General features: G+C 41.3%; 1 protein-coding gene and 1 pseudogene across 1 annotated transcript; one reads left to right on the top strand and one right to left on the bottom strand.

The window, feature by feature from the left end:
• The first annotated feature begins 165702 nt into the window (after positions 1–165702).
• Positions 165703–277106, top strand: WARS2 (tryptophanyl tRNA synthetase 2, mitochondrial). The gene is made up of 6 exons (XM_056123784.1): positions 165703–165808; positions 227593–227850; positions 252191–252271; positions 256521–256606; positions 272469–272587; positions 275735–277106. The coding sequence occupies exons 2-6, from the start codon at positions 227602–227604 to the stop codon at positions 276181–276183; spliced, it is 984 nt and encodes a 327-aa protein (XP_055979759.1). The 5' UTR covers positions 165703–165808; positions 227593–227601; the 3' UTR covers positions 276184–277106.
• A 3055-nt stretch (positions 277107–280161) lies between these two features.
• On the bottom strand, positions 280162–281068 carry LOC130024880 (40S ribosomal protein SA-like; annotated as a pseudogene).
• Positions 281069–288358: the final 7290 nt, after the last annotated feature.

The raw sequence follows: 288358 nt of genomic DNA, 5'->3' as shown, positions 1-288358 counted from the left end.
GGCCGCTTTCCAGACTCATTCTAAGACACTTCCTACCCATTTTCCGCAACTACTACACCATATCTGATGGGGTTCAGACAGTAGGCAACAAATCATAGATAAAAATATGCCTCTTGGAGAGCCCTACAAGCTACCGAGAGTATCTGCCCACACGGGCAGAGCCATGGCAAGCTCCCTGTGGCATATTCGATATGCCAAATACAGTAACGACAATAGGTCTCATTCCCCTCACCCTGAAAGAGCCTCCAATCGTTGGGAAAAGACGAGTAAGAAGAGGCTGTTAAAATCTCAAGGCTGGGCAGAATAGAGACGTTACTGGAGCCCGCTCGAGTAATTCGATGATCAACGGGATGAAAGTGACAGTGAGTATGCAGTGCAGGAGTGTCAGATATCTGCCATGGCACTGAAACGCTTTGTGTGGACATCTCAGCTCTGGGCTTCTCCTTATTACCCATGGTAATAGAGTAGATATATGCTTTTTCCATTGACAAAAGTGGGGAGGGTGAGGAGGAAAAGGACAGACTGGTTTTAGAAAGTTAAGTTCGAGGCAGTTTGAATACTAAGACTTTACTGGAGAGGAGCATGCCAAATTCCAGGGAGGTAAGAGTTAGTTGGCAAATACAGATGTTCTACTATTAAGCTGGTTACTCTTATGAAGAGTCTTTGATGATTACCATGGATGTTGAATAAATCACACCTCAGAACAGCCCATCAGTAAGTGAAAGGGAAAGGGAATTCATCTGTTATTTTTCTGCTTTCCTTTTCCTGTTGATTTTGCCCATTCCTCTAATTCCTATCCTGGTTCTATTGCTAACCATTTGGGAAATAAGATTCCCAACCGTGGTACAGTGCTCAGTCAAATTGGGAGTTGGGGAAGAGTCTAGAGACTGGTTAGTGCAGAACTGACAATTCTCAGGTCACAACAGTCTCACCTGTTCCTAAGATAAGAACTTGGGGAACAGGCGATACTGAGACTCTCCAGAGGTCTATAAAATGGATTTGATGCAAAACGTTCATTTTTTGAGCTGAAAATTGGTCCATTCTAAGAAATTATTCATTAGCAATAGATGTATTTATTTTGCTTTTGGAAATCTTAAATCATAAAAGCCACTTAGTCATCAATAAATGGTCAGCATTGACCAAATATTTTATTTGGAACAACATATAAAATGTTATTTGACATCAAATTCTCAATTTGAACCCACTCAATGAAATCATTGGTGATTTCCTTTGCAACTTTAAGGTGTTGAAATTAATTTGTTCTTAGTTTCATATCTTTTGATACTGCACTGGTAAATGGGATGGCTTCTATTTGGTAAGATTTAGAGAGAGACTTTAACAGAGACAGGATCCCATTTGGTGTCATGTGATCCCCTTGCCTTTCACTGTCGACTAGAAGAGCAATTCTCCTTAGAGTGATTACGGCATTTTAGATCTTCTGGCTGACACTTCCTGGGATTCAAAGACTCCATTGCACATGACAATGATTTTAGTTGAACACTCTCAGGGCCAATGATAAATTCTACTAGACCGTTCAGCACATATCCCCATTAAGCTGTAGTTGATTACTGACTTGATCCGATTTCTCCTACTTACTCACAACATTCTGGTAAATGTCACACTTTTAGGTCTTCATTTGGCGCTTTCTTACCAAACTCCATTCCCTGCCTAATTCAGTATCCTGTCATCCTGCACTATCCCAAATGCAATTCACATATAATAGAAAGAAAACCCACACCAGTGAACATTCGGTGGACGTTTCTGAAAACTCTGTATTGCCCTATTGAGCTGTGACATGTGGCTGAACACTATTAAACTAAATGTTGGGATGAAAAATGATCCTAATTTCATAATGAAAAGATTGTGTCTTATTTCAGGGGAAAGACAGGAAGAGGATTGGAGTTTGAAATGAAAGATACTCAAGAAAGACTGCGGTAATTCATTTTAAATTCTTGGATTATCATTAAGGTGACAGAATGCGTTCCATCAGATTCTAGAGAAAAGAATCAGAAACAAAACTGGATGACATAGGGGTACAATTTTGGTTCAATAGAAAGAGGGAATTTAGTGATAAATAATGTGGCAGGGAATGAAAAAGTCTGCCTTATGTTCACAAACTCCCTCAACTCTAGAGATGATCTCCTAGTGATCGCCGAAGTTTCCTTGCACATCCCCATGCTCTTCTGGTTGAGTAATGTTCCTTTTAATTTAAGCTAGAGTCTGGATGGAACTCCAATTGATGGCTAAAATTCTCAAGTGTTTTTACTTCCAAATTGCATGATATATTAATTAGGTGAGGTGAAGAAGCAATCTCTCATTGAACCAAGTGATCTCTCTGCTGGCAGAGACCAATACAAATACAATGTGTTTCCAAATGCTTTCCTGAACTCTTTTCCTTGTTTTAACCTACAAAAAACTCCCCAGTTTTCTTTTTTATTTTTTTAACATTTATAACACATTTTTCTTTCTTTATTCTTTTTTTAAATAAATTTTATTTTATTTTTTTATTATTTTATTTATTTTTTTTAATAGTGAGACACCATGAGGTACAGTTGTAGACTTACACATTTTTGTGCTTGGGTTTCGATTATAAAGGTAAAAGGCCCTCCCGTTGATCGTCGATTTGCTCGAGCGGGCCCAGTAACGTCTCCATTGGAGACTTTGTTGTTACTGTGTCTGGCATATCAAATACTCTCGGTAGCTTGCCAGGTTTCGATTATACAATGATCAAACACCCATCCCTCCACCAGTGCGCATTTCCCTCCACCACGGATCCCAGCATCCCCTCCCCCCCACCCCCATCCCACCCTGCCTCTGTGGCAGGGCATTTCCCTCTCTCTCCTTTTGAGTGCCGTGGTCTGCAAAAGAGGCATTGAGTGGCAATCATGCTTGGTCGACAGTCTACCCTCAGCATGCTCTCCCCTCGTGGGCGGATCCTCCCAACAGCCTTTATTTGGTGTTCCCTTCTCTTTCTGAGCTCCCTTTCCCCCTAACATGTGTGGTTGTCCTCCGGGTCATTGAGTAAAATTCCTGGTACTAATCTCTGCTATACTTGGGTGTTAAAAACTCCCAAGTTTTCATGCAACTTGTGCAGAGGCTTCTGGAACTTCAGCTCTTCCTTCTGTTAAGATATTGGCTCCACCTAGTGGTGCTATTTGATGTTACACTAAGGGTGGAGGGTTAGGAGTGGAGTGAGTGGTTTGAGGCAGAACAAAGGTCATACGGATGGGTACCCATACTTAACTAACTTAATGTAATTTAACGCTTCTCTTTCCATGCCTATCTTTCTATGCTGATAGATATTATGACTTGGTCATGGTACCGTTCTACTTTGTGCCTCAAGGAGGCTTAGTCTCCTGGTACCTATGTGATGCGTGTAAGGGAGGAATTTACTACTTCTCAAACTGAGCATCATAGAACCCAGGGCATTCCAAAGATACATTTCAGGAGTTACTACAGGAACCCACCTCCCCTAGTCCTCTCCTCCCCCATTCTCACCATCCTGTGAATTCAACATTGAGTTCACATGCTATTTTTCTTAGACATCACAATTTTTTTTTTTTTTTTTTGCTTTTTGGGTCACACCCAGCAATGCACAGGAGCTACACCTGGTTCATGCACTCAGGAATTACTCCTGGCGGTGCTCGGGGGACCATATGGGATGCTGGGAATCGAACCTAGGTCGGCTGAGTGCAAGGCAAGTCCTACCCTCTGTGCTATTGCTCCAGCCCCGACATCACAAAATTTTGATATTAAAAATAATACAAGATTCTAATATCTTCACCTCATGTCACTTTAGAATAAATTAAGAGTAGGCGGTTTATTAATTTGTCCTAACTTACATAGATGGCTGTATTCAAACCATAACTTACACCAGGTGCTAGTCACAGAGGCTCTGCCAACCCTCAAAGAATGGTACCCTGGACATATACTAGACCTTCATGATCTAAAGCATGACTAGATAGAGTGGTCTAGACATAATTTCCCTTTTACATGTGGAGGATGGTTGTGATTCCAGAAATCATGTTGTGTACCATAGCTTCACACTTGTTAAGTGTGAAGTTTTACAAATGGGACAACTGAATCCTGGAAGAAGCAAGTGACTTGTTGAAGATACATCAGTGACCTACAAAAAGAAACACTAGAGGTTCTCTTCCCCTTCATTCTCTATAATTTTAGGGTTCTATGCGATAGCACAGCGGGTAGGGCGTTCGCCTTACAAGCGGCCAACATGGCCGACCCGAGTTCGATTCCTCCGCCCCTCTCGGAGAGCCCGGCAAGCTACCGAGAGTATTCGATATGCCAGACACAGTAACAACAAAGTCTCCAATGGAGACGTTACTGGGCCCGCTCGAGCAAATCGACGATCAACGGGAGGGCCTTTACCTTTACCTTTATGCTTAAATAATTAGTAATAAAGCAATTTATCAGGAAACACTTAGATGGTAGTAAACATTTGGCCATTTCTGTGAAAGTTTGTGAATAATGCTCAGACAAGTCCTTTTGAAAATCTTACTCTTAATTATGTTATCAATTTAATTGATTGTATTCCTACTCGAATGTAAACATCTTGAAGATAGGAACTATTTGTTTTATTTATTAGTGTATTTCATGTTTATCTCATTGCTGGCTCAAAGCACACATGCAAAAAAAGTCTTTTAAAATTTTTTTATTGAAGCACCAAGCTTTACATCATTGTCCATAGTCATTTCATAGTGTGTTTCAAGTATACAATGTCCTAACACCAATGCCACAATGGGAGTAAGCTTCTCTCCACCCCTGTCCCCAGGTTCCCTTCCACCACCTGTCCCCAAGCTTTCCTCCTTGACAGGCACATTTTTAAGTTTTGTTTTTGTAGTTTTGACCTTCTTCTTTCAGTGTTGTTGGTTCTGTGGTTTGGATATTTACATACACGACTCCTTTATACCACCGATGTACCTGAGGCCCTTGGCCCCTGGTCCTCGTTACTTCCCTTTTGCCTCTTCTTACTTGCTCTCTTGACTTCCTTCCTTCTCTGTCCTTCTCATTCTATACTCTGGAATCAAGAGTGATCTATTATCCCCCTTAAGCCATCTTAAATACCATGAATTCATGTTTTACAGTTATATACACTACAGATAAGTGAGATTGTCTGGTTTTATCCTTTTTCTGACATACTTTACTTAACACCATATCCTCCAATTCCATCCAAGTTGCAACAAATTGCATGATTTCATCATTCCTTTCAGGTGCATAATATTCCATTGCTTACTTATGTCACATCTTCATAATCCACTCGTCTGTTGTTGGACACCTAGGTTGATAACATAACCTAGCTGTTGGGCCAAGTGCTGCAGTGAATAATGGTATGCATATGTCCTTTTGAATGAATATTTTTGTGTCTTAGGCGTAGATACCCAGAAGTGGGATTCTGGGTCATATGGTAGCTCAATTCTTTACTGAGAAATCTCCATAATGTTTTCCATAGGGGTTGAAGGAGATGACATTCCCACCAGCCGTAGATGAGAGTTCTTTTTTCATCATCCTTGTTGCATATACTTAGACTCATGAAAATAGATACCTTTAGTTAAAAAGTTTAGTTAGATTGAGGAGAGGAGCTGGATAAGTGGTTTATGGGACATTTATCTCCAGCAGGGACTGGGGACACTTGTTCCCTTTGATATCTAAAAGCTTGTTCTGGTTAGATTAGCATAGATAGGCAAAGTCTATAAATATTTGCCCTTGTTCTTCAGATGATTGTAGGTTTCAGACAATAAATAAAACATGTGATGGAGAATCCACAAGGCTGTGAGCCCCCTGATCCCATGCTTTTCTCTCTTATACATGTCCTATTTTTTTTTTAATTCTAGCAGTTACTCTGCTTCAGATCCATTTATAGGTGGCTGATACGTGGCACCCACCAACACAGATTTTTCCCAGCTTTTGTTTGGGGTTTTTTGGTGTGGTGTAGTTTGGGATATGTACCATTCTCACTGGCATATCGAATACTCTCGGTAGCTTGCCGGGCTCTCCGAGAGGGCGAACTCGGGTCGGCCATGTTGGCTGCATGCAAGGCAGACGCCCTACCCGCTGTGCTATCGCTCCAGCCCGATATGCCAGACACAGTAACAACAAAGTCTCCAATGGAGACGTTACTGGACCCGCTCGAGCAAATCGATGATCAACGGGAGGGCCTTTACTTACTTACTTACTTACCATTCTCACTGCAGTGAGATGATATCTGATTGTCATCTTGATTTGAATTTTTCTAACAATAAAAGATGGTGAGCACTTTTTATGTGCATATTAGTCATCCATCTGTCTTCTTCAGTCTGTCTGTTCATTTCTTCTCCCATAATTTGATAGGGGTTCTGTCTTTTGATCTTTGTGAGCACTTTATATATCTTGGATATCAACGCTTTATCTGATGAGTTGGGTGCAAATATTTCCTCCAATTACGCGTGTTCCCTTTAGTTTTAGCCCAAGTTTTTTATACCATACAGAAATAGTTAAATTTGATGTAGTCTCATTTTTTTATTCCCTCCACGTTTTATTGATTCATCGTGAGATACCGGGGCCGAGACCTCCAAGCCTACTCGAATTGGAGTCGAGCATCTTCCACCCAGATCCTCCAAATTCCAGTAGGCGGGGGTCACACCCACCACCTGGCCCCCTGGCGCCGTGTAATCCCATCAGCGGCCAAGACTCAGAGACTATAAAATCCAGATCCCGGAACCGCGCGGCCGCATTCGCGGCCACGCGACATCTTAACAGAACTTTTTTTTAAGACATCTTATTGTCTTATTTCTACTTTGGACAAACTTGCAGGCTATCGAATGTAGCCTGCCCACAGGGCAGAGTCTGGCAAACTCCCCGTGGCGTACCAAATATGCCAAATACAAGTAACAATGATGGGTCTCATTCTCCTAAAGAGCCTTGAATATAATCTCAGGGCTAGGATGAAAGAGACGTTACTGGGGCCTGCTCGAGACAATCGACGAATAACAGGATGATGAAATGAAATGAAATGAAAATCGTGAGATACAGTTACAAAGCTTTCATATTGAGTTTTGGTCTTGTAATAATCAATCACCCATCCCTTCACCAGTGCACATTTTCCACCAAAATCCCCAATATCCCCTCCCCCATTCCAACCCTTCCCCTGCCTGTGTGGCAGACAATTTTCACAATACTCTCTCTCTACTATGATTACATTCAATATTTGGACACCAGTTCCACCACCACTCACAATTGCTTAAAATGCAATGCTAGACAATTTGTTTAGTGCTGCTTGTTATGGATAGCATCTAGTGTCATGCAGTTGCAAGACTGGCTGCGCACTCTAGGAATTCTAAAATTTTAATAATTAGGGTCTGGAGAGATCTCTGCAGTGAGCCACTTCGTTCTGAGATTTGTGTGTGTGTCTCTGGATCGTGGCCATGTAGGAGCTTAATAAGTAGTTGGAGGCAGTTTGTTTGTGGACATCATCTCAAAGTTCCATCAGTGCAGGGCAGAGGGGAAGGAAAAGGGCGGCTCCTCCCCTGTCCTGTGGCCTGACATTTGCTACTTCTGCTCCTGTGTACTTGGACTTTCAGTTGGGTTCTAGAAGATGGCGGCTGCCGGAATTCCTGGGAGCAGACATTGGGATGGCACCTGCTTCCATCTGGAGTGGCCAGGTGAAAATGGTCTATTGCAAAGTCTGGAGGTATCTCTGCAGCGAGCTGCTCGGTTCTGAGATTCATGTATATGTCTCTTCATGTGTTTATTTATTTATTTATTTATTTATTTTTATTAGTGAAACACCATGAGGTACAGTTATAGACTTACACATTTTCGTGCTTGGGTTTCAGTTATACAATGATCAGGTACCCATCCCTCCACCAGCGCCCATCCTCTACCACCACGGGTCCCAGCATCCCTCCCACCCCCCATCCCCCCCATTCCACCCTGCCTCTGTGGCTGGGCATTCCCCCTTGTTCTCTCTCTCTCTTCTTTTGGGTCTGAAAGTAGACTATAGACCAAACAAGACTGCCAATCATGTGTTTATTTTTGTTTCTGTGAAAATATTTTAAGAATAAAATATTTTATGAAATATTCCAAGAGAGGCAAAATTTCACACAGCATATTGTACATGTCTACCTTACAATGCCTTACATTGATTACTCTAATTCAAGTTTTTTAGAATCACAGTAGAACATTTTATCTAAATTTGGTTTTTGAATAGGGAAGAAAGTTGTATTGGGAAGGTTACTCTTCTTGCTTTCTAAATTTCTTTTCTTTCTTTTTTTTTTGCTTTGTGGGTTTTTTGTTTGATTTTGGGTCACATCAACTTTTCCAGCCTTCCTCCTGGCTCTGTGCTGAGGGATGGCTGGTTGAGGGGACCATATGGAGTGTTCAGGATTGAACCTGGGTCAGCCACATGCAAGGGAAGCACTCTACTGGCTTCTACTCGTGTTATAGCCCTTAGTCTCTTTTTTTTATTTCAGTATAGTGGTTAGGGTTCTTGCTTTGCATATTGCTGATCTGGGTTTAGTCCCCACCACCCTATTTGGCTCTCTGAGCACTGCCAGGCATTATTCCCGAGCGCAGAGCCAAGATTAAGTTCTAAACATCACTTGTGCGGTCACAAATCTGCCATCTCAAACAACAGAGCAAAAACTGGATGGTGTCTTTAGTGTGTAAGGCATTTTCAAAATTGAAGACAGGGAGAGATAGAGAGTGAAATAGCACACACAAAACACACAGGAAGGGAGGAGAGTGAGACTGGGACAGAGAAGGAGGGAGGGAGGAGAGGGGTAAGAAAGAGAGGAAGAATGGGAGGGAAGAAGAATCTCTAACAGTCAAGTCAATTCGCTGTTTCAAAATAGCATATGTGCCATTTTATCCTTTCCTCATCAATTTGTCTTAGGTATTCCTTTTTTAAATTTTTTGTTTTATTTTATTATTTTTTCTTTTTTTATAAGTGAAACACCATGAGGTACAGTTATAGACTTACAAATTTTGTGCTTGGGTTTCAGTTATACAATGATCGAATACCCATCCCTCCACCAGTGCCCACCATCCATCACCACGGGTCCCAGCATCCCCCCCACACCCCATTCCCCCGTCCCATCCTGCCTCTGTGGCAGGGTATTCCCCCTTGTTCTCTCTCTCTTCTTTTGGGTACTGTGTTTTGCAAGAGAGGCATTGAGTGGCAATCATGTTTGGTCTATAGACTACTTTTAGCATGCTTCTCCCACCCTGGGAGGGTCCACATAACACCCTTTATTTGGTGCTCTCTTCTCTATCTGAACTTCCTTTTCACCTAGCACGTGTGGCTGACCTTCCAGTCATGGAGCAAAATTCCTGGTACTAATCTCAGCCATTCTGTCTTAGGTATTCTTTAATCCATAATAATCTGGAAATCTCATATTCTACATCACTGAGTAATACACAAATAGGATGGGCCATGTGTAGACTAATGCTGGAAAATAGCTAATTGCCAAGTTACACCTATGATTCAATATGAATCTTTGCCTGATTGCAAGCTGATCATCCTACTCAATTCTACTTTGATAACCTCATCAGCCCAGTTGACCACATTTTATCTGGATCCTGTGCAAAGTCCCAACTGCACAGACCTCCCCTTTGACTATGATCAGTGAACCTTAGTCACTGGGCTGTGGACCACTGCTGGTTCACAGGCTTAGAAACATTGAGAAACAATGATCTACCATAGTGGTCATAGGTGTCACTTCATGGACAGGTATGCAGACAGGTATGCAGACTGGGGTTGGTTCTCAGGTGTTAGAAGATTGAGGAATGCTGATATAGAGTGTCCACCTGATTAGCTTTAACCTGAATTTGGACTGAACTCGCCTCCTGATATGGAAGGATGCTCTCTGGGCACTGAGAATTTATAAAACCTTGGGCAATAGAGCTGAACACATCCTTGGGAATCATGGTTGTGTTCAGTGCTTGGAATTCCCTTTCCGAAACGCCTTTGTTGAAGTAACCACTACTTGTTTGTTATGATGAAAATAACCTCAAGGATTTCTGTTCATAAAACCTTGTCCCAGAGAGGCAAAAAACTGTGATCATGTGGGTTTCTGGGGTGGGGGGTGTAATGAGAGGGATGGAGGAATGTGGGGAAACCAGGCAAAGAAAATAAATCCGTCTAGCACGTATTTAAAACAATAAACATTGGATAACACTTGAATGATTTTAACATATATGTAAAATCATCAAATATAAGCTTGAACAATGATAAAAGTATGCTATTATAGAAAAACACCACTGAAAGGAAGGTATTACCAACTTATATATCATTCACACAGAAATGCCTATTCTTGGAATCCTATAGAAAGAATTCTTCAATAGTCATGATCTTTAAAAATTTGAACCTGTTGTGCTCACATCAGCAGCACATACACAAAGAATTTGAACATGTTGGAAAAATTTCTTAAATTACATATATGTCATATATATGTTAGTACTATAGGCATGATCTTTTTTAAAAAATAAAATTTTTCTTTGCAGGGGTGTTTGAATTTTCACATCTTTCACAAAAACAGCAACACTGCCATTTAACAAAAAAATTGGGAGATTTATATAGGCAAAATTTGGAGTCTAGGCATACCTATGAGAATGACTTATAATCAAAATGTTGGAAATAAAAAGTGCTAGGATGCAAAGAAAAAGAAAATGTGCATTGTTGATGGGAAGGTAAACATTATAAACCAATATCAACTTAGAAAATTAAAAGTAATTGTATTAGAGAATGAGCTTTGCAGACTGCTGCGATGCATTTGAATTGAATGCAAAGCTGAGACAAAGGGTGTGATAAAAAATAAAACCAGTTTGAACTGTACTCAAATTCTACTTAGTTCATAAAACCCAGTGTAAGTACATTCTCCTTCTCTGAGAAGCTCACCCTTGGTTACTGTACCAACACTGTAGCACTGTAGCACTGCCGTTCATCGATTTTGCTCGAGCGGGCACCAGTAGCATCTCCATTCATCCCTGTCGCGTGCTAGTGTAGCCCAGTGGCGTCTGCTCGCTCCAGAAACATGAAGTGAGATTTGTTGTTGCTGTTTTTGGCATAGCGAATAGCCACGGGTAGCTTGCCAGGCTCTGCCATGTACTGTACCAACACTACATTAAATTTTTAAAAAAATATTAGGTACTGTGATTTACAATATTGTTACTGGCAGGATTTCATGCATGCAATGGTCCAACAGCACAATCTATACCAGAGTGTTCACTTTGCTCCATCATTGCCTCAGTGTTCCTCCCCTCTGCCCCACTTTGCCTGCCAACCATGGTTAACTCAGTTCTGTAGATCAGTTCTCAGGTTTTGTTGCCCTTGGTCATTTGCTACTACTTTACTGTTTCCTTATATCTCACTTATGAGAGAGATCAATCTGCATTTGTCCCTTTCTGGGTAGCTTCATTCAGTCCAACGCTCTTTAGATCCACCCATGAAGCGGCAAACTGCATGATTTTATTTTTCACTGTAGTCAAGTAGTATTCCATTGTGTATATGTACCATAGTTTCTTTATCCAGTCATACGTTCTTGGACATTTGGGTAGTTTCCAGATTTTGGCTATTGTGAATAATGCTGTGATGAATATAGGAGTGTAAATGTCTTGTTGGCATTTTTAGATCATTAGCGTGGATGCAAAGAAGTGGAATTGCTGGACCATATGGAAGCTGATTTCTTAGCTTCTTTGAGAAGTGTTAATATACTGTCTTCCAAAAAATTTGAACCAGTCAACATTACCACTGCAGTGATTTTTTTTTTTTTTTTTGCTTTTTGGGTCACACCTGGCGATGCGCAGGGATTACTCCTGGCTCTGCATTCAGGAGTTACTCCTGGCAGTGCTCAGGGGACCATATGGGATGCTGAGAATCGAACCTGGGTCAGCCGCATGCAAGGCAAACACCCTACCCGCTGTGCTATCTCTCCAGCCCCACTGCAGTGATATTTTTCCCTCACATCCACACCACATTTTTTTTTGTAAATAAGAAACTTTATTTGAACACCACGGTTTACAAAGTTTCTCATAGTACATTTGTTAAGGGCTTTCAAAGTTTGAACACCAATCTCACCACTAAAGTGATTTTTCCTCCACTATTGTCCCCATTTATACCCTTCAAGCCTGCCTCCTTAGCAACTTTTTATTGTTGCTGCAACCAAATGGCTAAAGGAATTATTGAATATACTTAAGTAAAAGAAAATATGTGGAAAAATCATTGTATCTCACCATGGGATTGTTAAATCCTTGTCTAAGGATTAACTAAGCCGTTTGTTGTTAATTGAGCCTTCAGTCTTACTGTTTGGGGTTGTTAAGCTTAGTTGACTTCTATATTACCTTCCCATATAATTTGGTTTGCTCCTACTCGAATTTCAGTATTGACAAATTTGGCCACATGGTCCAGACACTTTATAATCTTTGGTCTGAGCCAATGAGTTAAACAGATCCAAGAGTTCTCAATGAGAAATATTCCGCTATTTTAAAATCTTGAGAACTTCTTTCTTATTTTATTGTATCAGATCTGTCCAGAGGTCTAGAAATATTCTGCTATTTTAAAATATTGACAACTTCCTTTTTATTTTATTGTATCAGATCTGTCCAGAGGTCTACTGGCTTGCTACCTCCCACTCAGGACTTAAAAGGAATGAGTGACCCATCTGAGGAGGTGGTATGCTCGGCTTCCTCTGCTCCAATTCCAGGAGCATAGGCTATCACTTACCCATCTCTCAGCCCTCTCTCCTCTCTCCATCCTCCTTTCCCACCCTGCTTCAGTAAGAATCAAGAGCTCTCAATCAAAGCTGGCCGGAGAGAGTTGGTACCTACAGCTTTGAGAAAAGTCGTGGAAGGAAGGTGAAAGAGACCATCGGGGAACTCTCTTGAGTCTGACATATGGGCAATGGTCTGCTTTATGGACGTATTAACCAAGATCATATTAACAAAGTTCATACTGATACTATATTCAAGCATGACTCCATAATTGAGGGGGGAAAACAGAGAAGGGAAAAAGTTCAGAAGACAGACTGACTCCAAAGCCTCCCCATTTTAGTCCCTGGCAGGCTTGGGGCATACTTGATAAGGTGAAGGGAAGTTGCAAAATTAGAACTGGCAACTTATACAGAGAGGCCCAGTGCAAGACCTGTGCCTAAGGCGGGCTGAGAAAGTTGAGGAATTATGGGGGAAAGAGGATTTGGCGGCCTGACTTCCTGTGGCTGTTTCCAAGGCTAATTAGTTTGCAGTGTTCAGTGTGTGCCTGCATGGAAGTGATCCCAGGACTGAGAGACACAGGGCTGAGGAAATCAAAAACATATGCACTAAGAAAGACTGGAGGGGATGGTGGGAGAGGAAGGTGAAGGGGGAGACCTGTCCTGTAGGCTGCATTTTCTTTTTGCGTGAGAGGGCTCTCATCATTCTGTTTCATGACCAGTAAGTCACCACCACAGCCCCCGCCTATCACATCTCCCATCTGCTGGAGAACTCATTAAACATCAAACGATGGCCTATCAGTTCTGCTTAGTTAGAAGTCTGACTTACCAGGGGTCTAACCAGGGAGGAGCTTGCATGTTTTTAATAATGGCTTAAGGAACTTCTTAGCACCCCATAAATTATTTAATGCAACAAACTCTTCCTGCAGTCCGACTGGTATGTGGAGATTGCTGAATCAACCCAGATCTGCCCCCACTCTGGCAAGGGCCCTTTGTCTTTCACATCCTAAGAGACAAAAAAATATGCTAGTTAGTACTTTGTTTCAGTATTCTGAGCCCGTCATTAAAATGAAATACCCTGTTGTTTATGTTCTGCCTGGGCCACTCAGAATTCCTTTGTCTTTGTATTTCTGATTCACTGAAGAGGCAACCAAACTGGGCTTCTCTCTAAATATGCTGTGTAGTCTTGTGTACCTGTAGTCAGAGAAAATAGTCCAATTCAGATATGGATTAATAATGAGGAACAATAAAACCAGAACTTGGTCCTAACATGAGCGTGGGTATACTTGTTAGAGCCCACTGTGTCTCTAGAGTAGAGACACAAAAATTTAGACTTTCATTTCACTCCTCTTAAAGAGTCCACAATATGACAGATACACATGAACATTATAGGTTAAAGAGAACAGAAAACACAATGGGAAGATGAGATTCCCTCTGCCAGCATCTTTAGATACCTCTGGGTACATTTTGTTGTTTTCTATATTATTATTTTTATTTTTTAATTTGTATTAGTGAAACACGATGAGGTACTGTTGTTGACTTACAAATTTTTGTGCTTGGGTTTCAGTTATACAATGATCAAGTACCCATTTCTCCACCAGTGCCCATTTTCCACCAACACGGGTCCCAGTATCCCTCCCACCCCCCACCCCCCTCGATCCCATCCTGCTTCTGTGGCAGGGCATTTCCTTTTGTTCTCTCTCTCTTATTGGGTGTTGTGGTCTGCAAAAGAGGCATTGAGTGGCAATCATGTTCGGTCTATAGTCTACTTTCAGCATGCTTCTCCCATCCTGGGGGATCTTCCCAACACCCTTTATTTGGTGCTCCCTTCTCTATCTGAGCTCCCTTTTCCCCTAGCATGTGTGACTGGCCGCCAAGCCATGGAGCAAAATTCCTGGTACTAATCTCGGCCACTCTTGGGTGTTAGTCTCCTATTTTGTTACTTTATGTTCCTCTGGGTACATTTTGATGTCACTCTTTGATGTCACCTTGACTGCTCTGTGGGGAACACAGTTAAGCAGAAACCACTGTGTCTCCTAGAAATCTGGGAATCACTTCTTCTCTAAGAAAATCAGTCAGATATTCATCCAGGCCCTCTAACTCCATTTTATTTTCTACTTACTTGAAAATCTAAACAGAGAAGAAATATCTGTGGACATTTTTTAGCATGTACATTATTTGCTCTGTGAACAGTTTATACAGCATGGGATTAACAGACAAGATTCATCAAGGATCAACAGCATGCATCAATTTGTTGTTTATGGTATGTATGTTTTGTACCAGGTATGGAGTTGTGCTGGAAAACATGGTTAAGTACCATCTGGTGCTTCAGAGAACTCTTCTGCCTGTCAGGAGAATAAAGAACACCATGAAAGTGTTGGTCAAAGGATGGAGTAAGTTCTGGAAAACCAGAGGCAAGTTTTCAGTTCAGATATAAGAGCAACAGATTTTCGTAGAAAAGGTGAAACCAACTGAATACTAAATAATTGGTTAGGCCACAGATCAGGCATGGTAAATTCTAGATCTAATTGTGTGAATGTTTGGAATAATGTCTCCCAAAGATTTCTATGATTTTGTTACCATGTCTTTACCAGTTAATGACTTATTGCTGTATGTGGAAAACTCTGTTAGATATTATAGATACAAAGATAATCTTGATTCTTAAATGAAACACAATTTAGGAGTGGCTAATGGATGAATAAATGATAGTCGGGCAGTTATAGATAGATTTATAAATAGCAATGGCAATGCCTAGTCTATGTTTCCATGTAATTGTGCTGGTTTTAAGAAGATTCACACAATGTCTAATTTTACCCTCACTTTCTTGAGAGGGAAGTAGGATTGCTTATTTCCTACTGAAAGTGAAGAAACTCACACACCAGAAAATAGTATGAGCAACCAGCAATCTGCTTATTGGAGGACAAGGGAAAGGAGTATACATGGGGACAAAGGGTGGAGAAAGGCCAGGAGAGTGACCTTTCCAAAGCAGATGAACCAGCCAAGCTGAGTGGAGAAGAAAAAACCATTGTTCTAAGCACCTGGGCCATGTACGTGCAAACTGTCAGTCTTGGCAGTAAAGTCTCATGTCTGGCACTGGCAGGATCTCCATGAAGTTTGAAGGCTTGGGTAAGGGTAAGGTGACTATAAAAAGATCACTAACAGTCATATTGAGAAACACATAGATGTGTCACATTAGAGAAAAACTGGTCTGTGAGAGTCTGCTTTGGCTTTGCTCTATACAACATGTTTGACAATATACCAGTTCAGGGTAGGCTCAGCTCAGTGTACGGACCAGGACCTCACTATGAATACTTGCCTTTTTACTTCTTTTTTAAAAAAAAATCAGTCACCATGAAATTACAAAGTTATTCATGATAGGCATTAGTTTTGGTTCACCATGTGTAATACTGGGCTGGAGCGATAGCACAGCGGTAGGGCGTTTGCCTTGCATGCGGCTGACCCGGCCGACCCGGGTTCGATTGCTCCGCCCCTCTCGGAGAGCTCGGCAAGCTACCGAGAGTATCTCGCCCGCAAGGCAGGGCCTGGCAAGCTCCTCGTGACATATTTGATATGCCAAACACAGTAACAACAAAGTCTCCAATGGAGACGTTACTGGGCCCGCTCAAGCAAATCAATGATCAACGGGAGGGCCTTTACTTACTTTACTTATGTGTAATACCATAGTTTCTTTTTCCAGTCATCTATTCTTGAACATTTGGGTTGTTTTCAGATTTTGGCTACTATAAATAATGCTGCAAGGAACACAAGAGTACAAATGTCTTTTCCACATTTTGTTTTTGGGGTCTTGGAGTATATTCCAAGAAGTGGGATTGCTGAGTCAAATGGAAGCTCAATTCCTAGATTTTATAGGAATGTCCATATTGTTTTCCAAAAAGACTGAACCACTCAACATTCCCACCAGCAGTAAATGAGAGTTCCTTTCTCCCTACATCCGCCCAAGCACTGGTTGTTCTTGTTCTTTTGAATGTGTACCAGACTCTGTGATGTGAGATATCTCATTGTTGTTTTGATTTGCATTTCCTTGATAATTGGTGATGCACAGCATTTTTTTCACGTGCCTTTTGTCCATTTGAGTTTCTTCTTGAGGAAGTTTCTGTTCATCTCTTCCACCCATTTTTTAAATGTTTTTCTTGTAAAGTTCTACCAGTGCTTTGTATATATTGTTAATTAACCCTGTATGTGCGCCAGGTAAATAGCTTCTTCCATTCCATGCGCTCTTTGTATTAGCTATATTCTTTGTATTCCAGACATTATTTTCTTTGAGGTGCAAAAGCTTCTCAGTTTAATGTGGTTCCGTTTGTTTATCATTGCTTCCACTTGCGTGGTGAGTGGTGCTTCATCCTTGAAAATCTTCCATGTCATGAAGAGTTCTTTTATCTTCCATGTCATGAAAAGTTCTGCCTACAATTTCCTCTATGTACCTAATGATGTTGTTCCTGCTATCAAGGTCTTTTATCCATTTTTATTTGACTATTGTGGAATGCATTAGAAAGGAGGTGTGAGTTTATTTTTTAAAATGTAGCTGATCAGTTTTTCCAGCACCACTTGTTGAAGAGGCTTTTCTTGATCCACTTTATGATTTTTGTACTTTAACAAAAATTAACTGGTCATACACCAGGGATCTGTCTCAGGATATTCAGTTCAATTCTGTTGATCTCAGGGTCTGTCTTTATTCCAGTACATGCTGTTTCTTAATCATTATCTCTTCATGTACAGTTCAAAGTTCAGGAAGGTGATGCCTCCCATATCCACACACTCCCAGGATTGCTTTAGCTATTCAAGGGGTGGTGGGAGGTTAGAGTTCCATATAAATTTTAGTACTTTTTCTTCTATTTCTTTGGAAAATGTAATGGATATATTTATAAGGACTACATTGAATCTGTACCGTGCTTTGGGTATTATTGCCATTTTAATGATATTAATCCTCACAGTTTATGAGTGGAAAATGTGTTTCCTTTTCCTCGTGCTTTCTTTTATTTATTGGAGTAATTTTTTTGTAGTTTTACTTTTATAGATCCTCATAGATCTCTTTGTTAAGCTGATTCCAAGGTATTTAATTTTCTGAGGGTACCATTGTGAATGGGATTGTTTTTAAATATCTCTCTCTTCTCTTTCATTACCTTCATAGAGGAAAGCAATGGACTTGTGTATATTAATTTTGTAAACTACCACCTTACTACACAAATCTATTATTTATAGGAGCTTTTTTGTAGTCTTCAGGATTTTCTAAATATAGCATCATATCATCCACAATGTTCTTCCTGCATTAACATATGCCTCAGAGACCTGGGCCCTACGCAAACAAGATGAGAACGCTATTCAGGTCTCCCAAAGAAGAATAGAAAGAGCTATGCTTGGAATAACACGTTTCACTCAAATGAGAGAACGAATCCGGAGTTCTGACATCCGTCGACGATCAAGAGTCAGGGACGCTGTCTCATTTGCCAAGGTGTCGAAAATCAGATGGGCTGGTCACGTAATGAGATTTAAAGACGACCGTTGGACTAGAGCTGTTACTGATTGGATTCCACGGGCTGTCAAAAGACCGCGTGGCCGCCCACCTACCAGATGGTCAGACTTCTTTGTCAAGATCATGAACGATCGTTTTGAGGCCCTCCATGTTCCCGGAGCGAAGAGATGCCATTGGGCTACACTAGCACGCGACAGGGACAAATGGAGACGTTACTGGCGCCCGCTCGAGCAAATCGACGACTAACGGGAAGTTAAGTGTGATTAAGTGATCATCCACAAAAAAAGTGAGAGCATGACTTCTTCCTTTCCTATCTGTATTCCCTTAATATCTTTTTCTTATCTAATTACTATGGCAAGTGCTTCCAGTACTATATTGAACAGAAGTGATGAGAGCAGGCAATCTTGTCTTGTGTCTGATCATAGAGGAAAAGCCTTTAGTTTTTCCCCATTGAGTATGGTGTTTGCTATAGGCTTGTCAAGGAAATGTCGAGGAAAGTTCCTTTGGTTCTCATTTTGCTGATAGTTTTCACTATGAATCAGTGTTACATCATGTTAAATGCTTTCTCTGTGTCTATTGATATAATCGTATGATATTTTAATGTTTTATTCATGTTGTGATTTATGTTTATTGACTTGTGTATATTATCTTTGCATCCCAAGGATGAATCCCACTTAGTCATGGTGTATGGTCTTTTTGATAAGTTGTTGGATTCTATTTGCTAGTGTTTTGTTAAGGATCTTTATATCTGTGTTTATCAGGAATGTTGGCCTGTAGTTCTCTTTTATTGTGGTGTCTTTGTCTGCTTTTGGTATCAGGATGGTATTTCCTTTATAGAAGCTTTTTGGGAGTGTTTCTGCGTCTTCAATTTCCTGCAAGAATCTGTATAGGATTTTCAGTAGGTGCCCTTTAAAGGTTGAAAGGAATTCACTAGTGAATCCATCTGGACCTTGGCTTTCATTTAGGGGATGACTTTTGATACCTTTTCAATTTCCTCAGTAGTGATAGGTCTGTTTAGGTATTCCAGATCATCTTGGTTCAGCCATAGGATGTTACAGGACTCCAAGAATTAGCCTACTTCTTCTAGGTTCTTTTATTCATGGCATAGAGTTTCTCAAAGTAATCTCTGAGGATCCTTTGGATTTTTGTGGCTTCTGTTGTGACTTGCTCTCTTTCATTTCTGATTCGGTTTATTAGGGTTCTCTATCTTTGTGAGTCTTAATAGTAGTTTATCAATCTTGTTTACTTTTTCAAAGAACCAGCTCTTGGTTTCGTTAATATTTTGGATTTTCTATTTTTTTGAGGGGGTTCCAGTTCATTAATATCTGTCCTGAGTTTTATTATTTCCTTACTTCTTCCTGGTTTGGGCTCTTTTTGTTGGCTATTTTCCAGTTTACTAAGGCATACAGTCAAGTTGTTTATATAGACCTTTCTTCCTATCGGATGGATGCTGGCATAGCTATGAACTTTCTTCTTATCACTGCTTTATCTGTGTCCCACAAGTTTTTGGTAGCTCATGTTCTTATTCTCGTCAATGTCTAGGAATCTTTTAATTTCCTCTGCGATTTTTTTCTCTGATCCATTGTATGTTCAGAAACAAGTTATTTAATTTACTTTAATTTCCAAGTGTTTGAGTTACTTTTCTATTTCTGTTTGTAACTAACCTCTTTTCCAATGTATCGTGGAAACTCTGTGAGTGTGAGTTTTTTTCTGCTTTATATGTTCCCTAATCATTAAGAAATAACTCTCACAGGCTTTTATAATATTTTGGAGCCTGAAGTCTATGTCTTCTCATACCAGTATGGCCATCCCGGCCTTTTTTGGGGGGGTTATTTGCTTGAAAAATTGTCTTCCATATATACCTATATGTTCATTGCAGTATTGTTCACAATAGCCAAAATCTGGAAATAATCCAAGTGCCCTACAATAGATGACTGGTTAAAGAAACTTTGGTACAACTACACAATGGAGTACTATGCAGCTGTTAGGAGAGATGAAGTCATGAAATTTGCTATAAGTGGATAAACATGGAGAATATCATGCTAAGTGAAATGAGTCAGAAAGAGACAGACATAGAAGAACTGCACTCATTTGTGGAGTATAGAATAACATAACATGAGGCTGACACCCAAGGACAGTAGATTCAAGGGCCAGGAGGATTGCCTCATATCTGAAAGCTTGCCTCATGAGCGGAGGGGAGAAGGCAGATGGAATAGGGAAGGGATCACTAAGAAAATGATGGCTCGAGGAATTGGTCAGGATGGGAGATGTGTTCCGAAAGTAGATAATGGACCAAACATGATGACTTCTCAGTGTCTGTATTGCAAACCATAATACCCAAAAGTAGAGAGAGAGTATGGGGAATATTGGCTGCCTTGGAAGTGGGGGCCAGGGTGGGTGGGTGGGTATACTGAGGAGATTGGTGGTGGGGAATGTGCACTGGTGGAGGGATGGGTTTTTGATCATTGTGAGATTGTAACCCAAACATGAAAGCTTGTAACTTTCTCATGGTGATTCAATAAAATTTAAAAAATTGTCTTCACCAATCCTCAAGTTTGGAGTCTTTGTTTGTTCTGACTATTCAAGGGTATTTCTTGAAGACTGCAGAATGTTGGGTTCAATTTTCCAGTCCGTCTTGTCACTCTGTGTCTCTTAATTGGTGTATTTGGTTTATTGACATTCAGAAAGACTATTGTCAAGTTTATGTAGAAGTTTTGTGTGTTTGTAGGATTTGTCTTGCTTTTAGAGTAACTCCTTTAATTCTTCTTGCAAAGATGTTTTCACATCTATGAAGTTCTTGAGCTGTTGTTTATCAGTGAAGTTGTGTACCATTCCTCCAGATCTGAATGAGAGTCTGGGTGGGTAAAGTATTCTTGGTGAGGTGTTCATTCTATTTGAGTTTTCCTTTCTATATATCAGCATTGGTTTGGGCCTCAGAGGGTTTCATTAAGTAGGTCTACTATAATTCTTTTTTTTTAAATTGAGTCACTGTGAGATAGTTACAAAACTTTAATGATTGAGTTTTAGTCGTGCAGTGATCAAACAACCATCCCTCCAACAGTGTATACATTTTCTACCACCAGTGTCCCCAGTTCCCCTCCCATCACCCTCATCCCACACCATCCCTGCCTCCCTGGCAGGCACTTTCCTTCTTACTCTCCCTCTACTTTTGGGCATTATGGTTTGCAATGCAGGTACTTGTTTGGCCTTTTCAGCACACATCTCCCATCCTGAGCAATCCCTCCAATTATTATTGATTTAGTGGTTTGCTATAAATCGTAAGGATGCTCCTTTGTATATATTTTCCTTCATTTATCTTTCTGCTCTCAACATTCTATCCCTAGCTAGTGTTTTTGTCATGCTGATTAGGATGTGTCTTGGGTATTATTATTCGGATTTCTTTTTGCTGGTACCCTTCAGGCCTGCTGGACCTGGGTGTATGCACTCTTCAATTCTGGGAACTTCTCAGCAATATTTTTGACTGATGCTTCTTCATCAGGATTGTCTTCCTGGCCCTCAGGAACCCCACTGATTCTTAAGTTGTTCCTCTTGAATTCATCGCAAAGCTCTATTGTAATCTGTTCATTTATTTATCGTCTGTGGCTGTGTGAAGGTTTTCTGAGCCTCATCCTGAAGCTCACTGATTTTGTCCTCATCATCTCTCACTATGCTTTTGAGTTTCAGTGAGTTTTTCAGTTCTCCTACCAGGGTTTTTGGAACTGTCATTTCTGTTTGTAGTATTCTCATTTCTTTTCTCATATCTTCTTGTGTTTTATTGGATGTCAGTTTCATAGTCTCTTTGAGATTGTTAAACACCCTAATCATTTCTACTCTGAACTCCTGTTCAGAAAGATTATACTGGGGGCTGTTTCTGATAGGAACCTCAGGATTACAGTCTTCTCCCACTAACATTTGTAGGGAACTGTGCTGCTTGACTATGGTTTCTTTTGTAATCTGGGGTGCAGCATCATCAACCCCACTGAGAGTGAGGCCTCTGGGAGAGTTTTAGGGGGAGGTGAGAATATTAGGAAGTGTGCCTTTAACAATTTTTTCTTTTGAAGTCACACCTGGTGATGCACAGAGGTTACTCCTGGCTCTGCACTCAGGAATTACTTCTGGCAGCGCTTGGGGGTACCACATGGGAGGCTGGGGATCGAACCCGGCTCAGATGCTTGCAAGGCAAATGCCCTACCCACTGCACTGTAGCTCCAGCCCTGCCTTTGGCTTTTTCCACTAAGGCTAAAGCCAAACAATGGAAACTGGGGACGTTAGTGGTGGGAAGTGTATACTGGTGGAGGGATGGGTATTTGGCTATTGTATGACTAAAGAGCATCATTATATGATGTGTGGGAGGAGTGAGGGGACTTGTTCCCTGCTGGTTCTGGCCCAGGTTGGGAGGGGAGAATGTCTTGGCCACTGCTTTATGAATACTTCTCTGCCACCCTTTTTTTCCTTCTCTCCCTGAATACCGCATCCCACAAGGTTTAAGTATAGATACTGCGTAAATGCCTCCTCTTCCAGCTAACCTTCCTTGACTTCAAACATGAAGTAAGAGGTCCACCTGAGCTACAACTCACACTTTCCACAGAATAGAGAAGGCCTTTATGTCTTTGTCTTTTCCACTAGATAATGGGTTCCTGACGGAAATATTCTTATAGTACCAGAACTTTCTGGAGCATTTAGCAAAGAGTAGGTATTCTAAGTTTGTTATGGAACTCAATGAATGAGTGAGTTTATATACATAAGAGCAATATTATCACATTCTCCAGACAATGTTATCTGTATTTCTACAATATTCCTAGTTTCTGGATCCTACAGTACACCCACTTTTTCTAAACTCTAAAAGCTCTTATTTTCAGAAACATGCTGACCTTGCACACAAGATTGATGATGGCCTTTTCGATTTGTTAGTTTGGACAGATTTTGGTAATCAGTTATTTATTCAACCAAACATATTTTTAGGTATTGCTATGAAGGCATTTCATAAAATATAATTGAAATCTGTAACTGGAGAATGTTCAGTGAGAGAGAAAACTTTAAATGATCTAGGCATGTCTGACTCAACCAGCTAAAAGATCATTTTTTTAAATTTTATTTTATTTTATTTTATTTTGGGCACTGTGGTTTATAGACCACATTTTTAGGGTTTATATAGGAAGTGTTGTGGTTGAAAGAGTTTAGCTGAAGAGCTGAGGCTTCTCTGAAGAAGAAACTCTGTTTGTGGACGTTGAAGAACCTGTCCCTCATCTGCCTGGTGGGTTTTGAACTAGCCCAGCAATCCCGCCTAATCAGTCAAGCCATTTCCATACAATAAATCTCTTAACATACATGTTTCACTTCTGCCTCTCCGATTGAATCATGACTGACGCACTATAAATTCAAAGGAATTGAATTCATCATTTCCTCATGCATTTTCAGTAAATAGAAGAAGATCCCAGGCTCTCACAGTTTTAAATCATTGTAGCTCATACAAGAATGTACCAGCATTCTTCTGTTTACTGACAAATTGTATAGAGGTATCTCATCTAACAGGACCTGTTTATTCTATGCCAAGATGGTTTATCTAAATCATCACAGAGTATAGGAGGGAATCGAACCCATTAGGAAAATTAGAATAACCCAAGTTACCTTGAAGTAGAACTGATTTGAAGTGGTGTTAAATTATTCAAAAAGTTTAAGTAGCACAACTTACACCATATTTTCTTTCAAAAACTAGGGAAAAAGGCAATCTTCTTGATAAATAAAAATAGCTTAATTGACACTGTGTTGTCTGGGATGGATGGATGTTAATTGAAAAAGAGAAAGCACTTGGGTGACTGGTGATAAGGATAAAGCATGAGCCATGCATTGTAATCTGCAAGTTGCGTACTATAAACTTTTACTTTACATCTGCCTCGGCATCTCTTGCCTTTTTACGGTCAGTTGTGTAGACACATTTTTCCCTCCAGCTTTGTGATTCACTCTGCCTTTTGGGGTAGTTTTTAGTATGTCAAAATTAATTCCATATGTTAGTGAAAGCTTCCATCTATTTTCTCACCAGTTCCATTAAAAAAACATTTTCATATTATCATAACTATTTCCCTATTCTTAGTAACAATTCTAATATTTTTACTGATTTTGTCCAAGGTGCTTGGAGTTAAAAATGCTTTCTTAAATCATGCACAAACACTCTATCTGTGCCAAATATTCAAGAATAAGTGGTCGTCACAGATTGGACTGACAGGGCACTGGCTGATAGCAGCCTCTCTTGTTTGGCATAGAGTGTGGAATACCTAGAATGTCTGTGTAATAATACGTAGAAAGTATAATTCTTATGAAAGTTCCTAAGAGGGGGATATTGTAAGGGATTTCACAGATCCTAGATGTACTTCCTTTCTGAGATTAAGTCTTTTATTTTTATTTTTGAATTTTTATAAAGTCGTTCACAGTCGTTCACAGTAATTTAATACATGAAAATATTTTACACAGTAAAATATTTCAACACCGATCCCACCACCATTACACCTTCCCACCACCAATATTTTGAATTTTCCCAGCCACCACTCAAGACTTCCCCAATAATAGGACCTAAATAATTTATCTTGCCTTGCTTGTTATGAATAATCCACTAAAAATATCCAAAAAAGTTTCCTTAAAGGAAAATATGTGAATATTGTTGTAGCTTAGTCAGGAGCAAATAAGCCCTTGTATAAATCTCTTGATCCTTGTGTGTTAATATATAATATAAAATATATAACTATATATACTTTTTAATCAAGATCAGTTGCCTTCCAATTTTATGCCCCCATTCAATGTGGCTGGAGCGATAGCACAGCAGGTAGGGCGTTCGCCTTACAAGCGGCCAACATGGCCGACCCGAGTTCGATTCCTCCGCCCTTCTCGGAGAGCCCGGCAAGCTACCGAGAGTATTCGATATGCCAGACACAGTAACAACAAAGTCTCCAATGGAGACGTTACTGGGCCCGCTCGAGCAAATCGACGATCAAAGGGAGGGCTTTACCTTTACCTTTACCTTTATTCAATGTGGTGTGGTACTCCTGCTATATCAATGGTGTAGAGTTGAGAGTTCATGGCTGCGCACTCCAGGAATTTGGAGTCCAGAAACATCTCTGTAGCTTGTTGCTCTCTTCTGGTATTTATTTGTGAGCCTCTGGATCATTGTCATTAGTGAGTTTATATGATACTGGAGGCAGTTCATGGTGTGACTGCCAGGATCCCAGAAGAACAAGGAGGTTGACGGGAGGTTTCCCATCCCCGACTCCATGAGAGTCTGAAATTTTTGGTCACAAAACCCGCATCCTGAGTTTTTCAGAAGATTCACTGATGGATGAGGCTCATCCAAGCCTGTGGATATCAGCTGTGAGCATGGCAGCGATTGAGTTCTGGAGATTTTTGGCTGCTAGGGCTCTGTTGGGGCAGGTAAGTCCCTCCACTGGCCTCTCTGAACTGTCCCAGATATAAGGTTCAACCTGGGCGGGTCTGGAGGCATCTCTCAATTGTTTAAGTCTTTAAAGTTGAGGCCCACTTTGGCCACCAAGTGATGGGATCTATTGGGAGACCAGGAGAGTCCACATATGGGAGACCTGAGAGGGCCCCACAACTATCCATGGCAAACTAAGGTTCTGTTCAAGTGTGCTCAGGCCATTAGGCTGAAGGTCATACCAAGACCAGAGATTGTCTACTGTGGATGCACATCAGAAACTCTGCAGAAAGGGCTGTCCTGGGTAGTTTCCCCCCATGATCCCTTGTTGATTTTGGTATATAATCAGGACTGAAAGCGATAGCACAGCAAATAGAGAGCTTGTGTTGTTCGAGAGTTCAATTCCTCCGCCCCTTTCGGAGAGCCCGGCAAGCTACTGAGAGTATCTCACCCACACAGCAAAGCCTGGCAAGCTACTCATGATGTATGCCAAACACAGTAACAAGTCTCACAATGTTACTGGGCCCACTTGAGCAAATAGATGAACAATGGGAGGACAGTGAGAGTGACAGTGACAGTGACAGGACTGAAAACTACTTACCTGCAAGAATAAGAGAAAGATATGTAAATTAATGACTAATAACTTCCTCACCATGCATTTTAGACACAGAATTATTTATCAGATTTAGCAGATCAGGAGATATCATATATCAGAAAAAAAATATCAGGGCAAAGCGATTTCTTTATTTTCCTGAGAGTGACCAATTTATTTGTGACTAGTCCAGATTAGAATTTGGTACCGATAATTCTCAGAACAAGCACTGTAAATTAGAGACATCAACTCCCTGCTTTCCAAGTCTTTTGTGAGAAGCATTTTTCTGTAAATTCCTGTCCTGCTCGTATCCAGGATCCTTCAGCCAGGTCAGAGAGCATCTATTCCTCCCAACCAGTGGTGAGGAAAAGCTAATCTATTTGGAATATCAGAGATTGAACCTGGCCGACCACGTGCAAAGCATCCTACCCACTGTACTATGGCTCAGGCCCAAATAATCATCATTTTTGTACAAGGCACTAATTGTTTCATTGTTATTTCTGCTTATTTCCTTGCATGGCTATGCCACAACTTTTCTTTATTGTACTGTTGAGCCGAAAACAGTAACAAGTCTCACAAATGAAGATGTTACTGGTGCCCGCTGGAGCAAATCAATGAGCAGCGGGAGGTCAGTGCTACAGTGCTACTGTTTGAGAATATTTGAATTGTTTTCTGGTTTGGCTATTTAAAGTAAATTCTATATGGCTATTTAAATATTTAACTTTTCAGGAAATACTTGAAGCATTTTCTTGAAACACAATCTAGAAGTGAGACTTGTAGCTATGCATATAGTGAACTTTTATGTGAAATAAGAGTTTCTTATATGATTGTACATTCATGCTTACATTCATGTCACATATCTTGATATATCAACATATGAGTTCCACTATTCTACAATCTTACCAATACCTGGTATTATTAGTCTTCCCAATGTTAACAATGTTGATAGTATGTCAAATAGTTCATTGAAATTTTAATTTTCCAGTATCTAGACAGATTAGAAACTTATTTTTTCACATTTACTATGCATTTTTACTTCACTTTTGTGAAGAAAAAAATGTCCAAGTTTTACTAGTTTTCTGACTCTTCATTAAGGAAATTATAGGAAAGATTTGATGCATGCATTGTAAAAAATTTCTCCTGTTCTATGAATTTCATTTTCATTTTCATAATGATATCTTTTTCTAAACAGAAGTTGGGCTGGAGTGATAGCACAGCGGTAGGTCATTTGTCTTGCACACAGCCAACATGGCCGACCCGAGTTCGATTCCTCCGCCCCTCTCGGAGAGCCGGGCAAGCTACCGAGAGTATTCGATATGCCAGACACAGTAACAACAAAGTCTCCATTGGAGACGTTACTGGGCCCGCTCGAGCAAATCGATGATCAACGGGAGGGCCTTTACTTTTGCTTTTAAACAGAAGTTAATAATATTTTAATATTTTCTTTATAAATAATGCATTGTGCATCTTGTTTTTTAAAAAGTCCAAAGGATCATAATTTATTTATCTAGAAGTTTTATATTGCACAGCTAAAATCTGAAAGCAAGCTAAGCATTCAAAAATAGATAACTGGATAAAGAAAACTCTGGTGTATACACACAATGGACACAGTGAAATACACCTGGTTCTAAGAAAAGATTATATCATGCCATTTGCCACTAATCGGATTTTATAATAAGATGTCAATCATCGGTATACCCTTTCCTAAGTTCTATGAATTAATTTAGAAAATAATTGAAACTAAAAGAACCATAGGAATACAGAATTATAGTTCATTGATCATAGGTGATAAGACTTGCAACTGCATTCTAAAGCAAAGGCAGTCTCTTGAAGAACTTTGCCCTTAACTTGTACAGTCTGTTCATACTCATGTATGCTGTGTTGAAATTGAGTTTGCAGAACATCCAGTTGGTGTTAGAGAACTGAAGACAGAACATAGATTGTGACATGGTTTCTCAGTTTTCATTTTTTCTGAAGTGTTTCAATTTGGGGGAGGTTATAGAAATCCAGGAATTTATCCATTTCTTCTAGGTTTTCTTGTTTTGTGGCATACAGACTTTCAAAATAGTCTCTGATGATCTTTTGAATTTATTTGGTTTCTGTTGTGATATCCACCTTTTCATTTCTGATTTGGTTTATTAGGGTTCTCTCTCTCTTTCTTTGTGAGTCTTGTTAGTGGTTTATTAATCTTGTTTATTTTCTCAAAGAACCAGCACTTGGTTACATTGATCTTTTGGATTGTTTTTTGGGTTTCTGTGTCGTTGATTTCTGCTCTAAGTTTTATTATCTCTTTCCTTTCTTACACCTGACCTATAGCCAGTGGGTACGGCATTTGCCTTGCATGTGGCCGGCCCGGATTCAATTCCTCCGTCCCTCTCAGCAAGCTACTGAGAATATCCCACTCGCATGGCAGAACCTGGCAAGCTCCTTGTGGTGTATTCAATATGCCAAAAATAGTAAGGACAAGTCTCACAATGGAGACATTACTGGTGCCTGCTCGAGTAAATCGATGAACAACAGGAGGACAGTGCTACAGTGCTACAGTTTCAATTTTGTTCTCATTTGAAGAATATTTTTTACTGGACATAGGTTTGATGTGCCTAACTCTATCAGTTCTGTCCCATTGTCTCTTCACTCCATTGCTTCATTGAGGTGCCAACTAATTTTTTTTCTTTTTTTTTTTTTAAATTTTATTAGTGAAACACCATGAGGTACAGTTGTAGACTTACAAATTTTTGTGCTTGGGTTTCAGTTATACAATGATCCAGTACCCATCCCTACACCAGTGCCCATTCTCCATCATTTACATTTTTAAAAAAATTTTATTAGTGAAACACCATGAGGTACAGTTGTAGATTTACAAATTTTTGTGCTTGGGTTTCAATTGTAAAATGATCAAACACCCATCCCTCCACCAGTGCCCATTTTTCACCACCATGGGTCCCAGTATCCCTCCCACCCCCCATCCCCCCATCCCACCTGCCTCTGTGGCAGGGCATTCCCTTTTGTTCTCTCTCTCATTTTGGGTGTTGTGGTTTGCAAAAGAGGCATTGAATGGCAATCATGTTTGGTCTATAGTCTACTTTCAGCATGCCAACTAACTTTTGAATTACTAATTGCATATATAATATTTCCCCTCTCTCTAGTTGCCTCTGAATTTTATCTTTATCTTCGGGGTTTCCTACTTTAATTGTGATGTGTTAGTTGTGATTAGCATTGCATTTTAGCCTAATTGGGGTTTCTTGAATCTGTTCTCAAGCTCTGAGGAATTTTCTCTCTGAAATACTGGTTTCTTTCTCTGTTCCATTTTAATTTTCTTTCCCAAGTGCCCAATGGTAAACCAGTTGACCTTTTCCTGGACGTCACTGAAGCTTTCATCAAACTTTTTAAAAGTTTTTGTCCCTGTGTCCTTTAGATTAACCGACTTCTACTGATATATATCTATATATTTTAATTTGTATTAGTGAAACACCATGAGGTACAGTTGTAGACTTACAAATTTTTGTGCTTGGGTTTCAATTATATAATGATCGAGTACCCATTGATACTTTGTTTTTGGCCTTTTCAAGTTTACTCTTACTCGTACCCAGTTGTATTTGTTTTAATCTTTTTCTGTGCAGCTCTAGAATTTCCTTTTGCACCTTGTTATAGTTTCCATTTCTCAGCTGTGATGCTGCATATTTTTTAATTATAATAATTATAATAATACTTTCCTTTAAGATTTTAACAATATTTAGAGAGCTGCTTTAAAGTCTTAACCTCCAACATCTGAACCATCTCACAGTATATTCCAATCACCTATTTCTCGTGCTTGTATTTATATTTTCTGGTTCTTAGTCTTTGATAGTTGCTGATTGTGTACATTTTGGCTAGCACACTGAAGTAAGAGCATTCAATTTATGTAGCATAAATATGATATTGAATGATATATCAAATAATATAAATTGAATATGCATGATATAAATATATAAAATATATATTGAATATATAAATATGTATTGAGTAGTATCAAAAGATATGATTATCTTTGATGGTTCAGGTTCTTCCACCCCCTTGTTAGGGAACTACTCATTAACTTGGCTGGACCCTCTCCTGTCATGAGCAGTAGTTGGATTCTCTGAAAGTTTCTCAACATCCACTACTTCTTCTTACTGGGCTCCACACCTGTATCATTCGGGGCTCCTGCAGGGACTTAAGACATCTCTCTTTGAATTCCACCTTTTCAAGATGGTATTCCTCACTCTATCTGCACGGGTGACTTACCTAATCATTTCTAAGAAGGTTAAGATCTATCTTCTCATCTTAGATTCTTGTTGCCCTTTCTGGCCTCTGGGAATACCCTCAGACAGAGGCCTATACAGGCAAACATGCCATGAAAAAAACTGCCATCCTGACAGGAAGGATTCTTCTCCAATTTTTGCCAATTCAGTATCTTTAAATAATTTTATTTTTTCCTCCAGAATTTATCACTGTTTTACATAGGAATAGTTATTAAATACAAGCTAATACAGAATCACTCGATCACTTGATACCCCGTTACTCATCGAGTTTGCTTGAGTGGGCGCCAGTAACGTCTCCATTCGTCCTTGTTGTGTGCTAGCGTAGCCCAATGGCATCTGCTCGTTCTAGGAACATGCAGAGCCTCAAACCAATCATTCAGGGTCTTGACAAAGAAGTCTGACTATCTTTTAGGTGGGCGTCCACGCGATTTTTTGATGTCCCATGGAATCCAGTCAGTAATGGCTCTAGTTCAGCGGTCATCTCTAAACCTCATTACGTGTCCAGCCCATCTGATTTTTGATGCCTTGGCAAATGAGACAGCGTCCCTGATTCTTGAGCGTTGACGGAGATCGGAACTCCGAATTCTATCTCTCATTTGAGTGAAGCGTGTTACTCCAAGCACAGCTCTTTCGATTCCTCTTTGAGAGACCCGAATAGCGTTCTCATCCTGTTTTCATAGGGCCCAGGTCTCTGAGGCATACAGAATACTAAATACAGAAACTAAAAGAAATATATCATATCTTGAATTATATATCTAATACATCACTATCACTGTCACTATCACTGTCCTCCCATTGTTCATTGATTTGTCCAGTAACATCTCCATTGTGACACTTGTTACTGTGTTTGGCATATCGAATACGTCATGGGTAGCTAATACATTAATTCAAAAAATATAATACACATACATAATACAAACATATTTGTATTTATGTATATACATATGATATATATGTATTTGGTTTGGAGACCATACCTGAAGGTACCCAAGGGTTCTAGCTCCTCTGTGCTGCTTGGAACCATATGGGGTGCTGGGAATTGAACCCAGGTAGGTTACATGCTAGGTAAGCACTCCATCTGCTGTACTATTAACACAATAATAAGTAAGGAACTATGTAAACTTCTTAGCTTTTCTTGTTTCATATTTGATTAACTATGCTATTCAAGGAATTTGACCATGGGAAACTTTAAATTTATTAACAAAATATTATTTGTATCTTAATATATACATTTTTTTGAATATGTATAAAACTGAGTAGGAAACTAGAGAAAGTTGTAAGAATGGCCCAAATCCCAAATCCAAAACTCTTTAAAAATAGTGTGACTTTTTTTATATTTCCTTAAATTATCTTTTTGCTTCAAGTTAAGAAACTGTAAATGAGAATTTTTAATTTTAAAATATCATGTTATAAAAATTTTATCTAATTAAAAATCTAATAAAATATTTTCCATTAGTTAAAACAAAGTCAAATTACTCCAACTTCATAAATGGTACAATTTCTGAAAATTGCCTAAGCCTTTTTCTTTAGTGATAAAAATATGTCGGTACTGTAGCAGTACTATACTTCAATTATAAGTAAATAGTATATTAACTAAAGTTAGCTAAAGAGTACACTAGCTAAAACATAGTTTTTAAATTAAATCTAGATTCTAGTTTTATAGCTAAAAGAAAAAAATAGAAAAAAGATGTGGATTTAAATCAAATAAAATTTTTGAAAGGCTAGTTCTGTGAATTTTAATTCTCAAGTTACCATTCAAGGTAACCTCATCTGGGAAGTAAACTTTACTTGATACTCAGTAAGAAAAAGTTTTCATATACTTCTCAGATATCCTTTCTTCATTCTGTTGTTATAACATATAATTCAGTTATCACAATGCATCCTTAATTCCTTATTTGAAACTTACACTTAATTTTCTAGACTTAAAATAACCTCTTGTTTTCTTTTTCATTTTGCAAATATCAGTTTCACCATCTCCTGTTTTCTATCAAGGGGTGAGGTCAAACAGGAAGAATAAGGTTAGATCTATGTCTTCTTCATATTTATAAAAAAAACTGCTTTACTTCATAACATAAGAGATTACACTAATGTTTCTTATTTTAAGATTTGTCAAAGAGTGATTTGCATACAGTAAGATCCACCCTTTTTAAGCAGAATAAATTTTGATAAATTTACAAAGTCTAGGAGTCACCACCACAAAGTATAGAGCATTTTTCTCTACCCAAAAGTTTCTTTTGTTGCCAAATCCCTCCCTATGTTTTCAATAAAGAGACAACCACTAATCTCTATTTTGTTCTAATATGTTTGCCTTTTACATAATGTCATGTTAATGAAATCATACACATAGATTTTCCGACTAATACTGCATTTGAGGTTTATTCATGCTGATGCTTGTATCAATCATTTTTATGGCTCAGTAATATTCCATTTTGAAAATATTTTCTCCTAGTTTATGTCATGTATTTACATTTGTGAAAGAATGTCATTAATGTGTGAAAAGTTTTAAATTTTGATGAAAATCTATCAACTTTTTCTCTAGACTTATGCTTTTCATATCCTATCTAGTAAGTCTTATCTAACCTAAGGTAATAAAGGTTTTCTTCTAGAATTTTTTAATTTCTAGAATTTTCATTTAGCTCCGTAATCGACTTCCCAGCTGATTTTTTTAGTGTGTGTGGCAGGATGCGTTTTATTGTACATGAATTCCCCACTGTTCCAGCATCATTTGTTTCAAAGACTGTCTTTTCGCCTTTGAGTTGTGTTGACTTAGTTCAGGGTTCTTCAGTTTTGTTTCAGTTCTTCATTTCAGTAATGCTTCACTGTCTTGACTAACGTGGTTTTCTAGTGAGTCCTGAAAACATGTCATGTGAGCCCTCTAGCTTTGTTCTTTGGAACTTTCCTTAGCTACTTGTGCACCTTTTATGTTCCTTATAAATTTCATAATCAGCTTTTGCAGTTCTATAAAAAGCCTGCTGGAGTTTTGAATGTGTTGACTTTATAGGTTAATTTGGAGAAAACTTATCTTCACAATATTAAGATATCCAAGAAATGAACACAGTATATCCTTTCATTATTTTAAGTATTTTATTTTCCCATTATATTTTAGATTGGTTTTATAGTATACAAATCATTTACATTTCCTCCCCAAAATTTCAATGTAGACTATGTAGACTCTATAGGTTCAAATTTCTATGCAGATTCTATTTTGAAGAAAGGCTTTTGTCTTGGATGCCTGAATCCTTTTCTGTTCTTTCAGTGAAAGGAGAAGAGTCTGGACATGCAGAGATGGTCCTAACATGGAGAGTTTTGTTGCATAATTAAAGAATTTGAACTTTACCTGGTAATATGTACAAGCTGCTGAAATTTCCTTCCCAGGAGGAGAGCCGGATCACATATGTGTATTAGAAAAATCACTGTGTGCATTCCTGTCTGTTCTTGATGCCTGTCACAGGGTTCTCTCACCTCAGAGGAGTTGATCTGACAAGGGTAAGAAACGAAGTCAGCAGAGGAGAAATGTGGTCTTCAGAGCCATCTGGTCTAAAATTAGACTACAGCCATCTATTGTGTATTGCACTGAGCCTCTTTTCATGCCAGATACAGTCTGGGGGCCAGACCTGTTTGGAATCATGGGTTGGGTGAGAAAGTGGTTTCTTTTCCAAAGACAATTTGGATTTCAAGAGAAAAGTCACGGTATAAGAGATTCCAAGCAAAGACGTTTCATAGGTCAATTGAGTTGATAAAACAATGCCTCAAAATAAATCTAATTGAAAGTATTTGAAAAGAGTATAAGTGGGAGTTGAATCCATGTGTACCTTGGAATAAAATTGGGAAGTGTCATCAAATATTACTGTTTAGAAATCAGAAATAAAAATACAAAGGTGAATTTAATCTTCTTTCTGAAGCAGGACTGGGTTAAGATTTAGGCAAGTTTCTGGACTCTCTGAAAGGATAAAAATAATAGCAGGGCAAGAAGTTTTCTGTAAAGGGGAAAGGAGAAATGTGTTATTTCATAAGCCTTGTTTTTCTTCTCAGAATCAGATGGTGACCTGCCAAAGTGAGGCAGCTGAAAAAGAAGCATGAGGAGTTTGGCAATGATTTTCAAACAAGCCCATGGATCTCTGAATCCTAGACCGGCCTTACATCACTACAAAAAATTGACCTAAATTCACCATAATGCAACTATTAATTAATATTGTGTCATGTCACTGGGTCTTTCAGAAACAACCCATTGGTTAATTCTATACTCTGTTCAACCTTCCTGATGGAATACTAATGCACTGGGAAGCCGAAGATTTAAAATACCTGGTTCCAAGTCCAAGGTGTGCTGCTTGAAAAAGTCTGTTTCTTCTTCTGCAAAGCAGAAATGGTGACACATTATCAGCATCATCATAATAGGAAAGTCAATAAAATGAGAGTGGATATCCCTAGGTCTTCATCATTGAATATAATAGTTATAAGAGTAAGAATTTGAAATATGATTAGTTTCAAGTGAGATGTACCTTTAGACTAAGTACCAAGGAATAAAAAGTCACTCTATAATAATTTTTCTAAAACTTACAAGTAAGTAAAGATCCTCCCATTGATCATCGATTTGCTCGAGCGGGCCCAGTAACGTCTCCATTGGAGACTTTGTTGTTACTGTGTTTGGCATATCGAATACGTCACGGGGAGCTTGCCAGGCTCTGCCGTGCAGGAAAACTTACAAGTAGAATTATGTTTTATCCCTATAGGATTATATAATTAAATCTCTAAATATCACTTCACTTGATATCCATTACTCATTGATTTGTTTGACCGGGCACCAGTAACATCTCCGTTCATCCCTGTCATGTGCTGGTGTAGCACAATGCCATCTGCTCGCTCCAGGAACACAAAGAGCCTCAAACCAATCGTTCAGGGTCTTGACGAAGAAGTTTGACCATCTCGTAGGTGGGCGGCCACACGATCTTTTGATGTCCCATGGAATCCAGTCGGTAATGGCTCTAGTCCAGCAATCGTCTCCAAATTGTATTACATGTCCAGCCCATCTGATTTTCTATGCCTTGGCAAACAAGACAGCGTCCCTGATTCTCAATCGTTAATGGAGGTCGGAACTCCAGATTCTTTCTCTCACTTGAGTGAAGCGTGATACTCCAAGCATAGCCCTTTCGATTCCTCTTTAGGAGACCCGAATAGCGTTCTCATCCTATTTCCTTTGGTCTCTGAGGCTTATGTTAATGTGGTATTGAAGAGATGTGCCCAGAGCCAGAGGTTCTTCATCCTCTTAGCTATTTCTTTGATGTTCTGGAAGGCATTCCAAGCCTCTCTCTTCCTCCTGCGCAACTTAGGTGCCAGGTCATTTGTCACATTGAGTTCTTGATCTAGGTACACATAACTGTTGCATTCAGAGATGTTTGTTCCATTGAGAGTTAATGGAACGTCAGGAATGAGACTGTTTCTCATAAACATTGTCTTTGTGAGATTCAGCTTTAGTCTGACCTTTCCACATTCACAGTCGAAGTCAGCCAGCATTCGTGCTGCTTGGCTAATGTTTGGTGTTATTAGAACGATGTCATAAGCGAAGCGGAGGTGCTGTAGTTGCCAACCGTCTATCTTCACTACCATTCCTTCCCATTCCAGTCATTGCATGACGTTCTCAAGGGTGGCACTGAAGACTTTCAGTGAAATGGTATCACCCTGCTGAACCCCTCTCTTGACATGGATTATCACTTCTTTGTAGAATGGTGAGATGTTGGTGGTGAATCCATAATATAGCTCACGGAGGATCCTAATGTATTGAGTTCCCTGATTGGCTAGGGCTTTGATGACCGCTTCAGTCTCATCAGAATCAAAACCCTTCTTTAAATCAATGAACGTTAGACAGAGCGGCATCTTGAACTCCCGAGAAACCTCAATGAGCTTGGTTATCGTGTGGATATGGTCGGTCTTGCTGAATTCTTTTTGGAACCCAGCTTGCTCACATGGTTGTCCTTCATCTAAATATAAGGAAAATTAAAACTAATAAAGTAAAACTAATTTATTATTAAATTATTGATTAATATTTTTAAATGTACTAAATTAATCTATTTCCTTTTACTTCTTTTATCACAGCAATGGGCTGGAGTGATAGCACAGAGGGTAGGGAGTTTGCTTTGCAAGCAACCAACATGGCCGACCCGAGTTCGATTCCTCCACCCCTCTCGGAGAGCCCGGCAAGCTACCAAGAGTATCTCGCCCACATGGCAAAGTCTGGCAAGCTCCCCGTGGTGTATTCGATATGACAAACACAGTAACAAGTCTCACAATGGAGATGTTCCTGGGCCCTCTCGAGCAAATCAATGAACAACAGGAGGACAGTGACAGTGACAGTGATGACAGCTATTAGAAAAATTTGAAGTATGTGTGTGGGTTACATTGGGTATTTCTGGTTTAAGGAGTTTCCCATCTATAAAACAAATGATATGAAATGTAAGAATTTCAAGAGTTATATTCAAAATGAAGTCAGAATATATGTAAACACTTTATCTCACTAATTCATCTCTGTGTGTGTGTGATGTTAGGTACTGAACCCAGAGCCTCACACATAAAAACGTTGTATTCATCCTCTGAGCCACCTCCCTAGTTCTAGTCCTTTGTCCACTTAAAACATGTACTTTACTGACATGCTTTGAGCACTCACTGTGTATCAAAGGTGGGATACGACATAGTCTATGGCACATACTGTAGCCATGAATGAGCATAAGTGAGTCTTTATGAAGCCCACAGCACCCATGGTGATCTATAATGTGGTTCTGATAGAGCATCACCTATCTCAGAGGCCCAAATGCAGCTCTAAGGAAAGAGAAAAATCATATGATACAGGAAATCTGACTCGGTCTTTATATTCTTGCTGTGGTTGAGCAGCTTTTGCATGTTTCAATATTGTATATGGAGATGTATGAAGGGCCAGCCTTCAGGGGCCCTCTCTTAGCTCAGAGTGAAAGATACAGTGCCTGGAAGGTCAAGGTCATGATGAGTTCTCTGTGTGCTTCACTTACTTTGTTCTAATCCATGCCTCAGACTTGGCCCTGCAAACATCACCCAGTGCCTTGTAAATATCTTGGACTCTCTTGGGGAATGGAGTGGGAGCATAAGAAGGGAGTAGGACAAATACCTCACTGCTAGAGAAAGGACTAAAACACTTGACTAGTACTGAAGATGTCGAAGAGTCTGTGTGGCGAAGTGTATCTGTGTGTAAGGTAAGCCCGTGTGCAGTCATCTTTCTCCTGTACATCTCTACCTGAAGTCAGTGACCAAAGTATAGTGCTGGCAGGGAAAGATTCCTGAACACTCTGGCTCCCGACACTCTGGACCACAAATACTGCAGAACACATGCAGCATTCACTGGGAGTTCAGACTTTTCTAAAGACAGTGCTGCCAACAAGCACATGGGGCCTCCCTGTCTGACCGACAGAGATTGTTTAGACTTGGAAATATGGACACCTATGTCTTCAGTGCCCTGTCTGCTGGTAATATTTACATCCACGTTCACACAGAAAGGTGGTATGTTTGAATTCCAGACTGAGATTCAGCAACATGCACCTCACTGAAGCATCGCTGACAGAAAGGCTGATCTGGGATCTCCAGCTACACAAATAAATACTAGAGCAGAGCCTAACAGGAAGACCCTTACTCCCCAATTTTTTCCAGATGGCAGTGATGGATGGCTGTATGTTTATATTTACTTGGTTTCCCAGGTGACTACTGTCCTGGTTTCCACTGGTCATGGTTGATGGGAATTTCTTTGAAGATGTGTGCTGCCTTCCCCAAGCAGTACAGCTTTCGACCCACAGGTCTACACCATACTCGACATTGCCAAGAGGTCATTATGCTTCTTGGATGTCTAGTTAGTTAACTCTTTACTAACTAGTGCTAACTCACTAAATTTCAGAATGTTCACATATAAAGAAACTTGTGACTCAAAAGTCAATTTAAAGTGGAACAAAGACTACAAGATTAGACCAGACTCTATGGAATACATTATCAAATTCTAGGAAGAATGCCCCAGGATTTGCACCTCAAAGTTATTTTCATTGATATGATCCATTGGCAAAGACATCAGAGACAAAAATAAAATATGGGACTACATCAAATTAAGAAGTTTTTAATTTCGCAAAAGAAATAGGGGCTAATATTTAAAGACTCTCTACTGAGAGAGAGAGTATGGGGAATATTGTCTGCCATGGAGGAAGAAGGAGGGTGGCAAAGGAGGGGTATACTGGGGATATTGGTGGTGGGGAATGTGCACTGGTGGAGGGATGGGTGTTTGATCATTGTGTGATTGTAACGCAAACATGAAAGCTTATAACTATCTCACAGTGATTCAATGAAATTAAAAAAAAAGACTTTCTACTAAATGGGAGAAAATATTTGCACATAATACATCAGATAAAGGATTAATATTCAAGACACACAAAGTACTCATAAGGATTAACAGCAATAAATATAATGATCACATAAAAATGGGAGCAGATGAACAGACACTTAAAGAAAACAGACAGATAGCCAGTAGGCATATAAAAAACATGTTCATAATCACTTATTATCAGCGAAAACCAAATCAAGATGACCATAAGATATCATGTCACATCAATGAGAACAGCAGGTATCAAAAATACTCGAAACAGTCCCGTGTCCCACTGCTGCCCCCTGTAATCTCATCTGCCATCCTTCTACCAGACACTCATAAATAAATCTTGAAAGAGATCAGCTAGCCACAAAAACTTCTCAGACACCCATTCCTGGCTGAGACCATCAGGGCAATCTCAGGAGTGGGGGTGCAGCTCTCATCCTAACAAAGCTTTAGCAGCTGTTCCCATGCCCCAAAGCCACTGCCATGCCTTCGACCAGTTAAATATTCTTGATTTTCAGGACATCTCCATGCTCCACAACACTGATTGGGAATTCCAGCTAGTATCCCAGTAGTAGCACAACCGATTGGGTGGCATATAACGTAAGAACCAACCAAATTCGACTAACAAAAACATTAGCATAGAAGACTTAATCCACAACTACAGCTTAGCAAACCCTCAACGAGGACTTAATGTCCTCATGGTGAGATACAACAATGTTCACATATTTTCTTTTCTTAAAGTGTTTTTTGATCATTCCATCAGCCATTTAATGGTGACAAGCAACATAAAATAAATTATTGTGAGCCTGCTTAGGGGTAGGCTTGAGGAGTGAAAGGAAGGTGACAGTGGTGGTGGAGTTGGTGTTGGAATATTAAATGCCTACAACAAATCATCATGAACAACTTTGTAAGCCACAGTGTTTAAATAAAGTTGGGGGGAAAATGCTAGAAACAATCTGTGTTGACTGGAATATGGTGAAAACGAGCTCTCATGCACTCACTGCTGGTGGGAATGTTGTCCAATTCAGACCCTGTGGAAACGGTATTAATATTTCTCAATAAAATGAGCTCACAGATGACTCACTCATTCCACAGACACAAAAAATTTCATTCACAAAGTTAAATGCACACCTGTGTTCATTGCAACACTTAGTATAAAATATGAAAACAACCCAGATGTTCAACATTGACAGATGAGTTGGCACTGGACTTGTGGCATATAAACACGACATTCTACTACATGGCCACAAGGTGTTAGAAAGGGGTCTGGCTTTTTTTTTTTTTTTGCAAGTAACTGACCAGTTTTCCCAGCACCATTTGATGAAGAGGCTTTCCTTGTTCCATTTCAAACTTTTTGCTCCTTGGTAGTTTTTGGTCTAAGTCATCAGACTTAAACCTTGTGTTAGTTAACCTGTGCCCAACCAATCTTTTTACTTGTTTGTCTCCAGGCCTTTGCAATTATTATTTTCTTTACTTGGAGCACACTGATCTTACTGTGTCTATAATTAAATCTTATCCAGAAGACTTACCTCAGGCATTCTTTGTTGCAGGAAGATTCCTTTGACATATCTCTTGCCTCCTGATGGCAGTTCTGATGTGTGTTCTGTGCACTTGTATTGCAGAGGAATTTTAACTTCCTCCTTTTCCTAAATAGGAAGATAAATATTCACAGAATATTGACATAGAAATACATAAAAAGAAAGTTAAATTCTCTTGCCACCACTCAACAGATCCTGCTGTTCAACTATTATTACTTTCTTGATAAGTATGCAGAAAAATAATGCCTAATCATGTATTACAGTAAATGTCTACGGTGGTGGCTCAGTGAGACAGTGTTTGCAATACATTCAAGAAGCCCTGAGTTAGATCACAGCCTCAAATCTCTACCATATCTCTGAATCAGATTTCTGGCAGCAGTGAAGGTGATCCTAGAACCACACTAACGGTGACCCACTGCACAAGTGGGACCTCTTGTCCCCTGACACAACACCACCACCAACAACAACAACAACAAACAAACAAAAAATATGCTCCTTAAGGCTGCAGCAATAATCCAGCAAGTTAGGGCACTTGCCTTGCATGCAGCCAATCTGGCTTCAATCCCCGATGCCCCAGATAGTCTCCAAGGCCCTCCCACCTGAGGAGTGATACTTGGGCACAAAGCCAGGAGTAAGCCCTGAGCACTTCCAGGTGTGTCTCACAAACAAACAAAAAAACAGAGTGATAGATGTGTAAGGTCAAAGCATAGAGATTCCTTCTGGCATTACTGACTTGCTGTTGAAAAGCAAGCCAGACAGGAAAATATGTGAAGAGACCTCTGATTGCTGAGACATAGGCACATAAGGAAGTTGAAATTATTTTCCCATCAATATGGTAATACTCCCACAAACTGTGCATGTGCCTGTACACACACACACACACACACACACACACACACACACACACACACACACCACATATATATGGGGGAAGGAATTGTCTTAATGAAAGAAAAATAGATGTGGGCAATTTCCTGCTTTTGCTAGATTCAAATTTGGGTTGGGGAGGGGGCCAAAGGCAGGCTTGAATCCTATTCTCAGAAAGTCCCCTCTGATTCTCTGCAGCGCTGCACTGTTACTTGGGTCTCATTGCTTAGAGCATTGACTCTTGTTCCCTGAACATGGACTAAGGGTGTGATAGATGTGTCAAGGACAGTGAGGAATGCGACTGGCAGGAGACGGGAGGAATCATGGACCCTGGCCTATTTGTGAGAACACTGGCCTTACTTAACGTCCATCTTTCTTTACACTCTTTATCTTGACAACATCTATCTTTACATTATCTCAATTATCTTACATACACGAATGGGGCTTTTGACATTGCATGTAGATGTGTGTTTATATTTGTGTGACATGTATGTTTACACTCAATAATGAATTATTATCTTTATTATGAAGAAAACAATTTTGAAATCCAACAATTTCTACTTGAGGAAAAAAATTTTTTCTTCACATTCAAAGAGAAAAGAAACATTTTCCATTAGAAATTTTAAAACAACAATGACAAATGTATGGTTCACACAATAAAATGGACACACTTTTTACGGATTCTTCTGGGAAACTAAAATATGATTTTGTGTTAGCGTTGGGCAATTTTGTTATTTTTCCTATTTAAAATACTTAAGTGAAAAATCATAGAATTTTCATATATAAAATATGATTTAAAACGCCTTATAAAAATCTTTGTGGTGTATTACAGTGTGCTTTTATTGTTGTTTTTTTGCTTTTCTGAAGAAAATGATGACAGGTATTGATATTACCTCCTTCATTACCATGTATCTTGTGTGAACCTACTCCTGATGAGAGACCATGCAGATCATAATCCTTGGTTGACTTTCAACATAGTTTTTTTTTCTTGTGCCATCACATGTAAAGTAAAAATATATATATATATATATTTTTTTTTTTTGCTTTTTGGGTCACACCTGGCGATGCACAAGAGTTACTCCTGACTCTGCACTCAGGGATTACACCTGGCGGTGATCAGGGGACCATATGGAATGCTGGGAATCGAACCCGGGTAGGCCCTGTGCAAGGCAAAAGCCCTACGCGCTGTGCTATCATTCCAGCCCCAATATATCTCCTTTATATACTGTACTTTAGACTCTTGTTTCTACTATTTGATACACAGAAAGTGCAGAATGGGTATTTGAAAGTGAAAATGCCCCTCATGCAGCAGGATTATTGTAAGAGCCATGGAGAAGTGAAAATGTAAGGAATTTTATTACAAAATGCTTCAATTTGGGGTGAGCTGAACAGATCCTGTCTCAGCTCCTAAAAGCTGCTTGGGCTAAGAGGGACAGATTGTCTTAATTGAAGATTTCTTAACTTAATTGAGTTGGGTTTCAGAGTTGAGTTTCAATTCTAACCTTGGGAGAAGTTGTATCTTTCTTTTTTTAAAAAAAAAATTATTAGTGAATCATTGTGGGGTACAGTTACAAACTTACAAACTTTCATGTTTGCATTACAGTCATACAATGATCGCTTATCCATCCCTCCATTAGTGCCCAATCTTGCCCACCAATGTTCCCAGTGTCCCTCCCACCATGCCCACCCCCTCCCCCGCCACCCCACCCTGCCTCAGCGGCAGGGCATTCCTTTTTATTCTCTCTCCTTTGGAGTGTTGTAGTTTGAAATAGAGATATTGAGCTGCCATCGTCTTTGGTCTATGGTCTACTTTCAGCATGCTTCTTTCAACCCAAATGGGTCCTCCCAACAGCCTTTACTTGGTGTTCCCTGGAGAAACTGTATCTTTCTAACCATTTCCCTCTCAATGTACAAATCTCACCCCTGCCTGGTTGTGGGGGAGTTTGAGGAGAAGAAAATGTCACATTAGGAGTGAGCTCACATTAGAAGCCACAGTTTTGATTCACACTATAGCACGACACTGGAGCACTGCCCTCCCGTTGTTCATCGATTTGCTCGAGCAGCCCAGTAATGTCTCCATTTTGAGACTTGTTGTTACTGTGCTTGGCATATCGAATACGCCACGGGTAGCTTGCCAGGCTTTGCCGCGTGGGCAAGATACTCTCAGTAGCTTGCCGGGCTCTCCGAGAGGGGCGGAGGAATCGAACCTGGCTCAACCAGGCTGGCTGCGTGCAAGGCAAACGCCCTACCACTGTGCTATTGATTCACATTATGTAGTTAAAAATAAAGTTATAAGGTCATCCCTGGAATCTTGCCAAATGTTCTGTGCGCCATGAAATAAAAGAGCATCATTTGGAGAGGTTGGTGTCCAGGCAAACTAAGAAGAATATATGGGTTCAAACTTTCCAGTCCCCTCCATGTCATTATTACCTTCAAAGTTGCAGCACCTCAGGCAAGCAGCTTCCAAAGTGTTTGGAGCTTTGCGATAAAGCAGCTGTCTGACTGTAGTAGCCCGATCTCTTGCATTTCCCATTCTTATCATTATGCACTGGGCTGGAGCGATAGCACAACGGTAGGGCATTTGCCTTGAATGCAGCCAACATGGTCAACCCGAGTTTGATTCCTCTGCCCCTCTCGGAGAGCCCGGCAAGCTACCGAGAGTATCTCACCCGCATGGCAGAGCCTGGCAAGCTCCCCGTGACGTATTCGATATGCCAAACACAGTAACAACAAAGTCTCCAATGGAGACGTTACTGGGCCCGCTCGAGCAAATCAATGAACAACAGGACAGGACAGTAATTATGCACAAAATGTGAAACTGAGGACATGTTACTCCCATAGAGCAAATGTCTAATGTCCCATATGTGGGAAATTTTCATGTCTGTAGATATCTTGCATTATCATGACTCTATTGTCTTGTAGTTATTATGTTTGCAGTTATGTTTGAACCCATGCTGGACTCTGTGCACCCTGCGAAGACAGAATTACAGATAACAGATATAAGAAGTAAAATAACTTATCAGTAAAATGAAAGGACAACGTACCGAGTGGGACAAAATATTTAGTCTTGTCCAAATCACACATTTGACCATATTCACAATATACAAAGAAAATGACTTAACAAAAATAGTGTGACTAAAAATGACCAGAAGATATAAGAAGACTTTTCCAAAGAAGACATATAGATAGCAACAGTTCCATGATAAGACACCCCCTCCTAACATCTCTGTCACTGTCCTCCCGTTGTTCACTGATTTGCTCAAGCAGGCCCAGTAATGTCTCCATTGTGACAATTGTTACTGTGTTTGGCATATCGAACATGTCATGGGTAGCTTGCCAAGCTTTGCCATATGGGCAAGATACTCTCGGTAGCTTGCCGGGCTCTCCAAGAGGGGCAGAGCAATTGAACTCGGGTTGGCCATGTTGGCTACTTGCAAACACCCTACCTGCTGTGCTATGGCTCCAGGAAGTTCCTGGAGGACTCGGCCAGCCTCCCTAACATCTCTAATCATCAGAAAAATGCAAATCAAAGTCACAATGAGATATCACCTCACAGAGTTAGAATGGCTATTATCAAAAAGATGAAAATCGATATTTTTTCAAGGATTTGGATAAAAGTGAAACTTTATAAGCTGTTGGTAGGATATAAATTGTGCAGACATTATTGAAAAGAGAGTGAAGTTTCCTCCAAAAGGAATAACAGAACTATTTTAATCATTCTATTAAATATGACATATCCAAAAGTTTCTTTCTGTGCTTTTATTTATAGAAAACAAAAACACTATTTCAAAAAGATACAAACATGTTTATGTTTATTGCATCATTATTATCAATAACCATAATGTGGAAATGACCTAAATGTCTACTGATAAATGAAGAAAAGTATATACAAGTACAATAATGGACATATTATTGTAATAATAAGAAGGAACTGTTGCCATTTGTGACAACAGGCATGGGCCTCAAAGGTGTTGTGCTAACTTAAATGTCAAAACAAAATTCAGTATGACAAAATTGTATGTTTTAAATAAAACAAGCACTGCACTGTAGCACCGTCCTCCTGTTGTTTATCGATTTGCTCTAGCGGGCACCAGTAACTTCTCACAACAAATTGTGAGACTTATTGTTACTGTTTTTGGCATATCGAATACATCACAGGTAGCTTGCCAGGCTTTGCTGTGCGAGCCAGATGCTCTCGGTAGCTTGCCTGGCTCTCCAAGAGGGGCGGAGGAATCAAATTCGGGTCGATACAGAGCACAAATTTGTGTTTGGCAGAAGCAGATGGTGATAAGGTGGTATAAAGTAGGTGATGGATATTAAAAAGTATAAACCTCCAATTACATACGTTGTGGAGGTGTAATGTATAGGATGGTGACTAGATTTCAAAATACCTGGGTCTGGAGAGACAGTACAACAGTTAGGGTTCCCTTGCAAGCAACCCAGCCAGGTTCAATTCCTGGCACCCCATATGGTCTTCTGAGCTCTGCCATGAGTAATTCCTAAATGCAAAGCCAGGAGCCAGGAGTGCACATCCCTGAGCATCTCTGGATGTGGCTCAAAAACAAAACAAAAGGAGAGAGAGAACAAAAGGGAGTGCCCTGCCAAGAGGCAGGGTTGGATGGGGGGATGGGAGGTGGGAGGGATACTGGGATTAGTGGTGGTAGAAAATGGGCACTGGTGGAGGGATGGGTACTCGATCATTGTATAACTGAAACCCAAACACAAAAATTTGTAAGTCAACAACTGTATCTCATGGTGTTTCACTAATAAAAAATTTTTAAAAATAAAGGAATGTGCTAATTAAAAAAATACCATATTGCATCTTTGAAAATCACCCAGAGTACATAATAATAATTCTTATTACAAAAGAAATTGTAACTTCGTATAGTGGTAGACACTTATTAGACTTACTAAAATAATCATTTTGTAATATAGACAGATATCAAGTCATTATTACAAACTGATATAAGCTATATGTCAATTATAATCTCAGAAAATTAAAGGTAGGAGACAATTAGAGGTAGGAAGAAATTAAAAGGTGTAAAAAGCCCAAATCTAGCCACTGAAGAAAATCTGAGTATAGAATTAGCCAAAATTGGATGGATGGTAGGTTACCACAACAGATGATATGGAATTGGAGGAAAGACAGGCAGAGTCTGTGATCCAATCCGAGGTAAAAGCCAAGGAGTTAATAAGGTACAGGAATTCTGGCTAGAGCAATAGTATAGTGGGGAGAGTGTTTGCCTTGCACGGGGCCAACCCTGGCCCCAGAATCCCAAAGTCTAGCTTGAAGTCTACTTCAGGCTACGATGGTTACAGGTATTCCATGATTGGCACTAATATTTCTACCCTAAAAGTTGCTTTAAAAGCCTATAAAATCTTTTGTGTGGTCTCCTAGTTTTTTCTACTACTAAGTTTTGATACTAAAAATTCCATGCATAGCATATTTCAACCTACTTTCTTCCCCGATCTTATTCCATTTGATCCTCACAAAATTTGCCATCGGTGTTTACAGAGTAAATTTTTATCTTGGGAGATGTCTTTCTTACATTCACAGTTATTAGGGAAAGAACTAAGAATTGAACACAAGTTGCCTTAGTTCAAAATTCATCTTCTAGTTATTTTCCTTTCTGTCTCCGTATAATAGTTAAGTATCAAAGACAGTTTGTATTTCTCTCAAAACTTTTCCATACTTTAGGAATGTCTACTTCGTCTAGAGAAAATTATGTTGTTTGGTTGGCTGGTTGTTCAGTTGAATTGGAACATCAAGGTTGCTCATGTAAACGTTTTCACAACTTGAATATTTTGGTATATGGTCCAAGTTGACCCAGGAAACATCTCCTGGAGAAGATAACTGACAGGGTGCCAAGTGACCCCCTGGTGACCTTATCTAGTAAGTGTCAGTGCCAGAATTGGAACCAGATCCATATGACTCTGAAGCTGAAGTCTTTTACATTTACTCTGTGTGTCTCTCTATCCAGAGAAGGACGTTCAGGGAAGAAAGAAGATCAATGCATTCTTTTCTCATAGGCGGATTTCATGGAAAGTCAAAGTTGCAGAAGATTGCATGCTGAGCATGGAATCAGAGCAAAGAAAGTTCAGGGCTTAAGAAGTTAATTTCAGCTCAACTTGCTGAATGTAAGCTTATGCACAAGGGGGTTGTATACTGAAAACCCCAAAGAGGCTGTTAACTGAATAACAGAGATTTCTTAAAAATCAGGTCAAGGATCAGGCATTATTAGAGTAGTAGAGACTATTGCAAGATGGAGAACATACGGCTCTTAGAGAGAGCTCAGCCCACTTTATCTCATCAAGCCCATTGTGGCCATGTGGTTAATGCCAGGCCTGCCGGTTTTTTCATACAGAATAGAAACCTGGATTTTTCTGTATAAAATTTGACAACTTATTAAATATTAAACATTTGGAGTCAAAATAACATGGAACAAACAAAACATATCTGTAAGCCAGCCCTGAGCATCACTGGGTGTGGGCCAAAAAAAGGAAATAAAAACAAAGGAAAAATAAAGAAAAACTTTAGCCAAAAAAGACCTGTGCTCCAGGTCATTATTTAAAGTCTTCTTCACCTCTGAAAGGTTAAGATTTTCAGGGTTTTTTTATTAGTGAAACAGCATGAGGTACAGTTGTAGACTTACAAATTTTTGTGCTTGGGTTTCAATTATACGATGTTCGAGTACCCATCCCTCCACCTGTGCCCATTCTCCACCACCAATGATCCCAACATCCCTCCCATCCCCCACCCCCTCACCAATCCCACCCTGCCTCTGTGGCAGGGCATTCCCTTTTGTTCTCTCTCTCCTTTTGGGTGCTGTGGTTTGCAAAAAAGGCATTGAGTGGCAATCACGTTCGGTCTATAGTCTACTTTCAGCATGCATCTCCCATTCTGGGAGGATGTTTTTTGTTTGTTTGTTTAATCCTTCAATCCAGCTTCTATTTACAGTCACTTTTCATGTAGAAGAAATCGTATTTCTCTAGAGTTCCTCTTCCTAAATTACTCTGAGACATCAGCCACATCTTCTTAAGAGCTTCTTGCCCAGCTTTTAATTGGATTGACATGTAATCAATCCTTTGTGTTATTTTTACTGTCGTTATTAATTTTAGAGTTGCTATTATTTAAGACAGGAGGTTCCTCAGGCATCTCAAGGGTCCCTTCCAGTGACACTAGGAAAATCAGGCTGAATAGTTCTGTGTGAGGGTCCAAGGATCTGGAATTGCTTGGGTCCTGTGATGTGAAGTTCCACCAGTGTTATTATTGTAGGTGCTTAAAGGGCCATGTGGTGTCTGGGATCAAACCAGAATTGAGTACATGACCCCTGAGCTATCTCTTTGATTATATTAGATAGCTAATTATGACAACTGAGTAAAAATTCTACTAGTTTCCTTATCAGTGGGCAATCCAATTTTTATAGGATTTATACTCCTTCCATGCTGCTGTACAGTACGGAGCAAAAACAAACAGAAAAGAGATTGTCATTATTTTTCACACATTAAAAATTGCCTCTAAAAGAGACAGAAACAGAGAGAGAAGTAAATCCCCTGCCATAAAGTAAGGCAGAGGGATGGGAGGAGGTGGGGTGTTGGCAGGAAACCTGGGGACACTGAAGTTGGGAAATGTATACTGGTGGAGGGATGGGTGTTGGAATACTGTATGACTGAAATCTAATCATTAACAGATTTGTAAGGGTCTATCTCACAGTGATTTAATTTTTAAAAAATTGCCTCTAAATATCTAAACAGAACCTCGCTGATTTGTGGGATTTTTGAGTGAGTGATTCTTTTCCTCCAAGAATACTGTGGGAGTTACAGCTTATGAAAGAAAAAGAAATAAATGGGGAGGCTATTTTAAATGCTAAAATGCACAAGATTAATTGGTTTGGGGTTACACCTGACAGTGTTAAGGGTTTACTTTAAGCTCTGTGCCAGAAACCACTTCTGACTCAGGGAACCACATGGGGTGGTGGGTATCGAACCCATATTGGTCACATGCGAGATAAGTGACCTATCCACTATTCTATCACTCTGGCCATACAAAAGTTGAATAAGGCTGGCTTTCAATACAAACTGAAGACTGACAGGGAAATACGGATTTAAAGTCAAAGGCTGGAAAACAGTTTTTCAAGCAAAAGATCCATTTAAGAAATCATGGTGGTCATATTTATATCAAATAACATAGACTTCGAGTTTTAAAAACTTATGAGTGACAAAGATGTTCATTTCTTATTGTTCAAGATATATGTTCATGATAAAGAACCAACACTCATAAGCATTTATGCACCAACTGAGGAACCATCACAAAAAAACCCTAACAGACATGAAGGAAGATAACTAGAGACATCAACATCATTCACCTTTGGATAGATTAGCTAAACTAAAACTCATCAAAATTTTTTAAAAAACTGACTTTGAAGGAAGAAATAGAAGAGATGACTTTGAACACACACAGGCACAAACACACAGACATACATATGTATATATATACACATATATGTACGTATATACACATATATGTACATATATACATACATCTATACAGGGCACCATATTCCCCCGAAATTCAAATACACATCCAAGATAGATTACATGATGGATCATGAAACATAAATTAAAAAAATCAAGAAAATAGAAAATGCATCAATTATTCTTTCAGACCATGATGCATTAAAAATGGAAGTTAGTCACAAAGTATAAAACCAAATAGGATGGCCACTTAGTACCTGGATTGCAAACCATAAAACCCAGAAGCACAGAGAAAGTAAGAGGGAAAGTACCAGCCACAGAGATGGGGGGTGGGGGTAAGGGAAGGTGGCGGGAGGGATACTAGAAACATTTGTGGTGAATGGGATGGGTGGAGGGTTGTGTACTTGAACATTAAGTAAAAGTAAGTAAAGGCCCTCCCGTTGATTATCGATTTGCTCGAGTGGGCCCAGTAACGTCTCCCTTGGAGACTTTGTTGTTACTGTGTCTGGCATATGGAATACGTCACGGGAGCTTGCCAGGCCCTGCTGTGCGGGCGAGATACTCTTGGTAGCTTGTCGGGCTCTCCGAGAGGGGTGGAGGAATCGAACTCGGGTTGGCCATGTTGGCTGCATGAAAGGCAAACGCCCTACCGCTGTGCTATTGCTCCAGCCCCTACTTAAACATTTTATGACTGAAATTTAATCATGCAAGTTTGTAAGTCGGTAACTGTATCTCACAGTGATGATTCATTGTAGTACTGTCCTGTAGCACTGTCCTCCTGTTGTTCATGGATTTGCTCAAGCGGTTATCAGTAATGTCTCCACTGTGAGACTTGTTGTTACTGTTTTTGTCATATAGAATATGCCACGGGGAGCTTGCCAGGCTCTGCCATGCAGGCGGGATACTCTTGGTAGCTTGCCGGCTCTCTGAGAGGGACGGAGGACTCAAACCCAGGTCAGTCGCGTGCAAGGCAAATGCCCTACCCGCTGTGCTATCACTCCACTTCACTCCACATACTTGGGCTAGAGAAATTTATTAAAATAAAAAAAATTTTTAAAAAGAGTACACATCTATAACCAAACTATTTGCCAAACAAAAATAAATTAACAAGTAACATTGGAATGTCAAAAGAAAAAAGAGAAAAAAAAAAACCTCAAACACTTAGAAATAAAACAACTCTCTACAAAACAAACAGTATGTCAAAGAGGAAATCAGAGATGAACTCAAAAGATTCCTGGAAACAAATGAGAATGAGTACACAAGCTACCATAACATATGGGACACAGCAAAAGTAGTGTTAAGAGGAAAATTCATAGCAATGAAAACACTCATTAGAAAGTAAGAAAAGGCTCTGGAAAGGAAGACTGAATTTTCTTTCTTAGACCTCAGTGATGCTGGAATTGATCACTCTCCTCTCCAGAGTGACATTTTTCCTGCCTCAAGGCATAAAGCAGTCCCACGACCTGTAAAATTGTCACTGGAAAGGGAAGACAAGGACTCATCTTGAGAATTAAGAGAAGCTCTTCCCACATCATGCTAAACAGACTCGTAATGTATCTAACACATTTCCAGGAGAAACAAACTGGTGAGTTTGATGGCATCCAGATGTGGAAACTTCATCAACATCTTCAAATAATCAATTCAATAGTTTAAGTTCATGGCCAACCAAAAAAGGTAATTTTAGTTAAGAGCTGTTTGCCCTTTATTAAAGAAGTATTGGCGTCGAGATTTGCTTATTTGATTTATCTTGCCTTTACTGTGGAGACGTGATTGATGACACATTTCTAACAAAATGACATTCAGTCTGAATCTAAATAGGTAGGAATAATTCCAGATCTAGTTTCCCATTCCAATAGTTCTGTGTAATAATGATGATTCCAACCCAACAAAGCCTAACATTTTCAAGGGTCGCCTGCTTCTCTGAATCACTGGCTTAATAACAAATAACAATGAACTATGAAGCTTTATTTCTTCTCCTGTGACAATCTTGCTCATTGTTTTTGTGGTAAGCAAATTCTTTGGAAATTGGCAGTCTGAAAGACCTTTCAAGCAACGATCCGATCGCTACTTTCTTGAAAATATCCCCAGATTATGCAATAATTTGCATAACCCCCAGATTATGCAATAATGCACGACTTTTCAAGCAACGATCGCTATTTTCTTGAAAATACCCCCGATTATGCAATATTTAGTGCTCCTTCTATTTCTTTCACTTGGAGGTAAAGAACACAGAATCAGACATGTGCTCGGATGCTGTCAATTTAAATCTAAAATCTTAGGCAAGTTCATCAATCATCAAGTTCAGTCTCCTCAACTGAAAATCAAGCACAATACTTAGCTCCTAAGGATATTCCTGTGGGCGTTCCATGCAACAATGTAGAATAATGACGTACCACACTGTAATCCTTTCATAACCCCCAAAGAACACCAGTCATGCAGAAACTAGTAAACGTCGCAAAGGCAAATGATGGAGCATTAGAACTCCTGACTCTCCCATCCTCACCTGATCCCACTAGTGAGAAGCAGATGGCACAGAAAGAGCCCAGACTCCACACCTTCCTGCACTTCACAGCTGTGCTCTGCAACCTGTGAGAGCGGGCTGGGGCAATGGTGGAGACGATTATCTCCCAGCCCTTTGAAGCTCTAGCCAGGAAGATTTGTTGTCACTATCACATGTGATTACTACAGCGATGTCTTCCTATCAAAGACAGAAAGCTTCATATGCCATCTTCCCTCTGCAACTGCCAGAGAGCAGGAAGTGGAGAAAGGGCTGGTTCCCCTCTTGGTCCAGTTTCACATGTTGGTTTTTCAGCATTAATAAATTGGTTACATTTGCCCCGCATTTGGCAGGCGCGGTTTCTAATAACACTCGGATCCCTTCAGAGAACATGAATCACTGGCATGTGGGGGGCTCTGGTTACCTCCCCCCTCCCACTCTGGGCTGCTAGAGGTCCCACACATTAGCAGGGGTCAGGCACTCGCCTGCACCGGGGCAGAGTCTAGGACAAGGGCCATGGCTCCGAGGCACTGTCACAGAGCTCAAAGGCTTTCCCTCAGAGGGAGAACAGATAAGTTAGAGCCCAAGCAATGTGCGACTTTACTTAGCTGTCAATCCTATTTAGTTTGCATATAGATTGAGAAAATGTGTGAGATTTTACCACAAGAATCAGTCCAGAGAATTCAATGTGTGTGTGTGTGTGTGTGTTGGGGGGTTTGGGATGGGGGCGGGTGGAGAGGGGATGGGAGAGACAAAAAAAATGTGTGATGCAGATGTCTGAGAGTTACCCTTGGCCCAACACCACTTCCTTTGTGAAGCTGAGAATCTGAATGAGGACAGTGTGTAATGCATCTACCTTTCTCTGAGAAAGCATTGTCCTGGCCATGGAATTGGATGTACAAAAATTCTACAAGCAAGAAGAGGCCCTGGAGCTGAGAAGAGGCCCAAAGTTAGGGGCCAGTCCCAACTTTCAGCTTTAGTGGGCCAAGGAGGAGAAAAATTAGGAAAGAAGTAAATAGTGCAGCAAGGCTGGGACAAATGGAATAAGAAGGGCTGAGGAGAAAGAGCAGTGAAAAGATGAGATTCAAGATGAGAGAGAAGAAATAAACTAAATCCCACAGATTTCTCCTGCTGACGTCCTCTGGGGAGAAAGGAGTGTTCGTACATAGTCCATACAGATAATTCAGTGCCAGCCTCCAGGGGCTCCCAGATAAATTGGAAAACTCAGTCACCTAACTCAGCCCTGGCACAGAATATGATGCAGTGTCCTGCAGGCATCAGTGTCTCAGCTGTAATAACGAAGAGCAGAGATTATCTTGGGGAGGTCTTATTGGAGGTGAGTCTTGAGATCATTCTAGAAAGGTAGATAAGTTCAAGCTAGGCATAGGCGGGCTGGGGTGTTCCCAAAGAAAATGATGAAAACTAGAGAGAGAGAATAAGATGAGAGACTGGAGAGCAGAGCGGAAGTGATGGAAAGACAGATGGAAAGGAAAATGAAGAGGTCAGGCTGCCCTCCCCACCCCTGGATACTCTTGGGTAGCATACAGACCTGGTTATCTTAGATCTTTTAAGCAGAAGGAATAAGCATTGGAAACTTCTGAAAGAATTCTTTAACCCCTGACATTCCCCGACACAGCAGCCCTGCTCCAGGCCCACAGGGAAGGATCTAGCATTCCTGTACAGGGAGCAGAAGCAGGAAGCACTTTCCTGGCCACTGAACCCCGGCTGCCTCAGGCAGATGCTCCCCACCAGCACATCTGCAACTGCCAACCCTACCCCTTATCAGCCTCTGTGGGACATTCCAAAGAGCCTTGTTGCCTGCACACACCGCCTCTCCCCACACCTTCTCTTGCTGACTCAAACCCATGTCTGTGCTTTTCAGGATTCCTGAGGCTGAAAGATTTTTTTCTTCACTGTATTTCTAAACGATCGCTAGCTGCTGGGTTCCAAAGGCACAGCAGGAATTTGGGGGTATCTGGAAGTCTGAAGGCGCCATCAGGCTGCTGATGCACTCACCTCACAGGTACAGACTGACCTGCTGGCGGCACCATACTCCCTACCCAGATTAACTTTTACAGAAGACAAGAACTACACAGAACAACTTGAGCAATTGTATATAACCTTTTCCCAGAAGCTATTCTCTTTTTCTCTTTTTTTTCAACCTGGAGAAGTCTGTGTCCAGTGCTGAACATCTCTCTCTCTCTCTCTCTCTCTCTCTCTCTCTCTCTCTCTGTCTCTCTCTGTCTCTCTCTCTCATCCTCTCCCCCACACACACATTTCTCTAAATTTTTTCAACATAAACTATTCTGCTTCACATACACGCATAAACAAACAAACAAATAAATAAATAAAAATTCCAAGCATGTAACATTCCAACAGCAATTCCACAACCCATGTCACCTTCCCTCCACCAATGTCCCTAAATTCCCTCCACTCCTCCCACAGGCTTACTCCTGGCTCTGTGCTCAGGGATTACTCATGGCTGGGCTTAGAGAACCAAATCAGTTGTCAGAATTGAACCTGGATTGGTGGCATGCAAGGTGCTTGCCTGACCTGTTGGACTCTTGCTCCAGCCCCTTAACAGACACTTTTTAGAATCTGGTTATTATAGTTTGGGTCCCATGTTTGCAGTTTAGTTGGGAATATATATCACATTTACATAGACCCCACCTATTAATGTGCGTGAAATTCCTGACCCCTTCCCCTGTTACTTCTCATCCACTTCTTTCTTCTTCAATTTCTTTCCTTCCCTTTCTCATTTCTATAATCTAGGTGTCCCCCTCTGTGATCGCTTGCATTCCTTTGTTATTGCTATTATATACATCAGAGATAAGTTAGATCTGGTGTTTCTTTCTAATTCTGACTTACTTCACTTAATATGATATCCACCAGTTCTATCCAAGTTGCAGCCAATTCCATCATTTCATAGTTCCTTGCAGCTGCATAATATTTCATTCTAAATAGTCACCATACCTTTATTACCTTTTTGTCTGTTGGTATTTAACCTAGATTGAGCCCATAACTTAGCTATTATATTCAGTTCTGCAGTGAGTAATTGTGTGTAAATGTCCTTTATAGTGAAAGTTTTTATGTCTTGAAGGTAGATATTAAGTGAAGTTTCTGAGTCTTATGGAAGCTTTATTCTTACTTTTCTGGGAATCATCATACTGTTTTTCGTAAGCGTTGATTCCCACCAACAGTCAATCAGAATCCTATTTTTCTTCACACCATGCCAATGCATATTGTTTCCAATTTTGCATATATGTGTGTGTGTGTGTGTGTGTGCCACTCTCACAGATATGACATGATACCTCATTGTCTTGATTTTGAAATTCTCTGATAAAAGTGATGATGAGCACTTTTTCATGTGCCTATTGGCCATCGATCTGTCTTTTTCAGAGAAGTGTTTCTTTTCATTTCCTCTCCCCATTTTTTGATGAATGTTTTGGATTTCTTTGTTGTTGATCTTTGTGAGTATCAAGCTAATTTTAAAACACTGGTTTCACAAATAGCTCGCAAGATTCAGGAATGTTTTGCTTTCTCATAGGAATTGGCAAAAGCTGGCTCCATTACACTGTACTTTTCCTCAACTACTTAAAACAATTTGTAGATATCATGCCACTGAACCAAATTTACTTTCAGAAAGTATCTCTGAGAAATGTCATTGTACTTTAGCATAATCACAGCACCATATAACTTTAAAAATTAGCAACACATTTCATAAATTTATCTAACATACATTCCTACTAAATTTTTGCCAAATGTATGTTATATCACTTTCTAAGAATGTGGTGAAATTTGGGGCTCAAGTGATAGTACAGAAGGTAAGATGCTTGCCTTATACAGGGTCAACCATGATTCAATAACCAGCACCCCATACGTTCCCTTAAGTACTACCAGGAATGATCCCTGAATGCTGAACATCACCTTGTGTGACTCCAAAGTCAGTGTGTGAGAGAGAGAAACAGAATGCAATAACATTTGTATATTGCATATGGCATTTTCTTCAATTTATTTTAATCAAGATTAGGCCCCAATTTTTTTGGTGAGTTGTTTTTTTAAAAAAAATTATATTGTGTAGGTTTGTTTTGTATGTGTGTGTGTTTGTTTTGGGACAACACCTGGTAGTGCTCAGGGATCACTTCTGGCGGGGCTCAGGAGAACATATGGGGTATCAGCAATTGAACCTGAATCAGCCACTTGTAAGGCAAATGCTCTACTGCTTCCTATATTTCTGGCCCCCTGATATTTTCTTTTAGCACAGCGGTAGGGCATTTGCCTTGCAAGCAGCTAACATGGCCAACCCGAGTTTGATTCCTCCACCCCTCTCGGAGAGCCCAGCAAGCTACCAAGAGTATCTCGCCTGTACGGCAGAGCCTGGCAAGCTACCCATGACGTATTCAATATGCCAAACACAGTAACAACAAGTCTCACAATGGAGACGTTACTGGGCCCGCTTGAGCAAATTGATGAACAATGGGAGGATCGTGACCGTATAAAATGTGATATTGGAAATATATCATTACTTATGGCTATAAGTAATCATCACTGTCACTGTCACTGTCCTCCCGTTGTTCATCAATTTGCTCAAGCGGGCCCAGTAACGTCTCCATTGTGACACTTGTTACTGTGTTTGGCATATCAAATACGTCACAGGTAGCTTGCCAGGCTTTGCCGCGAGGACGAGATACTCTCAGTAGCTTGCCAGGATCTCTGAGAGGGACGGAAGAACTGAACTTGGGTTGGCCATGTTGACTGCGTGCAAGTCAAACACCTTACCCACGGTGCTATTGCTCCATAAATCAATAAATCAAGTTTAAAATAAATCAGGTTAAATCTTTAAAATAAGTTAAATATTTTTCAGCAAAAATAATCAACAGGTATATTTCCTATTAGATGTGCTTTTTATTCTACTGTTGGTGATGCTATTTGATCACTTAGTTGAATTAGTAGCCACCAAATCTGTCCATTAAAAAACAGTTATCTCCCCAGTACTTAATAAACTTGTGAGTTTTATGCTAATTCTACTCAAACATTGTATTCACTTATACTTGGTGTTAGCAAGTATAATAAGTATAACCAAGTTAAAGCTAAAATATGAGATTTTCTACCCCTCTTTCTACACTTACTATGTCCCATTTTATTTTCTTAAAAGTCCTTTTTCATATAATGATTATGGACTCATGGACTTAAAAATAACTTTAATGGATTATAATCCATTACTGTCATTTTCTTTTTGATGTTGAAATTATCCCCAACTGGGTCACTGGGAACCCCTTCAAGCAGGATCCTGTGTCCTTTTGACATGATCTCATTAATCTTTAAGTGTTTCCTTTCTTTCTAGCACACCAAGATTCCAGGATCACTTGTGTTTGCCCTGTACCAGAGCCAGCGCATTTATTTCTTCAAAGAGCCCTGATTTTTTAGTGGGAAATGATATTTACTGAATCAAAATCTTGGTGCTAGGTGTATTCATTGTTGCAGTGATGTTATTGCTTTTAGGATCTTTCAGTTGCTATGATTGGGGAAGCTACATACATAAGATCATCTATAAACAAAAGTAAAACACGATTTATATTTAAAATATATTGGGTATATAACTAAATAGAATTTTTATATGCTGTATTATATAAAATATTGACTAGAACTCTAAAATGATATTCACAGTTGAATGTATTCATATTTGGAAATATGGTCGTTGTAAAGCTAAGTTAGTTAAAGTGAAATGATCAAAGTTGGAACCAATTCGATTTGATTCTGAGATAGTACAAATAGCTAAAGCAGTTGGCTTCTGGATTCTTGGGGATGGCAGGTATGCATCATTTTCTTTAGTGTCACAGCTCTTTGCTTACAACTCACAAGGGACTAAAAGCAAACTGTTAGGACAGGAAAGCCAGCCGATCCCTTTGGCAGCCGCTTTCCACAGCAGTTGACCCTTTTCAGCAGCAGCTTCTCATAGCAGCCTCTTTCTCCTCAAGACCACAGTTCTCAGCAGCTCATAATCTGTGCTTGTACTCTATATGTATCCCTGCCTTTGTGGTCTGATTGGTTAAGGGTGTAAATATTGATAAATCTAATTTGTTACCCAACACAACCAACCAGATCAATTAGATGAAGACCAGATTATTTCTTACACAAACGACCAAAATGGGAGACAGACAGACAGAAAGAAAGACAGAGGGAGGAGGCAGGCGGGGGGTGGGGAGGTACCTGCCTGCTTAACTTCTGTTATAACAAGTGTTCTTATAAAAGACAATTATTTGGAAGAAACCTGGCCGGCGGGATCCACAACACCTGGAGAATTCTCCAGGCCCCATACCAAGCTTATATCGCCAGGAGGTCCCAGATGGGGCAGGTACTGTCTCCCTGCCTTCTCCAGATGGAATCCTGGTGACCATGAGCTTCTACAAACATGGCACCAGTATGTGGGCAGCAGGACTATTCTTCCGAACCTCAGGGGGGTGCTGGACCAGGCAGTTCCATGCCGGCTCCCAGTCAGCCCCTGATCCCGGAAGTCACGCCCTCAACCTGCCCCCAGTGCCATCTTGCCGCACACAGCAGTGAAGAAACCTGGCTTGTGGGCACCACAACACTTTTACTGATATGCAAAGTAAGCAATGGAAAGTAAATCATCTAGCGTCTGTCCCTGGAAGGCAGGCTTGATTGGTGGTGGTAAAATTTGAGCAAAATATAATGCCCAACAGAAATGCATCTGGACTGTGCATTAAACTATGTTGCCATGCTGCCCCGGGAGGGGAAGGGTGTTTGTCCCCCACCTTTCCCCCTGGTGGCAGCGGCATGGTGGCTGCCATCTTTCAGAGCCTAATGGAGAACCAGGTATGAGACTGCAGTGATGAGGCATGCGGAGTCTCATGGGATGGGGGGTGGGGGGATGAAACCAGCCCTGCTCCCCGCCCTGACAAGGTTCCGAGTTGCCACCCATGAATGCCTCCTCCAGCTCCTAAATGACCATGATCCCAGAGGCACACAAACCAATCTCAGAACCCAGCGGCTTTTGGCAGTAATCCCTCCAGACTTATTACTAGAATATCAGAAATCCAAAATCAGGTGGCCGCAATAGCGGCCATGCAACAGCATATGCTCTTCATAATCAGAATATTCCAAGCATAGCTATGCTTGGAATATCACGTTTCACTCAAATGAGAGAAAGAATCCGGAGTTCCGACATCCGTCAACGATCAAGAATCAGAGACGCTGTCTCATTGGCCAAGGTGTCAAAAATCAGATGGGCTGGTCACGTAATGAGATTTAAAGATGACCGCTGGACTAGAGCTGTTACCGACTGGATTCCACAGGATGTCAAAAGACCGCGTGGCTGCCCCCCTACCAGATGGTCAGACTTCTTCATCAAGATCATGAACAATCGGTTTTAGGCTCTTCATGTTCCCAGAGGGAACAGATGCCATTGGGCTACACTAGCACGTGACAGGGACAAATGGAGACGTTACTGGTGCCCGCTCGAGCAAATTGACGACTAACGGGAAGTGGGAATGGGAATGTAATCAGAAATAGAAAACAAATTATCTAATGATATCTTTTTGGCAGGTCTGATTGTTGGGGAAAATGCCAAATAATAATGGTGGGTCTTTTGTCGTAATATTGAATGTGATCAACGTAGAGAGGGAGAATAAAGTGGAAATCTGCCACACAGGCAGGGGGAGGGTTGGGAGGGGGGTATACTGGAGTTCTTGGTGGTGGAAAATGTGCACTGGTGGAGGGATGGGTGTTTGATCATTGTATGACCGACTGAGACTATTGGGAAGGGATTGCTGAGAGCTTTATTTTGGGTCAGTAGCAATGAAAGGCTTTGTGACTGTTCTCACGGTGATTTAATAAATAAAAAATTTTTTAAAAAGACGATTATTTGAACATAGAGGCACATGTAGAGGGCATAAACTGTGAAAACATAAAGAGGACAATCGTCCACAGGCTAGGAAGAGAGCCCTGGAACAGTTTGGAATTCTGTTCTCATCTTCACTTGGTTTCAGTTGTGAGAGAATACATTTCTGTTGCTTGTTTTTCAACCTCTTTACATCTGCAGACCAATATTAGAAAACTACTGCTTTAGAACACCCAATTTGTGGTAAAGGAAAACCTAGGCACCTAAAACCACCAAAGCAGATTATCACAAATGTAACAGGTTAAAGCAATGCCTATTTATTATTTCCCAATTTCTGTTGAAGGTGGTATAGCTATCACAACGTCAGCAGGGCCACATTGTTTTGGGGACCCTCGAAAAGAAGACCTGTTTCTTGCTTGTTCAGATTGATGGCAGAGTCCTATTACTCACGGTTGTGAAACTAATGTCATCCTTTTTTTAACAGTCAGCTGAAGGGTGTTCCCAGCTTGATTTCACTGGGCCCACTCAAATAATACAGAACAACCTCTTTATGTTAATATCAATGATATCTTTCAAAGTTCTTTCTACCATGTAATACCACATAGTCAGCAGTTCTTAGGATGTATGCCTTGGGTGAAGGGGTTGCAGGGTACATGTTATATTGCCTATCAAGAAATTTTTACAAGATTCTATACTCTACATTATAGCTATGTAGAATACAGAAATCTAACATTTACTAGTAATAAATCATAAAGAGGTGCCAGAGAGATAGTACAAGAATTAAAGTGCTTGCTTTGTTCATAGTCCACCTTGGATGGATCTCTGGTACTACATATGGTCCACTGAGCATAGAACCAGAAGTAATATCACTGAGAACAAAACAAGGAGTAAGAAAGCCCTGAGTGTTTGTGGATGTGGATTTTCCAAGTGGTGGCAATCTTCTCAAAGAAAGTAGACCAGAAGAACTATTAAACAAAACAGGCTGGAAACTCAACACTAGTCTTTATTTTTATTTACTTGTTTGTATCTTTGTGGGGTTTTTCCCCCCTTTGGAGGGGGTGTGTCGAATGGGGGAAGGGATTGCTGAGAGTTTTATTCTGGGTCAGTAGCAATGAAGTGGAAGGGAGGATGAGGCGAAGAAGTTGCCCATCTGTTGACCCTGGCAACTAAGCACCAGTAATCAGCTGCACAGGACTATGGAAGGAAGACAAGCCAGTGGGTATGACTTCAGACCGAGTCACTTAAGGTGTTAGAGAGAGAGGCACAGAGACAGGATTTCTGCCCTTCTGGGAACTGTCGATTGTTGGGGGCAGTTTTCTGCAAATTTAAAGGGCATTGGGACTCTGCTGAGAATTTGGGTTGTCCCTCCGAATATATCAAAGTTTACAGGACTCATAATCTGTACTGACTATGTAGAGTAGGGTGTCAAGAGGAACTACTGAATAAGATCCTGAATTAAGCTTCATGAAGGATACTTCATACTTGATTCTGAACGCTTGAGAAAGGAAGATAGCATGAGCAAAAACAAAGGCATATATTGTAGACATGGGAACAATTAGTCAGCCAGCTTGGAAGAGTGGAGTAAGCACTTGAGTAGGAAAACAAGGAGCCATGCCTGCTTCAAAAGTTAATGTGTGACATGTAGCATGAGTATGTGATCTCTTGACCTTCCATTTCTGTTTCCTTAACTGAAGAACAGAAATAAGACTGCCTATTAAGCTGCTCTCTAGAAAATTTGATGGAAATAGAGTTTTGTGAGGAGGGATAATACAGCAGGTAGAGTGTTGCCTTGCATGCAACTGACCCAGGTTCAATCCCCAGCACCCCATATGTTTGTTTCCTCAAGATCTGCCAGGAGTGATCCCTGAGTGAAGAATCAGGAGTAAGTCCTGAGCACTTTTGGGGTGAGTCCCCCCGAAAAAGCAAACAAGAGCAAATTGATTCTCCTTGTGGGAATTTGGGTGTATGAGAGGGGAGGATAAAGTTGGAGAATAAGGTCTAAAGCAGATTATAGTGTGAGTGATTCAATATCAGGCTGAGAAGTTTAAATTATGTCTTGTAGAATCTAAAAGGAAGCGATAGCACAGTGGTAGGGCATTTGCCTTGCGTGCAGCCAATCCAACTGAGATGGGTTCGATTCCTCTGCCCCTCTTGGAGAGGCAGGCAAGCTACCGAGAGTATTTCGCCCTCATGGCAAAGCCTGGCAAGCTACCCGTGACGTATTTGATATGCCAAACACAATAACAACAAGTCTCAAAATGGAGACATTACTGGGCCCACTCAAGCAAAATAAGTAATAAATCAATTTATTGTTTTGACAACAATTAAAATGTAAAGCATGAGTATATAAAGTATACTTTAAACATGGTTAATAATATAGACATTTATTTATGTGAATCTTTTTTTCTCCCAAAACTCATATGTATCAATGGTGTGTCCTTCTTAAAAACAACTTTTTTTCTAACCAATGCAAAGTTTTTCAGGGGATAAATTTATATGATTTATTTAGCAATTCTCCTATTCTATGCACAGGTTTAAATTTTATAGCATTAGGCTCACTCTTCAACCCTTAGTTCTCTCTTGAACACATATCTCTCTTGCTTGTCTCCATTTCTTTTTTTTTAAATTTTTTTAAATCACCATAAGATACAGTTACAAAGCTTTCATGTTTGAGTTTCAGTCATACAAACACCCATCCCTCCACCAGTGCACATTTTCCACATTTTCCAGTACTCCGGTATCCCCCCACCTCCGCATTCAATCCCGCCCCCTGCCTCAATGGCAGACAATTCACCCCATACTCTGTCTCTACTTTGGGACATTATGATTTGCAATACAGAATGCGATTTGAAGACAACCCCTGGGCTAGAGCCATTACCGACTGGATTCCATGGGACGTCAAAAGAACACATGTCCGCCCATCTATGAGATCGTCAGACTTCTTTGTCAAGACCCTGCACAAACGGTTTGACACTCTTCGTGTTCCTGGAGCAAGCAGACACCACTGGGCTACACTAGCACGCAACAGGGATGGATGGAGACATTACTGGTGCGCGCTCTAGCATATTGATGAGTAATGGGATGTCGAATGATCAAGTGATAAATATATTATCTGTGTATATTCGCTCCAGCCCCATGTAATTCCATCAATGGCCTAGACTCAGAGACTATAAAAACCAGCTCCCAGAAGAGAAGAGTGCAGTCTCGTGCCCCTGCGCCTGACTGTCCTCACTCGCTGGGACCCCTTGGAGGGGAGCGGGTTGAGCTTTCCTCCCCGCCCCGACCAGGGCTCCGGCAGCCAAAGACCTCCAAGACCAGCCACCACCATGCTGAGGCCACTCTCCGCACACATGAAGGTACTGGCAGAGGGACAAAGTCACACGGGTTCCGGGGCATCTTATTATGACATCTTATTATCTCATTCCTACTTTGGACAAACTGGCAGGTTACCGAATGTAGCCTGCCCACAGGGCAGAGTCTGGCAAACTCCCCGTGACGTACCCAATATGCCAAATACCAGTAACAATGATGGGTCTCATTCTCCTAAAGAGCCTTGAATATAATCTCAGGGCTAGGTTGAAGGAGACGTTACTGGGGCCTGCTCGAGGCAATCGACGAACAACAGGATGATTTGTGATTTTTGTGATTTGTGTATATTCAAGAGTGCTGAATAAATAGCTAAGAGGACAAAGAAACTACAGCTCTGGGCACACCTCTTTGACGCCACCATTCTCCCTGCATTAACATATGCCTCGGAGACCTGGACCCTACGAAATCAGGATGAGAATGCTATTCAGGTCTCCCAAAGAGGAATCAAAAGAGCTATGCTTAGAGTATCACACTTCACTCAAGTGAGAGAAGGAATCTGGAGTTCCGACCTCCAACGACGATCGAGAATCAGGGATGCTGTCTCGTTTGCCATGGCGTCGAAAATCAGATGGGCTGGACATGTAATGTGATTTGAAGATGACCACTGGACTAGAGCCATTACTGACTGGATTTCACGGGACATCAAAAGATCACGTGGCCACCCACTTACGAGATGGTCTGACTTCTTCAAGACCCTGAACAAACTGTTTGAGGCTCTTTGTGTTCCTGGAGTGAGCAGACACCACTGGGCTACACTAGCACGTGACAGGTTGAATGAAGACATTACTGCCTCCCACTTGAGCAAATCAATGAGTAATGAAATGTCAAGTGATCAATTGATCAAGTGATCTACTTTATCTACTTTCAGCATGCATCTCTCATCCTGAGTGATCCCTTCAACCATCATTGAATTGGTGATCCCTTCTCTATTCCAGCGGCCTCCTCCCCCAGTTCATGATTGTCTCCATTTCTTTGCTTGCTTATTTCCACTCTAGAAAAGCCTGTGATCTCTTGTACAAATTTCCTTCCTTTCTCTCTTCTCACATATTCTAAGTAAGTTTCATTCACTAAAAACTATCATGTTTCACTTAATTTTTCAGTATTACAAATTAGTTAGTCATCATTGGACAGTTAACCTGTACCCTTGTTTACACAAGGATACTTCCTTAGGAAGATTATTTCTATAGCAATGATTCTGAAATCTACATGTACATTAAAACCACCTGAGATTGTTATTAAAATACAGACCTTAGGGCCCCACTCTCATAGTTTTATATTTAGTAGGTATGGATGAGGCCTGATAATTTACATTTTAACAAATTTTCAGGCAATGCTAGTGGTGTTATCTAGATCAAAGTTTGATAACTATCTTCCTATATTTAAGCATCTAAAATTAGAATTGTTGGGTCAAAAACTAATTCAAAATGTTGATTTTGATGATTCTGCACACTATCTTCTATAAATATCTCCTCAATTCACATTACTTCTTACAATATACTTGCATTCCCTTTAGTTCCCCAATGCCAGCACTGCTATAGCTTTTTAAATGATTTTTGTTAATTTAATGGTAACAGCTGGAATTTCATTAATGTTCTATTTCATACTACTCCTAGTACCTTTCCACTATTTTCATAATAACTGCTACTTTCTTAAAACACTTAGGAATTCTAGATAAGCTTAAAAAGATAAAAAAAAATCAGTTATAATTCTACCACACAAAGATCACACATACTGACAGTATATTTTGGAACCTATTTTAAAATTTTTATAGAATACCCTGAATATTTTTCCATACCATCTTATTTAACTATTCTTCTCTAAGTTTAGCCTTGATTACTGTACCATATCAAAGGCATGTTTCTGAATGAGAGCTGACATCTACAATGTGATGTTTGGGTAAGATTGTCTTGCAGCAGGAATTTAGACTGAAAAAATGCTGGAGGCAGAGAAGAGCTTGCTGGAGGCAAGAAAAGTTAGAAAATGATTTAATAATGCTGGAGAGTGGTGCTGTGGGATTAGATAAAAAGGAGTAAATACAGTCAACATTAGGAAGAAAGACAATCATCGCATTCACATCCAGGGAGGGTGATGAGAAACAATTTCAAGCTCAGTCCAGCAGAAGCCCCTGGAATTTCAGGATCATGTGTTTAGGGGACACCTGGGAGTAGAAAGGGATCTTCTATTGTTCACTTACCAATTTACCTTGATATTGAACTTTAGGGTATGGGAATTAACGTTAGAGGGAAGGATTGTCATTGAACAGAACAACATATTTGAAATCCCATAGCCCAGGATTTGTATCCCAGTTCAGTGTAGAGATTCAATGAGAGACTCTGTTATATGGAAAAATCAAAATAAAGCATTATGCATTTATACTATGCTGCTGCTTACAACCATTAGTTAATATTCCAACCTATTTGAGTCTTTTCACTTATTAAATGAGAGTTTAAACAGCTGTTGTGAGAATTAAATGAGATAGTTCCTATTAAATACTGGTCCACAGCTAGCAGGTATTTAAGAAGTGGGTAACTTCACTCATCATTGTAAGAACAAAAATATCACAGAGTAACAAGAGACTAAAAATCATCCCACATCTTGACCCCTATAGAGATGAATTCATGGCCACCTAGACATGTCAGTTTGTCAGTGTAATAAAACTGTCCAATGAAACTCATTCTGAAGTTCCTTTTGTGTCTGTTCTGGCTCTGGGTTGTGGCTTACTCTTGAGCTAAAACTCCAAGATGAGTTGTGGGGTGGCTGAGAAAATTCTGTATATACTGAATACCTTGAGGGGTTTTCTGAGACTGCAGACATACAGACACCATGAAAACCAAAACCAAGACAGATTTGGACCTTTCTCTTTTCTTTCCTTCATCTTCCAACTCACAAAGAAGTCAGGCTACAGCTACAATATCCGAAAGCAAATATCGATTGTAATAAGCCTGAAAGACAAGTTTTATTTCTCCAGTTGTGATCTTTCCTTCCTTAAAGTAGAAATACTACTTCCTAGGCAGGTCTGAGGAACAAATGGTGTGTTGCATTTAAAAATACTTAGCACGATATCCAAGAGGAGTGAACACTTGACGGTTGTGTTTCCTTTGGGAACCTCTTTAAGGCGATTTCTCTACAGATTGGTAATAAGTCAACTATGCTAGAAAATGAAGTTATTTCAGATCTTGGCAACCTGCTAGTGTATGACTAACAGAGATATCAAAATAATCGTTATCCCTCCCAACTCCACAAAACTAACAACTCCATGACATAGCATGAAACACAAAATATCCACTCTCCTCACTCTTATCCCTTGAGGTTGGAGGTGAAGAAAACTGAGACGCACTTGCTAATGTCCTACCTCCTTTAGGTGAAAAGAAGCACATTTCTATAGAACAGTCAGTGAGTATTTTGCAGAGAACATAGTAATGTGTGCAGGTTAGCCAGAAAGTGAACCAACACTAATTGTTCCATATCCCTGTGTTAAGTCCTTAATTTAAACTTATTTTCACAAGCCCGTTGAATGGGTATTATTAACTTTCTTGATCCAGTGTGGAAATAAAGACTCAGAAAGATTAAGTTAATTGTACAGAAGTGTTGGTACCTGGTGTTCTCCACCCCCACGCCACCTCTGCCTCCCTTCTTTTGGTTTACTTGCCTTCCCTATGTTCCTATTACCTTGGTGGCTTTACAAACCAACAGGCTTGCAGCCCACACACAAAAAAAGGAGCATTATAGAACGTATTTTCACCTCTGGGTCATTCTGCTTCATCTGATCCTAAACTAGGCGCTGTTTTATTCAATAAACATAATAGCAAACTCCAACTTTACTGTTTGGTCCCCCATTTCTGACAGTGAAAAAAAAATGAAGATGGAAATTTTTACTTTTTAGGTTAATGCCCATTTGATTTACTCATCTGTTAAAAGAAAAAAGAGATCTACACCCCTTGGAGGAGAGTTCTTTGAGTTTTCCTCCCCACCCCGAGCAGAGCCCTGGCAGCTGAAGACCTCCCATTCCAGCCACAGTCATGCTTAAGACCACCCTCCACACGTTTGGACGAGCCTCACGCATGAAGGAACCAGCCGAGGAACACAGGTGTGTGGGACCCGGGGCGTAGATCTCCAAGCCTGCTCAGATTGGGACTGGGGCCTCCTCAACCCAGATCCTCCATCTTCCAGTATGTAGGTGTTACACCCACCAACTGCCCCCAGCGCCATATAATCCCATCAACGGCCAAGACCCAGAGACTATAAAACCCTGCTTCCGGACATCTTATTATCTAGTTCTTACTCTAGAGAACCTGGCAGGCTACCAAAAGTATCCTGCGCACACGACAGAGTCTGGCAAAATCCCCGTGGTGTATTCAATATGCCAAAAACCAGTAACAATTATGGGTCTCATTCTCCTGACCCTGAAAGAGCCTCGAATGTGGCACTTTCTAAAATCTCAGAGCTAGGACGAAGGAGACATTACTGGGGCCTGCTCAAGGCAATTGATGAACAACAGGAAGACAGTGATACAGTGATCAAACTCAAACTTTACTGTTTGGTCCCCCATTTCTGACAGTGAAAAAAAAATAAAGATGGAAATTTTTTACTTTTTAGGTTAATGCCCATTTGATTTACTCATCTGTTAAAAGAAAAGTCTTACACAAGATGACCCAGTTCCTGAATACATTGTTTTAACAAGACCATTATGTTTTCAAAGTGAGATGAGCAGAAATGTGCCATTTCCTGCTCCTCCCCCTCCTCCCCCTGCTTTTCCCTCTTTCTCACCCTCTGTGTCGACCAGAGTTTCTTCCTTCCAGAGATGCTTGCAGCTGTTTCCCTTCCTCTCTCTCCTGAACTCTCCGGCAGCTTTCATTCTTCCGCCTCAGCAGGCCTGGGGGCCGCACAGAAACTCCTCCCCCCCCCCCCCCCCCCCGTTGTATGATTGCTTCCACACTTTCAGATGCTTTAAGGAATATCATCTGAGAACGGCTTATTGATTGTGAGAGGGGAATCCTCCCTTACAAAGCAATTTGTAATTGGTGAGGAATGTTAAGGCATCCTTCTCTGCCTGCTGCCCCCCACTCCCTCGACAGCCCCTCTGCATAGTGAAGGCCCCCAGTCCAGACTCACTCTAAGAACCTCTTTTGTTAAAGACCTCTGTGAGGCTGACTTCTGTTTTTCAGACCCTGATCACTTGGTCATTCCATTGCTATCAACTTTCAATTAGATCTCTATCTAGTTTCAAGGGGCTGGAGCGATAGCACAGCGGGTAGGGCGTTTGCCTTGCACACAGCCCACGTGGCCCACCCGAGTTCGATTCCTCCGCCCCTTTCGGAGAGCCCGGCAAGCTACTGAGAGTATCTCGCCCGCCTGGCAGAGCCTGGCAAGCTCCCCATGACATATTCAGTATGCCAAACACAGTAACAACAAGTCTCACGATGGAGACGTTACTGGGCTCACTCGAGCAAATTGACGAACAACGGGAGAACAGTGCTACAGTGCTAGTTTCAAGATTTTCTTTTAAAGATTAAATGTGGAAAAGAAGGAATATCTCCAAGTGTTTGAAGTCCCAAGAGACATGGATTCCACCTTCTCAGATGCTACCAAGTTTCTGCCTTCTCCCATCTACCAAGCAGTGGAAAAATCAGTGGCAGAGCAATGGGAAGAACTGATCGTACTGTTCTTGGTTGGCAGGACTGACTACTGCAGCCCTGTTAGTACTCAGTGCTGAATGAAAGAGTGGGGAGGAAAAAGGGGAGAGCTCCCTTTTTTGGGTGGGGAGGGGGGAGCCACACTCAGTGTACTCAAGGACTACTCCTGCTCAGTGCTCAAGGGTGCTGGCAGGACCAAACATTGCCATGTAACAAACCCAGGCATCCTGCATGCAAAACATGTGCTGCAGCCCTTTGAACCATCTTCTCAGTGCTCTCTTTGCTCAGTCTCTAAACTGACCCATTAAATATATGATGCTAACCCTCCCCATGCCTTGCCCTAGGAGTAAACTTTGTGTTGCTATAAAATGAACTTTCCAAGATCCTTTCTCTTAGCATCATTATTCTATTTTTATTTTTTTGATTTAGAGACAACACCCGTTAGCACAGCGGGTAGGGCGTTCACCTTACAAGCAGCCAACATGGCCGACCCGAGTTCGATTCCTCCGCCCCTCTCGGAGAGCCCGGCAAGCTACCGAGAGTATTCGATATGCCAGACACAGTAACAACGAAGTCTCCAATGGAGACGTTACTGGGCCCGCTCGAGCAAATCGACGATCAACGGGAGGGCCTTTACCTTTACCTTTTAGAGACAACACCCTGCGTTCTCAGGGCTTAGTCCTGGCTCTATGCTCAGTGATCATTCCTGGTGGCATCAGTGGACTGTATCAGTGCCCTATCTGCTGTAGTATCACTGCAGCCCCTCAAAATCACCATTTTACCAATGCAAAAAGCTCAGCTTAGAGAAGTAAATGGTTTGCCCCAAACTACATAGCACATAAGCAATGACAAAGGTAGCTCAGTTCACTTTGTCCTCAAGTTCTGTGTACTGGCCATTTCTCCAGAGGGCAAATCTAGATATGAAACCAATTAGTGAGTTTCTGCCTGTTAAAAGGCTGCCATCCTATTGTGAGTTTAGAGGTCAACATTCCATGGTTGGTGCTTCTTTGCAGTTTACATAGTGACCATGAAAGCTGTCCACAGGATGTATTTCTGACAATCCAAAAGTTTGGATGTCCTGGGCCTGGAACAGGGTCACAGAGATTGTAGAAGGACCTTTCCTTGCAAGAAGAGAACTTCTATTAACATTAAAACTAAATATTTACTTTTATTAGCATGGTTCACCAATAAAAAGCCTAACAAAATTTTTAGCAAAAAAAAAATTAATAGAACTGAAAATAGAGATGAGTTAACCACTTCACCATGAACCATGACTTCTTTTTATGCGTGGCATTGAAAGGAATTCTCTATCTGCACCTCTCCTTCTAGTTTGAGTTCACTTAGCATGATGTTCTTCAGTTCATCCATATAGTGGAAAATTGTGTGATTTTGCCTTTTCTAGCCAAATATACTCAGTCATGGTAAACATATAACATAGTTTCTTTATCCAGTCATCTGTTCTTGAACACATGTGTTGTTTTCAGTGTTGAGAATATTGTAAATAGTGCTGCAGTGAACATGGGAGTAAAATCTGTCTTTTCTGAATAGAGTTTTAGGGTCCTTGAAGTGAACCCCAAGAAGTGGAGTTGCTTAATCACATAGAAGCTCAATTCTTAGTTTTTTGAGAAGTACTAATTTTTTTTCCAGAAGAGTTGAACCAGTTGACATTCCCACCAGCAGAGGATGAGGGTCTCTTTTTCCTCATCCACACCAGCACTCATTTTTATGCTTTGTGATGTGAGCTAACCTCACTGGTGTGAGATATCTTCTTGTTTTGATTTGCATTTATGACAGAGCATTTTTCCCATGTACTATTGCTCATCTATGTCTTCCTTGTAGAAGGAAGGTCTACAAGGTCTACCATCGGCCACCTGGAGTTGAGGAAGTGGCCCAAGACTACAAAACGTAGGTCACGAGAGAGAGCTGCAGCCTCATATTCATTTATTGAATACACACACACACACACACACACACAATTTCCTTCATAGTAATTGTTCTGCTCAGGTGTGCTATGTTCTCTGGTTGCATCCTTGGAAGGTTACAATGTCCAAAACTTGATTTTTTTTAAACAAATAGATAATACATTGGTGCACTTGGCTTGCATACATCTAATCCAGGTTTTACCCACAGCGTCCAATATGGTCTCCGGAACCCACCAAAAGTGATCTCTGAGCACAGAGCATGGACACAGCCAGTATGGCCCAGAAAAAATAAAAACAAAACAAATTGTATTTATTTCATCTAGGTTCTCCAAATCTTCATGGCATAAAGATTTTATGGTTGAAATAGAATGACAAGATGAATGTCCCAGGTGGGACCAGTTCACAGGATGAGAACTCTGGGGTATTATCAGAATGGTTGAGGGTCACATCCCCCACATCCTCCCCACCACTGGAAAACCCAGCAGGCCCTGCCCACACTCACATTTTACCAACAGAGAACCGGTCCAGTGCCACGTCTCCAAGGAATTAGGACACGGCCAAATCTTCCCAGGTAGACTGGTCCAGGCTGAGAACTCTGGGGCCTTCTCAGAATGGGGGAGAGAGCAGGTTCCCCTTCATGCCTGATGGCATAGCAGCCCACAGTCATACCCAACATCCTCCAGCACAGAAACGGTTCAGCGACACAACTGAACTCATCAAACTGTCAAGCCACCAAGTTGTTCCAGATCTATTTCTCCTGCACACTTCAAAATTTAAAATATTGTAAGCCCAGTAGGAACACAGCAAATCTGATGGGAAAGTCGCATAGATGACCACCAAGCTCAATGAGCCTAAACAGTAACACTGAAGGCTCAACTAACCAGCACAGTAGAAACTCAGATAATGACTTCAGTAGCATCATTATAAAATATAACAATCATTACAAATTAGCCAATTTGTATTGACTTATACTGTCAATATAAGATTTGATAATTCCATTTTCCTTTGTGTCGTAACAATATAAAGTAAATATTGTGCCTGCAAGGGAGCAGGCTGGGCTGGTAGGTGGAAAACTGGTGACACTGGTGGAAGGATTGGTGGTGGGATTAGTATTGGAGCATTTAAGTCCTGAAATAACTGTATTATGAAAAGGTTGATGAATTGTGTCGTTAGAATAATTTTTTAAAAAGAAATGCAGAAAAGGAATAAAAATATATTTTAGGGTAAAAAAAAGATTTTCATAGTAGCCCTTGGAGATCCATTGTATTTCCATGGTATCTGAGGTGATGTCTCCACTTTAATTTTTGATTAGGTTTACTATTGTCTTCTCTTGTCTTCCTTCTTTCCTTCCTTCCTTCCTTCCTTCCTTCCTTCCTTCCTTCCTTCCTTCCCTCCCTCCCTCCCTCCCTCTCTCCCTCCTTCCTTCCTCCCTCCCTCCCTCCCTCCCTCCTTCTTCCTTCCTTCCTTCCTTCCTTCCTTCCTTCCTTCCTTCCTCCCTCCCTCCCTCCCTCCCTCCCTCCCTCCCTCCCTCCCTCCTTCCTTCCTCCCCTCCCTCCCTCCCTCCCTCCCTCCCTCCCTCCCTCCCTCCTTCCTTCCTTCCTTCATTCTTTCCTTCCTTCTATTCTTCCTTCCTTCCCTCCCTCCCTCCAACCTTCCTTCCTTCCTTCTGTTCTTCCTTCCTTCCTTCCTTCCTTCCTTCCTTCCTTCTTTCCTTCCTATTCTTTCTTTCTTTCTTTCTCTTGAGTCTAGCTAATAGTTTGTCAGTCTTGTTTATTATTTCAAAGAACCAGTTCTTGTGTTCATTGATCTTTTGAATTAGATTATTTTTGTTTATGTTTTATTGATTTTTTAAACTTTCTATTTCATTGATTTCTATTGATTTATTATTTCCTTCTGTTTGCTTGGGATCCTTCTATTGATATTTTTCTAGCTTCTAAATTTACTTTTAAGTTATTTATTTGGTACTCTTCTTGCATCCTAACAACTTTTATATTGCTATAAACTTACCTCTAATCACGGCTTTTTCTATGTCTCATGTGTTCTAATAAGTTGTGTCTTCATTATCCTTCATTTCTAGGAATATTTCTATTTTCTTTGTGAGTTTTTCCCTTGATCCAGTGGTTGTCAGTGAATTATTTAATTTCCAAGTATTTGAGTTTCCCCCGTTTTTGTTTTCAAAGCAAAAGTCTGAGGGGATAGTTGGCACAACTTCTATCTTTTTTATTTTATGGAGAGAAGTTTTGTGACCCAGCACGTGAGATAAATAGAAACATGGAAAAGAAATAACAAGTGACCAGAAACAACTGAGCTGAGAACTGGTCTACAGACTGAGCTTACCATGGTAGAAGGATGAAAAGTAGTGGGTGCTGAAAAGCAACTCTGAGACAACGGTGAAAGGAGACAGACACTCTGGTGGGGATGGGTGCTCTGTTGTAGCACTGTAGGCATAAAACCTTTATCATTGAACTTATTGTAAAAGATAGTGACTTAAATACAATTTTAAAAAACATACGTAAAATACAAGGACTTCTTAATTGTTCTTGGTGAGTTCAGTATTCAGGTCATAAAATGCCAGCTGCTTGACACTGACACATTGAAAACTTATGTTTAAAAATATAAATATATTTTATATGTTTAAAAATATAAATATATTTTATATGTTTAAAAATATAAATATAAAAGTTATGTTTAAAAATATAAATAAATGACTAGAAAGATAGTACAGCATATAGAACATTTGCCTTGTATGTGTCCCACACGCGTTCCCTCCAGGCACCCATATAGTTCCCCAAGTCCTCAGGAGTGGTCCCTGAGCATAGATGGGTGTAGCCCCCAAACTATAGATAGATAGATAGATAGATAGATAGATAGATAGATAGATAGATATAAAACATTCACTCATATGTTCATTCATATATGAGGTTCACATATGAGTGAACACATTCCTGGACACATCATAAGACACTTCCTACCCATCTTCCATAATTACCACACCATATTTGATGGGGTTTAGACAGTAGGTAGGCAACAAATCATAGAGGGAAATATATATATACATATACAATATATTATATAATATACATATATACACATAATATATAATAGATACATATAATATTATATATATATATACCTCTTGGAGAGCCTGACAAGCTACCGAGAGTATCCTGCCTGCATAGCAGAGCCTGGCAAGCTATCCATGGCATATTCTATATACCAAAAAACAGTAACAATAAAGGGTCTCATTCCCCTGAACCTGAAAGAGCTTCCAATACACAGTGTTGGGAAAGACAAGTAAGGAGAGGCTGCTAAAATCTCAGGGCTGGCTTTCTGGAATACAATATGGACAGTCCTTCAAAAACTGGAAGTTAAGCTTCCATATGACCCCGCAATAGCACTTCTCAAACTATATCCCGAGGATGCAAAAAAGCACAGTAGAAATGACATCTGTAAGTATATGTTCATTGCAGCACTGTTCACAATAGTCAAAATCTGGAAACAACCCAAGTACTCTAGAATAGATGACTGGTTAAAGAAACTTTGGGCCCCGGCACCCAGGTAACCTCTGACTCCGGAAGTCACTCCCACAACCCGCCCCCAGTGCCATCTTTACAGCACACAGCCACAGACAAGAAAGGCTGCGCAGGGGCCTCCACAGCTACCGAGAATGCTCCCGGTCCCAAAGAGAGCCGAGATCACCGGGAAGTCCCAGATGGGGTAGGTGCCGCCTCCCGCCTCCTCCAGAGAAAACCCCGGTGACCATGAACCTCTACAAACATAGCTCGCTTATGCAGGAACCAGGACTCTCACTGCAAACCGCGCAGCCCCTTATGCGGCTGCGCAACATCTTCTTATATATAAAGTGGTCAGTGGAAAGTGAATTCTCCAACGTTTTTCCCTGAAAATCAGGCCTAACTCTTTTACAAACCGCAACACCGAAGAGGAAAGAAAGAACAAAAGGGAATGCCCTGCCACAGAGGCAGGGTGGGATGGGGATGGAATGGGGGATGGGAGGATTACTGGGATCCGTGGTGGTGGTAAATGATTACTGGTGGAGGGATGGGTATTCAAAATAAATAAATAAATTTAATTTTAAAAAAAGAAACTTTGGTATATCTACACAATGGAATACTATGCAGCTGTTAGGAGAGATGAAGTCATGAACTTTGCTTATAAATGGATAGACCTGGAGAGTATTATGCTAAGTGAAATGAGTCAGAAAGAGAGGGACAAACATAGAAGGACTGCAATCATTTGTGGAGTATAGAACAACATAACATGAGGCTGACACCCAGAAACAGTAGATACAAGGACCAGGAGGATTGCTCCATAGCTGGAAGCCTGCCTCATGAGCGGAAGGGAGAAGGCAGCTGAAATAGAGAAGGGATCACTAAGATAATGATGGCTGGAGGAATTTTGGCTGAGGGCTGGGAGATGTGTGCTGAAAATAAATAATGGAACAAACATGATGAACTACCAGTGTCTGTATTTCAAACCATGATGCCCAAAAGTAGAGAGAAAGTATGCGAAATATCGTCTGCCATGGAGGCAGGGGAGGGCGGGGAAGGGGACTGGTGGTGGGAAGTGTGTACTGGTGGAGGGATGGATGCTTGACCATTGTGTGATTGTAACCCAAATATGAATGCTTGTAACTGTCTCACGGTGATTAAATAAAATAAAAATATATATAACTAATTTTAAGCCTTTATATTTATGTAGCACTGTCCTCCCGTTGTTCACCAATTTGCTCAAGTGGGCCCAGTAATGCCTCCGTTGTGAGACTTCTTGTTACCATGTTTGGCACATTAAATACATCACGGGGAGCTTGCCAGGCCTTGCCGTGTGGACGAGATACTCTCAGTAGCTTGCCGGGCTCTCTGAGAGGGGTGGAGGAATCGAACCCGGCTCGGCCAGGCTGGCAGCGTGCAAGGCAAATGCCCTACCCACTGTGCTGTCACTCCAGCCCTACCTTATATTTATATGTGTTAATTTAAAAAATGTAACCTATAAAATAATAGGCATTAATGTCTGTTCATTTTATATACTCATAATATAATTAATTTGTTCTTACTGTGTGCTACCGAGAGTATTTGATATGCCAGACACAGTAACAACAAAGTCTCCAATGGAGACGTTACTGGGCCCACTTGAGCAAATCGACGACGATCAACGGGAGGGCCTTTACCTTTACCAATATAATTAATATTTAGCGTTTTCCTTCAAATTAGATATTTATAAGCTCAACTAGATGGTATTAAAATTTGCTAGTATAATTTTAAAAAAATCTCAGGGCTGGGACGAATGGAGACGTTACTGGCGCCCACTCAAGTAAATTGATGAACAACAGGATAACAGTGATACAGTGATATAAAACACTAAAAGGTAAAGGTAAAGGTAAAGGCCCTCCCGTTGATTGGTTATTTGAGCCATCTAAAAGTCTCTAACTTCCATGATTTTTTTTCAGTATCTATCCACCTTTCTTGGGTAAGTCATTTCTAAATCATTATGTGTTCTTCCAGAAGATGACTCCAGGGTCAAAATTGTAGGATCAAAATGTCCTAAAGAACAAAGAATTACACTGAAATCAAAGTTAATAAAACATTATTGCTTCTCAAGAGAAGGGATGGAAGAACACCAAACAATGGATTTTACAGCAAAGATTCCCTTTGTCTTCTGTATTCCATGGATCATAGCCAAACCTTTAACTAGGTCACATCTTTCAAAGAACCCACCAAAATTATGGTCTTCAATGACTATTTCTGGGCCTAATAGCCATTGTATGTTGTCTCATCCTTCTCTTCTTTTACCATCACACATCATAAAGTCCAAACACTGGACTAAGGATGTTTACAGCCTTTCATAGTTTGGTTCTAGATTCACTTCCAGTCTCCTGTTGTTGATGGACAAACACAACAGACTCTCCAGGTCTCTGTGGATTATTTTCACCTATTTCCATCATGAAATAGCTATTCTCCTTCTTCCAATTCATTGGAAGACAATTCATCCTGGATGTTTGATCATTGTGACATTGACATTGAAACTCTCAAGGTCTGATTTAATATTTGCCTCTTAATGAAAACCTTTTCTTCCTCCACCTTAAGTCTCCCTTTAGAGTGTGTTCAACTGACTTCACATCAGAGCCACACAGGTGTTGGCACAAATGGAAATTTATCACCCTGCCACCTTTGGTAACTAGCAAAGGTTCTGGCGCATAGTAAATAATCATAGTAAATGATTATTGAGTTGAATTTGTTGAAAGTTCTTAAAGTGTATAGTCATAATAGAACTAGTTGTGAAAGAAGGTCTTTTGGTCATTTTAAATAACTATTAATTCTAACCTGTCTCATTAACATAACATACTAAACATTCCCTGTTTAATAATAGACCTGTATTAGTTGTTCATATGCTAACAACATTTCTTCAGAACAAAGAATTAGGATTCTTTTTACTTTATTATAATCCTGTAGAAACTTATATATATATAAGTTATATATATAACTTATATTAAGATATATATATATAAATATATATATATATATATATATATATATAACAGCCAAAGACCTCCTCCAGAACCAGCCACAACCATGCTAAAACCACTCTCCACATGCATGAAGGTACCAGCAGAGGAACAAAGGCATGCGGGTCCCAGGGCTGAGATCTCCAACCCTGCTCAGATCAGGACTGAGCATCCTCCACCCAGATTTTCCATCTTCCAGTAGGCAGGGATCACACCCACCAACTGACCCCTGGGCAACATGTAATCCCATCAATGGCCAAGACCCAGAGACTATAAAACCCAGCTCCCAAAAGCCCGTGGCCGCATTCGCGACATCTTATTATCTCATTCTTACTTTGGACAACCTGGCAGGCTACTGAATGTAATCTGCCCACACGGCAGAGTCTGGCAAACTCCCCGTGGCATACCAAATATGCTAAATACCAGTAACAATGATGGGTCTCATTCTCCTAAACCTGGGACAGCCTTAAATATGGCACTTTAAAATCTCAGGGCTAGGATGAAGGAGATGTTACTGGTGCCTGCTCGAGGCAATCGACGAACAACAGGATGATCGTGATCATGATATATATATATATATATATATATATATATATATATATGAATAGAGCAAATAATTTTGATCACTTTAGGTTGTAAAGTAGAAGTATAACTATTGGTTGCAAATTGCTCAGCTGCATTTTTCCCCTTTGATTATTTAACCTCAGGTCGTTGCCCTAAGGATATTAGATAAATGCCACCACACTTTGGGTGAGTATGATATTTGCTTTGTTAGGAATGATAATGAGTCCTGATTATGGTATGTTGTGGGGAATAAATCAAATAGCTATCTAAAGTACTTGATAGCTTATATAATGATGAAACTTCCGTTTGACCTGATAGGCTCAGAAGAAATTCCTACCAGATCATTCTTTTCCTGCTCACTGGCAAAGAAGGAGTTCAATAGTTTCATTTCTAAATTGTTTTCTCAGATTGAACTGATCCATACATAGTTTTGAATACCTCCTAAGGGTGCAAAGCCTGCAAGACTGCTTGGATAGGTAGATTTCTGTATAGACAGACTCATCATGGTCAGCTTCGGTGCTTGTCATTTCCTCTGAGAAGGCTTTCATTCCTTCCTCTGAAAAAGTTGGTCCAAGAAGGTTTCTTCTATAGACCAAATCAGGCTTTTTTTCCTAAATACACCTTTAGTTCCTTTTGGGGAGCATCTAACACATCTTATTGAACAGCCTTTTAATATCTTACCTGAAACTCTAAATAATTAAGTCAGTACTGAGTTCCATAAATATTTTAACCTTATTGTCAGTACAGTGATGGGTACATAGTAAGCTCTCAATTTATATTTGCAGATTTAAAAAAGAATGAACAAATGTTTATAACTAGATGTGGGCAGATATCTGATCCTATATTTGGAAGATCAGACAAAATTAATGGAAGATGACAACTATGTCAGCCAGCATTGTGCCTCTTGGCTAATGTTTGGTGTTATTAGAACGATGTCATTAGTGAAGCAGAGTTGCTGTAGTTGCCAACCGTCTATCTTCACTCCCATTCCTTCCCATTCCAGTTGTTGCATGATGTTCTCGAGGGTGGCACTGAAGAGTTTCGGTGAAACAGTGAAACTCTGGTGAACCCCTCTTCTCATGAGGCAGGCTTCCAGCTATGGAGCAATCCTTCTGGCCCTTGAATCTACTGTTTTTGGGTGTCAGCCTCATGTTATGTTGTTCTATACTCCACAAATGAGTGAAGTCCTTCTATGTCCGTCCCTCTCTTTCCGACTCATTTCACTTAGCATGATATTCTCTATGTCTGTTCATTTATAAGCAAAGTTCATGACTTCATCTCTCCTGACAGCTGAATAGTATTCCACTGTGTAGATGTACCAAAGTTTCTTTAACCAGTCATCTGTTCTAGAGCACTTGGGTTGTTTCCAGATTTTGGCTATTGTGAACAGTGCTTATGCTGTACTAATTTCTACTATAGTAATTCGTTATGTTGGAACTTCTTAGACAGCAGTGATTTTAATTATTCAAATTCACTGACCTGGTTGAGCCCTAAACATTGATATATCTTTTAACAAGAACTTTATTATCTTCAACAGAGCCCCTCTTCAATTCAGTGACTTTCCTCTGAGAATAAACTTCCTCAAATTTTCTTTCATATGAACCAGTTTAAAAATAAAAGTAATGGTCAGAGAACACACTAATTCTTATCATATTATCTCAAGGCTACCACCTTAACTCAATGCCTAGTCTAGAGTCCTTTAACCCAACTCTAACAGCTGCCTTGAGCTCCAAAAAACAAGGTGTCTTGGTATGGTTCTTTAAACCTCATTCCCCTAGGCTGTCATTTCCAACTAAGAAGGTTTTTATTTGATGTGCCTGTTTGCCAAAACATATAAATCAAAGTGTGCACTTTGCAAGACTTAGATTTGATTAATCTTAAAAATTTAGAAGCTGCATGAGTGGGGTTTGAGATTAAGTGTGCAAAGATATTTAGAAGCAGCCTCCCCACCAGCCTTCAGATTGAGATGGATGAGAAGCAATACTGGCTTTGAGCTGTCCATAATTGAAAAAATGTGTGCCTGAAATATCATATTTATTCCGCATTTCTCCAAGAGCTATAACTCTAAAGGTTTCCATTAGAACTTTGATAAAGTCAATATCTTCAACTTTAAAGGTCCCAGAAAATTTCAGCATTTAAGATTTTTATAGAACAAACACAGAGGTGTGAGAGGAAGCTCAATTCCCTAAAGGAAACTGGCATGAAGCACCACCGAGAAAGCAGCACAAATTTGTAGAATAAAAGTGTTTGTAAATTACTGAAAAATAGGGTAACAGATATAAACCACATGAATCCAAACTGATGATCCCAAGAAGCTGTGTCCAAAGGAGCCCACTGCAGTTTCCCCAGGTAGTTTCCAGGGCATTCAGGTGTCCAGAGCAGTCAGGCTGTCTGTTGCCCAACTCTGGGCTCTCCATCCACACTCCAATCTGTGATTTGATTAGTCAATTATAAGTTCTTGAAGTTGTGCAACATTGTGGCTATAAGCAGCAGGAGTCCCATGGAAGACCAAAAGTAGGACTGCAAACGGCAGTACATGGGTCTTTTGGCTCTCAAAAGCCCCACTTTTAAAAAAAATTGTGGTTTTGGAAATATGAAAATAATATTGCTAACTTTTATGGTTTTGACCTGCATAGTCACTGTGCCTTCACTGCAACCAAAGTGCCCCCGATCCTCCACCACTGTCACTTCTAGGCCAACTAATCCTTCTCCCCACTTCCTCTATTTCTGGCCAGTCTTATTTCTGTACATCAAGACCAAGAGGAATATCTTGATTCTGTACCAGTGGCATCTTCAGAAGTAGTTGAGGGCTGGTGTTACATGAACATTCAGCAACTGCTGAGCATATGGTCTGTGCAAAGTTTCAAGCAGTGCTGTGAGGTATGCAGTTATGAATGAGAAATATTTACTGGCCTGAAGAAGCATGTGGAGATGGACGCAGTCTCCCACCTGGCCATGACACTGCTGTCTGAATAGGAGTTTGCCAACACTTCATCTGCTGTTTTTCTTAACGACTTTTGTTTTACATAACCTAGTGTAGAACCCAAATTATATATAAACATGTATCTCTTAGACTATGAATCTTCCCCAGAGTTAACTTCAATCTTTGGTCTCTTTGGAGTACTTAAATGCTGACATTTAAAATTTCTCCTAGTGTTTGTGTGAGTGTATCTGTTTTCACCTCCATTAGCCATGCATGAATAATTCACAGAGGATTTTTCTAATCAAGCACAGATCGAGGGCTATAAAGTCAACTTTCAATGTGAATCATAAAATAAGTATAATCATTAAAAAATTGTCAAGAACCTTGACACAAGACTTCACACATAGTAACAAATTGAAAACTTTTAGGGGAAAAAGTGGGGGGGGGGGAGGTTGATTATTCTTGTTTATTTTTTAAAAGAATAGTGCCAAATTTAGATAGGAGCTTTCAATTAATGCAATATTCTTACCATTTAGTGGACCTCTTGGATTTGATATCACAAAGGAGCAAATGAGCAGACACTTGAGCAGTGTGAGATCCCCAAGAGGTCGGTTCTTAAGAATCAGTCCATGCATACAAACTGAGGGACTGTGCAAAATCACAGCATCCAAGACTGTCCCAAAGGAGTTCTGGAATCATTTTGAGGTAGGTAGTCAGAGGATATAACTAAGAAACTCACGAACAATGAAACACTGATGACCTATCATGCATCTCCATGAAGTGTACATGGGACTTTAAAGAACTGCTCTGGCAAATTACCCTCAAATTGCTTTACAAAATGAAGAGTAAAGCAAAAATAGAAACCCGTCTTCTCACTACTTACTCAGTTCTTCATACATACTCACATCTCAGAAATGTAAGCAAACAAGACAAATGATGGGGAGCCGAACTCTCCACTAGCCTCAGTTCTTGGCTCGTTCTCGATCTATGTGTGTCTTGAAATTCTTCTATACTTGTTGAAAAGCCACATAGGGGATGCTTAGTCAGAAGTATGGCCACTTCAAATCAGAGCAAATGACAGACTGACAGTTTCTACTAAGGAATACTTTTGTCCTGGACCCTCCAGAGAACAGAGGAGGGGCCCTGTCAGATTCACAGGTGTAGAAGCATTTTCCCCCACTGGGTGAGGAGCAGCAGTTAAAAATTCTTTTCTTAGGGGCTAAGAACCCAACATATGTGACTGATTATACCTAATATCTCATTTCTAATTCCATTGATTCCTTGCAAAGCAGAAGTCCCAAAGACCATAGTTATTCTTAGAAATTTCAACTCCTCCCCCACCATGCTCACAGCCTGAGAGAAGGAAATGGAGGCCATCAGGGACTCCTGTCAGATGTGGGCAGCAAGGATTCCTGGCCCTAGCCTAAGATCTGTGGGGCATAGCGTCCAAAGCACACACCTGTGGTCATAGCAACACAGATTTAAACAAGGGTCTCCTCTGATTCCCATTTTTCTCATTTCCAAGATCTAGCTGTGTCAGAGCTACCATTGCCAAGGAGAACAGTCCTTTCTGGACCCAAAGATTGTGACTTTTACAATCAAACTCAATCTTCCTCCCCTATACTGTAACCTTACTGTGATTTGTCTAGCAAGCGTTTCTAGGGTCTTCAACTGTTTTACCACAGAAATTAATAGAAGAGCTTGGGTCCCACTTAACCAAATCAAGGAATGTAGTCGTCAGTGGATTTTTCAGACTATACACGGCAACACCTGGAGACCTGATCCAGGTGCCCCTTGGAACAAAACAGACTGAAGAATTGAATTTGGCTTGCCCAAAGGTTCCATATCTTGCCAGTGTTTTCTTGACTGTGGCCTTGAATGAATGCTTTTAAAAACTGAGTTGAATTAATCACATGAAATTCTCACCCCTTGACTTTCTCCAGGTAAAGTCAGACTGTCTTTGAGAGGATCTGTGGTTTTACTGATGAAGCATGTTTAGCACTGACACCAACTAGCTGTCATCTAAGTCATCTGACTTCTCTGAGTCTTATTTTCTGCATAAACAAGAGTAAGAGCCTTGAACCTACATATCTAAATATTTTTCTATGATATCTTTCATTTGTAAAAAGGCATAATTGAAGATCTGAGTCATTTTTTATGACTAAAAAAATTAGTTTTTTTTTAGTTTTTCCTCCACTGAAAAGTTCTATCAGGCCACCGTATAATTTGGTCTCTAGTCTTTAGTTTTGAAAATATATGAAGTTGAATGCATGGTTCGTATCTAAAGATCCCCAAACTAGCGCTGGGGATAAAAAAGATGATAAATGTAAAATAACTTTATCATCTAAAAATATCCCTCGAAAATCTGAAGAAACATTGATGAAAATTCTTCATCTGCTGAATAAATCAGAACAAGACTGGAGAGCCTACCCAGCATTGTTTGAGTGTGGAGGAAAGCCAGTAAAATACTAGAGTTTCATAAAAAACTAATCTCAGGAGAATTGACATAAATAAAACATGTCAAAGTTTTAGAGATGAAAATGAAAAATAAAAGAGATAGCAGAAGTGTTTTCTGTTTGTTATTATCCTCATTGTAAAGAACGCATGTAGGAAGGGTAGAAATCAGGTTCTAGGAACCAAGAAGCTTTCATATTCAGTCTCTGCCCCTGATTCCACCTAAACTTAATAAGTCATTTCACCTCTTTTCATGGACTACCTCGCTCAGTGATTGTGAAACTCAATTTAAAAAATAAATAAACATCAAAAGTTGTTGGGGAGCGGGAGTGCCTTCAAGTTAAGAATCTACCAGAATAAACCATGTAGTTAACTAATTGAGTGGACTTATTCTGGCAAGTTCTACAGCAAAGAGCTGTGGGAAGTAGCAACTGCTTTATTCGTTAATTTGGAGTCAAGGAGTGTTAGGCCACACCTGGCAGTACCCAGGATCTACTGCCTCCTGTGTGCTCAGAAATCACTGTGGGCAGATGCAGTGCCAGGAATCCATCAAGGGTGGGCGGCCTTTAAAGAAAGCATCAGCTGTCTTAAGGCAACCCCTGTAGGTTGATCTAGGTGTTGGCCATGAGCTAGAGTCCAAGGTTTCCCACCCTTCAGGGGATCTGAGCCCAGCCTTGTGCTAAGCAGTCCTACCTGTGGTGAGGATCCATAGGTTTGTTTGTGTGTGTTGGGAGAGCGGGTGAATGAGAAAACACAGTTTAGTCTTTACTCTCAAGATTCCTAAAATGCTATTATTAAGGCCCCCTGATGTCCCTTGCCTACCGACAAGTCCAACATCTATTGCATGAGGTTCAGATTTCATCCTGGTCTCCTGCTTTCTTCAGTCTAAATGCCCTGGGGAAGAACACATGCTCTCCTAAAACCTCCTCAGAGGCAGATCGGATAAGGTGACCGAGGGTTAGTTGTTAGCTGGATGCGAGAATTCAAGATAGGGAATCTCACCAGTTTGCAGAATTCTTGACTTATAAATAAAGAATCTTGGTGTCTCCAGTGAGTATCTGTTGTGTTTCCCACCTCCAAACAAAGTAATAAATGTACTCTACAGTCTGACTAATCAGTCATACAAATGGACCAAAATATCTTCTGAGGCTAAAGTAAGAACAGCTGTAAGGATCACAGTACATTGTTGGAAATTCAAACTGGGGTAAGTCCAACAATATATAGATATCTGCATGATTACATTAATGTGGTCAAATGCCAGTATTGTTAGCATGTGCCATATAGAATGTAAAAATCATACCACTTTTTTAAAAATTTTTGCTATGGGGGTAGGAGTGCTTTCTTAGATATTCTATCTGGGAAAGAATTTGAAAATACACGGCATGGAGAAAGAAGCATGCAATCTGAGCTACATATAATAATCTTTATTTAATAATCTTTAGCAGCCAGGTGTATGTGGGGGGTGTAGAGGGGGAATTCTCTTTTTAAATTGTTGTGGTTTTTTTGTGTGTTTTGGTGGTTTTTTTCTTCAGTTTCTCCTTCTTATTCCTCTCTTCCATATTTTGATCTTCTCATACTGATAAAATATCTAAAAATGCTAGAGCAGAGGAACGAACTATTTTTCTCAGGCTTCTAGATTTGTGGTGGGCAAAAGGCAGATTTTTTTTTACATTCTAATATTGATGCAGGGTAGAGGAGAGGAGTCCCCAAAGACTAGTAAAGGGAGATTGAGTTATTTGACTTGTCAGTCATGACATGGTCAATTTGCACAGATTTTAAGGAATTGAGAAGAAAATTGGGTTACTTAAATAAAATAGATATTTCAAAGAGCCATAGAATTTTACTATTACAGTGAAATTTACAGATCACTGTATCTTAGAGATGGATAAATATTCCCTCCCCCCAGATAATAAAATAGCTTATTTATAATGCACTGGTGAGGATCAGAGAGCTAGCATAGCGGGTGAGGCTTTTACCTTGCACACAGCCAATCTGGGTTCAATCCCAGACATTACATATGAGCTCCTGAGCACTGCCAGGAGTAATTCCTGAGCACAGAGCCAGGAGTAATCCTTGAGTATTGCCAAGTATGGCCCCAAAATAAAATAAATAAATAAATAAATAAATAAATAAAATGAATTGGTGAGTCTGGAGAGATAGTTAAGTAGACTGAGTGCATGTTTTGCATGCAGGATGCTGAGTTCAATAGTCAGTGTTCAATCATCATGGCCTGAAAATCACCAAGTGCAGCACCTACTCACAGAGCCACAGCACCTGAACACTGCCAGGTGTGGCTTCAGAACTAATTAATAAATTAATTTAACTTAATGCATTAGCATCAGAGACATGACTTTGACTTGAAATTGTGCATAAAGAAGAAAAGAATAAATAAAAATAAATTAAAAATAAATAGAAGCAAAGAATGGAAGACATTGGTTTTGCAGAGAGAGAAGCAGAAGGAAGAAGGACTGAAAACATATTGGAGAAATGAAAATAAGAGACAGTCCTTTAAGAGGAAATAAGATAGAGAAGTCATTACACAGATGGAAAGAAAATACTATCGTAAATATAAGAAATTAAAAAATACAGTTCTAGAATGTTTTGCCATTCGATGGACTGATTTTCACATTTTGATCATAATGAATAGCTCTGTGAACTTTTGTGCACAAATTTATTGTGTATAAATACGTCTAATTATTATTGTTATTTTTATTTGCATCTCCGTGATAATAATTGATGATGAACTCTACTTCATAGGATTATTGGCAGTTCATATGTGCTCTTCAGACAAGTGTCTATTCAACCTCATTCTCCATTTTTAGTGAAAGTATTGGTTTGTACTTTTTTTTTCACTCCAGAGCTTTGTGAGTACTTTATAGATCTTTCCTCTTAGCCCTTTATCTTATGTTTTGTGTGCAAATATTTTCTCCCATTTGTAGGATATCTTAGTTTTGCTTCCAGTTTTTTTTAGTCATGCAAAAGCTTTCAAATTTGATGTAGTTGCACTTGTTTATTTTTGTTTTGTTATATTTGGCAATGGATTTGAGTCACTGAAGACACTTCTGAGGCTCAGCTAGCTCCAGAATATCCTAAAGAGTTCTGCCTATGTTTCTCTCAAGGTATTTTATGAATTTTGGTCCAATTTAATTCATTTTGAATTAACTTATGTGAAATGCAAATCTAGTCCATTTTTGACATGTGGTTATCCAGTTTTCCAAGCAGCATTTGTTGAAGAGATATTAATTTCTCCACGTTAAGTATCCAGATTCTTTATTGGAAGTTAACTATCCATAAATCTGAGGGTTTGTCTCTGGGATCCCAATTCTTTTCCATCAGTCTGAGAGAGTCTATCTTTATTCCAGTACTGCACAGGTTTGATGACTCTAGCTGTAACATGTTATCTCAACTACAATTTTGAAAATAGAAAAATGAATATAAAACCTTTTAAACTCTCTTGGGCGTGTATTTTGTAGAATTTATGGGATATAATGTTCATGCTTAGTTTATTGAGGAACTATCAAGCTTTTCCAAAGAAGCGAAATGATTTTATATTCCAATGGGTAATAGACAAGGGCCCCAGCTTTTCCGCAACACGTAAAGTTTTAATTGCAGTCATCCTAATGAGTGTTAGATGGTATCTTACTGCAGTTTTGATTTGATTTCCCTTAATGAGTAATGATGCTGAGCATCTTTTTACATGTTTATCTTCTTCAGAAAAAAAAAATTCTTTTAACTATTGCAGATTACTGGAGAAACTTTCCTTTTGCTTTCAGTTCTCCCCAGTTCACTCGTTTATCTCTCCTCCTTCCTGTCAAGGAAAAGACCTTAAATACTTTCATACCCATTCCCTGACCTTTTCTGGGAAAGGACTGCAGAGAAGATGTAAGAGTGGGTTCAGATGAAAGGAAGGTAGAGAAGGAGGAAAGAAACATCCTGCAAGGTAGAGGAAGGGAGAGAAACATCCTTAAGTTGTATAACATGAAATAGTTCATAAGTAACAATGAAGAACACATAATCTGTTAGTGCCTTTCTTTTTCTCTGGATCCTGTAGCACTGTAGCACTGTCCACTGTCCTCCATTGTTCATCAATTTGCTCGGGGGGCACCGGTAATGTCTCACAACAAATTGTGAAACTTGTTGTTACTGTTTTTTGGCATATCGAATACATCACTGGGAGCTTGCCAGGCTCTACCGGGCGGGCGGGATACTCTTGGTAGCTTGCCGGGCTCTCCGAGAAGGGCAGAGGAATCAAATCCCCGTCAGCCACATGCAAGGCAAATAGCTGTGCTATCGCTCCAGCTCCTCTGGATCCTATTTGTAATAATTCCTCCTCTGATAGCTATAAAACAGTGAGATGAAGTCATGATATAGAAATCATGGTTCTTCCTCTAAGATATGAAGGACATACCTGTAAAACATGTAGTTCGTGAAAAAGCTCATGAGGCATTCATGAACGAGACTGAGTACAAGTACCTCTGCTCTGTCCACATTCCTTCCCCAACTCTCCTTCCTGTTGTGGCACTGAGAGACTTCAAAGGATCTCTCAAGGATCTACAGGCAAAGATACAATTAACCCTTTAATTTGGGGCTTTGGGGACTCCAGGGCAATATATGCTGTGAAAGAGACTCAGATTTCATGGGTGCTGGAGTAAGGTTATAGAAATAACAGATCCATTACTTTTCTCACTATTTATTTAACAAATGACTTTGAACACTTAGTATGGGTCAGACTCAGTGCTTCCTTGAAGGAGACCAAACTGAGGAAAAGTAATTCAGCCCAAGTCAACGTCTGAAGCGTTCCATGTGAATGGTCCCTCTATAAGAAGAGAAGAGTAAAGCAGGGTCTTGGCAGATGTCCCACTAAGGTGGTGTCATGAAGGAATGCCCACTGGTGCAATTAGCACTATTAGCCAAGGAAGCCCCAGAGTCAAGAAAGGACTCATTCCCATGGCTTGCAAGTAAAAATGATATTTTTGAGCATTTTTCAGAATTTATCGTCTCCTACCTTATAGGAAGCTATCTTATTCCAACTTCTAATTTTGCAGATAAGAAGTAAATGCTGTTGTTTCAGATCACTGTCACAAGGTGACTGGAAGTTTCTCTAGTGCTATGGGGGCTGGTCACCATCCCCCAGGCCAGCCAATCATGACAACGGAATGGGGGCCACAGGCTGTGGTAATAAGTGGCCATTTATTCAACTCTCACAGTGTTAATTATAAATGAATAATGACGGGTCTGGGGGGTGAGATTACACAAAGGTTTGGCTGAACATTATTGTGAACAATGAACAGATGTGAAGCCCTTCCTTCACAGGGGAAGCTTTAGGAGATCCACCCAAGGACAGAATCTCATCTACAGACTCCAGCACTCTAGATTCCTACTAGGAGATTTGCCCAAGGAAGAATTCCATCTAAGGGCATATTGCTTTCTCCTTTCTGTTCTAGTAACCCATTTAAACAATCATATTGCGTTTACTTCTTAATAATGTTTCTATTCATTTTGTATGAACACAGTAAGAAATATATTAAGCTTAAATAGTGGCTCTTCCTGGGAACATCTCTCTCTCTAGATATAGATATAGATATAGATATAGATAGTATAGGATATATATCTATATATATAGTATAGATATATAGATATATATAGTATAGGATATATATCTATATATAGTATAGATGGGCTGAAGCGATAGCACAGCGGGTAGGGCGTTTGCCTTACAAGCGGCCAACATGGCCAACCTGAGTTCGATTCCTCCGCCCCTCTCGGAGAGCCCAGCAAGCTACCGAGAGTATTCAATATGCCAGACACAGTAACAACAAAGTCTCCAATGGAGACGTTACTGGGCCCGCTCGAGCAAATCGACGATCAACGGGAGGGCCTTTACCTTTACCTTTCTTTATAGTATAGATATATATAGTATAGGATATAGATATACTACATATATATGTAGTATAGGATATATATATATATATATCCTATACTATCCTATAGGATATATATATCCTATACTACAGTCCTCAGACCAGGTTAGTTTTTTCTATCCCCAATAGGGTCCTTAATAACTTACTTCTTTTTGGGTCATATCAGAGTTTGTTTATGACCATGCTCTTATTATACTTCTTATGGTGCTTAACCTGTCCCTTCTTGAAGCCAGGGTAGCTTATAGCTTGCTCTGAGTCCATGCAAGTCCCTCAGCAGGACCACCTATGATGGATTCCCAGAAGTAAATTTTATTCGGAGTCAGTTAACTCCCATGTTTCAAAAGCATAGCGCTAACTGTCTTCCTGCATCTATACAAAAAGGACTTTGCTCTAAAATATTTTTATGCAAAGGACATAAAGGAAAGAGCAAAGCAATATTTCACTTAAAAGGTAAAGGTAAAGGCCCTCCCGTTGATCGTCGATTTGCTCGAGCGGGCCCAGTAACGTCTCCATTGGAGACTTTGTTGTTACTGTGTCTGGCATATCGAATACTCTCGGTAGCTTGCCGGGCTCTCCGAGAGGGGCGGAGGAATCGAACTCGGGTTGGCCATGTTGGCCGCTTGTAAGGCGAACGCCCTACCCACTGTGCTATCGCTCCAGCCCAATATTTCACTTACATATACAAAACTCAGAGCCTTCAGAAGATTTGACCTACAGGTTACAGAGTCTGATTTGGAGACATTTGTGATTAACAATAGGGGAAGAAAAGCACAAAGGAGAGGTTAAAGATAAACACAGAGAATTGGGAGTACCCTATCGACTTGGGTTTACCTCAGGAGCACTGTGGTGGGTGTTAACTCAATAAAGTTAAACTCTCTGCAAGGGAAGAAAAGACAAACCAATGTTACTTCTTAAAATGCTTAGAACTATAATCCAACAGTAAACAATTTATTATTAACTACTAAGCAGTTATTAACATTTTAAATAGAATCTTATTAATCTCCCCATCCCTTTCTTGCTGTTTACTTTTTAGTCCGCATCAATTAGTTTTTCCTTTGCTGTTTTTAGATTTCTAAATGATAATCAAACATTCTGAATCAATCTTGATTAAAGCACTGAGGCCCCCAACTCCATCCTTCCAGCTTCTTTTGAAGTTCATGTAAACTCAATATTCAGATCAGCTGCCCAGGGCACAGAGAAAGATGAGCTATGATCTGTGACAACATGAGGGCATCAGGCCAGATGTTGCAAGACTGTCAGCTTTTTTCTGGGAACACGCTCTCCAGATAGTCTCATTTCTCTCCAATTTGGTTAGGTGTGACTAAGGGGGGCTGTGGCGGGGACGGGGGGAGAATCTGAAAAATGAGAAGATGATTTCTCAAGTCTCTTTCACATACTGTCTAAATTAAACCAGAATCAATTTGCTAAATCTGCTAGCTGGCTTTCCAAAGCTTGAAACTGCCCAGGAATCTAGATTCTTCTAGGATGCTAGTTTGATACGTTGGGAAGTTGATTCATGGTAAAAAAAAAAAAAAAAAAAAAAAAGGAAACATGAGATGCTGTTATTCAGCCATAACAGGAATGGAGTATTGATTTGTGCTACAATATGTATAAACCTTGAAAATATTAAAGTGAAAGAAGCCAGAAAGTCAATGTATTATATGATTTTTATTTGCAGAAAATCACCAGAATAGAAAAACAAATAGAAACAGAAAGCGGAATACAGGTTTTCAGGGTTTGGGGAGAGGGGACAATGTCATAAAAGTGTTGATTAATTAGGATTTCTGGTAGAAGTAAGGAAAATGTTATAGAATTGAGTGTGGTCATAGTTAACAATGCTTTCAATAAACTAAGGAAACACTGAATAGTTCAAGAGAGTAAATTGTACGGTGTGTGAATTACATAACAAGAAATCATTCTGAAAGAGAAATTTCTCCTTTTTTTTTTTTTTGCTTTTTGGGTCACACCTGGCATTGCACAGGGGTTACTCCTGGTTCATGCACTCAGGTATTACTCCTGGCGGTGCTCAGGGGACCATATGGGATCCTGGGACTCAAACCCGGTTGGCCGCGTGCTAGGCAAACGCCCTACCCACTGTGCTATCACTCCAGCCCCCTAAAAGAGAAATTTGGAATGATTTAAAGGACAAATGGATTGTTTCTGGAAACTAATCTCAAAACTTTGGAGAGGGGTATTGGGGTCACACACAGGGGTTCTTAGCGGCTGCTCCTAGCAGGGATCAGGGGATCATGTGGTACCAGGGATCAAACTGGATCAACTGCATGCAAGGCAAGCACCTTAACCCCCGTACACTCTCTCCTGCCTAAAACACTTTTTAGTTACAAAGAGCACTGGCCTTTTCATCACTAACATCTCAGCTCCTACCCTGATACTTCCCAGATCCACAATCTCTATCTAAAAAGAAGAAGCAATAAAAGAGACATCAATCAATAATCAGAGATAAATTGCGAAGCACTTGATGTTTGCAGACAATCTCTGTAAGAGGGTGTAGAGGAGATGAGACAGAGGAAAGGGAATAATGGAAAATGAATTGCCAAATACCAAAAATGAATCGTCTGCTGTGTAGAAAAGGAAGGTGCAACAACTCCAGAGAGGTTACACTTTAATCCTTTTCCAAACATTGTCTGTATGGTAGCACAGCCAACTTATCTATCTCTATTATCCCATTGTTCATCGATTCACTCAAGCGGGCTCAGTAATGTCTCCATTTGTTCCTGTCACAAAACATACAACACACAGGAAAAAAACTACAAAATGCAAAGGTCACAATGGCAAAACAACTCAAAAACTCACCAGGCTTAATTATTGAAGTTACTAGCCCAGATGAATCAAACAGTAATAATGAACTATACAACCTCTCAGATAAGGAATTTAGAATGGAGCTTTTAAGTATGTATAAGGAGCTCAAAGAAACAATGGAATGTACTGCTGATAAACTTCAAGAGGATTATGAGAGCAGAAGTGAGGAAAAGACAAACAAAAATACAAGCAGAAATGACAGACCTAAAAAACTTGGTTGGTGAAATGAAAAAATCAGTGGAAGGTCTCAGCAGCAGAGTAACAGCTGCTGAGGACAGAATCAGTGAACTCCAAGATGAGGTGCAGAGAACCTCCAGACAACAGCATAAAATGGAAAGGAATCTTAAAATAAACCAACAGATGTTAAGAGAAAATCAGGATGAAGAGAAATAACGTAAGAATCACTGGAGTCTGAGAGGGTCAGGAAGAAAACCCTGATGAAGAAGAAACAGCCAAACACATATTGCTGAGACATTCCCAGAGCTGAAGAGCATATGCAAACAGATTCAGGAGGCTCAAAAGGTACCAGTTAAAAAAAATCCAAATAAAAATACTCCAAGACACATCTTTATCAGAGTGACGAAAACCATCACTGTCACTGTCACTGTCCTCCCCTTGTACATCAATTTGCTTGAGCGAGTCCAGTAATGTCTCCATTGTGACAATTGTTACTGTGTTTGGCATATTGAATATGTCACGGGGAGCTTGCTAGGCTTTGCCATGCGGGTGAAATACTCTTGGTAGCTTGCCAGGCTCCTCAAGAGGGGCGGAGGAATCGAACTCCGGTCGGCCATACTGGCTGCTTGCAAGGCAAATGGCCTACCCGCTGTGCTATTGCTCCAGCCCAACGAAAAACATAGACAGATAAAATTATGAAAGCATCAAGATCAAAGAAAGAAATTGCTTATGAAGGAGAATCCTTAAGATTCATAGCAGGGCTTGAGTGATAGCACAGCGGGTAGGGCATTTGCCTTGCACACAGCCGACCTAGGTTCAATTCCCAGCATCCCATATGGGTCCCTAGGTACCACCAGGAGTAATTTCTTAGTGCAGAGCCAGAAGTAACCCCTTTGCGTTGCTGGGTGTGACCCACAAAGCTAAAAAAGAAAAATTCATGGCAGACTTATCTGATGAAACCATCAAGGCCCAAAGACAGTGGTGGGATGTACTGAAAAAAATTAATAAAATAAATGCCTCGCCTAGAATACTTTATTTAGCTAGATTCTCATTAATATCAAAAGGAACAACACACAGCCTCACAGACAAACAATAACTCAGGAACATCATAGTGTCAAAACCATGGTTACAAGAACAAATAAGCGGGCTACTTTAAGACAAGGAAAGCCCCTCAAATACACTAAACTTTAGCAGAAATATGGAACAAAACCCAATAACAATAATCTCTCAATGTTAATGGGTTAAGGTACCAATTAAAAGACACAGAGTGATAGGATGGATCCGAAAATTGAACCCAACATTCTGCTGCCTGCAAGAAATACATCTGAACAGTCAGAGCAAACACAGACTCTCAGGGTAAAAGGATAGAAAATAATTCCACAAGCAAACAACTCCCTCAAAAAAGCTGGAGTGGCCATACTAGTATCAGACCACATAGACTTCAGGCTGAAGAAGTTTACAAGAGATACTGAAGGTCATTTCTTAATGATCAAAGAATCTATACATCAGGAAGCACTCATACTCCTAAATGTATATGCACCTAATGCTGGACCAGCAAAATACTTAAAACAACTACTTATAGATGTGAAGAAATACATTGATAGCAACACAATAATAATTGGAGATTTCAACATCTCTTTATCACTTCTCAATAGATCAACTAAACTCAAGCTCAGCAAAGACATACTTTATCTGAGGGAAGAAATGGAAGACAGGGGTTTAGTAGATATATACAGAACATTTCATCCCCCAAAACCTGAATACACATTCTTCTCAAGTGCACATGGGACATTCTCCAAGATAGAACACATGCCAGACCACAAAACATACCTCCATAAAATTAAGAGAATAGAAATTGTATTAACGATCTTTCCAGACCATGATGCACTGAAAAAGAAGTGAATCGCACACAGAAACAGAAACTCAAATCAAATGCCTGGAAATTAAACAGCTCACTACTGAACAACCAGTGACTTATAGAGGAAATCAAGGAGGAAGTCAAAAGATTTCTGGAAACAAACATGAATGAAGACTCGAGTTATCAGAACTCGAGTTACCGTGGGACACGGTAAAAGCAGTGTTAAGAGGAAAGTTTTAGCTCTACAAGCATTCCTCAGGTAGGAAGAGGAAGCCCACATAAATAACTTAACCTCACGGCTTAAGATCTTGGAGAATGACCCACAAAAAGAGCCCAAAACAGGCAGGAGGAAAGAAATAATAAAACTTAGATACTGAGACTCTCGGAGAGCCCGGCAAGCTACCAAGAGACAGAGAGTATCTCACCCGCACAGCAAAGGCTGGCAAGCTACTCGTGAGTATGCCAAACACAGTAACAACGAGTTTCAAAATAGAGACGTTACTGGGCCTACTTGAGTAAATTGATGAACAACGGGAGGACAGATATGAGAGATTATCATGTTTGGTCCATTATCTACTTTCTGCACACATCTCCCATCCCGACCAATTCCTCCATCCATCATTTTCTTAGTAATCCCTTCTCTATTCTAGCTGTATTCTCCCCTCTGCTCATAAGGCATGCTTCCAGCTATGGAGCAATCTTCCTCACTCGTGTATATACTGTTCTTAGTTGTCAGTCTCATGTTATGCTATTTTATACTCCATGATAATCTCTCAGTATCGGTATTGCAAATTATAATGCCCAAAAGTAGAGAGAAAGTATGGCGAATATAGTCTGCCATGGAGGCAGAGGGAGGATGGGAAAGGGGGGGGGGTCTACCGGGAATTTTCGTGGTGGGGAATGTGCACTGGTGGAGGGATGAGTATTTGATCATTGTGTGATTGTAACCCAAACATGAAAGTTTGTAACTATCTCATGGTAATTCAATAAAATTTAAAAAACAATAAAAGGTTGCCTACTGACCAAGTAAAAGAATGCTTGATTTTTCATTCCCCCTTTGTCCTGCTCAAAGCTGGGCAACTTCCCAGTACAGGAGATTTCAGTTTGGGGGACAAAGCTGGGCAGCTTCCCAGTACAGGACGTTTCAGTTTGGGGAAAATGCACCCTCGTAAATGATTTGTAAATGATGTATGAGGAACAGCACAGTCTCTATGGATATGTCAAAACTGTAACAAAGCAGGCCGCTCCGACCGGTAGTGTTAGGTCGAAAGGGTCACCAGGTGGCTGACCAACGGTGCATGGCTCTGCCCACTGTGACTGACCAACGGTGCATGGCTCTATTCATCGTCCCATCCACTTTCCCACGTCCCATCCCCTTTCTTTTCTTTTGGGTGGGTTGTGGAAACATACTTAAGTCTGTACCTGTGCTCTGAATAAACGCACGCATTCATGCCATCTCCTGAATGATGCAACCCTGTGTGACTCGAGTGCTGATTTCACCCTGACAGCCCTCCCCTGGCTCGGCTCTGCAGCGCCGGACGCGGCAATAAAAAACAATAAATAATTAAAAAAATTAGAGCAGAAATGAATAACATGGAAACCCCAAAAACAATCTTAAAGATCAATGAAACAAGAGCTGTTTCTTTGAGAAAATAAACAAGATCAATAAACCACTACAAGATTCACAAAGAGAGAGAGAGAGAGAGAGAGAGAGAGAGAGAGAGAGAGAGACTCCTAATAAACAGAATCAGAAACAAAAGAGGGGACATCACAACAGAAACCACAGAAATTAAAAAGATAGTCATAGATTACTTTGAGAAGCTTTATGCCATGAAATAAGAGAGCCTCAAAAAAATGGATAAATTCCTGGACCTCCATAATCTCCCAAAGCTGACCCAAGAAGACTAAGCTGACCCAAGAAGACTTGGAATACCTGAACAGACCTATCATTATCAAGGAAATTGAAATAGTAACCAAAAGTCTCCCAAAAAACAAAAACCCTGGCCCAAATGGATTCACTAGTGAATTCTTCCAAACCTTCAAAGGGGACCTCCTCCCAATCCTGTTCAAGCTTTTCCAAGAAATTGAAGAAACAGAAACACTTTAAGTTTCTATGAGACAAGTAACAGCCTCATACCAAAAACAGGCAATGACACCACACAAAAAGAGAATTGCAGGCTGATATCCCTCACAAATACAGACACAAAGATCCTCAACAAAATACTAGCAAATAGAATCCAACGACTCATCAAAAAGACCATACACCACGACCAGTAGGATTCATTCTGGGGATACAAGGATGGTTCAACAGTCGCAAGTCAATCAACATAATGCATGCATACAATCAACACAATATACTATATCAATAAAAGTAAAGATAAAACCATATAGTAATATAAATAGATTAAGGAAAGGCATTTGACAAGATCCAGCACTCATTTATGATAAAAACTCTTAACAAAATGGGAGTCAAAGGAACTTTCCCCAATATAGTCAAAGCCATCTACCAAAAATCCACAGCAAGCATTATTCTCAATGGAGAAAAACTAAGAGCCTTCCTTCTAAGATCGAGAACAAAACAAGCTTGCCCACTCTCACCACTTCTATTCAATATAATACTGGAAGTACTAGTTATAGCAGTTAGGCAAGAAAAATATATCAACGGCATCCAGATAGGAAAGGAAGAAGTCAAGCTATCACCATTTGCAGATGACATGATACTATGTTTAGAAAATCCTGAAGACTATACAGAAAAGTTTCCTAGAAACAATAGGTCTGTATAGTAAAGGGGCAGGTTACAAAATTAATACCCAAAAGTTCATGGCTTACCTATATGCAAATAATGAAAGAGAAGAAAGAGATATTAAAAAAGCAAACCCATTCACAATAGTGCCTCAGAAAATCAACTGGGAATCAGCTTAACTAAATAGGTGAAGGATCTTTACAAAGAAAACTACAAAACACTACTTCAAGAAATAAAATAGGGCACTTGGAAATGGAGACAGATCCCCTGCTCATAGATTGGGAGCATTAACAGTATCAAAATGTCAATACTCCTCAAAGCATTATACAGATTCAATGCAGTCCCTATTAGGATACCCATGACATTTTTCAAAGAAATAGACAAAACACTCCTGAAAATCATATGGAACAACAAACTCCCACGAAGAGCTTATGCAATCCTTGGGGAAAAGAGGATGAATAGCATCACCTTCCCCAATTTCAAACTGTACTACAAAGCAGTAGTAATTAAAACAACATGGTTTTGGAATAGAAACAGACCCACAGACCAATAGAACAGAGTTCAATATTCTGACACAGACTCTCAAGTGTATGATAATTTAATCTTTGATAAAGAAGCAAGAAATGTGAAGTGGAGCAAGGAAAGCCTCTTCAACAAATGATGTGGGAAAACTGGAGAGCTATGTACAAAAAAAAATTGAACTCAGTCCTCTATCTAACACCACACACAAAGATCATATCAAGTGGATTAAAGACCTCAATTATCAGACCTGAATCCATAAGGTACCTGGAGGAAAATGTGGGCAGAACCCCCATGATATTGAAGCTAAAGGCATCTTCAAGGATGAAACACCACTGACCAAGCAAGTGGAAACAAATATACTAAAGTGGGACTCCATTAAACTAACAAGCTTCTGTTCCTCAAAGAAACAGTGACCAAAATACAGAGGAGACCCACAAAATGGGAAAAATTATTCAGCCAAATCTATCACATAGGAGTTTAACATCCAGGATATATAAGACTCTGGTAGAACTGGTAGAAAGAAAAAACCATCAACCCCATAAAAAAAAATGGGGAGAAGAAATGAACAGAAACTTCCAAAAAAAAATCAAATGACCAAAAGGCACATAAAAATGCTCTACATTGCTAATTATCAGGGAGATTAAAATTGAACCAAACAACGAGATATCATCTCACACCACAGAAACTGGTACACAACAAAAAGAACAAAAAAAAAGTACTGGCATGAAAGCAGGGAGAAAGAGACTCTCATTCATTGTTGGTGGGAATGCCGACTGGTCCAGCCTTTTTTTTTTTTTGCTTTTTGAGTCACACCCAGCAATGCTCAGGGGTTACTCCTGGCTCTACACTCAGGAATTAGTCCTGTCAGTGCTTGGGGGACCATATGGGATGCTGGGGATCGAACCTGGTTCAGATGTACCCAGGGCAAATGCCCTACCACTGTACTATCACTCTGGCCCCTGGTCCAGCCTTTTTGTAAAAACAATATGGACATTCCTTCAAAAACTAGGTATTGAGCTCCCATATGACCCAGCAATACCACTTCTGGTAATATATCCCGAGGGTGGAAAAAAACACAGTAGAAATGACATCTGCACTTGTATATTTATTGCAGCCCTGTTCACAACAGTCAGAATACGGAAAAAACTGAGGGCCCAAGAACAGATGACTGGTCAAAGAAACTGGTATATCTACACAGTGGAATACTATGCAGCTGTTATAAAAGATGTAGCATTGTAGCACTGTCCTCCCGTTGTTCATCGATTTGCTCGAGTGGGTCCAGTAACGTCTCCATTGTGAGACTTGTTGTTACTGTGTTTGGCATATCGAATACGTCACGGGGAGCTTGCCAGGCTTTGCTGTGCAGACAAGATACTCTCGGTAGCTTGCCTGGTTCTCTGAGAGTGGCGGAGGAATCGAACCTGGGTTGGCCGGGTCAGCCATGTACAACGCAACCAACCTACCCGCTGTGCTATCGCTCCAGCCCAATAGGTTAGATATCTCTCAAATAAAAGATGAAGTCATGAAATTTTCTTACAAGTGAATGGTCATGGAGAGTATCATGCTAAGTGAAATGAGTCAGAATGAGAGGGACAGACATAGACTGGCTGCACTCATTTGTGGAATAGAAAATAATATAAGACTAACATCTAAGGACAGTAGAGAAAAGGACCAGGAAGATTGCTCCATGTTTTGGAAGCCTGTCTTATGTACTTTGGGGGGTGGGGGAAGGCATTTGGAATGGAGAATGGATCACTAAGTAAATGATTATTGGAGGATTGCTTGGGATGGGAGATATGTGCTGAAACTAGACTAGGGACCAAACATGATTGCTTCTCAGTATCTGTATTGCAAACCACAATGCCCAAAAAGTAGATAAACAGTAAGAAGGAAAGTACCTGTCACAGAGGTAGGGGGTTTGATGGAGTGGGAATGGCATGAGCAATACTGGGAACATTGTTGGTGGAAAATGCTCACTGGTGGAGGGATGGGTGCTCCATCATTGTATGACTGAAACTCAATCATGAAAGTTTGTAACTGTATCTCATAGTGATTCAATTAAAAAAATAATTAAAAAAAAACTAGAAAAAAGAAAGTTTTAGAGTCAAAATAAAAAAAACACAAGCCAGAAATGAAGAATATCATTATAATATAAAAAAAAGTCATAAGGGCTGGAGTGATAGTACTGCAGGGAGGGAGTTTGCCTTCCAGTAATTCCTGAATGCAGAGCCTTGAGTAACCCCCGAGCATTGCTGGGTGTGACCCAACATGCCACAAAAGTAAAGAAACAAAAACTTTTTAAAAGTCATTAGAAGTTCTGAATAGAAGAATAATAGAAGCTGGGCAAATGATTAAGAAGCTCAACATGAAAAGAAGGAAAGTTCTAGGAAACAGCATGAAGAGGAAAATAGTAAGAAAATAAATGATGAGCATATCAGAGGAATGTGGTATGAGTTTAAGAGGAACAAAGTAAGAATCATCGAAGTCCCTGGAGAACATGAAGGCGAATGTGATGAAGAAACAATAATTAAATCACCAATAAGAACTTCCCAGAATTCAGAATTATAGGAACAGAGATTCAAGAGGCTTAAAGGGTCTCAATGAAAATTGACCCAATGAGGAAAACTCCAAGATACATTATACTTAAAATGACAAAATTCAAAGACAGAGACAGAATATTGCAAGTAGCAAGATCAAAAAAGGAACTTACATACAAGGAAAGTCCATAAGATATGCAGCAAATTTGTCAAATGAGACTCTACAAGCCAGAAGAATATAAAGGATAAAGCCTAAAAGCTCATTGAAATGAACACATCACCAAAACTACTCTATCCAGCTAGATTATCAATCAGATTTAAAGGAACTATACAACGCTTCAACTTTGCATAGAAAAAAGACAACTGCTTTAGAGAATTCACAACCCTGAAATGAGTTTTGCAAGAAACATTAAAAGAGCTACTTTAAAAGGCAGGAGAAACTTCCTACCATGTGGTATTGAGTATGGTACTCACTGACGGTGCATACGGTTGTCCTATATTAGATTTAAAAAGGTTAAAGATATAGTAATTCATCATCACACATTGACTTTCATTGACTTATTTTTCTTATAACTCTGCTTGCCCTTTGTTAAAGTTTTTTTGACCAAGTAATAAGAAATAAATTTGTTATATGACTGCAAGGGGAGGGGAAGTATCATTCATAGGAAAGATATGATGATTACCACAATAAGATCCAAGTAAAAAATAAAATTTAATGCAAGACATTTTAGATGACAGTGTTGAAAACTTAGCTTTGTAAATGAGAATAGGCAATATGCTATATTGTATTAAATTATTTGAATTTCCTTATTTACATAAGTAAAAGGGCTAGAGCAATAGCACAGCAGGTAGGATGTTTGCCTTGGCATGTGGCCAACCCAGATTCGATTCCTCCATCCCTCTCGGAGAGCCCGGCAAGCTACTGAGAGTATAGTGCCTATACAGCAGAGCCTGGCAAGCTCCCCGTGGTGTATTCGATATGGCAAAAACAGTAACAAGAAGTCGCACTTCGTGTTCCTGGAGTGAGCAGATGCCATTGGGCGACACTAGCACACGACAGGGATGAATGGAGACATTACTGGTGCCCACTTGAGCAAATCAATGAACAACAGGACAACAGTTCTATAGTGCAGTGCTACATAGGTTAAAATCATATAGCAGTCAATCACTACAAATTGACTGTTGTTGATTTATTTTTTGATCATTCAAGTCGCCATTTCTTCAAGTTTTGTTAAAGCAGGTAAAATAAAATAAATTTGTTGTATGCCTGTCAAGAGGGCAGGTAGGGGGGTGTCAGGGAACCTGGGGACACTGGTAGAGGGAACGGGACAATGGGGCTGGGATTGATGTTGGAATATTGTATGCCTAAAACAACTCCATTATGAGCAACTTTGGGGCTAGAGTGATAGCACAGTGGTAGGGCGTTTGCCTTGCACGCAGCCAACATGGCCAACCCGAGTTTGATTCCTCCGCCCCTCTCGGAGAGCCTGGCAAGCTACCGAGAGTATCTCGCCCGCACGGCAGAGCCTGGCAAGCTCCCCGTGACGTATTCGATATGCCAGACACAGTAACAACAAAGTCTCCAATGGAGACGTTACTGGGCCCGCTCGAGCAATTATGTCTTACTAAAAATAAACAAAATGAACAATAAATTTGATTCATTGTAAAGTGCAATGAAAACAAGGTGGGAATAAAAAGACTAGCAGAGAAAAGACTATTCGAGAGTAGGCAGGCAATTGCATGTCTGGGCTGGAGGGATGGGAAACATCTTGAGGCCACTGTTGGGCAGAGGCCTGGCAGCAGCCAACTGTCAGAAAAGCATGTGGCATGGGGTCTCTGCTGATCCCCTTCAGAGGGACACCAGCATTCCTAGGAGCAGCTGGAGAAGTCAGGACCCCTGAGAAGAAATGTCAGCCCCATCACAACCTTGGGAGCAGGCAAGAATGCCTCTGTAACAGAAACCTTTGTCTGCCAGCCTGCATGTCTATCAGCATGACGTTTTAGGTCAATAAATATTCATCAGGATGCACCATTTCAACTGACCTGTGTTCTCCCCTCTGCTGGAGGAGAAAATAAACAGGACCTGTGGGGGCAGAGGTTCTACCTCTTCAGAGTTGCCATTGTGCTCTGTGTGCAAGCCTTAAGCTCTGAGCACTTTCTGGCTCCAAAAATCCTTGGGGATCTGTGCATCCAGTATTTGGTATGGAGCCAACTCCTTCCCTGTATGTGAAACAAGAACACAGGACTATAAATGTACTATATTATGTCAACCATGAGAGAACCACATTCAAATGGGGATTAGTTAATCACCAGGAACCTCTCAATGTAACTTGCTATTGGAGAGGGAGAAGTCTCCCTGCAGAGTATCCAGAGTATCTTTCCTCTGGCTCTGACATCTATTTTCACTGATGATTTAGTTTTTTCCTCCCAATTCTGTATCAGTCTTCACTTCTAGATGTGGAGTCTTTTACTCAATAAAATGTCTCTTGAATAAGGCAAAGCCTTATTTAAGAGCCAAGAGACAGTTATTAAATAAGCACACAGCAGAACTGCAGACCAATGGAACAGGGTTGAATACACTGACATCTCTCCTCAATCATATGCTCATCTAATCTTTGATAAAGGTGCAAGTAATGTGAAGTGGTGTAAGGAAAGCCTCTTTAATAAATTGTGTTGGCATCACTGGACGGCTACATGCAAAAAAATAGGCTCAGAACTCTGCCTAACACCATGTACAAAAGTAAGATCAAAATGGATTAAAGACCTCAACATCAGACCAGAAACCATAAGGTACATTGAAGATAAAGTTGGCAAAACCCTCCATGACATTGAAGCTAATGGTATCTTCAAAGATGCCACGCCACTGGCCGAGCAAGTGAAAACAGAGATAGATAAATGGGACTATCTTAAACTAAGAAGCTTCTGCACCTCCAAAGAAACAGTGACCAAAATACAAAGACAGTCTACAGAATGGGAAAGGATATTCACCGAATACACATCTGACAAGGGGTTGATATCCAGGATATACAAAATACTGGTTAAACTCCACAAGAAGAAAACATCCAACCCCATCCAAAAATGGGGCAATGAAATGAACAGAAACTTTCTCAAAGAAGAAATCCGAATGGCAAAAAGGCACATGAGAAAATGCTCTACATCATTAATCATCAGGGAGATGCAGATCAAAACCACAATGAGATACCATCTCACACCTCAGAGACTAGCCCACATTCAAAAGAACAAAAGCAACCGATGCTGGCGTGGATGTGGCGAGAAAGGGACACTCTTTCACTGTTGGTGGGAATGTCCACTGGTTCAGCCCTTCTGGAAAACAGTATGGACGATTCTCAAAAAATTAGAAATTGAGCTCCCATTTGACCCAGCAATACCACTCCTGGGAATATATCCCAGAGAGGCAAAAATGTATAGTCGAAGTGACATCTGCACTTGTTTGTTCATTGCAGCACTCTTTACAATAGCCAGAAACTGGAAGAAACCTGAGTGCCCAAAAACAGATGACTGGTTAAAGAAACTTTGGTACATCTACACAATGGAGTACTATGTAGCTCTTAGAAAAGATGAAGTCATGAAATTTACATACAAGTGGTACAATATGGAAAGTATCATGCTAAGCGAAATGAGTCAGAAAGAGAGGGATAGACATAGAAAGATTGCATTCATCTGGGGGATATAAAGTAACAAAGTATGAGATTAATACCCAAGAATAGCTGAGATCAGCACCAGGAGGATTACTCCATAACTTAGAGGCCAGCCGGGTATCCTAGAGGAAAGGGCAGTTCAGATAGAGAAGGGAGCACCAAATAAAGGATGTTTGGAGGATCCTCCCAGGAGGGGAGATGCATGTCGAAAGTAGACTATGGACTGAACATGTTTGCCACTCAATGCCTCTTTTGCAGACCACAACACCCAAAAGGAGAGAGAGAACACAGGGGATTGCCCTGCCACAGAGACAGGGGGGATGGGGGGATGGGGGTGGGAGGGATATTATCCATGGTGGTGGAAAATGGGCACTGGTGGAGGGATGGGTATCTGATCATTGTATAATTGAAACCAAAGCACAAAAAATTGTAAATCTACAACTTTAAAAAAAAATAAAATACAATAAAGGGGAAAAAAAAATAAGCACACAAAAGAAATGATTATTTGCTAGTGGTGAGGAAGCAAAGACGAAGATTTAAAAAATGAAGGATTTCTAGGGAGATTTGTTTGATATGGTCACCTCAGGAAAGACTTTAGTGGGAAAGTATGTGTAAGGATTGATCAGACTAGAGATGGGGAATAAAATATCCTGAGTATCGAGCTGAGAGGGCATTGGTGTAAACCAGGGGTGGAGAAGTGACTAGGCGCCATAATATGAAAAATACAGAAGACCTTAAAAAGAATTTTGAATTCATAACATATGTGTAATGCAAAGACCTACACGTTTATAATGATGAAACCCATCAGATGATTGGAAATGGGGGCAAAAGCAGTGAGGATGAAATTGTGGACTAGAATATGGAAGACAGAGATGGAGAAAAGATCAAAGATCTGAACTTTATCTGGGAGGTACATTTTTTAAGAATGTTGGGTGAATGTGAGTGGTAAGGGTTAAGCCCACAACCTCTAGAATCACACTCAAGTCAGTGATGGTACCATTTATTTGCATAAACATTATCCTCCAAACAGTTCTAGACTATTCCATATGTATGCACAAATTCTACGTAAGATTCAACTGGTTTTAGATATCAACTAAAAATGTTAATCTAAAAATTAGCAAATCTGGACGCTGGAGAGATAATACAGAGAGTAGGGCCCTTGTCTTGCATGCTTTCGACCTAGGTTTGATCCTTGGCATCCCAGATGATTCTCTGTGCACCATCAGAAGAAATACCTGAGTGCAGAGCCAGGAGCAACATCTGAGCATCGCCAGGTGTAGCCTCAAAACAAAAACAAAAACAAAAAAATAGCAACTCAAACTCTGCACTGCACTGTCCTCCCATTGTTCATCGATTTGTTCGAGCAGGCCCAGTAGCATCTCCATCGTGAGACTTGTTGTTACTGTGTTTGGCATATTGAATACAACATGGGTATCTTGCCAGGCTTTGCCGTGTGGGCGAGATACTCTTGGTAGCTTGCCGGGCTCTCCGAGAGGGGTGAAGGAATCGAACTTGGGTCAGCCGTGTTGACCACGTGCAAAGCAAATGCCCGACTTCTGTGCTATCGCTCCAGGCCAACTCAAACTCAGTAGTGGAGTATTAGTAGCTAACATATAATATCTACCAGAGGGCAAACACTGTTCTAATTTTTGCATTCGCTCATTCATCTAACATCTGCTCAAACCCTAGTTACTTCCATAAAGTTATTTATCTCTACAAATAACATGTATAAGTACACTCATTTTATTGAGAGGTAAATCATGACTCAATGAAATACTTTATTTGCATAAACATAAAGAACTCTTCCAGATATAATGGTGAGTAGAAGAAACCAGACTTCTGAGCACGTGTATGCTTTCGTTTGTGAAAAGTTCAATAGGTATATTATTCTATGGTAAAGATGTTACTTCTGTGAGAAGATACTGATGGGCAAACAACAAAGGAATTTTGTTGGGTAGAGGAAATTTTGATGGATAATTTTCCAGTTATATGCATTTGTTGTGTGATGTAAACATACCAGATTATAAACTACCTGTGCACTGTATGTTTTTTCTTGAATTTAAAAAAAAAAAAAACCTTGGAAAAGATTATTTTTAAGGACATAAAGAAGAGCAATATTTTAATTTCAAGAGAGTCTCCATCAAGTCAGTACAAACTAAATATAGTTGGAAGTGTAGATCGATGTTAGGGCATATGTCACAGATCTGAAGTGTTCTGGGTTTAATCCCTAGTACCACACACAGAAAATTAATGATACAAGACATAAAAGTACGGTTCCCAAATAAGGAAATGTGGGGCTGGAGTAGTAACACAGCGGGTAGGGCGTTTGCCTTGCACATGGCTGACCCGGGTTTAATTCCCAGCGTCCCATATGGTCCCCTGAGCACCGCCAGGAGTAATTCTTGAGTGCAGAGCCAGGAGTAACCCCTGAGTATCACCGGGTGAGATGCAAAAAGCAAAAACCAAAACAAAACAAAACAAAAAACAAATAAGGAAATGTCTGTGGAAAATATATGAAATGTGTTGAAGTCATGAACTAAGAAATATGAGTCAACCATTAATGGTATGTTTTTCTCAAAAGTGACAAAAAACATGAAGGTTGTTAATATCAATTGCTATGATGATGTGGATAATTAGAGGCAAATGTTGCATGTGGAAGTATCAATTATTGCCAATTACTAATTTACAGTGTTCAGGCTTACTACACCAATAAAGAGTCTTTTCAGTTGTATATACTTGAAAAAGCAGTCCTAATTCTCTAAATTCATGATAAAGAATCACTTCAAATATATTTAGTCATATGGACCTTCCCCATAAATTTCTGGTAAAAGCAAAAAGTTGAAAATTACTTGCGAATAAGTAATTGATCACTTGATCACTTGACATCCCGTTACTCATCAATTTGCTCGAGCGGACGCCAGTAATGTCTCCATTCGTCCCTGCCGCATGCTAGCGTAGGCCAATGACGTCTGCTGGTTCTAGGAACACAAAGAGGCTCAAATCAATCATTTAGGGTCTTGACAAAGAAGTCTGACCATCTTGTAGGTGGGCGGCCACGTGGTCTTTTAACGTCCGGTGGAATCCAGTCGGTAACAGCTCTAGTCTAGCAGTTGTCTCCAAATCTCATTACATGCCCAACCCATCTGATTTTCGACACCTTGGCAAACAAGAATAAGTAATTACTTGAGAATAAGTAATAAATAAATTCGTGCAAAAGTCCAGAGAAATTTCTTGAAGAACTAAAATGTATACTTTGCCTGCAGAATACCTAAGTTTGTTTCCCAACATTGCCTGGCCATCTGAGTATATATAATTAAGGAGTGGCCCTCTATTCCCAAGTACAAGAGTGGCCCATAAGTACTGTCACTTAGGGCACAAAAACAAAAATTGTACAATAATGTAAAATGCTATCATTAAAATAATGATTTCAATCAATATTTACTTGAATGAAAATAGTCCACAATATATCATTATAACTTTTAAAATAGACAATAAATAAAATGTGTATATACATTTATTTATGCATCTATATATGTATCTGTCATTCGTATATCTGTAATACACATAATGCACATATTATATCATTTAAACTATATTAGATGGATGTATCAGTGGAGAAGTATAGAACACAGTGTAAGAGCAGTTATTGATCAGTAATACTGTTGGGTGAAACTTGTTTATTTCCAACACACATCATTATTGTAGGAAAAATGATATATTGAGAATGATGTATAGAAAAATATTTTGCACTTCATTGCTATTGTAATACCAGTACCTTATAAACACATTCAGATATCTAAGATGAAAATAGAGAAATAGATCACAACTGGATAGATTTTCTGCAATTTTCATTTACAAATTTCATAGGCCTGATTTATAATTTGAGTAGTGAAACAAGCTCTTGTAATACTAGGACCTTAATTTTTCTTCTCAGGGGAGTAGTTTGAGACTTCTCAAAATCTTCTGAATATACTTTCTGAATTTAGAGGAGTTTTTCATACTGTGTAATCCCAAGTAGAGCTAAAGTCAGTAACGTGGGCTCCTTTATCGCTGACATCAGAACTATGAATTGTGCCTTGCCAATCAGATCTACCCATCAGAGTCAGCTTGGAACGCTGTAAGCAGACAGACATGAAGGGTATCCATCCCAGATGAACATGAACATGGGGTTCAGTGGCTGAGTTCTTGGCCTCCAGAACTGAATAGTATCAACACAAGCTACACTTTCATTGCCAACTGTTGGCAGTAGTGGTATTTTCATTGGAGAAAATTCTGCAATATGATTTGGTGTTATTTCTGGCCTCATGATTCCTAAGTCGTTCTCTTCATCTGTAGGGGATTCTGTGAGTTGTGTGAGTTGCTTAATATTTTCAATAAATTTATTTTTTCTACCTACACTAGTGATCTTCCTTGTACTAAATAACTGTGCCTAAAAGCACTCTCTTCATGCACATTTTCCAACAAAGAAAACTAAGTCATTAAAAAGAAATGAGTAAATTTTGCGAGTAAATTTTTTGAGACTATAGACAATACTTTAGATTTAACTTTTAGGAATCTAAAATTTAGATGTTCTAGTACTTGCCATAAATCAAGCTTATCAATAAAATTAATGTTACCATTTAATAACTATTATTCGGAGAGCCTGGCAAGCTACCGAGAGTATTCGATATGCCAAACACAGTGACAACAAAGTCTCCAATGGAGACGTTACTGGGCCCGCTCGAGCAAATCGACGATCAACGGGAGGGCCTTTACCTTTACCTTTAATAACTATTATGTGCCAAAAGGGCTGGAACGATGGCACAGCGGGTACGGCGTTTGCCTTGCACGTGGCCAACACGGTCGACCCAAGTTCGATTCCTCCGCCCCTCTCGGAGAGCCCGGCAAGCTACCGAGAGTATCTCGCCACACGGCAAAGCCTGGCAAGCCTCCCGTGACGTATTCGATATGCCAAACACAGTAACAACAAGTCTCACAATAGAGACGTTACTGGGCCTGCTCAAGCAAATTGATGAACAACAGAACAGTACTACAGTGCAGTGCTATGTGCATGAGCAGTGAAGGAACTCCTAGAGGTTATCTAACCGCTCTAACTTACAGATGGGGACACTGGGGCCTTAAACATGATGGAATTTCCCCTGCATCACTCAGGGAGTAAAGGTAAGGAGAGAAAACTATATTTGTTGAACTCTATTTCATTCACATCAGTGAGAATGAAGTGCCTAGCTATGCTTCTTGCATCACAGAAGGCCAGTGTCTAAGCAGAAGATCTAGTTTAAATGTAAGAATAAATAAATCTCAAATGTATAAGGAAGAGCCACATTTGAAATATCATCAACCAGTACATGGATGTACACCTGAATGTAGATCACTGTATTTGGAGAATATAACCAAGAAGCCTAAAAATAGCTTTTGAGAGAAATCTAATGGAAACATCTTTGGAGAACTTAGGTCAGTTTCCATCCATCTTTGAAGTACAGAATTTTATTTTTCAGTTTTAGTGCAAAAAATAATTATTTCTACAAGAATTAGGAAAGTTACAAGATGCCTTGTTAATTCATTGAAAAGTGTAAGATTGTCTAAATATTTTTAATCAACTATTGAAAATTAGACACTACTTTCCTTAAATAAGTATATAATAATTTTGTTTCAATAAAATCCAAAGTGTGTTTTGTGCTAAGGGACATTTCTATTGACTCTGACAAGACCAATTTTTAAAAAAACTTGTGTCTTACAAGAAAACTGAATGTTTAAATGTCTGATTCTTTCTCTTTAAATCATTTAAATTTTTTTGTATGAACCATATCTTAGTCCCCAAAGGGCTAGTAAAGCATTTTAAGTCTTGCTGCCTTAAAATAAAATATAAAAAATCAATGTAAAACAGGAGGAAGAGATTTAAATGTATCTATTTAAGCTAGAACGGTTCATGCTGGTTCAAGTTCTATGTGGGTTCTGAATTTTCTAAATCCTCCTTTTCTATTAAAACTTGACACTTTCATGGAAAATGCCTTGTTTAAAATATGTTTTCTTATAGGAAAAAATTCTTAGGCCCTGAAAGCAGATTTCCCTATTTTTCTCCATAAGAATTCACCCAAAATGTCTTAGGGTAAAGGTTATTTATCAATCTAATCCATGTGTTTATTTGTATTTTACTCAAAAGGTAATTACTGGGCAGCCACGTGTGCTAGGGGAAAAGGAAGCTCAGATAGAGAAGGGAGCACCAAATAAAGGGTATTGGGAAGATCCTCCCAGGATGGGAGAAGCATGCTGAAACTAGACTATAGACCAAACATGATTGCCACTCAATGCTTCTCTTGCAAACCACAGGACACAAAAGGAGAGAGAGAGAACAAAAGGGAATGCCCTGCCACAGAGACAGGGTGGGATGGTGGGGATGGAGGGTGGGAGGGATATTGGGACCCGTGGTGGTGGAGGATGGGCACTGGTGGAGGGATGGGCATTTGATCATTGTATAACTGAAACCCAAGCACAAAAATTTATAAGTCTATAACTGTACCTCATATTGTTTCACTAATAAAAAAAAAAGATAATTACTGGGGAAGTACATTTTACTGAGGGAGTCCTAAACCACTGAGTTTCAAAACCACTGAGTGATTCTAAAAAGTATGCAATTTACTAAAGCCAAATTAAATAGAACCACATATTAGCATAATAGGTACTCCACTTATTTATCACTTATTGAAATGACAAATGCCTCTCAGAAGATTGGTTAGAAGAAATGAGATCATCTATCCTTTATATTACTTTCCTTATGATTCTACTTACATGAATAATTTGAGCAGTTTGAAAAGGAGTTTGAAAGGCTGGAGAGGTAGTACAGTGTGCTTGCCTTGTAGGCGGTTGACCCAGATCTGGTCCCCAGTATCCCATATGGTCCCCTGAGCCCCACCAGGAGTAATCCTTGAGTGCAGAGCCAGCAGTAAGCCCTGAACATTGCCAGATGTGGTTCAAAAACAAAAATGAAACAAAAAAATGAAAAAGAAGAAAGCTAAGACTGAAGACTTATCAAGCAAAATGGATTTATGGATTTTGTACCAGCTTATATAGCAAAAGAAATACACCATCTGGATTTTAATTTGTATTAAAGAATTAACTATGAAGAACTTTGGCTGAATAAAGACTAACTGGAATTTGAAGAAAGACTGACAGAGAAAACATAACATTTAAAGCAGAAATCAGAGGAATTCAGCCAGAAAATAATTGAACCTACTAATATTGGTTCAGAGCCAAATATGGGCAGGCAATATTTTTGGTGCTGGAAATAACAGAAAACAAGAGAATCATGTATTCTCAAAGAAAAGGGATGATTAAATATTTGCTTGGAAGGACCATGGTTGCACAATCGGTACAAATACTTATTCAGGACCCATTTTTGGCATGTTTTATATTTTAAGAAAAATGAAACATAGCTGTTCAAATGCCCATTGGTTACTTTTCATTTTCAGCCCTGACATATTTGGTAAAATTTTTGTATTCATGCAATTAATCTTCTTATTTGGTACCAATAACACTACTCCTTGTAACAAGTAGAATTCACTGAGGTATTCACTTTTCATCATTAATCTTTAGTTCACTCCTATGCTCTCTTAAAGGTAAAGGTAAAGGCCCTCCCGTTGATCGTCGATTTGCTCGAGCGGGCCCAGTAACGTCTCCATTGGAGACTTTGTTGTTACTGTGTCTGGCATATCGAATACTCTCGGTAGCTTGCCGGGCTCTCCGAGAGGGGCGGAGGAATCGAACTCGGGTCGGCCATGTTGGCCGCTTGTAAGGCGAACGCCCTACCGCTGTGCTATCGCTCCAGCCACTACAAACTTTTAAAAATTGCAGAGAGAGCACACCAGAGGACTTCAGAGGGTTGTCTTACGGGATTCTCTTAGTAATGTTCAGCAGGTATGTGTGGATAATTGAATACAGGCCAAAGAGGCTATGCAAGAAATCATTTAAAAGGGCTAAAGAGAATAATACCTCAAAAATGGCTATAAATTGTCCTATTACCACCATTCTCATCAAATACATGTGTGCAGTAAACAAATACAACTCTTCAGATTTACTGGGCATCAACTGAAGTACTCAGAGCAACCTTGCCTCATTAATAGGGGAAGTCAATTCCAGACTAAATGTTGCTCCAGCCTTCCCAGCAAAGCTCAAAGGCATGATCCAAATGAATCCATGATTTCCGAATGTGTTCTAGGATAAAACTAAATAGTTACTGGAATACAAAATAATCAGCACACAACAAAATAAAATTCACAAATTTCTGGCATTCAAATAAAAACTACTATGCAATGAAGCAGGGAAATATTAAAAAAAAAACAAAGTAAAGGTCCATTCAAACAAAGAAACAAACCTCAGAAATGACTATGATAAGGGAATTAGCAATTAAAAATATTAAACCACTTATAAATATAATTCATATATTCACAATATAAAGAAGATTAGAAGTGGACACGACTTCCACTACCCAGCCGTCGCCACACTCCAGGACGCTTTCCGGACCCGCGCGGCAGCTCCGGCCGAGACCCACGCACAACTGAAGACCCACAGAACAAGATAAGCGGAACTCTCTGAGACCTTGGACTCCAGGCTCGGCGGACCCAGGGACAGAGCTTCTCTGCTTGCTCCCACCACCACAGGTGACAAAGGGATTCTAATCAGGAGCCCCACCCTACCCTGCCCTGTCTGCTTCCATCAACCACCCAGGGATCGAATTGTGCACAGGAGACCCACCCTACCCAGATAAATACCCCACTGGCAGACTTCCACTCTTGACACGACTTCCACTACCCAGCCGTCGCCACACTCCAGGATGCTTTCCGGACCCGCGCGGCCGCAAGCGGCCGTGCAACACATCATAAGACACTAAATACCCATCTTCTGGAATTGTCGTACCATATTTGATAGGGTTCAAATATGGTAACACCTACAAGGGTGATTAGAGGTCACCCCATAAGCCTCTATACCTCTCGGAAAGACTGGCAAGCTACCGAGAGTATTCCGCCCGCACGGAAGAGCCTGGCAAGCTATCCGCTGTGTATTCGATATGCCAAAACCAGTAACTACAACTGGTCTCATTCACCTGACCCTGAAGGCTTCACCGACATGGCAGCACTGAGAAGGATGAGAAAGGAGAGGCCGACAAAATCTCAAGGCCGACCTAGGCTGCCACAACGAAGGAAGACAAAAATGATCGTCTGTACTTTCAATGCACGTACGCTAGCATCAGATGCATCCATCGAGGACCTGATGGTACAAGCGCGAATGATCAAGTACGACATCATTGGTCTGACCGAGACAAGAAGGCACGAATCTCACCATGCCGTTTTCGACACTGGAGAAGAATTGTTCCTCGGAACATGCGATAAAAGAGGTGTTGGAGGCGTCGGTGTCCTTGTCAACACAAACTTGGCCAAGAGCATTGATTCATTCGAATGCCTAACAAACGGAATCGGACGTTTACATTTGAATAGATGTGGCTCACTGCCTGCAGTTTCTATCTTCGTTGTCTACGCACCAACATCTCATTATGATGAAAGAGAAATCGAGAAGTTCTACATGGAGCTAGAGAAGTTCTATAAAGAAGACCACACCTTCTACAAGATCATTGTGGGTGATTTTAATGCCAAGATAGGACCGAGAAGATCAGCTGAAGAACTTCACATCGGGACCCATGGCCTAGAATGGAACGAACAGGGTGAGAGACTGTCTGAGTTCATCATGTCGACCAAGACCATTCATGGTAACTCACAGTTCCAGAAGGCAGAATCTAAACGATGGACATGGGAGTCTCCCGGTGGACGATTCCACAACGAAATAGACCACATCATATTCAATCGACGGTTTTGCCTGACTGATGTCGCTGTTGTCCCAAAATTTCGAACGGGATCGGACCACCGTCTCCTTCGTGCAAAATTCTACTTCACAGAGCGGGGAGAAAGGGCTGCAAAGTTCAAAAAGAGAACTCCCAGAATGACCACCAACTGGGAACTCTTTGGTACTGTTGCGGCAACATGGGAAGATGCCATTGTTGACAACATTGACGAGGAATACGATCGACTGGTTCAGCACCTCCATGAATGTGCGAGGAACGCCAAGAGAGAGATAGCCACAAAAAGTCGCCTATCTTCGAAAACTCTTGAGCTAATTCGCCAGCGTGGTTTGGCGCATGCCTCAGGCAACCGCAAACTAATGTCCGAGCTTGCAAAGCAGTGCAGAGATGCGATCAAGGAAGACCTCAAAGAGAGAAGAGCAGAAGTACTGGTAGATGCGGCAGAAGCCGGGAAAAGTATTCGTAACGCCTGCCTGTCCTTCGCCAACTATAAGACCAAGATGACTGCCCTCCGACGTCCTGATGGATCCATCACATCCTCCAGAACGGCAATGGAGAAGATTATCCATGACTTCTACTCAAATCTCTTCGATAGCCATGTCCACTTGCCGACATACCAAATTCCACAGGATGGGTATGTCGTTCCTAACGTTCTCCCTTCCGAAATCCGACACGCCATTTCGTTGGTAAAGAAGCAAACAGCACCCGGCCCAGACAAGGTCAGACCTGAACACCTGAAGAACCTGCCGTCAGTACTCATCAATACACTGGCTCGGCTCTTCACTCGCTACCTGTCTGAATGCAAGGTTCCGTCCCAATGGAAAACCAGCAGGACCGTACTACTGTTCAAGAAGGGAGACATCCATGACATTGGCAACTATCGCCCGATCTGCCTATTGTCTGTCATCTACAAGCTGTTCACTCGAGTCATCCTGAATAGGATTGGCAGAACACTAGATGAAGGACAACCATGTGAGCAAGCCGGGTTCCGCAAAGGATTCAGCACCATCGACCATATCCACACGGTAACCAAGCTCATTGAGGTTTCTCAGGAGTTCAAGATGCCGCTCTGCTTAACGTTCATTGATTTAAAGAAGGCCTTTGATTCTGTTGAGACGGAAGCGGTCATTGAAGCCCTAGCCAATCAGGGCATTCAAGCCCAATACATCAGGATCCTCCGTGAGCTGTATTGCGGATTCACTACCAGGATCTCACCATTCTACAAAGAAGTGATCGTTGATGTCAAGAGAGGGGTGCGGCAGGGTGATACCATTTCACCGAAACTCTTCAGTGCCACCCTCGAGAACATCATGCGACGACTGGAATGGGAAGGAATGGGAGTGAAGATAGATGGTCGGCAACTACACCACCTCCGCTTTGCTGACGACATTGTTTTAATAACACCAAACATCAGCCAAGCGGCACAAATGCTGGCCGACTTTGACCGTGAGTGTGGAAAGGTAGGACTACAGCTGAATCTTACGAAGACAATGTTTATGAGAAACAGCTTTGTTCCTGACGCCCCATTCGCTCTCAATGGAACGACCATCTCCGAATGCAACAGCTATGTGTACCTAGGTCAAGAGGTCAACATGACAAATGACCTGGCACCCGAGCTGCGCAGGAGGAAGAGAGCGGCTTGGAACGCCTTCAAGAACGTTGAAGAAATAGCTAAGAGGACGAAGAACCTCCGGCTCCGGACACATCTCTTTGATTCCACTGTTCTTCCTGCATTAACATATGCCTCAGAGACCTGGGCCCTACGCAAACAAGATGAGAACGCCATTCAGGTCTCCCAAAGAAGAATAGAAAGAGCTATGCTTGGAATATCACGTTTCACTCAAATGAGAGAACGAATCCGGAGTTCTGACATCCGTCGACGATCAAGGATCAGGGACGCTGTCTCATATGCCAAGGTGTCGAAAATCAGATGGGCTGGTCACGTAATGAGATTTAAAGACGACCGTTGGACTAGAGCTGTTACTGATTGGATTCCACGGGATGTCAAGAGACCGCGTGGCCGCCCACCTACCAGATGGTCAGACTTCTTTGTCAAGATCATGAACGATTGATTTGAGGCCCTCCATGTTCCCGGAGCGAAGAGATGCCATTGGGCTACACTAGCACGCGACAGGGACAAATGGAGACGTTACTGGCGCCCGCTCGAGCAAATCGACGCCTAATGGGAAGTTAAGTGATTAAGTGAAAGAAGATATTTTCCTTTCTAGGTAGAAATCTGGAAGCTATAATAAGATCCAGAGCAAACTTATGAAGATGAAAACTTATGGAGATGAAATCCAAGCAGTAAAAAATATACTGATGTGAAAAAACGTACAGTATTTTCATTCTACGTTGCAAAGACATTGACATTGCAAAGAAGTCTTAGCGAACTTGAAGACATAAATAGAAAAATGCATGAGTAATTTCTTTAAAATAATTTCGAATTAAGTATTTATTTTAATACTCCACCCAGATCCTCCAAATTCCAGTAGGCGGGGGTCACACCCACCACCTGGCCCCCTAGTGCCATGTAATCCCATCAACAGCCAAGACTCAGAGACTATAAAATCCAGCTCCCGGAACCGCACGGCCGCAAATGTGAATGCGGCCGCGTGCTACATCTTATCAGGACATCTTTTTATGACATCTTATTATCTCATTCCTACTTTGGACAAACTTGCAGGCTATTGAATGTAGCCTGCCCACAGGGCAGAGTCTGGCAAACTCCCTGTGGCGTACCAAATATGCCAAATACCAGTAACAATGATGGGTCTCATTCTCCTAAAGAGCCTTGAATATAATCTCAGGGCTAGGATGAAAGAGACGTTACTGGGGCCTGCTCGAGGCAATCGATGAAGTATTTTAATACATAAAATTAAAAGTCTAAAAGTGAAGAGTCACATCATGAAATTAAAAGTTGCTTGAAATAACCTAGGCAAAAATAAATAAATAAATAAATAAGAACACATAGCAAAATGTGTTAAAAGGTACATTTGAAAGTAAAAGGGCTAACCTTCTGACATCATAAAAATTCTTGTCACTGTCACTGTCACTGTCATCCCGTTGTTCATCAATTTGCTCGAGCAGGCACTAGTAACATCCCCATTCATCCCTGTCCTGTGCTAGTGTAGCCTGATGGCATATTGGGGGCTCTTTCAGGATCAGGGGAATAAGGACCATTATTGTTACTGTTTTTGGCATATCAAATAAGCCATTGGTAGCTTGCCAGGCTCTGCTGTGTGGGTGGGATACTCTCAGTAGCTTGCCAGGCTCTACAAATTCCTACAATAAAAAATTAATTTATGAAAAATTGAGCACTGTAGCACTGTCGTCCCGTTGTTCATTGATTTGCTCGAGCGGGCACCAGTAACATCTCTATTGTAACATCTCAAGAGTGACAGAGGAATCTAACCCAGATCGTCCGCATACAAGGCCAATGTTCTACCCGCTGTACTATGTGAAAAATTGAAAGTAAAAATACATTGCTGTTAAAGATGACTCCCAAATTATAGCACCTTAAAACAAACAGCAGCTGGAGAGATAGCTCAATGGACTGAACACATGATTTTATGTAGGATGTGTGAATTCTGCCAGATGTTGTCCAAAACCAAAGTTAAATAAATAAATCCAAGCAGTAAATATATCATTATTTCCCTTAGTCAAGTATTGGGTTAATACCTGTCACTGTCACTGTGCTCCCGTTGTTCATGGATTTTTGCTCGAGCGGGCCCAGTAACATTGTGAGACTTGTTACTGTGTTTGGCATATCGAATATATCACAGGTAGCTTGCCAGGCTTTGCCGTGCGGGCGAGATACTCTCGGTAGCTTGCCGGGCTCTCTGAGAGGGGAGGAGGAATCGAACTCGATGTTGGCTGCGTGCAAGACAGCATCCCTACCGCTGTGCTATTGCTCCAGCCCAGGTTAATACCTAATATATTATTATATATGTATATGTATATACATATATCTCACACACAGCTTCCTTTTGTACGTCACCTCTTCTCATTTTACATTTCTTCTTATGAACTAATCCCTAATTACCTACACTGTAGTGTCTTAATTATTCTCCCTAACTAATTACATATCCTCACAAGTTGTTCATCCCAGAGCATTGTCCATTTTTTGGTCCCACCCAATACCCTAAGCTATTAAATTGTAGCTTTCTTTAGCTTGATCACTTGATCACTTGACATCCTATTACTCATGATTTGCTCAAGCGGGAGCCAGTAATGTCTCCATTCGTCCCTGTCGTGTGCTAGTGTAGCCCAATGGCATCTGCTCGCTCCAGGAACACGAAGAGCCTCAAACCATTTGTTCAGGGTCTTGACAAAGAAATCTGACTATCTTGTAGGTGGGCAGCCATGCAATCTTTTGACATCCCATGAAATCCAGTTGGTAACGGCTCTAGTCCAGTGGCCGTCTTCAAATCGCATTACGTATGTGTCTAGCCCATCTGATTTTCAACTCCTTGGTAAATGAGACATCGTCCCTGATTCTCAATTGTCAACGGAGGTCGGAACTCCTGATTCTTTTTCTCACTTGAGTGAAGCACGATACTCCAAGCATAGCTCTTTCGATTCCTCTTTGGGAGACCCGAATAGCATTCTCATCCTGTTTTCGTAGGGCCCAGATCTCTGAGGCGTATGTTAATGAGGGAAGAATGGTGGAATCAAAGAGATGTGCCCAGAGCCGGAGGTTCTTCGTCCTCTTAGCTATTTCTTTGACACTCTTGAAGGCATCCCAAGCTGCTCTCTTTCTCCTGCGCAACTCAGGTGCCAGGTCATTCGTCATGTTGACTTGTCAACCTAGGTACACATAACTGTTGCATTCAGAGATGTTCGTCCCATTGAGAGTGAATGGAACATCAGGAACGAGACTGTTTCTCATAAACATTGTCTTCGTGAGATTCAGCTGAAGTCCAACCTTTCCACACTCACGGTTGAAGTCGGCCAGCATTTGTGCCGCTTGGCAAATGTTTGGTATTATTAGAATGATGTCATCAGCAGAGGTGGTGTAGTTGCCAACTGTCTATCTTCACTCCCATTCCTTCCAATTCCAGTCGCGTGATATTCTCGAAGGTGGCACTGAAGAGTTTCAGTGAAATGGTATCACCCTGCCGAATCCCTCTCTTTACATCGATGATCACGTCCTTATAGATTGGTGTAGAATAGTGAAATCCTGGTGGTAAATCCATAATACAGCTCAAGGAGGATCCTGATGTATTGAGTTTGCATGCCCTGCTTGGCTAGGACTTCGATGACCACTTCAGTCTCAACAGAATCAAAGGCCTTCTTTAAACCAATGAATGTTAGACAGAGCGGCATCTTGAACTCCTAATGAGCTTGGTTATTGTGTGGATATGGTCGATGGTGCTGAATCCTTTTTGGAACCCAGCTTGCTCACATGGTTGTCCTTCATCATAGGTTGCCAGTCCTATTCAGAATGACACCAGTGAACAGCTTGTAGATGATGGACAACAGGCAGATCAGGCGATAGTTGCCAATATCATGGATGTCTCCCTCTTGTACAGTAGAACGGTCCTTCTGGTTTTCCATTGGCACAGAACCTTGCATTCAGACAGGTAGAGTGTAAATAATAGCTGTTACACACTCTCTCATTCTCTCACTCTCACTGGTGTGCCAGTCTTAAATTCTTAATATATACATACTTTAACCACCAAAACAACTCGGTACATTTTGTTCTATTAATTATTATATTTTACAGATACTGATATCACTGTTAGTAACTAAAGAAGCCACAATATCAACACAAGAAATCTGATTTCAGGGTGTATTATTTGATTCCAATTACTTTCCCTATATAGATTTTATTTTTACACCCTTCATGTCTTCTTCTCCCATTAATTTCTCAGACCTGTGATATGGTTTCTATTCTCCAACTCCTCCAATAAAAAAGTATGAAAGTTTACTTTTGAATTTTATCCCATAAAATCTAGTTTTAATAGTAATTATGAAAAAACACCATGTCTCTCTCTTTTATTGGCGGGGTTTTTTTTTTGGTCACACCCGGCAATGCACAAGGGGTTACTCCTGGCTCTGCACTCAGGAATCACTCCTGGAGGTGCTCGGGGGTCCATATGGACGCTGGGGATCGAACCCAGGTCGGCCACATGCAAAGTAAACTCCCTACCCACTGTACTGTTTATTGCTCCAGCCCCAACTCCACCTCTCTTAAAGTACTTTCATTAGATTCCAGAATACATTCTCTGTTCATCTTCCCCTTTATCTTATTACTTTTTTTAGCATTTCCTTAATGGATTCTATATCTGCAATAACCCTTTCCAAATTGATGTTCCTCCGTTAATCATCTTCTTTCTTCTCGATCTATTTGGAGAGGAAGAAATCCTTAAAGACCCACGCAAATTGCTCTCTTCCACTCTCCTTATTTAGTGAACTCTAGACCTATATTTCTCTTCATTGACTATTAATTGAATCTTTTGTAATTACCAGGTCATTGTTCATCGATTTGCTTGAGCAGGCCCAGTAATGTCTCCATTTTGAGACTTGTTGTTACTGTGTTTGGCATATTGAATACGTCACGGGTAGCTTGCCAGGTGTTGCCGTGCAGGGGAGATACTCTCGGTACCTTGCCGGGTTCTCTGAGAGGGGTTGGGGAATCGAACCTGGCTTGACCAAGCTGGCTGCACACAAGGCAAATGCCCTACCGCTGTGCTATCGTTCCAGCCCTACCAGGTCATTAACTCCCAAAATCCCAAGTTGTAACAATCTCCCATCTCCCCCTTTGTCTCTCTTGTCCTGTATTTCTTATTCACTAAATATTTGTATTTATATATATATTCGAGCACACACAGTAACAACAAAGTCTCCAATGGAGACGTTACTGGGCCCGCTCGAGCAAATCGACGATCAACGGGAGGGCCTTTACCTTTTTACCTTTACCTTTATATATATATTCAAATAGAATCTGAAAATCACTTTTTAATATCTCATACTTATCTGCTTTAGTTCAGGTTTCCCAGTTATACAATTATAATATGACTATAACTTCATAATTATCTTCCTGTATTCAATCTTTCTCATTTCTAGATATAATTAACTGATACTTAACTCTGATAATTAACTCTGTTACTTCTAGATATGATTAACTCTGAAACTCTAGATATAATTAACTCTGAGCAATAGCACAGCGGGTAGGGAGTTTGCCTCGCACCGGCCAACCCGGGTTCGATTCCTCTGTCCCTCTCAGAGAGCCTGGCAAGCTACTGAGAGTATTCTGCCCACAGGACAGAGCTTAGCAAACTCCCAAGACTTATTCGATATACCAAAAACAGTAACAACAAATCTCGCAATAGAGACAGGTGCCCTCGAGCAAATCAATGAACAATGGGAGGACATTGCTACGGTGCTACTTACGTTAATAAAGCAAATGTGTTCTTTTAGCAGTCATATTAAAAACCCCTTAATGAATCTTCATTGCCAAAAACAATGACAAAAAAAAATCAACCTCCCTGGCTCATCATTCAGAGAAGTTAATAATTTCCCCCCACATATCTATCCAGTCTCACTCATCATTTCCTTCGTAGCAAGATCTTAGGATTCTTTTCCTGTCACGGAGCCCACGTTCCCAGGTCTCTACACGGTTAGTTTTTCATGCATCGTTCCACCTGCCATTTTTTTTAATTATGCTTCAAAATTCCTGACTTTATCAGAAGCGGTACTTCCTTTGGAACACTTCAGATTGATTATCATTTCCTAATTTCATTTAAACCTAACTTTGTGCACATCTATTACAACATTTGTTAGTTTTCTTTTAATTGTCTGTGTACAAACCTGTTCCCCATTAAATATGAGCCTATTGGTACTAGGCCTATCTCATTTAGGGTTGTTTTTTTTTTTTGCCTGTGTTTCCTTTCCATTTTATTTTAACAATAATTTTACATAAAGAGGGGCTGGAGCAGTAGCACAGCGGGTAGGGCGTTTGCCTTGTACGTGGCCGACCTGGGGTTCTAGTCCCAGCATCCCATATGGTCCCCTGAGCACTGCCAGGGGTAATTCCTGAGTGCAGAGCCAGGAGTAACCCCTGTGCATCGCCAGGTGTGACCAAAAAAGCCAAAAAGTTTAAAAAAATAATAATAATTTTACATTAAGAGGTTCTTAAAATAATAGTGATTTTTCAAAGCCCCAAGGCCGTGCGCACCCCCGGGCCCTGCCAGGACATCCAGCCCAAAACAGACTTGAGATAAGGCACCTCGAAGGTGGCCTGGCCACACCCCTGCCTGCAGTGGCAATGCACTGTCCTGTGCCAGGGGCTCCAGGTGCCCACCCCGCCACCCAACAGCTCCCACAGGCTCGTCCCGCAGATGGGTGCGCCCTGAGTCCACGGCTAGTTGCAGCCAGGCCACGGCTTGAGCTGCCGCGCAAGTAGCTGCCAGAGCCTAGTAGAAGTAGCAGCCGACAGCCAGGGCAACGTCCCCATGCAGGGGGCCTCAGTGCTTCAAGCTGGGGTGAGCACCATCACCATGCTCGTGTAGGACAAGAAGGCACGGCTGGTAGTGATCATGTGGGATGTGGACCCTACCGAGCTGGTGGTCTTTCTGCCCATGGTGTGCGGGGAGCTGGGGCGCTCACTGCACCCTGCAGGGCGAGCCCCCCCCCCCACTTCCCCAGGTCGCTGGGGCCAGAGGGAGACACGGTCAGCAGAAGACAAAGGGTCTCTGGCTAAGCTGGTGAAAGCCATCAGGACCAACAGCAGTGGCGCAATTCGGAGGGACTGGGGCGGCAACATTTTCGGTCCAAAGTCCGTGACATCGCCACTGGCCAAGCAAGTAAAAACAGAGATAGACAAATGGGACTATCTTAAACTAAGAAGCTTCTTCACCTCCAAAGAAACAGTGACCAAAATACAAAGACAGTCTACAGAATGGGAAAGGATATTCTTAGAATACACATCCGACAAGGGGTTGATATCAAGGATATACAAAATACTGGTTGAACTCCACAAGAAGAAAACATCTAACCCCATCAAAAAATGGGGCGACGAAATGAACAGAAACTTTCTCAAAGAAGAAATCCGAATGGCTAAAAGGCACATGAGAAAATGCTCTACATCATTAATCATCAGGGAGATGCAGATCAAAACAACAATGAGATATCATTTCACATCACAGAGACTGGTCCACTTCCAAAAGAACAAAAGCAACCGGTGTTGGCGTGGATGTGGCGAGAAAGGGACTCTCCTTCACTGCCGGTGGGAATGTTGACTGGTTCAGCCCTTTTGGAAAACAGTATGGATGACTCTCAAAAAATTAGAAATTGAGCTCCCATTTGACCCAGCAATACCATTCCTGGGAATATATCCCAGAGAGGCAAAAGAGTATAGTCAAAGTGACATCTGCACTTGTTTGTTCATTGCAGCACTCTTTACAATAGCCAGAATTTGGAAAAAAACCTGAGTGCCCAAGAACAGATGACTGGTTAAAGAAACTTTGGTACATCTACACAATGGAGTACTATGCAGCTGTTAGAAAAGATGAAGTCATAAAATTCATATACAAATGGTAGGACATGGAAAGTATCATGCTAAGCAAAATGAGTCAGAAAGAAAGGGACAGACATAGAAAGATTGCATTAATCTGGGGAACATAAAGTAACAAAATAGGAGACTAACACCCAAGAATAGCCAAGATAAGTACCAGGAGGATTACTCCATGGCTTTGAGGACAGCTGCACACCCTAGGGGAAAAGGCAGCTCAGATAGAGAAGGGAGCACCAAATAAAGGGTGTTGTGAGGCTCCTCTCAGGATGGGAAATGCGTGATGAGAGTAGACTATAGACTGAACAAGATTGCCACTCAATATCTCTTTTGCAAACCACAGCACTCAAAAGGAGAGAGATAACAAAATGGAATTCCCTGCCACAGAGGTAGGGTGGGAAGGGGGGATGGGGGGTATGAGGGGTACTTGGACTGGTGGTGGTGGAGAATGGGCACTGGTGGAGGGATGGGTATTCTATCATTGTATAACTGAAACCCAAGCACAAAAATTTGTAAGTCTACAACTGTACCTCATGGTGTTTCACTAATAAAATGTTAAGAAAAAAAAATCAAAGTCCGTGACATGCATCGCCACACTGGAAAAGGAGAAGGCTCTTTTAAAGAATTTGCCACCAAATTGGGTTGAGCTATGGTCCCTGCAGTCCAGACGCTGGTCTGTACATAGATATAATAAAAGTTTCCTTTCAAAAAAAAAAGCTTTAGGAAGTTCCCATCTCTTTTCTGAACACAGATATGAAACTCCCAAGCAACAAAATTTGAAACAAAGAAAAGCTAAAACTAAAAGTTAGCAAATCTCATGCTCTTGTCAATCAAAATATATGTACAAGACTGCTCATAACAGCATGGCTCATATTTATCCAAACCTAAAATAACACCCCTGTTCATCTGGCATGGATTAGGCAAATAAATTATGTTATATTCAGGCAAATTTTTTTAAGAATTTGCTGAAAAAGATTTCTGTGTGAAAAATGTAGTTAAAACTGACAAAATTAAATGAACCCGACACAAAAGAACAGACGTAGTATTATTACATTTATGTAAAGTGTTTAACAGGATACCAAAAATCCCGAACTCTTTTAATAGCGGACATATTCTGAGGTGGTAAAACTATAATGAAAAAACAGAAAGGGAGAGGTATAGATTAGAAAGGGACACAGAGTCCTGGGGACTGGTTGTGCTATTTAATATTGTAAATGAAATTACCCATTATTTGCTTATTTATTATGCAGTATATTCAAGATTTCTATACATCAGCATGTGTGTATGAAATTTCAAAACTTAAAAAGAGTTTTAACAAAGGAATAAACAAGTTGAGCGAAATACTGCTATTATGAAACTTGCTTCGCTTCATACAAAACATGATTCAGAACAAATTTTGTCTTTTTGCTTTATATTATATTCTCTTGTGAACTTTGAATTCCATACACAGAAATCATCCATAAGACTGGTTGTTTTAACACCCAAAAGGAGAGAGAGAACACAAGGGATTGCCCTGCCACAGAGGCAGGGTGAGATGGGAGGGATGGGGGTGGGAGGGATACTGGGATCCATGGTGGTGGAAAATGGGCACTGGTGGAGGGATGGGTATTTGATCATTGTATAATCGAAACCCAAGCACAAAAAAGTGTAAATCTACAACTGTACCTCATGGTGTTTCACTAAAAATAATTAAAAAATTAAAAAAAAAAAGACTGGTTGTTTTAATCAAAGGGTCCAAACTTTGTAGATTCAATGTCTAAATTAATAAGAAATGTTAGGAATGTATGTTTCTTAATGAAAGAACTGCTCTTCAACTAAATAAAACACATCTTTTAATCCTATTGCCCAGTATGTTAATGTGTACTTTACATTTTTAAGAATGAATTCAATTAACTGTTTAGTTCTTAAGATAAAAAATTTGAATTCTCTTAAAAACAGTGAAGACGGAAATCACGATCACATATTAAGCTCTAACTAAATTTAAAACATCACAAATCAAGGAGGCCCACTTCTAATCTTCTGATCCTCTGCTTGTTCCTCCAACCCCCCAGGCGAGGTTGATCTCCCAGCTGACATATTGGAGGAAGGGGAAGTAATCGGAAATATATTCCCTTTCCTTCCAGCTGAGTTTGGTAGTCTCTACACCTGACTTTCGCCATTTCAGCAGGCTTACTTCCACATCCCCGGAACTACCTGGCCACATACGCCTCACACAGCTCACTTTTATACTTACTGTCACTGGATGAAAACAGGAAAGAAAAGAGCAACACCCAGTCTACTCTCTCAGAGACACCAGGGGACAACTGTAATGATTCAGCCTCAGCAAAGCAGGAACACAGCAAACACGAGTAAGACATGAAGAAGCCCTTCAAGTTCAAGGAGTTCGAATAATAGCCCAGACATCTCTGCAATAACCAACCAGTTTTGTACACTCTCATGATTTTAGTGATGCAATATTGAATATGTTTAATGAGCACGAGTAGTCAGCAAAAAACAAGAAATTATGAGACTATAAATGAGAAAATTATTCAATGGAAGTAACAGATATTGAGACTATAATAGAATGTATAAAAATGTAATAGAAGGTCTGACCAGCAGAAAAACAGTAGCTGAGGAAATGATTGAGAAATGAAATGCAGGAAGCCCTATTAAAACAATACAAGATGGGTGAAAGTCTGGAAAAAAAATGAACAGCACACCAGAGAACTATGGGACGAAGTTTACAAGGAACAATATAAGAATCTCTGGAATCTCTCAATCAATTAAAAATAGAAAATAATCATCAATGGGACTAAAGCAATAGCATAGCAGGTAGGGCATTCGCCTTGCATGCGGCTGACTATGGTTCAATTCCCAGCATTCCATATGGTCCCCTGAGCATTGCCAGGATAATTCCTGAGTGCATGAGCCAGGAGTAACCTCTGCATCCCCGGGTGTGCCCCCGCGCCAAAAAATAAAGAAAGTAATTATCAAAGTCCCTGAAAAACACAAAGTCAATTTCAATAAAGAACAATTAATTAAAGAGATCATGGATAATGGGACTGGAGCTATAGCACAGTGGGTAAGGCATTTGCCTTGCACATGGCCAACCTGGGTTCAATTCCCAGCATCCCATATGGTCTCCCGAGCTCCATCAGATGTAATTCCTGAGTGCAAAGCCAGGAGTAACCCCTGTGCATTGCTGGGTGTGACCCAGAAAGCAAAAAAAGAAAAAGAAAGGAAGGAAGGAAGGAAGGAAGGAAGGAAGGAAGGAAGGAAGGAAGGAAGGAAGGAGGGAAGGAAGGGAGAAAGGAAGGAAGGGAGAAAGGAAGAAAGAGAGAAAGGAAGAAATCATGGATAAGAATTTCCCATTATTGAAGAGTGCAGGCACCCAGATCCAAGAGGCTCAAAGGGTCCCTGAGAAAATAGACAAAAGTAAAAGATAGAATATTGAATATTGAAAGAAGAAAGCCTAAAAAAGGAACCTCCATATTATGGAAAGACCGTAAGATTTATAGCAGATACATCAAGTGAGACTATAAGCCAGAAGAAGATGGTAGAAGAGCATTACAAATTAAAATAAAAAACACCCTCAGTGAAGTGAATACCTCACCAAGAATACCCAACAATACTTTATCCAGCTAGATTATCATTCAGATTCAAAGGAGCAATACAGAGCTTTGGGGACAGGCAACAGTTTAGGGCATTAATAGTCTTGAAACCAGTTTTGAAAAAAGCAGTAAAGGAGTGTCTTTAAAAAGATGACAGACTTCTCAGCATTTTGACATTGCATATGACTTTTGCTCCTGGTACTTACAGTTGCCCTTAACTAGATTAAGAAAGGTTTGTTTAGCACTATTCACAATAGCCAGAATCTGAAAACAACTTAAGGGCCCAATGACTTAAGTTGACTGGATAAGGAAAGTATGGTACATCTACACAATGAAATACTATGCAGCCATTAGGAAGAATGAAGTCATAAAATTTGCTTATAAACGGATAGATATGGAGAGCATCATGCTGAGTGGAATGAGACAGAGGACATGGACAGGTATAGAATGAATGACTTCATTCATTTGTGAGATATACATATATATATAGAGAGAGAGAGAGAGCGTCAGGAACAAGGCTGTTTCTCATAAACATTGTCTTCGTAAGATTCAGCTGTAGTCCGACCTTTCCACACTCCATTCGCTCTCAACGGAACCACCATCTCCGAATGCAACAGTTATATATACTTAGGTCGAGAAATCAACATGATGAATGACCTGGCACCTGAGTTACGCAGGAGGAAGAGAGCGGCTTGGAATGCCTTCAAGAGCGTTGAAGAAATAACTAAAAGGACAAAGAACCTCCAGCTACGAGCACATCTCTTTGATTCCACTATTCTTCCTGCATTAACATATGCCTCAGAGACCTGGACCCTATGAAAACAGGATGAGAACACTATTCGGGTCTCTCAAAGAGGAATCGAAAGAACTATGCTTGGAATATCACGATTCACTCAAATGAGAGATAGAATCCGGAGTTCTGATCTTCGTCAACGCTCAAGAATCAGGGACGCTGTCTCATTTGCCAAGACATCAAAAATCAAATGGGCTGGACATGTAATGAGGTTTACAGACAACCGCTGGACTAGAGCCATTACTGATTGGATTCCACGAGACATCAAAAGATCACGTGGACGCCCACCTATAAGATGGTCAGACTTCTTCGTCAAGACCCTAAATGATCGGTTTGAGGCTCTACATGTTCCTAAAACGAACAGATACCATTGGGCTACGCTAGCACGCAACCGGGATGAATGGAGACGTTACTGACACCCGCTCGAATAAATCGATGAATAACGGGGATTAAGTGATGATTAAGTGATATATATATATATATATATATAGAGAGAGAGAGAGAGAGAGAGACTAATATCCAAGGCCAGCGTAATCACGAGCCAGAAGGACTAGTCAATAAGTTAGAAGTTTGCCACAAGAATGTAGGGGCAGCAAAGGTCAGTTACGAAAGAGAAGGGCCAATATGACAATGATAGTTGGAAATGATCATTTTTGACAGGAACTGAGTGTAGAACGAACAGATACCATTGGGCTACGCTAGCACGCAACCGGGATGAATGGAGACGTTACTGGCACCCACTCGAGTAAATCGATGAATAATGGGGATTAAGTGATTAAGTGACTGAGTGTTGAAGGTAGGTATCAGGATATTCCTGACAACCTTTCATTATTCATTATCTTTATTGCAAGCCACAAGTTCCAAAAGGGGGAGGGGAGAAAGAGAGAGAGATAGAGAGAGAGAGAGAGACATGGAGAGAAAACAGAGTGAGAAGAAAAGTGCCTGCCATAGAGAGGCAGGAGGAGGGGGTCGGGAGGGAAACTGAGGACACTGGTGATGGGAAATGGATACTTGTGAAGGTACGTGTGTTGAAACATTACATAACTGAAATCCAATGGTGACCAACTTTTTTTTTGAAATATTACAAGAAGTTCAATTTATTTATTTACTCATTTTTCTTTTTTGGGTAACACCCGGCGATGCACAGGGGTTACTCCTGGTTCATACACTCAGGAATTCCTCCTGGTGGTGCTCGGGGGACCATGTAGGATGCTGGGAATCGAACCGGGGTCGGCCGTGTGCAAAGCAAATGCCCTACCACTGTAAGTTATGGCTCCAGCCCCATGAACAACTTTGTAACTGTGTATATCACTGTGATTCAATTTTTTAAAAAAATTTTAAAAAAAGAAAGTTCTATTTATTCCTAGCTTGCTAACATATTTTATGCTTTTCCAATGATGAATCAATGTTTCATTTGTATTAAATGCAATGTCTACTCAGGTGACTTTGTTACACCTAGAGATTTACATTATGACCTGTTATTAATGCAGATATTTATCATTATCTAAAATATAATATTTTATATTATGTTAAAGGACATTTGGGATACTAGTGGAGGGAAGTAGCATTCTGCTGATTGGTGTAGTATAGGAACACGTACGCTTGAAAGTATAAAAAGCAAAATTTAAAGTATTGCAAAGCCTGGTACCTCAATAACATGGTAAAAAAATGCTTAACAAAATAAAAAATTACACACTGTGTTTTAAGTGTTATATGTGTGTTAAGAATATATTACTTTTATGATTTTTGTTGCACATATATGCAATCTCTTCTAATTCCTACCATAATCCTTCTATCTGATTCTATAACTGCTAAACAAATGACATTTACAGATTAGATGATTTATATAGATAGTTAATAATTGAATTGCTTTTGCTATGATTTGAATGTATCTTTTTTATCCCAGGCATTACCACATTATTTTCTTTAACACGAAATATCTTTGAATAGAGAAATTAGGCAAGCAGAATAACAATTTCACTGGATATCACACCCACCATTGGGGTAGACATTGTAGAAAATGTGAAAATTGTTTGACACAGATGAAGGTGCAAGACAGAATACCATGCCTTGACCAAGGTAATGATATCCTCTTATGCCCGAGATGCCACAGATCAAGTCAATTAAATGATTATACATTTAAACAGCTATAGAACAAGTCACACATCACATGATTAAGATCTGCTGAAACAAAAGATTATGCTTTTCATTACTTTTTAAAAGAGAAGCTTGGGGGTCTGGAGAGATAGCACAGCGGGTAGGACGTTTGCCTTGCACGCGGCCGACCCAGGTTTGATTCCCAGCATCCCAAATGGTCCCCTGAGCACCACCAGGAGTAACTCCTGAGTGCAGAGCCAGGAGTAACCCCTGTGCATTGCCAGCTGTGACCCAAAAAGCAAAAAAAAAAAAAAAGAGAGAGAGAGAGAGAAGCTTGGTTTATAACATGGCATATGTCTCAGGAGTACTGTTACATACTCTTCAAATTATGTTATTCATAAGATTTGTTCCTATAAGTGACATACCTATAGCTTAGCCATGAACTCTGAATAACCATGACTTTCTAAAATGTCACAGCTATTTGACTTTGACTTGACTATTTCCATTCTCGGTAGTCTAAGAGAGCAGTGGTTAAAAATGGGTAGAACTAAAGAAGACCTTCCTTAGATTATGAACAATGATAAAAGGTAAAGGTAAAGGCCCTCCCGTTGATCATCGATTTGCTCGAGCGGGCCCAGTAACGTCTCCATTGGAGACTTTGTTGTTACTGTGTCTGGCATATCAAATACTCTCGGTAGCTTGCCGGGCTCTCCGAGAGGGGCGGAGGAATCGAACTCGGGTCGGCCATGTTGGCCGCTTGTAAGGCGAACGCCCTACCGCTGTGCTATTCTTAAACATAAGCAACTTATCTACCCGATGTGGATGTTTGAATGTTGCTAAATATCTACAAATAATAGGAACTCATTTTCATCGTTACCTACCTCAGCAACAGAGTTAACTGACTCAAAAGTCCCCAACACATTGTCAAAGTTCTAAAAATTTTGTATATGTGTCTGGAAGAAGAGTTATTCTCATACATTAGTCAACAGTAATAGCTCACTAATCAGTAGTTATAATACTACTGATACACAGATCTTTAAACCAGAAATTTACCCAATTTCTCCATTCACAATCGTGCAAGATCTATAATTTATTCAGTGAGTAATTTAAAAATTGGCAATATCCCTAAATGTAGATTGATAGTGATTGCAAAAAATCAGAAATAATATAATTGCACAGTTATAGCATAAACACTATGCTATAAGCCATAAGCAGTACAATGTCCTAAGAGAGTTGTAGATATGTGAAGATAAATAACCCCCAAATCTCTAAGACATAATTAAAAAAACAATGTGAATAGCAATGCATATATCCCCATATGCAGAAAAATGGAAGTGAGAGATATACATTAATACAGATGTAAATTTATGTTTATTGTATGTATATATTGGCTGGAGCGATAGCACAGTGGTAGGGTGTTTGCCTTGCACGCAGCCAGTCCGGTCAAGCCGGGTTCGATTCTTATGCCCTTCTCGGAGAGACTGGCAAGCTACCGAGAGTATCTTGCCCACACGGCAAAGCCTGGCAAGCTACCCGTGATGTATTCAATATGCCAAACACAATAACAAGAAGTCTCAAAAAAACAAAATGGAGACATTACTGGGCCCGCTCGAGCAAATCGATGAACAACAGGAGGACAGTAGACAGGACAGTATGTATACATAATATTTGTTTAATGATGGGACAATAAATAGTTGTTTCTTCAGATTTTGGTAGTAGGTAGCAAGAATAGAAACAATACTTCATCTTCATTAGATAAAGAATTTTCTAACTTTCTAATTCTAAACCGTTTGTTTCTACCACCAAAGCAAATAAACTTTTCAGAAAGAAACTTTTAAGACAAACCCCTGAAAAATCATCCTGATCTTCAGCAGCCAAGTTTCTTTCTCTTTCCCTAACTCCCTTTTATTTTCCAGCCTGTCTCTGCTAGGGACAACTAGGAATAGTTTTAAAATACAGGGATATCTTTCCTCCAAATGCTTTTCTCTAGCACTAAATCAAGGCTAGAGCTCCACATGGGTTCTACAACAGCCTTCTTTAAATCCGCAGGAGTTGAGAATTTAGCTTAATTTTTAATTGAGTGGAATTTTGGTGCCAGAGTGATGGTACAGTGGGTAAAGTGTTTGCCTTGCACACAGCCAACCAGACTCAATTCTTGGCATCCCATACATCCTGACCCTGCAGAACCAGGAGTAACCCCTGAGTATTACCAGGTGTGGCCCAAAACAAGCAAATAAATAAATTGAATTGCTTAAACAAATACATAAGTTGAATTGTGAAAAAAACTGCTCAAATGATTAAATAGACTTAAAAACTTGTTCACAAAAAAAAAAAAATGGTAAAAGGTAAAGGCCCTCCCGTTGATCATCGATTTGCTCGAGTGGGCCCAGTAACGTCTCCATTGGAGACTTTGTTGTTACTGTGTCTGGCATATCGAATACGTCACAGGGAGCCCAGTAACATCTCCATTGGAGACTTTGTTGTTACTGTGCCTGGCATGTCAAATACGTCACAGGGAGCTTTCCAGGCTCTGCCGTGCGGGCGAGATACTCTCAGTAGCTTGCCGGGATCTCCGAGAGGGGCGGAGGAATCGAACTCGGGTCGGCCATGCTGGCTGCGTGCAAGGCAAGCGCCCTACCGCTGTGCTATCGCTCCAGCCATAGCTACCGCTACCGCTACCGCTGTGCTATCGCTCAAATGATTAAATAGACTTAAAAACTTGTTCACAAAAAAAAAAATGAAAAGACCTAAATGTGTATAATTTAGCTAATGATAGCAGTACCAAGCTGTGGCTAGCATAAACTAGTATTCCCTGAGTTTAAATATCAGGAAAAGATAGAAACAGTTGAAGATGTAAATAGGAGGAAAGAGATGAAAATATGCAAAAAAAAAAAAACAAAAGAGATTTTCCTGAAAGAGAGCACTTCATTTCATTACCTTGAATTACATCCTAGAAAACCTTTACCTTTCCAATGTTGTAAGTCAACACAAGCCCTCAGCCCTGGCTATAGGAGGAGGCAAGTGAGAGGCTCCCACAGAGGGAGTTTGTCAAATTCCCTTTTCCTAATTCCTACCTCCCATTCAAACCCAAAGAGACTCAAAAAGTCTCTGCACAGATGATATTAATAATTCATTTATATTTCAAAATCTCATTGGGTGCCTGATGAAACAAGAAAGGAAGATTGCAGCTCCCTACTGTTATCAGGGAGTTCCTGTTAGCTCATGATAGTCTATCAAGGAATGTGCAGAAGCTAACACAAATCAGTTTAGTAGCAGCACTGGATTATACATCAAGACTTTCTCCTTAATCAGCCTCCCATCAAGCCTATACCTGCAGCTTATGAAAAGTTTACACTATCTCAATGCCATTGAAATGAGTATCATGAATTTACTTTACTCTTATAATATATGCACTTAGATTTTAAAAGCGGCTATATTAGTTTTATTCCTTATATTTCCTTTTAACTGAATTTCAATACATATTCTTTTAAACGTTTATACTGCTGTACCAGGGTGTGGTTCTAAGGGTGTGCATTGTAATGTGTGAATATATTAAAATCTATATATATGTGCCCCGTGTGTAGTATTCATAAATCTGTGTGTACATTTCTGGCTTTCTACTTATGCATTGCTGTGTATCTAAAGATGCACATCTGGATAAGATGAACTAAAAATAAGATGATCCAAAAATAAAATTTAAGAAACACTCCGGTAGGGTTCCAGAACTAATATATGAGTGCATTTTTAAGTCATTATGGTTTATGATTATTTTAAACTTTTCCCATCTATCAGATGAAAGAACTGAGCTATGGCTGAAACTTGAGTCCAGTGGGTTTACTATTGACAACATCAGGTGAGACAATATACCCGTGGGCAGAGTAGGTTTGGGATAGTAGTCATTATAGGTCTCAATTCTGGTGAAATACAGACTGCTTCTGGGTCAGGAGATGAAAAATTGGCAATTGAGTTTTCTACTATGCGTGACCTCTTATTGTCTAGTTTTCACGCTCAGAGAAAGTATCCTGCCCGCATATATGCCTGACTGGGAACACCTGTAAAGGTGATTAGAGGCTGTCCCAAAAGCCACCATCTCTCTCGGAGAGCCCGGCAAGCTACTGAGAGTATCCCGCCCACACGGCAGAGCCTGGCAAGCTACCCGTGGCGTACTCAGTATGCCAAAAAACAGTAACAATGATGGTCCTCATTCCCCTGACCCTGAAAGAGCCCCCAATATGCCATCGGGCTACACTAGCATGTGACAGGGACGACTGGAGACGTTGCTGGTGCCCGCTCAAGCAAATCGAGGAACAATAGGATGACAGTGATACAGTGATACTATGCATAAAGAGAAAATTCCTTTCTTTTTCTTTCTCTGAGCCCTTGCTCTCTTGGGAAAAGACTCTGTAGAGTCTAGACATGCTGATGAGCTTTTTTATGTAGTGGAGAAAGGTTGGCCTCTGTCACGTGTAATTGATATAAGCGGGTAGAAGTTCATAGCTGCTGTGCCATAATCAGGGTTGCCTACATACTTTAAAAAAAAATCCCACAAATGCACAAATGTTTAAGAGCAACACACACACACAAACACACACACACAGAGTCCAGAAACAACTGTTTCCTAGGAATACTGTCCTGGAGTGCTAAAGCAGGTATTGGTGAAACTCTTTGAGTTTGAAAGTGTGTAAACAATGAATACAGTCATGGTCCTCCCGTTGTTCATCAATTTGCTTGAGCGGGCCCAGTAACATCTCCATCATGAGACTTCTTGTTATTGTGTTTGGCATATCGAATACGTCACAGGTAGCTTGCCAGGCTCTGCCGTGCGGGCGAGATACTCTCGGTAGCTTGCTGGGCTCTCCGAGAGGGGTGGAGGAATCGAACTCGGGTCGGCCATGTTGGCTGTGTGCAAGGCAAACGCCCTACCGCTGTGCTATCGCTCCAGCCCAACAATGAATTAAGAAAAAATACTATAAGTCAGGTAGCAGATTTGTGAAACCTGTTATCTTAATTGTACATATGTGTTGAAAATACAAATTTTGTACAGAAGAGACTTAAATGCATTATGGGAAACATGAGTTCATTAAGTCTTGATTTCAAGAAAGATTCCTAAAGCCTACATTAGGTAATTGACATAGGTAAAGGTAAAGGTAAAGGCCCTCCCGTTGATCGTCGATTTGCTCGAGCGGGCCCAGTAACGTCTCCATTGGAGACTTTGTTGTTACTGTGTCTGGCATATCGAATACTAAAAAATACTCAAAGTTCATCCAAACCTTTTGGAGTCAATACTTTTTAGGGTAAGCATTTCTTGTCTTTTCCCAGTGTTTATAGAATGGCGAATACTGGTATTTCTTCTACAGCTATGTTTTTCTACAGCACTGGGATAGAATGCAGACCAGAAACACAACAAACACTGCTATTGCTGCAATGTAAGAACGCATGCCTGCTCTCCTTGGTCAGGCCCATGCTTTGTTTCTCATGACATGAATAATAATTATGACTGACATGCATGTAGGTCATATTTTTTATTGATTGAGCACCTTTATTGATTTCTAATGACAGGACATTGCTCCTGATTAAAAATAAAATGTAGGGACAGAGGGATGGACAGCATGAAAGGCTCTTGTCTTTCACACAGCTAACCCAGGTTCTATCCCCCTGCATCCTATATAGTTCCCCAGAGAACGACCAGACCACCAGGAGTGATTCCTGAACCAAGAGCAACCGCGAGCATCACCAGGTGTGACCCAAAAAGCAAACAATCAAATAAATAAATAAAATAAAATGTCACTGAAGGAAGACTTTTGAGTAAAGATACCTTTATTACTGAAATTTTAGCAGAAAAAAATCAATCTTGCTATTCAAGTTTGTCTTTCTTCTAGCACTTTGTTTTCTTCTAAAACAATAGAATTGAGGACATAGAAAGTTATTTAAGCATCTAATTATTGAGTTACTACTAAGCTACCTGCAATTAGGAGTTTTGAGTAGGCAATAGCATATTATAATCAGCAGGAGTGTAATCCATTAAGGAAAACTTGGGGCAGTGACTCAGGCTCTTCAGGAGACACATGAATAATCCTGTTAGGATAGATTTGCTCCAACACTGTAAGAAGTATGTCCTGTCCTAGAAAAGAATTTCTGGGTAATTAAGGCTGCAAGTGACCTCTTCCCAGGTCATCTAGTTCAATCCCTTCAGGCAGACTCCTTAAAATCCTTTATAAGTGGCTGATAAGGCAGCTGGAGAAGGAATGAATGCATTCCAGAATTTCTCCAGCCTGAAGCACTTCACTGTCAGAAATGCTTGAGTTTATATATAATTCCTAATGCGCTGACAAATTTGATTTTGTGTTTGTTTTCTATTTTCTTCTCCTAAGAGAGAAAATGAACCAATCAAGAGAACCAAGCAATCAGAAGAAGCACAACCTGACCAGTTAGTGAATCCCAAAACTGGAGAATTCATTAAGTATCCACTCTGTCCCCCAGGGCCTAAGAATAGTAACCGCTGGAGGCAGCTGGTCTACCTGGGCGCAGATACCTAAAATTCTTTAATGGTTAAGGTACCAAGGAATCAACTTAATAGTGCCACAATTAATCCATTAAAAAGGTAGAAAGGGGTGCAGAGCAGCATTTTAAAAGTCTATAAAAATACTGGCTGAGCTCAGTGGGTCTGGAGCAGGCACTTGAGGTGAGGATGAGCAGGAGGTGTCTTTTTCGCCCAGGTAATACTTGCCTGAGCCCCATAAGGAGATGGTTAAATCAAACACTGGGATGACTGCTCTTAAGAGGGGAAAATATGTCAATCACACTTTGCCTTTGACACAAGGAAATTCCTTGAAACTGAGAATGGAGAGTGGAAGGGGGGAGAAAGCCTCCTGATGTGGGTGGCCAGGAAACCAGGGGCCAGAAAAGCATGAGAGGAGCGAGGGAGAAAGAGACAGAAAGGGAAAAAAAACACAAGATTGAATTCTAATCAAAATGCTCTGAGGCGTTCACACCAGGCCTTGAGAGAATATTAACAAGGTTACCCGAGGGGGGGCCTTTAGCCCCAGGAATTATTAGTGAATATGGAATTATATTTGCACAAACATTACCAGATGCAAAGAGCTAAATGTCCTGCAGATGTGGAAGGAGCCAGAGTATGTTCCAAATGGGCAGCAGCTTTCTTTGCTTTGCCCTCCTTACAAAGCCTGGGCAACACATTTTGGAGGGGTTACATTTCTGGAATGGCCACCACACCTCTAGGCCTGCTTCCCAACTGTTGCTTGTACCATCCTCACAAGGAGCTCTGCCCAGGCCCATGTGGCACAGACCCAAAGCAAGAGTTGAGCATGCTTGCGGTTTATCTTTACCATCTTGGGGAGAGTGCTCCATCATAGCCATAATGGTGCCCCAGGAAGGGACTTTCTGAGAGAAGAATGAGCTCAGCATCAAGTAAATCACAGTGATTTCAAAGCGGCATTCTGAACTCAAGTATAACCAGCTGACTTTGGAGGAAGAACATAACAATACACAAAAGGAACAAAAAGCTTTCCTTGATATTCCACCATCGGATTTAATTAGATTTAAGTTAGATTCAGTCCTGCTAATGGAACATATCTTGTCTCTGTGTTTGGATAAGATGTGGGCTACGGGTGCCTCTCAGATACACAGCCCAAATCTTCACACTGCCTTTTCATTTTCTCCCAGTTTTGTCAGTATGGTGGAAGCACATTGGCACAATTTCTTTCCAAATTCCTACAGGAACTCAATCAATATACTGGCATTATTATGATTCTATAAAGGTTTTTTAATTTAATTTTATTTTTTTATTAGTGAAACACCATGAGGTACAGTTATAGACTTATAAATTTTTGTGCTTGGGTTTCAGTTATACAATGATCAAGTACCCCTCCCTCCACCAGTGCCCATCTTCTCCACCATGGGTCCCAGCATCCCTCCCACCCCCCATCCCCCCCATCCCACCCTCCCTCTGTGGCAGGGCATTTCCCCCTTGTTCTATAAAGTTTTACAATTAAGGAGTTCAACCCCTGGGTTTCTTTCAGCCATGCTTCTCTTTGGTTTCTTGACTCTGAAATTCATTGACAATTAATTTAACTTGGATGAAGTAGGACATATTGTGAAGTTCACATTACTTCTTTGTGTATCTATGGTTGTAAAAATGGTCACTGTCTCTGTCACTGTCCTCCCATTGTTCATCAATTGCTTGAGTGGGCCCAGTAATATTGTGAGACTTGATACTGTGTTTGGCATGTCGAATACGTCACGGGGAGCTTGCCAGGTTTTGCCGTGTGGGCATGATACTCCCAGTAGCGTGCCAGGCTCTCTGAGAGGGGCGGAGGAATTGAACTCGGGTTGGCCATGTTGGCTGTGTGCAAGGCAAACGCCCTACCCGTTGTGCTAATGCTCCAGCCCTGTAAAAATGGTACCTAGAGATATTCCTATTATTCGTTGTTCACCAGTGAGATGGGAGAATGAAGGTATAGAATGTGAGTGCATCCAGGAATACTCAATCCCCAAATTAGGAAATAATGGAAGAGAAATAATTTGAAGGTATAATCAGAAGTTAATCCATGAAACTCATTAAAACCTGTGGTGGAAACTTTTGAAAATTTGGCCATGAGTGTAAAATTTTGTGGTATACACACTGTGGTTTTAAAAGATTTTTTTTCGAAAGTAGCAATAATAAATTTTGATAAATAATACTAGAGAAAAGTAAAAAATGTATGTACACATGTTTATCGCCATCCAAAATGACTATCATAAATCACAACATGTTTATTTGTACATGTGCATTTACACACACACACACACACACACACACACACCTGCGTTCACAGGTTCACACACAAATGTATAAGAGATGTCTCAGATAGGTACAAAATTAAAACATCGTGCCGTTTACCTCAATTTCGTAATATTTGCAGTTTTTTTAAGTAGCCATCTGTTAGATTTATTTTATTATTCATAATAAATCTTTAGTGCCTAATTTTATAACCAGATTTTTGTCTCCTTGTTATATATTTTAATGTTTTGGAGCCACGTTCAGCAGTGCTCAAGAGACCAGTTGGTGCTGGGGATCAAACCCAGGGCCTCACACTAGCAATCAAGGGCTTTACCACTTAAGCAGCAAGCCCAGTCCTGTGCATTCTTTTGATTTAAAAAAATCGAAGCAGGCAGAGCCTGCACTCCAGTCCATTGACCCCTATTTCAATTTCTTTAGCTGAACTAGTCCAGCATGTTTGTGAATGGGAGATTTAGATTTTTTTTTTTAATTTACAAAAGGATTCTACCACTGAACCACCCATGCATCTGTGTAAGTGCCCTGACCAGTGTACAATCTGTCCAGCACAGATTTTGAGACTTTGTTGGTAAACATGGTGTGAAAATTTGCTTTTGAAGATGTGTGAAGAACTCCTGAAACAGACACCGTGATGTAAACCAAAAATAAAGGAAACAAGACACCTAGAGTGGGAGGATGATTTACTAAGTACAAAATCTCCATGGGGCTGGAGCATTAGCATAACGGGTAGGGCTTTGCCTTGCACGTGGCCAACACGGGTTAGATTCCTCCATCCCTCCTCCCTCTCGGAGAGCCCGGCAAGCTACCGAGAGTATCTTGCCCGCACGGCAGAGCCTGGCAAGCTCCCTGTGCATATTCGATATGCCCAAAACAGTAACAACAAGTCTCAGAATGGATAAGTTACTGGTGCCCGCTCGAGCAAATCGATGAACAATGAGAGGACAGTGCTACAGTGTTACAAAAGAATAATCAATTATGAACAATCTTTTTTAAAAGAGGCAAGTTACCGGATGTTACCGGAATAAAAGGATATTACCAGAAAATTTTCTCTGCATGTATAAGGTTCTGGGGAAGGAAGGGAGGGAGGGAGGGAGGAAGGGAGGGAGGGAAGAAGGGAGGAAGGGAGGAAGGGAAGAGGGAAGGAAGGAAGGAAGGAAGGAAGGAAGGAAGGGAGGGAGGGAGGGAGGGAGGGAGGGAGGGAGGGAGGGAAGAAGGGAGGAAGGGAAGGAGGAAAGGAAGGAAGGAAGGAAGGAAGGAAGGAAGGAAGGAAGGAAGGAAGGAAGGAAGGGAGGGAAGGAAGGAGGAAGGAAAGGAGGAAGGAAGGGAGGAGGGAAGGGAGGAAGGAAGGAAGTAGGAAGGAAGGAAGAAAGAAGAAAGGGAGGGAGGGAGGGAGGGAGGGAAGAAGGGAGGAAGGGAGGAAGGGAAGAGGGAAGGAAGGAAGGAAGGAAGGAGGGAGGGAGGGAGGGAGGGAGGGAAGGAAGGAAGGAAGGAAGGAAGGAAGGAAGGAAGGAAGGAAGGAAGGAAGGAGGGAAGTAAGGAGGGAAGGAAGGAAGGAGGGAAGGAAGGAAGGAAGGGAGGAAGGGAGGAAGAAGGAAAGGAGAGAGGGAGGGAGGGAGGGAGGGAGGGAGGGAGGGAGGGAGGGAGGGAGGGAGGGAGGGAGGAAGATGTACAATGTTATATAAGCTTCAGACCCTCCATAACCCAAAATTTGCCTCTTACATTCATTCACCACGTAAGCATTTTTCACTTCATTCTGTTTATCAACTTACGAGGTAGGCCTTGCTTACACTATTTTTTAAAAGAAGAATGATAGACTTTTGCTAACAACACTTCTAAATGAATTTGAATTTGGCCTTGAATTCAAGGAAGTGATTAATCTGAGCCCTAACTGTGTTCCCTTCCCTCATCAGAGGGCATGCTGATTCCTGACATGATTTTTCTGTGCTTTATCAAGTCTGGCTTAAACAACTTCCGCTGATGCCTTTTCCCCTGCCACTTCACCCCATCTGCCCACTGAATCCCCTCACAGTGAATCTGTCTGAGAGCTCTCACTGCTAGAAAATGATCCTTTCTTTTCATCTTATTGCCCGCAATTAATTCCTCCTTCTTTGACATTTGACAACTTTCTAAGTGGTACTTACACTTCATAGAAAGGAAAAGAAAAGATACCTCAAAGAATCTCTGATGAGGTATGCATATCACATCTGAAATATTTTTCCCTTCCATTCTTTCTTGTCATTGTGTTCTTGTCTGAGAGTGCTCAGACTTGATTATAGTGTATCATGGTCACACATCTTGGGTGCTGACACATTTGATCATGGTGTTCACACACATTTGGTTGAGATACAAAAGATTATACTGGCAGAGCTGGAGGTCCCACTGAACTGTGTGGGGCAGTGCCAGATGGAACTCACAACTTCATGCACACAAGGCATGTCCTGAAGCACTTTTATTTAATACCCCAAAGTCCTTTTTAAGTTGATGTTCAAAACACACACCCTCCAGGAAGCCCACCAGATTAATTCCAAAGAGCAAAATCCACATGACCTCTCAGTCCTTTCATAGCCATCTACTGACTACTCACAACCACATTAGGTGTGTTCGCTTATATTTTCACTTTTATTAAATATCATGACTAGCAATGCCTTACAGTATTTACTACTTACACTAAAATGCATATTTGTATTCCAAAAATCTTTTTTAGGAAACTGTAAAATTGTCGCACTAAGGAAGTCAAGTTTTGTGTGTGTTTGTGTGTCTGTGTGTGTCTGTATGTTTCTCTTCAGTATACCTCTGTATTAACCATGTCGTTGCAGAGTGTTAGTCCATTTTGTATAAAAGAAGAAACCTCTTTTCTGTGGTAGTACAGCAACAACAAAACATTATCAAATCCCTACACTGATCTCCCCAAATTCTGATAAATGACTTTAGCTCTTCTGTGTGTAACTGAGGCAAACAAAACTGCTTTAGTTTCTCTATCTGTAAAATAAGAATTGTGTTATTTCTTTCCCCATTTACTTCACAAAAGTCTCATAGGAAACATGAGTTCAATGATTAATGACTGAGAGCTCTTGGACAAACACAGAATGCTTAATAAAAATAATCTCTCTTTGCCACAGTGATAGGTACCAATGACCCGATGCTCAACCCTGACTGAGATGGAAGGCAATTCGGACCCACTGTGGGTCCTTTCCATGATTCTGAGCTTTTTCTTCTTGCTAGGACAATCTGAGCCCCTTTCCTTTGACTACCTCTACTGACAAGGCCCACCATGGCCTTCCCAGGCTCAGTTTAGTCTCCCAATGATATAAACTTGGTTTCCAGACCGTCAACATAGTTTTATCCTCCTTTTCAAGGATACACGCCTACTCAGTTGATACTACAATATTACTAAGAAAATTAAGATCAAAACTCAATTTTTCATCCAATTTATATCTTTCCTATGAGAAGCTCTTGTACAACTTTGGAAAGAGTTTTAAAGGTTGTATCTGGGGAGTAAATACATTTCTACTGGTATAAACTATAAAGCTTATTTTCAAAGGAGACGAGGAATTTGTGCATGCTTTTAGTTTACTGAGTTTATTTTCTAAGTAAATTTTATTGATGCACTATTAGTATACAACATTACATAGTTTAAGTTATATAGTATTCTAATTCAATATCTGTATATTGGTCATCAAGATCACCACTAAATTTGAGTGTCAACGTTGTTAAACATAATCTTCAGCTTTATTAAACATAATCTTTGCCTGGTCTTCAGGTTTGATACAAATGCTTGAAACTCCTCTCAACTCAAGTCTGATCCCAGAGTACATTTACAAAACTCAGTGAAATCCCACTTACTCGACCAGCTCTGATAACTTCAAGAGTGCATAGTCCCAAAACAATGCTTTTATTTCCTCCTTTGAGGGAATTAGAGTAACTAAAATATTACCGTTGGAGGAGAGAACCACTGGTCTCATTATGTTTCACAAAACAAAGGATGAAATAATATGAGGTTATGAGGCACTTCAGGTTTGGAATCAGACAGACCTGAGCTTACAATGTCTAAACTCTTTGGGGGAGAAAAAAGGAAATAAAATTTTTGACATTTTTTTGTATATTTTTTTGTATTTTTTTTGTATTTTCTTGCTTTTAAGAGCTATTTTTAATTGTTGATATTTCAAATGCATGATGTTTTGTTTTTTTAGTTTGTTTTCAATTTGAAAGCACGGGAGCTTTCATGTTTTCTTGCATAGCATTAAAATAATTTTAGATGATGGTGTCTGTGTGTGTGTATGTGTGTGTGTGTGTTATTGGGCCATACCCAGCAATGTTCAGGGTTTACTACTGTTTGCTACTGTTCTCCACTCAGAGATGACTCCTGGAGGTGCTCAGGGGGCCATATGCAGTGCTAGGGATCGAGTCAGGGTGAGAACCATCAAGGCAAAGATAGCTCCTTTATTACTGCACTATCTCTCTGACTCTCTGACCCACATAGCATTCAAATCTGACCCCGACTGACCAAAATAAAAGAAAAAGGAGTTAAACAAAATACTTAAAATTACATAAATATTAATATTTCTAATTTAGCACTGTAACAGAGTTATGATAACTATATACCATGTATTTAAAAAACTGAAGACTGAATATATAAAGACATGGAAGATTTTTTTTCCTTTCGAAAATAAAGAAATGAACAGGTCCATGCTAAAAGAAGACATACAGATGGCCAAAAGCTATATGAAGAAAATATCTGTACCACTAATCATCAGGGAAATGCAAATCAGAATAACAATGAGATATCATCTAACACCAGGGAGACTGACATACATCACAAAGAATAAAAACAACCTGCCTTTGGATGGACATAGGAAAAAGGAATCCTCATTTACTGCTGGTGGCAACATCAACTACCCCAGCCTCTCTAGAAAATAAAATGGACATGCCTCAAAAAAAATCGGTATCAAGTTTTGATATGACTTATTTTGTGGCTTCTACCCTAAGGCCCTAAAACTCTATACAGAAAACGCATTTGCGCTCCTATGTACATTGTAGAACTATTCACAGTAACCAAAATCTGGAAACAACACAAGTTTTAGAGAAAAGATAACTGGGTTAAGAAACTGTGCTACCTCTTTACAATAGCCAGAATCGGGAAAAAAACCTGAGTGCCCGAGAACAGATGACTGGTTAAACAAACTTTGGTACATTTACACAATGGAGTACTACATAGCTGTTAGAAAAGACGAAGTTATGAAATTTACACACAAGTGGTACTACATGGAAAGTATCATGCTAAGCAAAATGACTCAGAATGAAAGGGATAGACATAGAGAGATTGCATTCATTTGGGTAACATAAAGTAACAAAATAGGAGACTAACAGCCAAGAATGGCCGAGATTAGTACCAGGAATTTTACTCCATGGCTTGGAGGCCAGCCACACATGCTAAGGGAAAAGGCAGCTCAGATACAGAAGGGAGCACCAAATAAAGGGTGTTGGGAGGATCCTCCCAGGATGGGAGAAGCATGCTGAAAGTAGACTATAGACCAAACATGATTGTCACCCATTGCCTCTTTTGCAAACCACAACACCCAATAAGAGAGAGAGAACAAAAGGGAATGCCCTGCCACAGAGGCAGAGTGGGATGGGGGGGATGGGGGTGGGAGGGATACTGGGATCCGTGGTGGTGGGAAATGGGCACCGGTGGAGGGATGGGTATTTGATCATTGTATAATTGAAACCCAAGCACAAAAATATGTAAGTCTATAACTGTACCTCATGATGTCTCACTAATAAAAATTTAAAAATAAATTAAAAACAACTAGCAGCATAACAAAAGTACACTGTGCTATGCAAATGTGGTGTGGCCAGTCTTCTCTAGAGGGTGATTTGCAGTGATTGAAAATTGCCTAAGTATACACAGCATGCAAGTTGTTGTCCATGAATTGGCCATTGAGCAATAAATTATGTGAAAGAGAAAAAAAAAAAAGAAACTGTGCCACACATACACAAAGTAATACTATTCAGCTATAAGAAGAGATGAAATTATGCAATTTTTTATCATGTGGATGTGTCTGGAGAGTTTTATGTTGAGTGAAATTAGGCTGAAGAAGTGGTACAGACACAGAATGATCTCTCATATGCAGACATAAAGAATCTTAGTAGGGGGGTAACAAAAGCCCTAAGGCAACAGAAACTGAGGACAAATATTCAGTAGGAAACCTACTACTGAATCGGAGGAAGAATCCTGGAACAATGGTGGAGGGAAGCAGACACTCTCCAGGAGGGATGGTGCTGGAACATTTGTATGTATAAAACCAAACTAATAGCAGTTCTGTAAACCATGGTGCCTAAAATAAAATTAGGTGTGAAAAAATTTAAAGATTATTATAAGCTATAGTAATCAAGATAGTATGTATACTGATAGCCATACACTATGGAACAAGATAGAATAGCCAGAAAAAAAAACCCCACATACATAATCAACTAATTTTGACAAAGGGGCAAAGATAAGTAGAAAAAAATCTTTCAATAAATGAATCTGGCAAAAATATAGATATTTATATGCAAATATTATGAACTACAGATGCAAATGTAAAATCTAAAATTGTAAAAATTTGCTCGAGCGGGCCCAGTAACGTCTCCATTGGAGACTGTGTTGTTACTGTGTCTGGCAAAGAAATGGTTATTTGCTGAATATGTTGAGGGAAGTTACAGAGAGCATAACCTTTCAAGCCTTAATATTTTAGATTATGGGGCCAGAGTTACAGTACAGCAGGTAAGGCACTTGCCTTGCAAACAACCTACCCAGATTTGATCCCCGGCATCCCATATGGTCCCCTGAGCTTAGCAAAAAAGAAAAAGAGAAATATTTAGTTAGTTATTTTAATGAATCATTGTGAGATACAGTTACAGACTTACAAACTTCTGTGACTATGTTTCAGTCATACAATCATTGAGTACCCATCCCACCACCAGTGCTGATTCTCCACCACCAATGTTGCCAGAACCCCTCACTCCACTCCCACTCCTTCCCATCCCCTGCCTCTGTGACAGGCACATTCCCTCTTACTCTCTCTCTCTCCTTCTGGATGTTATGGTTAAGAGCAAAATTTCTGAGCAGAGAATTTGCAATGGATGTATATCGAAGAACATCTATCTCTGTGACTATGAACTTCGCATTTTTCGTTCTTTGTTTTATGTTTGATGTCCAGATTCTGGAAATCAACAAATAGTTTTTCCATACCAAAATAACAAATGTAATGTCTGGATACTTCCTTCATTATTGGTGAAGACTGGCTAATATTCCTTTAAGAAACATTAAGAAACACTAGAACTCACTGGTATTTTCTTTCTTTCTTTTTTTTGGGGGGGGGGGCGTCACACCCAGCAGTGCACAGGGGAAACTCCTGGCTCTGCACTCAGGAATTACTCCTGGCAGTGCTCAGGGAACCATATGGGATGCTGGGAATCAAACCCAGGTTGGCCGGATGCAAAGCAAATGCCCTAACCCACTGTGCTATCACTCCAGCCCCATATCTGAACATTTCAAACCTACAAAATTCTGGAGTCAAAGAGATAGTACAGAAGTTAAAGAACTTCCTTTCATGCCACAGACCTCCATTCCTTTCCATTCCTAATACCACATATAGTCCCCTGAGCACTGCCAGAGGTCATTCCTGAGCACAGAGCCAGGAATAACCCCTGAGTCATAGTTTGGTATGGCCCAAACTCCCTTTCTTCCCCTGAAAAAAAACTCACAAACTTCTTTACAGTCATGAAGATAAGTAGTGGGTAATCCTCACAGAAGATCCAGGTGAAAATCAGATAGCATTGGAACACAGGTCCACTAGCTTTCCTAGTCTGCCAATTCAGTTGTACCTCAGAATTGCAAATGAGAATAATAATAATAGGATATTGATGGTGATGATAATGGTTAGCCTTGTCATTCCAAAGTCCTGACATCCTCTAAGAGTATTGGGTGACATATGTAAATTAAAATTAAATTAACACCTCATTTCTTTTTCAGGATACTTAGAAAGTATTTTGCAATTTCCCTGGAGAACTGCAAGTTCCTTGGATTAATACAAAGCCTGAGTCAGTAAATGTTGCCAGTGAGGAAAACTAGTGTCAACTGCTTTTGAGACACTGAGGACAGTATGAAATTGCATTAGGATGTGTTGTCATTTGCTTTGTTTGATTTTTTTAAATTAACTGAATTGACACCTCTTCCACCCCATGAGTAGCGTTATTGCTCAAAGATTTCCCGTAGCCCTGAATTGCTAGTTATGTGAAAATACTTCTCCTACCACTCCTGACTAACCCTGGTAACCCATCTGCAGTCTGGCTAAGCCCAAAATGATTGAATACTCTGTGCAATAAGGAACAGTTCCTCCCGCCAGTCCTGGGTCCCATCCAAACACTGACATCAACTTCAGTTTGCCAGTGACTAAGTATACAAGCAGTGTGTGTTTCAGTTGTGTAAAAAGAAACATCTGCAATTAAATTTAGAGTTTCCAAAACATTTTCACCCTCATAGATCCTGTGCTCTTTCTTATACAAGCATGAATTAGGAGAAAATTAAACACACAAATTAAAAATGCATGGTAAGTAGATTAAAATAATCATTTTTGCTATGAACTCAATCTTCATATGCACCTCAGTAATTCAAATCAAACTGAAAATATGAAGTTATTTGAGAAATGTGGAGACATTTTAGCGCTTTCTAAGGATTAACCAATTATGAGTCAGAAAGTACGAAAGGTAAGGCACTTGTCTTACATGCGTCTGACCCAGGTTCAATTTCCAGCACCCTATATGGACCCCAAACTCTTCAGAAGAGATCCGTGAGCTCAGAACCAGGAGTTAGACCTGAATCCAGCAGGGTGTGGCCCCTCAAAGAACAAAACAAAACAAAAATTTGTCTGCTCTAGTACATTGTTTATACCATTTAGTTAATTAAGTAACTATTTATTGAGCACTCTCTGTGCAGGTCAGACGTGTCCTATACAACTTCAAGATATGTCACTGCTCTAGAGCTCATGATCTTATGGAGAATGAGTCTGGAGACAGGATAGGGGGTGAGAAACCTTGTGAAATATGGGTACACCTGGTGGTGGAGGTGCTAACTTCCCCTCGGAAGAACACGTCTCGTGTGACTTCAGAATGGATAACCACCACCTCTTCATAGTAGGCTAAGGAGAAACATGCTGTTTGGATTACAGGAAGTGCTGTAAAGGAATCCTGTCTGGGGAGAGCAGAGGAAAGCACGCAGACTTCCCCCTTGGCTTGTTCGTGTTCATTAGATTTTCTCCCAAGTTCCTCTTTTATCTCATCAAGGACAGTGTAGAGTGTGGGGGCTGAATAAATTTCTGAGAAATGACCTGGAAATTTGTGTGTCATGCCAGGGATGGGAGGCTGTGCATAAAGGAATAAGGTAGGCAGGGACAGGGACAGGAGGAATGACACCTGCAAAACAGATGAATATGGTTAGAAAAACTTCCAGGAACAAGGAGAATCCAAGCAAAAGGGCTCAAATCTTGACAGCTATTGGACAACTCAACTAAGATGTTACTCTCAGGATTCCCAATTCATCACCCCCTCCAGCCCATCTGCTATTTTCCAAGAAGAGTTAATGCCCCATAGAGCCTCCACTCTGCTTCCCTCCCTCATGATACTTGCTTTTGCTTTTGGTTCAGACAATCCGCTGTTTACATCCCATTGATCACGTAGTTATGTGTAGAGGGTCTTTTTTTCAATCTACAGTGTCTATAATAAAGTATGCTCTGAGTGTTTATTAGGAAATTAAAGGGTCTTTTTTTCAATCTACAGTGTCTATAATAAAGTATGCTCTGAGTGTTTATTAGGAAATTTTTGTTTCTGAGGCTGGAGAGCTCGAGCAGTACATAAGGAAGCCAGGGTTTCTGGAGAAACAAACCAGAGTTCAATCCCTGACAACCCAGATGGTCCCCTGAGCCCTCTCAGAAGTTATCACTGAGCTTAGAGTCAGGAGTAAGCCCTAAGCACAAGTGGGTGTGACCCAAAATAACAAGAATAAAATAAAAGGTGGAAAATAATTTTTTTAATTAAAAACACTGGTAATTGCCAAATTCAAGTAAATGCACATTTAATTCCATTGTTTTCTTTAAAATTACAAAAAGATATCAAAGTAATATTTTTGTAGCCTTTTTCTTCTTTGCTAAAACATACAAATATGGACAGTAAATGTGGGATGAGTGAACAAATCTAATGGAATTTAAGGGTATTTGGTATGAAACATTGGAAGTAAAACACAGTGATCTAAAGGATTATCTCCAGAACTTTACAAGAATAAAACAACCAACCCCTTTTAGACAAAATTCATGGGGAAGAGATAAACAAAAACTTCCTCAAAGAAAACTCCCATGCATGTTGAAAGTAGACTATAGACCAAACATGATTGCCACTCAATGCCTCTTTTGCAGACCACAACACCCAAAAGGAGAGAGAGAACAAAAGGGAATGCCCTGCCGCAGAGGCAGGGTGGGATGGGGGAGATGGGGGTTGAAGGATATTGGGACCCGTGGTGGTGGGAAATGGGCACTGGTGGAGGGATGGGTATTTGGTCATTGTATAATTGAAACCCAAGCACAAAAATTTGTAAGTCTACAACTGTACCTCATGGTGTTTCACTAATAAAAATATTAAAAAAATTTTAAAAAAGACAGAAAAAGAAAACTCCCTCTGGCCATCTATGAAAAAAAAATGCTTTGCCTCACTTTTTGTGAGGGAAATGAAAATCAAAATTGATAACATCAATTGATAACATCAAACGGTCATAGGAACAATTGTTGCATTCAATAAAACTGGGGTGGCCTGATGCCATTGCCTTGGAAATGGAACTTGAGATAGGACCTAATTTGTCCACGTACTGGCCAACATGTTGGCTTGGTGAATAAGTCTAATGAAGCTCCCATGGAAAGCAGTTTCACCAGTTCACAAGCTTGACAGAATTGCGTCCTCTGTATTTGGCTTATGATCAACCTATTTGGACACTTAGCAAAAAAATTCTTGCTATTCAGCATTTAAGATGCGCTTATTGTTTGTACCGATTCTTTCCTGAAATCATGCAGTATTGAATAACGTCTTTAAATCTATTCCCAGGCCAGAATTTTATCAATATATAAGAAATTTAGAAAGATTAGGTGCCAAAATACCCAGCATAATACTTGTATATTTTTAGTATCATACAGAACTAAAATCCCAGGAACTATGAGCACTCTAGACCTTATGTGGTTTATTCCTTCAGTCATTTCATAGAAAGTAGAGGATAAGGTCATTTGCCTGCTCACTTTATGTTTACATCTCCCACATTCATACCAGTATACATCAGGTTTGCGCAACTTTTTTTTTAAGCCAAGTCTTACAGTGATTAGGGTCTATCTATAAATCTCATTTTGTGCTGTTATGGAAAACCTCCAATTTGAAATCGGCATTGTAAAGAAGCACATGTCTTTAATGTCTCCAGACAAAAAAGCCTTACAGTTTATTTTATTGTTTGCACTTTGGGGTGCAACTTAACGGGGCGGGGCTGGAAAAAAAAAGGGAATGGGAGGGGGGTATATTAAGTATTTTTAGTAAAATATTGCCTTTGTTTTGTGCAGAGCATGTAGAATATGCTGTTTAAGTTAAGGGTTTTTTCCCCCTTTAGAGATGCTTTATTGTACCTGAAACAATTGTTAATCATAAGATTTTCTGATTTTAATTTTCTCATACTTATCTGAAGTTGTTTACCAACTGATTTTTGTTTGAAGTGCGATTTTTTTCCCCAACCTCTTGCAAAAAAAAAAAAAGTGGGTTTCTGCTAATGAATTGAGCAGATAGCTAATATTTTATATGCCTTTCGAGCTGTGTAACTTAATATTTGGATTCCTGATCATTTGTTTTATTATGTAATTGATAAAATGGTGATGTGTATTAATGTTAGTTCAACCACATATTTATACTCTCTGGGAATGTGTAGTTGTAGTTCTGTGGGAGAAGTACTTGTCTGTTCACCAGCTTGTAAAAACCTAGTGCGAGAGCTTAAACATCTAAATAAATAATGAAATGCAAAAAAAATTGATGCTTTTTCCCTTTGGAAAGAAAGATGGCAGCTGCTTGGGAGCTTTGTGGAAAGCCAGGTATGAGCCGGTGGTGATGGGGCGACTGAAACCTCATGGGAAGGGGGGGCGTTCCCAGCTTGTCCTTCACACCCTACCGAGGTCACGAGTTGACCCCCACGAGCGGCTCTCTGGCACGGCCGTGGCTCCAGAGCACAGAAACCAATCTCATAACTATCAGACTCTCAGCAGAAATACTTCCAGGTTTAATAAGTAAAATATCAGAAATCCAACATTGTTTGATTCTTGTGTCCAGCTGTAGAAAACAAATTATTTCACAATGCCTTTACAGCATGTCTGATTTGGGGGTGTAAACTCTAAATAATAATGGTGTTCGGAGAGCCCGGCAAGCTACCAAGAGTATTTGATATGCCAAACACAGTAACAACAAAGTCTCCAATGGAGACGTTACTGGGCCCGCTCGAGCAAATCGACGATCAACGGGAGGGAAAAAAAAAATGGTGTATCTTTTGTCGAAACAATGAATCTAGTCAAAGTAGATAGAGTGTTAATTAGAATTCATCTGCCTCACATGCATTGGGAGGGTTGGGGGGGTTATTGGGGTTCTTCGTGGTGAAAAATGAGTATTGGTAAAGGGAAATGTGTTTGATATTTGCATGACCGAGACTTAAACCTGAAAGCTTTGTAACTTTTCCCACAGTGATTCAATAAATAAATAAATAAATAAATTTAAAAAGATTGATAACATCTCACACCAAAAAGACTGGCACACATCACAAAGAACAAAAAAGCCAGGGTTGGCACAGAGATGCGGAGGAAAGGGACACTCATTCACTGCTGCTGGGAATGTCAACTGTCCAGCCTTCTTTGGAAAACAAAATGGACATAGCTCAAAAAACTAGGAATTGAACTTCCATATGACCCAGTTTTTGGTATCTACCACTAGGGCCCAAAAACTACTCAGAAAAGTTATTTGCATTCCTATGTTCATTATAGCAATACACAGTAGCCGTACAGCAATTACACAGTAGCCAAAATCTAGAAACAACTCAAGCATCCAAGAAAGGAAGACAGAATAAAGAAACTATTGTTCATATACGCAAAGGAATACTATTCAGCTACAAGTAAAGATGAAGTCAAGAAGCTGGAGAGATAGTACAGAGATAGTATAGAGATAGTATGGAGGGAGAGCTAGTAGAGAGGGTAGGGAGTTTGCCTTACACGCAGCTGACCCCAGTTCAATCCCTAGAATCCCATATGTTTTCCCAACGCCTGCCAGGAGTGTTTCCTGAGAAACCCCTGAGCGTGAATGGGTGTGAACCAAGATTTTAAAAGCAAAGAAAATCATGCAATTTTCTTCCATGAAGATGGATCTGGAGAGTTCCAGGGTGAGTGAAATTAACCAAGAGATGGACAGACGCAGAATGGTTCTCTGTCCTAGGTGGGATAGAAAGAAACATACTAAGGGAATAAAAAACTCTGCAAAGCAACAGAAACTGGGAACTGGTCTTAAGTAGCTTAGCCTAGTGGGAGTGGGGTGGGGGTAAAATACGAGGGTGGGAGCACAGGGACAGTGGTGGAGGAGGCGGATACATCTGGGGAGTTGGAATGTGTTGTGCGTGAAACCCAACCACTAAAGTATTGTGAACCACAATACCTTTTTTCTTGTTTTCACTTTTAAGGATTATTTCTGCACTCCAAGATGTTTAACTTCATACCATCTGCAAAATCCTGTTTGTGTTACCCTGTTGCTTGGCTTCCTGCTGAAGACATCTCTGGAAACCATTATTCTACCATAGTCCTTGGGAATGAAAGATCATCTAAGTACTTATTAAGCATGCCAACTCTAAGGAACACTTTAATCTCATTCATCTTCCCTCTTTGTATCTTAGTGTCATATTCTGTAATCTGAGGGCATTCACTCAATGTTATTAGTCATGAATAGTCTCAACTTAAGCGACACAGAATAAAAGACAGATAAATCCCTGGTCTCATGATGTTTACATCTCAGAGGGGAAGAAAATAAATAATATGCTTTTGAAGGAGATCCATGTTGAGGATTGGTGAGGGACTGGTGTGTACAAAACAGAACAAGATAGAGAAGAAGACACTGAGGAAAGACCAGAAAGGAAGGCAAGGGTGGAGAATTACAATCTGGATAATGACATCCAGGTTTTTTTTTTTCAGTTTTAAATGCCATATTAAGGCAATGGAGGGTTTTGAGAAGAGGATTCACCATGATTGGACATACATGTCCGATAATTACAGGTTGTGAAAACTATAATCAGGCCAAGGATGGAAGCAGAAAGACATGTTAATGTTATTCTCTGAATTGTTATTCTCTGTCTTCACCTTTTTAAATTTTATTTATTTATTGTTGGTTTGCTTGCTTTTTGGGTCACACCCAGCATTGCACAGGGGTTACTCCTGGCTCGTGCACTCAGGAATTACTCCTGGTGGTGCTTGGGAGACCATATGGGATGCTGGGAACTGAACCTGGTCGGCTGGGTGCAAGGCACACGCCCTACCCGCTGTGCTATCGCTCCAGCCCCTGTCTTCACCTTTCTGTCCACCCCATTTATTTGCATATCTGTGCCTCATTCCTGCAGTTATGCCTCCTTAACGCATCTTCTCTATTTAAGCTTCCATTCCCACTATCATCAGCCCAGTACTCATGCAAAATCTGTAAGTGCAGTCAGGGAACTATCTTTGCCCTACCTATTAATGAGGAAAAAGGGATACAGACCTCCGAGAAGCCTTCGAGATCATCATAGCAGTGAGCAGTAGAGTCAGGACTGCCCATGATCTTTGATTTAAGGGAACTTAAAAGGTCTTCTTGATCTAATGATGTTTTCCCTGATATTGTTTTCAGTTTCCCCTCTTAAATTTTGATTATTTTTTAAAAATGAATCACTATGAGATACACAGTTACAAAGTTGTTTATAACTGGGTTTCAGTCATACAATGTTCCAACACTTACTCCTTCACCAGTGTTCATTTCTCACCACCAATGTCCACAATTTTCCTCCCAACAACCCCCATCCTCCAGCCTGCCACTATAGCAGGCATTTTCTCTCTCTCTCTCTCTCCCTCTATCTGTCTCTCTCTCTCTCTCTCAAACACACACACACTCTCTCTCTCTCACTCTCGCTTGCTCACTCTCTCGCTCTCTCACTCTCTTACTCTCACTCTCTTGCTCTCTCTCACTCTCTTTCTCTCCCTTTTGGGCATTATAATTATGGTTTACAATACAGGTATTGAAAGATTGTCATATCTCTTTCCTTATTTTAAGCGTCTCCATTGGAGACTTTGTTGTTACTGTGTCTGGCATATCGAATACATCACGGGGAGCTTGCCAGGCTCTGCCGTGCGGGCGAGATACTCTCGGTAGCTTGCAGGGCTCTCTGAGAGGGGTGGAGGAATCGCACTCAGTTCATTGTGATCTCAGTGACTGAGCGGTGGCAGCATTATTTCCTGCTTTATGTACTTACATCTGGCGCAGAGCTGAGCACATGAATGTCATGCCCTCAAAAGTCTGTGTGGACTTTTAGCACCAGCGCTCCACACCACTCGCCTCCATGCTCTTATAGTGTGTCAAATGTCAGACAATGGAAATATTCGGAATCAGCGTGCTCTAGGGAAAAAGACTTTATTTAACCCAATGAGCAGCACCAGGATTAGATGGGAATATTTCTAGCCCAATGAAGGTCAGAACTAGAGACCCCTCCTTTTCCTTCTTTCCTTCCCTCCCTCCCTCCTTCCCTCCCTTCTTTCCTCCCTTCTTCAATTTCCAAGCATTTCAGAATAATGTGAACATAATATGTTCTAAAAGAATGCTATTCTTACAGGGAAAACTGTGGCCCTATTTGGCATAATCTTCTGTACCCTATGCTTGTGGGGTTTGTCCCTTCTGAGGTGGTAATTTGGAGTAACAATAGACAATATAATTCATAAATATATCCAGCGCTAGCTCAGGAGCTGGGTATGCCCACTAACCCAGTTCTGTAGAGTCATTCTAAGTAAATCAGTGCTAATATTTAGAATTTTTAAATGGGAGACGAGTTTATATTGCCATACTCAAACTCCAGATCAGTGCTTTTTATACCATTTTAACTAGTTTACAAGAAAACTTTTCTGAATACTGAGCTTCCCCATGGTGAAATTTATGTCCTTAACTTCTCTGGATATCAAGTACTACTTAAACTGTTTCAACTTCTGGCTGATTTTTTTTGCCTAGAAACCCTTATGCATTCCTGGTAATACTTAGGGGGGCATACAGAGATTGAACCTGGGTTGGCCTCATGCAGGGTAAGTGCTGTATCCACTGTACCATTTATCTAGCCCCTAAATTTATTTTTAAATAAATTTAAAAATAAATTTAATGAGGAAAAAGGGATACGGACCTCTGAGAAGCCTTCTAGATCATCATAGCAGTGAGCAGTAGAGTCAGGACTGCCCCCGCGCCTGGTTGTTCCTCTCCAGGGCCCGTTGGAGGGGAGCGGGTTGAGCTTTCCTCCCCGCCCCGACCAGGGCTCTGGCAGCCGAAGACCTGCCACCACCATGCTGAGACCACTCTCCGCACACCTGAAGGTACTGGCAGAGGGACAAATCCACGCGGGTTCCGGGGCCGAGATCTCCTAGCCTACTTGGATTGGAGTCGAGCATCCTCCACCCAGATCCTCCAAATTCCAGTAGGCGGGGGTCACACCCACCACCTGGCCCCCTGGTGCCGTGTAATCCCATCAACGGCCAAGACTCAGAGACTATAAAATCCAGCTCCCGGAACCGCGCGGCCGCGACATCTTATCAGGACATATTTTATGACATATTATCATCTCATTCCTACTTTGGACAAACTTGCAGGCTATCGAATGTAGCTGCCCACAGGGCAGAGTCTGGCAAACTCCCCGTGGCGTACCAAATATGCCAAATACCAGTAACAATGATGGGTCTCATTCTCCAAAAGAGCCTTGAATATAATCTCAGGGTTAGGATGAAAGAGACGTTACTGGGGCCTGCTCGAGGCAATCGACGAATAACAGGATGATGAAATGAAAATGAATGAAAATTTTTTGAAAGGAATGCAACTCCCAAGCAGAGGTGAGGAACAATCAGCCCACAGGCTGTGTAAGGCCCTGGAAATCATGTGACCTGGCCCTGGTACCTAAGAGAACATACACAGCCACCCATGGCCTATCTGTCTCTACTGTATGGCTCCTGTGATGCTATAAATACTCAATGACCCATGGCAGAAAACAAGACTCCCCACCCCTGAGTTGTGACCCACAGTTTAAGAAGCTCCAAGACTGTCCCAGACTAGCATAAGTATTCAGTAAGTGTAGGAAGAAAAGGAAGGGTGTGGGTGAGAAAGGAAGATTAAGGGGGTGAAAAGAATGTTGGTTTTCCACTTCCTTTTGTCTATGAGACATTTGGGTGAGAACTAGGAAAACAGAGCCAAGGAAAGAGAATTCATGAGATAAAATTCATATGTAACATTTGTAGTAGCCAAAGATTACTTTTCAGTCCTTAGATTTTGTGGGCATGCAGTAAACATACACATGCGACTTTGAACAGATAAATAATATAAATAAATCAAAGCACTGGCACTTTTGCCTGACAACCTCTATACACTGTCTGGTTCTCCAAACCTCCTTTAGGCCCTCATTCAATTCCTGCACTACCTAGATTACTCAAGACACAATTTTAAGGTCTTCCATAGATTCACAGTGTAATAATGATTCATTGTGGTGCCAGCAGGACTATCTGTCAGAATGGGAGGTTATTTCAGCCTGTTTGTCAACTGTCGTATTTCCAAAGTCCAGGAGATCGTTGGATTGAAAACGTGTCCTCTGCATGAGTATAGGCTAATAGGTTAGGACTGAAAAGAACCATTAGAATCAGCTAGTTAAACCATTCCAGTTTTTTCTTTTTTATCAGATAAAACAGTAGACTGAGAGTTAAGTACTTACCAATAACTGTGAGCTAGTTACAGTCAAGTGAGGAGTTAGGGTCAAGTCATTGCTTCCCAGAACACAATCTCTTCATTCCTACTGCCCATTGCTTCAGCCTCCAAATCGAAGTTTATCCCCTTAGATACAAAGCTGATACTAATAGATCCTTGTAAAGAGGTGCTGGCAAAAGAGATTTTGATGACAAACAGGGAAATGATGCAAGTACAAGGGCTGAATCTAGGAATAAATGATATTGATAGGTGTTTACAGAAATTACATTTTGAATAACTTCTATGGAAATTATTTTATTCTCTTTTTTTTGCTTTTATTACATATTCTTTTAATAATTTTTTTCTTTTATTTTATATTATTTATTTTTTTTATTAGTGAGACATATGAGGTACAGTTGTAGACTTACAAATTTTTGTGCTTGGGTTTCAATCATACAATGATCAAATACCCATCCCTCCACCAGTGCCCATTTCCCACCACCACGGATCCCAGTATCCCTCCCACCCCCCATCCCCCCCATCCCTGCCTCTGTGGCAGAGCATTCCCTTTTGTTCTCTCTCTCTTATTGGGTGTTGTGGTTTGCAAAAGAGGCAATGGGTGGCAATCATGTTTGGTCTATAGTCTGCTTTCAGCATGCTTCTCCCATCCTGGGAGGATCCTCCCAACACCCTTTACTTGGTGCTCCTTTCTCTATCTGAGCTCCCTTTTCCCCTAGCATGTGTGGTTGGCCTCCAAGCCATGGAGTAAAATTCCTGGTACTAATCTCGGCCATTCTTGGGTGTTAGTCTCCTATTTTGTTACTTTATGTTTCTATGGAAATTATTTTACCCACCACAAGAATGCTGTGCCCTCCCACGGGGATCTGATGGATCAGAAAGGTCAGCACGATGGAGGGAAAGAAGTGATTTAGATTTATATAGAAAACATTAGTTGGAATCTAAGTAGTAGCCCTCAACTAATCAGAATATTTTATGCATTCTGCTTGTTAGTGGAAAGAGAAACCCACAAGGAAGGTAGCCTATATCAGAAATGTATTTTTAAAAAATGCTTCCAGGGTTTGTTTATTTTAGGGTTAATTTTATTCTAGCAACTCCATGAACTGTTTTAAAGATTCCACTACATACCTTTAATCTTTCCCTTCTTGTTTTTATTTATCATTTAACCGGTCTGCCAATATTTACTGAGCCCTCATCTATGGTGGAAGAAAATGTCAAAAGCCTTCAGGTTTATTGCCTGAATTAAAAATTATCTTGACTTTTATTTTTATCACTTTTTTCCATTTTTGTCACTTCTGTCTCTGGTTCTTCTATAAGTGAATATTCATTCTATATTGACTTTTTAATTTGTGATTTGAGGTTCGCTATCATTTTAGACCTCGTTCTGTGCTGCTGTGGGTTGGCGGGGGAGATGTGGGGAAGGATATTAGTCTCTATGAATAAGATAAATCACATTCTTTGGCCTTGAAATTCAGTCCATTGGAGGAACCAAAACATCAGAAAAAAAGAGGAAGGTAGGGTATTCCCCACAGTGTCCTCCCCACACATCAGCTACCCTACACTGGACAGAGTCCTCTCCCAAAGACTACAGCACCTGTTAAGTAATCCTCTCCTAGAACTTGGGTTAGCAACTGTCATGCAAATCACTGTGATAGTCAGTTGCAAAATAATGGGTTTATTTATGGGGATAAAACAGCAGCAGTGCAGTTGGGAATTAAAGAAATTGATACCTAAATTAACTAGAAAGAAGAAAAACAGGCCAATTTTACTCATCCTGCTTACCCTTTTAAAAGAGATCAGTGCAAAATTCATAGTTGGATAAAAAAGTTTTACATTCTCTGTCGCTCAGAAACCTAATAGTGTTTAGCCTGGATAACCAGGAGGGTAAATTTTATTTGGTTGACCTCAGCTGTATAGGACACAGCATTGAAAAAAGAAAAAAAGATGAGGTCTATTTGTTCTCAGTATTTTTGTCTCAGTATCTGCCATGGATATGTGTCAGGTTTATCCTCTGAAGCATGGATGCTGACATCCATATTCTAGTATCTCTATATCTCTCCTCTGTGTCTAGTTTGGGGAAAAATAGAAAATAATTCTTAGAACCACAGAATTTAGTGTTTGTCATCTAGCCCTAATTTTGTATTAATTTTACAGATCAATTTGTTGATGGTGCCTGAAGGTGCATCCAAGTTGCCACTGTGCCTCTGGTCAGACCTCAACACATTGGGACTAAGTTTTCCAAAAAATTAAACTGCCAAAAGTGAGGTATGTGGGAGCCACACCCACAAACCACTTCCAACTCAGCTATGCAAGCTCATTTATCAGCCTTGCTTTGAGACCCATAAATAAAACTTGAAAGAGATCTAAAGCTGAAGTTAATCTCGGACCTGCACAAGGCTGAACAGACCATGGTAAATCGGAGTGGAACAGGTAGCCTGGTGTCCTCCCAAGCAGAGCTCCTGGCAGCCGCTTGCTCTCACAATCCAAAACTGTCGCCATGTCCCCAGCCAGACTCCACCATCTCAGGATGGATCTCATTAATAAATATAATCTGCTAACAACTTGGGTACACGGTTTTTGTGACTGAAGTCTCTGGCTTTCCCAGGGATCAGGATGGGCTACCTCCCACCATCTCCCTGTACTTCGGGAAACCTCAGCAGTCATGTCCACACCCCAAGCTGCCACCAGTTAAAAAACTACTCCAGTTTTACCTTCTCAATAACATTACTTCCTGAACAAACACAATGACCTCTTAGTGCCTGTATTGCAAGTCATATTGCACAAGAGGAGAAAGAGAAGGAAGAAAATTACCTGCCACAGAGGCAGGCTGGAGGGTGTGTGTGTGTGTGTGTGTGTGTGTGTGTGTGTGTGTGTGTGTGTTGGCGGGGGTGGTGGGGGTGTGTTGGGGGATGGTGTTGGGAAACAGGGGAGATTGGTAGTGGGAAAGGTACACTGGTGGGGGGATGAGTGTTGCATCATTGTATGAATGAAACGCAGTGATAAACAGCTTTGTAATGGCCTATCTCATGGATATCCAATAAAAACGAAAATTTTAAAAAAATTACTACCAGGAAAAAAGTAAAATAAAGAAAAATGCTTTCAAAAAGTTAATTTTCTAATGGCTAGGTTTTATTTCCTCCAGAAACACATTTCTCAATACAAGGGTCAACACGAGGGATGGCCTATGTTGAAAATAGTTACTCACATTTCAACAAAATGATTCACTTCATTCTAGATGCAGGCTTACTTCCAGGAGAAATTCTCTGTCTTCTTTGAAAAGTGGTACCCTGATATTCAAACAACAGCCTGAAAAAAGTCACTGTCACTGTCACTGTCCTCCCGTTGTTCATCGATTTGCTCGAGCGGGCCTAATAACGTCTCCATTGTGACAATTGTTACTGTGTTTGGCATATTGAATACGTCACAGGTAGCTTGCCAGGCTTTGCCGTGCGGCCTGAAAAAAGTATGGGAAAAAATCATTAAATATAAACAAGAATTTAAGGAAGTGCAACATTCCCAAAAAAACAGTCCTCGTCCTGCTAACACAAATTAAGGACTGTACAAGTGGAGTCAGTTCCTTTGTGTCTGTTCTGACTCTCCCACTTCTCCTCTTCTCGCATGGTAAATCAAAACATCTTCAGTGGAGAGAATAGGAAAGAGTCTTTAAGGTAATAATTTGAATTTGGGAAGAACAAAAACTAGCTTGACCTCAGTTTTAAAGAAAAGTTACTCTGAAAAATTCTTGTTTTGCTATCTGCAGTATCCAGTCTCTAATTTAGCTGTATCACATCTTCCAGGGGTAGGGTGGATAATACTGAAGTATCTAAGTAGCGTTTTCAAACACAAGAAGTTCTTGAACCATTGTTCTGAGACAAACAAATTCCTTATATGCATCTCCCCAACTCCCAAACACAACTAGGGAACAAAGGCATTTTTTAAATGTTAGGGGTAGAGAGATTAAAGAATCGACTCTCAGATAGAGAGGGATAGACATAGAAAGATTGCATTCATCTGGGGAATATAAAGTAACAAAATATGAGATTAATACCCAAGAGTGGCTGAGATCAGCACCAGGAGGATTACTCCATAGCTTAGTGGCCAGCCGGGCATTCTAGAGGAAAGGGCAGCTCAGATAGAGAGGGAGCACCAAATAAAGGACGTTTGGAGGATCCTCCCAGGAGGGGAGATGCATGTCGAAAGTAGACTATGGACTGAACATGTTTGCCACTCAATGCCTCTTTTGCAGACCACAACACCCAAAAGGAGAGAGAGAACACAGGGGATCGCCCTGCCACAGAGGCAGGGTGGGATGGGAGGGATGTGGGTGGGGGGAATATTATCCATGGTGGTGGAAAATGGGCACTGGTGGGGGGATGGGTATTTGATCATTGTATAATCGAAACCCAAGCACAAAAAATTGTAAATCTACAACTGTACCTCATGGTGTTTCACTAATAAAAAAAATAGGAAAAAAAAATAAAGAATCGACTCTGAAAAATCAACCATTCAGACTTTGAAGCGTGATACAAAAAATGTGCCATTAGGTAAGACCTATCCCTTGGACCAGCCCTAGTTTAGCCACCTCAGCTAAACTTTTACCACACTTTCGCTGAAAGTAAAACACTTGTTTGGAGATACAAGTTTTTTTTTTAGGTTCCTGCTCTTATTCATTGATATTTGTGAAAGCATTTTAGTATCTTTTGGACAGTTCATCACCTATGAAGTGGGGGTTAGAACTAGAGTTCTCCAAAGGTAAAAAGGGAACAATCTCCAAATCATTATTCTTGTTTCCCACATATTAATGACTTCTGAAAATTCTCTCTCAAGGCAAGATTCTGTCTCACTTTGATCTAGTTTGTTTGAGGCTAACATTGAATGATATGCCCAGATAACTACACCTGCACCCAAAAGTATGAAGAGAAACGTTTGCCTTAGTTACAGAATCTCTTCCTCTATATTTGAAAAATTTATTCAATATAAATGAAAGGTCAGAGTTGTGTTTTAAGTAAGTTTTAAACCTAGATGCCATCTAGACTTTTCATTCTGCAAAATTCCTCTTTAAGTGAATAAATGTGTAAGGTAACTCTCCCTTACCTTGATCAACATTTAATACCAACCTGACACTTAGAATTAAATTAGAGAAACAAAATTGGATACTTTGAGACTTGAGGGCTGATTATACTACTAGAGGTAAGAGTGAATTTGAACTCTTTCCTTATCCCATTTAAATCTAAGGAGAGATAAACTCCCCATTACTAAGGAATAGAGGTGTGTCTGCAGAGGTGGAAGTTCCCCTTGATGTTCTGGGACAAGGAAACCTAATCCTTTCTTTTGACACACATGGTTGCAATAGAAAGCTTTCCCCAACTGCCAGTCTGGTTTTAATCTATTGTCTCAAGCAAGACAGGATTTGTAAGGAATGTCAAGGAAAAGGTGAAATTACAGGAACTTACTATAAAGTAAAAGTGTTGATGAGAAATCAAATTTTAAACAAGTGTTCAACATTTCATGAGCATATGTTGACATATAGTGCATGTTTTAAGTATACAATTAAGAGAAATATTAATCATAACTATAGCTAAAGTCTGCTTCAATCCATTTTATCTCATTTACTAGAGCTCTTTAGCAATGATCAAATACTGCCAATAAACACAACAGTGCTTCATTTAAACAAAACTTGGACATTTATATAAGCAACCTTCCTGTGTAAGCAAACATCATGAATTATACCCATTTTAATAAAACGTTAAACACTTTTGTATGAAAATACTTTAAAAGTATTATATAATTGTTCTTTAAAATATACTGTCTTTTCCTGATAGTTCAGGATTAATATTAAAAATATTTATTATAACTTGTTGAGTGTACTACACCAAGATGAGGATTTTGTAAAAACCCCTAACATCCAAAGGTTTCAGAATTCAATTAAAAAGACAAAAGGAGGCATGATGGTCCTAGTGTCATTTCTGCTATCAGTGGTTCTTTCTGGCTGCCAAATCATATCAACCTCTGTCAGTTAATATGCTTCTTAAAATAAAAGATGCAAAACATTTTCTACTCTGTGTAAGGAACTCTTCTAGATGCTGGGAAAATGGAAGAAATAAAAGTACAGTCCCAAAAAAAAAAAATACAGTCCTTGTCTAGGAGTAAACTTGCTGGCTATGTGAGGTAAACTTATAAGCTAAAAGTTATTATTGTAATAGGAATGTAACTTATTACTTCTAAGAATGAAAGTAGTTTACTTAAAAATATTCAAGTGATTCTACTTTTGTTCTTATTGGAATTATACCTTAGAAACATCTCCCATGGAAATTTAACTGGTCATTTAACTTAGTTAATATGGCTAAAATCATGACTTAAGGAAATGAAGTGGGCAGGTCTTCTGCTACAAGCCTGGGTTTATTGCTAGGCTTTACCTTACTATAAATGTGCCTGAGGATTTCAGAAGTCTGAAGTTGTAACCCCATCAACAGCCAGGACCCAGAGACTATAAAACCAAGCTTATTCTCTAATTCTCACTCTCAGAGAACCCTGCGGGCAGGACACTGAGAGTATCCTGCCCGCATATATGCCTGACTGGGAACACCTGTAAAGGTGATTAGAGGCTGCCCCAAAAGCCTCCATCCCTCTCGGAGACCCTGGCAAGCTACTGAGAGTATCCCTCCCACATGGCAGAGCCTGGCAAGCTACCCGTGACGTACCCAATATGCCAAAAACAGTAACAATGATGGTCCTCATTTCCCTGACCCTGAAAGAGCCCCCAATATGCCACCGGGCTACACTAGCACGTGACAGGGACGAATGGAGACGTTTCTGGTGCCCGCTCAAACAAACTGATGAACAATGGGGAAATTGTGATAGTGAATCTTGGTCAACTGTAAGGGTAAGTGAATCTACATAGCAACATTTGTGGAAATTGTCTTTTAATACTTTTCTACCAGTATACAACTTTTTTAAGTAGTTATAAAACCGCACATTTCCAAGATACTGTCCATCTTTGTCAAGCTCAGTCATGGCTTCTGCTGGATCTTTCCTGGGTCTCAGTAACACTACATTTTTGGTGTTTTCAAATCACTTTTAAATTTCTATTATCTAATTACTTTCAGTTCATAAGTTCTACCTGATGGTCTCAAAAATTTCTTTCAATTACCATCTGTTGTGCAGTTCAGCTCACTGATCTCCACATCCATGATCAACCTTGTGGCATCACATTTGGAAGTAGTAAAATACCTCAAATATAAGAAACCAAACCAAACCGATAAATTTTGTTGAAGAATGAGGCTTGACTTCCATGGTTGCCAATTTTTGCCTTCATCTCTAAAATTCCTTCCCTGTTTATTTCTGTATTGCATGAATTATGCTTTGAATTACCCGTGATTTTTTATCCTTCTTCGAGCTTTCACTGTATGGTTCTAATTTTAGGTTTCTGTTTTTTCCTTTTCTCATCCAGCTGTTACATTTCAGTTTCTTAAGAGATTTGGCATTTCTTATTCCATTAATCCCTTACTTCTCCCTGTGGAAATGTGGTAATCTTTAGTATTTGTCAAATGGATAAAAACACAACAAAATACATAAAGGAAATTGACAAAAGCCTTCCGGTAAGTTATCTTTTATTGATAAGAATCTTATCTGGGAGCTTTGGGTGTGTATTATCAGCCCTGCATTATCATGTTATCTCTTCTCATAAATTAACCCACAAACAAACCAGTTTCTTCTATTAAGTTTTCCAGTAGGCCTTCTCTGGGCCAGGTTGAAAGACTCTAACTCTAACCATACCCCATCTTCTCCAGTTTGGTGTTTGTTCTTTAACAGTGCTAGCAATTCTAAAACAGTGGCGAAAAAGATTTGCTATATATGTATCATGTGGATCATATACATAACCTTTAAGTATCTGCATTGCCAACCATAATGCCCAAAAGTTAAGATATAGGAGTACAGAAGAGAGAGGGGAAGGGAGGAGAGGAGGGGAGGGGAGGGGAGGGAAGAGGAGGAGAAGAGAGGAGGGGAGAGGAAGGGAGGGGAGGGGAGGGGAGGGGAGGGGAGGGGAGGAGAGGAGAGGGGAGGAGAGGGGAGGAGAGGAGGGGAAGGAGGTGCTTGTCCTGGTGGCTAGGGAGGAGAACTGGGAACACTGGTGGTGGGAAACTACTCTAATGAAGGGAAGGGTGCTGGAAGATTGTATGACTGAAACCCAATCAAGAACTATGTATCTCATTGTGATTCAATTTTCAAAATATAAACTACTGTCTAGTTCTCTCTCTTGGAGAACCCGACAGGCCACCCAGTGTATCTTGCCCCAACGGCAGAGTCTGGCAAGCTCCCCGTGGCATACTCAATATGCCAAAAACCAGTAACAATGCTGGGTCTCATGTCCCTTGACCCTGAAGTGCCACATCCAACGTGGCACTTGCTAAAAATCCCAGGGCTAGGAACGAACGGAACCGTTACTGGTGCCTGCTCGAGGAAACCGATGAACAACAGAATGACAGTGATACAGTAACATTATTTTTAATGTTATTATTTTATTATTATTATTAATGTTATTAATCATTTTTAATGTTTTGGAGTGATAGCACAGCAGGTAGGGTGTTTGCCTTGCACGCAGCCCGAACTGGGTTCAATTCCCAGCATCCCATATGGTCCCCTGAGAACGGCCAGGAGTAATTCCTGAGTGCATGAACCAGGAATAACTCCTGTGCATCGCTGGGTGCGACCCAAAAAGAAAAAAAAAAAAAAAAAAAAAAAAGGTCTGCTACCCCCCCACCCCCACCTTTCCAAGGTAAGATGTACCTTCACTAACTAGCAGAATAGAACTGAACAAACGTCTGGAAAGCACACAGGCCTTGGGGGGGAGGCTCCACGCAGGAACGTTGGAAAAGCTGCCTCGGATCCAATTATTAAAAAAATAATTGAAAGTTAAGAAAAAGATGAATGTCCTTTCTTAATAATAATAAAAAATAAAATAATAAAAAATAAAATTTTATAATAAAATAATAAAAAATAAAATAAAATCTTAATAATAATTCAAAGGAAAGAAAAAGGAGCGCAAAGGGAAACTTCCTTGACTTTCTCCCGGCCAACAGCGCTATCAACCTCCCCCAGCCGCCCCCCTGCCCCCTCCCGCCCCCCACAAGGCGCTAAGGTCCCCCTCGAGGCCGCCCTGCACAGCCCAGGCCCGGGCGCAGGAGCACGCCCACTGACGGGCGTCTTCCGGCCCGCGAGGCGGAAGTGAGGCGCCGGCGCCGACGTCACCGGGCCGGGCCGGCTCCGCCCTTCCCAACATGGCGCTGCGCTCAATGCGGAAGGCGCGAGCGTGCTGGCGCCGCATCCGGGCATTTCACGCGGGCCCCGCCGCGGCTCGCGCTCCGCGGGACCCCGAGGCTGGCCCTTCTGGGCCCGGCCTCCCACCCCGCCAGGTACTTCTCGTCCCCTTCGCCTGCCCCCCGCGGGCTTCCCGCGGCTCTCTTCCTCCCGGCGCCCGCCCGGCCTCGGACTGCCCTTCCGGACCGGGCGCGTCGTGACGCCTCGCGCCGGCGGTGGGCGGGGCTACGTCGCCGCCTCCTCCTGCCCGGAGCGTTGCCACGGCAACTGTTGCTGGGCAACGGGGGAAGCCACGCCGGGCGGGGTTCTCCGGGATGCTAGAGGATGTTCTGCTTTCCCGGGCGGCTTGGCTCTCTCGTGGCGGTTGCTGTTGGGGCCCCTTTTGTCCAACTGCAAGCCCAGGGGGCAGGAGGAGGAGTCGGAAGAGACGCCTGGTTAGCGCTTGACTGGTGTTGAGTCGGTGCAGACCCTTCCTCTGCCCGCGTGGCCCTTGAGCAAGTGTCTTTGCACCTTCTCCCCGGTTCCTTCTTAGAGCTGCAGAGTAACTGTAAGCAGCAGGCGTTGTCACGGAATCGTGGGAAGCTTCCAAACTCCATCGTCGTCCTGTTCTGTTCCTGCCAGCACCGCTGCTACCATACTCCTGTAGTGCTGGTAGCATGGTACCTACCACCTTCAATCCATTCGATTTAAGAATTTTACCCTCATGACAAAAAAAATGTGTGTGTGTGTGTACTCACACATCTGTATACACATATATATGATATTTTGCAGAATTTATGTAGTTTTCAAAATATTTACTAAACATCTTCCAAGTGCAATTTCAGGTTTAGGCTCTTTGCTGACGAATTTTAGGAAATATTTATTTTGGAAACTAGATAGAAATTTGAGACTCTGGCTATTAAGTGGTTTCTTGGAGGTTTTGCATAGTCATTTTTATAATGTATAAGTGTGCAAATTTTGTTATCTTAACTGAGGTACTGGAAAGAACACTAGACTGTAAGTGAACCAGAGGCCTGAGTATTTGTCACTTGCTAGCTGTGTGATATACCAGTTACTTGTGGACTTATTTTCTTTGGCAAGATAGAGGGAAGAGTGGACTGATTTGCACATTAATGTTCCTGCAAGCTTTGAAAAGTAAAGGAAGCCAAAGAGATTAGTTATGAATCCAAGATTTTAAGTTCCACGTATTTTTCCAATTGTCTCTTAAATTACTTCTGTTTCTCTAGGTATACTTCATTGGTTTGGGCCTGACATGATTCTTGTATGGTTAAAGGGCATTTTATATTAGAAAGCTCTGTCAACAAAACATCTGTTCGAATATTATTTTAAACTTCAGATGATAGTGTTAGATAAGAATGGATTCAAAATTAGATCAGTTATTATAAATTCTATTTTAAAATTAGGCAAATCCATCAAACACTCCTCTCATTTGACATTTGAGGATTTTATTCTTTGGAACCAGAGTTGATCTATTACTACACTTAGAGTTAACAATAGCATATTAAAATGTATGTTACCCAGGTAACAAAGCCTTTGGCCCAAACTTTCTCTCATTTCAAAATAAGAATTGTGGGGCTGGAGTCATAGCACAGCGGATAGGGCGTTTGCCTTGCATGCCGCCAACCCAGGTTCGATTCCAAGCATCCCATATGGTTCCCAGAGCACAGCCAGGAGTAATTCCTGAGTGCATGAGCCAGGCGTAACCCCTGTGCATCGCTGGGTGTGACCCAAAAAGCAAAAATAAAAAATAAAATAAGAATTGTGATTGTCATGAGAGTTAAAGAATCAAAGAGAGAACAAACCCCACAAAATTAGAGCCCATGAAATCACTGTCAGTGAAAGAAAAAATATTAAGCCTCTTATTGTTCAGTGGCATTTATGAACATTATTATTTTAATCAGATATTAGTCTTTATCATTGCAGGATGCAACATTTCCAGAGCAGATTAGTGTTTCCAAGTCTTCAGTTTCACTTTAATTAGAGTAAGAATAAAAAGTGAGAGCGTTTTTAAAAAAATGTATAAATATACATATAGTTTTTAGTAATATGTAGAACTATGCAGAGCCATAAGAACTAAGAACTAATGTGGTTTTTTTTAAACTAACAGAAAATTTGCAAAATTGTATTCGTGATGTAATTGAAATACATTTGTAAATAAATGTATAATTTATGCAGAGAAAAAAAGACCGACAGGCAGGAAGTAACTGTAAAAAACAGCATACTCTGAAGGGTTTGTGTTCCGGGGCTCTCCGGGCAGCTCTATCTCACCACCTGCATTTGGTGCTCTCGAGCCGCTGTGTGTGGACTGGATCCGGATGGCTGTTGGCCAAGGGCAGGCGAAGGAAGGAACGAGGGCCAAGCCGGTCAATTGATCAGATGCCGTTTATTCCATTCTCATCCCCGTTCATTCCTGTTTCTCTCTCTCTCCTTCTCTCCCGGGCCCCAATCAGGAACCTCTGTTTCCTGGCTCTGACTCTGGATATTGATCCCCCAGCCCACTCTTACAGTCTAGTTAAATCCCCCTTGAGGGGCTGGGCTTACACATAGGTGTGTTCTCAATCAATAGGGTTAAAGTTCTTCTCCTCATGGGATGCTGCTTCTTGGACAGATTCTCTTTCAGCAGGATGACCCACCCAAGGACAGAATCCCATGGGTGTGTTTCTCCTCTCCTTATCCAACAAACATATAAGCATTCACAATATTAATCATTTTGTATGGACACAGTAAGAGATGCATTAAGCTAATAGAATTGCTCTCCTGGGGTCATCCCGATCTCAGACTATAGTGCTCAGTCCAGATTAGTCTTTCCTATTCCTGTCAAGGTCCTAGTCTCCTCCTTACTCTTGGATCATGACAGCATTTGTCCATGATCAAGCTCTGTGGCACTTTGGCCAGGCCCATCTCGATGCCATGGTAGCACATAGTTTACCCCTTGCTTTGGTTCCATCCAGTCCCTTGTTGGGACCCTGCTTTGGGGGGCGTTAGGAAGTGAGGGCAATTGAGGCTTAAGTTGAGGAGGCAAATGCCGAGGAATAAATAATATTCCAATTAAATCTTATGTTACAAAAGCGTAATATTAATTGTCTTCTTGTGTCTATACAAAAGGTCGTTGCTTTAAAGTAAACTATTCAAAAGACATAAGGAGAGGAGAAAGGCAATATTATCTTACAGTATAAGTTCAGTTTCCTAGAGAGATCTGACCTTACAAATGAACAGAAACTGGTTAGGGGAATAAGCTGATTGATTAACTGTTTGTGGAAGAGAGAAGTGGTTGCAGATAAACAAAAGAACAGGAGTCACTCGAGAGCACTTTGATGGGTCTGACCTGATACACCTAAGCTCCTTGTGGCAAGGGAGAAACGACAAAGCAGTGTTATCCTACATTAACCATTGAACATTTTTTGTTTTGCTTTTTATTTTATTTTATTTTATTTTTGCTTTTTGGGTCACACCTGGCAAAGCACAGGGGTTACTCCTGGCTCATGCACTCAGGAATTACCCCTGATGGTGCCCAGGGAACCATATGGGATGCTGGGAATCGAACCCGGGTTGGCCGCGTGTAAGGCAAACGCCCTACCCACTGTGCTATCACTCTAGCCCCTTGTTTTGCTTTTAAAGAGCAAAACAAAAAAATGTTAAATTTGGTCTTTCTAAATAATGGATTGGAAATAATTTTTCTTCTTTAAGCTTTCTGGTTTGTTTGTTTTTTTCCCATGTTTTAAATGGAAGATATAGCACTTTTAGTCTGAGGAAAGTTTTTAAAGCATTGATTTCCTTATAAATACATAGTTGTTAGTATCATCTGTGATTCTTTAAGTTTCTAAAAGAGATACTTTCCCACAGTGCTGTTATTAAAATGGCCCAAGAAAAGGACTACTAAAAATTTATGGCCACTTTTCCTGCATGTATCTCCTTTTTCGCTTGAAAAGCTTGCTTTGAAGTCAAAGAGATTTTTGTGAACAGATGCAGAAATTTGTGAAGGAAGAATTGGATTCTCAAACCAGATGCATTCGACATTTTTATGATATCTCATAACCTTTGTAGAAAACAAAAAATATTTTTCGAGGGTCTAGAATAATAAAAAGAAATAAATATGTATCACGTGGGTGATTCTATCAAAAGAAAAGAAATAGCCAAGTTTCTTGTGATTAGTTTTGACCTGCAGTCACTCCTTATGGTGAGCAGCAAAAATGAATAAACCAAAACAGTGCTTTGTTGGAAACTGATTGTTAGACTGTTATGTTTCATAGGTTGTTTTAATATTTTCTTTATATAGCAAAATCTTGAGTAATAAGCTCGGCATGTTCCCTTGGTTATCTTAAAGACTGGCTTTCACTCAGCAAAGTTAGTTGTAGACTCAGGTTCAAACTGAAAAATCAGGAGAAAAGGGGAATATCAAGCATATCTCATTATCGGATGGCCGCAGTTTGTATGAAAGCTGTTTATTTTGCCAGGTGTTGCCTGTCAGAAAACTGTTGGAGTCTGATGCAGTGAGAGTAGTCACAGAGTCAGAGGAATAAATATCTAACATGTTGTGTTTAAAACTGGTGGCAGTACGTAAATTTAAACCTATCATCATTGCGTTGACTGTGTGTCCAGAATCTATACTTCTTTAATCACTCTCTTCTTCTGATGTTGGGCAAAGATTGATGTATTCGTGAACTTCTGTGAGAATTTTCTACTCATTCAAGGAGCAGTATAAAATGTTCATATTTTATCACAGTTGAGCAACACATTTAATTACTACTGTCAGTAATCTCGATTTGCCTGGAAGCAAACCTAGGACCTCACTCATGCAGGGTAAGTGCCTACTGGTATCTCCATCCCTAATCTTTAACACTTAATTTTAAATATAAGGAAATAAACTTTAATTATATCACTTACCTAATGTCACAAATCTAACTGTGGAATTATGGTGGTGAAATTTTCTATCGGCATTCATTCCATATTTTCCAAGTAACATTTGTGAGTGTTAGTTTTTAGGATTCAAATGCTGTCAAATTGGGGTAGTGTTTGTCCCTGAGTTCCTTTTATCTCAGTTTTGGCTTTCTAAATTAAAAAAATATTCATTAAAGAACTGTGATTTACAAAGTTATTGATAGTTGAGTCTTTGACATACAATATTCCAACACCAGTTTTACCACCACTGTTAACTCTCTTCACACTGTGTTCCCATGCTCCCTCCCTCCATCCCCCCACACCCTGGCCTGTCACCTTGATAGGCACATTTCAAAGTTCAATGTTGTTTAGATTTCACATTTTCAGTGTTATTGAGTCTGTGTTGTGGATATACAACTGTACCACTCTCCCATGGGCTGGAGCAGCGATAGCACAGCGGGTAGGGCGTTTGCCTTGCACGCAGCCAACACAGCCGACCCGAGTTCGATTCCTCCGCCCCTTTCAGAGAGCCTGGCAACCTAACGAGAGTATCTCGCCCGCAGGGCAAAGCCTGGCTAGCTACCCGGGACGTATTCGATATGCCAAACACAGTAACAAGTCTCACAATGTTACTGGGCCCGCACGAGCAAATCGATGAACAACGGGAGGACAGTGACAATGACCACTCTCCCACATCTCCAGTATACAAAACAGGCCCCTGATTCCTCTCCCCCGTCATCTTCTCTCAGCTTTTTCTGCTATATATGCTCTGTCCAACATGCACATTGGGCAAACCAGCCTGAGAAAGCTAGAAGGAATCATTAATACTATCAGGGAATTTTGTTGGTTGATCACCTATCAGACTACTTTATCTCTCTGTGCTTTTCTTAGGGTGTTAGTTAGGGTATTCTGTGGGCCTGCTCTAAAGCGCCTTTGAATCTCACGATCATGATCAGATAGATCATCCTGTTGTTCATCGGTTGCCTCGAGTAGGCACCAGTAATGTCTCCTTCGTCCTAGCCCTGAGATTTTAAAAAGTGCCATATTCAAGGCTCTTTCAGGGTTAGGAGAATGAGACACATCATTGTTACTGGTATTTGGCATATTGGGTACGCCACGGGGAGTTTGCCAGACTCTGCCGTGTGGGCAGGTTACATTCGGTAGCCTGCCAGGATGTCCAAAGTAAGAATGAGATAATAAGAGCTGGGTTTTATAGTCTCTGGGTCTTGGCCATGGATGTGATTACACGGCGCCAGGGGGCCAGTTGGTGGGTGTGACCCCTGCCTACTGGAAGATAGAGGATCTGGGTGGATCTGTTTATTTAAAATGCTCTGAGATTCGTTTTTTGCTGTGACCTGATTTAGCTTATTACAGACAATAAAGTTTCAATTATTTGAAAATATCTTTTAAGTGGCTAGTGAAGAAGGGCTGGAGTGATAGCACAGCGGGTAGGGCATTTGCCTTGCACGTGGTTGACCCAGGTTTGATTCCTCCATCCCTCTTGGAGAGCCTGGCAAGCTGCCAATAGTATCCTGCCCGCACAGCAGAGCCTGGCAAACTCCCCATGGCATATTCGATATGCCAAAAACAGTAACAAGTCTCACAATGGAGATGTTACTGGTGGCCGCTCGAGCAAATTGATGAACAACGGGGTGACAGTGCTACAGTGCTACAGTGAAGACTAATGGTAACTGGTGAAAATATAGAGAAAGAATTGTAGAGAAATGCTTGAATTTTTGCATACGGAGATATATTTGTGTGTGTGTGTGTGTGTGTGTGTGTGTGCTTTTTGGGTCACACTAGGTGATACACAGGGATTACTCCTGTCTCTGCACTCAGGAATTATCCCTGGCGGTACTCAGGGGACCATATGGGATGCTGGGAATCGAACCTGGGTTGGCTGCATGTATGGCAAACGCCCTACCCGCTGTGGTGTTTCTCCAGCCCCCATGCATACGGTTATGGCAGCCACATCCCCATAGACTGAGACTGCTGAGCCCCACAGCCTTTCGGTGTATGGCCTCACACACCTCACACAGGGATAATTCCTGAGTGCAGAGACAGGAGTAATCCCTGTGTATCTCCTAGTGTGACCCAAAAAGCGCACACACACACACACACACACACATACACACAAATATATCTCCGTATGCAAAAATTCAAGCATTTCTCTACAATTCTTTCTCTATATTTTAGTCAACACACATAGATCTCTATTTCTTTGAAAGAAAGAGCCATCTTTAGTGAGGGCCTACTATGGATGTGCTAAGGCCTCATGCTGTGTGCTCTGCACACTTAATATTAACACAATCCTATAATATTATTCTGTTCATTTATAAAAGAGGAAATTAAGAGTCTAAGAGATTAGATCCTTTCCTAAATCACAGTCATAACTGGCAGTTCCAGGATTCAAACTCCACCTGCTCCTTTCCCACTTGACTAGTAGTAGTCTCTGATCAAACTACACCTCGTGCGATTTCCCCCTTAGACAAAAGGAGAGTTTTGCTGATATAAGGAGGAGGTGGAGCTGTAGCCCTGCCTATGGAACTGCCTTCGCTTCCCTCCACACTCCACTCCATATCCAGAGACCCTTGAGATGCTGTCACACAATCTCGAACTTTGTATGATGCATTGTAGCACTGTAGCACTGTCTTCCTGTTGTTCATCAATTTGTTCGATTGGGCACCAGTAATGTCTCACAACAAATTGTGAGACTTGTTGTTACTGTTTTTGGCATATCGAATACGCCACAAGGAGCTTGCCAGGCTCTGCCATGCGGGCGGGATACTCTAGGTAGCTTGCCAGGCTCTCCGAGAGGGATGGAGGAATAGAACCCGGGTTGGCTGCGTTCAAGGCAAATGCCCTAAAATACTTCAGCTTCATTAAATACCCAAGTGAGGGATCAGGGCGACAGCTCAGAGGGATGGAGTGCCATGGTGCAGAACGCACAGTCTTGTTGGCCCCCAGTATCACACTGCCAGACCCCTACCCTGAATTGTCAGGCCTGCAGTGTTGGTCTGAGGATCACAGGCTCCCAAAACTGCTGGAGAAGCCCAAATCAATCAATGCCTAAGTGAATTTGTTGGCTAAAAGCTAGAGGTGATTTTAAAGAACTGCCCTATAAATAATAGGGAAGATTTACTTTATATGTATATTTGATTACAGGTACTACATTCTATTTTAAGCTGCACAAATTGTTCTGTAAATGTGCCCGGCAAGCTACCGAGAGTATTCGATATGCCAAACACAGTAACAACAAAGTCTCCAATAGAGACGTTACTGGGCCCGCTCGAGCAAATCGACGATCAACGGGAGGGCCTTATTTACTAATGTGAAGGTTTTATCAACATTTGCAATATTTGGTATATTTAACATAAGCTACTTGAAATTTCAGTGCCTTTTTTCTTTCTTCCCTCCCTTCCCCTTCCCCCTATCTTCTTTTTTTAGGGGGGTTGGGGGGCTGGGGTTACTCCTGGCTTTGCGCTCAGGAATCACTCCTGTCAGTTTACAGAATACCCTATGGGACGCCGGGAATTGAACCAGGGTTGGCCACGTACAGGGTTGGCCGCGTATAAGCACCTTACCCGCTTACCATCTCTCTGGCCTCTCTATCTTCATATCCCTCTCGTCTTCCTATCTTTTCCTTTCAAACACAGTTGACTTTTGCATCTTATGCTAACCTTTGTGTCTATGATGCTCTAGATTCACTCTGTTACTGCTGCAACCAACTAGACCTCTAGCTTCCTCATAAAGAATTCTTCCTCTCGTCCTGCTTTTCTGTCTGTCCTGCTGCCAACACTTGGAAGTTCAAGAATTTCTTGTGCAAGAGGAAGCCTACCGCTTCTTTCTGGATTTCCACTGGAGGAACGTGTTCACGAGAAAGTGGGGACTGCTCTGCCATTATGAGACACTAGTTGCATAGGGAAAATTTATAGACACAAAGGTGATACATTGATTCCAGCTTGATTTAATTTAACTTTGCTCTGGCATTTATAGTTTCCTCTATATATCACATTTTAGCAATGTCCTATTTTTTATTCCCTACTCACTGACTGAATCAAGGTCATATTTTTGTCTGTGCTACCCCATCTTTTTTATCTTGCTGAACCTGTTCTCATTTACCAAAATTTTTCTGCATTTGCCTGCCTGCCGTTTAGGGAAGCATAAAATTTTCCTTGCGTTATACCTGCTTCCAGTAGGCTGAGGAACTGCTTTTTTTTTTTTTTTTCTTTCCTGGCTCATGCACTCAGGAATTACTCCTGGCCATGCTTGGGATGCTGGAAATCGAACCTGGGTCAGCTGCATGCAAGGCAAATGCCCTACCCGCTGTGCTATTGCTCCAGCCCCCAGGAACTACTTTTTTGATTACTTTTTTGGCTCCTATAAAGCAGTCCAGTCACTCTGGTTTCTAACTCATCTAGATTCTCAGAACCTCCATTTTTCCTTTTCTTGCTCCCTGGACTGGCATAGCAGTAAGGAGTTAGTTGCAATTGCCCCTTTATGTATCTGACCTGGTGTTTTGATTATGACTCTCATAGTGCATGCATACAGGCAGCTCCATTGTGGACAGAGCCCTGAGTAGCCTTGTTTATATTGCTTCATATCTAAGGTTCTTGGGATTATTGTAGACTTTTTCAAGACATTTAAAAGTAGGGGCCGGAAACATAATACTAACGTAGTACAGGGATAAGTTACTAGCCTTGGTACTATCCTGGTACTGCCAGGAATGATCTCTGAGTTCAGTGCCAGGAATAAGCCATGAGCACTGTTGGGTGTTGAAAAAAAATTTTTTTAAAGAATAAAGTAAAAACACAGGTCTCACATTGCAAAATATTTTTTTAAGTAGAATGTATTATTTGCTGGAGAAAAACTACAGTCGTAAGGCATTTGCCTTGCACGAACTGTGTTCAATCCTCAGGACTCCGTGCGGTGCGATCTACCAAGCCTCACTGGGATTGACCCCTGAGCACGGAGCCAGGACAACGCCCTGAGCTTCTCAGGGCCAATGTGGCCCAGATACCTCTAAATTCTTTGGGAGCAGACTCATAGTATAGTGGGTAGGGCATGTAGCTGACTTGGGTTTGATCGTTGGCACTCCATATAGACTTCTGAGCCCTTCTAAGAGTGTTCCCTGAGTGCATAGCCAGGAATAAATCTTGAGCACTGCTGTGTGTGACCCACAAACAAACAAACAAACAAACAAAAATAAAGACATTTAGAAGTAGAGGCCAGAGATACAGAACAGGGGTAAGTCACTTGCCTTGCACACAACCTGCCCCAGTTTGATTCCTGGCACTGCTAGGAGTGATCCCTGAGCTCAGAGCCGGGTATAAGCCTGGAGTACAGCTAGGTGTTAAAAAGATCTTTTTTTTTTTTTTAAGAATAAAGTAAAATCACATGATTCATATTCCAAAACATTTTCAGGTGGAATGTGTTATTCTCATTTAAAACCTTCCTCTACGGTAGTACTTCGTAGTTTCAAAAATACCTCCGTATTCTCAGTTAATCTTGGGTACGTATGTTGTTTCTCTATTCAGCCATCTACATTTTTTAATTTACTGATTAAATTTTCATTGTGCCGCATTTTTTCATGTAGTGATATACATCAAAACCGTATGCAGATAAGACAAAGGGAAGAAACTGGGACAGTGGTTGAGGACGCTGACACGGACGCTGACACTGGTGGAGTGTGTGGTGTTGGACTGTGTTGTGCATGAAACCCTGCCATTATCTTCTTTTAATGGCACCTAAAGTAAAATTTACAAGGCAAAAAAATTTTAAAAACTGTATGTATCAGTTGTATAGTGATGATGGATCTAAGTAAGTAGATATCGGTAATTTTCAAAGTTCAGTTCAGTGGACATTTTTTTCTTGCTTGTGTTAAAATTGATCTAATATTTGACATTTTGGGGACCCTAGTCTGATAGGACTGTGATTATCTTAGTCTTTACAGAATGAGGATGAAGAGAGGAGATTTATTAGGTGCTTGACCTGTACCAAGCATGGTTTGAAGCACTTGCTATACATTAGCTTGTTATTTTCACAGCTCAGTGAGATTGACTCTGATATTAGCCTCATGTTATAGATGAGGAAACGAGGGGGTCAGATAACTCAGCCAAGATCTTGTAGCTGGCAAGTTTAGAGCCAAATCATTCTAAACTCATTTCCTAAATGTTATAAAATTTCACTGAATTCTAGACAAATGATCATTTGCTGTGCCGATAGTTGCCTTGCAACGTTCAAGTCTGTTCCATGAAAGCAACATAGATATCTTGCCATGGTGACATACAGATTAGAAATTATAAATCAGCCTGTGCTGTTGCTGTTCCTACTGTCTTGTTTAGCCCGATGAATTATGAGAAAGGAGCAAGGCTGTCTTATAAATTTATCTCTGTGTCTCTATTTGGCTACTGCCACTAGGATTACCCTGTGTAAAATAGGGGCTTTTAACACATGAGTCCCAAGGTGCATGTAGGAAGTTCTGTTTATACACAGAACTACACAGTCTATAGCTCCCAGGTCAACCTGCAGGCAGAAGGAAGGTGGTGAGTACTGAAACTGATGGATGACCAAGGGACCTCTGTTTAGGGTCTGGTTGAGATTTACGACTAGAGCACTTCTTCAAGAAACTGCAGAGGTGCAAAGTAGGAAGATGGAAACGATGAAAGTAATTAGTGTTATAGGCCATTTTCTGCGAAAGCTTAACCACTTACATTTTATTCTAAAGAATTTTAATTTTGAGGAGTTCTTTCAGAAGTCTATAATTCACTGATTGAATTAAAGTGATTTTTTTGCCAATTAGTGCATGAATCAGGATGCCGTTGAAGCGTAAGAGTTACCGACATTGAACAAGGTTTATTTTATGCTCTGGAGACTTCTTATGGGACTTTTCCTGCCCTTCTTATGAACTAAGATTTCACATGGTTAGCAGTTGTTCTTTATATTCATCCAGCCTCTCTTTTTACTCACTATATTGCTTTTGGACTCCTATTAGGGAACAGGAGAATGTAATAGTGAAGAGAAATAGAGTTGTTTATTCAAATCCCTGATTTGGATTCAGGTCTTCCCTTGGGGAGAATGGTCTAAGCAGCCAACTCATAAATTTGCTGGAAGAGAAGAAATCTCTAGGACTACGAAGATGCAATCCCAAGAGAGAGCTTAAAGACCAGCCTTTGTGGCGTCCTCCTCAGTTCTGGGGAAAGAGCCAGGCTGGCCCTTTATGGATACTAGTTACCTCACCAGCTTGATTGTGAGGGAAAAATCCCCCCTTTATAGGCAACTTTGGCTTCTCCAGTGCTGGCAACTTTCCAGCCACCCCCGAGTCATGCATTTATGAAACTCAGTAACCTTAAGGAATAAGTATCTGGAGGATAAACGCACAATCATTGTACTGTCGTCCTGGCTGACTCTTCACTAGGAGGAAATGTATTAAAGTAGAAGCAGCACGATTTGTGGGGTCAGGCGGGCTACCACACACTAATTGTGACGCCAGGTAAGCCAATTGACCTTATAGATCTCATTTCTCATTGGCAAATGCCCAGTAGCAATGCATGGTAGGGATTTAAATGGATTCAACTCTGCCATATAAAGTCCAAAGTACCACACCTTATTGGACCTCTGTTCTTGGTGATTTCTTCAATAATATATAATTTTTACCACAGTTCTCTCCTTTTTAATTTTAATAATCCTTTTTTTCTTCCCATTTCCAAATTTTCTTTTCTTTACACCCTCTATCCTAGAAAAGTCTAATAGATTAATTTCCCCAAATCAGTATTCTACCTTTGTTGTTTCCTTGTTCAAAAAACCTTTAGGGACTTCTCATGAAGTTTGCACTCCATGTAGCACCCAAAACATTCCACATCCAGGGACCTGAGAGGTAATACAGTGAGTAAGGCACTTTTCTTTTATGTCACTAACCCGCATTGAAACCCTGGAACCCCATGGTCCCCCAAGCCCTGCTAGGAGTGATCTCCGAGCACAAAGCTTGAAGTAAGCCCTAATAAGCATTGTAGGGTATGGCCCCCAATCAAAAAACAAACAAATGAATGACCTACCATGGTTCAGATCAGAGTTCTTCTCTGTATCATTGCTGTAGCAAACCATTCCTGTAATCGAATCCCTAAGGTCAGGATAGTTCCCTCGGTACATCTGTTTAAGTGTTTTAAATAACAGGGCAGCAAAAGTGTCACCCAGGAAAGAATGCAATTGGCAAGAAGAGAGTAAGAAATTGTTCAGGCTGTACTTTAAGATTGACTATGTGAAATATCTCTATATCTGTCCTGTTAAATGTTGATGTGCTTCTAACTTTCCTGAATGTCTCTGTCAACCTAAACTCATGTATTGTTTATTCAATATTGAATTGAAAAAGTGACCAGCTTATGAGCGCATGTATGGCTGCTCAGGTGATCCTAAATTTTAGTCCTTGTGTGTTTGTTTCATTCCCTGACACCAACCCTGATGGACAGAGAGGTTAAAGGTGCCAATCTGATTTGCTTTATTGTGGTATATTGCCATAATTGCTATTTTAAATGAATCCTTTCCTCTGGAGTTTCATTGAATTTTCAAGTTAGTTCAGCTATTTCATTTTACTTACTTACTTACTTACTTTTTAAGTTTAACTTTTTTGTGTGTGTTTTTTTTTTTACCTATTTAATTATAAAAGTTTTCAGTGTTTGCCACAGGTCATAAGTGATTTTATTTTTCACTTAAATATCTGGATGTTTATGTGATTGAAAAATAAGACTGATTTTATTTCAATGAATTTCCTAATAGCTATACATTTTCAACTTCTTTCTCCGACTTTTATTGCCACTTTAGCCTTACTTTATATTTTGCAGGTGTAGCTAACTGTACTGGGGTTTGCTACCTCTGTATATTAAAGCTTTCTATCTATATATAAAAACTTCAAGGGTTAAGGCGAGATTTTGTTTTGAGCATAGTTTTGCCTCAAGCAATATGCAATAAATATGTGGCAGTAGTATTTACACAACAATTGATATGTTATTTTTGCTTTTATAATTAGCAGTATGCCTCTTCAATTCATGAAGGAGCTAAGTAAAAAAAGACAATGCCAATGCAATAAATGTTAAAGTATCGTTAAGTCAGCCTATCAAACCACCCATCTTTGCTCTGTAGATCTTGTAGCGCTCATCTTTGTAGACCATTTGTAAGCATACAGTCATTTGTCGTTACACCAGGGTAAGAGTGGAGTACCGTAATTCAAGCAAGTTTTTAGTTGCATTACAGAGACATATGTTTTTCTTTTAAAGTTACTAGTGGCATTTAAATAGTTAGCAAGAAAATTTGATTATACTTATTTATCAATTTATCAGTTACACATTTAATAAAACATTAAACCAATGTAGGATAATAGTAAACTGTCAGAAAATCTCAAGTCTGTAAGGAGTTTGATTACATCAGCTTTTTCCTGAAACAGGTTGCTTAACTACTGTGCCAAACATCTTGTTAAATCTGGGACCATTGTACCCCTAAATCTTTAAGCTGTCTTGGAAATCCCAACATTTCAGCATCTATATGACATCTTCTGCATTGTTTTTCACTTTATAAAATAGAAGAGAAATTCTTTTAAAGACCATGTGTCCTTAATTTTGATTGGGAATATATTAACCTAGCTATGACTTCTTATAGAGACACAGTTTATACACAGTCTCGTGCATGTGTCATTTCAGTACCACTCACAGGGTGTCCACTTCCCAAATGCCTCTCCAGTTTCACCTCACCCCATGAGCTAAGTTCTGTGGACCAGCTTTCCAGGCATGTTGTCTTTGGCCATTTGTGTGTTCCTTACTGTGTATCTTTAGGTCTTGCATTTGATGGATCCTTCTGTGTCTGTCCCTTTCCTTTGGATTGACTTAACTCATCATGAAACCCTTTAGTTGCATCCATGTCTCAGCAAATTGCTTGATTTTGTTCATTCTTAGAGCTGCATTGTACTACATTGTGTGTGTGTGTGTGTGTGTGTGTGTGTGTGTGTGCGTGTGTGCGTGTGTATGTGTGTGTGCATGGCAACTTCTTGTATCATTCATCCATAGTTGGGGATTTGGGCTGTTTCCGTATCTTCTTTTTTTCTATTTGGGTCACACCCGGCGATGCACAGGATTATTCCTGCTTCATGCACTCAGGAATTACTCCTGGCGGTGCTCAGGGGACCATATGGGGTGCTGGAAATCGAACCTAGGTCGGCTTCGTGCAAGGCAAACGCCCTACCCGCTGTGCTATTGCTCCAGCCCCTGTTTCTGTATCTTGACTCTCATCTTCAGTGCTGAACTGAACATCGGTGTGCATATGCCCTTTTGAATCCATGTTCTTGTATTTTAGGGTAGATGCCAAGAAATGGTATCATTGGCTTATATGGGAGATCTATTCCTACTTTTATATTCTAAATTTTATTTTGTAGTTGTTCACAATAATTTCTTACATTCAATATTCCAACATCAATCCCACCACCATTACACCTTCCCACCACCATTGTTTCAAATTTTCCCACCACCACCCAAGCCTGCCCCCAAAGTAGGCCCTAAATAGTTTATTTTGTGTTGCTTCTGATGAATAATCCTCTAAAGTGATGATCCAAAAAAAGTTTCCTTAGAGGAAAGTGTGTAAAGATTGTTGTGTCTCACCCTGGAGCTATTAAGCCCTGTATAAGAGATTAATGACATGTTGTTACAGGTTGACCCTGGATATATATACATATATATATAATATATATTTGATCAAGATATATATGATATATATTTACATATTAATATATATTTGATATATATCTTGATATATATCAAGATATATATATCAAGATATATATATATATTTGATCAAGATTGGTTGCCTTCACTTTAAACCTCATCAAATGTGATGTTCTACTCTTGGCATATCAGTGGCATAAAGTATGAGATGCCGCATGCTCCAGGAATTCTAAAAATGTTTAAAGGATGATATAGGGGTATATGGTGCCACCAGCAGGTCACCCTGTACCTGCAGGGCAGGTACATCAGCAGCCTGATGGTGCCTTCAGTCTTCCTGATGCCCCCAGATTGCTGCTGTGCCTTTGGCCAGACCCCAATAACTTGGGGCCAAGTTTACCAAGAAATTAAATGACCAAAAGTTAGGTATGTGGGAGGCATATCCACAAACTATCTCAGGCTCAGCTATACAAGCCCATTTATTGGCCTTATTTCAGAGACCCATAAATCTCAAAAGAGATAAAAACCTGCAGTTAGGGCCAGTGGCACGGTTCACAGCAGGCAAGCAGGCGTGCACTGCAGGGCATATGCCAATAGTTTATTTCTCTGGAAAAGATGGAAACAAGGACCATGATCCAGAGACACACAAAAGAATCTCCGAACCAAGCAGCTCGCTGCAGAGATGCCTCCAGACTTTAAGCCAGCCAACTTCCTCAGGGTTCCTCAGACGGAGGTAGGTGTCATGCCTCCATCTGCCCCCTAAAAACCCTGGCGGCCGCCAACTTCCAGAACCCAGTAAGAAGTGTACATATGTACGTGGGTTCAGTGATGGCAAACTCCAGGCCTCAAAGGATAGGGGATGGGCCAGTCTTCTCATCCCCCCCGTCCCCATGGGAACCCGGAGGTCACAGCCACAAACTGCCTCCAGCTGCTAGTTAAGGACCTTGGCAGCCATGAAAAGAACCTCTGAACCAAGCAGCTCGTTGTAGAGATTTCTGCAGACCCTGGTTATCTGGAATTTTGGAGTTCCAGGAGCACGCAGCCTCTCTTGCAGCCGCGTAACATCTTATGCTATTCATAGCAAGCAATACAAAAGAGAGTGTGAGGGAAATTGCCTGCCATGGAGGCAGAGGGAGGGGTGAGTTGTGGGAGGCATACTGAGGTTCTTGGTAGTGGAAGATGTGCACTGGTGGAGGGTTGGGTGATCAATTATTGTATGGGTGATTGGTCATTGTAAGACTGAAACTCAAACAGGAAAGCTTTGTAACTTTATCTCATGGTGATTAAAAAATAATAATAATAAGGATAAAATAAAATTAGCTTTCTGAATTAAAAAAAAAAGTAATGTGTAATTCATGCCCAATTCAATCTGCTTAATCAATGGCTGAATAAACAGCAGTACTCCTACATTTAAAAAAAATAGGTGATATAACTGAAGTTAAATTTTTAACTGGATGGTGACTTTGGGGTCCAGAAGCATCTTTGTACCTGTGGATCTCCTCCAAGATTTATTTGTGAGCGTCTGGATCATGGCCATTAATGAGCTTATATGGCACCAGAGGCAGGTCATGGGCATGACTGCCAGGCACATGGAAGCACAGGGAGATGGGGGTAGGTCGCCCATTCCCTACTCTGTGAGAGCCTGGAGATTTCGCATACCAGACTATTTCAGAAAATTCATTCTCATGCATCAGGGGCTCATCCCGAGTCTGTGGAAATAGGTCGTGATTATGGTGGCAATTGGGTTCTGGAGGTTTTCAGCTGCCGGGGTTCTGCTGGGGCAGGCGGTAGGCATCTCTGCAGCTTGTTATAAAAACTCTCTTCCAAGATTTATTTGTGAGTTTATTTCTACTTTTTTGATAAATCTTCATGCTGCTTCCATAAAGGTTGAACCAGACAACATTCCCACCAACAGCAAATGAGGTTCTTACCACAACCTTTCCAACACAGACTGTTGCCAGACTTTTTCATTTATGTCATCTCTAGTGCTGTGAAGTGGTATTTCATTATTGTTTTGCTTTGCATATCCCTAATCATAAGTGATGAGCACTTAGGTACCTATTGACACCTGTATGTCTTCTTTGAGGAAGTGATATTCATCTCTTCATTTTGGGATAGGATGGTTAGTTTTTTTTGTTGTTGAGCTTTGTGAGTGCTTTATAGACATTGGATATTAGCTCTTTATCTGAGTTATTATGTGCAAATATTTTCTCCCATTCAGTAGAGTGTCTTTTTTTTTTAGTGTGAGTTTTTCTTTTGCTGCAAAGAAGTTTTTAATTTGGTATAGTTCAGTTTGTTTATATTTGTTTTTGTCTTTGCTTTTGAGGTCATCTCTTTGAAGATATCTCTGAGGTCCATTTCCTAGAGAGTTTTACCTTTTTCCTCGGTATATTTAATAGATACTGGTTTGATCCTGAGGTCAACCCACTTTGAGCTTACTTTTGTGAATGGTGTGAGGCATGGGGGAAACCCTATTCCAGAGTAACTGTGGAGATAGGGTCCTCTCACTTTTGTTTAGAACACAGGTTTAGAGGGTATAAGGAGAGGAAAAAATAGTTTTTTTAAAAAAAATTAATAATGGTTATAGATAGAATTATAGTCAACTAAACAGCAATACATTTGTATCTGGTAGAGAGAAATCACCAAAAAAAGTATGTAAAGTGAGACCAAATAATTTTTTTTTAATGAGAGGTTTCTAACCTCTGAGTTTGAACTCTGGGAAAGAAACCAAAATTAAGGGATTAAAAAAAAAAAGACAGATATGGGAGAGGAATCATTCTAGTATGGATCTAAGAATTCCAAGGTGATCATGAATTTCAAAGAAAAATTGAAAAACAAGGTAATAGCATCATATAAAAGAAAATCATACTTTAGAGGTCATGGTTGGTAAATTACTAACCATTACTAATGAAATTAAAAATAATACTGCAGAATTTATTGACATGTAAAAATGATTAATTACAGTGAGATGGGGAATTGAGAATTACTTTTTTGATAAGTGTTAATGAAAAAGACATGTCAGAGATGGTAAAGAGAGCTAGAAAAAAATTCCCTGTCCAAGCAAATTGTTAGGAAGTGGGTCTTTTAGCATTGGAGGGCTGAGAAGGATTCTAAGAACCAGTAAAGACAGAAAGGTGGAAAGAAATACATACAAATAGATACAATAAAGAAATAGATATAGATTAAATACTATTCAGAATAAGTGATAGGAAAGACAAGACTCTAAAACTAGTAGGAAAAGGTGGAGATGACTGTAACGTTGGATCAGTTTGCTAGGGATGCAATAGGAAATCAGGAAATCTGAAACTTGATCGGGTATAAATCTCCCAGGAGGTTTAAGTCAAGGAGATGGAAGAGGTTAGTGGCTTAGTGTGTGGACTCAAATCCAATGTTTTCCATCTGCTAACTGAATATTATGCAAGTTGAACCTCTCTATACCTAATATTCGCCATCTTTAGCTTGAACTCTGTAGCCAGATTGCCAGCTGTTGGAGCAAGTAGTTGCATCACTAAAGAGCAGTACGTTTTTGACAGCTTAACTTTTCTGTGCTTTAATTTCTCCATCTGTAAAATAGAGGCGATAATGGTATTAACCTCAGGTTTGAATGAGTTACTATTGGGCAGCATATAGAATAATACTAGCTACATTGTGAGCATTACACAATATTTGAATGAATTTGATTCGACTCCATTGAGAATTAAGACCAAATTGAGATTAAAAATTGTAATCTAGGCATATAGATGAATTCTGTTTTGATTTAAGTTAGGGCTGGAGCGATAGCACAGCGGTAGGGCATTCGCCTTACAAGCGGCCAACATGGCCAACCTGAGTTCGATTCCTCCGCCCCTCTCGGAGAGCCCGGCAAGCTACCGAGAGTATTCGGTATGCCAGACACAGTAACAACAAAGTCTCCAATGGAGACATTACTGGGCCCACTCGAGCAAATCGATGATCAACGGGAGGGCCTTTACTTTACTTTTACTTTACTAGAAAGTTATCAACATGTGTGAGGAATGAACTCTTGTCTTCATCCAGGATTGTAATTTTTTTCCATGGCTGAGGAGACATATGAGCAAGAGGAGATGAGGTTGCTAATAAGAGTGCAGTGATTGACCTTGGATCAAATTAAGTAGGAAAAAAGAGAGGGCAGAAATGGAATGCTACACCAGGGGAAAAAATCGGAAAATCAGAGACTGATTTCTAAATAAGCTTGGAGAATAAGTATAATGGGGTGGAAAAAAAGTTGAAATAATTGTAAGGTAGGAGATTGAAGATGGGTGGAATAGTAATATTTGTGATATCAAAATGAATTATTGGTGCAGGGTATGACAAAGGATAAAGTAATAGAGGTTATTGACTTCAAACAAATGTATTGACAGCTAGTTGATTGGATGGGTAGTATATTTAAGAGTGGATGTCTCTTGAATATGGAAATTAGAACAGGAAGAAAGCCAGCTTCCTAAGCCTTTAACAATTTAGGAAATTTTTTAGGAAATCGTAAAATAACAGGAAAAGGCTTAGAGTTTGTTGTTAATCTAAGGTAAAGGTAAGGTAAAGGCCCTCCCGTTGATCGTCGATTTGCTCGAGCGGGCCCAGTAACGTCTCCATTGGAGACTTTGTTGTTACTGTGTCTGGCATATCGAATACTCTCGGTAGCTTGCCGGGCTCTCCGAGAGGGGCGGAGGAATCGAACTCGGGTCGGCCATGTTGGCCGCGTGCAAGGCAGACGCCCTACCCGCTGTGCTATCGCTCCAGCTTGTTGTTATCTACTTACTCCTAAATAAGCATCTCCTCTTTTCTCATTATGTTTTCAAGTAAGATATTTTGGAATGTTCATACCCACTGTCTCCTGAAGTATCAAAAGACATCTTAATGGAGTATTATTTGGGAACTCTGTGAACTCTGCTTGTTGCTAATTCATGGGGGCTGTAAGGTCATTTATTTTATTTTATTTTTTTAAATCTTGCTTTTGGGGCCACATCCAGCTAGAACATTTTTTGGTATACTGATTATTCAATAAATATTGAACACTTCCTATTCACTAGGCATTGGAGCTATGCTAACAAAATACAGAGGCCAAAATCTCATATTCCAGACAGAGATAATCATAAAATATTTAAAATAAGAACAAAAGATATTGCACTTTTAATCGGGCACTTAGTAGAGGCCTCCATGAAGGTGACTTTTGAGGAAAGATATGAAAGTGGTTAGAACATGTAAGACATAGATATCCAAGGACCATGTGGACCCAACAGAGAAAACAAGAAGGGAAAAGACATGGGGTGAACCTACTACGGTGGCATATTTGAAAACCAACAAACAGTCCAATATGGTTGAAGAAAAGTGGGCAATTCCCTTTACTGCTACTAAATAGTACGTTGCTTTGAGTGCTCTTCTAAATATTTTATAAATATCAAATCACTTAATTTTCTTAATAATCCTACAAAGCAGTTCTGTAATTGATTCCATTTTATAGATGAGGATCTGTAAAACAGATGTTAATTAACTTGTCAAACAACAATGAAATGCATGTAACATAAAAGGAGAGGAATTCAGGGTACGAGTTTGGGGTTGGTTTTGCTTTATTCTGCCCATTACAGTAACTGGGCATGAAGTCAGTTGGCTGATAGGTGAAAATGGGGAAGTCAGGTGAAGAGAACCTTAAAAACTTTTATATAAAGGTTTTGTTTCTTACTCGGATTGAATTGGAAAGTGATTGAAGGCTTTGATTGGAGGAATAACATAATCTGACACAGGTTTGATAGCCTCACCCTAACAGTTAAAAATGAAATTTATGGACGAGAGCAGTTAAACGGGTCAAAATAGACTGCGTGCCAATCCAAAACTCATTGACTAGTTTAAGTTGAGGATCAAAGATAAAAGCAAGGAAAACAGTGAACTAATAAAAAAGAATATAAGCAAGTGGTGCTAGTAGCTTGTATGTGGGTACACACTGAAGATTTTCTTGTAGTGGTGAGATTATTTATTTTGGGTCGGGAGGCCACCTGGCTATATGCTCAAGGATCACTCCTGGTAGGCTCAGGGGGCCATTTAGGGTCCTTAGATTGAACCTGGGTAGGCCCTTGTGCAAGTGCCTTGCCTTGGTGTACATCTCTCTGGCTCGCTAGATTTTAAAATAGGTAGAGCAGGCAAGGTTTTCTGAACCTAGATGTTTGAAAGAAAGAAAGGGGTCATATTGTTTCCAAGGTTGTTGCCAGAGCAATTGAAAGGTAAAATTTTACATTCACTGAGACAGACAAGACTGCGAGAGACTCTGGGAAGAAGATCAGGAGCTGAGTTAGACCTGTGGAGTGTTAGGGGCTTAGTGAATGTCCAAGTGGAGATATCAGCTAGGCACCGAGATGGGTAAGACCGAAATTTCAAAAGCAGGTGTAGGCAAGATTAATTTGTAGTTCTTTGGTATGGACAGCTTAGAGCTCTGAGATTGGTTTTGATCTAGATAGGCAGTGGTTGAAGGAAAAAAAGGTCCAGGTACTGAGGCCATTCCAGCATAAGAGGTTGGGTTTTGATAGAAATTTGTCAAGACAGCAATAGCCAGATAGGTAGAAGGAAAAGTAGAAGCAGCCAAGCAAGGAGAATGTCTCGTACTTCATTTTACATGTGCATGACATCATACATGCACACATGTACTGTGTACATATATGAAAATGGAGTTAGGAATGGAGAGGAAATACTGGGGATAAGGAGCTTACCTTCCAATGGCAGCCCTGGTTCCACCCCGGTACCATGGTCCCCCAAGCACTTCCAGGAGTGATCCCTGAGCACAGAGCCAGGACTGATCCCTGTGTTTCACTCCACTCCCCCTCTCTCCCCTGCCCCAAGGAAAATAAAATTATCAGGATTACCAGCTTTTTATTTGTTGATTACTGTGGTCTCTACTTGCAGGCCAGTTTCATTAGGAAACTCAGTTATTAAATAAGGTCAGTAGATGGGTCTGGAGACAGAGAACAAGGGGAGTAGATTGGATCACCTACTTGACTAGGGTGATTAGATGATCAGTGCCCCCAAGCTCCCATTTAGGTTTATTCCTTCTCCTTGAGCAATACATTCCTGTTTTGTTCTATGGCACAATGTCCCTAGGACTCCTCTTTTGAACACACAGGTCTACTTTTCTACACCAGAGTGTACAGTATTCTACACTTTTTCTACATCAAGAGCTTCTTTAGATATGTTACTGTATTTCATCTTGTTTCCATTAAATCTCACCGTTACACGTTGGGAAGGAGAGTACTATTTCCTTTGATTAAAATGTGACCCTTTCTGGCCAGGAGGACTGGTCCATGGTAGGAGGCTTGCCACAGAGCAGGAGGGGGATGCGGTGAGGCCAGAGAAGTGATCACTGTGACAGTGATAGTTGGAAATTATCACTCTGGACAAGAACTGAGTGCTGAAAGGAGGTAACGTGATATGCATGATACTCTTTCAGTAACAGTATTGCAAACCACGGTGCCTAAAAGGAGAGAGAGAGAAAGGGACAGAGACAGAGAGAGACAAGAAAAATGTTTGCCACAGAGGTAGTTTGGGGTGGGGGAAGGGGGCAGGCAAGGAGGGAAACCAGAGACATTGGTCGGGAAACTGATGAAGGGATGGATGTTGCTACATTCTCAATCACGAACAACTTTTTAACTGTTATGTCTCACAGTGATTCAATTAGACTTTTAAAAAAGTGCCATTTCACGTAGAAAAAAACAGAACTTAAGCTCTCACAAGTTAGTGTGCAATTCCACAGCTCCTCACAGTAAGTTTTAAAGCTCCAACTTTTAGTTGAATTCTCACTGTTTTGCAGACTAACTCACAAAAGGCAAATCTTATTCCCTTCTTTCTTCTAGGCTAGAGAGATAGGACAGTGGGGAGGGCACCTGCCTTGCGCACGGCCGACCTGGGTTTGATCCCCGGCATCTCTGTGGTTTCCTGAGCACCACCAGGAGTAATTCCTGAGTGATGAGCCAGGAGTAACCCCTGAGCATCGCCAGGTGTGACCCCCAAAAACAAAAACGATAAACCAAAGATTAAGACCTATTCTGCCTTGCACTTTAGAGAACTTTTACTCCTTTGCAGTTTAATAACTACAAACCTAGTCTTATCTATACCAGAGGACTATATATGAAATCATTTATAATGAGGCATTTCTGGCTCTTTAACAAAAAAAAACTCACTAGTCTGGAGTATGAAGTAGGACTTCATAACTCATTCCCCCTGTGAAGCTGACTTGCAGCATTCTGCCGTGTGCTTATCCAGTAACACAATTCTGAAACTCAGCCTTCAGCGGAGGTGTGAGAATCTTAGTATAAGATAATGATGGATGAACAATTATGAATATATATCTATAGAATATTTTATTGAAGTTTGGAGGAAATAGAAAAGTATTGAAAATATTTACTTGAAGGGTGACAAAAGCCTGTCCAGAATATGAGGAGCAACACCCCTCTGAACTTCACAGAGACTGTTGTGAGAGTGTCAGTGATTAGAACTGATTGGGTATTTGACTGTCCTTTTCAACCAGAAGATGGATTTGAACCAGATCACCACATCCATGGTTTAGTTTTGAAATGGGGGGAGGGCAATTATTTGTCTCTTTGTTCAAAGGCTTTTTTCTTTTTTTGGTTTGTAGATCCCTGAAAAACTAGTAGAGAAGCCAGCCTTTCACATCCATTAAGGTTAGCCCTGAAACTGTTGAATTTGATCTCTTCCATTTGCCATCTGGATACAGTAGAGAAAAAGCTATTCTGCATGGTTTGCTGGACACCATCCAGAAAATAATATGTCAGGGGCATCAAAGGCTTGAGGCACTTGGTCCAGTCTGTCTGATGATCACAGGCAGGGTCTGCTCTCCAGTTTTGTAGGATGTTTTATTTTTGCAGTGACAATATATATCCCAGTAAAATAGATCACAAGGATTACTGCCAACTTGTCAAAGCTTGGATTCCTCCATCATAGGCTTCCACAAAAGGACCATATTTTAATGGAGCAAGGCTTGATTTTTACAGTGAGGAAGCTTCACCTCATCCCAAGTTATCCCCTTTCTTATGGCAAAACCTTAATGTAAAAAGGACTCTAATTCATAGACTGTTTCATCCCACACCCAAATGCCAGCTTTTGTCTCCTTAAAATAGACCATGCTTAAAATTATATTCTTCCTCCTTTATAAGTGAGCCCAGTCTCTGGCCAGTAATGGCCACACTGGCAGTTTTCCAGGAATCTGACAGTCATGTCTCATTATTCACACCAACTGGAGCCAATTGTGGCTGGTTTTCGCCCCCTATTATCTTTAAATGTGGATAGAAAAACAACAGCAAGGAATGGCATTTCATTTAGTCTCCTCTGGGATCTGAAAAGAGCCTTGCCTAATAAGACCTGTACCTATCAGGACGCATCTGGCTGTGTTTTATGGTTAGAATCTAATAATTCTATTTTTGTTTGTTCGAGGGTCACACCCAGCTGTGCTCAGCGATTATTCCTGACTCTGTGATCAGGGTCATGCCTTGTGGTGTTTGGGGGACCATATGAAGTGCCAGGGATTGAACCCAGGTTAGCTGCATGCAAGGCAACCACCTTACCATCCATATTATCTCTCCAACTTAATTCTTAGATCTGATAAAGCAGGCTTTGGTGTGTGTCTTTGCAGGATAGGATATACTAGGGATGAATTCATACTTTCTGCAGTAGCTATTGTGAGGCAGTTATCATTTTTTCTTTTACACATGGAAAGAATGGCAGGAAGAATTGCCAAAGCCTAGCCATGAACTTCTCTTTATAGTCTAGAATGCTCCCCAAGCTGCACCCTAAGTACTAAGGCAACTCCTAAAACCTCCCGGGCAGACCTGGGAAGGTGGAGAAAGCTTTGCTGTGCTCTGGCCAGCTCACTGAGGAGGGTCATGGACCTTAGTGAACTTGACTTATTTTCAATCTCCTAGATTTAAATTTAAAACAAAAAAAGCAAACTAAATCTACAAACCACAAATCAATGCTGACAATTTTTTGCTTTTGTTTTTCAATTTTATCCTATTATTTTTATGGTAACATGTTTCACGTTAGTGTTAGTATTTATGTTTGCCTGTATATAAATATTCCCTGCTGCCACTGCCAAATTCCCTCTGCTGACTATCCTTAAATTCCTTCCGGTCCTCCCCATTTCTCCCCAGTACCCTTCTACACAAGCTGTTCAAGTTCTGTTGTCAAGAGTCCAGGGATTTGTTTTCATTACCACTGCCCACCCTTTTCTTTTGTTTCTCTGTAGACCACGGATGAGTGAGATCATCTGGCATATGCTGTTCCTCTGATTTATTTCACATAACACGGGTATCTCTAGTTGGATCCAAGTTGTAGTAAAAGGCAGAGTTTAAAATCTCTTTATAGCTGAATAGTATTCCATTGTGTATCGATACCATAGCTTCTTTATCCACTCATCTGTCATTGGACACTTGGATTGTTTCCAGGTCTTTGCTATTGTAAATAGCACTGCAGTGAATGAATGTAGGCGTGCATATATCTTACAGGTTAATGTGTTCTTGGGCTAGATGCCAGAGTGGAAACACTGGATTTTAGGGTTATTCTTGTTTTAATTTTTGAGCTTTTCCATGCAGTGTTTCCATAAAGGGTTAACCAGGTGATATTTCCTCTAATGTGAATGAGGTTACTTTTTTTTTTAATTGTTTATTTATTGAATCACTGTGAGAACAGCCACAAAGCTTTCCAGTTTAAGTCTCGGTCATACAATGATCAAGCACCCATCACTTCACCAGTGCACATTTTCCACCACCAAGACCCCCCAGTGTACCCCACTCTCCCACAACTTCTCCTGCCTGTGTGGCAGAAGATTTCCACTTTACTTTCTCTCCACTTTGATCACATTCAAGATTACAACAAAAGACCCACCATTATCATTTGGAATTTTCCCCAACAATCAGAACTGCCAAAAAAGGGCATTATTAGATCATTTGTTTTCTGTTGCTGATTATGAAGAGCATATGATGTCACCTGGCCACTTTTTTTGGTTTTCTGGTATTTTAGTAATAAGTCTGGATGGACTTCTGCCAAAAGCTGCTGGTTCCGAGATTGGTTTGTGTGTGTCTGGGGTCATGGCTGTTCAAGGAGCCGGAAGAGACATTCGTGGGTGGCAGCTCAGGGCCTTGTCAGAGCAAGGAGTAGGGCTGGTTCCACCCCCCATGCCATGAGGTCCCTTGTGCCTCATCACTGCAGGCTTGTACCTGGCTGTCCATTAGGCTCTGAAAGATGGCAGACACCATGCCACTGCTACCAGGGGGGAAAGGCGGAGGGACAAACACCCTTCCCCTCCCATCACTACATGGCACCGTAGTTTAATGCACAGTCCAGATGCATTTCTGCTAAAAGCCACTGCGTTCCGAGGTTGGTTTGTGTGCCTCTAGGATCATGGCCGTTCTGGAGCCAGAAGAGGCATTTGTGGGCAGCAATTCAGGGCCTCGTCCGGGTGGGGAGAAAGGGAGGCTACTTTTTTACCCCAGCCCTGTGTGTACTGGTTTTACAGTCTTTGGCAAAGGCCATTTTCACTAGCACGAGGAGATATTTCATTGTCATTTTGATCCCTGACAATCAGTGATGATGAACACTTTTTCATACACCTGTGGACCATTTATATGTCTTGTTTGAGGACATGTCTATGTATCTCTCCTCAGTTTTTTTTTTATGTTGGGTTTTGTTACTGTGCTGTATGTCTTGAATATTAGCTCTTTGTCAGGTATATGGTATGTGAATATTTTTCCTATTCAATAGCATCTTGTTTGGTCTTTTTGTTTTGTTGTTGTTGTTTCTCTGTGGAAGCTTTTCAGTTTGAGATAATTCTGTTTGTTTTTGCTTTTGTTTTCTTTGGCATTAAATCATCAAAGACACCTCTGATGTCAGCATTCCACTTACTTTTTCCTCGATGTCTTTTATGGATTTAGGTCTAACATTGAGATCTTTAGTTCACTTTGTATTAACCTTCATGTAGTATGTGGGACCAGGATTAGTGGCCAACCACGTTTCCTCTCATCTTTTGTTGAAGACTTCCTCTCCTCCAACTAATACACTTAGTTCCTTTGTCTTAGATGAGAATTTACTTTGTTATATTCTGAGGACTCTCAATTACACTTGTCTGATAGTCTTTTTATTCCAGTACCAACAGTTTTAATTAGTATAGCTTTATAGTATAGTTTGAAGTTAGAGAATACAGTGCCTCCCGTCTATTTTTCTTAGAATTACTTTATCTATTCAGGGACAATTTGTGTAGGTCCATACAAATTTTAGCAACTTTTTTTTTTTTTTTGCGGTATGTTCTTGAAATCAAACAATTAAGCTTGAATAGATGTGGCTCACTGCCACTGGAGTTTTTCATGGGGAATGCATTAAATCTCTGTGATGCTTTTGGTAGGATGGTCATTTAGTTTATGGTTATTTTTCCAACCTATGAACATGTTGTTTTTTTCCCATTTTCTTTTGTCCTCTTTATTTTTTGGAGGGGTGCTGGCAAAGCCCACACCCAGTGGTGCTCAGGGTTAACCTGACTCTGTGCCCAGGGATCACTCCTGATTGGGCTCACATAAAGTGCTGGGCATTAAACTTTGGTTTGCCACATGCAAAGCAAGAGCCCTACCCCTTATACTATATCTCCAGCTCCTTTTTTGCTTTTTTTAAATTAGTGACTTACAGTTTTCAGTGTATGTTTTTTATGTCTTTTGCTAAGTTGATTCTTAGGTATTTGATATTTTTGGACAAAATTGTAAATGTACATTATTGTTTGAATATAGAGATGTTACAAATTTTTGTTGATTTTCTAACCTATTGCATTATTATATAGGTTTATCATTTATAGAAGATTTGTGGCATCTTTAGTATTTTCTATATATATTTTTAGATTATCTGCTACTAGTGATAATTCAATGTTTTTCCTATTTTAAGTATCCCTTTAATGTCTTTTTTCTGGTTATTGTTGTGGCTAGATTTCTAATACCACATTGAATACTTATGCAAGTGGATGATATTCTTTCTTTGTGCCTGATTGTAGAAGAAATACTTCTTTTTTTTCTGTTAAATATGATAATACTTGAGTGGGTTTGTTATATATAATCTTTATTACATTGAGATAAAGGTAAAGGTAAAGGCCCTCCCGTTGATCGTCGATTTGCTCGAGCGGGCCCAGTAACGTCTCCATTGGAGACTTTGTTGTTACTGTGTCTGGCATATCGAATACTCTGGTAGCTTGCCGGGCTCTCCGAGAGGGGTGGAGGAATCGAACCTGGGTCGGCCATGTTGGCCACTTGTAAGGCGAACGCCCTACCGCTGTGCTATCGCTCCAGCAAATTACTGGAGTGGAGCGATAGCACAGCGGGTAGGGCGTTCGCCTTACAAGCGGCCAACATGACCGACCTGAGTTCGATTCCTCCGCCCCTCTCGGAGAGCCCGGCAAGCTACCGAGAGTGTTCGATATGCCAGACACAGTAACAACAAAGTCTCCAATGGAGACGTTACTGGGCCCGCTCGAGCAAATCAACGATCAACGGGAGGGCCTTTACCTTTACCTTTACATTGAGATAAATTCTGTCTCCATTTTTTTGTTTATTTTCATCATAACTGGGTGTTAAAGCTAGTCTGAAACTTTCTCTGAATCTATTGACGTGGTCATAAGATTCTTATATTTCTTTATTACTTTTTTTATTACTTTTCTGTTCCTTTTTTAGACCACACCAGGCAGTGCTGAGGGTCTACTTTCAGCTCTGTGCTTAGAAGTTGTTCCTGGTGGTGCTCAGCGAATCTTTTGTGGTGTCAGTGATTGAACCAAGCCCACCACAAGCAAAGCTTGTGCACAGTATTGTTAATTGATTTGTGTATATTGAACAATACTTGAATCCTTGGAATGAATCCCAATTGATTATGGTGTACGATCCTTTATTGTTTGTTTTGGGAGCCTCTTCCAGTGGTGCTCGGGGCTTACTCCTGGCTTTGCATTCTGAGATCACTCCTGGCATGTCTTGGGGATCAAATGGAGTGTCAAGGATTGAAACCGGTTGGTCATGTGCAGGTAAAGAGCCTTATCCACTATACTATCTCTCCAGCCCCGTATTACTTTTCCTTTCTTTTCTTTTCTTCTTTTCTTTTCTTTCTTTTTCTTCTTTTTTATCACACAATCAATCACAAATCACAAATCATCCTGTTAATCGTCGATTGCCTCGAGCAGGCCCCAGTAACGTCTCCTTCATCCTAGCCCTGAGATTATATTCAAGGCTCTTTAGGAGAATGAGACCCATTGTTACAGTCATTGTTACTGGTATTTGGCATATTGGGTACGCCACAGGGAGTTTGCCAGACTCTGCCGTGTGGGCAGGCTACATTCGGTAGCCTGCCAGTTTGTTCTTTTTTATATCATCAACCATATTTGTCATTTCTGTCACTTCTGAATGTAGTTGACTCATTTTTCCTCTGACACTTATGCTTTAAAAAATTTTTTTTGGTTTGGGGGCCAAACCCAGAAATACCCAGGGGTTACTTCTTGCTCTGCCCTCAAGAATTGCTCCTCGAGATGCTAGGGGGACCATATGGAATGCCAGGGGATTGAACTGAACCCGGGTCTGGCTTGTGAAAGGCAAATGCTCTATGTACTGTATTGTTCCGCCATCCCTCAAGACTTGTGCTTTGCTGACTACCTGTTCCAGTATTTCTTTGAGCTTATTAAACGTCCCCGACATGCTAAAGCCACTCACTGAGATTTTACAAAATTGGTCAATGTTGGTAAATCCTTTCATGTTATTTAGACCTTAAGTGCGGTGGGGTTCCAGGAGCCCGCCCCACTGATTTTGCTCTGTTCCTGCTGTGCTGAGGGTGAATCTCTGTAGCTATGCATCTCTCTAGGACTCACTGAGGATGAGGCTGTGTGCTGCACTTTTCCTTCTCTCCCTATTTTCATCCAGTGACAGGAACTGTGATGAGCTGTGTGGAGTGTGATGAGTAGAGCTATTAGAGATTCCAGAAATGCGGAGGTGGGTGCTGAGAAGAGGGTGGGGAAGGATGGACCTGGAGGCTGCTGGGACCCAGCTGCACAGAAGAGTAGTCTGCTTCGAGATAGAAAAAGTCCCTGGAGTGTCAGCCCAGAGATTAACCTTACGAGGGGGCATGGTTCAGGAGACGGGTGGTGGTCTGCTGAGATGGTAGCAGAGTGGGTCAGGTGTCCCTGAATCCACTGACCTGAATGAACCCTTGGTTGTGTTTCAGCACCATCCTCCTCATGGTTTATCATCATGATCACTCCTTTGTAAATAGTCTCAGTTCTTCTGCTCTGTGCATCCCACAAAATTCAATTGATTCTTCATTTTTCTTTTCACTTTTACCTCTTGTGTGCATTGCACAAAATCTGCTTTCTTTCCTTTTTTTACCTTTACTTTCTCTTCCAGGCAGCTGGACAGAATGGCAGAGTAGCACGCTAAGTGCAGCATCTTTACATTCCTGACCAAAATCTTGAAATAGATCTTTACTGTTGCCGGGTATCTGGCATTCTAGGAAACTTGTTTGCCTCACTTTCTAAGATACTACTCCGTTTCTACTCCTGAACACTTTCCCTTCTTCCTGACAATCAGTCGTGTCTTCACATAGGACTTCATTAAGAAAATGGAACAAGACATGCACAGCCTGCTTTTGTTTTAGCATCTGTGTTCCTTATTCTCTGTTACTTAAAGTCACAATTTAAAGTGTGTTCGTGCTCTGACATCTGTCCCATAGGGTAGACCTGGAGTACCTCTTGCATCACCTTCCTGAAGATATAAAGCCTATTTTTACATTCTCTTTCTTGTCTCCTGCCTCATAAGTATCTCCCTCTCTAAATATCAGCAGACAGAATTCTCTGATGCTTCCCACTAAAGAAAAACAGTGTGTTTCTTAACCAAATAAATTCCTTCTGGGGGGGTGGAGGGAGGAGCACACGCAGTGATGCTAGGGCTGACTGCTGGATGTGCTTAGGGATCGTGACTGGCAGGACTCGGGGGGGGGGGGGGTGGTCCATGTGGAATTCTGGGGATCACATTCGGGTTAGCCACATGCAAAACAAGCACCTTACCTACTATATTTTCTCTCCAACCTATATTTTCCTTTAACTGTTGCTTTACTTCTCTGTTCCCTTCTCTGTTCTCTGGGACCCAGCCGCACGGAAGAGGACTCTGCTTTCTTTTAAAAATTGATAACTTGGGAACCGGGCGGTAGTAAAGCAGGTAGGGTATTTGCCTTCCGTGCAGTACACCTGACTTTGATCTCCAGCATCTCACATGGTCCCGAGTATATTTTCTTTTTTATTTTGGCTACGCAGAATTTTTTCAGTTTTATGTAGTCCCATTTCTTTAGTTTTGCATTTATTATTTGACCTTTAATATTTTTCCTTTTTTTTCTCCAAGTCTTTTTTTTTTTTATTGAATCACTATGAGATAGACCCTTACAAAGTTGTTCATGATAAGGTTTCAGTTATACGGTATTTCAACACCTATTCTTCCACCAGCGTACATTTCCCAGCACCAGTATTCCCAGTTTCCCTTCCACCATTCCCCCACCCTACCCCGTGCCTGCCTCTATGGCAGGCACTTCTCTCTCTCTCTCTCTCTCTCTCTCTCTCTCTCTCTCTCTCTCTCTCTCTCTCTCTCTCTCCCCCCACCCCCAACTACCCTCTTACCCTCTCTCCCTCCCACCTCCCAGCCCCCTTCTGGGCATTATAGTTTGCAATACAGATACTGAAAAGTTATCATGTATATCTCTTTACCTACTTTTAACATTCAGTTCTTGTCTAGCAGGATCCTTTCAAACTTTTATTGTCATACTGGTCCCTTCTCTATCTACCTACCCTCTGCCCCACACACATTTGTAGTAGCTTCCAACCACTAACCAGTTTGCCCCTGTTTCACCTGGCCTTGGATATTAGTCTTCTATGCAAGGGATATCTCCTTAAAGATGAAACTAGTAAAATGTGAGTTGTTCATCATTTGTCTTCGATAAGCCAGAACTTTTCCATGGATATTGTTTTTTGGGTTTTTTTTTTTTTTGCGTTTTGGGTCACACCCAGCAATGCACAGGGGTCAGTCCTGGCTCATGCACTCAGGAATTACTCCTGGCGGTGCTCAGGGGACCATATGGGATGCTGGGAATCAAACCCGGGTTGGCTGTGTGCAAGGCAAATGCCCTACCTGCTGTGCTATCGCTCCAGCCCCTCCATGGGTGTTGTTTTGATTTCAGATTTTCATTCATTCATTCATTCATTCATCATCCTGTTATTCGTTGATTGCCTCGAGCAGGCCCCAGTAATGTCTCTTTCATCCTAGCCCTGAGATTATATTCAAGGCTCTTTAGGAGAATGAGACCCATCATTGTTACTGGTATTTGGCAAATTTGGTACGCCACGGGGAGTTTGCCAGACTCTGCCATGTGGGCAGGCTACGTTCCATAGCCTGCAAGTTTGTCCAAAGTAGGAATGAGATAATAAGATGTCATAAAAAGATGTCCTGATAAGACGTTGTGGGCCGCATTCGCATTCGCGGCCACGCGGTTCCGGGAGCTGGATTTTATAGTCTCTGAGTCTTGGCCGTTGACGGGATTACATGGCGCCAGGGGGCCAGTTGGTGGGTGTGACCCCCGCCTACTGGAATTTGGAGGATCTGGGTGGAGGATGCTCGACTCCAATCCGAGTAGGCTTGGAGATCTCGGCCCCGGAACCCGCGTGGCTTTGTCCCTCTGCCAGTACCTTCATGTGTGCGGAGAGTGGTCTCAGCATGGTGGTGGCTGGTCCTGGAGGTCTTCGGCTGCGGAGCCCTGGTCGGGGCGGGGAGGAAAGCTCAACCTGTTCCCCTCCAAGGGACCCCGGCAAGGAACAGCCAGGCGCAGGGACAGGAGACTGCACTGGTCTCATCCGGGAGCTGGATTTTATGATTTCAGATCAGCAAACTAATATTCCATATTGGTTATTTCCTAACAGAAGTAAGTTGAAGTGGTTCTTATCCTAAAGCATGCATTTCTCCTTGACTTCCGTGGTAACAGTCAGAGTTGGCTATTTTCTTCCTTAATAGCAGGAAACTAGTAAGACCAATACATTTTCACTATGTTGCTCTTGGTTGTAACAGAGAAAACTCTGGCTCATGAACCACAGCAGCAGATGAGCGAAGATTCCAAAATATATTCATTTCAAGACATTTATTTTTGTTTTGTATTGAAATCATTGCACATCTGATACCGATTTTGAGGATCTCAGTCGATTCTTTTTAAAGATTCAAAATTAAATACATAAACACATTTCTACTCAGTTTTCCCATAGATGCAACCCTTTGACTGATCTCAGAATGTCCTGATCCTGCAGTGCATTGCCCTTTCAGCTCCTTGTGGATCAGGCATGCTTTCGGGTCCCTGGTGAGGTAATTGAAGGGCCTGTTTTCTAGAAAAGAGGAAATGGCACTGTGTCGTAGGTTAGACACACATGATCTAAGTGTGGTGCTACTCAAAAACAAAGCAAAAAATTAGGCTGAGCCATGAGCTCCCTGCATACTTATGAATGCCCCTTTAGTAGCATATTATTCATATTAACAGTCAGGAGTTGCATAAAATCCTCTCTGAACCTTACGGTAAGAGAGTTTGTATTTAAGTATGAGATTAATACCCAAGAATAGCTGAGATCAGCACCAGGACAATTACTCCATAACTTAGAGGCCAGCGGGTATCCTAGAGGAAAGGGCAGTTCAGATAGAGAAGGGAGCACTAAATAAAGGATGTTTGGAGGATCCTCCCAGGAGGGGAGATGCATGTCGAAAGTAGACTATGGACTGAACATGTTTGCCACTCAATGCCTCTTTTGCAGACTACAGCACCCAAAAGGAGAGAGAGAACACAGGGGATTGCCCTGCCACAGAGACAGGGGGGATGGGGGGATGGGGGTGGGAGGGATATTATCCATGGTGGTGGAAAATGGGCACTGATGGAGGGATGGGTATCTGATCATTGTATAATTGAAACCAAAGCACGAAAAATTGTAAATCTACAACTGTAAAAAAAAATAAAATAAAGGGGGAAAAAAAAAGAGAGTTTGTATTTAAGGAGAGTTGAGCAACCTTACAAGGAATTCGTAAAAATGGTCTTTTACACTCTGTAAGAGTATTTTATAATATGGGGCCCGAACGTACAGCAGGTAGGGTGTTTGCCTTGCATGAGGTCAACCTGGGTTCAATCACTGATACAACCCATTTGGTCTTCCAAGTACTGCCAGGAGTTATCCTTGAGTTATCCAGAGTAAACCCTAAGCACTATTGGTATGCCCTAACCCCAAAATATTTATATGTGAGTATTATGTATGTATTATATATAATACTCACTTGTACATATATATAATATCAACTAAAATTATAAAAAGAATTTGGAGGAATGGAGATATAGATAAATGGACTGGAAGATAAACTTTGCATGCAGAAGGCCCCAGATTTGATCCCAGGCACTGCATGGTCCCCAAGCACTTGTGGGAATGACCCCCAACTACCCAGCTGGTAATGAGCCCTGAGCATCACAGAATATGGCCCAAAATACCACACAAAACAAAAGTAGAAAATCATTTGGACAGTTGTAGATACTAGTGATTAAAAGATGGCCAGCATTTGCGCAGATAAGCTGGGGATGGATCGTTTGAAAATGCCCCATTTTTCTTGGTACATATTTCTCACGTCCTCTTCTCCTGAGTGCCGTGGAACTGACCAGGCCTACAGCCATATGCATTATGTAAGCTTTAGTAGCTAATAGTCATTTTTCCTTTATTTTATACATGCCTATGTCCATCCTGTTGCTGCTTAGACTAAAAATGTGGTTCTTGCTGGGAGGATTTCATTAACTGGTGAAAGTAATAATTTGCAGGAAAACAATATTACATTTCAGCTATATGGCACTGTATGACTATAATTGAAAGCATAGTAAAGCTTTTGAGGGAAAAAGTCATTTTTGATACAAGCACGTTTACAAAAGTAGAATATAGTTATATTAAATATAAAACATGTTAAAATAAAAATCAGTCCTGAAGGGTTTCTTTTTTTTTCTTTTTGGGCCACACCCAGCGATGTTCAGGGGTTACTCCTGGTTCTGCACTCAGGAATTACTTCTGGCAGTACTTGGGGGGACCATATGGGATACCAGGGATCAAACTCAGGTCAGCTGTGTGCAAGACCCTATTTGCTGTACTATCTCTCCGGCCCCCTGAAGGGTTTTGTGAAAACATTATTTACTGCTAAAGTATTCTTTGGGGAATAGACGCAGGTTTTTGAAGTTGTTAGACATCAGACTAAAATATGAAAGAATGATTGTTTTAATTCATACATCCACAACTTGACTAGTACAAGAGTGCACAAATTCCAGATAAATCATTGGAATTAGAAAGAAAAAACAAAACCATGATACTTCATTCTAAGTGCGATCAGTGTGCTACCTCCATTTTCAGCACTTGGGAGCCAAGTCTTGGGCGGCTGCGGATGTGGCCAAGTCCAGGAATCATTCCATGCACACTGTCTGTCCACTGTCCTCCCGTTGTTCATCGATTTGCTCGAGCGAGCCCAGTAACGTCTTCATTGTGAGACTTCTTGTTACTGTGTTTGGCATATTGAATACTCTCAGTAGCTTGCCAGGCTCTCCGAGAGGGGCGGAGGAATCGAACCTGGCTCGGCCGGGCTAGCTGCGCGCAAGGCAAACACCCTACCGCTGTGCTATCACTCCAATCCATGTACAGCCAGCCCTAAAAATGGCATAGAAATGTGTCAAGATATTCAGTCACGAATTTATGCATCTCTTAAAGTCCTGGACCCCAAATTTCTAAGGAAGGTGTGCTTCGCTGAGAAATACCAAGAACGGCCTGAAGAAAATGCACCCCATATGGTCCCCTGAGCCCTGCCAGAACTGATCTGTGAATGCAGAACCAAGAGTAAGCCCTGAATCTTGCCAGGTGTGGCCCAAAAACAATGACAAAAGAAGACTCATAGACTTGTACAGTAACATGGCAGGCTACAAAATCAATGCAGAGAAGTCAATGGCCTTTTCTGTACAAAAATAATGAAATAGAAGAGAGAAAAAATTTGAAAGCTATTCACAATTATGCCAACATGGTCGACCTGAGTTCGATTCCTCTGCCCCTCTCGGAGAGCCCGGCAAGCTACCGAGAGTATCTCACCCGCACGGCAGAGCCTGCCCAGCTACCCGTGACGTATTCAATGTGCCAAACACAGTAACAAGTCTCATGATGGAGACGTTACTGGGCCCACTCGAGCAAATTGATGAACAACGGGAGGACCATGACCATGATATCATCTAAGAATATCTGTATGTAGAAATCATTTGGGGTAATGTAATTAAGTCTTTTTTTATTAATTTTTTTCTTATTTTTAATAGTGAGACATCATGAGGTACAGTTACAGACTTACACATTTTTGTGCTTGGGTTTCAATTATACAGTGATCAAATACCCATCCCTGAATTAAGTCTTTTTAAGGAGAATTGTGTGTTCAAAAAGTGTGGGCTCTCACTGCGTGTATTCCTCCCCACCCTGGCTGGCCACTGCTGACAGATGCATGAAGAAGGGAACAGGCCACCAGGCTGGCTAATCAGTGGTCGTTTATTCCAATCATCCCCATTCCAAACGCACACTGCTCTCATCTCAGTCTCCCACACCCCATCCAGTTTCAGTCTACTCACCCAGTTTCACTCTCTGCCCCATTCCAGTCTGACTCTGCCCCCATTCTAGTCTCCCAGTGTTAGTTAAGAGTAAAAACATCAAAGGTTGGGGGTAGCAATTCCACATAGGTGAGGTAGCACAGTTGACATGTAAATCCCTTCCTTCTAGGGAAGCTCCTTCTAAGTCAAGGATCTCATCCTGCTAGGAGATCCATTCAAGGGCAGAATTTCATCTAAGGGCATACTTCTCCTTTCCTTAGTCCATATTCATTAAAACAGTCACCTTAATAATATTCTTAAAAATCATTCTAGTCACTTTGTATGGACACAGTAAGAGATACATTAAGCTTATTAGGGTAGCTCTCCTGGGGACATCTTACTATAGATCCCAGACTATAGTCCTTAGGACAGGTTAGTCCTTAACCGCAGCAGGGTCCTTGTCCAGGCATTTCTCTTTGGATCATGACAGAATTTGTCCATGACCGTGTTCTTAACTTATTATAAGTTTTATGGCACTTGACCTGTCCCTTTTCGATGCCAGGGTAACTCACAGCTTGCCCTGGGTCCATCCAAGTCCCTCCATCAGGACCTTGCTTTTGGGGTACCAGGAGCTAAAGGCAACTGAGGCTTAAGTCGAGTTAATATGACAAATGCCCAGGAATATATATTATTCTTGGGAGTCAGTTAATTCCCAAGTTACAAAAGCATAGCACTGTCTTCCTGTGTCTATACAAAAAGGACATTGCTGTAAAGTTAGCTGCAAAGGATACAGAGAAAGAGAAAAGCAGTATTTCACTTCCAAATACAAAATCCAGAGACCTCTGAAGGATCTGACTTTACAAGTCACTTTAGGGGAAATGAGTGATTAACAGATATAGGCAGCAGAACACAAAGGAGAAGTTAAAGATGAATACCGAGGAAATGGAAGTGCTTCGGGAGCATTCTGAGAGGTGTTGCTTAGTGAACATAAGCTCCTTGCAGCAGAGGAGAAAGGAAGGAGAAAGGATGAACCAATGTTAGACCTAAAATGTTTGGGACTCTGATTGGACAGAGAACAGTCATAGATCATGGCAGTGCAATAAAGAAATGTATTTGTTCAGTTGGTATTGACAATTTCTCAGTGATTACAGCACAGCAGGAAGTTTAGAGCTAATATTTAAGTGACAGGAATAAATGAAACTGATCACATAGGAGCCAAGATTTTAGCCCACAGAATCTAGTGAGAGAAAGGAGGGCATCAGGGACAATTTTTGGTACTGGGAGACTGAGTTAAGATCAGATTGCAGTGAGGAGTGGGCTATGAAGGTTGTGAGTCAGTAGACTTGGTTTCATATATTAAATATTAAGTTTGAAGAACCGCTGATGGGCAATCCAAATGGTATGTCCAAGAAAGAGCTGGAATGATGTGTAATATTAAAATTAATCTTAGAAAGAAAATAATGGTTTACTGTATATATTATGCATCTGCAGTAAATTATTAAAAACTTGGTAAAACTCTCAGCTCAAAAAGACTCTTAACAGGGTCAAGTTCAGTGTGATTAGTTCATGCTTGTAGTCCTCTTTATACTAATAAGTGAATTAACTATCTTGCCTGGACTTTTGTGGTATCTTTTGACCAAGCAGAGAAAGAAGAGAGGTTTGTGATGAATTGGTACCCACCAGATCAAACATGCATCTATATCGCTGCAAACTCCCCTCACACTCCCACCCTTTTGCTCCTCACATTCCACCAGCTATACCCCTGCCTTGCTCTAACCACGGGGTGTTTCAGTTCACGTCCCACAGTTTATGGGAACTGCTTTCCTTGAGAGTCATTAAAGAAAGAAAGGCCTGTGAATTCTCTTTCTGCAGCTCTGGCTGTTTTCTGTTTCATTTCAGTCTCATTAATCAGGGTTGCAACAAGGTAGACATTGCTCTGTGTACTTTACTGTCCCCAGTGCAGGGTCTTCTGCGTGTCTGCCCCCAGGCTGATGCACTGGGGAAAAGGAGAGAGGGAAGCCATCAATCTTCCTACTTGCATGTTGTCAGCAGCAAGTCCTTCCCCTTCCTGTTGGCTCTCTCTCTCTCTCACCACCTGTGTTTAGAATTAGCACTGAAGCTGCTGCCCAGATGAATAAGAACCCTGTCCCTGTCACCTACCTGCCCTGCTAATAGGCCACCTCTTCGAGAAGTCCAAAGGGTGCTTATCATCATTGTCGTCTGGGCAGGAGAGAGATCATGTGTTCCCCTAGAAGTTCATAGTAGTGGAACATGAAAGCAGGCATTTGGCCCTACATTCTAGAAAGTAGCATCGCTTCTTGGCTCTGAGGGTTACAAGCAAATTACTTCTGGGCGACAGCAATTGTACAGCAGGTAAGCGGCTTGCCTTGCACACGGCTGCTCTGGGTTTGATCCCTGTCACCTCATATGGTCCCCCAAGCCCTGACAATACAGAGTACAGAGTACAGAGCCAAGAGTAAGCTCTCAGCACTGCCAGGTATCACCCCCAAACCATACAGCAAATAACAACAGCAAATCTTTTCTTGCTGTATTTCCTTCTCACATACATACCTAAGTTCAAACCCTAACTCCATCATTTATAGCTATGTATGACATGCTAAACTCCCATATCTGTTTATTTCACTTGATCACTTGACATCTTGTTACTCATTGATTTGCTCGAGCGGGTCCCAGTAACGTCTCCATTCATCCTTGTTGTGTGCTAGTGTAGCCCAATGGTGTCTGCTCGCTCCAGGAACACGAAGAACCTCAAACCAATCATTCAGGGTCTTGATGAAGAAGTCTAAACATCTCATAGGTGGGCGGCCACGCGATCTTTTGACGTCCTGTGGAATCCAGTCGGTAATGGCTCTAGTCCAGCGGTCGTCTCCAAATCGCATTACATGTCCAGCCCATCTGATTTTACATTTTATTTATTTGCAAAAAATAGTAATAATAAGACTTAACTAATAAACAGGGACCAAAGGATAATATTTCAGGTACGGTGCTTGCCTTGTAGACAGCCAACCATGGTTCAATTCTTGGCACAACATACGACCCCCTGAGCATAACCAGTGGTCATCCCTAGACTCAGAGCCAAAAGGTAAGCCCTGAGTATTGTTGACTATGGCCCCCAAGCCCAGAATTTTAAAATACGATTACAAATCCTACATATTTCGTAAGGGTTTTTGTAAGGATTAAATGATCATGCACTCAAAGCTCTTGCTATAGTACATTGCACATAGTAAACTTGCAGTATGTGGTAGCCATCACCATCATCTTTATTAACCTCATCATTCAAATACTAAAATGGATACTGAAAATGGTTAGCTACGGAGACTAGAAAGTGTCAAAGAAAGTTGCACTTCTCTGTGAGCCCTCACACTCATACCTTTGCTATTCTATTTGTTATTTTCATTTTACAAATAACTTCATGTGTGAACTGAATAAATTAACTTTATTTGTATCATTATTTCCCATTGAGTAAATGAAAATGGAATAACTGGAATTACTGTTAGGTATGAGAGTAATTATATATAGACCAGTAGTATCAGGCATCACGCAGAAAAACTAAGCATATTTTTAACAATTGGTTACAGCAAATGCCAGTGCCATCAGCAGAGCTAGACACCACCAAAGAATGAAAATGGATCGTTACTCCTATTCTGTGGGTAACCACTAATAGGTGAAATGTGTATTCTTTCTTTTTATCATTTATTTAACAAATGTTTTTTGTTCCTTTTTTTAAAAATTTTTATTAGTGAAACACCATGAGGTACAGTTTTAAACTTAGTAATTTTTGTGCTTGGGTTTCAGTTATATAATGATCGAATACCCATCCCTCCACCAGTGCCCATTCTCCACCCCCACCAATCCCAGTATCCCTCCCACCCCCCCATCCCCCCATCCCACCCTGCCTCTGTGGCAGGGCATTCCCTTTTGTTCTCTCTCTCCTTTTGGGTGCTGTGGTTTGCAAAAGAGAAATTGAGTGGCAATCATGTTGGGTCTGTAGTCTACTTTCAGCATTCATCTCCCATCCTGGGATGATCCTCCCAACACCCTTTATTTGGTGCTCCCTTCTCTATCTGAGCTGCCTTTTCCCTAGCATGTGTGGCTGGCCTCCAAGCCATGGAGCAAACCTCCTGGTACTTATCTCAGCTATTCTTGGATGTTAGTCTCCTATTTTGTTACTTTATGTTCCCCAGATGAATGCAATCTTTCTACGTCTGTCCCTCTCTTTCTGACTCATTTTGCGTATCATGATACTTTTCATGTAGTACCACTTGTATGTAAATTTCATGACTTCATCTTTTCTAACATACGAATGTTTATAGAGGACCACTATGGGCTAAACATTGATCTTGGACTCTTAAGAGTGGTGATGTTGTTCCTATTTTACAGATAAGTAGTTTCTGTGACTACACAAGGAAACAGACTAGACATTTCTCTGAAATAAACTATGCAAAGAACATAAAGGAAAGGGTCATTATCACCCTCCTCTGGTGACCTGGGGTTCCTGGGTGCATTCAGGGTTGATGACCAGCCCCCTGGCCGATGGACAAAGGAACAGGGGCTACAGGCTGGCAATCAGTGGCTGGTAACCAGAGGCACTTTATTCAGATCCATCAAGAATATTATAGACAAGTCATGAAGGAGTGGGGGCAGCAATTACATATAGATGTGGCTGAACATTAACATGAAAACTGAACAAATGAAAAGTCCCTCCTTGAGGGGAAATTCTGCTAGGAGATCCACCCAAGGACAGAATATCATCTAGGGGCCTCAGTACTCTAGATTTCTCCTAGGAGATTTCCCATGGGCAGAATTCCATCTAAGGGCATATTGCTTTCTCCTTTCCATTACTGGTAATCCATCTAAACAATCATATTAAATTTACTTCTTAATTATATTTCTAATCATTCTGTATAAACACTGTAAGAGATAAAGGTTTTTATTTATGCCCTAGATTAAGCTTAAAAGGTTGCTTTTCCTGGGGACATCTCGCTGTATATCCCAAACTACAGTCCTCCATCCAGGTTAGTTTTTCTTAACCCCAACATGGTCTGGATTCAGTTGCCTCTTTTTGGGTCATGACAGAGTTTGTTCCATGACTGTGTGTATTTATCATGCACTTAGGCTGTCCCTTCTCAAAGCCAGGGTAGCTTAGGGCTTCCCCTGAGTCCATCCAAGCCTCTCAGCGGGACCCACCTTTTGGGGTGTTAAGTAGTATAAAGTCAGTCCAAGGGCAACTGAGGCTTAAGTCAAGTAAACATGACAGATGCCTAGGAGTAAGTGTTATTTGGAGTCACCTAATTCCCATATTACAAAAGCATAGGGTTTACTGTCTTCCTGTGTCTATACGTAAAAGACATTGCTGTAAAATAAACGACACAAAAGTTCATAAAGGAAAGAGAAGAGCAATATTTCACTTAGATATATAAAATACAGAACCATCAGAAGGTTTGACTTACAAGTTACAGTGTCTGATTTGGAGGTATTTGTGACTAACAGGTGAAGAAGAGCACAAAGGAAAGGTTAAAAATAAACGCAGAGGACTGTGCATGCCCTGATGGAATTGGGTGTGCCTCAGGAGCACTGTAATAGATATAACTCAGTTAACATAAGCTCCCTGTGGGAGGAGAAAGGACAACTCAATGTCAAACCTAAAATGCTTGGAATGATAATTCAACAAACCAGTACATAGCAGAGCTCCTGTCAGACTTGACATTCTGTCTCCTGTATTGACTCTCTTCACCTCTTTGCAGGTTCTCAGTACTGGAGTTTTTCTTTACTGTTCCATGCTATTATTCCATTTTATAAAAAAGAAAACTACAGTTTGATTTCTCCCTTACTGATGGCTTATGGTTCTTTTATTTTTAATGAATCATGTCAGAGCCATATAATCTTACATTCTTGCATTTAGTATTTCTGTAGAATAGATTACTATGTTGCTTGGGTCAAAGTATACAAACACTTAAAAATTTTAATTATTATTTTAGTTTAGGTAACATACTGACAGCAGTAGTAATGTTTATGATCTTGATGTACACAGTAATCACACTTCACAATCAAAATGCCCAAGATCTTCCATTAATGACCTCATATTGTTTCTAATCAACCTCAGCCTCCCTGCCCCCACCACTCATGCTCCTATTTGGTATCCTTTGTTTTGTAATCCAGTGCCAAAGATTTGTCATCATTTGGTGCTGTTGATGCTGTTGAACCCGTTTTGTTTCTCTTAGACTACAGATAAGTGAGATCATCTGGTGTTTGTCCTTCTCCCCCGACTTATTTCACTTAACCTGACACTCTCTGGTTCCATCCAGGTTGCAGCAAAGTGCATGATTTCATCTTTTTCTTATGATTGCATAGTATTCCATTATATATATATATATATATATATATATATATATATATATACCACAATTTCTGCATTCTTACATCATTGGTCATTTGAGTTGTGTAAATGTCACACAACTTATGGAGAGCTTATTTTGTCCAAAATACTTTACCTTAACAAACCTATCATAGTCCTCAGCCACCCTTGAGGTAGGTATATTATTGTCCCCATTCTATAGATGCTCAAGTGGTTAAGAGAGCCAAAGAGAAGTTGTGTGTGCTTGTGTGTGTGTGTGCGTGTGAGAGAGAGAGAGAGAGAGAGAGAGAGAGAGAGAGAGAGAGAGAGAGAGATCTTTATGCCAATAGAATAACTTTGAAATATTTTTTGTTTGTACTGTACCCACTAAGAAATTCACACTTTATCTCAAAGGTTTAGATCTGGGACAGGAGAAATAGTACAGTGGGTTGGGCACTTACACATGGTCAACCCAGGTTCAATCCTTGGCAACCTACATGGTTCCCCCCAAGCTCTGACATTAGTAATTCCTGATTACAGCATAAGCTCTGAATGCCTTTGAGTGTGCCCCCCCCCCCCCCAAACAAAGCAGAACAAGATTTAGCACTGAGATAGTCATGAAATTTTTTGTACATAATATGTAAAAATTTCTGGAGGCCAAAGCCTTATTACAGCAGGTAAGGTGCTTGCCTTCCATATTGCCAATTCACCTGGATCCCCAACATCCCATATGGTCCCTGGAGCCTGCCAGGAGTACTCCTTGAGTGCAGAGCCAGGAGCACCTCTGGGTGTGTCCAAAAAGGAAAACGAATTTCTGGCATTTTAGCTTTACTTTGTCAAGGTCATTTGTTCTTTGTCCAGATTTCAATCAATCAGTTGAGGTAACCATGAGACCACCTTGAATTTTTATTTTATTGATTTTGGGTAATGATATTTTCACTGTAACTGTCCTCCTGTTGTTCATCGATTTCTCGAGCGGGCCCAGTAACTTTTCCATTGTGACATTTGTTACTGTGTTTGGCATATCGAATACATCATGGGTAGCTTGCCAGGCTTTGCCATGTGGGCGAGATACTCTCGGTAGCTTGCTGGGCTCTCCGAGAGGGGCAGAGGAGTCGAACTTGGGTCGGCCATGTTGGACGCTTGCAAGGCAAACGCCCTACCCGCTGTGCTATTGCTCCAGACAATGATATTTTAATTTTTATTTTATTAAAATAAAATATTTTAATATTTTATTTTTATAAAGTTGTTCGCAATAATTTCTTATATTCCAACACCAATTCCACTACTTTCACACCTTTCTACCACCATTATTTTAAATTTTCTTACCACCATCCAAGCCTGCCCTAGAAGCAGGCCCTAAATAGTTTATTTTGTATTACTTCTTATGAATAATACACTAAAAATGATCCAAAAAAGTTTCCTTAGGAGAAAGTGTATGAAGATTGTTGCATCTCACCCTGGAGCCATTAAGCCCTTGTATAAGGATTAATAACATGTTACAGATTGAGCCTTGTGTGCTAATAAAGATCAAGATAGGTTGATCAAGATAGGTTACCTTCTACTTTACACCACATCAGATGTGGTGTGCTACTCTTGGTACATCAGTGGGATAGAGTCTGAGATATCCTATGCTTCAGGAATTCTAAAATTTTAAATACGGTGACATGGCTGAAGTTAAATTTTTAACTGGATTGTGACTTTGGGGTCCTGAACCATCTCTGAAGCTTGTTGCTCTCTTCTGAGATTTATTTGTGAATATCTTGCTCATGGCCACTAATATTAGAGCTTATATGGTGTCAGAGACAGTTTTTGGGCATGACCGCCAAGGTCCCAGAAGAACAGGGAAACGGGGGGAAGGTTGCCCATTCCCTGCTCCAGGAGAGCCTGGAGATTTCAGTCACAAAACCCACATTACTGAGTTTTTCAGCAGATTCATTCTCATCTATGAGGCTCTTCCTTAGCCTGTGGAGACTGGCTGTGAGCATGGCAGTGATTTGGTTCTGGAGGTTTTTGGCTGCTGGGACTCTCTTGGAGTGGTGGTGGACTCACCTGCCCCCATCAGGGTGCCCGGGATGAAGTCAGCCTGGTGCAGGGTCTGGAGACACCTCTACAGCTTGTTGCTCTCTTCACGAGTTTTGAATTTAGATATTCTGGAAGGGATCGTAGGGAATAAAGAGAGTTGTTTTAGCAGGGAAATAGGTAGAATAAGAGTGTTGTCTTTATTTCTCTATTTTCTATTCATTACAGTTCTGATGTCAGAAATCCTCTCAGGGCCTGAGGATATGATGACCCATACATGTCTTGAATGTGGGAGCTTGGGTTGGTTCCCCAACAGTAATGACACTGCCATGTGCAATCCTTGGCGCCCTGGCAGCAGCAACAACATATGTGCTTTCTCATTGTCACAAGAGGCTTTTCTCACCAAGGTCAATGGCTGTGACCTTCATAATCTGCTGGCCTTTGTAGCTAAAGAATGTGATCATCAGAACTACCTGGAGCCAAAGGACTTTCTGGCCCTCTATCAGTAAGTGTCGCCAGGATTTTATTACCTTGAGGTGTAAATTATAAGTAAGCAAATTTACTTTTCACATTTTTACAACGTGTGTGTGTGTGTGTGTGTGTGTGTGTGTGTGTGTGTGTGTGTGTGGTTTGTTTGCATCTTTGTTTCCTAGCAGGTTGGCAACTTTTGAAAATAATCATGTAGTAGTTGGCTTACAACAGTGGTTTTTGGAATCATCTGGGAATCTTTTAAAAATTCCGATGCTTATGCCAAATCCCAAACAGATTAAATCAGAATCTCAGTATGGATCCTGGGCACTGATAATTTTTTTTAAAGCTCTCAGTGATCACTCTGCAGACAACATTGAAAATGTGGACTCTGTTTTATTCATAGTGCTTTCGTTTGTATCTCAGTTTATGTAGTTGAAATAAATTTTAAGAATAGACAATGATTCTCCCAAATTCCTTTACATCTCAGTTTGCATTTTGAATGACCTGGAAGACTTGTGAAAGCAGAAAATCTTATTTCTTCTGAGATAAGCCCAGGAATTGGCATATCAGACAATTTCCCCCGTTTACCATTACAATGATGTGGCTCATCCCTCCCTTCCACCTTCCTTCTCTGTTCTTTCCCAACAGTGGCAGGAAGGGCAGTTCATGCTCATGGGACAAGTGTCAGGAGCTGAAGGATGAGGGAGGAAGCATTGGTATATTTCCCCACTTCCAAGTAACTGTACAAGCCAGCATTTTATGTCTATTCTATATGTGCCTGTAACCTCTTCTTCCTACCAGATTGCTTACTTCCTTTAACCCTTTCTACTTCAAATTCAGAATTCAAATTGTGAGTTTCAACAGAAAAAGTGCAGGGGCACATGGGACTCGACCAGTCTGTAGCCAAGAGCCATTCCCCTGGCCAGCTCACAGCAATGGACAGATGAAGGAACAAGGGAATGGAAAAACTGAGACTCAAGCCCAGACTGATCGGCAGTCGGTTCATTTCTCTCTCCTCCCCCCGTAGTCCGATCTCTCCCTTTACTGCATGATCATTGTCGTAGTTTTGGTCGTATTCCCATTCATCGTAGTTCCATCATCCTAGCCTCCTCATAGACCTCAAAGTTCTCTACTTCATTATATCTTCTTCCTTGTCTCGTCATAGTCTCATAGTCCTCTTCTCGCAGTCATTATCATCATCTGGTCCTCCTTCTAGTCCTCCACAGACCCTCTAATCCTCAAAGACCTAAAAGTCCCAAAATCCCACAGACTCAGTTCTCATCCTCTCTCTAGACATCGACTTTATAGGCCCCTCTTAGCCTTTACAGAACAGCTATAGAGAGATCATGAGGGGTGGGGATACACAAAGGTGGAACTGAACATTATCATAACAACAAACAGATGTGAAGCCACTCCTTCAGATGAACTCAAGGACAAAATCTCATCTGAGTGTTCAGCACTCCAGATTACTAGGAGATCCGCTCAAGGATGGGATTCCATCCAGGGTGTATTGCTTTCTCCTTTCCTCAGCTAGTAATCCATTTAACCAATCCTAGTAAATTTACTTCTTAAATATTTCTAATCATTTTGTATGAACACAGTAAGAGATATATTAAGTTTAAAAGTTGGTTCTTCCTGGGAACATCTCACTAAACATCCCAGACCACAGTCCTCAGGTCAGGTTATTCCTAACCCCAACAGTGTCCTTATTCAGTTCCTTCTTTTTTAGGTCCTAACAGAGTTTGCCCCATGACCATGCTCTTAACTTAGCGTACTTATGGTGCTTAGCTTGTCCTCTTTTGATGCCCGGGTAGCTCACAGCCTGCCCTGGGTCCATCCAGTTCTCTTCGTCGGGACCCTGCTTTTGGAGTGCTAGGAACTAAGGGCAACTGAGGCTTAAGTTGAGAAAATATGGATGCCCAGGAGTAAATATTATTTTGGAGTCAGTTAACTCCCATGTTACAAAGCATAGCATCAACTGTCTTCCTGTGTCTATAAAAAAAAAGACATTGCTAAATAAACCATGCAAATGACATAAAGGAAAGAGAAAAGCAATATAGGATTATTAGTGCTTGATGGAATTGGGTGTGCCTCAGGAGCACTGTTGTGGGAGTGGCTCAATAAACCTAAGCTCCCTGCCGGGGTGTGAGGACAACTCGATATTATCCAATAAGAGTCATCACTGGGTAGATTTCTTGTGTACCCAAGTGGATCTTGGATTTTTTAGTTTTTCCACAAAACTGTTTTATGAATGGTGTTTAGCTGAAATGATGCTGTTAAAAATTCATTTGCCGGGAATTGTATGGGCTCAGTGATACTTCAAGGCTCCTTCAAGGAGCTTAATCACCATTTCAGGAATTGAATTTCTGAGTTTCAGAAAACCAGTTTTCCAACAAACTCTTAGAAGACACTTGTAACTGGAACATTTGGTTCATTTTATTCAGTTATTTTGCCCTTTCTATTTGGAGTCAAAGTGTGTTTCAGATGTTTAAGTCAAGAACTTAGCCCCTGTGCTGGGTGGGTAGTGCAGGGTCCCGGGGCATAAAACTTGCATGTGAACAGACTTCCGTCCAGTCCCTGGTGCTGCATGGTCCCTCAGAGATCTCCAGGAGTGGCCCCTAAGCACTACCTGTGTTGGCACCACTCCATCCAAAATAAGAATTTGTCTCACTGGTTTGGTTTGACGAGAAAATTTTAGAGAGAAAAAATATTTCTTACTATATAGGTAAAGGTAAAGGCCCTCCCGTTGATCGTCGATTTGCTCGAGCGGGCCCAGTAACGTCTCCATTGGAGACTTTGTTGTTACTGTGTCTGGCATATCGAATACTCTCGGTAGCTTGCCGGGCTCTCCGAGAGGGGCGGAGGAATCGAACTCGGGTCGGCCATGTTGGCCGCTTGTAAGGCGAACGCCCTACCGCTGTGCTATCGGTCCAGTCCTCTTACTATATATCATATAGTAATATGTCAAGCATATATATCATGCTATAATTATTATGTCTTGTTCAGATAATACAAATTAGTTTATTTTGAGGGTGCGTTGGTTTGATGGGGCAAGAGAGGGAGGAGTGTCAGGAGTACTCAGAGGCAATTCTTGATTCTGTGAACCATGTGGTTCTGAGGATCAAACCCAGGCCTCGTGCATACAAAATACACATCCAGCCTATTCAGTTATCACTCCAGTCCCTGAAAATTTAGTATTAATTACCTTTCTCACAGAGGTGATTAAATGGTAAGGGACTTGCCAGTTTATTCTGCTCTTCAATATAAGTGTTACATTTAAAGCTATGTTAGCATCTCAAAGGTGGTGACAATGCAGTTTTTCTGGGAGCCATCATCCTCGAACTGTTTGATCCATCTATGTCTGATTGGGGGTCATTCACAGTTGCTGCTTGACATTTGATAAAGAAGACAGAAAAGATAAACCTGAAGAGATGTCGAAATGCCGAAGAAAGAGGTACCGAAGTAAAGAGCAGAACAAATGCATAAGCCTGGAGAGAGCCTTGTGGTGGTCTGATCGGCAAAGTGTTGGAGTTCTGAATTCTCTGTGTGTTTTGGGAGGGGAGGGAGGGGTTGTGGGGGGGATGTTGGTAGGAATGGGAATGCTTCAGGGTTAGAAGTGAAGAAGTTAAGAAGTTAAGTCAGCCTTGAAGTTAAGAAGAGCTTAGCTGGAGGCAGGGGTCCTATTCAATGACTGGCGGTTCAAAGCACATGCCTTGTAAGTGTGAATCTCTGAGTTTGATTCCTGCCACATCATTCATGTGCCAGGCATGGCAGCTTTGTTGTCTGGGACCTCCTGCAACACAACGGAACACATGATCTCTGGTAAACAGCCAGTTTTATATCATATCACCCTCCAGGTCAGGAACCCTGCAAAGGGAAGAATGCCTGCTGCCTGGTTTGGGTCTGCCCCGCCCCAGTCCCAAGAAACTGAGCATCATACTGGAGTCCTGTTTGTTAGGAAGCAGTACTAAAAAGTCACTATGTCTCCCTCTCCCCAGGTGAGGACCCTGTGGAGCAGGCAGCCATGCTTTATTTCACTTCTTATCTCACATTGACGTCCTTACTCAGCTACCTACAGAACAACTCAAAGATACATCTCCAAACTTTTTAAGCCACAGCAGGAAAGCAAAGCAGAACCCCACCATGCTGAGTGAGCATAGTGACTCTCTGATAAGGATTTTATTTATTTATTTATTTATTTATTTTGGCTTTTTGGGTCACACCTAGCGATACACAGGAATTACTCCTGGCTTTGCACTCAGGAATCTCTCCTGGCGGTGCTCAGGGGACCATATGGGATGCTGGGAATTGAACCCGGGTTGCCTGCGTGCAAGGCAAACACCCTATCCGCTGTGCCATCACTCCAGCCCCCTCTGATAAGGACTTTAGAGAGAAAATGTTGAGGATGTTTAAGGAGCTCACACACACACAAAAAAAGTAATAGACAGCCAATAAAACACAGCATATGAGAGCAGGAATGAGAAAATTAAAAGCAGAAATGACAAAACTAAAGAGTTTGGTGTGTCACTGTCCTCCTGTCCTCATCGATTTCCTCGAGCGGACCCAGTAACGTCTCCATTTTGAGACTTGTTGTTACTGTGTTTGGCATATCAAATACCTCATGGGGAACTTGCCAGGCTTTGCCGTGCAGGCAAGATACTCTTGATAGCTTGCCGGGCTCTCCGAGAGGGGCGAAGGTAGTGAAATAAAATACTCGCTGGAAGGTCTCAGGATTAGAGTAACAGAAGTGAGTATAAAATCATTGAACTCCAAGATGAGATGCAGAAAACCTCCAGAGAAGAGCAGATAATAAGGAGCAAAGTCTCAACATAAATAAATAGAAGACAACAGAACTCCAGGATGAATTCAGAAGGAACATCATAAGACTCATCCAGGTCCTAGAAAACCAGGAAGGAAATTCAGGTGAAGCATTCGTCAAAGAAATCATTACCAAGAAGTTTCCAGAGTTGAGGAGCACATACACCAAGATTCAAGAGGCCCAAAATGTTCCAGATAAAAGAGACCCAAGTGAAAACACTTCCAGACCCATCATAATCAGAGTGACAACAGCCAAAGATACAGCTCGAGCACTGGGAGCAGGAAGATCAATAAAGGAATATTGTGTGTGTGTGTGTGTGTGTGTGTGTGTGTGTGTGTGTGTGGTGTGTGCATACTTATGTATGTAAACATCTATGTAAAATCTATTGAGACATCCGCTGCTGCTGCCACGTAAGCTAATCCACAGGCCTTGTTCCAGAGACTCAAATAAATCTAGAAAGAGATCAACTAGCTGTAAAAATTTCTTGGACACTTGTTCCTTCCTGAGAGCTCCAGGGGTATCTCAGAGGCGCTGGGGCCAGTTCCCATCCGAACAAAAACCCCCACTGGAAGCTGTTCCCACACCCCAAAGCTTCCAGCATGCCTCTGGTAAGACTACCCATTAAATATTCCGGATTTTCTGGAGCGACATCTCCAAACTCTACGACACTGACATCCCAGGAGTAGTAGCACACCAGATTGGATGGGATGTAATCTAGAAGGCAACCAGTCTCAACCAACAAAAACATGATCACGGAAGACTTAACTTGCAACAACAGCTTAGTAAATGCTCAGACAAGGACCTAATGTCCCCATGGTGAGATATGAAAATTTTCACAAAGTTTCTTTATGGAAATATTTCTTGGTCATTCTGTTAGTCATTTAGTAGTAATAAGCAATATAAAATTATTGTGGGCCTGCTAGGAGGACAAGCTTGAGGGGTGTTTGGGAAGATTGAGGCAGTATGGAGGGAGGGTGACAGTGATGGTGGAATTAGTGTTGGAATATTTACTGCCATATTGATGTCGGTGGGCCCCACGGGTGACTTATGTGAAGCGGGGAGGAGAAAGACAGTCACTTTCTCCCCACCCTCCTCTGACACTCGGGACCCAGGGTTGCTGGGTTCTTGTCTCGCCTCGCAGAAAGGAATTTCAGGAGTAGACAAGCAGTGAAGTAAATAGATTTTATTTGGAGGATTTTTAGGTATGAAGGGAGGGAGAGAGAGTGAGAGAGTAAAGTTAGACACGAAAGCATGAAAGTACACATCTCAAGAGGGGAGATGCGGGCGACACATGTGCTCGGGAACCACATGTGCTCGGCCACGTGGGCACAAGCAGCACAAGGGCTCGGGCAGCAAATGCCCGCGCTTCCTTTGTTCAAGGTGGCCTTTATAGAGTTTCTCCAACCTGCCCCCACGTGGGGCTTCTTCCCAGGTACAAGTCTGTTGCTAAGGAGGTTACCAGGGAGGATGGGAGTGGTGGTGGTCTTCTTTGAAATTCCTTTCCTGGCCTTTTGTTCCTAGAGGAGCTTCTTTGGGTCTGTTGCTGGAGCCAGGTGAGGGTCTTATCAAGCCTTAGTTCCTGTTTTGCTATTTTCTGCAGGGCTGGCTTTTGTCATTGCCTCGGGAAGGGGCCCTCCCTTTCTACCTGCCTACATCAATATCATCATGAACAACTTTGTAAACCACGTTTAAATAAAATGTGTGTGTGGTGGGGGAGGGAATTAATACCCTTAAAGAACTCATGGTTTAATGGGTTGATACTGTTTTTTTTCCTTTCTTTCTGTTTTCATTCCTACCTCTTTCCCTCCCTTCCTTCCTTCCTTCCTTCCTTCCTTCCTTCCTTCCTTCCTTTTTTCCTGTCTTTATTTCTTTTTTTGTTTCTTTCTTTCTCTTCTTTCGTTTTTTGGGGCCACACCTGTTGGTACTTGGGATCACTCCTGGCATGAGGTGGACCATAGGCAGTGCCAGGGATCGAACCAGTCAGCCACCTGCAAGGCAAGTACCGTACCCACCATATTATCCCTCTACCTCCTCTAGTTTCTCACTTAACTTTTAAAAGAACCTTTATTTTTTTGGTCAGTTGTAGTTGTTTCCCTTAAATATATTGTTTCCTGTTTGGGGATGATATGAGATCTGCTTTTTCTCATGTTGCATTAATATTTTTTATATTGATCCGTAGATCTGAGCATCTGGTTTCATTTCTAGTAAGAAATGAACCCATTTTTCTTGGTCCTGAGTCAGCGTTTTCTCCGGGCTGGGCCTCTTCATTCTCTGAAGGAAGGAGCTGATGGCAGAACAGTTGAGCTGGGGCCAGGCCGGCTGCCGAGAAGCACCTGGGCTCTCCAAGTAGGACTAAAATGTTTTGCTTTGTTTTAAAAAAAGAAATCCCAGGGCTCCTCTGTTTCAACTTTTCAATGAGTAATTGGTAGTTCAAGAAAGTACTGAAGACATCGTCCTTCTTTTCTGTTCGTTTTCTAATCTCATTTCGATCTTTATTTCCTGCTGTTTACTTTGAGTTCAGTTTCTTCTTTTGCTAATTCACTGAGGTGTAATTAAACTTTTATTTGAAATCTGTTTTTGGTTTTGTTTTGTTTTTTTAAAATAAAGATATTGATCCCTTAGCCCAATTTTTGAAATGCTAAAGATATATTGGAGGATCTAAACACTGATGTAAAAGAACTGAGAAGCTAAGGGGTGAGGATTGAGTTTTGAAGTGTCCTTTTAATTTACATACAATCAAAACACTATACATACAGAAAGGGATTTGCATCCTATTGACACAATGTTCATTACTCTTTTGTCATGATCTGTGATAACATGGAACCAATTAAACAGTGGTTCTTTGCCAAGTTTTTGTTTTACCTTTGACTACAGTAAAAGCAAGTGTGATGAATGAACAATCAGTGTTACAGCTGGCTACGAGCAGGACTTTGTAATAAGAGTCTTGAAATCTTTAGTTAAAGTCTTTGGTTTTCACCACCAAACTAGAGTTGAAAGTGTTTCAGTTACTGGGCAGTTTTCTTTTGATGTATCTTATTCACTTAGGAAAAAAGACAGAAGCTCCTTTGGTTGAGGAAAAATTATTTTTTGCTGTAATTAGCAGCTTGGGAATTTGCAGTTTGCTTTGGGTCATAAATTAAATTAATTTCATTATGAACTTTATAATATAAGGTAAAGGTAAAGGCCCTCCCGTTGATCGTCTATTTGCTCGAGCGGGCCCAGTAACGTCTCCATCGGAGACTTTGTTGTTACTGTGTCTGGCATATCGAATACTCTCGGTAGCTTGCCGGGCTCTCCGAGAGGGGCCGAGGAATCGAACTCGGGTCGGCCATGTTGGCCGCTTGTAAGGCGAACGCCCTACCCGCTGTGCTATCGCGGAGCGGTAGCACAGCAGGTAGGGTGTTTGCCTTGCACGCAGCCAACATGGCAGACCCGAGTTCGATTCCTCCGCCCCTCTCGGAGAGCCTGGCAAGCTACCGAGAGTATCTCACCCACACGGCAGAGCCTGGCAAGCTACCCGGGACGTATTCGATATGCCAGACACAGTGACAACAAAGTCTCCAATGGAGACGTTACTGGGCCCGCTCGAGCAAATCGATGAACAACGGGAGGGCCTTTACCTTTATAATATAATTATATATTATATAAATAATATTATATAATATATTATCACTGTTACTGTGACAGTGATAATATATAATCACTGTCGCTGTCATCCTGTTGTTCATCGATTTCCTCAAGCAGGCACCAGTAACGCCTCCTTCGTCCTACCCTGAGATTTTAGCAAGTGCCACATTCGAGGCTCTTTCAGGGTCAGGGGAATGAGACCCATCATTGTTACTGGGTTTTGGCATATTGAATGTGCCACAGGGGGTTTGCCAGACTCTGACATGCGGGCAGAATACTCTGGGTAGCCTGCCGGGTTCTCCAAGAGTAAGAACTAGATAATAAGAGGTTGCGCCACCGAGAATGCAGCTGTGAACTTCCAGGAGCTGGGTTTTATAGTCTCTGGGTCTTGGCTGTAGATGGGATAACACGGGTGCCCGGGACAATTGGTGGGTGTAACGCCTATCTACTGGAAGATGAGGGATCTGGGTGGAGGAGGCCCAGTCCCGATCCGAGCAGGCATGGAGATCTCAGCCCCGGGTCCCGCATGCCTGGGTTCCTCTGCCGGTTCCTTCATGCGTGAGGCTCGTTCAAACGTGTAGAAAGTGGTCTTAAGCATGGCTGTGGCGGGTTTCCGGAGGTCTTCAGCTGCCAGGGCTCTGCTCACGGCAAGGAGGGAAACTCAACCCGCCCCCCTACAAGGGGCCCTGGTGAGGACAGCCAGGCGCAGGGGCAGGAGACTGCGCTGTTCTCTTCCAGGAGCTGGGTTTTATATTATTTATTTATTATATATATATTTATATATTTGGGCTGGAGCGATAGCACAGTGGTAGGGCGTTTGCCTTGTGCGCAGCCGGCCCAGCCAAGCCAGGTTCAATTCCTCCGCCCCTCTCAGAGGGTATCTCGCCTACTGAGAGTATCTCGCCCGCACGGCAGAGCCTGGCAAGCTACCCATGACGTATTTGATATGCCATACACGGTAACAACAAGTCTCATGATGGAGACGTTACTGGGCCCACTCGAGCAAATCAATGAACAACGGGAGAACCTTGACTGACCAATATATTTATATTTATATAAATATATAATATAATTATAACTTTATAATCCCAGCCACAGCCATGCTGAGACCACTCTCCACATGCTCGGACGAGCCTCACACATGAAGGAACCAGCAGAGGAACCCAGGTGTGCGGGACCTGGGGCTGAGATCTCCAAGCCTGCTCGGTTCGGGACTGGGCCTCCTCTACCCAGATCCCCCATCTTCTAGTAGCTAGACAATTACACCCACCAACTGCCATGTAACCCCATCAACGGTCAGGATCCAGGTACTATAAAACCAAGTTCTTCCTCTCTGGTTCTCATTCTCAGAGAACCCAGCAGGCTACTGAGAGTATCCTGCCCGCATATATGCCTGACTGGGAACACCTGTAAAGGTGATTAGAGGCTGCCCCAAAAGCCTCCATTCCTCTCAGAGAGCCTGGCAAGCTACTGAGAGTATCCCACCCACACGGCAGAGCCTGGCAAGCTACCCGTGACGTACTCAATATGCCAAAAACAGTAACAATGATGGTCCTCATTTCCCTGACCCTGACAGAGCCCCCAATATGCCATCGGGCTACACTAGCACGTGACAGGGAAGAATGGAGATGTTACTGGCACCCGCTCAAGCAACTCTATGAACAGCGGGTTGAGAGTGATAGTGATAGTGATCAGCTTTATGTATTCCCAGTTACAGCATAAGAATAGTCTCAGGTACATCTGTCAGATAGATAAGCCTGTTCTTGCTTCTATTCAAGCATCCAGTGTCTCTTCTGGAATAAGGTTATGTTTAAAAAATTTAAAGAGTCAATGAGTGTATTGATTGAAAATGGCATTTGTTAAGAAAATATACCTGAAATGAAAATGAAGACTTTTTTTGGTAAAATGCTCCTTTTTCATCCTCCATTCTCCACGAAGGAATTTTAGGTTGGTGCACAGACGTCCCCATGAGCAGATGCCTGTGGGCTAGTCTTGAAGCTGTTTTCTTTGTGGTTTGCCTCTCGTCCGCTGGGGAGCCTGGCCCCTTTCATTTTCATTCTTTGCCAGCTGCAGTGCTTTTGAACCCAGAACCCCCGTGCTCCCACCACCCATACTCCACATTCCAGCCGTGTGATTTCATGGCACCAGGCATTTCTCCCCTGCAATGCTGTCAGGCTGCCTGCTGGCTCTTGCAGGGGGAACCGCCAGCAACATAAACTCACCACCGAAGAGCAGGACACTTTCTGTATATTTTTAAGACAGAAGAATCATGTAGGGGATGTATTTCCGTTTTTTTAATAGCTCCTTAAAAATTGAGCGAAATATTTTTTCGTTGTTCTTATTTCTTGGTAACATCATTCCCTCCGCACAGATGCACAGAATTGTAGGAACTGATGAAATTAGATCACGGCTCTTCCCTTTCGGCTGGACACGCATCTTTTTTTTCCCCACAGTTTGTTCTCGAGTGCTTTTCTCTCCTAGTTGTCTCAGGAATTAGTCTCTCCTTTTCTCCGGGGGAGTAATTCCTTAGTTTGAGCATGGAGGAATTTATGTGCAAATCTTCATATCCTTATTTTCAGCATCATATTCTCCTGTTCTGCAGGGTCCTTTCCTTGACCGTAAACCTCATCATCCTGGGTTAAGTATTTCTGTATGATTTTTCTCCTCTCTTCCATTTATTAAGTTCAGTGCTTGTTTTTCTGCTTTGCTTTCTCTCTTCATCATCAGTCCCTAAAGCCCATTAATCATCTGTTACCTCACTGAAAGCGCCTGTGCTTATTCCCATGTCAGGAACCCAAAGCTGGGTGAGGCTCCAAAATCCAGAAAGAACCTCACTGACGCAGTTATATTTTGCTAACCCCCACCCCCACCTCTCTCTCCGCTCTCTGCCTCAGTTCTTTTCTTTCACATAGTTAACCTCTCTCTCTCTCTCTCTCTCTCTCTCTCTCTCTCTCTCTCTCTCTTTTTCTCTCTGTCTGTCTCTCCCCACCGCCCCACCCAACCTGGTTGCTGCTGTTGTTGAGTGAAGTGCATGGTTGTAGTGTTCCCACATGTACCCGCAGTGCTTGCTGGGGTTAGCACACTTGCAGTGTTTGAGCACAAGCTCCCTGTGTCATGATGCGCATCCCCATTCTGTGCTGGGGATTGCCTTGGGTTGACACATGTGCCAATGGAGTTCACACTTCCAAGATGCTCACACATCTTTAGTTGTGCTGCTCGGACACGCCTGGTTGTGAACTAGAGATCACACACTTTGCAGATGGGGGCCCACATGCCAGAACCCCCCGGTGCTTGTGGGGATGGCACCAGGATTAAACTCGTGGCCTTATACTACCTGCAAGGTAGGTGCTGTGACACACAGAACCGTCCTCTACAATTTTAATGACTGGGGGGTTAGTCATTTGAAAGCCTGTTGGAAGGAGAAGGGTAAAGTGAGTTTATACTTTTTTCTGTTACGTAAAGAAAAAAATTTTATATTCTCAGAGTCAGAAATCTTTTTGTTCTCCTAAATTCATTCTCCTAAATGGATGAGGTGTGATTCTATACTATGGAACCATGGAGTAGCTTTCTAGTTTAGGTTTGTCATCTCTGGAATAGAGAAGAAAATAGTAGATATGGATTCAGCATGGAGCAAGAGTAGAGAAACTGTCATTTGTTAAGAAAAAAATCTAAATAGCCTTTGTACTTTGTAATTAACCCTTAGGAGCTAAGCATAGTTCTAATGAAGAAGACTCACTCATGTCACTTTTTAAAAGGTCTATTTTTATGGAGGTATTTTATTGGCAAAATGGCGAGTGTACATCATAGTAATCAAATATATATGTATGTATATGTGTGTATATATGTATATATGTGCATGTGGATATACACAGGCACATATATATTACATTATAAAAGGGTTCCCACCAGTTAAGTAACAGCCATTACCTCACTTATTTCTTTGTGTGCTACTCTCTTAGCAAATTTCATTTGTGTAATGTTACCAACTATGCAGTCACCATGATTTACATTTATATACCAATATTAATTGCTATGCAGTTTCCTAAATGAGAGGATCCAATATTATAAATATGTCTGTTCTCTCCAAAGCAATGTACAGGCTCAATGGAGTCCTAATTTAAAAAAACAGAAACAAAAACTTTAATTTTTTTCCCTCCTGGAATTAGACAAAATGATTTTAAAATATATTGAGAAGTGTAAATATCTAAGAATAATTAAGATACTCTTGAAGAACCTAGAAAGATTTTCTCCCCCAAATCCTAAGACTTCTTTAAAAGGTAATTGTAAAGCTAGTATAGAGATTGATAAATAGAGCAGTGAACCAATAAAGACCAGATACAAACCTAAATATAAAGAGATACCTCATTTACAGTAGAAGTGACATTTCAGAACAGAAAAAGAACCTTTTTTTTTCCAATAAAGGTTGTTGGAACAAGTTAGTATCCATTTAAGGAAGGGGCAGGTTCTGTAGCAATAGCACACAGGTAGGGGGTTTGCCTTGCACGCGGCCAACCCAGGTTTGAATCCCAGCATCCCATATGGTTCCCTGAGCACCACCAGGAGTAATTCCTGAGTGCATGAGCCAGGCAGGAGTAACCCCTGTGCATTGCCGGGTGTGACCCAAAAAGCAAAAAAAAAAAAAAGGGGGGGGAAGGGACAAGAAAAGAAATTGGACAACTCCTTTGCATTACACCATAGCCAAAAGCCCAGTTAGAAACTGACTTACATGTGAAAGATAAAATTCTAAAATATGCATATGTATGTACATATATAGACTTTATATGTATAAACACCTATCTTCATGACCTCAGGGAACTTCAGTTTCTTTAGTGACTTAAAACCTTTTGTCACAAATTATACATTTGATAAAATTAAAAACATCTTAGGATCCAGAGCTGTAGTATAGCAGGTAGTGAGCTTGCCTTGTGCATGGCCCCCGCTAGCTTATATATAAATTCCAAATTATATATAAATTCTTAAATCAACAAAGGACAATCCCATATGAGAAAAGTAAGCCAAATTAACTTGAATAAGCTCTGTACAGAAGAAAAGATAAAAATGCCTATAATCTAGTAGTTGTCCTATAAGTTGGTATTATTTATGTTTTATTATTTATGTGACATCTTATTATCTCATTCCTACTTTGGACAAACTGGCAGGCTACCGAATGTAGCCTGCCCACACGGCAGAGTCTGGCAAACTCCCCGTGGCGTCCCCAATATGCCAAATACCAGTAACAATGATGGGTCTCACTCTCCTAAAGAGCCTTGAATATAATCTCAGGGCTAGGATGAAGGAGACGTTACTGGGACCTGCTCGAGGCAATCGACGAATAACAGGATGGTTTGTGACCACTTGTGATTTGTGATTTAAAATGATAATAAGCACCGCAGAGTGCAGGGGTTAAGGTGCTTTCTTAGGATGTAGCTGATCACACAGTTCTATCACTAGTACCACACATTTTCCCAGCACTGCTGGGTGTGTTCTCAAAAGCCAAAATAATAAATTCAAAATGAATTTTAAAATTAATAATGTGAGGGAATCTGGGGACTCTGGTAGAGAAAAGTTGACACTGGTGGCGGGATCAATGATGCAACATTGTATGTCAAAACCCAACTATGAATAACTTCTTAACTCATAGTCTCTGTCACTGTCACTGTGAGTGGGTCCGGTAACATTGTGAGACTTGTTGTTACTGTGTTTGGCATATCGAATACCTCACGGGGAGCTTGCCAGGCTGTGTGGGCAAGATACTCTTGGTAGCTTGCCAGACTCTCCGAGAGGGGCAGAGGAGTCGAACTCGGATCAGCCAGGTTGGCCACGTGCAAGGCAAATGCCCTACTGCTGTGCTATCGCTCCAGCCTCTAGCATAGTACTATAATAAAATTTGGGGGGAAAATTAATAGTGTCATTTTTTTTTTGACAGAACTCTGTACTTACCCTTAGTAATATTTAGTTTTGGTTTTTCACTAAAAAATACAAAATCAGTTAAGGAAAAATTACATGTTTTACCCTGTATTTCATTTTCTTCTGCAGTTCCTATTATAACTTCAATATTAGAAACTATAACATAATCATGACTTTTTAAAAAAATGTTTTTCTAACTTAAAATTGTACAGAATTTAAAACTCATTTTTGAAGAAATAAAGGACCAAGTATGATTTATCAAAAGTAAAAGAATATTGGGCGCTGGAGCCATAGCACAGCAGGTAGGGCATTTGCCTTGCACGCAGCCAACCCAGGTTCGATTCCCGGCATCCCATCTGGTCCCTTGAACATCGCCAGAGGTAATTCCTGTGTGCAAAGCCAGAAGTATCCCCTGTGCATCGCCAGGTGTGTGTGACCCAAAAAGAAAAAAAAAAAAAGGATATTGGGCATTTGGTGATGGTAAGGTGAGATAATTATATACATCAATTATATATACATTATATATACATTATATATATTTTACTGAAATATATAAAAGCTAAATAACCTTCTCAAGATGTATCACTAGAAGTAAAATGTGCATTTCTCAGATTCCACCCTAAGAAGGACACTAAATTATAACATTAGCAATTATTTTCAAAATAAAATGAAGTAAATAGCATTTATTTATAGTAAATTTTCCCCTAATGCTATCGTCTTCACATTGTAAGTGTGCAGCAAATGAAGTCACAGAGAAACCCTTGGGGGCCCATATTTTCTAGTGCAATTTGATTCTGCCTGAAGACTTTCTCACTGACCACCAGAACCACAATCATCCTGTCCTCTGAGGAATTCCTGCCTGTTCACTACTATTTATCTTCTGAAACTGGCCATAATCATGTTGCCATGTTGCACTCTTTTCACAAATCTCTCTTCCATCACCAGTTAGGTTACATTTTCATGGGGTTGCAGACCTTTTCTTCTATGTCTCTGTATTTGTATGCTTTTGAGTGGAGAGGGGGGGGAATGCTCTATTCTGCCCTTCAGTGCTCCTAACATTGTGCTTTTCACAGAGTGAGCATAAAAATAAATGCACACGAATGATGACTGTCAGATTGTTTAATAGTTTTAAGCCATTGCAGCAAGAGCGGTAGTACCATAGGTAAGGTGCTTATCTTACCTGACTCAAGTCAAGTCAGGCACAGGCCTGACTCAAGTTCAATTTCTGGCATTGCTTATGGACCCCCAAGCATGGCCCGGATTAATTCCTGAGTGCAGAGCCAGGAGTAGCACATGACCATCACCAGATTCGGCCCCAAAGCAGACAGACAGTCTTAAACTCTTAAGATTAGCCATCTTGGTTGTGGCAGTGTGGCAATGGATTTATGGATTCCACCTCGAAAGTCAGCATGTTTGTTTGTCTTTTTCCAGAAAGATGCCATGACACGAATATTCTCTGGCATTCAGCCTACCGGAATCCCGCACTTAGGCAACTACCTGGGAGCCATTGAGAGCTGGGTGAGACTGCAGGAGGAGCATAGCTCTGTACTCTATAGCATCGTTGACCTGCACTCCATCACCATCGCCCAGGACCCAGCTGTTCTCCGGCAGAGCATCTTGGACATGACTGCTGTTCTTCTGGCTTGTGGCATAAACCCAGAGAAATGCATCCTCTTCCAACAATCTCAGGTCAGAGACTCAGATTGGAACTGAGCAGTTTAATTTTCAGATTGTTTCAAGAAAAATAAAAGAGATTTATAGCTCCTATTTCTGATTCTTTTTAAAAAATTGTTCGAGTGACTCACCAAATATGATTGTTTCATTTATATGCTTTCCCTTTATTCAGATGATCCAGTATCATTATAATGCAGTTCTGTTTCTCAACTTGTCCTTCGCTATACTTGGTTAATTTATAATGCATCCTATACCCAAAAGCTGTGTTTCATCAGGACTTCTAACCCTGGAATTGTCTTTCACTCTTGGGTTGAACACAGACTGATCACGCTGGTGATTGAGGATAGATTTTAGTGACCATGGTTTTTGGTCTTGTTTTTTTAATTTTATTTTATTAAAGCACGTGATTGCAAAGTTATTCGTAGTTGAGGTTTAGAAATGCAGTGTTCTAGCACTGATCTTACCACCAGTGAGTGGCCAGTGGTTTTACATTATTCTACTAATGTTTTATTAGGTATTGCATTTGGAAGGTATATTGGATAATTCCCTTTGTTCATTCTTTGTATAATAAATTTTTGTGAAGATTTGAAAAAAAAACTAGCTGGAAAATTGGAAGGCCTTGAGTCAAAGCCAAAGTAAGGCTTCAGAACCAAGCCAAAATGTTTGAGTCATATCTTCACTATGAATGAATCAGTTTACTCTTGGACAGGCAGAGATATTGGATCAGAGATATTTAAGAGACTCCCCTGAGAAGAAAAAATTTTAACTAGATCATCCCCTCTTCTATATCTGCTTAGCCTTATAGCAATTGTTTTGTTAGACATTGCATTAACATGTTATGGCAAAAGTTAAGATGTAACCCGGTGTAACATGTGTTATACATGTAAATATCTCTTTCCTTGATCATAGACTACTGTCATTGTTTTTATATACTTTTACTAGCTATAGAACTTAGTAGTGCAACAATTTAAAAACATGTAATAAGTGAAGAGTATCTTATTAAAATATAAATGCTATATTAACTTAAACTTGTTGCCAACCTGGAGATAAAATAATAGCAATTAATGATTAAAATGACCATATAGGCAATTCAGGGCTGGAGCGATAGCACAGCGGGTAGGGCGTTCGCCTTACAAGCAGCCAACATGGCCGACTCGAGTTCGATTCCTCCGCCCCTCCCGGAGAGCCCGGCAAGCTACCGAGAGTATTCGATATGCCAGACACAGTAACAACAAAGTCTCCAATGGAGACGTTACTGGGCCCGCTCGAGCAAATCGACAATCAACGGGAGGGCCTTTACCTTTACCTTTATATAGGCAATTCACCTCAATTTCCTTCTGCACAGTTGAAGCCATCACTTATACTTGAACTTCAGAATTCAATCTTGGGTAGATATGATTGCTCTAATGTATTTATTTATAGTGAACAAACATCTGCCTCCCTAAAAATTTCCCTTCTTCTTTAACGTCTGCTTTCTAAAAATAACACAACAGATCCACTTTCACATCCCCATGATTGCTCTTTGAATATGCGAAGATGTGTCTTATGCAACATCCATATCCTGTAATTTCTTACTCATCCTTTCTTATGGCCAACAGGTATTCTGCAACATCACCTTCTTGGTTGTCTTCTGAAGTATACTCATCTTCTCTCTGAAATGGGTGTGCCTCTCATGTTTCTGTTACAGTGATTATTCAGACTCTTCACATCCATCTATAATATTATAAACCTGGTCATCATTAGAACCTCCTTTGACATCACCAAATGAATTTTCCAAAGCACATCTTCATTCCATGTAATCTGCTCTTGTTTTTTTATTTTTTGGGGGGGGAGGGTCACACCCAGCGATGCTCAGGGGTTACTCCTGGCTCATGGCACTCAGAAATTACTCCTGGCGGTGCTCAGGGGACCAAATGGGATGCTGGGAATAGAATCTGTGTTGGCCGCGTGCAAGAGAAACACCCTACCCGCTGTGCTATCACTCCAGCCCCTGCTCTTGTTTTTTGATCCTTATGCGATACCATAAAAATGCTGTTTGCTTATTACATATTTCCATACTGTGAATAGGGAAAAATTCTCTTGTCCACAAAGTAAAACCACTCACTATAATTTTCCAAGTGACCTTTAAAGTGAAAGGCTTACTTACAACCACATCCAGTGTTAACTTTGACTCATACCCCCAGGAATAGTTGTTGGGCAGTTACCTCCGAAGCATCTAAAATTGGCAGATAAAATTGTTATGTTATTTTTATTATATTTTATTACTCAGTGTAGCAGCTGAAAGAGTAGCCTATAATATGGGAGACTTTGTAACAAGTTTCTTAAAAATAAGGAATTATTGTACAGTGGCTAAGGCTTTGCACAAAGTTGACCTGGGTTCAATCCCCTGTTCCCAATATGGTCCTCCAAGCCCCACCAAGAGTGATCCATGAGCACAGAGCCAGGAGTAAGCTCTAGTAACACCAGAAACAACAAAACAAAAACATTAAAAAGAGGGATTCTAAAATCATCTTTTCTCTGATTTTCTGTGGTGACAATCTCATTATTTTTTTTTGTAATGTGATTAAAAGTGTTAAATTTTGTAGTTTTAATGAACAAAGTTACTGTATACCTTCACCACTACCACAGTGCTCTAGACCCTCTATAAACTCATTAATTCTTTTTTTTTATTCTTTTAAAAAAATTGTTTTTTGTGGCTGGAGCCATAGCACAGTGGATAGGGTGTTTGCCTTGCATGCGGCCAACCTGGGTTCGATTCCCAGCATCCCATATGGTCACCCTGTGCATCTCCGGGTATAACCCAAAAAGCAAAAAAAAAAAAAAAACATTGTTTTTCATTTAAATTTTTTTTTAATTAAATTGCCAAAAGATATACAGTTACAAAGTTGTTCATCGTTGAGCTCAGTCATAGAGTGTTCTAAAGTGTTCTAGCATCTGACCCTTCACCCATGCACATTTTCTACCACCAATGTCCCCAGTTTCCGTCCGGCCTGCCTGCCCCTCCCCACCTGCACAGCCTTCCTCTATGACAGATACTTTCCTTCTCTCTCTCTCTATTTTCCTTTTAGGCGCTGTGGCTTGCAATACTGTCACTGAAAGGGTAACGTGCATATCACGTTTCTACCTTTCAGCATTCAGGTTTTGTCCAGACTGATCTTTTCCAACTATCATTGCCATAGAGTCATTGATTCTTTTTAAATCATGCTTAATTTTTGTCGAATCACAGTGAGACATGAAGTCCCATAGTCACTCATCATTGGGTTTCAGTCATATCATTCTCCAGAATCCATCCCTTCACCAGTGTACATTTCCCACCACCAATGTCCCCAGTTTCCCTCTCCACCTCACCTTCTGCCTGCCTCTTTTCTTCTTCTTTCTCTCTCTCTTTCCCTTTTTCTCCCCCCCCCCTTTCCTTCTGAGTACTATGGTTTGCAATACAGATACTGAAAAGTTATGTATATCACTTTACCTACTTTCAACACTCAGTTCTTCTCCAGAGTGATTTTTTTTTTCTTTTTTGTAATGCTAAGTGGTTACTCCTGGCTCTGCACTCAGGAATTACTCCTGGCGATGCTCAGGACCTTATGGGATGCCAGGGATTGAACCTGGGTCATCCTTGTGCAAGGCATACACCCTGCCCACTGTACTGTTGTGCCAGTCCCCAGAGTGATCATTTCTAACTGTTATTACCCTACTGGTCCCTTCTGTATCATAACTGCCCTTCCTGTCATTGGTTCTTCAAGTGGTTGTAGGTCCAGGTTAGAGTGTAAAGGTAGTAGTAACCTTATTGTAGCTCTAAACTGTCCCAGAAGGGGGGCTTTGTGGGCCGTCCCCCACGCCCCACCGAGGTCGCCAGCTGCCCCCCACGAGCGGCTCTCCGGCACGGCCACGACTCCAGGGCACAGAAACCAATCTCTTAACTAGCTAACTTTTAATAGAAATTCTTCCAGGGTCAATAAGTAAAATAGCAGAAATTCAAAGGCCGCGCAACATCATTTTATTCTTAAACCAAGTTGTAGAAAGCAAATCATTTCACAACGCTGTTTCAGCATATCTGATTGTGGGGGGTGGGTCGTAAACTCTAAACAATAATTGTGCATCTTCTATCGAAACAATCTATCTAGTCAAAGTAGATAGAGTATTAACTAGAACTCATCTGCCTCACAAGAATTGGGAGGGGTGGGAGGTGGGGGTCTATTGGGGTTCGGGGTTAAAAATAAGTATTGGTAAAGGGAAATGTGTTTGATATTTATATGACTGAGACCTAAACCCGAAAGCTCTGTAACTTTTCCCACAGTGATTCAATAAATAAATAAATAATTTAAAAAAAAAAACTGTCCCAGGATTCTCTCTCCCATCCCTGATTGCAACTTCCTTGGGGAATTTTGTCCAAAATTTTGAGGGAGGTATTGGAGGAGATAGTGCAGCGGGTATGGCATTAGCCTTACACTTGGCTGACCTGGGTTTGATCCCCAGCATCCCATATGGTCCCCCAAGCCTACCAGGAGTGATTCTTGAGTGTACTCCCAAACACCTCCGGGTGTAGCCCCAAAACAAAAAGACAAGCAAAAAAATCCTTAGGGAAACCAGCGTTCATATCAACCAGCATTCCACAACTTTCCCCACAAAAACAATATGACAGACTCTCCCAGGTATCTTTCTGCTTTCAAGACATGTTTGGTCTGAGTATTTCTTTCTTCTTTGACTTGAGCAACTTTCCCTTTTTATAAATGTAATAAATAACACTTTTAATATGCAGTTAGATAGAATAGTACACCATGCCTCTGCTTTTTATTTGCTTTATGTGATTTGTCTCATCTATGTTATTTTTGTGGTTGAAATAATTTTTTATTTCAATTTTTTTTTTTTAACATACCCAGCACACTTACTGGTTTACTCTTAACTCTATATTCAGACATCACTCCTGGGGATGGAATCGGGATCAGTAATATTCAAGGCAAGCGCCTTTATCCCTATACTATATACAGTATCTCTGGTCCTGTTGTTGAAATATTACAAAGCAGATGCCATGTATTATGCCATTTCACTCCCTAAATATTTTAATATGCCTCTCGATTAAGGAAACGTCCTTATGTAACATTTCCTCAACTGGCTACAATACTATCATCATACATAGCAAAATTAATGATAATTCCATATTATCATTTAATGTCTAGTTCATATGCAAATTATACTCATTCTCCTTAAGAGATCTTTTATAATTGACTTGCTCGAATTCATCTAAGGGCCACACATCACAGTTGACTATGAATCTTAAGTCTCCTTTTTTCACGCCTTTTATTTTAATGATGGGGTTTGATTTCAATTCCCTGCAGTCCTTCTGCACTAAAAAAAAGTTTAAAGAAATTGATTTTGTTTTTGTTTTTGTTTTGGGCTCATACCAAGTGATGCTCAAGGATTACTCCTGGCTCTGTACCTAGGAATTACTCCTGGTAGGACCCGGGGACCATCTGGGTGCCAAGGCTCAAGACTGGTCAGTCACACACAAGACAGCTACCCTGACCACTACAATTCCAATTTTGATTTTTTTTTTTATGCATTTGTTTTAATCCCTCCCCTTTTGTATGCGTTTAGTATATGGGTCATGTTGTGGTGTTTTTTTTCGCTGTAAAATTATTTATTTTGTACAGCTCAACAGCCTTTATTTGATGTTGCTTTCTCTTTTCACTAATCTACATTGGCATTTAAGTGGATAGACTATAATACAACAAAGTGATTCATCACCATTTTTTTATTATTTGAATAAAAATAAAAATGGAATTTGCCCAGAGGAAATCTCACAAGGAATATTAGATTTTAATCCTTTATAATAAGCAGGAAGCTTCAGGTTTTTGTGGAAGGAACAGAAGTTCTTCATTTAGCTTGAAACTGTGAAGGCATGCAATGGCTTTTGTTCTTAGCACCATTCTCCAAATAAAGCTCACTCAGATTCGACTGGTCTTCCTGAAACAGTAAATCATTTTATTTTTTATTTATTTATTTTTTGGGGGTCACACCCGGCCATGCACAGGGGTTTCCCTGGCTCGAGTTACTCCTGGCGGTGCACAAGGGACCATATGGGATGCTGGGAATTGAACCCGGGTCAGCCGCGTGCAAGGCAAATGCCCTACCCACTATGCGATCTCTCTAGCCCCCAGTTAATCATTTAAAACCTGGCCCATATTTGTTCTAGTAGATGAAAAAAAAAATCATCATGAAATGTTTTTTCTTAAACATAAACCAGTAATTAAGTACTACAACCTGTATCTGTACTACGTCCTGTGCCATCTTCAATCTGTGGGAACTGGAAAGAAAATAATCATGGCACTTACAGATCAGAAAGACAACCATGGGAAATCATGTTTATTAGAAAAGTAATATATTTTAAATGTGTAGGATTTTCTACACTTTTCGTGTCTTACCGCTCATGCATTCGGTATTACCATTCTTTCATAATGAATGCATTAGGCATGAGTAGATTAGGTAGGTGAGAAAGTGTACTTAAGACCAATTCTTAGAGGTACCCAGTGGCCTGTTCAGGTGGCATTGTTTTTCCCTATAAGGCACCACTTTGGTAGAAAGTGGGAAGACGTAATATTGGAGAGAAACCCCACGCTTTTGTTTCAGGGCCTGATTGATGGGCCTGATCACCAAGTTGACCTCACAGGCCCCACTTTTTGCTAACCTGGACCATTAAATTACTTCTTCACCCTGCCTGTATGCCATAAATCCATAGTCCATCCCTCACATCAGAGCCAAAGGCATCTTTCCACTTAAAATGCACCAGCTCTACTCTCCCTTCATGGAATCTCCTATACTGAATTAAATTGAAAATCCATCCAAGAAAGGGCCCTTTGAGAACAAAAGACCAGTGTTTCTTTTCAATTCCACAATTAAAATATGCAACTCTTAATTTTGTGTTCAGATGATCTGATTATTTTCTCTTATGAATAATTATTTTACCAATAGCCTTTTAAATGTCATTTGGGTCGGGGGGAGTTATCTTGAGAAAATTTGTAGATACTTCTTTACTTATAAAATAGGTATATACAAAGTTGTCAGCTGTCTACGTTTCAACAAGTTTTTCTGGCTCTTTTATATTGGTGTTTTGTAATACAACTAAGCATTTTGCTCAATCATTGATATGAACAAAGAGTCTAGGAATTTAGAAATAATTAAACTCAAAGTTTTGGGAGCCTCTACCCATTAAAATGAGTTACAACTGCATCTGACCACCATGTATGGAAAATCTAAACATTTTGAAATTCTGAGTTGGAGAAATAGGATTTTTTAAATTCCTTAATATGTCTTTTCATCTATATCTATTGTGTTGGGAAGCACTTATAGCTAAATATAGACAAGCTCCCCAGATACTCTGTTTACCAGAATAAGTTCTAGTCATCATTTGAAGTAGGGAAAGAATTTAGTTATGTTATAATGCTGATTTTACCAATAATTTTCTTCTCTAGCCCTTTGCATTCTTTCTCAGCAGTCTGACTGGAACAATTTAGACTTATTGAAGTTTTTTTTTTTCCTCATTATTTTCTTTCTCTTTCTCTCGCACTGGCCTTCAGTCATGGTGCTTCCCCTAAAATATGTTTGCCATATGTGGGCAAGCTCTTCTATGAAAGGTGCGCATGCGCATGAGTGTGTGTGTGTGTGTGTGTGTGTGTGTGTGTGTGTGTGCGCCCATGTGTGCATGTATGTTTGTGGGGGGCGGGGGAAGGAAGAGAGAGAAAGGAAAGGAAAAAAGAAGAGGAGAGGAGGAAGAGAAGAGAGAGGACTAAAAGTGGGCATTGGGGAGAGAGATGCCTGTAAGTGTGTTTGGCAGAGGCTGCCTTCCCATGGCCCACGTCCATGATCTTTATGCCCAGCTGACTAGAGTGGTGTATCCCATCTCATCCTGAAGCTGTCTCTGAAGTGCACGTCTCCATATCTGTCAGCGATACTTTCCTTGAAATCATCTTGCAGCTGGTGGAGAAAAGACAGAGTCGATGGCCTCGGGCTCTGGCTTCCTGCCCGTGCTCGGAGAGGAGGACAGTGAGCATCTGACCTCCTGTCACAGAGACCGGAGCAGGGCAGGGAAGGCGCGGGAGAGGAGAGTGGAACCTCTCGGGTTAGAGTTATGCCCCCCCAAACAAAAATCAATACTAATAATAAAGTCAGGGGGTCCTTGGGGAATCTGGTTTTGAATGAAAGCCCCAGGCTCATGAATCTTCGCTCAGTATGTACAAACAAGGATTCTACTTGGCCCATTGCCCCCAATCTTGGTGGTATTGAATCAAAAACTGAACTGCAATTTTCTATTGCTTTCCTTGCCCTGGTCACTTCTGCAGCTGAATGGAGTCCAGAGCCACATTAGCTGAATGTCTAGGGTTGTGGGGTCTCCAACTGCAGGTGCCCTCCCACTTGGAATGGAAAGGGAGTCAACAGTGTGGACCAACAGAGTTGGGAATCTTTTGTAAGTTAGCCTCACTTCCAGAATTTCTGGGAATAAAACAAATGGATCCAAATTATCTGAGGTAGACAAAATGAAGAGATGTTAGGAAAGCTAGTATTATACAATCACCTTCCTTGTCTCAAAGATTCTGCTGGGGCCCAAGAGATAGTACAGTGGATAGGACACTTACCTTATTTGATCACAGCCAACCCAGGTTTGACCCCTGGTACCACATTAGGTCCCCAGAGCCCAGCAAGAAGTGATCCCTGAATGCAGAGCCAGGAGTAAGTCCTAAGCACCTCTGCATGTGGCCCCAAAATCAAAAAATTAAAATTAAAAAATAAAAGGTTTCCACTGCCTAGTTATATCTCCAAGACAAGTTCTTGGAACTAGGGAGATAGCTCAAAGAGTCCATGCTGACCATGCTGACATGCAGAGCCACCGACGTCATCAGCACCACGTGGTCCCTCAAATACTGCCAGAGTATCCCAGGCAGAATGTTTAAAAGTCATTACATGTTTGTTCTCTCTTGCCCCTTTTCCCCTCTAAATTGAAATAGTATGTTCCGAAGTATGTTCTTTCCATCTGGGTTCTGGAACGAGAAGATCCATAAAGCAGATTATAATCAGCTTAAGGTTACCAAGTTACAGTGTGAACGGGAAAGAAGTCATTGCTGTAAGTCATTTCTTTTTTCGTTTGTTCGTTACCCAGCATGACATAGCAAAAGCTAAGGAAGCAAATTAAGGAAGTACATCCCAACAGAAAGATGTGTGCAGACACAGCACGTCCTCAAATAATGTGGTCTTACTCAACATCCCTCTGTTACAATGTTTATATGGGGAATAAATCCAGGTCACATCCCACTGAACAAAATGACATTAATTAAGGGACCTGCTTTCTTTATGATAAATTATAAAACAAAGTGCAATTTTGAGGCACCTATAAACAACAGTAAGTCAAGAATTAAGGTAAACACAGATAATCACACACATATACAACAAGCAATAGAATTTAGATAGAAGTGACTTTTAAATCAGGAACAGGCTCACAGAAGCTATTTATTTGACTTTGAACCTATCAAAATTCAAATGTGCACAAACAGTTGAACACTGACAAACATAAATGCTTATAGGAGACAGAGCAGTTGGAGAGTAAGTGAAAGTTTATCATTGATCACAGAGTTCTTTTAATTAAAATCAGATTCCCAAACAAGGTTCGTGTTAAAGGGATTTGTCATGGGGATGATAAGAGTCTAATAAAAATAATGCAGCATGAAATTGCTCATTTCCGAGAGAAAGCCATAAATGGAAATTTGTGACTCCGTGGAGTCTTCTGAGTGCCCTAACCCAAACTTCAAGGACCTGATTCCTGGAATGATAACATTTATAGATTTTATATGGGAAGTAGAAAAATTACGAAGGGAAACGGAGGGTATGTCAAGCATTTGATCTAGCATTTACTGAAACAGCTAATTGTGTGAATGGGTTTTGTTTGTACACAGCAGTCCTATCTTTGGCAATCATGTTATCCAGTACTTTTTAATTAAACAGCTTCCTTTTCCCTTCCCTTTGTGAGTTTTGTGGTAGTGGTGGTGGTGATCACCAGGATTGGATTCAGGCCTGTTTGCTCTGCTCACACCTGGGCCATAGTGTTTGCCTGGGGGCGGGGGGGACTGGGCGGGAGGCAGGGGGGCACTCCTTAGTTGTAGTGCTCACATACATGCTCACCGTGACATGCCTGGCTGTGGGGCTAACACATTTTTAGTCACACTGCTTGCTGGGAGTTTCACCCTCTGGCTGCAGTGCTGCAGAGATCACACACTTTGATGCAGAACCAGGAATATCCACACATTAGAGCCGTGAGGACCATGCTCAGTGTCAGGAGTGACACCAGGAATCTGCTATGAGCCTGGAGCTGGCCCCAATAGAGCAGCGGACCTTGCTGTGCATGGCCGGGGCTCTGGGTTTGGTCCTGGCATCAGAAAACAGCATCTTACACAGCTGTAAGAGAAAATGCACTGTAGCACTGTCATCCCGTTAATCATCGATTTGCTCAAGTGGGCGCCAGTAGCATCTCCATTTGTCCCGGCCCTGAGATTTTAGCATCATAAACCTTATGCCCTCTCCCCGAGGATGCAGCACACCAGCTGGATGTTCTTGGGCATGTGTTTGTCATGGATGGCGCACAGATTGGTGTCCTCGAAGAGCCCCACCAGGTAGGCCTCGCTGACCTCCTGCAGCGCCATGACGGCTGAGCTCTGAAGCGCTGGTCGGTCTTGAAGTCCTGCGTGATCTCAAGCACCAGCCGCTGGAACGGCAGCTTGCAAATGAGCAGCTCGGTGGACTGCTGGTAGTGGCAGATCTCTGCAGCTCCACGGTGCCGGGTGGGTAGCGGTGCGTCTTCTTCACGCCACCTGTGACTGGCGCGCTCTTGTGGTCCATTTTGGTGGCCAGCTGCTTGTGGGTCACCTTCCCATCCGTTGACTTGTGCGTCGTCTGCTTAGTACAAGCCCTCTTGTTCTTCCCAACTCAGCTGGAGACTCCTTCAGGGTTAGGGAAATGAGACCCATTTTTGCTGCTGTTGTTGGAATACTTAGTACGTCATGGGTAGCTTGCCAGGCTCTGCCGTGGGGGCAGGATACCCTTGGTGGCTTGCGGCTTGCCGGGCTCTGGGGGAGTGGGCGGGGTATGGAGGCTTTGGGAGAGATCTCTAATCGTCCCTGCAGGTGTTCCTCATTAGGGAAAATGAAAATGAAATTTGTTTATACATGGATGGACATGAAGAGTATCATGCTGAGTGACATGTGTCAGAGGGAGATGGACAGACATACATTGATAGCACTCATTTGTGGGTTATGAAAAATGAAAAACCAGTATGAGACTAATATCCAAAGACAGTAGAAACAAGGGCTAGGAGGACTGGTTCATGGTAGGAAGAGAGGGCAGTTAGGACAGAGAAGGGACCATTATGACAGTGGTAGGTGGAAATTATCACTCTAGGCAAGAACTGAGTGCTGAAAGGAGGTAGCGTGATATGCCGGATATCCTTTCAGTACCAGTATTGCAAACCACAGTGCCTAAAAGAAAAATAAGTGGGGTGGGGGAGGAGAGAGAGAGGAGAGAGACGGGGAGAGAGAAGAGAGAGAAAGAAAGGGAGAGAGAGAGAGGAGAAAGAGAAAGAGAGAAGGGGAGAAGGAGAGAGAGAGAAGAAAGAGAGAAGGGGAGAGAGAGGGAGGAAGAGAGAGGAAGAGGGAGAGGAGAGAGAGAAAGAGAGGGAGAAAGAAAAAAGAGAAGGGGAGAGAGAGAGAGAGAGAGAGAGAGAGAGAAAGAGAGAGACTACCATAGAGGCAGGCTGCAGGGACAGGGTAGGCAGGAGGGAAATTGGGGACATTGGTGGCCGGTGTTGGAACATTGTATGACTGACACAGTCATTCAATTTAAAAAAAATTTTTTTAACATCAAAAACACAGCCTCACACATTCACTGTTGGATCTTTTGTTCCTGAGCCGTCTCTGGACCCTGATTAATGTAAACTTTTTTGTTTTTGTTGTTATTGTTGTGGGCTGGAGTGATAGCACAGCGGGTAGGGCGTTTGCCTTGCAAGTGGCCAACATGGCCCCTCTCGGTGAGCCCGACAAGCTACCGAGAGTATCTCACCCGCACGGCAAAGCCTGGCAAGCTCCCCGTGACGTATTCAATATGCCAAACACAGTAACAACAAAGTCTCACAATGGAGACGTTACTGGGCCCGCTCGAGAAAATCGATGAACAATGGGAGGAGAGTGACAGTGACAGTGATTGTTGTTATTTTGGGGTCATGGACTACTCCAGGCAAGGTGCTTAGGCTCCACAGGCAAGGTGCTCAGGCCCCACTCCCAGCAGTGCTCAGGGGACTCATACAGGATTAAGTCTTGACCTCTTGAAAGCAAAGCATGTGTTCCAGACTTTTGAGCTGGCTCCCTATCCCTTAATTAAAGGTAAAGGTAAAGGCCCTCCCGTTGATCGTCAATTTGCTCGAGCGGGCCCAGTAACGTCTCCATTGGAGACTTTGTTGTTACTGTGTCTGGCATAGCGAATACTCTCAGTAGCTTGCCGGGCTCTCCGAGAGGGGCGGAGGAATCGAACTCGGGTCGGCCATGCTGGCCGCTTGTAAGGCGAATGCCCTACCGCTTGGAAAAAAGTAGTTGCAGGGGGCAGGGGACGGGAGGTGTGGCCGAGAGGTAGTGCAGCGGTTGGGGTGCTTGCCTTACTGATCCAGGTATGCAACTGACCCAGCTTCTGTCTCTGGCAACCCATATGGTCCCTCGAGCCTGCCAGGAATGATCCCAGAGCACAGAACCAGGAGTAAGCCCTGAACATCACTCAGTATAACCCAGAAACCTAAGTTAGTAGAATATTTTTTAAAGTAATAGTGGAGGGGGGAGGTGGATCTCCAGCAGTGCTTAGCAGCCACTCCTAGCTCCATGCCCGAGAGTCACTCCTGGTAGAGCTTGGGGGACCCTGTGGTGTCAGGGATTGAACATGGGCCTCCTACAAGCGAAGTATATACCCCAGCCTGTTGAGCTCTCTCCATCCTAAAAGTAGTTTCCGTACAGAGAGTAATATCACAGACATTCATGTCTCCAAAGCTAAGGATGAATAACTCTGCACTGTAGGTAGCACTGTCCTCCCGCTGTTCATCGATTTGCTCGAGCGGGCACCAGTAATGTCTCCATTGTGAGACTTGTTGTTACTGTTTTTGGCATATTGAATATGCCACGGGGCGCTTACCAGGCTCTGCCGTGCAGGCGGGATACTCTCGGTAGCTTGCCGGGATCAACCCCGGGTCGACCACATGCAAGGCAAACGCCCTACCCACTGTGCTATTGCTCCAGCCCAAGGATGAATACTGTTAACATTTTAAAAACTTGCTCTGACCCTTCTATTTAAATGTGTCTGTGTAATAGAAGGCCACTTTAATCTTTTCCCCTGCCTATTCCTTCTCTCCTCCACTGTTAGCAACCAAAATTTTGACTTGGTGTGTGTTAATTTAGCCATCCTTTTTTAATGTGTAATTCCACAAACTGTATATATTAACTTGGTTTTAAAATTTTTTATATAAATGGTGCCATGTTGTAGTGTTTTTCTGCAATTTTTTTATTCACTCGGTAACATGTTTTTACCATTCTGCCATCTTTATACAGACAAATCCAGCTCACGTTATGTTAAATGGTTTTATATAAATATACCAGATTTTATATGGCTATCCCCCTATTGATAAACCTTTAGTTTCCTTCATACCGTTATTTACAAATGTTTCCAAGCACTTACTGTTTGAGCACTCATATTCCATAAATGAATAAAATAATAGTACTTGCAATCTATTGGATACCAATAAATAAATAACATATGCCAAAGTATATCAGAGAGTGATGGGCTATATTTCTATTTTAAATCTGGGTGAACTTCTTAGATAAAATAATTGTAGAATTACCAATAGGGGGCTAAAGACCTAGGACAGAGGTTATGGAACGTGCCTGGAATGGGCCTGACCACAGTTCAGTCACAGGCAGCACATGGCCCCCTGAGTATCATTGAGTCCAGCCTTGGGGGCCCCAGGGCACTGATGGCATGTCATTGGTAATCCCTAGCACTGCAGGGCCTAAGCAGCACCATATCCTTGGACCTTCACATTGAACTGCTGACCAGGTTGATGGAGAATTGCCAGGATGACATCTTGGGTCTCCCGAACACCACTTGATAAGCCCCCATCCCCAAAACAGAATTACTGCCATGACTTCAGGTGAAAGAGTTAGGTGGTATGCATCTAGGGGAAAGATTTCTTATCAGAGAGAATTGTTGTTTTATCAGAGAAAAGGCTGTGAGGTGAGAATTTGCTGTCTTAAGAGAACATAAGGAGACTAGTCCGTTTGGAGAAGAGGTAAAGGGGGAAGGAGGAAATTCAAATCACAGATGAGATAGGGTTGAATGGAAAGAGGTGTGGATATCTTGTCTATCAGCAATATTATTTGAGAAAGTGGGACATACAGGCCTTGAAGGAAATAAGTTTCATGATTTATGTTTTTTTAAAAGTGTCATTTTGGCTACCGTGTTAAGAAAAGACTCTGGAGTTGGGGTGGAAATGGAGAGACCGGGGCAGAAGTTAATATAGTAACCTAAGTGTCCACACGGGGTGTTAGTACCTGAGACCAAAGTGGATGCCATCAAAGTGTTGAAAAGTGGTAAGATTTTGAATCTGATTTGAAGGCAAGAGTGAGATTTGTCGATTGGGTAGATAAGGAGTGTGAGAAAGAGGAATAAGGATTGACTGCATGGATATTTGTAGAGGTAATAGCAAGGATATTGTTGCCATTATCCTTGAAGGGATGACAGCTGTGGACAGAAGAGGCTTGGGAGGGAGGATCAGGGGTACTGTCTTGGATGTTGTGTTTGAGATGTCCATTAGGGAGCCGTAAAGATGCTGACTCATGATCATGTCATGAGTATGGGGGTCAGCAGGATGCAGTCGGAAAGGGATTGACTATTAAAAAGAGAACAGATATAAAGAAACATGGATGCATTCCTTGGTGTCTGCAGTGTTCAGAGAACAGGGAGAAGTGGATGCATCGTACAAATTGAGAATATAAACTGTTGGCATAAGAAGGAAAACTAGAAGAATTAGAGGAAGGCAAGTGAGTCAAGGTGGAAAAAAATAATCAGTTGTGTCAAATGTTGTTAAATATGTCAAGTGAGAGAATAAGTTATCTTAATCATTTTATGATTATAAAAGAATTAGAGAATAAATTCATTCTCTTTGTAAGAAAATAAGCTTATGTTAAACATTGCCAACAGTGATTTAGTCAAGGGATGGAAATAAAAACTTTTTTGGAATGAGTTGAACGTGAGGAAGGGTAAGTCTCACTAAACACAGTGGTACTCTGGTTTCTTCATTTTCCTTCATTGTTGAGAACCTGTTCTCCCCATTAACTGCCAAAGTGCCAGTATTCCTGCCACTGTATCCATTGAACCTGGTCTCTTTCAGCTCACCACCCATTTTGTAATCTCAGATCTGTGATCGGTCTAAGGGTTTGCTCTCATCAGACTTTGCTTGCTTTGTTCCTTTACGTTACACATGTGAATGAGGTTATCTGTATTTGTGGTTCTCCTTCTGACTTTTCACGTAGCATAATGTAGAGTATATCTTTTTCATAGCTTAGTATTTAATTCTCTCTCTCTCTCTCTCTCTCTCTCTCTCTCTCTCTCTTTTTCATTCACTCATCATCATTGGGCCTTTGGAATATTTTGAACCTTGGCTATTATAAATTGTACCACAATGAACAAAGGTGGTGTTTATCTTTGACAACCAAAAGAGGCATCAGTGGTGTCGGTGTCCTTGTCAACACGAACTTAGCCATTAGCATCAATTCATTCGAATGCCTAACAACCCGAATCAGACGATTACACTTGAATAGATGTGGCTCACTGCCGGCAGTTTCTATCTTCGTTGTATACACACCAACATCCAATTATGATGGAGAAATTGAGAAGTTCTACATGGAGCTGGAGAAGTTCTATAAAGAAGACGACACCTTCTATAAGATCATTGTCGGTGATTTTAATGCCAAGATAGGATTGAGAAGATCAGCCGAAAAAAAGCTTGCCAGGCTTTGCCTTGCAGGCGAGATACTCTTGGTAGCTTGCTAGGCTCTCCAAGAGGGGCAGAGGAATTGAACCCGGGTCAGCTGGGTCGGCCATGTGCAAGGCAAATGCCCTACCTGCTGGGCTATTGCTCCATCTCTTCAAGTTCTGTGCCAAGTTTCAGTTAGAATTCTTTTATATTTTAATTGTTACATTTTGAGTTCTTGTATATTTTGTAATTTATAAGATATTAGTGCTTTATCAGATAATGTGTTCTAAATTACTTCTCATTTTGTGGATTGCCTTTCACTTTCTTGATGTTGTCTTTATATCTGTGGCTATATTTGACTTGCTAGTGTTTATTATTAAAGTTTTTGCATCTTTGGCCACAGGGATGTTAGGTGAAACTCACCTCTTAGAACGAGTACAGGTAATAATGATTAAGCAGAAATTTCCAAATCCCTTGATCCCATGTCTTTGGATCTTTGATTTACAACAAATCACAAATCACAACCATCCTGTTACTCGTCGATTGCCTCGAGCAGGCCCCAGTAACGTCTCTTCGTCCTAGCCCTGAGATTTTTTTTTTTTTTTAGAAAGTGCCATATTCAAGGCTCTTTCAGAGTTAGGAGAATGAGACCCTTCATTGTTACTGGTATTTGGCATATTGGGTACGCCACGGGGAGTTTGCCGGACTCTGCTGTGTGGGCAGGCTACATTCCGTAGATTTACAAAGGAACTCAAAGTAAGCCCGAGGTAAGGGAGCAAATACCAAGTCTTCCTGGGATACGTGTCATCCTTTGCAGGCTTGAGACCTTCTAGATGTCCAGAAATACTTGAGATTCCTTCATGGTACCCAATGGGAATATCATTTCTCAAATTTTCTCCTGACATTTTTTGGCAAGCCCAACCAGCTGTAAGATTAAATCATTGCCGGTGATTATTTTTGAAATATGTACTAAGGAGAAGGCTTTTCCCACCGAGTGAGTTCTAGGTCAGGTCAAATAACAAGTCCTGCTGTTGTAGTTCTATTTACTCAATATCATGGCTGTACTTGGCTTTTTCACTGGATTCATTCAGGTACAGGTAACCTGTGACTTTAATTTGTATTTAATGCATTTGGACAATTTTCATAGAGTTACCTGCTTTTTTTTCTTGTCAATTTATAATTCTTTATGTATTATTCACATCAATATTTTCTCTGCTGGCTTACGGATATTTTTCTCCCCTCTAACTGGTCTTTTTCTTTTAAATAATGTTGTTTAATAAAGAGAAGCTATTAATTTCCTTATAATTTAGGTTATCAAGATTTGTTAAGACATTATTTAGTTATAATAGATTAATATACCTCAAGGAATACCAGTATTTTCCCAAAATTGTGTTTTCTAAATGGGTGTTCTCTTTCATTCATCACTTGATCACTTGACATCCTGTTACTCATCGATTTGCTCAGGCAGTAGCCAGTAACATCTCCATTCGTCCCTGCCGCGTGCTAGTGTAGCCCATGGCGTCTGCTCGCTCCAGGAACAAGAAGCGCCTCAAATCATTGTTCAGGGTCTTGATGAAGAAAAGAAGTCTGACCATCTTGAATATGATGTGGTCAGTTTTGTTGTGGAACTGTCCACCAGGAGACTCCCATGTCCAGTGTTTAGATTCAGCTTTCTGGAACTGTGAGTTACCATGGATGGTCTTGGTTGGCATGATGAACTCAGTCTCTCATCCTGTTCGTTCCATTCTCGGCCATGGGTCCCGATATGGAGTTCTTTGGCCAGTCTTCTTGGTCCTATCTTGGCATTAAAATCACTGACAGTGATCTCGTAGAAGGTGTGGTCTTCTTTATAGAACTTCTCCATCTCCATGTAGAACTTCTCATTTCTCCTTCATTGTAATTGGATGTTGGTGCATATACAATGAAGATAGAAGCTGCCGGCAGTGAACCACATCTATTCAAGTGTAATTGTCTGATTCGGGTTGTTAGACATTCAAATGAATGAATGATCATGGCCAAGTTTGTTTTGACAAGGACACCAACACCACTGAAGCCTCTTTTGTTGCATGTTCTGAGGAACAGTTCTTCTCCAGTGTTGAAAATGGCATGATATGATTGATGCCTTCTTGTCTCGGTCAGACCAATGATGTAATTAATCTTCCGTGCTTGCACCATCAGGTCCTCGATGGATGTTTCCAATGCCAGAGTACGTGCGTTGAAAGTACAATCATTTTCGTCCTTCGTTTTGGCAGCCTAGTTTTGCCCTGAGATTTTATAAGCCTCTCCTTGCTCATCCTTCTTAACACTGCCGTATTGGAGGCTCTTTCAGGGTCAGGGGAATGACACCCATTGTATTTGCTGTTTTGGGCATATCAAATACACCACGGATAGCTTCCCAGGCTCTGCCGTGCGGGTGGGATACTTCGGTAGCGTGTCAGGCTCTCCGAGAGGGATAGAGGCTTTTAGGGTGGCCTCTAATCGCCCTTGTACATGTTCCCATGGCTCAAACCATATTTGAACTCCATCAGATATGGTGTGGTAATAATGAAAAATGGTTATTAAATGTCTTATGATGTGTCACACGGCCGCTTCACTTTCATTCATGAAAACTTGATCACTTCACATCCCATTACTCATTGAATTGCTCAAGCGGGTGTTAATATCGTCTCCATTCGTTCCTGTTGTATGCTAGTGTAGCCCAATGGCATTTGCTCCCTCCAGGAACACGAAGAGACTCGAACCGATCGTGCAGGGTCTTGATGAAGAAGTCTGACCATCTCCTAGGTGGGCGGCCACACTATCCTTTGATGTTCTGTGGAATCCAGTCGGTAAGGGCTCTAGTCCAGTGGTCATCTCCAAATCTCATTACGTGCCCAGCCCATCTGATTTTCGATGCCTTGGCAAATAGGACAGCGTCCCTGATTCTTGATTGTCAACGGAGGTCGGAACTCTGGATTCTTTCTCTCATTTGGGTAAAGCGTGATACTCCAAGCATAGCTCTTTCTGTTCCTCTTTGGGAGAATAGCGTTCTCATCCTGTTTTTGTAGGACCCAGGTCTCTGAGGCATATGTTAATGCATGAAAAGCAGTGGAATCGAAGAGATGTGCCTGAAGCCAGAGGTTCTTCTCCTCTTAGCTATTTCTTCAATATCAAAACTTATGCTATTACAGAAGATCTTTTGTTTCTTCCTTTGAAATCTGCCAGTTCTGTTGAGTTGATTTCCTTTATTGTTTGACTTTGGTTTTGGGTTTTGGAGACATACCTGTTGGTCTTGGGAAAAAGATCTCTCCTCATGGTGCTCTGGGGACTGTATGTTGCCAGGGATTGAACTGGACCTCCCACATGAAGAGCATCCATTGAGCAATCATTTTTTTCCTACTTTTTGGATCACTCCCAGTGATGCTCCGGGGTTACTTCTGGCTCAACACTCAGGAATTACTCCTGGTGGTGCTGGAGGACCATATGGGATGCCGGGGATTGAACCCCGGGTCAGCCATTCCAAAGCAAATGCCCTACCCACTGTGTTATCACCTCGGCCCTCCTTTGGGCAATCTTGCTGGCCTTTGTTAGGTGTATTTCTACTCATTTATTTCTGATCATTGATCACAATCACGACCATCCTGTTGTTCGTCAATTGCCTTGAGCAGGCCCCAGTAACGTCTCCTTCGTCCTAGCCCTGAGATTTTTTTAAAAGTGCCATATTCAAGGCTCTTTCAGGGTTAGGAGAATGAGACCCATCATTGTTACTGCTATTTGGCATATTAGGTATGCCACGGGGAGTTTGCCAGACTCTGCCATGTGGGCAGGTTACATTCGGTAGCCTGCCAGTTTGTCCAAAGTAGGAATGAGATAATAAGATGGGGATACTCAGCCTGCTTCCCTACAAGGAGCTCCGGTGAGGACAACCAGGCCCGGGGGCAGGAGATTCTGCGCTGTTCTCTTCTGAGAGCTGGGTTTTATAGCCTCTGGGTCTTGGCCGTTGATGGGATTACATGGTGCTAGGGGGCCAGTTGGTGGGTGTGACCCCTGCCTACTGGAATTTGGAGGATCTGGGTGGAGGATGCTCAGCCCCGATCCGAGCAGGCTTGGAGATCTCAGCCCCAGGACCCGCATGCCTTTGTTCCTCTGCTAGTACCTTCATGCATGTGGAGAGTGGTCTCAGCATGGTGGTGGCTGGTTCTGGAGGTCTTCGGCTGCCGGAGCCCTGGTCGGGGTGGGGAGGGAAACTCAACCCGCCCCCCTCCAAGAGGCCCCAGCGAGGACAGCCAGGCGCGGGGGCAGGAGACTCTGCGCTGTTCTCTTCCAGGAGCTGGGTTTTATAGTCTCTGAGTCTTGGTTGTTGATGGGATTACACGGCTCCAGGGTGTAATCATCATGTCTTCTATTTTCAGTAAAACCCATTAGATATAAAGTTTTCCCTGTGCTCTCCATAAGCTATGTCCTCATCTCTGTTTCCCCTCTCCCTGTTTCAGAGGAAGATATTTCCTCTCTCTCATGTTGGGGGTAGGGAATGAGAGTGGGGAGGAAGGAGCTTTCTGTTTAGGGAACACCCAGGACTGGAAAGCGAGGAGCGCTCAGAGAATGTGGAAATTCTGCACCACTTCCTACCTTGCCATTTCCATCTCTTTTGTCTGTCTTTCCTTGAGATGTCACCTTTTGTAATAAAACAGTACTCCAAGATGAGTAGTACTATGTTTTCAAGAACAAAGAAATATTGATTCACCACAATTTCTGTGACAACAAAGTCATTGTAGGCAAGATCACCACAGTCATAACAGGTCCCCAAGGCAGAGCATAGTGCCCTGGAGACTAATGACATTCGACAAAGATTTATTGAACTAGGTGCTTTTTCTTGAGTATCAAAAAAAAAAAAAAAAAAACAACCCTACTCCAAAGTCAACTTCGTTTTATGGAGATCTTGTTTTATTAGCTGTAATGGGAATGTGTTCTTATTGATGGTTGGAAGCAGCTTAATCTTCTTGTGTCCATCCAGGGTTACTGTTTTTGTCTGATAGCTGTTTGTTTGCAGCAGAAGTTAGCAATTTGCATGGACAATGGTGTCGAAGTCACTGTCTCAATGAAACCCAACTGCCTCTTGGAGAAAAGATGACAGATTCAGTCCAGCCACTTGCAAAACATTAAAAATGATTTCTTGTCAAAGACATGAAAAACCACTCTTCCTTTCTATGACATGAGGGGAAAATGAGAAACTATCTTACACCAGATGGCGGTTCCTTGTTAGTAAAATAGGCTTGGGCTGATTCAGCTCCATTCCTTTAAGCTCCTTTTGCAAAACCCACACCAAAAAAAAAAAAAAAAGTACTTTAGGGGCCGCTTTTCAGAGTTGAAATCATATGGATGCCAAAAAAACAAAAAAAGCCACAATGGATTAAGTGCTGGGAATCCTGAGGGCCCAGAAATGAGATTCAGAGACTTTTGATTTTAAGCCATCACTTAGAACCTGACCAGCACTCAAGAATGATCCCAGTTGTTGCCAGGTTTTATTACTTGATTAAATTTGGTTAAAACAAAACCAACTTGGAAAGACAGTTATCTATTCTTATTTACTGAATCTCTCATTTTAAAAATTAAATAAAATAAAGAAGGATTAAAAAAAGAGGTGGAGAAGAAAAGCTTGAACATATCGAAACACATTTGGGATGGTAGAGTGATATTTAAATTTTAGATCACCCTAAATTGAGTGATTTAATCTTTTAAATTCAGTATCTTCTCCACTGTTTACTTGTAAGGTAGCTGCTTTCATAGATTTAGAAGTTGTATGGAGAGAATGAGAGAGAGAGAGAGAGAGAGAGAGAGAGAGAGAGAGTGTTTTCTAAATCCTGGCTTGTTACGTATATGGGGTCATGTAACTGAATGTGGGGGTCATGAAAAATTTGGCAACAGCAAACGATTTCTCAGAGCTCAATGACCAAAAGTTAATTCAAATCAACCATGTAATGAATTCAAGGTGTTTCTGGCAGGGCTCGCCCATGTTGCATTTCTCAAGTGAAAGTTTCAGAAACCCTGTTCTGAAGAACCTTTTAAAAATGATTGTCTAGGGGGCTGGAGTGATAGCACAGCAGGTAGGGTGTTTGCCTTGCACGCGGCCAACCCAGGTTCAATTCCCAGCATTCCAGATTGTCCCCCCCTCCTCCCCGAGCACCGCCAGGAGTAATTACTGAGTGCATGAGCCAGGAGTAACCCCTGTGCATTGCTGGGTGTGACCCAAAAAGAATAAATATATATATTGTCCGGTTTTGTTGGTTCTTGGTTGGTTGATTGGTTGGTTGGTTGGTTGGTTGGTTGGTTGGTTATTTGGCTTGGGGGCCACACCCAGTGGTGCTCAGGGCTTACTCCTAGCAGTGCTTGGGGGACTATATAGGTTTCCAGGGATTGAGCCCAGGTCGGCCACGAGCAAGGACTCCATGCTGTACTGTCACTCTGGCCTTGTCTGGCTTTGTTTTTAATTTTTATTGGGCCCCCAGTCCCTTGCCTTCCTTTTTTCCTTGTTGTTTGAAGTACTTACCGAGAGTACTGTGGTGCTCACAGCTCACACATCCTACCTTGGTGCTTACTCATTTTTCCATTATGGTACTTGTTAGGAGTTGCGCCCTTTCCTCCCACACTCCTGGCTGAACGGTGGCCAGAAATCAAAACTACTTTGCAGCTTTACTTTGGGAATATAAACAACAGACCTGCCAGGCTAGAATCGCAGCACTGCCAGGACTGCACCTGGCGTGTGCAGCAGCATAGGACACTGGGCTCTCGGCAGTGCGGAGCTCTAAAGCACCAAACCGGCCACACATCACATAACCCGAACTGTTGCACATGCGGCCATGGACGCATACAATCTGTGGCTCACACTGATGTCGGTGGGCCCCACGGGTGACTTATGTGAAGTGGGGAGGAGAAAGACAGCCACTTTCTCCTCACCCGCCTCTGCCACCCGGAACCCTGGGTAGGCTAGGACCGGTAAAGTCTGCAGTGAGCACCTGCTCGGCACGGGCCTGAGCCCCGCCAGCCCCACGAGGTGGCCGTCAAGCCACACCTGAAGTCCGCTTGATCTTCTCGGCATGGGAGTTAATCCCCGCCACCCGATTGCTCGGGGAGCCACGGACTCAAGCTGGGGCGAGAATTTGCTCTTTGCAGGAAAGGAGAGACCAGTCCCAAGCCTTACCCGAGGTTTCTGGGGTTCTTGTCTCGCTCGCAGAAAAGAATTTCAGGAGTAGACGAGCAGTGAAGTAACAGGTTTTATTTGGAGGCTTTTGGAGAGGGAGAGAAAGGGATAAGCAGAGAGAGAGAGAGAGAGAGAGAGAGAGAGAGAGAGTAACACGTCCAGAGGGAACGCGGGCTTCTCCGAGGGTGGAGAGAGCGCCAAGTGGGCTCTCGAGCTGGTTCTTATAGATCCTTCTGACTCAGAATGTTCTGGAATCTCCTTGGGGCTGAGTCGCTGGAGTCAACCGGATTGAAAGGGGGTTCGAGAATCATCTGACTTGGAATGTCCTGGAATCTCCTTGGGGCTGGGTCACTGGAGTCAACCGGATTGAAAAGGGGTTCGAGAATCATCTGACTTGGAATGTCCTGGAATCACCTTGGGGCTGGGTCGCTGGAGTCAACCGGATTGAAAGGGGGGTTCTCAGAAAGGAGGAATTTCATGGGGAGGAGGCCCATATCTTCAGGGTCTGGGGATGGTCTTATCAAGTCCTTATTCTCTGTCTCCACAGGGTGGGTCGGTCCTAGAATTCTTCTTCTATGAGACTTTGTTTCATTGCAGAGAGCCTTTCCCTATCTACCTGCCTACATCAACACTAACTCAAGTTGCAGCACCGGTGTCAGTGCGTTGAAGATGAAATATACGTCACAGGATATAACAGGAAACCCTCTGTGTGGGCACAAGACACTTGTTAGGGAAGTTTCAAAGAGGATTTCCACACTAATAACATACTGGGTTTTTTGTGGGAAGCAACTGTGGTCCAGGCTTACTCCCAGCTCCGTGCTCAGGGATCACTCCTAGCAATACTCAGAGGACCAAGTGTGGAACTGGAAATAGAACTGGGTTTGTCCGTGTGCAAGGCAAATGCCTTAGTACAGCATGGACTCTCTCGTCAGCCCTCATTTTATAGTTGGGTTATTTTTAAGACTTTGTCACCTAAAATTTGCTACATTATGAATTAGCCTCCTTCACTTGTTCCTTCTTAAGTTGCCTTGATTTAGGGGAACGCAGTCATTCAAGGTAACATCTACTGTCTATGTGCCAAAAAAGAAAAAAAAAAAAGACCACTTCTTCTAATGTTCTGTTTTATGTTTTAGGTGTCTGAACATGCACAGTTAAGTTGGATCCTGACCTGCATGGTCAGACTCCCTCGGCTGCAGCATTTACACCAGTGGAAGGTAAACACCAAAGATGTGATTGATAACTGTAAAAAACTACACACGCTGAAGGTTGTGTGTTCGCGGGCTCTCTGGACGGCTGATGGCCAAGGGCAGACGAAGGAAGAGACGAGGGCCAGGCCGGTTGATCTTAGTGGCAGTTTATTACAAGGAAGTTTATCCCATAGAAGAACCTTATGTTATGAAGGGCCTAGGTTCTCTCAAGCACAGGTTCCCCTTGCTAGTCTCTCGGTAGTCCATCTTTCAGCCCTGCTCTCTCCTTCCCCAGCTCCCCTCTTGTCTGGGCTGACACTCCACCCAGTCAGGTCGCCAAATCAACATAAGAAAGCCCTTCCTGACTGCCCAAGGGCAAAATGCCTCTTAAGGTGTTTTTCTCTTTTCCTCAGTCCAATAAACTATCAACTATTCCTGAGGTTATGCAGGAAGGACAGAACAGTGTTATCTTACATCTCCCCCTTTTGCTTTTTACAAAAAACACAAAATTTGAAACAGGAAAAATTACTAGCAAATTTTTGTATGTACACAGTAAGAGATGACATTGAGACTTGTAGAGCAGCTCTCCTGGGAACATCTTGCCATAGACTCAGAGTACAGTGCTCAGGCCAGATTAATCATTCCTAGCCCTAGCGGGGTCCAAATCTAGTTATTACTTTCTGGATCATGACAGCATTTGTCCATGACCAAGCTCTTAACTTATAGTTAAGCATTGTGGCACTTTGGCCAGGCCCATCTCGATGCCAGGGTAGCACATAGCTTACAGCTTGCCCTGGGTCCATCCAGTCCCTCGTCGGGACCCTGCCTTTAGGGGTGCTAGGAAGTGAGGGCAACTGAGGCTTAAGTTGAGAAAGCAGATGCCCAGGAATGAAATATCAGAGAGTCACATTACAAAAGCATGTCTTCTTGTGTCCATACAAAAAGAACATTGCTCTGAATAAACTATGCAAGGACTTAAGGAGAAGAGAACAATATTTACAAGTCAGCAAAGCACAAAGAAAGAAGTTACCAATAAACACAAGAGGAATGGGAGCACTGTGATGAGAGCAACCCAATAAACCTGAACCCTACAGATAACCAGAACAGTTCAGAGTTCCATTACAGCTGTTTTTACCCCAGTCTATTAGCACAGCGGGTAGGGCATTTGCCTTGCACACTGCCGACACAGGTTCGATTCATCTGCCTCTCTTGGAGAGCCCGGCAAGCTACCGAGAGTATCCCGCCCGCACGGCAGAGCCTGGCAAGCTCCCCGTGGCATATTTGATATGCCAAAAACAGTAACAACAAGTCTCACAATAGAGACATTACTGGTGCCCGCTCAAGCAAATCGTTGAACAACGGGAGGACAGTGCAGTGCTACAAGAGCTATTTATTGTTATATTAGGCTCTGAAAATCCTAAATTTACTGAGTCTCTCTGGTCTGCCGTTCAGAGTGGTTGGTACTGCCTCTTTAATCTTTCTGCCTCAGGCTATTAAATGAAAATAAAAGGGCTTTTCAAGATACCTTCAAACTAAAATAGTTGTTAAGTTTATTTTTTAAGTTTTTAATCACAATATCAAATGTGTGAGTTATTTGATCTCATCTATGCATGATTTGGTCTGAGTACCTTTGCATGGACTTGATAATCTCTTGGTGGCTACCACATTTGATGAGCAAATCACCTTAATTTCTGGGTCAGTGGTGCTCCTGTTGCCTGGTCCCCACAGCAGTGACCGGCAGGAAGGCGAGATTGTTTCACTGTGGAGAGAAGAGATGTGTCATTCACTTAGTGTTTAAACAAGTGGAGTCCAGGCAACAATTCAAACCCACAAAGGAAAAAAAAAAATGTAAGGCTACTGTATTCTAAGAAGTTTAACTGAGAAAGAGAAATTGGATAATTCAGAGTTCCTTATTTGCTTTTATTTTCGCTATTGGATAACCTAAGGGTAGGTAGCCCTGGACCACGTCAACACTAGTTTCAGTTTCAGGCTTTTTTCCAGCGTATTTTCAGTGCCATTGGTTTCCTCAAAAGCTAGTGGAAAGCCTTTGCTTATGGAGCTGGAGGAAAGGGCCTCAGAGTGTCAGTTCTGAGACACAAACTGAGCTGCCCAGGACTGCAGAATGGTTACCTTCAGGAACTGGGAACAAAATTCTGCTATGTACTTTACCACATTTGCCTTTCAGCAAGCCATTTCTGTTTCATCATGCTATTCTAAGTTATGAATGCTGACATTCTTTTTTTTTTTTATAAACACTGCATGCTAATTTAATAGAAAATGTTCCAATTTTAAATTGTGTCTCAGAACCTGATCAAACATTACAAGTTATTGCAGTCATAGTCTGGAAAGCCTCCCCCCCTGCACCCACCACCCACCTCCCCCTGCAGTTCATAGCTTCTCTGTGGCTGAAGGTCCGGCTATCAGCAAGATGAACAGATGTAGCCCCTTCTTAAGACCTGCCATCTTGGCGGCAACAATTGATTAAGTAATCAGTGGAAGTATGAAGTAGTCAGAGCTTCCAGAACCAGGGGCAGGACTCAGAGCACCTGAACTGGTTTCAAATGGGCTTTGAGAGGTGGAAATACGGAGTGGTAAGGTAGCTGAGGTGAGTGTTATTTGGAAAGATAATGAAATAACACTGAGGTAAGGTGTCTTTTACCTTTACCTTTACCTTTAAGGTGTCTGAAGCAGATAACAGATTCTGAATAAGTATCCATGTTTTTCTATGTCTCCCTTTTTCCTTCGTAATTTCAAGATGCAGCGTTCTTGTATTAAAAAGACTTTAATACGCGAAGAATTTTAAAATTGGGCTCCTTTTCACTTTGTCCGTTTTTATCTTTTTTTTAGCTGATCACCATCATCTTTACCCAGTGATCACTGTAAACTGGACTTTGTTATGGGTAGTGTAATAAGTCATATTAAAGAAATTTTAAATTCTGGGCCAGAGAGAGAGTACAGGAGGAAGGGCATTTGCCTTGCATCGAGTCAGGAGTAATCCCTGAGTATAGTGGGGAGTCGCCCAAACTTTTAAAAAACAATAGGATTTTAATAAATATGAAACACCGAGTCCAGGTGGTTAAAGGAAGAGACTCAGACTCAGCTTCCTAGAGTATGTTTCCATGGGGGTGAGGTGAGCTCAATTGTGAGCACATGAGCATAGAACCTGAATCATGTCAGTTTATAACTTCAGTTTTCTAGTTTGTCCCGAGATAATAGTACTCCAGGGAAGTGATGCCTGTTAACTTACCAAAGAAGATTTATCTGCATACCAGAATATCCATTTATTATCTTGCAAGAAATTATGTAACCAACTCAACGTGAGCAAAGTTACTAATGATCTGTGTGTCACATTCCCTTCCAACAATCAGTTTTCCTCAGAGATCTGTCAGCAGCAAGGAAATTAGTCATTCTGGGCTTATATTTATTGATGGGCACTTATATTTTGTAGCCTGCATCCAGCTGTTCATCAGTTTTCAGTTAAATATTACCTAATATTAGGCCTGAAACAACCTAAGTGGTTCTGTCAGTGTCTCGATAAGGAAATATTTGTGGTTTTTTTTTTTTTTCGCTTGATTTTTGCTTGTTTGTGGTTCTGGAAATGAACCTAGTTTCTCATGAATGCAAGACTCACACTTTATCAGGGAGGTACATCACCAGCGCTTAAGGAAATATTTCATCTGTATAACCTGTCATGCTCATTGAGTCATTTTGTTTTCTCTTAGGTGCTTCAGTACCTAAAGACCAAGACAAATTTTGAACTGATTCCACTTTAAAATTCAGCTTTTAAATGGCATTATTTTTATCTTTTTCACTTCTTTAAACATGATGTTAAGGGAAATCAGTTTGTCAGTAGCACCGTAGAAGATACTTTCTGTGAGGTTTCCACAGATAAACAGTAAGAGCATTTGATACTGACTCATGTTCACTTATAAAAATTTCATCTCACTCTACTTTCTATACTTACCTGCAAAATCTGGAATCTATCTGATATGGAACCTACAAAACTCTTTTGTGCCTAATTTAATAATATGAATAAGATAGAGTGCTTGTGCAAGATCCTTTAAAGGGGCAGTAATGAAATGTATTTTTTTCCCTGAGCCTGGAGCATGAAGACAAACCAGCCAGAAGATGGCTAGAATTGCTAACAGAAACTGAGACATGCTGTTATTACAGGTGGCTTCAGACCAACCTTTGCTTGCTTTTAAAGATTTCTTAATTTAGCAGTATAATTAGGTTCACGCCGGATTTCTTTGCTCTCTGCTCTGCTCTCCCACAGGCAAAGACTGCCACGCAGAAACAGGAGGGAACCATGGGCCTGCTCACCTATCCAGTTCTCCAGGCAGCTGACATTTTGTTGTACAAGTAAGAAGCAGAGTTTACAACCCCCCCCTCCCGGTCTTACACATACTCATGCTCTCATGCTGACCAGAGGGAGTCTTAATCTTCCCCCCACACCCCCAAATTAAAGGTGATTGTTTTGCACATGACTGACCTCACTCTGATCCTTGGCTCCTGGCATCGCATACAGTCCCCCAGACACCACCAGGAATGATCCCTGAGCTCAGAGAGAGCCAAGAATAATCCCTGAGAGCTACAGCTTGTGACCCCAAAACCCCCACCCCACCTGCCCCCCTGGAAAAAAAATGAAGATTTGGTTCAAGGGAAAGGAGGTTTCTGAAAGGATCAAGCATGAATCGGTTTACATCCACTCTGCAATAGTGTTACTAAATCATAGAAGCATGTCTCAATGTGAAACTACTAAGATTAAGATATAAAACTTGGAACCGGAGTGATAGTACCGCGGCACTTAGGGCATTTGCTTTGTACGCAGCTGACCCGGGTTCAATCCCTGGCATCCTATATGGTCCTCCAAGTACCACAAAGAGTAATTCCTGAGTGGAGATCAGAGGAGTATCCCCTGAGCATTGCTGGGTGTGACCCAAAAAGAAGAAAAAAAAAAAACCTTAGGTAGCTTTTTTTATGTGTTAGAATCAGTTAGTGTTTTACCTACAGTGACCCAATTAACTCTCAGAACAACATTTGTGTTATTATCACCCTCATTTTACAGATGCACAGAGTGGCCAATGTCTGTCAATGATCACAAAGCTAGCAAGTAGGCAAGTCATGAACCCTGCCTGGATTCGAGTCTAGAAAGTTTGGGTCTAGATTTCAGTGCTTTTGACCACAAGCAAGTTTGGACTTCTCCAGTGATGATTGAACTTTATTTATTTTATTTGGTTTTGGGGCCTCACCCGGTGGTGCTCAAGGCTTACTCCTGACTCTGTGCTCAGGGATCACTCCTGGTGGGCTCTGGGGACCAGTAACGGGTACCAGGGATCAAACCTGGGTTGGCCGCATGCAAGACAAATGCCCTGCCTGTTGTACTGTGACTCCAACCCCAGTAATAATTAAACTTAATGAGCTCTAACTGTTCATTTCTTCCCTATCAAGGCTCAAAGGAGTGCTATTCAATAGATCTTACCAAGACTGTGGAAATATTCTATACCAGCACTTTCTAAGATCATCAGCCACTAGCCATATGTGGCTATGAGCACTTGAAGTGTTGACAGAGAAACCAAAATGGAAATTTAAATAGATATCTGTGTCTAGCGGCTAGAGTGTTGGTCCTGGGGATTGAAGTTCAGCTTTTCAACATAATCTAGTGTTTCTGACTTTTCCTGGACCCATCTAGCTAATTCCAGCTGTTACTTACCATCTCAAAAATATAAAGCCACAGGCAGTCTACAGACAATTCCTGAAGTCTGTGCTGATGGCCTGGACTTTTGACTCCATCTCTATTCCAGTTCTTCTCTGCTACCCCCAAGTCACTGCCCTGCCTTCCTCCTCCTCCCCCAATTTGGCATCCTAGTTCTGCATGAACTCGTAGTCAAATCTTGGTACTTCAAAAAGCACCTAATGAAGAACACCTTTGCCCCCTCTGCCTTTTAATGCCTAGACCCCATAAAAGTGGTTCTTTCTGGTCCAGAGAGAGAATACACAGGTAGTGTGTTTGCCTTGCATGCATCTGACCCAAGTTGGATGCCTGGCATCACATATGGTTTCCCTGAGCACAGAGACAGGAATAAACCCTGAGCATGGTTGGACATGACCCCAAAACAAACAAACGGAAAAAAGTAATTCTTCCCTTGTAAAACTAGATTTGCATATAAGTCTGATGATGATATAGAGGTGATAACATGTGGACCTTTTGTCATGATTCCAGAGTCCCCAGAGTCCATGTGAAATTATGATGGAGACAAAATTTGAAAATAGCTGCTTAGATTTACAAATAATATTCACTAGCAAATGCAGCCTCCCTTCTTTCTGTTTAATACATATATAATGTGTGTGCATATATATATATATGTGTGTGTATATATATATATCCAAAGAGATAATACAGCAGGCATTATAATATATATATATTTGCTCGAGCGGGCCCAGTAACGTCTCCATTGGAGACTTTGTTGTTACTGTGTCTGGCATATCGAATACTCTCGGTAGCTTGCCGGGCTCTCCGAGAGGGGCGGAGGAATCGAACTCGGGTCGGCCATGTTGGCCGCTTGTAAGGCGAACGCCCTACCCGCTGTGCTATCGCTCCAGCCCATATATATATATCTTTCTATATAATTACATATTACATATATTTATATATAATGGATAATGTGCCTATGAATGACTTGACCTATCTGGGGAAGTCCAGACCACTTTTCTCCAGGATATAGCAAATAAAAATCTAGCAAATTCCTAATACCTAGTGATTTCTAGCAACATAACATTTATTTAGAAAGGTTTTTTAATGGACATTGATTTTTATTCATATAAAAGGGAAATATGGGGCCCAAGAGATAGTAGAGAGGATGGTGTGCATGCCTTGTACCCAGCCGACCTGGGTTTGATCCCCAGCATCCCATCAGGTCCCCCAACCACTGCCAGGAGTAATTCCTAAGAGCAGAACCAGGAGAGACCCCTGAGCATTGCTGGGTATGGGTCCCAAACCCGAAAATGAATAAGTAGAGGAGCGATAATAATTACCATGGACAGAATCCTTTAAAGCCTAAAATGAAGCATGGGCCAGGAGTTGTCACTTGGTTTTGATAGACAGACACAATTTGTTTGTTTGTTTCAGGCCTAATTCTTGATTTTTACTTATTTTTGTCATGGCTGGTATAACTCAGAACCTCACACATGAAAGTCACGTGCTCTCCTGCCGAGCCACAGGGATATGGAAAAGCACATGAGTTTCAGATTATCATAGTTGATGAGCGCTGATGCACGAGTACCCTGAGCTCAGGACAGATGATGAAAAATGACTGAACATGAACAAAAATACTTGTCTGGCTTTAAAAGTTTATACCGGTATGCACACCCAATTCAAAATTTTCCTAAGCAGCTCTTCTAATGTTGTGCCTTAGAGTGTGGCTTGGGAAGCATCCGAGCGGATCGTGGTCTCCTGAGTCCGTCGATGCTCCTCTTCCTTGCGGAACCTCTAGTTCTATTCAAGACCACGGTGACATCAGATGGATCCACTAACTGGGACAGTACGAGATCAGATACACCAAAGTGATGGTGACTCTGTTTTTATCTGCTGCCAGGAACGCAGTTGGCAGAATGATAAAATCCTACAATTTCTTTCGCCCATGAAGTGGATCAGGAGATAATTAAACAAATTACACATAAATTGATACTACCAAATATGTATTCACAAGATCATTGGGAGGAGTATGCTTCCCAGGCAGTCCTCAAGGGGCCTGGGGTCACTCCTGGTGATACTTAGCCACTGAGTCCGTGTTAAGGCCCAAGGGCACCAGTCTGGTACCTGGTGGTTCTTGGACCATTCAGTGTAGGGATCCAACCTGGGCTCCACATGCCAAGCATGTGCCCCAGCCCTTTCAGCTGTCATCCTGGTACCTAAACAGCACATTTAAGAGAACAAGAATATGATAGATGTGGTGTTGGAATTATGTCCGTGAGAAACCATTATTAATAGTATTGTAAACTGAAAAAATGAATTAAAAATTTTTAATTAATAAAATTAAACCAAATTTCATAGAATTCAATTGATGTAGAAATTCAGTGAAGAAAAATTAAGACTAAGGTATTAGAAAATACTATTTTTCTTGGCTAATCTTAATTCTGCTTCCAAATATGCTTTTTATAATAACAAATTATAAAACAAAAACAAAACAGAAAAACAAAGAGTGCCAACAAGTGCAACAAAATCAGCTTTAGTTCACTGCAGCATTAATTTTGCTAATATGCTTTTTTCTTATGTCTCGTTATGCATCATCCAAAGTTTTAAAACTCTTCATTGTTAGGGCCAGAGAGATAGCTCAATGGACTGAGCACATGCTTTGCATTCAGGAGGCTGGATATGATCCCCAGCACCATGTGGTACCCCCAGCACCACTAGGAGTAACTCCTGAGCACAGAGCCAGGTGTAACATCTGAGCACTGTGAGTGTGACACAAAAACAAAAATTAAATTCCTAGTGGCTTGATGTTAAGTAGAAAAGGACTCAAACTCAGGTCTATTTCTTTGTTTTTTCTCTCTTTTTTAAGCCTATATTTGTTTTCCCAACAGTAAAGCCAGCCACTGGAGACACTGTGTGTGTGTGTGTGTGTGTGTGTGTGTGTGTGTGTGTGTGTGTGTTTCTTCTTGGCTTTGTTCCTTTATTTCTGGATTTTGAAAATGGTCATAGCCAAAATGTCTGTGAACATTTTTGTTCTAAATATAAGTAAATTAGGTAAGTAGATTGAAGAATGGATAAAACACTTTTTTTTCCTAAAAAACATCTTTGGCCTCTTTATAAAATTTTCATGTAAGTCAAGTGCAGACTTAGAGTTTGTTTCTGTCAGAGAAGATTAGAGTGATACATCATGAGCTGGAGAACAAGTAGGAGGAAGGTAGTAGAAATGGTACTATATAAACTACACTTCCAGATAGAAGTATCATAGGCATATGAAACATTTTTGGCACATCGTGGTATTAAAAAACAGGACTAGCAAGCTGAAACCATCTTAGTTTGAGTAATTTCAAGTATATACTAAGTAAATATTTTATCTTCTGCAAAGATATGAAGGAAGGTAGGTAGGTAGATAAGCAGACAGACATAGAGTCTCCCAAACTGCGCCCCATAGTATTTCTAGATGAAACATTAAGATGAAATGTTAAGATGAATATTAAGGATGCTCTCACTTCCTATGTATAATAGACTGGTCTGACCCAATCTTGGCTTCACCAAATTCACACAAACGTACACACACACACACACAACACAGACACACACACTCTTTTTATTTATTTTATTTGGGGTGGGGGGCTGGCCCACCCAGCTGTGCTCAGGGAAAGGATTACGCCTGGCTTTGGGCTCAGAAAATCTCTCCTGGTGGTGCTCAGGGGACCATATAAGATACTGGTGATCTAACCCAGGTCAACTATGTGCAAGGCAAGTGCCCCTACACATCCTTTGTAATTAATACACAGCAAATGCTTTCATATCTGTTAAATCATTGATCCAAAGAAATGCACTATGCCTGGACTTGAGGAAAAGAAGGAAAATATTAATATGTCTTGAGCATTGAAACATTCTCATAAGGGCCTGGTATGATAGGGAGTAGTATTATCCCTACTTCATAGATAAAGAAATGTAGTATTAGTAAAGTATCTAATATGAATAATTAAAAGGTAAAGGTAAAGGCCCTCCCGTTGATCGTCGATTTGCTCGAGCGGGCCCAGTAACGTCTCCATTGGAGACTTTGTTGTTACTGTGTCTGGCATATCGAATACTCTCGGTAGCTTGCCGGGCTCTCCGAGAGGGGCGGAGGAATCGAACTCGGGTCGGCCATGTTGGCCGCTTGTAAGGCGAACGCCCTACCGCTATGCTATCGCTCCAGCCCATGAATAATTAATATTAGAAAAGTAATTCTACTCAAGTTGAATTTGATTTTTTTTAATTTGATTTAATTTTTTTTTTCTTTTTGGATCACACCTAGCAATGCTCAGGGGTTACTCCTGGCTTTGAACTCAGTAATTACTCCTGGTGGTGCTCAGGGGACCATATGGGATGCTGGGAATCGAACCCAGGTCAGTTGCCTGCAAGGCAAACGCCCTACCCGCTGTGCTATCACTTCAGCCCTGATTTTTTTTTTAATTTGAAAAAACTTATATGAGATAAAGAGAAGAAGGTAGAGAAAGACAAAAGCTGAAAAGACAGGAAAATGGGGAAACTGGGGCCTCAAGGAACTTTGACTAAGAGGAGCCAGTGCCTGACTGAACAGAGTATCATCAGATAAGTGGTGTACAATTTCAGCGTTGGGAATGGCCTGAGAAGCTCTGAGTCACCATATGTCTGAGGATCAAGACTGTTGCCATTGAGCTCGTTAGTTCCTAAAACTGCTTTGGAGACTTCCAGTCCTCAAATCCTTTCTCTGTGAGACCAGTTGGTCCCTCATTTTTTAGGAGAATGTGAACTCTGCTCATTTCAGCAGCTTGCTGATAGCCTGAAACTCAATACACAATAATTTTTTCTCTCTATCTCCTTCCCTTTACAACTGTCAGGTAAGTGGCTTCTCTATTTTGGGACCCTACCAAACAGCAGTCTGAGTAATGCAGTTTCAAGGGTGTTATCACTTAATCACTTAATCCCCGTTATTCATTGATTTACTCGAGCGGGTGCCAGTAACGTCTCCATTCATCCCGGTTGCGTGCTAGCGTAGCCCAATGGTATCTGTTCGTTCTAGGAACATGCAGAGCCTCAAGCCGATCATTCAGGGTCTTGACGAAGAAGTCTGACCATCTTGTAGGTGGGCGTCCACGTGATCTTTTGATGTCCCGTGGAATCCAATCAGTAATGGCTCTAGTCCAGTGGTTGTCTGTAAACCTCATTACGTGTCCAGCCCATCTGATTTTTGATGTCTTGGCAAATGAGACAGCGTCCCTGATTCTTGAGCGTTGACGGAGATCAGAACTCCGGATTCTATCTCTCATTTGAGTGAATCGTGATATTCCAAGCATAGCTCTTTCGATTCCTCTTCGAGAGACCCGAATAGCATTCTCATCCTGTTTTCGTAGGGTCCAGGTCTCTAAGGTCCAGGTCAAGGGTGTTAGCCCCTGAAAATTAAGGAATGTCACAGAAGGGAGAAAATGGTGCTGAGATGCATAGAGCACAAATGGAAAGGAACAGGAGCATCTAGAAGGTATTGTCAAAGGCTATTTCACTGCTCGTTTGAACCATGATGGTTACAGTAAAAATGAAGAGAAGTAGGTAGGCAAATTTAAGAGATAAAATGGACCGGACTTGATAATGGACTGGGTGTGTATAAGGTTTGTGAGATGAGCCCCATGGTACTGGTTTCACATCTGCATTGTTGGCATCATAGTTCGTGGAATTGAGGTAAGGAGCACTGAAAGTGGACTGCTGAGAGGAACCCAGAGCTTCTTTTGACTTCCTTTCTCCTCTGGGAGAACTTAACTACAGAAGTTTTAACCTTTATCACATTTCTCATAGAATCCAGCACTAGGTCTTTCATACCATAGGCTTTCAGTAACTCATCGCTAAATAGAGAGCCATCCACACATCTGATAGACAGTATGTTTATCCTCTACATAGTAGGAAAAAAAAAAAACAGCACCAAACTCCTGCTCCAGTCAGACTGGTTAAAGACAGCAGCTCTAGAACTATAAACAGAGCCAAAGAAGTCAGGAGGGGGGAAAAAAAAAAAACAAATCTTTGTGAGTAGATATATGTAGGCAATGATTATTCATCTGGACACTAATTCTGCCAGAAGGGTGGGGTGGATCCCAAGTAAACATCGATGCAACAAGGAACCAGAGGAACTAAAACAAAAGAAAAATGGTTTTAGTCACCAAAGAGAAGATCAGACGCATTATTATGTGACAGAAGTTATAACACTCAAAATTATGAAAGACTTTTGTTTTATGTTGCGTCTAAGGAAGCACAGTCAGAGTAAGTAAAAAAAAAAAAGAGGAGAAAAAAGAGATGACATTAATATGGATATCATTATGTGGGGTATAAATTTTAAAAGAACAGCACTAAATTATTTGAAGTGAAAGGCAGACTATGAAGAGAGAGGTTGAAAATGTGAAGAGAATAAGCCCTATAAGTGAACAGAATCAAAGACAGGCTGAATTAATGTAAAGTGTAAACTCAGTGGGTGAAAAGTGAGGCCAAGATAAATTATCAGAGGTGAAGGAGCAGCAAGACAGAGAGGAAAGACCGACACAAACGAACTAAAATCAGATGAAAAAGCCAAATGGAGCCGTAGGACCAGGTGAAAAAAGAATTTTTTTAGTTTGTAATTTTTTTTTCTTAAGCAAAACTTCACAGAATTATAAGAAAGGAGGCAAGGTTCTGGCGTAAGGCAAAGACACATGCAGAGTCATTATAAAAACTAAATGTGTTTTCTGTTTAGTTTGGTTGCTTGGTGAATCTGGAACCACTTTGACATGTGGAAATACTCATTTTGATGTGCTTAAAGTGTATTGATTATGGTAATTGTTTTTTCTGTGTTAGTTGCAGTCCATTGTGATTTCCTATGGGCTACTGTAATTGCTTTTTAACCTGCCCTGTTGGCTAATTTGATTTTGGGGAGTCAAGGTGACCTCTTTATGGCGGGCCCGTTGTAATGACAGGGCAAAAAAATGCCAAAGTCCAGTCAAAGAAGAGAAGTTTATGAAGGTGGGACGTATGCGTGTGCCCCTCAGAGAGAAATGCATGTGGCCTTCAGGGCTCTGAGGGAAACATGAAAAGAACAGTTGTATTTCTACCTCTCATCAGGCAGTGACTTGCTGCTTGGTTTGCGCGTAGAGACCAGTGATCACAGACCCAAACAGTCATCTGGGCAATTTCCTAAATTCATTTGCACACTTAGAAGATGAGAAACGACTTCCAAAATAACGGTCATAGTTCCCACATTTTGCCTTTCCGTTCATTTTTCTGTTCCTGTTCTTCAATTCCGAGTTCGCAGAATGCTTATAGCGTGACATTTATACTTGGGTCAGACACACAAACATCAGCTCACCTGTTTCCTGCCTGTCTCCAGATTGCTGCTGCCCTGGCCTGTGTCTGTCTCTGAGATGATAAACTGATATTTCTGTTTATTGTGTGAACCAACTATTAACAAAAAGGAACTGAGTCTCGTTTTAAAAGTTGCCTGTACCTTGCCCAAGAGCTCTGATAGTACCATTTGCTTGTTTGTTTGACTATTTGTCCCATGTTGTGTTCGATATTAATGAATAATAATATCTAGTGTTTATTGAGCTCTTACTAAACCACCTTTGCCTCGTTATCTTTGGATTGGGATCCACACTTCATGGTGCGTAAGACTATCTCCATGCTGTGCTTAGGAAATGCCCCCTGTGATGCTTGGGGGACCGTATTGGTACAGGATATTCCAGCTGGGTCAGTGGGTTGTAAGGCAAGCTCACTAACCTGTGTACTCGCCCCCTTTGCTTGGCAGTCTATTTTAATCCTTGTAACAACTGTGTAAGTTTAGCACCATGATGATGGACTCCATTTTACAGAGGGAAGAGAGACTTAAAGAAAATGAGAACTTGGCCATGATTTGTCTAGAAGTCGGAGGGACTGTCTTTTAAACCCAGATCATCTTGAGTTCTGAGCCTGTGCTGTTATCCTCCCATTCTGATCTCAAACTGATTTTATTATGACTTTCCTCTTGGTATAAAACTTTATGGATTATAGTGTCTTCCTTTTAAGATCATGCATTTATTCAGTGAATATCGAGTTCCTCATATATACCCTGCAAGGACCAGGTGTTGGACGTGTATTGAAAAGCAGGACATAAATCTTTAACAAGCATATGTCATTCAGGAAAATACAACCAAATAAACAAAGGGATGAAATAGAATAATTAGCTTGGGATTAATGCTATCAAGAGAACCCTTTCCTTCTATTTTTAAAGCTTTTTCGTTGTTGTTTCTTTTGGTATACTGTCTACTGGGCACTATACTGTGGATATTGCATTGATTATTTCACAAAGAGCAACGTATGTGTTCGGATTATTATTAATTTTTTATTTAAAAAATTGATTTACATAGGTTCAGTAACTTGCCCAGGCACACTGAGTTTGTCTATGTGGAAGAGCACTCTGACCCCAAACTGCCTGTTTCTAATGTCCCACTCTAAACACGCTGGCCTCCCCTTTTGTGAATAACGTAAAATGTATTTTCCAGAACTTTTTTTTTTTGGCCTTTTGGGTCACACCTGGCAACGCACAGGGGTTCTGCACTCAGGAATTACTCCTGGCAGTGCTCGAGGGACCATATGGGATGCTGGAAATCGAACCCGGGTGGGTCCTTGAAAAGCAAACGCCTTACCCGCTGTACTGTCATTTCAGCCCCTTTCTAGAACTTTTTAACTCTTTTTCCGCCTCTTAACATTTTCTCAAAACACTATTGTTTTCTGTTTTCAATGCGCTAAATTCCTTAGATTGGATTCTATTTTTCCCCCAATCTCTTCCATGCTTGAGAATTTATTTCTGTTCAGGCCACCTCAGCTATAAAACTGGATTGAGTGCAAAAATGGCTACTTGAAAAGTATTGAGCAAAGTGTGCAGCATGTGGAGGTGTCAACAGCTTTGAGCTGCTTTATTATCTTCTTCTTAATTATTTTTGTATTTCATACATACGATTATCGAATATCGAATACTCTCGGTAGCTTGCCGGGCTCTCCGAGAGGGGTGGAGGAATCGAACTCGGGTCGGCCATGTTGGCTGCGTGCAAGGCAGACGCCCTACCGGCTGTGCTATCGCTCCAGCCACAGTAACACCAAAGTCTCCAATGGAGACGTTACTGGGCCCACTCGAGCAAATCGATGATCAACGGGAGGGCCTTTACTTACATACATACAGGACAGGTGGGCTAGGTTTTAATGACCTTTTCCCTCAAAGCTGTATTCCACTGTTGCATTGTCAACCTGGTTTTTCTTACATAAGGTTTTTGTTTGGTTGGTTTTCTGACTTCAGCAAAAATGGTTTTGTTTGTTTGTTTGTTTTTTAATTGTTTGGTTGTGTGCCTTTTTGGGGGGTGGGGGGTGCACACTGTGCAATGTTCAGGGGTTATTCCTGGCTCTGCACTCAGAAATCACTCCTTGCAATGCTCAGGAGACCATATGAAATGCCAGGGATCAAACCCGGTCAGCAGCATGCAAGGCAAGGGCTTTACCCATTGCACTATCCCACCAGCCTGGTTTTGTTTATCTTTTAAACATTGTAATTAAGGTTTTTTTTTTTACAGTTTTTTTTTTTTTTACAGTTTTTTTGTACAGTTGTAGACTTACAGATTTTTGGGAGGGGGGAGGGGCGGTTTGTTTTTTGTTTTTTTGTTTTGTTTTTGTTTTTTTGTTGTTGTTGTTTTTGGGTCACACCCGGCCGGCCTATGCACAGGGGTTACTCCTGGCTCATGCACTCAGGAATTACTCCTGGCAGTGCTCGGGGGGACCATATGGGATGCTGGGATTCGAACCCGGGTCGGCCGCATGCAAGGCAAACACCCTACCCGCTGTGCTATTGCTCCAGCCCCGACTTACAGATCTTTGTGCTTGGGTTTCAGTTATACAATGATGGAGTACCCATCCCTCCACCAATGCCCATTCCCCACCTCCAATGCTCCCGGAATCCCTCCCACCCCCCCCCCCACCCCCATGTAATTAAGGTTTTTTTCTTGGTCATGTTTAGGTGTGAGTTTCTTGTCTGAAACTTGCCCAGTGCTTCAGTATACATACTCTGTTTTGTTTTCTTGCTTGTTTTTAATTCTGCAAAGTCCTTCAGTTCCAGATTATCCTCTGTGATCTTCTTATGGGAGATATGGGAGAGCCATAATCAGAGGATGGGCCTCCACCCAGTTCAGGCTCCTCATCCAGGTCACTGATAAAACCTGTCCTTATGATTCTCTTCACTGCTCTTTGTGCATGCTGTTATGTGGTTTATTACAACCATGTCTTTTTTTTTTTATGTAGGAGTACTGCTATTTATTCAGCCACTGATTAATCACTTAATCACTTAACTTCCCGTTAGTCGTCGATTTGCTCGAGCGGGCGCCAGTAACGTCTCCATTTGTCCCTGTCTCGTGCTAGTGTAGCCCAATGGCATCTGTTCGTTCCGGGAACATGAAGGGCCTCAAACCGATCGTTCATGATCTTGACGAAGAAGTCTGACCATCTGGTAGGTGGGCGGCCACGCGGTCTCTTGACATCCCGTGGAATCCAATCAGTAACAGCTCTAGTCCAACGGTCGTCTTTAAATCTCATTACGTGACCAGCCCATCTGATTTTCGACACCTTGGCAAATGAGACAGCATCCCTGATTCTTGATCGTCGACGGATGTCAGAACTCCGGATTCTTTCTCTCATTTGAGTGAAACGTGATATTCCAAGCATAGCTCTTTCTACTCTTCTTTGGGAGACCTGAATAGCGTTCTCATCCTGTTTGCGTAGGGCCCAGGTCTCTGAGGCATATGTTAATGCAGGAAGAACAGTGGAATCAAAGAGATGTGCCCGGAGCCGGAGGTTCTTCGTCCTCTTAGCTATTTCTTCGACGTTCTTGAAGGCGTTCCAAGCCGCTCTCTTCCTCCTGCGCAGCTCGGGTGCCAGGTCATTTGTCATGTTGACCTCTCGACCTAGGTACACATAGCTGTTGCATTCAGAGATGGTCGTTCCATTGAGAGCGAATGGGGCGTCAGGAACAAGGCTGTTTCTCATAAAACATTTCTCATAAAACATCTCATTCACCTGACCCAGCCACTGATTAGGCTGATTGAATTGGGCATGAACTCCATCAACAAGCATGTCTTTTTTAATCCTTCTGAGGCTATGAAGCAATTTTCTTTTCTTTTTTTTTTTTGGGGGGGGGGGGTGTCACACCCAGGCAATGCTCAGAGGTTACTCCTGCTCTCCACTCAGGAATTACTCCTTGCAGTGCTTGGGGGACCATATGGGATGCCGGGGATTGAACCCGGGTCAGCCGTGTACAAGGCCAGTGTCCTTCCCACTGTTCTACTGCTCTGGCACCCAATTTTCTTTTTAAAACAAAACTGTTTATTGTAAAATGTTCTTTTTGAAAACGCCTTGTGTGGAGCTGGAGAAATGGAACCGTGAACAGGGTGTTTACCTTGTAAGCAGTCAACCCAGGTCCAATCAGGCGCTGTGTATTGTCCCATGAGCATTATTTGAAGTGGTCCCTGGGCACAGAGCCAGCAGTAATCCTGGAGCTCTGCTTGGTATGGCCCCAAAAGAAAAAAAAAGAAATGTTTTTTCTAAGGTTATGTTTTTACAAATGTCAGGGTGGAAAGGATAGGCTAATCTATGATTCTATTGTCCTATTATCTTTTTTCTCTTTTATGAAAATTTACCTATAACTGAATAAATATTTTATGAGGTTTTGATTATCCACTTTGCTCAAGATGCGTAAAAAAAGAACCTGGATTTTTTTTTCCTCCGTTCACAACTGTTCCTTACTTCTAGCCAAGCTTCTGAGAAGTTGTAATCAGAGTCAGGTAATAAATGAGTTTCTAATTGTATAGGGAGGATATTTTGAGCAATTTTCTGAACATAGTATTCCGTTTTAGAGTTCCTCACATAGCTACCATTTCTGAAGGCTTACCAAATTTCAATTATGTACTTGTGAGTTACCTCACTTAATCTCTAGAATAGTAGTTTGGGGTAAATATTCCAATTTACAGTCAGAAAGTCGCCTATGACATAAATTCTGTGATTTACTGCGTCACACAAATAAGATGGACAGACTCAGAATTTGAACTTGACCTGATCCCAACATTTGTGTACTTAAGATGGTATTGGTGCCGAAACACTAGAGCAGTTAGGGCATTTGCCTTGCATGTGGCTGACCCAGGTTCAATCCCCAGCATCCCATATGGTCCCCTGAGCACCATCAGGAGTAATTCCTGAGTACAGAGTCAGGAGTAGTCTGTACAATGCTACTGAGCATTGCCAGGTGTGACCCAAAAAGAAAAAAAAAAACTGTTATGTTGTATCTGACAAACACTTACGCATGCATGCACATAATCACACAGCAGCTGTATGAATATGGGAGAGACCATGTGAAAACATAAGTAATGTTTGAGTTTTTTTTCATACATAAGATGTATGACTTCCATACAAAAAAAAGGGTCAAAGAGTCATTTGAACAATGTAGCTTCTAATATGTAAAATACTAGTCATATTTTCTCTTGAAAGTGTACAAAATTATTTTGTCACACAAGTATTAGTTTCCTTAACAGTCATACTTTGCTTTTGACCAGAAAATATTGAACATCTTTCACCGGATTTGTCTCCAAAGAACTTTGGGTTCTTATAGAAGAGAATTATTTTTTCTTTCAACCAAAATTTTCTTCTATATGAATTATCAAAAGAATCTGCCACAAAATAACATAACTTTCTTATAGTTCTGTAAGAAAACACTCTTGTGCATTTACCAAAAGTTATTCGGGGGCCAAAGCAATAGTACAGCAGGTAGGACTTTTGCCTTGTATGCAGTCAATCTGAGTTTGATCCCCAGGATCCCCTGTGGTTCCCTGAGCACCGGCCAGGCATAATTCCTGAGCGCAGAGCTGGGGGTAACCCCTACACATTGCCAGGTGTGGACCAAAGACAAAAGAAGTTGCTTTATTGAAGGCCTTACAGAAACATGGGAAATACCCTGTTATGTTAACATAAAAGAAAGCATGCGTAATTCAACACTGAAAACTTGCTGTGTGAATTTAAGTAATTTAAATTCCTCATTTGTGGGGGCTGGAGCAATAGCACAGCAGGTAGGGCATTTGCCTTGCACGCAGCTGACCCGGGTTCGGTTCCCAGCATCCCATATGGTCCCCTGAGCACTGCCAGGAGTAATTCTTGAGTGCATTGAGCCAGGAGTGACTGTGGATCGCTGGGTGTGACCCAAAAAGCAAAAATAAATAAATAAAGTCCTCATTTATTCAGTTTTTTAAATAAAACATTACAGACAGAATTCAGGTATTCTTTGTTCCTGTCCCAAGGCCCACTCTATTGAGCTAAAACTATAAGGATATCCATGTCCACCCTTCTCCAGAGGAAGCTACAACCGTGAGTTTGTGGAGGAGCTTTCAGTTTGGTGTTATGCTAATAAATGCATCTGTAAAGAATCTGTGTTTTCATATGTAGTATAAAGATTTTTGGGCCAGAAGGAGAGTTCAAGTGGTAAAGCACAGGCCTACTATGTGCATAGCCATGATTCCATCCTTGGTACTTCTTGGCACCTACAAGGGGTGTCCCTGGTACCCCTGACCACTGTAGGGTCCAGGCAACACTTCGTTACGAAGAGCTCAGCTGTCAGGTCCACACAGCAGAGCCAAGGATCTTTGGGGATGTCCTAAATTATAATGTGAGCCTAGAAAGATAGGCAGGCAGGCAGGGTGCTTGCCTTGCATGTGGCTGACCCCGATCTATTCCTGGCACTGCATAAGATCTTCTATGCCCTGGCAGGAGTGGTCCTTGAGCACAGAGCCAGGAGCAAGTCCTGAGCACCATCAGAATACACATATATCTGCATAAATTTAGGTAGCAGTGCATTCTGCATGTTTTTGCAACTGTGTTTTCTTCAACATTATGTTTGCGATCCCTGTACATTGAACTGATCAACTTTATTCCCTTGGTCTTCTGCCTCAAGTTAATTCTCCTGTGATTGCCATTCACTTGAAAATGAAGGCGCATATTGCGAAAAGAGCTTGAGCCGCTCGTATGTGACAGGGAGGGGAAACTTTTGCTTGACGAGCTCACCACCATTTCTGATTGAGAGAGTAGGGTGGAGTCTCTTTCAAGTGTAAGCATGAGCTCCGACCTCAAAAGCATCTGGTCAAGGCTAATATGTGCTGACTGGATGAGGGACTGAGAAGAGGTTTCAATGCAATTATTCTCAGCACACACGCTCTTTAAGATGCCATTCCTCTCTTCACAGCAAGATCTTGTGACACTGGTGTTGATGGCTGTATCCTTCTGCAGTGGGAGAAACCGAACTAGAGCAGACAAATGTATCTTTGGCATTTGCCTGAGATAGATAAAAACTGAGGTTTCCACATTCCCTCTGTAGTTACTGAACATTTGTTGAACACCAACAGTGAAGTGAGCTCAGGCAATGCAGCTGCTTGCAATATCGGCACAGTATAAACAGGAGCCATGCTGAGCTTTTTCTGTCTTTTATTATTAAAGGTCCACACACGTTCCTGTAGGGGAGGATCAAGTCCAGCACTTAGAGCTAGTTCAGGACCTAGCACGAGGATTTAACAAGAAGTACGGGGAATTCTTTCCGGTACCCACATCCATTCTCAGTAAGTACCAATCATGGGCTTGTTAAATACAGATCATTTTTGAAGGATGGGATAATGAACCAGGCTGAGGCTCAACTTGGCTTTCTTGTGGTCTGGCTTCAGAATTTGTAACTAAAATGCCTATCTTTTTCTTTAAAATAGGACTCACTAGATGACCTGGTTGGGTTTTTGAATAAAAGAGCTTTTGAAAACGCGTTTGAAAAGTATGAGACTTAAAAATAACAATTTTTATTTGTAAAGTATTATATAATTGACCAGACTTGAGCGATAGCACAGCAGTAGGACATTTGCCTTGTACGCAGCTGGTCCGGCCGAGCCTCTGCCCCTCTCGGAGAGCCCAGCAAGCTATCTCGCCCGTCCGGCAAAGCCTGGCAAGCTACCCATGATGTATTCCATATGCCAAACACAGTAAAAATTCTCACAATGTCACTGGGCCCGCTCGAGCAAATCGATGAACAGCGGGTGGACAGTGCAGTGCAGGGCATATAACTGACCAAACATATGTAAATACATATCTCATTTAATAGGGGAATTGTCTTTCCTTTATTTTATGAGTGAGGCAAGACTATTTGGTGCCCAAGCTGTGAATCTAGTCACTGGCAAAATTGGACACTAGATACTAGGGACATGGCTGAAGCGGCAGATTGTCTGCCTTGCATGTTTGAGGCTCTGGATTTGATCCCCAGCACAGAATTTTCCCCACCATGAAAAAAAAAAAAACCATAAAGAGAGAAAAGAAGACACAGCTTCTCTGGTAGCCCCACAAAAGCAGAAAGTTAAAAAGGAAATTTTTTTTTGTTTAATTTGAGGGACTGATGCAATAGTCTGATGCACGTAGAGTGTTTGCCTTGCATGTGGAGGACCCCGCCATGAGTGATCCCTGAGCACAGAGCAAGGTATAAGCTCCGAGCACTCCTGGCTATGGCCCAAAAACAAACAAAAAAAAAACTTTTTTAAATTGGGTCCTGTATTGAACCTTTTTGATTCCCAAGTTGGTTTTCTTTTTCTTTCCTGAAAACAAAGTGTACCTTTCTATCAAAAGTTTGGTAGCAACAGAATTGTGTGGCGTGGCACAGTAGAAACACCATCTGCACTCCAGTGTTCATTGCAGCACTTTTCACGACCTGAGGGCCTGAGAACAGTTGAATGGATAAAGAAACTATGGCACATCTACACAATGAAATATTATGTAGCTCTCAGGAAAAATGAAGTCATGAAATTTTCCTATAAATGGATGGACATGGAGAGTATAATGCTGAGTGACATGAATCTGAAGGAGAGGGACAGATAAAGTCTGTGTTCATAGATAGATAGATAGATAGATAGATCATTGTCACTGTCCTCCCATTGTTCATCAATTTGCTCGAGCGGGTCCAGTAACATTGTGAGACTTGTTACTGCGTTTGGCATATCGAATACACCATGGGGAGCTTGCCAGGTTTTGCCATGCGGGTGAGAAACTCTCAGTAGCTTGCCGGGCTCTCCGAGAGGGGCAGAGGAATCAAACTCGGGTCGGCCATGTTGGCCACTTGCAAGGCAAACGCCCTACCTGCTGTGCTATCACTCCAGCCCACATAGATATAGATATAGATATAGATATAGATATAGATATATGAGAAGACTAATATCCATGGCCAGGGAAAACGGGCTAGGAGGACTGGTCAGTGGTTGAAATCAACCACAAGTGTGTCAGAGGCAGAGGGTAGGTATGATAGAGAAGAGACCGGTTTGACAATAGCTGGGAATGATCACGCTGGACAAGAATTGAATGTTAAAAGTAAGTAAGGGATATTCTTGATAACCTTTCCGCTATTAATATTGCAAACCATAATGCCCAAAAGATGAGAAAGATGGATAGAGAGAGAGAGAGAAATAAAGAGAGAAGAAAAGCCCCTGCCATAGAGGCAGACTGGGGGGTAAGGAGTGATGGGAGGGTAGCTGGGGACACTGATGCTAGGAAATGTACACTGGTGGAGGGATGGGTGTTGGAACAGTATACGACTGAAACCTAAACCTATCATGAACAGCTTTGTAATATCCCTTTGTAAGGGTCTATCTCGGTGATTCAATAAAAAAGTTTAAAAATTTTTAAAAAGTGAAAGAAAAAAAAGAATTGTGACAGGAGCAGCGCTCGCTGAGCATAAGCTCTATCCATCTTTCTCAAGCACTTAGCTTAAGAAAGTGCTTTTATGTTATGCCCCTCATGTCAATTTAGAAACATAAGGTAGGTCTAAATGTTTGAGTTATTCTAGCAGTTCATGCAAGTATATCTGCAGAATCCTATGCATTGGAATCAAACTTCTTGCAATAACTAGTTGTACTTAATGCTTTGACTTATAACTGTATTACCCATTTTGATTTTATGTGTCCTCTAATAACCATAAAATTCATCATTACTAAGAACATTGGTTCATGAAGCACGGCTTAGCTTCTTGATTCCATCAATAAATAAATCACTTCTCCCATGAGTACATATATATTTGTATATGTGTGTGTTTACATATACATATATGCATAAAGAAATGGAAGGGTTAACATATGTTCTAAGTTTGGTTTGTGAGAGGAGGAAGGACAGTGGTTGCAGGTGTGGCTGATTAGTTGTTAGGGAAGAGTAGAGATTAAAAAAACTGAAAGTTTTAATGTGCATAGCAAAATTAGATTAATATAATTACAATTCTGTAAGGCTACATATTTTTATGTAAATGTGTGCATTTAAAAGATGCATGGAGGGCTGGAGTGATAGCACAGCGGGTAGGGCGTTTGCCTTGCACGCAGCCAACATGACCGACACAGGTTCGATTCCCGGCACCCCATATGGTCCCCTGAGCACTGCCAGGAGCAATTCCTGAGTGCATGAGCCAGGAGTAACCCCTGAGCATCGCCAGGTGTGACCCAAAAAGCAAAAAAAAAAAAAAAAAAAAATTAAAAAAGATGCATGGAACTATAAACAAAATATCAACGGTACTATTATATGCTTTCGTGTTAATAGAAATCACTTAAAATTTTCAGAATATTTGCTATATCTGTAGTCAGATAAAATAATAAACTAATTTGGTACTTTGGCATTAACCCAGTTTCTGATGAGCCTAATGATTTTTTCTTGTTATTTTTGTTTTTGGGTATATGTGTATTGGTGTGCTTACCCAGCATCGATGAAGAAGGTAAAATCCCTGCGTGATCCGTCCGCCAAAATGTCAAAATCAGACCCCGACAAACTGGCCACCGTCAGAATAACGGACAGCCCCGAGGAGATAGTGCAGAAATTCCGCAAGGCCATGACGGACTTCACCTCGGAGGTCACCTTCGAGCCAACGCGCCGGGAGGGTGTCTCCAACCTGGTGGCCATTCACTCGGCTGTGACGGGGCTCCCCGTGCAGGACGTGGTGCACCGCAGTGCGGGCCTGGACACTGGCCGCTATAAGCTGGTGGTGGCAGAAGCTGTGATTGAGAAATTTGCCCCGATTAAGCGTGAAATCGAAAAACTGAAGCTGGACCAGGGCTATCTGGAGAAAGTTTTACAGATGGGGTCAGCAAAAGCCAAAGAATTAGCCTACCCCGTGTGCCAGCAGGTGAAGAAAATGGTGGGATTTCTGTAGGGAGTTTCAACCTAAGTGCAAAGAAGGTTTTTAGATCCTGTGGTCTGAACACTCTGATAATAACAGCATTTTCCAGTGAGCAAGGTTACATCCTTTGGGAATGTTCAATCTGATTATTGGCTTCGTTTGATGAATAATTTCATATAGCCCTCAAATAGAGCAACGTTCTAAATGCCAGGAACGAAATTCTGTGACTGGATGGAAGAAATGATAGATCAGGTGTGAAGTACTTGCCTGGCATGTTTGCCATCCTTGGTACTTCATAATGACCCTCCTTTCCCCTTTCCCCACCTCAAGAGTGATCCCTGAACACAAGGAGTAAGCACTAAACACTGCAGGCTGTAATGCAAAATGCTGTCGCCAAATAAACTCATATTGTATGACTCCTCAGTTATTTGAGATATGCTCCTTGGTCTGAGTTGATCTTCACAGATATGAGTGAGGTAGGTAATTGTTGGGCAGTCTCATTTGTATCTCTCTCTGAAGTACTCACAGTAACCCCCTTTATCCCAGGCCTAAAAATCAGTATACGGACATCTTAAAATTTTAGTCCTTGGCATCTGCACTTGTTTGTTCATTGCAGCACTCTTTACAATAGCCAGAAACTGGAAGAAACCTGAATGCCCAAGAACAGATGACTGGTTAAAGAAACTTTGATACATCTACACAATGGAGTACTATGTAGCTCTTAGAAAAGATGAAGTCATGAAATTTACATACAAGTGGTACAACATGGAAAGTATCATGCTAAGCGAAATGAGTCAGAAAGAGAGGGATAGACATAGAAAGATTGCATTCATCTGGGGGATATAAAGTAACAAAATAGGAGATTAATACCCAAGAATAGCTGAGATCAGCACCAGGAGGATTACTCCATAGCTTAGTGGCCAGTTGGGCATTCTAGAGGAAAGGGCAGCTCAGCTAGAGAAGGGAACACCAAATAAAGGGTGTTTGGAAGACCCTCCCAGGAGGGAGGGGAGATGCATGTCGAAAGTGGACTATGGACTGAACATGTTTGCCTCTCAATGCCTCTTTTGCAGACCACAACACCCAAAAGGAGAGAGAGAACACAGGGGATTGCCCTGCTACAGAGGCAGGGGGGGATGGGGGGATGGGGTGGGGGGATATTATCCATGGTGGTAGAAAATGGGTGCTGGTGGAGGGATGGGTATCTGATCATTGTATAATCAAACCCAAGCACAAAAAATTGTAAATCTACAACTGTACCTCATGGTGTTTCACTAATAAAAAAAAAAATTTTAGTCCTTGGTATGTCTGTTGGATGAATACATATGCTGATCTCATAAAATATAGGTTGGTTGACATCGGGGAGACGGCTCACAGGGCTGGAGTGAATGCTTTGTCCGCAAGAGGCCCAGGTTAGATTCCTGGCACTGCTTTGGTTCCCCAAGCTCTGGCCAGGAATAGAGCCAGAACCGCAGGGTATGGACCAAGACCAAATCAAATAAATAAGTTGATTGTTGTTATTCATTTGTTGTGAATTTGGTACCTGTCTTAGTGCATTTAAACGGTTTAATTTATATTTCCCAAGAGACTTTACCAACTATACAGCAATTATTGTTTGGTTTGTTTTTAATTCAGAGATATATGATAGAGCCTTCTGAGAAATCTACATAATTCCATCGTGATGTATTGTACAGGAATCCAGTTTCTGGATTATATTCGTAGTAAGTACGTCCCCACATTCATCACTCAGTTTAATCTCACCAGCACCAGCACCCTGTGAAACAGGGGGAAGAAAGACCATTTTGCATCCTAAGAAGGGAAAACTTCAGGGAGCCGAAGTTATTTTGTACCATATTGCTGACGAGAGGCAAATCCAAGATTAAAATCCATTGTGTTTTGGGTTTGTTTTTGTCCCCTTTGGGGGCCGGGGTGGAAGGTGCTAGTGCTCAGGACTTACTCTGGGCTCTGTGCTCAGGTGTCACTCTGATGATTCTCTCTGGGGACCATATGCAGTGTGGTTGTCCATGTGTAAAACAAGCACCTTTAAACCTCTGTACTATCTCTCTGACCCCTTATTTCTCATTCTCGCAAGCAGTGCCTTTTTTGTTTTGTTTTGTTTTCAAATTAGCACAGAACCTTGAGGGACAAAATACTTGGGGCTGCAGACATTCTTGTTTTGCAGATGGGTGAGGGGCAAACTACTTGAAACTTAGATGTTCTTGTTTTAAAGATGGGTGCTTGAAAAATAAAACCTGATTTGCAAAAGAGGCATTGAGTGGCAATCATGTTCGGTCTATAGTCTACTTTCAGCATGCATCTCTCATCCTGGGAGGATCCTCCCAACACCCTTTTTTTTTTTTTTTTGGTGCTCCCCTCTAAAGAAAAAAAAAGAAAAGAAAGAAAAATAAAACCTGATCTGCTGGTGTTGTTTATATCCATATCTGAGCCAGTTGCAGTTGCTGCTTGCTTTAAATCTGGTTCCCACCATGGTGATATTCGCTTCTTAGAATCCCCAGGACACATCCACAAATTCTGTCTGCAATGCTTATTTTGGAAAGTAAAGTAGTAAGTAAGTAAAGGCCCTCCCGTTGATCGTCGATTTGCTCGAGCGGGCCCAGTAACGTCTCCATTGGAGACTTTGCTGTTACTGTGTCTGGCATATCGAATACTCTCGGTAGCTTGCCGGGCTCTCCGAGAGGGGTATTTTGGAAGCATTTCAAATTATATTCTACCAGCAGCAAAACCTCACAAGTCTAGTGGAAGCTTCTCGTACCGTCTCTAGGTTAGTCTTTGTACACAATAATAAGTCGTTTCAAGCCTGGCTCCTCTGTGCTTCCATTCCCTTATCCAGAAGTTGAGATAATAATCCTGACTCATACCAGGATCTTATTCATTTTATAACAGAAGTTGCTTAGGGGCCAGAAAGAGAGTACAGTGGGCAGGGCAGGGCACTTGCTTTGCATGCAGGGAACCCTGGTTTGATTTCCAGCACCTGTATTGGTCCCCTAAACACCACCAGGAATAATCCCTGACTACAAAACCAAAGTAAGCCCAGAGCACTTCTGGATGTAGCAATAAGAAACATAATTGACATTAATATGTGAGAGACTAGTGTGCCACGCAAGAGTTCTTTTTTTATTATTAATTTTTATTGATGAAACACCATGAGGTACAGTTGTAGATTTACAAATTTTTGTGCTTGGGTTTCGATTATACAATGATCAAATACCCATCCCTCCACCAGCGCCCATTTTCCACCACCACGGATCCCGGTATCCCTCCCACCCCCCATCCGCCCCATCCCACCCTGCCTCTGTGACAGGGCATTCCCTTTTGTTCTCTCTCTCTCTCTCCTTTTGGGTGTTGTGGTCTGCAAAAGAGTCATTGAGTGGCAATCATGTTCGGTCCATAGTCTACTTTCAACATGCATCTCCCCTCCTGGGAGGATCCTCCAAACACCCTTTATTTGGTGCTCCCTTCTCTATCTGAACTGCCCTTTCCTCTAGGATACCCGGCTGGCCTCTAAGTTACGGAGTAATCCTCCTGGTGCTGATCTCAGCTATTCTTGGGTATTAATCTCATACTTTGTTACTTTATATCCCCCAGATGAAAGCAATCTTTCTATGTCTATCCCTCTCTTTCTGACTCATTTCGCTTAACCTGATACTTTCCATGTAGTACCACTTGTATATAAATTTCATGACTTCATCATTTCTAACAGCTTCATAGTACTCCATTGTGTAGATGTACCAAAGTTTCTTTAACCAGTCATCTGTTCTTGGGCACTCAGGTTTTTTCCAGATTCTGGCTATTGTAAAGAGGCCACACAAGAATTCTTACTGGTGTTTCTTTAGAGAGGGAAATAGAGTTTTGCCAGAACTGATGTAGATCCACAAAGACTACATGCCAGAGTCCAAACTAAAGGACACTTTTTTGGCTCTTTTCTTGGAATGGGTTATCTGTAGTTTTAGCATCTCTTTTTTTTTTTTTAATTTTCCGTCAACTTTATTTTCATTTCCCGTTTGAGTCTAGAAGAACAGCTTTAGACCTCTGGGTGGTGGTTCCAACCCATTCAGCGGTCTGAGCAGTTGAAGCTGCAGACCAGTCTTCTCTGGCAGGCTGACCACTCCAATCTTCAGTAGGGAACTGCTGAATGGGCACAGAGGGCACCTGCTCCCTTCAGACCAATCTGCAACCTCAGGCTGAGTCACAGTGAACTCCGGAGCTGGGGCAGTGCATTCACCCTGGAATTCCTCCTTAGTCACGGCCTTCTCGGCAGCAGCCTGCTCTTCCTTTTCAGTCTCCTCGGGATCTCTGTAGAAGTAGACATCAGGCATGACCTTCCAGGGATGTTCAGGGGAGGTGGTGCCTCGCATGCGCAGAACCTCCAGGGCCAGCATCCATCACATGAGACCCGCAGAGTGAACTCCCTTGTTGCAAGGGAATGCAATGTCCACGTAGCGCAGAGGAGAGCCTGTGTTACACAGAGCAATGGTAGGCAGGTTAACGTAAGACGCCGCCGTAAGGGGCTGGTGGTCAGCCCTGGGATCAGTAGCCACCAGAAGTCTTGGCTCCCAGAAAGCCGCCAGATTTGGCTAGTGAAAGTTCCAGGAGTGAAGCGGCCAGCAATTGGAGTGGCACCCATGGCAGCAGCAAACTTCAGCACAGGGCGCTGGCCAGTATTCCTGGATGAGATCACACTGACATCGGCTGGGTTTTCAATGGCAACAATGGCACGAGCAGCCAGCAGAAACTTCTTCCAGGTTCTCTTCAAAGTTACAGTGTAGATGCCATCACTTTTCCTTTTGTAGATGTACTGTTCCATCTGGAAGTCCAGGTTGGTGCCACCTAATTGGGTGCCTGTTGCAAGGAATTTGAGGACATCCTCCATCTGTAGGATATCGAGGGCTCCAGACATTGTGAAATTTCCCTTTAAGTTACCACAGGAATCGTGGACAACGCCCTCTCTGGGCAGCACGGAAAGCTTTAGCACCTCTTAGAGCATGTTTCTAACAAAACTCTTCTTTTTTTCACCCTTTAAATTAACCCTACTGCTGAAAGTAGACTATAGACCAAACATGATTGCCACTCAATGCCTCTCTTGCAGATCACAGAACCCAAAAGGAGAGAGAGAGAGAACAAAAGGGAATGCCCTGCCACAGAGGCAGGGTGGGATGGGGCGGATGGGGGTGGGAAGGATACTGGGACCCGTGGTGGTGGAAAATGGGCACTGGTGGAGGGATGGGTACTTGATCATTGTATAACTGAAACCCAAGCACAAAAATTTGTAATTTTATAACTGTACCTCATGGTGTTTCACTAAAAAAATAAATAAAAATAAAAGCAGTAGACTCGTAAAAAAAATAAAAATAAAAAATAAAAATAAATTAGCCCTGTAGAGCTAATAAATTAGCTACTGCAGAGCACTGGAAAATGACAGAACTAAAGATGGATCTATCACGCCAATGTCTGTCTGTTGACCTACATGTATTTTATCTTTTCAACACATTTTATGCAAAGAAATAAGGTGAACATCGAGGAATCTCAGAGAATAACTAAATGGCATGTGATAACCTCCAAGGAGCATAGCCTTACTGAAGGGAGGTTAAATTTGTGAGCATCAAGCTGTGATTCTTAGGAAATGACTCTTCAGGTCTAAAGTTGGTCCACGCTGTTTGAGACACATACCCAGTGATACAGCAGGTAGGGCGTTCGCCTTACACGCGGCCAACATGGCCGACCCGAGTTCGATTCCTTCGCCCCTCTCGGAGAGCCCGGCAGGCTACCGAGAGTATTGGATATGCCAGACACAGTAACAACAAAGTCTCCGATGGAGACGTTACTGGGCCCGCTCGAGCAAATCGACGATCAACGGGAGGGCCTTTACCTTTACCTTTACCCAGTGATCCCAGGAAATTGATATAAAAGTCAAGGATAGAACCTAGATTAAAGAATGGAGAGAGGGAATAGGAGGTCATGCACTTGCCTTGCATGCGGCTGCCCTAGATTCTGTCCCTCGCATCACATATGATCTTACCAAGCACTGCTAAAAGTGATACCTGATCACAGGAACAGGAGTAAGGCACTCCCTGGTATCACCCACCAGGCCTCACCACCACTAAAAAAGAAAAGAAAAATTGAGCTAGAGAAATAATACAGTGGGTAGGGGTTTCGCATTGCACACAGATGACCTGGGTTCGATCCCTTGCATACCATATGGTCCCCTGAGCACTGCCAGAGTGATTACTGAGTGCAGAGTCAGGAGTAATCCCTAAGCATCACTGGGTGTGACTCAAAAAGAAAAAAAAAGACAAAAAAGAAAACAGACTCAGCAAATTACCCAAAGTCGCCATGATTATTTATAGTTGCACTTATAATTTCTCCTAGTTAAGAATTTACCAGTACTAGGGCTGGTCCCAGTATTTGTAATTTTCAAGTCCCTGGTTTTTTAAAAGAAAATTAGTATCGCCATCTAACTTCCTGAAATAGCATGCTGGACCCACTAATAGAGATAGTACCATTATCTCAACCTATGGACCTACTTGAGCCCTTCTGCTGGGTAGATTTTCTGCCCTGGTCTGTCCACCTACTTATAGACTGATTCAAGAAAACAGAATTTGTATTATTTTAAGTCACTTTAGATAGAATTCTTTTTGCTATAACACTTTACTAATATCCTAACAGGTTCACTTATTTTATGAGCCTCATCAGGTTGAGTAACCAATCCAATCAACATTGTATGAGAGTCTTCCATGCATTCAGGCCGGGATTGTCAATGTATAGTTCCCAGACCAGCATAATCGTCACCTGGGAACTTGTAGGACATGCAAATTCACAGATTCTACCACCCCACTCTTAATGAATGAGACTCTGATGGAGGGCTTGGCAATCGGTTTTAACTAGTCCTTTAGTTGATCCAGTGCACAGTAATGTACTAGGGAAGATAAAAAGGGAAGAAAACCAAGCTCAACCAGGAAATGTATAGGAGACAGAGGGGAGATCACATAAAAACTTAAGGTGATCTTGACTTTCTATTTACTGCCCGCTTCTCTTTCATCAGATTAATTTAAAATAATTTAAAATTATATATATGATTACTTCTAAAGATGTAGGTTGTTGAATCTATAAAAATTCTAAAAGAAGTAATAACTGATTTTATTACTTATAAATAAATACGTTTGATCACATCAGTACTAAGTATCTCCTGAAGTCAAAAGAGACAAGTTAGCAAGAGAAGTTATTTATACAGTCACTGTCACTGCCATCCCGTTGTTCATCGATTTTTCTCGAGCAGGCACCAGTAACATCTCCATTCGTCCCAGCCCTGAGATTTTAGCAAGTGCCACACTGGAGGCTCTTTCAGGATCAGGGGAATGAGACCCATCATTATTACTGGGAATTGGCATATCGAATACGCCACAGGGAGCTTGCCAGACTCTGCCATGCGGGCAGGATATTCTCGGTAGCCTGCCGGGTTCTCTGAGAGTGAGAACTAGACAATAAGAAGTCACACCACTGCAAATGCAGCCACAAATGCGGCCAAGTGCTTCAGGGAACTTGGTTTTACAGTCTCTGGGTCTTGGGCATTGATGGAATTACATGGGCATGGGAGGGGATGAGGGAAGGGGAAGGGGCACTTGGTGGGTGTAACGCCTAGCTATTGGAAGAGGCCAATTGGTGGAGGAGGCCCAATCCCCATCCAAGCAGCCTTGGAGATCTCAGCCCCTGGTCCCACACACCTGGTTTCCTCTGCCAGTTCCTTCATGCATGAGCCTCATCCGAGCATGTGGAGAGTGGTCTTAAGCATGGCTGTGACTGGTTCTGGAAGTCTTCAACTGCCGGGGCTCTGCTCGGGGTGAGGAGGGAAACTCAACCTGCCCCCCTCCAGGGGGCCCTGGTGAGGACAGCCAGGCGCAGGGGCAGGAGACTCTGTGTTGTTCTCTTCTAGGAGCTTGGTTTTATAGTCTCTGGATCTTGGCTGTTGATGGGATTACACGGTGTGCAGGTGGGGTGGGGCAGTCTGTTGGTAGGTGTAACACCTAGCTACATACAGTCGGTAGTAAAATTATGGTACTTATTTACCCATATGACCCAGAAATATAAAGTTGAGCATGAATTAAGTTATGAGTGAAAAAAATGTCATAAAATTGCATCGGGCACTAGTTGTACACGCTCAAATTATTTCTGAGTATGCCCCTTGTTAGTGACATAAAAAGAAACTACCATCTTTGTTGTCACCACCCTTTTATCATAATATTCAGTGCACAGAACTCTACTAGATCAAACTGGACCAACGTCCAGGTAGTAGGTAGAACAGAGGCAGACTGAAAACTCTTATGCTTAATCTGTTGGTATGAAACCTGCACACAGGGGTTGGAGTGATAGTACAATGGGGAGGGCGTTTGCCTTACGTGCAGCCAACCCAGGTTCAATTCCCAGCATCCCATATGGTTCCGTGAGTACAGTCAGGAGTAATTCCTGCATGCAGAGCCAGGAGTAACCACTGAGCATCATCAGGTGTGAACAGAAAAGAAAAAAAAAAATCCTGCACACACTAGGCTGTAGAAAAAAAAATAGTACAGAGGATAAGGTGCTTGCCTTACACGTGACCAACCCAGATTCCATTCCATATGGTCTCCCAAGCACCACCAAGAATAATTCCTGAATGCAGAACAGAATAAGCACTGAGCATCTCAGATGTGCTCCCCATGCACACCTCCCCCCACAAAAAAGCTGCACACACTGCAGATTTAATGAATGATAAAGATAAGCGAGGAAGATAATGGACATAGTTCATAAAAATTTATCATTTCAGAGTTGGGCTGGAGCGATAGCACAGTGGGTAGGGCGTTTGTCTTGCAAGCAGCCAACATGGCCGACCTGAGTTCGACTCCTCCACCCCTCTCGGAGAGCCCGGCAAGCTACCGAGAGTATCTCTCCCACACGTCAAAGCCTGGAAAACTCCCCATGGTGTGATCGATATGCCAAATGCAGTACAATCCTCACAATGGAGACGTTACTGGGCCCACTAGAGCAAATCAATGAACAATGGGAGGACAGTGACAGTGACAGTGACATTTCAGAGTTAAGCCAGTTTTCATTGTTTTTATGAATAACACAATTCAGATCATTGAAATCTGTAGTGAATCCAAGAGCTTTTAAGAAATGTAGTTTTACTGTCATACACAGAAACGGATCTTTTAGTCTTTGGCATAGAGCTACATACTTACAATAGCGCTAACATATAGGAGTATTAACGCATTGCCAAACCAGCCAAACTTGAGACTTGGGAGATCCAGGCTTAGTAATCATGAGAACTTCGCAGTAAGTTAGATTTGTCTAATGCCCCCCTATGTGAATCTTTAGAAGAAAGGGGTGAATGTCTCCCATTCACTGTTAGGAAGAGTCATTTTGCTGATTGTCATTTGCTGCTGTTTTCTTCAGCTCTGACTTGTGTTTTGGAAATCTTGCAGTGTCTTTTTTTTTTTTTTGACAGTGATACATCTTTATTTTTCTTTTCGTTTTTTTAAATTTTTATTAGTGGAACACCATGAGGTACAGTTGTAGATTTACAAAGTTTTGTGCTTGGGTTTTGATTATACAATGATCAAATACCCATCCCTCCACCAGTGCCCATTTCCCACCCCCATGGATCCCAGTATCCCTCCCACACGCATCCCTCCGATCCCACCCTGCCTCTGTGGCAGGGCATTCCCTTTTGTTCTCTCTCTCTCTCTCCTTTTGGGTGTTGTGGTCTGCAAAAGGGGCATTGAGTGGCAATTATGTTCAGTCCATAGTCTACTTTCAACATGCATCTCCCCTCCTGGGAGGATCCTCCAAACACCCTTTATTTGGTGCTCCCTTCTCTATCTGAGTGGAAATCTTGCAGTATCTTTGAACAGACATCCTATTTCATAAAATGCAAACACTTTATTTCCTTCTCCTCCTTCTTAGGATACTTCATTCATCTTCTTCCTCAAAACACTGTCACTCAGGAGTTATATTCCAAATAATTTGAAGTCAGAAGTCTGGAGCTAGTGAACTTTTTATTGGATTTTTATTGAGAGAAAATTGAACTGTGGGGGCAGGCCAGAGAGGGGCTCCTCTGTGAGGCACCCCAGCAAGGATTCAGGTTACAAGAATTACCTCACAGTGATCTGCTTGTATTGGCCGATCAGCCAAAGGCCTGGGGCACCCTAACAGGGGCGGCTAACTCCTGATCCTCCAAAACAGAAAGAACTTACGTGTCTCTCCCAGACTTGTCTTTCTCCTCAAAACTTGTTTATCTCTAATAGTTCATCACCAGAATAAGTGTTTTTGATAACGTTTCCCCATATTTTGTTTTCACAACTCATGTAAAGTTTAAGAAATGTGGGCTGCAGTGAAGTCAATACAGGGCATTATTTGAATTTTGTCTTTTACTGGATACCAATAGAATTTAGAAGCTAGTGTAGGTTTAAATGATAAGAGACTAACAACTGCTCTAGAAACAGAATATAAAGGTGTGAAATATAAGTGGGGAAAAATGCTGTGTAGGCAGTCATCTTAATACAGGAAGGAAGCCTCAAGTAGGATAAAAATTATGAAAATCATAAGACATAAGCGAATGTAAAGCTCACATGTGAAAGTGGTGCTACCAGGTTTTGTTGATAAATCTGATATAATATCTGAGGAAAAAATAACAAAGAAGTTTAAGGATAACGTCAAGACTTTTTACCTGAGAAGTTAGAATGAAATTGCTGTTTACTGAGATGGGGAAAAAACAAAGGAGGACTGTACTTGCAAAGATCAGGGGTTTCATTTTGACATGTGGATATGCTTAGTGGGCAGTTAGATATTTAAAACCAGAGGTCAGGGACTAGAGCAGTGATACAGCAGGTAGAGCACTTGCCTTGCATGCAGTCAACCCTGGTAATAGTACCCTGGCACTCCATATGGTGCCCCAACTCCCTCCAGGAGTGATCTCAGAACACAGAGCCAGGAATAAACCCTGAGAACTGCTGGGTGTGATAAAAAAAAAACAGAAGTCATAGTAGATTTATTACTTTGTGCATTATCAATAAAGAAATATCATTTAAGGCCAGGATTTCTGATGAAATTTCTAACTGAATGAGTGGCCAGAGAGAAGAGAAATTCTAAAGACCGGTCTTGTGTGTAGATATAAGGAAATAAGAAACTACGCAGCAAGGAGACTGAAGAAATAGGCTAATATGATAGAAGAACAACAGGGGAGTGTTGCCCAGGAAACCAGGTGAAAAAAACTGTTTTCCAGAAATGGGCTAATGTGTGTCAAATAAGGTAACAACTGAAAGGTACTATTATATTTAACAATGTGGAGTTATAGTGCTATTGATCAAAGCAGTTTGGGTTTACGGTGAGGTCAGATATCTAATTGAATAGATTTAAGAGGAAACGGAAGAGGGGCTGGAGTGATAGTACAGCTAGTAACCTGCATGCAGCTGACCTGGGTTCGATCCCCAAGAATCCATATGATTCTTGAGCTCCAACAGTAGTGGTCTTTAAGCACAGAGCCAAGAGCAAGCCCTGAGCACAACCTGCGTGTCCCACCCCCCACCCCCTGAGAAAAAGGAAATAGAAGAAGAAAAATTAGAGGCAATGACCTTGGCAACTTGGTAATTCTTGCCGTGAGTAATACTATAAAGGGAAGTAGAGAAATGGGATCATATGATGATGATGATACAGAGTAAAAGAGAGTTTGTTTTTAAGTTGCAGGAGACTAATGGCATATTTGAATATTGATGGGGTGGAGCGATAGCACAGTGGTAGGGTGTTTGCCTTGTGCATGGCCAGCCCATCCAAGCCGGGTTCGGTTCCTCCGCCCCTCTTGGAGAGCCTGGCAAGCTACCGAGAGTATCTCGCCCGCATGGCAAAGCCTGGCAAGCTCCCCGTGATGTATTCGATATGCCAAACACAGTAACAACAAAGTCTCCAATAGAGACGTTACTGGGCCCGCTCGAGCAAAAAATCGATGAACAACTGGAGGACAGTATATTGATAGTAGTGATCCAGGAGAGAGGAGAAATTTGATAAGATAGGAGAGAGGACAATTATGAATACAATGTGCTTGAGTAAGAAGGTATGGCATTGGGGCACGGCATTGGAGAGATAGCACAGTGGGTAGGGCGTTTGCCTTGCATGCGGCCGACCTGGGTTCGATTCCCAGCATCCCATATGGTCCCCTGAGCAC

The sequence above is a fragment of the Sorex fumeus genome, unplaced genomic scaffold (assembly GCF_029834395.1).
Source record: "Sorex fumeus unplaced genomic scaffold, SorFum_2.1 ptg000001l, whole genome shotgun sequence".
Taxonomy (NCBI): Eukaryota; Metazoa; Chordata; class Mammalia; order Eulipotyphla; family Soricidae; genus Sorex; species Sorex fumeus.
The sequence above is the reverse complement of the archived record's forward strand: the minus strand, read 5'-3'. Positions and strand labels throughout refer to the sequence as shown.

Coding starts and splice junctions, on each gene's coding strand:
- WARS2 (XM_056123784.1), top strand. CDS start 227,602: ATGACACGAATATTCTCTGGCATTCAGCCTACCGGAATCCCGCACTTA. Junction 256,607..272,468: donor GCTGACATTTTGTTGTACAA/GTAAGAAGCAGA, acceptor TTATTATTAAAG/GTCCACACACGTTCCTGTAG. Junction 272,588..275,734: donor GGTACCCACATCCATTCTCA/GTAAGTACCAAT, acceptor GTGCTTACCCAG/CATCGATGAAGAAGGTAAAA.